Source organism: Rhinoderma darwinii, chromosome 3 (assembly GCF_050947455.1).
Source record: "Rhinoderma darwinii isolate aRhiDar2 chromosome 3, aRhiDar2.hap1, whole genome shotgun sequence".
Taxonomy (NCBI): Eukaryota; Metazoa; Chordata; class Amphibia; order Anura; family Rhinodermatidae; genus Rhinoderma; species Rhinoderma darwinii.
In genome coordinates, this window is record NC_134689.1 from 61,702,287 (window position 1) to 61,990,644 (window position 288,358).

General features: G+C 42.0%; 1 protein-coding gene across 1 annotated transcript; it reads left to right on the plus strand.

The window, feature by feature from the left end:
- Positions 1-3,954: 3,954 nt before the first annotated feature.
- Positions 3,955-207,219, plus strand: LOC142750370 (uncharacterized). Its single transcript, XM_075859369.1, has 12 exons — positions 3,955-3,996; positions 8,355-8,391; positions 9,286-9,317; positions 12,142-12,178; positions 14,665-14,696; positions 18,160-18,282; positions 81,780-81,938; positions 84,215-84,370; positions 157,144-157,180; positions 157,691-157,725; positions 160,477-160,546; positions 204,025-207,219. Exons 1-12 carry the CDS (start codon positions 3,955-3,957, stop codon positions 204,027-204,029), a joined length of 765 nt encoding a protein of 254 aa, XP_075715484.1. The 3' UTR covers positions 204,030-207,219.
- Positions 207,220-288,358: the final 81,139 nt, after the last annotated feature.

A 288,358-nucleotide genomic window follows, 5' to 3' on the forward strand; every position in this document is an offset into this window, starting at 1 on the left:
CACAGAACCCGGAAGTTCAGGCTTCTCATGTAGCGCTCTGGGTGACTTTCGCTCCCCTGTTCTCCTTATTGCTGGGGACCCCAGCGGTCGGACCCCCTGCGATCTCACATGTAGCCCCTATTCTGTGGATAGGGGATTCATGTGTTTTATGGCAAACCCCCTTTAACTAGTTAAATGCCATGGTCAATAGCGACCGCAACATTTATAGGGGTTTTTCTATGAAGGACATTTATGACATATCCACAGGATATGTCACAAATGTCAGATAGATGCAGGTCCCACCTCTGGGACCCGCACCTATCTCTAGAACGGGGCCCCCTAAACCCCGTTCTAGATTTCTGTGCTGTCCCGGCCACTCAGCTACGCTGTTTCTGTAACTTCCATAGAACTGAACAGCAGTTACAGAAACAGCGTAGCTCGCATGCTACGCTGCTTCCGTAACTGCCATTCACTACTATGGGAGTTAGGGAAACAGTGTAGTTACGTTGTTTCAGTAACTCCACATGTAACCAAGTGGCTGCTGGTTCAAGTTCCCTAGGGGAACTACAAAAATGTGTAAAAAAATAAAATAAATGTTAGATACATTTTTAGGAATGTTAATAAAAAAACCTTTTCCCATTTTTCCCCAAGCACAATGTAAAAAATAAAATGAATAATTTTTTACGGGACGAGCTGTTGATTTTATTGGTACCATTTTTTCGGGGCATAAAAAGTGATCAAAAAGTTGTAATACATTGTTTTCTTGAGAGCTAAGGTGACCAAAAATGTGCAATTCTGACGATCTTTTTTAGTTTATATTTTTTCACAGCGTTCACTGTGTGCTATAAATGACATTTGACTTCATTCTGCGGGTCGATACGATTACAGCGATACCAAATGTATATAGTTTTTATTATGTATTGCAGCGTTTGCCCAATAACATCACTTTGTTTTAAAATAATTTAATTTCTGTGCCACCATATTCTGGGAGCGAGCCATAACTTTTTTAATTGTTAGTCAAAAAAGCTGTGTAAGGGCTTGTTTTTTGCGGGATGTGTTGTCGTTTTTATTGGTACAATTTTCGGGTACATGCAACTTTTTTTTTACATTCTTTATTTATGTTTATTTTCATCAGAAAAAGTATTTTTCAGCAAATCAGAAAATATACTCATCCATCATACATATTCGGCAAGTGGAAACAAAAAGAAAACAAAGGCAAGATAAAAGTAAAAAAAATATTATGCATATACACTTCCAAGCACAATGCATAACAGTCCTCTATTCCAGCAGAAGAGTAGGTAATATGGTGGACAGAATACATGGATATCATGAATACATAGCAATATACCTTAAGTAATACTGACAATGCATCCAGGACAGTGGGCACCACGACAAACTGCATCAGAACCACTACACATCATAATGAGTTGATTCTACGCTTCGCATCGGAGAGAGGATAAAAGAACTAGGCAGAACCAGAGAACCCGCACACCAGCCACAAGGACAGATCAAGCCAATTCCCCCCTATCCTACATACCCCATGCAACCTATGCATAAAGTAAATAATCTTCCAACTCACAGAACTCCCTTCATCCCTGCCAGACCAATCCCACCGACCCTGGATTCCCGTGATGGGCCTGTGTTACCTCCTCCATTCTCTGCAGATGCAGTATCTCCTGGAACCATTCAGTAATGGTTGGCCCGCTACTGTTCTTCCATAACCGTGTTGTGTGTGCTGCGATCAACAGGAAACTAATTAGGGTTTTCGTATATCTTTTGACTGCTCCTGGGAGCATGGAAAGTAGTAACACCTCCGGGGTATTGGGAAGCATCTGACCTGTGATTTTCTGTATCAGGTCCACTACAGTAAACCAGAATGTGTTGATTAACGGGCACCCCCACCAGATGTGTAACATAGTTCCACCGGCCCTGCTACCATGCCAACATTCATCAGGTACTGCCGGATAAAAGGAGTGAAGCAATGCTGGAACCCTATACCACCACGACAATATCTTGTAATTAGTTTCCTTGGCCTTACAAGAGATAGAGATTCTATGGCACAGGGCAAAGGCTTTCGACCAGTCAGCCGGCGACAGAGGCGAAGTAAGCTCCCTCTCCCACCCCTTCACAAAGGATGGAGGAACATCATTACTTAAGTCCTGTAAAAAATTGTAAATGAGGGAGATAGTTCTAACTGGGGGAGTTGAAGCAACACATAACTGCTCCAGCGGTGTTAGATCCCTGTGCAAAGACAGCCTCGTCTTATTAGCAGTGTAGAAATGTTGCATCCTCAAAAAGTCCCACCGCCCAACCGGTGATCTCTCCAGCTCCGGGACAAGCGCCTCAAAAGACTTCAAACCCCGATTCGTCAGTACATGGCGAAAAGTCACGCGAAGGCCTGGGCGTACAGGCCAAGAAGGTGGGCCGTATCCCAGGGAGAAAATCCACATTATGGGATATCGCCACCAATGGACCATCGGTAGGTATCACTATTGCCAGAGCTCGGAAACTTTTATATGTGACTACCACTTGTCCCGCAACCAAAGGGAGCAGAGCGTTCTCCCGCCTCTTATAGTACCACAACCGGAGCGACGGAAGTGCAGTAAGAGGAGTCGGCGCCAAAAAGTCCTCCAATCTCACCCATAACTTAGAGTTCGCATGGTGGAACCAGTCCAATACTCGAGCACTCCCCGCCGCAAAGTAATAGGCCAGACAGTCAGGCAATCCTAGTCCCCCACAACGCTTTCTCTTGAAAAGGGTAGCTTTCGCGATCCTCGGCGGTCTACCTCGCCAAATGAACCTAGCCAGTGCTTTATTTAACTGAAGAAAAAAAAACCTGGGCAGTACACACGGAACCGTCTGAAAGAGATACATCAAACGTGGCAGGATATTCATCTTTACCACACTTATTCTGTCCAGCCAAGAAAAATCCTTGGCTTCCCACTTAGCCAAGTCAGCTCTAAGAGTTTGGAGAATGGGCAGAAAATTAAGAGAGTTGGAATCCGCAAGAGCCACAGGTATCCGCACCCCTAAATATTTCAGCGAGCCCGACTTCCATGAGAAAGAATAATTACTACGCACCTGATGAGCTTCCGACACCGGCAAGGAAATATTCATAGCCTCGCTCTTAGATAAATTCATCTTATAATTACTAAAATAGCTATACGTCTGGATGGATTTCATCAGAGGCGGCAATGATAGGTGTGGTTGTGTAATATAGAATAATAAGTCATCAACGAACGCAGATACCTTAAAATGCATATCACCAACCTGAACCCCCCTTATGTCATTATTATTCCTCTCCATCACCAAAAGATGTTCCATCACCACTGCAAATAGCAGGGGTGAAAGTGGGCAGCCCTGTCTAGTCCCATTCCCAATCCTAAATGGAGCAGAAAGAGAACCATTAACCCTAATTCTCGCCTGAGGATGATTGTAAAGGGACAATATATGCGTCAACATTAACCGACCAACTCCCATCTGACTTAGAGCCGCCTCCAGAAACCCCCAATCCACCCGATCAAAGGCCTTCTTAGCATCTAGCGACAAAAGCATACATGGAATGCTACTTTTCGTCACGTGATGAATCAAGGAGAAAGTCTTCAGCGTATTATCTCTGGCTTCGCGCCTTGGGACAAAACCCACTTGATCCGGGTGAATCAGGGACCCCAGGAACCCGGCCAGTCTATTCGCTATCAACTTCGCATACATCTTAGCGTCCGTGTTGATGAGAGAGATTGGCCTATAGCTCGCACAATGTTGCGGATCCCTACCCTCTTTTGGGATGACCATGATATGTGCCTGCAAAAATGAATCAGGGAACCTCACCTGGTCCGACATGGAATTAAACGACTCCTGCAACAACAGTACCAACTCCTCTGCTAGTGACTTGTAAAAACCCGCCGTTTACCCATCTGGCCCCGGACTCTTCCCGGCTGGTAAAGTTTTAATAACCTGCATTAACTCCTCTCCTAAATGGTAAATCCAGGCCCAGAGCCTCATCTTGAGACAACCGAGGTAACGCCGTGTCCCTAATATACTCCAATAGAGAGAGAAGTGGTTCGGGAGGAACATTACCCAGAGTAGGAGAAGGCAGGTTATAAAGCGAGGAATAATACTTACAGGAGACCGATGCTATATCCTCCGTCTTAAACGCCAACTCCCCCGCCACAGTTCGTACCGAGGGTATAAAGGAAGTCGCCCCCACGCCCACACATTGCCCTCGCCAACGCCCTCCCCGCCATATTACCCCACTCATAATAATAGCGGGAACACACCTGACGGAGCCGAGCACTATTCCCATCCAGCAGAAGTTGAATATCATGGCGTGTCCTATTCAGTTCCTGAAGTGTACGTTCTTGTAACGTCTGCTTATGCTGGGATTCTAGAGACTGCAACTGAACTAGAAGCGCTTGCAGCTTCGCCCCTCTCTCCCTCTTAAGGCGAGCACCATGCTTGATGAGGACCTCCCTAAGCACACATTTGAGAGCCTCCGGAGCACTTCAGCGCTGGAGCAGTTTCATCCCTAGCGTGATCCTACCGAAAATTCTCCACTGTTTTTTTCAAATCTATCAAACACAATGAATCCTTCAGCAAAGACTCGTTTAGATGCCAGGTAAATTCTCTGCGACGCTGCGGTGAAAAGCACAGTACACAAGACACCGGAGCGTGGTCAGAGAGAAGTATACTGCCGATGGAAGTCTCCTCCACAAAAGATAATAGATTATGGTGAACCATGATGTAGTCTATCCTGCTGTAGGAGTTATGGGAAAATGAATAGAAGGTGAAATCTCTATCGTCCGTATGAGTCAACCGCCACGCATCACAACTTTGCATATCTTTGAGCCTCTTCCTCAATTTATTCAACTTATTGTATGCCAGGGAAGTCCGCCCAGAGGACGTATCAAACAAAGGATTAATGGCCAAATGAAAATCCCCACATAGGATAGGCGCGCCCGACGAGAAGGAGCCCAACTCGTCTAACATTTTCAGGAAAAAAGGAACTTGGTTAGTGTTAGGAGCATAAATATTGGCTACCGTGACTGTGCTATCTCCTACCTCACATTTCAGAAAAATAAACCGTGCCTCAGAGTCCAGATATGTATCTACCACTCTACCCTGAAAAGATTTATGCAGGAATATAGACACCCCTCTAGTCTTCCCATGTGGGTTACTGCAATGATAGCCTACCGGATAATATTTATTTTGAATTAACGGAACCTAATCTGCCCCGAAATGGGTTTCCTGAACACAAAGTACCTGGATCCTCTATTTGTGCGAAGCATACAAGATCTGAGACCTCTTCTCCGGAACATGAAATCCCTTCACGTTCAGGGATAAGATGGTAAAATCAGCCATTATCCATGAACTTAAAGAGATTCATGATGTCACTAATCACAAAATACTTTTGTTCCCTAGCCGATGCCGCCGTACCCACCATCCCTTCAATGACATTGAGTACATTACAAACACTCCATGTGTACATTGCATTTCCATAAAATATCATAGAGAGCATAAATGGAAAAATGAAAAAAAAAAAAGAAAAAGTAAACAGATGACAAATAAAACATCCTGTCAAGACAAATATACTATGTTGTGCCTCTAAGCACCTGTATCACTGGAGTGAAACAGTCTAGTCTCAGCGATAGTCCTATGTGGGGGTCACAGAAGACTACCTTCAAACAATACACCGCTACCTATAACAGAAAATACGTGTGTCGGATTAAACTCCTCAGTCTCTATTATCACCTTCTTCTGAACCAGCTACTTTAACCCCTTCCCGACATTTTCCGTATGGGTACGCCATGGAAAGCATTGACTTCCCGCAAATTGCCGTACCCATACGCCAAATGTTTGGCACCGGCTCAGAAGCTGAGCCGGTGCCATCATTGCCGGATCTCAGCTGTATCTTACAGCTGACATCCGACTGTAACGGCGGGGACCGAAATTAGCTTAGATCTCCGCCATTAACCCCATTTTTCCCCCTTTTTTAACTACTTAATAAAATTATTTATTTTTACTACATACCCATGTGAGTGCTGATATATCCTAGAGGGTTTTTTTCTTTTTTCCCCGCCATTAACCCCTTAAGTGCAGCGCTCAAACGCGAATGCTGCACTTAAGGTGTTTGCAGCTCATCGGAACCCCAGCAATGAAATTGCCGGGGTTGCGGTGGCTGCAATGGCAACCGGAGGCCTAATACTTGCCTCCCGATCTGCCTAGCACGGAAACCGGTCAAGATCCTCCCCGACGGCGGAGCCTGATTGGCTTCCTTAGCCGCCGGCAAGATTGCGCCGGCTCAGGAGCTGATCCGGTGTCTTCAGCGGTGGAAGTCAGCTGTATGTTACAGCTGACATCCAGCTGTAGCGGCAGGAACCGGAGCTAGCTCCGATCCCTGCCATTAACCCCTTTGATGCAGCAATCGAAAGCGATTGCTGCATCGTAGCTGTTACTAGCAGATCGCCAGCCCTGACAGGAAATCAGGACTGGCGACTGCTGCTATGGCAACAGGAGACAATGGCCTCCTGCTCTGCCATTACGGAAGCCGATTAGGCCCCGCCGGGAGGCGAAGCCTAATCGGCTTGCTGTCAGTGAATAACTGACAGATCTAATACATTGCACTACGTAGGTAGTGCAATGTATTAGAAAAAAATAAATCTGACAGCTGGACCTCAGTGGGACTTGAGAAAAAGTGTAAAAAAAGTATAAAATTTTTTAAAAAAAGTGAAAAAAATAATAGTTTGAAAACAATAAGAGTTTCAAGTGTTAAAATAAAACACAATCCCCCTTTTACTCTTATCAAGTCCTTTATTATTGAAAAAAAATAATAAACCATATGTATTTGGTATCGCCGCGACCGTAACGACCTGAGGTATCAAAATCTTATATTATTTATTGCACGCGGTGAACAGCATAAAAAAAACTATACCAGAGTTTCTGTATTTTCTTCACTTTGCCCTACAAATATAGGAATAAGAAGTGATCAAAACGTCGCACGTATTCCAAAAATGGTACCTATAAAAACTATAGCTCGTCTCGCAAAACACAAACTCTCATACAGCTGCGTCGACAAAAAAATTAAAAAGTTATGGTTCTCACAACTTGGCGACAGAAAAAATACATTATTTTTACAAAAGTAGTTTTATTGTGCAAAAAGTTGTAAAACATAAAAAAGTGCTATAAATTAGGTATCGCCGGAATCGTACTGACCTGCAGAATAAAGTTAACATGTCATTTATAACGTATGGTGAACGCTGTATAAAAAAAACTAACTAAAACTATGCCAGAATTGCGGTCGTTTGTTTACCTGGCCTCCCAAAAAATAGGATAAAAGGTGATCAAAAGGTCGCATGTACCCCATAATGGTACCAATAATAACTACAGCTTGTCCCGCAAAAAAAAGCCCTCATACCACTACGTCTATGAAAAAATAAAATTAGTTATGGCTCCAATAAGTCAGGAAATAAAAAATATGCAGTTGTGCAGCCCGAGGGGAACATTTCTTCTGTTTGAAGAGGCGATTTATCAAGGACCTAAAATTAGGGAACCAGGAAAAGGGAGGGCCCAAACATCCGCTGGAAGCGACGGTGCCCGTATTATACCAGGACAACACTTTCCCAGCAAAATTCCCCTAACTGCAAAGGTGCGGAGTGTGGACCAAAAGGGGGATTTACACTATTATTAACTTTTTTTTACTTTTTGTACTTGTCCCACTAGAGGAATTGAGGACTTGCAGCTCTGATCGCTGCTAAAATACATTACGCTACCTACGTAGTGTAATGTATTCTAACTGTCATTGTGACGTGACGCTGACCGGTAAGACTGGAGTGTCAGCTGTCGGAGACAGCTGACCTCCCGATTCCCGGACACTGTCAGTTAGGACAGTGTGCGCCGGGGACCAGTCTGCAACTGTATAAGCCCTCTCGAGGACGTACAGTTGCGGCGTAGCGCGGGAAGAGGTTAAACAACCCATTTATTTTGGAGTTGACCATCTACTTTTTACAAATCAATAAACAATAAAAACAAAAAAACATTTATTTCTTATCAATTTTCTTTAAGGATAAACAATACTTTTATTATTATTATTATTATTATTTATTATTATTTGTGCATTGATACTGGCCAAATACAATGAACACTCGGAATTGTTTAAATCACAACAGCAGTGTATGTGTGTGTGTGTGTGTGTGTGTGTGAGTGTGTGTGTGTGTGTGTGTGTTCTCTGTACAGCGCTGTGGAATATGCTGGTGCTATATTAGCATTTTGAAATACATAAGAAGATCTTGATCTTGTAGCTGTTCTAGAATTCCATAGAATTACTGCATTTCTTTATAATACTTTACTCATTGCTTGTTTGTTTTTGTTTTTTTCTTTAGGCTTTAGAAGATGTTCGTAGTGAAGAGCACATTGCTGGTAATAACATTTAAGTCTATATTTTATTTTTGCATTAAACCTAAAGTATATAAAGCTCTTCTTTTATATCTTGTCTGGGCATAACCCCAAAAAATCAAGTATTTGATCATAACCAAAAAGTGATATAGGAGAATGTAAGATGTTTTTATTTTTGTTGAGAATGTTAATGACAAGTTAGGGACGATCATAACATGGATGAAGATCCCTATTGGTTATAGGTTTCAGTAGAAGATAAAATATGTGAAGTAACATTTTCAGGAGAGGTTAGAAAATGCTGGAACTTGAGGAAGGGTAAATTAAACAGGAAGAGATACAGGGAGAGAACATATCTTTGTGCATTTATAAGGGGAGTCCTGTTTTTCAGCCCCTACAAATAGGATCGGGGTCTGTAGATCAGCTGTTTTGAAGGCCGCAGCCCTCGTACAAGCGCTGCTACCCTTTTATTTCTAGTTCCTCACTGAATCATCGACACGTAAGTAGCGGCGATCCACAGGTATTGCAGCCTGTTCTTTCATTGACTTCAATGTCAGGATGCATTTCTGTGATCCGCAGCTGCTGCTGTGTCGGCGATTCAGAGTGCAATCAAGTAAGGAAAATAAAGGGAAAGCAGCGCTCGAATGAGCAATGTGGCCCCTTCAAAACAGCTGATCGGCCCGGGTCCCGACAGTAGGACCCCGACCCATCAGCTATTGATGGCCTATCTTGAAAATAGGCCTTCAATTTTTAGGGGCTGGAAAAACCCTTTAATTCTTTGGGGGAGAATGGAATGGTCAAATTTTAGCCATGGTGAAAATGTTTTTTTTAAATATATGTTACTTCTCAAAACTTGGTTTAATATGAAAAATTTCCTGTGCATTTTCTATGTACTTACTTTTTTCTTATAATCTATCTTAGAAACTGTAGACTCAAAGGGAACATTGTCTAAGGTAAATACAAATATATTTTCTATCAGGTGAAACGGGTATTTCTCATGGAGGTTCTACTCTGCATATAACATTAAGAATTCTATCATACTACAGCCGCTAGAACCTGTTTAGGACCACACTGGACATTTATGGACTAAATTCTTATTCTTTTGATTCATACTCTTTAAATTTGTCATAGACCCACCATGTGCAATGTCATTATTTCAAGCTAGTGGCAAATTCTTTCCTGGGGCTCATTAAATGTTCCCATACCATTTGATTCACCTATAATCTTGCGATTCAAGTTAAACTCCATAGGATATAGTTTAAGTCTCCAGTGGATTTATTGATATCTTTGCAGTCAAAAGTGAAGTACAGATGAGGTTCACTATAGGTTTTGGGATGCACATGGACATATCTGAATTTCTACGGGTCCTACAATTATTTGATGTGTGTCTGTTAGAATTTATGTTCTGTAAATGTACAATTGTAATTTGTATAGTGTAGTGTATAGCTAGTTAGTGTTGGGATTAATTTTAACACCGGTATATAAACAAGAATGCCCTCTCCTTATGTTAGAGATTGGCAGGTTTAGTGAAAAAATTAGGTCCTAAGAACCTGCCCCAAGAGATCAATTTATACAAGTAAGGCTGTTTTCACATCAGCATTGGTTTCCGTTTATGGGTTCCGTTCCAGCTTTCAGTCGGAATGATTTCAATGGTAATGCTTCCGTTGCAAATGTTTTCCATTTGTCTCCGTTCCGTAATGTTTGTGACTCCGCTATTGTTTCCACTAAGAAAACTGACACCTTACGGAACGTAGACAAACGAAAACCATTTGCAACGGAGGTATTACCATTGAAATCAATGGTAATAATGCAAACAGAAGCTTTGTTTTCCGTTTGGCTTTCCATTGATGGATTCCTCCGACGGAAAGCTGCAGGAGCACAGACTATATGAACATGCATGCTAACTATTGGGTTCTGCTAATTTCTCTTTTTATTTTTCTAACTCTTTTGGATGTTCCTGTATCTGTTATTTTTAGTTACTTTAATGTTTTGCTTTGTTGCTGCAACAAGCCAAAAAGTTCTTCTTGGATTGTAAGTGTTATTATGTCGTGGTGCGCAAAGGGGTATATGCGCAGCGGATGGTTCAAAGTGAAAATTGCAACTTTCCACTGATATGCCATTTTAGTGCATAATATGTTGTGCCCAGTTTGTGCCACTGAAGACAAAATACCTCATAAAACGTTATGCGGGTTCTCCCGGTTATGGCGATGCTATGTATGTGGGTGTAAACTGCTGTTTGGGCATGCTGCAGGGCTCAAAAGGGAGGGAGCGCCATTTTGCTTTTGGAGCGCAGATTTTGCTTGGTAGTAGTTGTTTGGGGTTATTTTGGTTTTTCATTTTATAATGTGGAGGCATATGTAAACTGGGCAGAGTATATCGGGGCATAATAAGAAGATATAATAATGGGGTAAAAAAAATAATAATCCGCAGATATGTGGCCAGTGTCGCAGTGATAAATGGCGCCCGATCATATCCGCTATTGCAACGCTTTGCACATTTTGCATCGCCATATTCTGAGAGCCAGAACTTCTTTATTTTTTCACCACCGGAGCTGTGTTAGGGCTTATTTGTTGCGGGACAATCTGTAGTTTTCATTGGTACCATTTTGGGGTACATGCGTTTTGTTATCACTTTTTATTCCATTTTTTTAAAAGCAAGGTGACCAAAAATTATAAATTCTGACGATGTTTTTTAGCTTATATTTTTTACAGCATTCACCGTGCACTAAATGACATTTGACTTTATTCTGCGGGTCGATACGAATACGGCGATACCAAATGTATATAGTTTTTTTTATGTATTGCAGAGTTTGCACAATAACATCACTTTGTTTTAAAATAATTTATTTTCTGTGTCACCATATTCTGGGAGCCATAACTTTTTATTTATTAGTCAAAAAAGCTGTGTAAGGGCTTGTTTTTTGTGGGATGGGTTGTAGTTTTTATTGGTACAATTTTCGTGTACATGTGACTTTTTGATCACTTTATATTCTCTATTTTATTATGGGTGGTGACCAAAAAATAGTGATTCTGGCATAGTTTTTTTTATAGATGTTTTTTCTTGGTGTTCATCATGCGGGAAAAATAACATTATAGTTTGGGTCATTACGAATGCGGTGATACCAAATATGTGTACTTTTTTTTAACGTTTTGATTTGTTTTTCCTATAATAAAAGACTTATAGGAAAAAAAGCATTTCTTGGTTTTTTTTAACATAACTTTTATTTTTACACTTTTATTTTTACACTTTTATTAACTTTTTTTTACTTTTTGTTCTTGTCCCACTAGGGGACTTGAGGACTTGCAGCTCTGATCGCTGCTATAATACATTACGCTACCTACGTAGTCTAATGTATTCTAACTGTCATTGTGACCTGATAGTGACGTGACAGTCCGTACATGGCAAACCGAAGCCCATTGTCTAGCCTCCGTTTCCCATGACAAGCATTGGCAGCCCCCACAGTCACTTTGTGGGGGCTGCCGATATCCTTCACACCCCTTTAATGCAGCGATCGCAATCGGTCGCAACATTTAAAGGGTTAATTGCCAAAATCAGCGGCGATGGTCCACTGACCGGCAAGACTGGAGTGTCAGCTGTCGGGGATTTCCTCCCCCACTCCAAAAACATACTGATAGGTTATATAGTTTACTTTTACATTTGTGTGTGTGTGTGTGCGTGTGCGTGTTCTCTGTACAGTTCTGTGGAATATAGAATTCCATAGAATTACTGCATTTCTTTATAATACTTTACTCATTGCTTGTTTGTTTTTTTCTTTAGGCTTTAGAAGATGTTCGTAGTGAAGAGCACATTGCTGGTAATAACATTTAAGTCTATATTTTATTTTTGCATTAAACCTAAAGTATTTAAAACTCTTCTTTTATATCTTTTCTGGGCATAACCCAAAACAAATCAAGTGTTTGATCATAATCAAAAAGTGATATAGGAGAATGTAAGATGTTTTTATTTTTATTGAGAATGTTAAAGACAAATTAGGGACGATCATAACATGGATGAAGATCCCTATTGGTTATAGGTTTCAGTAGAAGATAAAATATGTGAAGTAACATTTTCAGGAGAGGTAAGAAAATGCTGGAATTTGAGGAAGGGTAAGGCGGAATTCACACGACAGGGATTCCCGGCCGGGTGCCGGCCGTTCATAAATCGGCCGGCACCCGGCTGCATTAGCAATAATAGACGCCTAATGGGGCTATTCACACGACCGATTTTTTGGCGGCCGGGAAAACCACCCGTCAAAAAATAGGACATGCTCTATTTTCAGCCGGGTGCCCGGCCGCCCGGCTCCCATAGAAGTCTATGGGGCCGGGTAATACACGGCCATCACCGGAATGTGTCCCGAGTGATGGCCGGGTCGACCGTCGCTCGCGCACTCTCTCTCCTCCTCCTCACAGTGCAGAGTGCATGTGAGGAGGAGGATCTTTTATTGCTCGCTGTAGGAGTCGGAATCCCCAATCCCCGGCTGGGGATTGGGGATTCCGCTACAGGAGAAGTGAGTGACTACACTGTCCATATATGGACACAGCGAAGTCACGCACTTCTGCAGCGGAATCCCCGACTCTATGGCCGGGGATGCCGCTACAGGAGAAGTGAGTGACTACACTGTCCATATATGGACACAGCGAAGTGACTCACTTCTGCAGCGGAATCCCCGACTCTATGGCCGGGGATTCCGCTACAGGAGAAGTGAGTGACTACACTGTCCATATATGGACACAGCGAAGTCACTCACTTCTGCAGCGAAATCCCCGACTCTATGGCCGGGGATTCCGCTACAGGAGAAGTGAGTGACTACACTGTCCATATATGGACACAGTGACGTCACTCACTTCTGAAGCGGAATTCCCGACCTGTGGCAGGGAATTCCTCTTCAGGAGAAGTCAGTGACTACACTGTCCATATATGGACAGTGTAGTCAGTGACTTCTCCTGGAAGGGGGGGGGATGGGTGCAACCTACAGGGGACTGTGTGGCATCACCTACAGGGGGCAGGGTGGCATCACCTACAGGGGGCAGGGTGGCATCACCTACAGGGGGCAGGGTGGCATCACCTACAGGGGGCAGGGTGGCATCACCTACAGGTGGCAGGGTGGGTGGCATCACCTACAGGGGGCAGGGTGGGTGGCATCGCCTACAGGAGGCTGGGTGGGGGGCATCGCCTACAGGGGGCAGGGTGGGTGGCATCGCCTACAGGGGGCTGTGTGGCATCGCCTACAGGGGGCTGTGTGGCATCGCCTACAGGGGGCTGTGTGGCATCGCCTACAGGGGGCTTGGTGGCATCGCCTACAGGGGACTTGGTGGCATCACCTACAGGGGACTTGGTGGCATCACCTACAGGGGACTTGATGGCATTACCTACAGGGGGCTGGGTGGCATTACCTGCAGGGGACAGGGTGGCATCGCCTGCAGGGGGCTGTGTGGCATCGCCTGCAGGGGGCTGTGTGGCATCACCTACAGGGGGCTGGGTGGCATTACCTACCAGGGGGGCTGTGGCATTATCTACAAAGGGCTAAATTCATCCGATTTTAAAACGGACAGGGAAAAAAACGGATGCAAATCGGGTCCAAATCGGCCGGTAAAAACGGCAACTCGGCCCGGAACGGAATCGGAACGGATGCAAAACGGATGCAAACCGGCCGATTTTCCCGGCCGACACTCGGACCCTGTCGTGTGAATGAGGCCTAAATTAAACACGAAGAGATACAGGGAGAGAACATATCTTTGTGCATTTATAAGGGGAGTCCTGTTTTTCAGCCCCTACGAATTGGATCGGGGTCTGCAGATCAGCTGTTTTGAAGGGGCTGCAGCCCTCGTACAAGCGCTGCTTCCCTTTTATTTCTAGTTCCTCACTGAATCATCGACACGTAAGTAGCGGCGATCCACAGGTATTGCAGCCTGTTCTTTCATTGACTTCAATGTCAGAATGCATTACTGTGATCCGCAGCTGCTGCTGTGTCGGCGATTCAGAGTGTAATCAAGTAAGGAAAATAAAGGGAAAGCAGCGCTCGAATGAGCAATGTGGCCCCTTCAAAACAGCTGATCGGCCCGGGTCCCGACAGTAGGACCACGACCCATCAGCTATTGATGGCCTATCCGGAAAATAGGCCTTCAATTTTTAGGGGCTGGAAAAACCCTTTCATTCTTTGGGGGAGAATGGCATGGTCACATTTTAGCCATGGTGAAAATGTTTTTTTTAAATATATGTTTTGTCACAAAACTTGGTTTAATATGAAACATTTCCTGTGCATTTTCTATGTTCTTACTTTTTTTTTTTTATCTATCTTAGAAACTGTAGACTCAAACAGAACATTGTCTAAGGTAAATACAAATATATTTCCTATCAGGTGAAAAGGGTATTTCTCATTGAGGTTCTACTCTACATATAACATTAAGAATTCTATCATACTACAGCCGCTAGAACCTGTTTAGGACCACACTGGACGTTTATGGACTAAATTACTATTCTTTTGATTCATACTCTTTAAATTTGTCATAGACCCACCATATGCAATGTCATTATTTCAAGCTGGTGGCAAATGTTTTCGTGGGGCTCATTTAATATTCCCATACCATTTGCTTCACCTCTAATCTTGCTATGCAAGTTAGGGTATGTGCACACGATAACTGCAATTACATCTGAAATTACAGAGCTGTTTTCAGCTCCTGAATTTCAGACGTAAATGCATGTACTTGCGTTTTGCGGGGCATCTTTTACGGACGTAATTTGGAGCTGTTCTTCATTGGAGTCAATGAAAAACGGCTCCAATTACGTCCCAAGAAGTGTCCTGCACTTCTTTTGACGAGGCTGTAATTTTACGCGCCGTCTTTTGACAGTGACGCGTGAAATGACAGGTCGTCGGCACAGTACATCGTAAAGCCCATTGAAAGTAATGGGCAGATGTTTACCGACGTATTGGAGCCGGTTTTTCAGACGTAATTCGAGGTGTAAAACGCCTCCATTACGTCTGAAAATAGGTCGTGTGAACCCAGCTTTAAACTCCATAGGATATAGTTTAAGTCTCCAGTGGATTTATTGATATCTTTGCAATCAACAGTGAAGTACACATGAGGTTCACTATAGGTTTTGGGATGCAAATGGACATATCTAAATTTCTATGGGGCTTTCAATTATTTGGTGTGTCTGTTAGAATTTATGTTCTGTAAATGTACAATTGTAATTTGTATAGTGTAGTGTATAGCTAGTTAGTGTTGGGATTAAGTTTAACACCGGTATATAAACGAGAATGCCTTCTCCTTATGTTAGAGATTGGCAGGTTTAGTGAAAAAATTAGGTCCTAAGAACCTGCACCAAGAGATAAATTTATACAAGTAAGGCTGTGTTCACATCAGCATTGGTTTCCGTTTATAGGTTCCGTTGCTGCTGTCCGTCAGAGGAACCCATAAACGGAAACCAAAGCTTCTGTTTGCATTACCATTGATTTCAATGGTAATGCTTTCGTTGCAAATGTTTTCCATTTGTCTCCGTTCCATAAGGTTTGCGACTTACGCTATTGTTTCCGCTAAGAAAACGGACACCTTGCGGAACGTAGACAAACGAAGATCATTTGCAACAGAGGCATTACCATTGAAATCAATGGTAATGCAAACGGAAGTTTTGTGTAAAGGATCTGCCAGACACAGCTTCTGTGTCGACGCCCGTGGGTAATCAGTCTGCACCTACTCCTAAGTCTGAGAGAGTGACACGATCTTCTACCAGTCAGGCTGGGAGGCTAAGGAGTGGGAGAGCCTATCACAGCCTGGCCAGACGGAGCTAGCTCCCGCCCTTTGTCTATTTATACCTGCATTTCCTGCTCCTCATTTGCCTGTGATTCTTTTCTGTTTCCTGGCTCTGCTGCTCCTGCTATGATTATTGACCTTGCTTCATTTTTGACCCTGGCTTTACTGACTACGCTCCTGCTCTGCGATTTGTACCTCGTGCACTCTTGGTTTGACTCGGCTCGTTCACTACTCTTGTTGCTCACTGTGTTGCCGTGGGCAACTGCCCCATTTCCCTTAGCTTCTGTGTACGCTTGTCTGTTTGTCTGTCGTGCACTTATTGAGCGTAGGGACCGTCGCCCAGTTGTACGCCGTCGCCTAGGACGGGCCGTTGCAAGTAGGCAGGGACTGAGTGGCGGGTAGATTAGGGCTCACCTGTCTCCTTACCCCGTCATTACACTTTGTTTTCCGTTTGGCTTTCCATTCATGAATTCCTCCGACGGAAAGCTGCATCGGAACACATGAACGGAAACCAGCGCTGATGTGAACGAGGCCAAGAGACTAAACCCGAAACATTGTCACTGTTTTTGGAGACCATTACAAAATACTGGATGTGTATTATTGTCTCTACAAAGCCCAGGAACACAGACTATATGAACATGCATGCTAACTATTGGGTTCTGCTAATTTCTCTTCTTATTTTTCTAACTCATTTGGATGTTCCTGTATCTGTTATTTTTAGTTACCTTAAAGTTTTGCCTTGTTGCTGTAACAAGCCAAAAAGTTCTTCTTGGATTGTAAGTGTACGTGTGGATTTTGAGGCAGATTAAACCATGTGTCGTGACAAAAATCCAGAAGAAATCCAGGACATACTGTTAGGTCCAGAATTATTTGGACTGTGACACAAGTTTTGGCATTTTAGCTGTTTACTAAAATATATTGAATATGCAGTTATATAATCAATATGGGCTTAAAGTGCAGATTCTCAGCTTTAATTTGAGGGTATTCACATCCTAATTTGAGGAAAGGTATAGGAATTACAGCTCTTTAATATGTAGCTGCCTCTTTTTTAAGGGACCAAAAGTAATTGGACAATTATCTCCAAAGGTAGTTAATGGGCTGCATGGGCTATTCCCTCGTTAATCCATCATCAATTAAACAGGTAAAAGGCCTGGAGTTGATTCCAGGTGTGGCATTTGCATTTGGAAGCTGTTGCTGTGAACCCACAACATGAGGTCAAAGGAGCTCTCAATGCAAGTGAAACAGACCATCATTAGGTTGAGAAAAATGAAAAAAAAAATCTGAGAGATAGCACATATAATTTTTGACAAAAAATAGCGCACTCGTGAACTCTCAAAGGCCTGTACGTCCATGGAAGGCAACAGTGGTGGATGATCGCAGAATCCTTTCCATGGTGAAGAAAAACCCCTTCACAACATCTACCATTCACTATGTATCGCTTGACGCGAGGTAGTAACGTCATTGCGCCTGTCGGCATTATACTGTGTGGTTGCAGTTATAAGGGGCACTTTACTCTGGGGGCATTATACTCTGTGGAGGCAGATATAGGGCCATTATACTGTGTGGATGCAGTTATTGGGGGCATTATACTGTGGTGGCAGTTATGAGGGGCATTGTACTCTGTGGGGGCAGCTATGGGGGCATTATACTGTGTGGAGGCAGTTATAGGGGCATTATAATGTGTGGGGGCATCTATGGGGCATTATACTGTGTGGGGAGCACTATGGTGGCAATTTACTGTGTGGGGGCAGTTTCAGGGGGTATATTATATACAGTAGTATACAGCAGGCTCAGGGAATAAATATTAATTCAATGGCGTAGCATGCAAATGGGGGCGTGGCACGCAAAAAGGGATGTGGCTTAAATAATCATTCAATTATCATAATCGAGGTTACATGTTCAATTAATCATGATTTTGGTTTAGGTCATAATTGCCCAGCCCTACTTTGAGGGTGCTTTTAATGCTCAATTCGTAATTGCCATTGAGTGGAACATGACTACCTAGGTGTCTTGTGTTGTTTCATTATTTTGTGTTTTCCTTTAGAAAACTTCATCTATTAGAAAACGTCCAGCTTTGAATCCAGTCAGGAAAATTGTATCTAGTGATTCGTCAAGAGAGAGTTCCTCACAAAGTCGAAAAGATAAGAAATCGTCTTCTACTTTCCAAGTAAGAATTTGTAGTTGTCTTTTTAGAATAAGGCGCATATTTTGTCCTTTTTTCCCCCCAATTATTTTGTACTCGTGTGTTTTTATTTATAGAATTACATTTTGAGAGGAATGTGAGGAAAGTATAAATTGAGAGATTGTTATTATCCTAAAGAGATTCTGACTGTAAAGCATTGTTAACCGCTTGGTGACCTTTTTACTTATAGTTATGTCGCTGTTTCAAAGGTCATAACTCAATCCAACGTACAGTTATGTTGGATCGTTAAGCCGTCACCGTGTCTAATGTGACCGAGTAAAGATGGCTGTTATCCCTGACAGCAGTCAAATTTTTTTATATTTAAATATTTTTATTTCTGTATTCATAACAAATATTCACAAATTCCAATTATATATATAAAAATTCAATGAACAATTTGATATACAAGACCGGTCTGAGAACTACTTCATTCCCATTTTTCCCACAAAGTACTACTTTAGAACCTATCCATAGGGTATATACATGCATCATTTTACATAGACATTTCCCCACGTAACACGACTGTGCTCCTTTAAATATTGTACCAAGAAAGAGTGCATGGAGTCTTTAAGTCAAGAAATAAAACATATACTTTATTTTGCAAGATCTAAAAAGTTACTACATGAACTATTTAAAAATAAAACACCACAGATGACAGACAAAAAGATCGCCAAAACATGAGGCAATTAGATCATGAGATTTCACATAACCATTATGTATCCACATATACATTGGTATACAGTGCCATGAATAAATAAAGTGCATAGTGCATCATGATTACTTTGACCATTAGTATATCTGTTTTTAAGGGTATGGAAATTTGTGTATACTGTTACCAGCCTCAATGCAAGGGCCAATAGGGACCCCCCTACTACTATTCTATTGAGTAAAGTGCTAAGTGCAACAATGAACAACTTGAAAAAAGGTGGACTACTGACCCATGATTCTGTGTCTCAAGAAAAGGCGACCTGCCCCGACGCGCGTTTCGGCTTCCGCCTTCATCAGCCATGACTAAGGACGCGTGTAGCGTTTGAAACGCGTAGGCTTTACTCAAATACAGATATCTTCTCCTTACACTACCAGGATTGCACACTTTCAAACTTATATCCTGGTGTCTTTTTCCCCTTTTTTTTAATTGAACAATTTTTTCATTAAACTCGGAACTTCGTTCCATTTTATTCAACAAATCCACGCTGGATCCAAATCCTTTTGTTTCTACTATTGTCTACATATCGTGTGCCGACACGAGGATCCGTGCCGGATGATATATATCTGCTATACAAGGTGAGCTGGAGGTCTCTATTTTTCTACTTTTGTCTATGCAACAATGAACAACTTGAAAAAAGGTGGACTACTGACCCATGATTCTGTGTCTCAAGAAAAGGCGACCTGCCCCGACGCGCGTTTCGGCTTCCGCCTTCGTCTGGGGGTGGCACTTGCTAGTTTCTACTTCCTATTTATCCTATTTCCTGACCAATTACAAGCCTTTGTGCTCATGTGCAAGTTATTATTACCTGAGAGTATCTGTGTCATTCCTCGGCGTCATGACCGCGATTGTCCATGGCAGCTCATCACATGATGTGGGAGTCATGTGACACGTGGAGTGCGTGATTACATCATCGCAGCGCATCACCATCACGTGTGTATTGCAGACGCTAACTCATAGTGAGTCGCCATGGACGCCTGCGCATGCGCACTTGACACAGATTTGTACTTTGAGAAAAATGAAGAAAAGAACTTCTCTACATGTCTATAGTAAGTGTCATACTAGATAGCAATTATCATATATATGATCGGACATATATACTGTTACAAGTATATGGAGAGGAATAGTATCATCGCGAGATGTTATAAAATATGTTTGTTCTTATGACATTAATGTCTATACATTTTTATATGATACCTACATCTAAGGTCATAACCACGATATTATCTCACTATTCCAAAATTCATATCTTTCAGGTACATAGATGAACTTATTTACATGCATGTACACAGTAAAATATACACAAGAAGGTTTATATATAATCGTGCATGAATATTACCAAATATGAAAATAAAATAAATAAATATTACGAAAAAATACAGAAAATGTATAATAATATATATGTTTATACAGCAAACAAGAATTTATTTTAATTATACACAAATATATGTGAAAAAGAAATATAATATAATATAAAAGAAAGAAATAATTATATATTTTTATTTATGTGTAGATGTAGCTATACTACTTTACAATTAGTGCATTCCAGTGGAAAAATATATTTGTTATATATAATAAAGTGAATTAATAGTAAGAACAAAATAATATTTGTATAAAAAGTGAGATCTAAATATTGTGTATTAATGTGTCATTGTTACAATTGTGCCATTAGGTCTATATGTCTTCTTGTGTATATGTATGTATGTGTTCTGCACATAATCGTCTATATATATGTATATGTTATAAGAGTATATGTCCTGCCAGCGGTATTCATTTGCATCTAGAGTATAAGAGAACATGGTAGACGAAAAAACGTCTTATTTTTATCTTGCGTAGATCCATCAGATGTTATAGTGTGAATTGCAGTGTAGAACAATGTCCTACATATCAAGATAGATCGCAACATCTGTAACTAAAAATAGGAAGGGAAAGAGCATAAATTAAAATCATGGCATCATATTGAAATAATACTTTAACCAGTTACGGAATGCCACAGCACATAATAATAGTCAGAGAAAAGAGGCATAACCATGGGATTCATTTAGCCCCCTGGGCTGCATGGTCCCCAACGTCCATATCTACTTGCTCTCAAGTCTTAGTAATTTTTTCATTAAATCACCCACTCTCATATTCATTTCTATATGATCTATTCCTTTTACTTTCAGTAGTCTGGAGTTACAATTATGATACAGCTTGAAGTGACGGGGAATGGTTTTTAATTTTTCCACTTTGTCCGCATCATGAATTTCTTTTGCGGACTCAATATCGCGTACATGCTCCCGAACGCGAACCCTAAGTTCGCGTGTGGTCAGTCCTACATAAATTTTATCGAAAGGACATGATGCATAGTAAATTACACCCCGTGTGGCACAAGTAATGTGCCATATAATTTTAAATATTTTATCCCTTTTTGAGTTACTGAATTCGACAGCCCGCTCGATATTTGGACATGAGATACAATCTCCACAAGGAGAGCAGACCCACTTTGGCCCTTTAGTTCCAAAATACTTTTTACCTGGTGCTAATGGAGCATAAAAACTCTGTACCAGGTGATCTTTGAGGTTCTTTGCCCGTCGGTATGTTACCGAGGGGAATTGTGGTAGAATTTTATTAAGTATTGGGTTAGCTTTTAGTATTGGCCAATATCTGTTCAATTGATATTTCATTTCATCCCAACGAGAATGGTATGAAGTAATGAACCTTACCTCGTTATTCTTGGTTGTTTTCACAACTGGTTTTAGAAGTATGTTTCTTTCAGCGTTTTCTGCTCGCTTTTTGGCCTTCCTAATACATCGTCTACTGTATCCGCGGTCAATGAATCTGTTTGTCAGATCTTTCGCTTGCTTTTGAAAATCTTCTTTTCTTGAGCAAGTGCGTTTCAGTCTAAGGAATTGGCCTGTGGGTATGGCTGCAATGGTCTGTTTTGGTGCGTGGATGTGGCGTGGAGAAGTGAATTTACCGATGACTCCTTCCTAAATAGATCAGTTTGAATTAGCGTCACATTGGATCAAAATATCCAAAAAATCTACTTTTTCTTTATTATATTTATATGTTCATTTAATATTCTGGTCATTTGAATTCAAGTCAGACATAAATTGCTGTAGCTGTTCCAATGTCCCCTGCCAGATCATGAAGATATCATCAATGAAGCGGGCCCAAAATATGACCTGCTCCATTGATGTACCACAATCTGACATAAATAGGTCTCTCTCCCACAGCCCCAGGAACAGGTTTGCATATGAGGGTGCACATGCTGCTCCCATCGCAGTTCCCTGGAGCTGCAGGAAAAATGACCCATTAAATGTAAACACATTGTGTGTTAGAGCAAACTCTAGTAGGGTGGTGAGTAAATGAGCAAATTTCTCATCTAAATTGCTCATACCTAGAAAGTATCTAGTAGCTTGTATTCCGTCACTGTGTCTGATGCTGGTATACAGCGATTCGACGTCACACGTCACCAGCCACATATCCGCATCCAGATGTATATCTTCTAATTTCTGTAATAAATCAGATGAGTCTCTAATATAGGATGGCAAGCATTCTACTAAAGATTTGAGATGATGATCTATAAATTTACACACATTCTCGGTGAAATTACCTTGCCCGGAAATGATGGGTCTACCCGGTGGATTCCTCAAGTTTTTATGTACTTTTGGTAGTAAATATAAAGTTGCAATCACGGGTGTTGGTACAATGAGTGCATCGTGTTCATTTTTAGTTATGATTTCATCATCCATTGCTCGTTTTAAAATATTTGTTAATTGCTCACTGTAAGAGAGGATTGGATTGAAAGTTAGCCTCTTATAACATTTGATGTCTCTTAATTGGCGATTTGCCTCTTTCTCATACATAGCCCTAGGCCATATTACGATGTTACCCCCCTTATCAGCTGATTTATACACCACGTCTTTCAGAGCTTTCAATTTCTGAAGACTCGCTCTCTCATTTTTAGTTAGTTTAGTTTGACAGCAGTCAAATTTTTTTATATTTAAATATTTTTATTTCTGTATTCATAACAAATATTCACAAATTCCAATTATATATATAAAAATTCAATGAACAATTTGATATACAAGAACGGTCTGAGAACTACTTCATTCCCATTTTTCCCACAAAGTACTACTTTATTGAACCCCCATACTACTGTAATATAACTTGTCATATTTTAATATGGTCACAAGATTTTGTTTCCATAATTTGATTTCTAATGGGCAACTTGAAATCCACTTTCTAACTATTTGTAATTTTGCAGCAAACAGTAACTTTCTTAAAGGGGTTTTCCAATACAGTTTTGTTTTTTTTTAATCACTGCAACGCTTATCAATTTATCTATTAACCGGTTAAGGACTAGGCTGTTTTACAGCTAAATGACCAGAGCAAATTTCACAATTTTGCTATGCGCTTCTTTAGATGACTATAACTCAGCAGGTGAATAAAGTTCATCTTTGAATTTTACACTCTTTTTAAAGGACAGATAGGGCTTTGTTTTAGTGGCATTTGTCAGTATATATAATTATTTTTTTTTTCTCTAAAGTGGGCAAAATTGGAAAAAAATGCAAGAATTTAACAATTGCGTCGGTTTATGCTAGCATTTTTCACACACGGTATGGACCACGGACAAAATTAATCTCCTTTCACATTCTTCCACTTCTCCCGTGCATGGGGATACCAAATATGTGAGCCTTATTCACTGTGCGGGCATGTGCCAGGGCTTGGCATAAAAGGAGGCTTTTTGGCCTTTTCGGTCCAGGAATTTTGCATTTGATTTTATAGCCGTATACTGTTTTCTGGGGGGCCTAATGCTGCTGAAACATTAGAAACACCCCATAAATGACTTCATTCACACAAGTAGACCCCACAAGGTTTCCTTCAAGGGGTTTATCATATTTTTAGACAGTCCAGTTTTCTTCTGAAAGTTTCTTGAATAAGATGGAACAAAATAAAATCAGCACTTTTTTAGCAAATGCGTCAGTTTAGGCTAGTATTTTTCACACACGGTATAGACCACGGACAAAATTCATCTCCTTTCACATTCTTCCACTTCTCCCGTGCATGGGGATACCAAATATGTGTGCCTTATTCGCTGTGCGGGCATGTGCCAGGGCTTGGCATAAAAGGAGGCTTTTTGGCCTTTTCGGTCCAGGAATTTTGCATTTGATTTTATAGCCGTATACTGTTTTCTGGGGGGCCTAATGCTGCTGAAACATTAGAAACACCCCATAAATGACTTCATTCACACAAGTAGACCCCACAAGGTTTCCTTCAAGGGGTTTATCATATTTTTAGCAAGTCCAGTTTTCTTCTGAAAGTTTCTTGAATAAGATGGAACAAAATAAAATCAGCACTTTTTTAGCAAATGCGTCAGTTTAGGCTAGTATTTTTCACACACGGCATAGACCACGGCCAAAATTCATCTCCTTTCACGTTCTTCCACTTCTCCCGTGCATGGGGATACCAAATATGTGTGCCTTATTCACTATGCGGGCATGTGCCAGGGCTTGGCATAAAAGGAGGCTTTTTGGCCTTTTCGGTCCAGGAATTTTGCATTTGATTTTAGAGCCGCATACTGTTTTCTGGGGGGCCTAATGCTGCTGAAAGATTAGAATCACCCCATAAATGACTTCATTCACACAAGTAGACCCCACAAGGTTTCCTTCAAGGGGTTTATCATATTTTTAGCAAGTCCAGTTTTCTTCTGAAAGTTTCTTGAATAACATGGAACAAAATAAAGTCAGGTCTTTTTTAGCAAATGCGTCAGTTTAGGCTAGTATTTTTCACACACGGTATAGTCCACGGACAAAATTAATCTCCTTTCACATTCTTCCACTTCTCCCGTGCATGGGGATACCAAATATGTGTGCCTTATTCGCTGTGCGGGCATGTGCCAGGGCTTGGCATAAAAGGAGGCTTTTTGGCCTTTTCGGTCCAGGAATTTTGCATTTGATTTTATAGCCGTATACTGTTTTCTGGGGGGCCTAATGAGCTGAAACATTAGAAACACCCCATAAATGACTTCATTCACACAAGTAGACCCCACAAGGTTTCCTTCAAGGGGTTTATCATATTTTTAGCAAGTCCAGTTTTCTTCTGAAAGTATCTTGAATAAGATGGAACAAAATAAAATCAGCACTTTTTTAGCAAATGCGTCAGTTTAGGCTAGTATTTTTCACACACGGCATAGACCACGGCCAAAATTCATCTCCTTTCACGTTCTTCCACTTCTCCCGTGCATGGGGATACCAAATATGTGTGCCTTATTCACTATGCGGGCATGTGCCAGGGCTTGGCATAAAAGGAGGCTTTTTGGCCTTTTCGGTCCAGGAATTTTGCATTTGATTTTAGAGCCGCATACTGTTTTCTGGGGGGCCTAATGCTGCTGAAAGATTAGAATCACCCCATAAATGACTTCATTCACACAAGTAGACCCCACAAGGTTTCCTTCAAGGGGTTTATCATATTTTTAGCAAGTCCAGTTTTCTTCTGAAAGTTTCTTGAATAACATGGAACAAAATAAAGTCAGGTCTTTTTTAGCAAATGCGTCAGTTTAGGCTAGTATTTTTCACACACGGTATAGTCCACGGACAAAATTAATCTCCTTTCACATTCTTCCACTTCTCCCGTGCATGGGGATACCAAATATGTGTGCCTTATTCGCTGTGCGGGCATGTGCCAGGGCTTGGCATAAAAGGAGGCTTTTTGGCCTTTTCGGTCCAGGAATTTTGCATTTGATTTTAGAGCCGCATACTGTTTTCTGGGGGGCCTAATGCTGCTGAAACATTAGAAACACCCCATAAATGACTTCATTCACACAAGTAGACCCCACAAGGTTTCCTTCAAGGGGTTTATCATATTTTTAGACAGTCCAGTTTTCTTCTGAAAGTTTCTTGAATAAGATGGAACAAAATAAAATCAGCACTTTTTTAGCAAATGCGTCAGTTTAGGCTAGCATTTTTCACACACGGTATAGACCACGGTCAAAATTCATCTCCTTTCACATTCTTCCACTTCTCCCGTGCATGGGGATACCAAATATGTGAGCCTTATTCACTGTGCGGGCATGTGCCAGGGCTTGGCATAAAAGGAGGCTTTTTGGCCTTTTCGGTCCAGGAATTTTGCATTTGATTTTATAGCAGCATACTGTTTTCTGGGGGGCCTAATGCTGCTGAAACATTAGAATCACCCCATAAATGACTTCATTCACACAAGTAGACCCCACAAGGTTTCCTTCAAGGGGTTTATCATATTTTTAGCAAGTCCAGTTTTCTTCTGAAAGTTTCTTGAATAAGATGGAACAAAATAAAATCAGCACTTTTTTAGCAAATGCGTCAGTTTAGGCTAGTATTTTTCACACACGGTATAGTCCACGGACAAAATTAATCTCCTTTCACATTCTTCCACTTCTCCCGTGCATGGGGATACCAAATATGTGTGCCTTATTCGCTGTGCGGGCATGTGCCAGGGCTTGGCATAAAAGGAGGCTTTTTGGCCTTTTCGGTCCAGGAATTTTGCATTTGATTTTAGAGCCGCATACTGTTTTCTGGGGGGCCTAATGCTGCTGAAACATTAGAATCACCCCATAAATGACTTCATTCACACAAGTAGACCCCACAAGGTTTCCTTCAAGGGGTTTATCATATTTTTAGCAAGTCCAGTTTTCTTCTGAAAGTTTCTTGAATAAGATGGAACAAAATAAAATCAGCACTTTTTTAGCAAACGCGTCAGTTTAGGCTAGCATTTTTCACACACGGTATAGACCACGGTCAAAATTCATCGCATTTCACATTCTTCCTCTTCTCCCGTGCATGGGGATACCAAATATGTGTGCTTTATTCATGGGCATGTGCCAGGGCTTGGCATAAAAAGAGGCTTTTTGGCCTTTTCGGTCCAGGAATTCTGCACTTGATTTTATAGCCGCATACTGTTTTCTGGGGGGTGTAATGCTGCTGAAAGATTAGAATCACCCCATAAATGACTTCATTCACGCAAGCAGACCCCACAAGGTTTTCTTCAAGGGGTTTATCATATTTTTAGACAGTCCAGTTTTCTTCTGAAAGTTTCTTGAATAAGATGGAACAAAATAAAATTAGCAATTTTTTAGCAAATGCGTCAGTTTATACCAGCATTTTTCACACACGGTATAGACCACGGTCAAAATTAATCTCCGTTCACATTCTGCCACTTCTCCCGTGCACGGGGATACCAAATATGTGGCCTTATTTATCACATAGAGATGTAGGAGGGCGGACGATAGAAGAAGATTATTTCACATATCGCTTTTTTTCAAAGCTGGTTTTACAAAACTCAACAGAGTTTCTATAACACTTCCAAAATATCTGCTCGTCCACACTTACATTCTGCTCAGGGGTGTAGAGTTGCAGAAATAAATTATTCAGGGAATTTATTAGCGGTCTTATTTTGAACAACCGATCCCGGTTTGCATCGGTACTTGGGGGGGCCTGTGCGTTGTCATTGAAGTGGAGGAACCTCATTATTGTCTCATAACGAGACCTGGGCATTACTGCAGAATATACTGGGGTGGCTTGGGCGGGTCTTGTTGACCAGTAAGACCTAATGGAGGGCTTTTTGACAATACCCATATTTAGGGTGAGCCCCAAATTTTTTTTTAATTCCTGCAAATTGGTGGGCGTCCAATCTCTGGCATGGGTGGATGAAGGTTTCTGCCTTATATATTGCGTGGCATATAAATTTGTTTCGTGGACAATCTGATTTAGGATGTCGTCCGTTATAAATAAATGGAAGTAATCCATTTGGACAAAATTTGTATTGTCCACGGTTATGCCAGGAGTGGCAGTAAATCCGTGGATTCTAGGCCCAAAAGATGGGGCAGGTGCCCATACAAGAGCCTGGACTGGAGGGACCAGGCTGTCCCGTGCTACAGCGCTACTTGGCCCTGCGCTTTCATGTTCTGCAGTTTCGACTGCATCAGGGACAACGTCCCCTGAAGATGAACCTGAAGTGACGCTGTCATCGTCACTACCTAAAACAGGTTCCATCTCGAACGCCATCTCTGATGCGGTCTCCGACTCAGACCACAGCATGGCGTATGCCTCCTCGGCGCTAAACAACTTCCTCGCCATAACGTAACTAACACTAACACTAACAAAACAAATTTTATTTTTTTATTTTTTTTATAAAACACACAAACTAAGGCCCCATGCACACGACCGTGCCCGCAATTGCTGTCCGCGATCGCGGGCACGGCCGGCCGCTGACTGACAGCCGCATTTTCGGGCCGTGCTCCCATACAAAGTATGGGAGCACGGCCCGCAAAATGCGAAAGAACGGACATGTTCCATAATTCCCGGAACATTTCCACGGCACTGACACCCTTCCGTAGTGCTACTGAAAGGTGTCAGCGTTCAATGAAAGTGAATGGCTCAGTTTTTGCGGACCGCAGTTGCGGTCCGCAAAAACGGAGGTTTTTTGCTGTCGTGTGCATGGGGCCTAACTGCTATATATATCTACACTACCGCTAACAAAAAAATAAACCGCTATTGCTATATATATTATATATATGTGGATATATATATAATTATATACTCCCTACCTGCCTATTCTAATAGAATAAAAGAAAGAAAGGTAGATAGATAGAAAAAAAGATAGATGGATAGATAGATTGTATAGATAGATAGAAATCTATCTATACAGAGAATGTTTTATAGTGTAACTGTTTGTTTTTTTTTCACTGTAATCTTCTGGCAGCAATTCTCCCGAGTCTCTTTTTCTCCTCAAACTGAAACAATATTTGAGGAGAAGAAAAGAGGCAGGAGATTTACTGCCAGAAAACTCAAAATAAAACAAATGTGGTCGCTGTGATTTTCACAGCGACCACATGTTCAGGGACCATCAGATTGGTCCCTGATACTCTGCCCAGTGCCCAGAGCTGTTGGTAACAGCGAGGGCACAGGGCTGTGTGCACGCGATTGCGGGCACAGGGCTGTGTGCACGCGATCGCGTGCACACTGTTTTATAAGCAGAAATGCATGTGATCGCTGTGATTGGTTGTCACAGCGACCACATGTTCAGGGACCATCAGATTGGTCCCTGATACTCTGCCCAGTGCCCAGAGCTGTTGGTAACAGCGAGGGCACAGGGCTGTGTGCACGCGATCGCGTGCACACTGTTTTCTAAGCAGAAATGCATGTGATCGCTGTGATTGGTTGTCACAGCGATCACATGTTCAGGGGCCAAAAGATTGACCCCTGACATTCTGCCCAGTGCCCATGGCTGTTAGCAACAGCCAGGGCATAGAGCTGTGTGCACGCGATCGCGCGTGCACAGTCTCTGAAGTGCGGCCGTATATATACTATACGCCGGACTTTAGAGACCCTGACCGCTGGCCGTATATTTACGGCCAGCGGTCGGGAACCTGTTAATGCCCTCTAAATATAGTTATCTTCATTTTTATTTTGTAATCCCTTCCTGCCGCAGCCACTTTTGGACCAAATGACAGAGCCTCATTTTTAAAATATGACATGTGTTACTATATGTGGTAATAACTTTGGAATGCTTTTACCTATCCAAGCGATTCTGAGATTGTTTTCTCGTGACATATTGTACTTTATGTTAGTGATCAAATTTGGTCGATAAATTCAATATTTTTTTGTGAAAAACACCAACATTTAGAGATAATTTAATTAGCATTTTTCTAAATTCAAATGTATCTGCTTGTAAGACAGATAGTTACTAGTTAACATTTCCCATATGTCTACTTTATGTAGGCATCATTTTTTGAACATCCTTTTATTTTTCGAAGACGTTACAAGGCTTATGAGTTTAGCAGCAGTTTCTCACATTTTCAAGAATATTTCAAAAGGCTATTTTTTTAGGATACAGTTCAGATCAAAAGTGGCTTTGAGGGCCTTATATATTAGTTACCCCCATACATCAACCCATTCTAAAAACTGCACCCCTTAAAGTATTCAAAACAGCATTTAGAAAGTTTCTTAACACTTTAGACGTTTCACAGGATTCAAAGCAAAGTATAGGTGAAATTTACAAATGTAATGTTCTTTTTTAAGAAATTTTTTCCATTATTGTTTTTTTGTAACGCAGAAGGTTTTACAAGAAATCATGTAACTGTACATGATAAGGGTTAAGGGGAAGCATGGAGCAAGCTCACAGGCTGAGCTCTCTCCATACACAGCGGGTGACGGCTGTTACACACAGCCGACACCTCACTGCTACAGTTTAACACCTTAAATGACATTTAAAGTGTTTTAATCAGGGGGGCGCCCCCTCAAACACGCCATTGCGCCCCCCCGGGACGTTCGGCCGGTAACAACGGTTGGTATGGCAGCCTGCGGGCCTACATTTTTTAATCCTTTATGCGTTTCACAGGAATTAAGGCAAAGTAGAAGGGATATTTGCAAATTACATTTGATTTTTTTTCAGGAATTCAGTTTTAATCAATTTTTCCTGTATTACTGAAGGTTTTTACCAAAGAAAAACAACTGAATATTATATTTTATCCCACATGTGGCCTTAGTGCGCTAATGGACTGAAACAAAAGCCCCAGAAGCAAAGGAGCACCTAGTGCATTTTACACCCCAAAAAAGACCCAATTTTGGATACTACACCCCTACACCGTCATAAACTGCTCTTTGGGCAAGTAGGCAGGACTCAGAAGGGAAGGCACACCATTTAGCTTTTGGAGTGCAGATTTTGCTGGATTGATTTCTCTGCACCATGTCGCATTTGTAAAGCCCCTAAGGTACCAGTACAATGGAAACCCCCAAAAGTGGCTGCATTTGGGAAACTACACCCCTAGAGGAATTCATCTAGTGGTGTAGTGAGCATTTTGACCCCCCAGGTGTTTCATAGATTTCATTTGAATTGGGCAGTAAAAATGACAAATGACATTATTTTCCAATAAAATGTAGCTTTACCTCAAAATGTTTAACTTTTTCAACAAATAAATGAGAAAAAGCACCCCAACATTTGTAAAGCAACTTCTTCAGAGTACGGAAATACCCAACATGTGGTCATAAATGGCTGTTTGGTCATACGGCAGGACTCAGAGGGGAAGGCACATCATTAAGCTTTTGGAGCGCAGATTTTGCTGGATTAATTTCTCTGCACCATGTCACATTTGTAAAGCTCCTAAGGTACCAGTACAGTGGAAACCCTCCAAAAGTGACTCCATTTGGAGTTTTTTCCACTAAGACGTAGTTTTAGGTCAAAATGGTTGATTTTCTCATCAAATAAAGGAGAAAAAGCACACCAACATTTATAAAGCAATTGCTCCCATACCCCATATGTTGCAATTAACTACTGTATAAATACAAATCAGGGCTCAGAAGGGAAGGTGCACCACTTGGCTTTTGGAGCACAGATTTTCTGGATAGGTTTCTTAACACCATGTCGCTTTTGCAAAGCCCATTAGATACCAGTACAGTGGAAACTACCAAAAAAGTGACTCCATTTGCCAAACTAAACCCATTGACGAATTCATCTAGGGGTGTAGTGAGCATTTTGACCCCACAGGTGTCACATAGATTTTATTAGAAATGGGCAGTGAAAATGAAAACTTACATTATTTTCCAATAAGACGTAGCAGTGGTTCAAAATTTTTCATTTTCTCAAGAATTAAAGGAGAAAAAAGCACCCTAACATTTGTAAAGCAACTTCTTCAGAGTAGGGAAAAACCCCATATCTGGGCATTAACTGCTGTTTAGATACACGGCAGGACTCAGAAGGGAAGGAGCACCATTTGGCATTTGTAGCGCAGATTTTGCAGGATTGATTACTGGGTGCCATGTTGCATTTACAAAGCCCCTGAGGTACCATTGCAGTAAGAACCCCTGAAATGTGACTCCATTTGGTAAACTACACCCATTGAGGAATTAATCTAGGGGTGTAATGAGCATTTTGGCCACACAGGTTCTTGCTGAACTTATTAGAATTGGGATGTGAAAAGAAAAAAAAAAACGTTATTTTTTTTGCGAGAAGATGTAGTTCTAGCCCAAAATTTTCACAAGGACTATAGGAGAAAAGCACCTGAACGTTTGTAAAGCATTCACTCCCGAGTAAGACAATACCCCACATGTCATAAACTGCTATTTGTACACACAGTAAGGCTCTAAAGGGAAGGAGCGCCATTTAGTATTTGGAGTGGAGATTTTACAAGATTCGGTTTTTTGACACAATGTTGCATTGAGCTATAGTACCAGTACAGTGTAACCCCCGAAAATGTACCCCATTTTGGAAACTAGATTCCTCAAGGAATTCATCTAGAAGTGTAGTGAGCATTTTGACCCCACAAGTGCTTTGCAACATTAGTACACAATAGATGTTGCAGATTGAAAATTTCCATTTTCCACAGATATGCCATTTCAGTGCCCAATGTGTTGTGCCCAGCTTGTACCACCGGAGACACACACTCCATAAATTGGTAAGCGGGTTCTCCAGAATACAGTAATATCCCATATGTGGTCATAAATTGCCGTTTGGGCACACTGCCAGGCTCAGTTGGACCACCATTTGGCTTTTGAAGCGTAGATTTTGCTTGTGTTTTACTGGTATTTCAGCTTACAATGTGGGGGCATATGTAAGCTGGGCGGAGTATATCAGGGTATATGTAAGCTGTGCGGAGTACATCAGGGTATATGTAAGCTGGGCGGAGTACATCAGGGTTTATGTAAACTGGGCGGAGTACATCAGGGCATAATAGGATGATGTAATAATGGGGTGAATGAATAATAAAATGAATAATCTATGGATTGGTGTGGTACATTTTGAACCAATCCATTATGCACAGGCCGGGTTTATTGGGTATTATACAAAATATCTGTGCTCCAGTATTGCCTAATCTATGACTTCTTCACTAGTCCTATAAGCAGCACAAGGAGTTAAAGTTTCCTCATCTCCGCTGCATCTTCGGGGTTCACATGTAGGGTCTAGCAAATGATGATGTGGGGTATTTAGTGAAAAACTACTGGACCTAAAAAATGTATTTGGTCCTTCATTTTGCATCATTGCGTTTTGAGAGTGATAACGTGTTGTTTTTCCGTTGATGGAGCTGTGTGAGGGCTTGGTTTTTGTGGAACGGGCTGTAATTTTTATTGGTTCCATTTTGGGGTACATTTTTTTGCTTTTTTTTTATCACTACTTTTTCCATTTTTTGGGAGATAGGGAAACCAAAAAACAGCAATTCTAGCACGGTTTTTTTTTTTAATTTTTTACAGTGTTCACCATGCAGTACAAACAACATGTTAACTTTATTCTGCGGGTCAATACGATTACAGCGACACCACATTTATATAGTTTTTTGACGTTTAACTAATTTCCCACAATAAAAATACTATTTTCTAACAAAAATCATATTTTAGTATCGCCATTTTCTGACAGCCATAACTTTTTTTTTTTTCCGTAAATACCGCTGCGGGAGGGCTTGTTTTATGCTTGACGAACTGTAGTTTCTAATAGTACCATTCTGGGTTACTTGCAACTTTTTGATCACTTTTTATTAAAAAAATTTTGAGACAAGATGACCAAAAAATAAAATGCTGTCATTGTTTTTGATTTAATTTTTTTTACGGTGTTCACTGTGCAGCAAAAATAATGTGATATTTTTATCGTTCAGGACGTTCCAAACGCGGCGATACCTATTATGTATAGTTTTTTTCATGTTTTAATTTTTTTTCTAATTATAAAAGACTTTTCATGGAAATAGGGCGATTATTGTTTTTATTAGTTGAAACTTTTTATTTATTTATTTTTCTTTAACATTTTCTTTTTACTTTTTTCACTTTCTTTTTTTACACTTACCTGGTGACTTGAAGATCTGGTCTTCTTATGTTCTGTACAATACACTGCACTACTTATGTAGTGCAGTGTATTGTAACTGTCATTCTTCATCTGACAGTTAGCCTGTTAGGTAACCTAATAGGCTTCCGTACATGGGCAACCAGGAAGCCGTTGCCACCCGTGATCTCTTGCGGGGGGGGCGCGGGGTACAGAGTGAGCCCCCTCCCTCTGTCAACCACTTCAATGTGGGGACGCCATTGACAGCCGCATTGAAGGGGTTAAACGGCGGCTATCTGCGGTATATTACAGCTGTCACCTGCTGAAGATGAAGCGCGCACAGCTCCTGTGCCCGCTTCATCTATATGGCGTGACTATACTCCCTATTGCGGGAATGCGCTGTATATCAGGATGTACAGTCACGCCCAATAGCGGGAGGGGGTTAATTTACCATTATTCTCTTTTGTTTACATTGAGAGGTTTGTTTACCTCTGTCTGTTGTCTTGCTTTTCCAGTCATGCAGTTCCCGGCATGCACCGCTTGTATCCCAGCATGTAATGCGCCGGCAGCAGGGACTCATCACGCCTACTACACCCAGCTATAAACATTTTCCGTTGCCATTTTACTGCTCTCATTAGATCAGTGAGAGCTAATGATAAACCTGCAACATATCAGTGCTGAACTAAACAACACTCTCTGACATAATGGTAAAAAAAAACTTCATTTGACCCCAGAACCGGAGTCGCAGAGCGCTAGTATAGGCTCTACTCTGGGACTCTGTGGAATCCCCTGACATCACTGCCCATATATAGACAGTGTTGTCAGGTTCTTCCCCAGAGCCGGAGTCCCAGGCAGAGTGCTAGTTAGTATAGGCTCTTTTCCGGGATTCTGTGGAATCCCCTGACATTACTGTCCATTTATGGACAGTGTTGTCAGGGTCTTCCCCAGAACCAGAGTCCCTGGCAGAGCGCTAGTTTAGACTCTACTCCGGGACTCTGGGGAACCCTAATATCACTATTCAAATATGAACAGTGTTGTCAGGGTCTTCCCCAGAGCCGGAGTGAAACACAGCGCTAGTATAGGCTCTGCTCCGGGACTCTGTGGAATCCCCTGTCATCACTACCTATATATGGACAGTGTTGTCAGTGGCTTCCCAAAAGACGGAGTCCCGGGCGGAACGCTAGTATAGGCTCTGCTCCGGGATTGTATCGAATCCCCTGACATGACTATCCATATATGTACAGTGTTGTCAGGGTCCTCCCCAGAGCTGGATTCCCGGGCAAAGCGCTAGTATGGGCACTGCTTCGGGACTCTGTGGAATCACATGACACCACTATCCATATATATGGGCAGTGTTGTCAGGGTCTTCTTCAGAACCGGAGTCCCGGGCAATGCACTAGTATAGGCTCTGCTCCGGGACTCTGGGGAATCATCTAACCCCAGTGCTGGAGTCCTTGTCAGAGTGCTACTAGCAACTGGCTCCTGACATCACATAATTTCTTCTGATAGTTTCCGATCCGTTGCTAGGGGTGAGAAAATTACGCGCAGACGCTGTGATAGCACAGGAGTGGGCATGCCTGCTAAACTCTGCTAGTGTAGAAACCACGCATGCTCAGAGACTAGCAGTGTTTCTCTCCCCTAGCAGCAGACCGGAAACTATCAGAAGAAAGGGAGTATCCGTTCCACCACTTCCCTCAGTGTACAATGACATCAGGAATAACGTACCCGTACATTGAGTCAACCGGAAAACGGAACTCAGATCATGGACGGGCTATCGTGGAAAGTAAGGATTTTGCTAATGGAGATGCATCACGTGATCAGCGCTGGAATCGGGTGTTAGAAGATGAAATCAAGACTTAAGTATATTACAAATTACATAATTTTTATATGTGCAGTGAAATAGATATTGGTTCCTGAAAACCCCTTTGGGCCATTTTTCTTTGCTTTTGAAATATTTACTTTCGAGTCATCTCCTAAAATCACCAAACGTGGCGAGAAATAAATATTTAATTCGAGGCAATCAGAGATTTCAGAAAAAATGTAATCCCAGAACCTGACCATAGCGAGACATTTCTTTATCATATGGAGATAGTCCGCCACTTCTTTTCCACATATGGAGCAGGTATCCATCCTACTTCTATACATTTTTCTAAATCTTTGTGGAGTGTAAGGCTGGATTCACACAAGCATGTTCGGTCCGTAAAGGACGGAATGTATTTCGGCCGCAAGTCCCGGACCGAACACACTGCAGGGAGCCTGGCTCCTAGCATCATAGTTATGTACAACGCTAGGAGTCCCTGCCTCGCTGCGGGACAAATGTCCTGTACTGTAATCATGTTTTCAGTACGGGACAGTAGTTCCACGGAGAGGCAGGGACTCCTAGCGTCGTACATAACTATGATGCTAGGAGCCAGGCTCCCTGCAGTGTGTTCGGTCCGGGACTTGCGGCCGAAATACGTTCCGTCCTTTACGGACCGAACATGTTTGTGTGAATCCAGCATAGTAGATTCTATGTATTCGATTAAATTGAATCAATTGATGATTGAAACTAATTCAGGTTTTCTTTATATTTGTGAATACAGTGTTCCAACTAATTCCCCCTATATCATTCATTTCTGACTCCCAAGTACTAACACTTAAATTTTAACTGTTCTATCTCCCTATCCATTAATTGTCAATCGATTTGTGATAAAGGCTTTTTTCTCGATGCCTTGTACCCATAGCAGCTTATATATAATATTCATAATATCCTTATTAAAGATCTTCTTATTTTCAGTATGTGATATTGCATGTTCCAATTGAGCATAGGAAAACCTTTCTTTTTCTGGTAAATTGAACTCCTCAACTAGTTTACTCCACTTCTTAATTTTACCTCCCTCAACCACATCTAATGCCATTCTTATACCCTTATTTCTCAAAAGGGGGAGATCTAATATATATAAAAATTTCAGAATTTTCAAATTATACCATAATGGGGTTAACTCCAACAACCCTTTTTGGCCCAACTCCTAAGGCCCTATGCAAACGAACGTAAAAACGCCTGTAATTACGGGCCCATAGACTTCTATTGGCCATGGTAAGCTTCTATTTGCTAACGGGAAGGTGCCCGGGCTGTTGAAAAATATGGAACATGTCCAATTTCAGGTCGTTTTTACGGCACAGGCAGGCCCATAGAAGTCTATGGGGCTCCCGTAATTACGGGTGGTTACGTGTGTGCACCCGTAATTATGGGAGCGTTGCTAGGCGACGTCAGGGGATAGTCACTGTCCAGGATGCTGAAAGATTTAACTGATCGGCATTAACTTTTTCAGCACCCAGGACAGTGACTACCGCTGGAGTAAATAGTATTAAAAGTTAACTTACCCAGAACTCCCTAGTTTTTCCTCCAGTCTGGCCTCCCGGGATGACGTTTCATCCCATGTGACTGCTGCAGCAGTCACATTGGCTGCCGCATCATCCAGGGAGGTCGGACTGGATGTCAAAAGAGGGACGCGTCACCAAGACAACGGCCGGGGTACGTATGAACTTCTTTTACTTTCAATCGCTGCGGAAACTCTGACCGAAAGGGTTGCCCCTTCTCTCTATCCAGCACTGATAGAGGGAAGAGGCTGCCTATTAGTGCAGAGAAAACGGGTCCGTAAATACAGGTGGAATACTGATGACAACGAACCCGTATTTACGGGCACAGGTCCGTACATACTGGAAAAATACGAGTCGAATACGTGTGACAAACCAACCGTATTTACGCCGGTATTTACGGGAGGAAAAAAATAAGTTTGTGTGCATGGGGCCTTAACCAATAATTTCCAACATTTATAAAGATGTAAAGCTGTTGCTTTTGTCTAAAAGAGTTTAGTTGTTCTGATTAGAGTACCTCAAATATATCCACATAATGATATTTTGCTTTCTTTATTAACCACTGCAAAAATCCATCTTTTCTCCATTCTTTTATATACTGCAGTTGGGCTGTGTCACGATCTGTGGGTATGTGGGCCCTCTGGGCCATACCGCCGTAGCGGTACAGCAGCTGGCCAAACAGGGTACAAGGTCAATGTCTAGTACGGATAAAGGTACCTGTGGCAATTTAGACAGTAGCGATGGTTTAGGCTCTGATGGAAGGCTGGCAACACACAGACAACAGGTGCGGTGAAACACAGCGGGTGTAGCAGGCGACACAACACGACTCCAACTCTGTACACCACAGGAACATGGAAGCACAGGATACAGGTAGCAGGAACGGGAACACTCGGAACTGGAGAACACTCAAGGGACCATTTGCAGAGACTGACACGGGTAGGTACAAACACTGCTCAGGCAATGAAGAAAGGGGCAGGGCCCTTCTTATAGTCCAGGGTGATCTGTGAGCAATCAGCTCAATCTCACACATGTGTGTGCTCTGGCTCTTTAAGGCTGGGCTGAGCTCGAGCGCGCACCCTAGTGGTCACTGTGGTCAATGCGGGACAGGACGGCCGCATGTGCTGGCATTTCTGGAGAGAAGGGCGTCGACAGGATGAGAAGAGTTCGTGGTCAGCGACTGCGGACGTTACAGGCTGCCACATAGTGTGATATAATATTAGGGAAAGATACTCCAACATTACCCTTGGGAGGCATAAAAGCTCTTGTTTCATACGGACTCTCTTCCTTCCCCAGACTAAACTATTAACCCCTATCCGCACGAGGAAGTAACTGTACGTCGTTGCGGGAGGTTACTTCCTGCACGAGGACGTACAGTTACTGAGTTTTTCCCGGTGTACACTTTTCGCGACAGTGTGCACCGGGAACCGGGAGGTCATCTGTCACCGACAGCTGACACTCCACTCTTGCCGACCAGCGGTCCTTTGCTGTTGATGTCGGCGACTAACCCCATAAATTCGGCGATCGGTTGCAATCACCGAATTTTGGGGGTTTCTAACATATCGGCAGACCCCGGTCCGAAATCGCGGGGTTTGCCGATAGTTAGTATGGCAAACGGAAGCCAAACAATGGCTTCCGTGTCTGCCATGGACGGAAGCCCATCAGGACCAACTTTCGGCTGGTCCTGATAGGCTTCCTGTCAGAGTGACAGGAAGTCACTGTGTCGTTCCCGATGCACACTGTCGGCGACAAGGTGTGCATCGGGTACTTGGAGATCATCTGTCCCCGACAGCTGACACTCCAGTGTTGCGGATCAGCGGCTCATCGCCGCTGATTTCGGCAATTAACCCGTTAAATGCGGGGCTCGATTGTGATCTCCGCATGTAGGGGGTTTGTAGCACATCAGCAGCCCCCATGCAATCGTGGGGGCTGCTGATGCTTGTGACGGCATCCGGAGGCCAGGCAACGGCCTCCGGGTCTGAGATGTATGGAAGCCTATGAGGATCAGCCTCTGCTGATCCTCGTAGACCAACTGTCAGAGTGACTGTGACGTCACACTGACAGTTGGAATAGATTACACTACCTAGGTAGTGTAATGTATTCTAGGAGCGATCAGAGCTGCAGGTCAAAAAAATAAAGTGTAAAAAGTAAAAGAAAAGTTAATAAAAATGTTTTATAAAACCGTAAAAATAAGTTTTTGTTTTCCTATAATAAGTCATTTATTATAGGTAAAAAATGAAACCGTTAAAAAATAAAAGTACACATATTTGGTATCACCGTGTTCGTCACGACCCAAACTATGAAACTATAATGTTAATTTTTCCGCACGGTGAATGCCGCAAACAAAATAAACGGAAAACTTTGTCAGCATCGCTATTTTTTGGTCACCACCCCTCCCAAGATATAGAATAAAAAGTGATCAAAAAGTCGCATTTACCACAAAATAGTACCAATAAAAACTACAACCCGTCCCGCAAAAAACAAGATCTCCCACAGCTTTTTTGAAGAAAAAATAAAAAAGTTACGGCTCAGAATAGCGTGTCTCAGAAAATATATTATTTTATAGAAACGTAATTTTATTGTGCAAACGCTGCAAAACGTTAAAAAAAACTAGACACATATGGTATCGGCGTAATCGTACCGACCCGCAGAATAAAGTAAAACGTAATTTATTGCGCACGGTGAACGCTGTAAGAAATAAAGAATTTAAAGCGCCAAAATCGTTGTTTTTTGGTCACCTTCGCTCTAAAAAAGATCCTGTGGGGTCAAAATGCTCACTGTACCCCTAGAAAAATTCCTTGAGGGGTGTAGTTTCCAAAATAGGGTCACTTTTGGGGGGTTTCCACTGTTTTGGTCCCTCCGGGGCGTTGCAAACCCGACACGGCACTGAAAACCAATCCAGCAAAATCTGCGCTCCAAAATCCAAAAGGCGCTCCTTCCCTCCTGAGCCCTGCTGTGGGTCCAAACATCAGTTTACGACCACATATGGGGTATTGCCGTAATCGGGAGAAATTGCTTTACAAATTCTATGTTTCCACAGAAATATAGGTGATTTTCATCTTCACAGACTAATTCCACTAAATTCTGCAAAAAAAACTGTGGGGTGAAAATACTAACTATACCCCTAGAAAAATGCCTTGAGGGGTGTAGTTTCCAAAATGGGGTCACTTTTGGGGGGTTTCGACTGTTTAGGTACCACAAGACCTCCTCAAACCTGACATAGTGCCTAAAATATATTCCTAAAAAAAGGAGGCCCCAAAATCCACTGGGTGCTCCTTTGCTTCTGAGACCTGTGCTTCAGTCCATTAGGACACTAGGGCCACTTGTTGGATATTTCTAAAATCTGCAGAATCTGGGCAATAAATATTGAGTTGCGTTTCTCTGGAAAAACCTTCTGTGTTACAGATTTTTTTTTTTATTACAAATGAATTTCGGTAAAAAAAATTAAATTTGTAAATTTCACCTGTACTTTGCTTTAATCCCTGTGAAACGCCTAAAGGGTTAAAAAACACTTTCTGAATGTGGTTTTGAATACCTTGAGGGGTGCAGTTTTCAAAACGGGGTGATTTATGGGGACTTTCTAATATAGAAGGCCCTCAAAACCACTTCAGAACTGAACTAGTCCCTGAATGGACTATTGAAATTTTCTTGAAACTATGAGAAATTGCTGCTAAAGTTCTAAGCCTTGTAACGTCCTAGAAAAATAAAAGTATGTGAAAAAAAATGATGCAAACATAAAGTAGACATATGGGGGATGTTAACTAGTAACTATTTTGTGTGGTATTACTATCTGTTTTACAAGCAAACACATTTAAATTTAGAAAAATTGTAATTTTTGCAAATTTTTGCTAAAATGTTACATTTTTCACAAATAAATATTGCATTTATCGACCAAATTTTTTCACTAACATAAAGTGCAATATGTCACGAGAAAACAATCTCAGAATCGCTTGGATAGGTAAAAGCGTTCCGGAGTTATTACCACATAAAGTGACACATGTTACATAGTTTGTACGGTTGAAAAAAGACACATGTCCATCAAGTAAGACACATGTCCATCAAGTAAGACACATGTCCATCAAGTGTCAGATTTGAAAAAATCATCTGTGTCCACAAGGCCAAAACAGGCTGTGTCCTAAAGGGGTTAAACATTGTTAAATTGTTAAATTGTTTTAAATTTTTTATTTATGATCCAGATGGGGCTGCCACAAAAACACACAGCAACTTTGGCATCAAATCTAATTTTACTAGAATTATTCTATCTGCTATAGAGATAGGTAGTTTATTCCATATTTAATTTTATTTTCCAATTCCATTATTATTGGATTAAGATTTAATGATGTAAGTTGTTTAATTTCATTTGATATATTTTTTTATCAAATTTGTTTTTATTCGAAAAAAAGAATTGCAATATCAAATAAACATTGGCACATTTGCCCAATATGCAAATAAGTGGAGTTACAATTCCAGTACATGAAGCTTGTAATACAAATCGCATAAACTGTAGACAATCATACAAAAAAAAAAAAAACTAATCATGTAAAATATAAAAAATAAAAATAAAGGGGTAGACATACAATGACAAACATACAGAGACAATAGTGGCAATAAGCATCAAATTGTGTTCTGAACCAGTTTCTACTGAAAAGCGATATAAGCAGTGAAAGACATGAGCAATAAACATGTATTCAGAGAACCAATGTAACAGAAGCCTGAGTATATGGTAATATTAAGCCAAAGTGAATGGTCTATGATTCCTCCAAAAAACAACCCAAGGCTGCCATAAGTTCATATACTTGACATGACTTCCCGTCTCCCAGCTGGCCAATTCCTCTAATCTCGAGATCTGATTTACCTTATCAATCCACTGTTCCATAGTGGGGGGTTCTACAGATCTCCATTTAAGTGGAACTAGCAGTTATGCCGCCGTTATTAATATTGTGGGTAAATTATGGGCTGAAACTGTTCAATGGGAAGCCACAACAAAACTAACTCGGGGGTCAAGGAATATACTCCCCCCCACACACACTTATTTGTGTAATATACAGTTGTACTCCTGACCAAAAGGGTTGAATCAAATCACAATGATACCAGATATGTGAAAGAGTGCCTATACCTCTACCACACCACCAGAAGCAGTCGTCCTGTGACAGCCCCATCAACTTTAAGTTGTATGGCATCTTGTACCATCTGGTCAATGTTTTGAACGAATTCTGTTGTATTTTGATACATCTAGAAAATCCATGGGAACTTGAAAGGACTTTAATAACTTCTGACGGCGTGAAATGCACACCAAGTTCCCTTTCCCAGACGGCTAAATAACCTGGTACAAGCGGAGTGGATTGTGTCAGCAATCGTTTATAGATATTAGAAAATAAACCTTTAGGGAGTTTGGAAAGAACTAGAAAATCTTCAAGCCAGTTGGTATCCCTTATTGGAGCTTCCAGTTGAGCAACAAAACCTTCACACCAGTATTGAAAAGAAATTTCATGTAAGAAAGTGGAGGATTGTGAAGATGCATCTAGTAACACATTATTCAATGTTTGTAAATGAGTTTTATCTTTAAGATGTGGGGAGATAAATACATTTTGGAGATTAGTCCAAGGAAAAGTTAATGGGATAGGTTTCTTTTGAATATAAGCCGAAACGAAACTCATGGGCAGAAGTGGAGATGGACCTCTATATATTTGTGTGAGGGAGAAATGCTTCTGACATATTGCAATAGAGCCTAAGAGTGTCAAGCTATAAATCCGTTGGTGCAGGTGTATATCTGACCAGAGATATAAAAGCCCTCCTTCCCCGAGCATGTCTTTCTATCTGTAAATGTGGTGCTGTATCCTGAGTACGCACCAAGGTGATCCACCTAACTAAGTGATTTGCTACATAATAAGTAGATACATCTGGAAAGGTGCACAAACCCTGCAGTTTGTGTTGTTTCAGTTGTGAGAAGGATATTCTAGCTCGTTTATTGTTCCATATAAACCTTGTCAAAAGGGAATTTATTTGTTTAAAAAAGGCCACTGGTAGCTTTATAGGTACTGTTGAAAGGACATAAAGTATTTGAGGTAAAATATATCTCTTGACTAGATTCTTTCTCCCTAGCCAAGAGACATAAGGAATCTTAAGTTGAGAAAGTTGCGTGGAGATTTTGTGCAAGAGTGGCTTATAGTTGTGAAGATATAGTTGACTTGGGTCTGATGAGACGTTTACTCATAAATATTTGATCGTCGTTGAAGACCTAAAGGGCACTGAGATTTTAAGTTTAGTAATAACTCTATCAGGGAAGTTATATGGAGAGCTTCCGACTTTTCAAAATTGATCTTAAAATTAGATATTCTCCCAAATTCCTCAAACGCGTCCAGAAGTTTCGGAAAGGCTCTAGTGGGGTTTCCTATAAAGAGTAATAGGTCATCTGCGAATGCAGCCGTGGAATAGGTAAGCTGGCCTACATCTATACCTTGAATCTCAGGCGTCTGTGTAATTTTTTGTATTAGTGTTTCGATCACAAGTATGAAAAGTGATGGAGATAGAGGACATCCCTGCCTAGTACCATTATTAATTTCGAAAGTCGGGAAAAGTGTACCGTTAATTCTGATCTTTGCGTGTGGAAATTTGTAAAGTGTAAGAACCGCATCAATGAAAAGTGCAGGAAAACCAAAGCGTTCCAACACCCTTGCCATATAATCCCAAGTTACCCTAATTAACCCCTTAAGGACGCAGCCTAGTTTTGGCCTTAAGGCTCAGAGCCCATTTTTCAAATCTGACATATTTCACTTTATCTGGTAATAACGTCGGAATGCTTAAACCTACCCAAGCGATTCTGAGATTGTTTTCTCGTGACTCATTGGGCTTCATGTTCGTGGTAAAATTTGGTCGATATATTCAGTGTTTATTGGTGAAAAATTGCAAAATTTAGAGAAAATTTTGAAAAAATTGCATTTTTCAGAATTTAAATGCATCTGCTTGTAAAACAGACGGTTATACCACCCAAAATAGTTACTAGTTCACATTTCCCATATGTCTACTTTAGATTGGCATCGTTTTTTGAACATTCTTTTATTTTTCTTGGACGTTACAAGGCTTAGAACATAAACAGCAATTTCTCATATTTTTAAGAAAATTTCAAAAGCCTTTTTTTTAAGGTACCTCTTGAGTTCTGAAGTCGCTTTGTGGGGCCTATGTATTAGAAACCCTGATAAAACACCCCATTTTAAAAACTAGACCCCTCAAAGTATTCAAAACAGCAGTTATAAAGTTTTTTAACCCTTCAGGCATTTCACAGGAATTAAAGCAAAGTGGAGGTGAAATTTGCAAATTTCATTTTTCTTGCTGAATTTCAATTTTATTCATTTTTTTTTCTGTAACACAGAAGGTTTTACCAGAGAAACACTACTAAATATGTATTGTCCAGATTCTGCAGTTTTTAGAAATGTCCCACATGTGGCCCTACTGCGCTCGTGGACTAAAACACAAGCCCTAGAAGCAAAGAAGCACCTAGTGCATTTTGAGTCCTCTTTTTTTATTAGAATATATTTTAGGCAGCATGCCAGGTTTGAAGAGGTGTTGAGGTGTCAAAACAGTAGGAATACCCCAATAGTGACCCCATTTTGGAAACTACACCCCTCAAGGAATTCATTTAGGGTTGTTGTTACCATTTTGACCGCACAGTTTTTTCACAGCACGTATTTGAATTGGGCTCTGAAATGAAAAAAATTTCATTTTTTCCAATAAAATGTCATTTGTGATCAAAATTTCTTATTTTCACAGGGAACAAAATACCCCATTTTGTTGCCCAATTTGTCCTTAGTGTGGCAATACCCCATTTGTGTTGATAAACTGCCGTTTGGGCCCATGGGAGGGCTCAGAAGGAAAGGAGCGCTATATGTTTGTTGGAGTCCAGATTTTGTTGGATTGGTTTTCGGGTGCCATGGCGCATTTGCAGAGCCTCAGAGGTATCAAAGCAATGGAAACCCACCAAAAGTGACCCCATTTTGGAAACTACACCCCTCAAGGAATTCATTTATGGTTAGTGTTAGCATTTTGACCAGACAGTTTTTTCACAGCACCTATTTCAATTGGGCTGTGACATTAAAAAAATGAAATTTTTTCCAATAAGATGTAATTTTTTACCAAAATTTCTTATTTTCACAGGGAACAAAATACTCAATTTTGTTGCCCAATTTCTCCTGAGTGCATCAATACCCCATTTGTGGCAATAAACTGCTGTTTGGACCCATGGGAGGCCTCAGAAGGGAAGGAGCGCTGTGTGTTCTTTGGAGTACAGATTTTGCTGGTTTGGTTTTCGTGTGCCATGTCGCATTTGCAGAGCCCCAGAGGTATCAAAGCAATGGAAACCCACCAGAAGTGACCCCATTTTGGAAACTACACCCCTCAAGGAATTCATTTATGGGTAATGTGACCATTTAGACACCATAGTTTCTTCACAGAACTTATTTGAATTGGGCTGGGAATTAAAAAAAAATATATTTTTTCCAATAATATGTCATTTTAGCTCAAAAATTCTTATTTTCACAAGAAATAAAATACTCCATTTTGTTGCCCAATTTGTCCTGAGTGCGGCAATACCCCATTTGTGGTGATAAACTGCCGTTTGGGCCCATGGGAGGCCTCAGAAGGGAAGGAGCGCTGTGTGTTCTTTGGAGTGCAGATTTTGCTGGATTGGTTTTCGGGTGCCATGTCACATTTGCAGAGCCCCAGAGGTATAAAAGCAATGGAAACCCACCAGAAGTGACCCTATTTTGGAAACTACACCCCTCAAGGAATTCATTTATGGGTAATGTGACCATTTAGACCCCATAGTTTCTTCACAGAACTTATTTGAACTGGGCTGGGAATTAAAAAAATATATATTTTTTCCAATAATATGTCGTTTTAGCTCAAAAATTCTTATTTTCACAAGAAATAAAATACTCCATTTTGTTGCCCAATTTGTCCTGAGTGCGGAAATACCCCATTTGTGGTGATAAACTGCTGTTTGGGCCCATGGGAGGGCTCAGAAGGAAAGGAGCGCTGTGTGTTCTTTGGAGTACAGATTTTGCTGGATTGGTTTTCGGGTGCCATGTCGCATTTGCAGAGCCCCAGAGGTATCAAAGCAATAGAAACCCACCACAATTGACCCCATTTTGGAAACTACACCCCTCAAGGAATTCATTTATGGGTGTTGTGACCATTTTGACCCCATAGTTTTTTCACAGAACTTATTTGAATTGGGCTGGGAATGAAAACAAAATTATTTTTGTCAAATAATATGTAGCTTTGGCTGAAAATTTCTTATTTTCACAAGAAACAAAATACCCCATTCTGTTGCGCAATTTGTCCTGAGTGCCGCAATACCCCATTTGTTGTGATAAACTGCCGTTTGGGCCCATGGGAGGGCTCAGAAGGAAAGGACCACCATTTGGCCTACTCGGGATTTTCTAGTGCGAAGTCATGTATGCAGAAGCCCCTGAGGTACCAGTACAGTTGAAACCCGCAAGAAGTGACCCCGTTTTAAAAACTACACCCTTAAGGCATTCATCTAGAGGTGTAGTGAGCATTTTGACCGGAGACCTACACCCCATAAACTGTAATGTGGGTTCTCCCGGGTATGGCAATACCCTACATGTGGCTGTTATCAGCTGCCTGGACACACAGCAGGGCCCATAGGGGAAAGACGAGGGGGGATAAGCTGTGCGGAGTGCATCAGGGTAAGTAAAATTGGGGTAAATTATAAACCAAGGGATGTATGATAAATTTTAAAACACTTTCATACAGAGCTCTGGTTATTCGGGACACGTGTCACATTGATATATTGTGTCCTCCCTTATCCCCCTCTTATAGCAGACTTTGCACCTCTTTTGACTTTTTCCCTTCTTGCCAGTTTGGGGAACTTCTCCTGGAAAGTGTTGCCCTGGTACGATGCGTGTGGGCTCGCTTCCAGAAGTACTGGGTGCCCCCCCCCCCTTCTTGGTCCCTAAAGATTAGGTTCTTGATAATCACCTCTTGAAATTCCAGGAAAGTTCCCGTCTGGCCTGCACATCGACGTAGCATGTACGCATTGTACAATGCCATCTATATGATGTGCCCGGCCAGCTTCTTATACCACACCGCATAGCGCTGTAGGGCTTCAGGGCTTGATCTTACAAGTCCATCCCTCCCATGTACCTATTGTAGTCCAGGATGCAGTCTGGTTTGGGGGTGGCCTTTCCTTCATATATCCTAAACCTGTAGGTATACCCTGATGCACTCTCACAGCTTATACATCTTCACGCCATACCTTGCCCTCTTACCCGGCAGGTACTCGCGGAATTGAACCCTCCCTTTAAAATGTACCAGGGACTCATCAATAGAAATACACTTCTCGGGGGTGTATGCTTGGGAAAACCGGGCACTGGAACGGTCTAATAGGGGTCTCCATTTATACAAACGGTCAAAACTGGGGTCATCTTGGGGTGGGCACTGCTCATTATCAGTATAATGTAAGAAGCGAAGAATTGCCTCATTTATTTATTTTTTTAGGTTCCAGTTCAGTTCTGAAGTTGCTTTGAGGGGCCCATATATTAGAAACCCCTATCAAATACCCCATTTTAGAAACTAGACCCCTCAAAGTATTCACAACAGCATGTAGAAAGTTTATAAACCCTTTAGGTGTTTCACAAAAATTTAGAGCAAAGTAGAGGTGAAATTTACATTTTTTTTTTTGTCAGAAAATCCTCTTTATACCATTTTTTTTATAACACAAAAGGATTTATCAGAGAAACGCAACTTAATACTTATTGCTCAGATTCTGCAGTTTTGAGAAATATCCCACATGTGGCCCTAGTGCGGTAATGGACTGAAGCACCGGCCTCCGAAGCAAAGGAGAACCTGGTGGATTTTGAGGCCTCTTTTTTATTAGGCACCATGTCCAGTTTGAAGAGGTCTTGTGGTGCCAAAACATTGGGAAACCCCCAAAAGTGACCCCAATTTGGAAACTAGACCCCTTGAGGAATCCATTGTAGTTTTCTTGGGGTGCATGCGGCTTTTTGATCAGTTTTTATTCTATTTTTAGGTGGCGTGGTGACTAAAAAACAGCAATTCTACTATTGTTTTTTTTTTTCGTTTTTTTTTTACAGCGTTCCCGTGCGCTATAAATGACATATTCACTTTATTCTGCGGGGCGATACGATTACGGCGATACCCTATGTTTATAGTTTTTTTTTATGTCTTATGGCGTTTGCACAATAAAATACGTTTTGTAAAAAATCATTCACTTTTTGTGTTATCATATTCTAAGAGCCAGAACGTTTTTATTTTTCAATCAATAAAGCCGTGCGAGGACTTATTTTTTGCGTAACGAACTGTAGTTTTGATCAGTACCATTTTTAGGTACATGCAACTTTTTGATCTCTTTTTGTTCCATTTTTTGGGAGGTGAAGTGACCAAAGAATTGTGATTGTGGTTCGGTTTATTATTATTTTATTTTACGGCGTTCACCGTGCGGGATAAATAATGAAATAATTTTGTAGTTCAGGCCGTTACGGACGCGGCGATACCAATTATGTATAGTTTATTTGTTTGTTTATATATTTTTATTAATAATAAAGGACTGATAAGGGAAAAGGGGGGATTTTTACTTTTATTACTTTTAAATCTTTTATTTTCTTATTTTTACACATCTTTTTTTAACTTTTTTTTAACTTTATTACTTTGTCCCACTAGGGGACATGAGGGCAGGAGGCTCTGATCGCTATTCTAATACACTGCACTACATGCGTAGTGCAGTGTATTAGAACTGTCAGCTACTCACTGACAGCAAGCATAGTGGGTCCTGACGTTGTCAGGACCCACTAGGCTTCCGTCTATGGCATAGCCGGACGCCATTGTTTGGTGTCCGGTTGCCATAGTCACCATCGCCGGCCGCTGTCGCGTAGTAGGCCGGCGATGGCAGCTTAACCCCTAAAAAGCCGCGATCTCTATAGAACGCGGCTTTTAAGGGGTTAATCAGCGGGGACACAGCGATCGGTCCCCGCTGTAGGAGCTGTGACAGCTGCTGAACAAGACAGCAGCGTCACAGCTCCTGTATGTGTCGGGAGGACGGCCGAAACGGCCGTTACTCCCGAGACGTACTATTACGGCATGGAGCGCAAACGATACAGCTGCCATGACGTAATAGTACGTCAAGGAGCGGGAAGGGGTTAAAGGCATTCTCGGCATCTGTGCCAAGAAGCAACAATGGAACCTTATGCCTCCTAGCATATGATATTAAAATAATCAATCTGGTCGTTTTGAATTTGCCCTCCTTACCTGGAATGAACCCAGTCTGCTCAGGACCAACCAGATTAGGTAAAAGTTTACTTATATGTTTCGCCCACCACTTAACGTCTGCATTTAGAAGCGATATAGGTCTATAGCTACACAGTTTAAAGCAGGGGTCTGAAGCACGCGGGCCGCATACGGCCCCTGGGGCTGTCATCTGCGGCCCGTGGGACACAGAGCCGCCAGTACAGACTCTGCTCCGGGACTCTGAAATTCCCTGACATCGCTGTCCACATAAGAACAGCGATGTCTGGGGCTTCCCCAGAGCCGGAGTCCCGTGCAGCGCGCTAGTATAGTCTCTGCTCCGTGACTCTGTGGAATTCCCTGACATCGCTGTCCATATATGGAAAGTGTGTCAGGGTCTTCCTCAGAGCGGAGTCCCGGGCACAGCGCTAGTATCGGCTCTGCTCCGGGACTCTGTGGAATTCACTGACATCGGTGTCCATGTTTGGACACACGATGTCTGGGGCTTCCCCAGAGCGGAGTCCCGGGCAGAGCGCTAGTACAGGCTCTGCTCCGGGACTCTGTGGAATCTTCTGACATCGCTGTCCACATATGGACAGAGATGTCTGGGGCTTCCCCAGAGCTAGAGTCCTGGCCAGAGCGCTAGTATAGGCTCTGCTCCGGGACTCTGTGGAGTCTTCTGACATCGCTGTCTACATATGGACAGCAATGTCTGGGGCTTTCCCAGAGTTGGAGTCCGGGGCAGAGCGCTAGCATAGTCTCTGTTCTGGGACTCTGTGGAAGCCTCTGACATCACTGTCCATACATCGACAGTGATGTCAGGGACTTCCCCAGAGCAGGAGTCCCAGTGATTTCAGGAGCACAGCTGGAGTCCCAGGAAGAGCCTGCTAGCGCTCTGCCCGTGACTCCAGCACTGGGGTTGCCCCAGACATCCATGTCCATATATGGACAGTGATGTCAGGAGCAGAGCTGGAATCCCAGGCAGAGTGCTAGAAGCGACTTTGCTCCGACATAACAGCTCTGGGCAAGCCCCTGACATCATTGTCCATATATGGACACTGATGTTAATGGATTCCACAGAGTTCCTGCGCAGAGCCTATACTAGTGCTCTGTTCCGGGACTCCGGCTCCGTGGTTGCCCCTGATATCACATTCTGGTCCAGGAGGATCTCCTGACATCACTGTGTATGGACAGTGACGTCAGGGGCTCCAACAGTAGAGGAATCCCCAGCCAAAGTGTCGGCAATGCTTTGGCTGGGGATTCCACTCCTAGAGGGAGCCCCAATGGAGCTATCTACTTAGGGGGTGTGTAACAGCATCTGCGGAGGGCACTATGGCAGCATCTGCGGAGGATACTGTGGCAGCATCTACGGAGGACACTGTGGCAGCATCTACAGAGCGCACTGTGGCAGCATCTACAGAGGGCACTGTGGCAGCATCTACAGAGGGCACTGTGGCATTATCTAGGGGTGTTATGATTAGACAAAAAAGTCTCACAGGACACATAAATATCAGGGTGGGAAGCAGAAGTCTCAACCACCCACTACATTTATTAGAGATAAGAACTCCAAATCATAATATATAAACAAGAGAAAAGTAGTACATAGATATCAAAATTTTGAGAAAGTAGAAAATCTTTATTATTAATCAAAACATGAGAATCTAAAACAAGTTTTATAACTGGGTCAAGGTAATGTACACTTTGTCAGAAATATGTATAAACAGTACATAACATAAGAAATCACATCTATATTATATCCCAATCCAGGGATGTATCCAGGTGGATAGGTATATGTCAGGGAAAGTGAAAGACTCAAAAATAGGCGCTTACACCCAATAAGCATAACCAATGTAATAAATATATATGAGACCTGACAGAACCTCCATAATGTGCTTACCCATATTTCCGTAGTGTAGTGGTGTGACCCAGAGGATAAGGTAGCGCCACGACGCGCGTTTCGCGTGTAGCTTTTTCAAGGGGTGCTGTTCCTATGTCAATGCCTCGTTTAAGTATTAAACCCTGGTGGTCATGTGGTCTGTTGATAGCCAATCCGTGCCGGTCGTAACGGCGCATAAGCGTGATTTTCAAAAGGATGCGAGAACTCCGCCGCCGGGCGTCATCGCCCATCAGCGCATGGGCGAATCCCAGTACGCGTCACCAGGGAGACGGCGCATAGGGCGGTAATTGACGGCCAACGGGGGAAGTCCGCATCCCTCGTCACTGCTCATGCGCAACCCCAGCAACGGTACAAGGCGTGAGTATGTGTCAGATATATGAAACCCTGTTTAGTTAAGAATAAAAAATATGCAATGGGTATAAATGAACCTGTAATGTAGTATAATTAAACAAAAGAAGTCTCACAGGACACAACAGTATAAGGTGGGATACAATTCTCAACCACCTAGAATTTTGCAAAGATACGGACTCCAAGCAATATCATCTAAACAAGAGAAAAAAAGAGTCCAAAGTATCAAAATATTTAAAGAAGTACAAAATCTTTATTGAATAACACATGAGAATCTAAAATACAATGTATAACTAGATCATCATCAATGGAAGTATATTTTGATAAAAAATTGGGTACAGGCAATGCATGACATAAATTAAAGTTCAATACAAGTAATGTATGGTATTAATGGGATCACTCTTAAAAGCATACTCATGTGAGTACACATAGGTTAGGACAGAAAAGTAAAAAAGAAAGAAAGTGGAAGTAAGATGTAAGTAATCACAGTTCCTGTCAAAAAAACACATAAGGAGTGTCCTAGTTTTGACTACAGCTTGAAACAATCATAGTCAAATGCTTACCCATAATCAGTGGTGTAGTGGTATGACCCAGTAGGTAAAGTGATGCCCCAACGCGCGTTTCGCGTATCGCTTCTTCAGGGGGTATTGTTTCCATGTCCGGACCCCATTTAAATCCTCGACCCTGGTAGTCACGTGGTGTGTCGTTTGCCAATCCCCACCGGGAATTTCGGCGCATAAGCGTGATTTTACAGGGGGACGCGAGATCTCCACCGACGGACGCCATCGCTCATCTGCGCATGCGTGAATCCCGGGACGCGTCACCAGGGAGACAGCGCAGGCGCATAGAGCGTATTTGGCGGCCAGCGGAGAAGACCCGTCCCCCCCATCGCAGCTCATGCGCACCCCGGTGAGGATCCAGAAATGTGAGTATAACCAATATATGTATAGAGAGAGAGATCCCCTCTTGTTTCGTGTGTTATTAAAAATATAATAAATATGTGTATGCTTATGTGCAAATATATAAGAAATATATATGTTGGTGCCATCTTGTGGATTGTTTGGATATAGCAGTGAAAATAAAGTGATGGAAGAAAAAGAATATAGAACAATGTGTCATGGTAAAAAATAATATTAATATATAAAGCAGAAGTTTATTCCCATACAACTACATCTTTCAAGGATAGAATGCAAAATTATAATAAAGATGATAAAAATAAATATAAAAAATAAATAATACCCAGTAATATTACCAATATGTATAAGAAAACAATATTAAAAAAATATATAAAAGAATGTGATTAAGGCAGTACATAAGTCTGCAAAAATAGTATTACGGTGCCAAAAAATAAAAAGAGGCACATGATGTCTCAAGTGAAAAATAATAAATATATATATACATACATAGAAGAAGACCATTGAGTATAATATTAATAAATGAAAAATTGAAACAGTAAATACATTCTATATATACAAAATTTATATAGTGACTACCACATTGGTAAGACGCAGCAATTGTGTCTGTTACATTACACCCGCCAAGGTACAAATATTAAAATGCATATAAATAGTGTAAAACACAGGAGCAAGTGAAAGAGAAGAAGGTGCAATAGTATTCTTTGCTTTCTCTCTTAAATCGGCCATAGTGACGTAGATATATGTTCAGAAGAACCAAATGGGGACGAGAATCGAAAGGGTTATCCAGATCTAGATATAAATATAACTGGAAAGAATGAAAAACGCTTTAATATTGAAATAAAAACATATTTAAAAATGATAAAATAGAGTAGGTAAGAGACATCAAAGGAAGGCTGTGAAGCTTAGTTGTTCATTTAGACCCAGAGAAGTCATGGTTTTCAAGGTCGTAATCCATCTGCATTCCTTTTGGGCCAGTAATGTCCTCGCATCTCCTAAAGGATGCGAGATCTCCGCCGCCGGGCGTCATCGCCCATCAGTGCATGCCCGAATCCCGTGTCACCAGGGAGACGGCGCATAGAGCGGTAATTGACAGCCAACGAGGGATGTCCATATCCCTCGTCACTGCTCATGCGCAACCCCAGCAACGGTACAAGGCGTGAGTATGTGTCAGATATATGAAACCCTGTTTAGTTAAGAATAAAAAATATGCAATGGGTATAAATGAACCTGTAATGTAGTATGTAGATTTTTAGTGAGCTGTATGTGAGTGCGCTCTTGTGGATATTTTTAAAAATGACCAAGAAGAAAATAGGTCTGTTGATAGCCAATCTGTGCCGGTCGTAACTGCACATGAGCGTGATTTGCTTTTGAAAATCACGCTCATGCGCCGTTACGACCGGCACGGATTGGCTATCAACAGACCACATGACCACCAGGGTTTAATACTTAAACGAGGCATTGACATAGGAACAGCACCCCTTGAAAAAGCTACACGCGGAACGCGCGTCGGGGCGCTACCTTATCCTCTGGGTCACACCACTACACTACGGAAATATGGGTAAGCACATTATGGAGGTTCTGTCAGGTCTCATATATATTTATTACATTGGTTATGCTTATTGGGTGTAAGCTCCTATTTTTGAGTCTTTCACTTTCCCTGACATATACCTATCCACCTGGATACATCCCTGGATTGGGATATAATATAGATGTGATTTCTTATGTTATGTACTGTTTATACATATTTCTGACAAAGTGTACATTACTTTGACCCAGTTATAAGACTTGTTTTAGATTCTCATGTTTTGATTAATAATAAAGATTTTCTACTTTCTCAAAATGTTGATATCTATGGACTTCTTTTCTCTTATTATCTAGGGGTGTGTGGCATTATCTACAGAGGACTCTGTGGCATTATCTACAGAGCCTGAGGAAGACGCTAGTACAGCGTTGAAACGCGTAGCCTTAATGTTTCAATAAATATCTATTCATATATCTCCTTATCTATCATCATTGATTATCCATAACAACCGCATTACTTTCAAATTTGATACAATACAAAATTATTGTTCGCAGCAGCGCCCCATAGGATCCTCCCTTTTCCACTATTTTCCCTATGTTCTAACTAGCGGTAACCACCCGGTTTACCGGTTTGGATCCTGGCAGCAGCACTAGTGGATTTACCTACTGCTTTTATCAAACATTAACGTGGTGAGCATAACAGACCACGTTTACTATTCTTTTTATCCTATTGACCTGCACCATGTGGCGCCGTGCTTTTTGCTTCTCTATTTATTATCTACAGAGGGCACTGTGGCAGCATCCACAGAGGGCACTGTGGCAGCATCCACAGAGGGCACTGTGGCACTATCTAAAAATGGGCTGCCCAATCTTGACATGTGTGTCTGCGAAACGCTGCTAACTGAGCCGCCGGACTGCATTTAGCGACACTAAAACTGGAAAACTGGATTGTTGAAATAAGCACGTGGAGAATTCTCTCAAATTTTAAACCTAGCGTTATTATTATAGTAATGTAGTATTATTATTATACTAATATAGTTTTATAGTAGTTCAAATAACTAATTGATTAACAATAATTTTGTATTGTATCAAATTTGAAAGTAATGCGGTCCGTCAACTTCCCATTTTTTCTATATGTGGCCCACTTACCCGGCCGAGTTTGAGACCCCTGGTTTAAAGGGTCCTTCCCGTCTTTATGTAGAACAGTAATGTAGGCTTCTAGCATTTGTCTCGGCAAGTGGCCGCCTTTCAGAACGGAGTTGCAAATAGAGGTGAAATACGGTAGTAAGACAGACAAGAATGTCTTATAGTAGGAGATGGGAAGGCCGTCTGGGCCTGGACTCTTACCTCCTGGAATAGATGATAAAACTAAAGACAATTCCTCAACTGTAAATGGTGCTATGAGGGACTCTTGTTCCACAGTAGTTAGATGTGGTAATGTAATTGAATCTAAGAACATCGTAATGAGAGCACTCTTACTCGACACATCCGTCTGAGCGGAAGTAGACTCAATATTATATAGAGACGTATAAAAATCATGAAATTCTAATGCAATATCTGAAGTATCTGAGATCACACTCACTACCTACCGGTGGTCGTTTTTATATTGGAAATAAACGACTTTTCCTTCTGCTTCTTTAGTAATGCAGACATAATTTTGGAAACTTTGTCACCATGTGCATAAAATTTATATTTACATTTTTGCAGAAATTTTGCCGCTTTCACATTCAAAAGATCTTGAGCTCATTCTGTAGTCTAAGCAGCATTTTGTAGCTGGGTTTTTTTACTTACAGTTTCTAAGGATGAAATTGGATTAATGAGCCTATCAATCTTTGCTGGTCTAGCTTTTTTCAATCTGGCACCCAACTAAATCAGTTCTCCTCTAATATACGCTTTATGCGCCTCCCACACCATAAGCACCGAGGTATCTGGGATGTCATTAAAACTAAAATATTCCTTAAGATGTTCTTGCAAATATGAAACTTGGGTATCGTCACCTAAAAGTGTTTTGTTTAATGACCAATTCCAAATTTTACTCGGCAGGGAAGAAATTGATAGTGTGGCTGAAACCAGGGCATGATAGGACACTGTGATTGGGCCAATATCAGCTGCCATTATTCCAGATATATGCCTTTCAGTTATAAAAATCTTATCCAAACGATGATAAGTACCGTGTATGTGTGAGAAGTAGGAATAATCCTTCCTGTCCTGGTAAAGTGTTCTCCAAGTATCTAAAAGATGAGAATTAGCTAAAGCTTGTTTTATCTTCCTAATGGCCCTATGAGACAAGGAGGGTGATTTGAAAGTGGTATCAAACTCTGGATCTAATATGCAATTAAAATCCCCTCCCAGAACAATCACGCCTTCAGCAAATAGTTGGAGTTCATCCAATGTGGTAGATAACCAAGGTTCTAGATGCGCATTTGGAGAGTATAAATTCGCCAACGTCACTAATGTGTTACCTATGAGACCCTTCACGAATATATATCTAGCATTGGCGTCTGCCTTGTGTGATAAAGCAGTAAATGGAATCTGCTTACTAATGCCTATACTAGTTCCCCGAGATGCTGAGGAGTGGGTGCTATGAAACCAAAGAGGAAAGTAAGTGTGTGATAAGTTGGGTATATGTAAGTGTCTAAAGTGAGTTTCTTATAAGAAGAGAATCTCCGCAATGTATGGAAAACTTGGTATCTTTTCTGTTGGGTGTTAAGCCCTCTAGTATTCAGGGAAACTATTTTGATAGTCACCATTACTTAAACAAAAATAAGGTGTTACAAGGTGATTGAATCTGCCACGTCACATAACACAAAGGGAACAAAAAATACATAGATAGCAAAGCTGAATAATCTAATAAAATGTCCCGGTCAATAATATAGTACAATAATAATACTAACGAGACATAGAAATACTGATGCGAAAAAATGCACTCTCACAAAGCTTTAGATACATCGTAATTACACTAGAACGAATAATATTCTTCCTATAGAAAATAAAAACTTGCAGCCCATTTCAGGACAAATTATCCAATAGGAATAAAGAACAGTTCTGTAATATAAGAACACCCTCTGAAATATTGGACCTGAAATTACATGTCAACTTACGTGACCTAACACTTCTTCAGCAATTCCCAAACAGAGAATGAAGTATGTTCTGCAAGTGAGCAACCAGTTTCGTCACATATCCGAACAGGAACACAAAGGTAGTCCTCATGTCATAGAAGAAGAAGCAGCGTGCTCCTCCAATCTTCGTTTAGTCGATTTCCCCTTGGTAGCGGTCAACCATTCAGCATGATGCGGTAGGCCCGCAAAAGGAGTCTGAAGGTGGATCGGTAGCCAAGAGGGTATGTTCAAGGCTGAATGTCCATCATTTGCCAGAGAGATCCCAGGTCATCCGGATGTCTGATGGTAATTTGCTTACCGTGACACATGGCAGATAAACCAAAGGGGTACAGCCATCTATACGGGACTCTCCTTTCTCTCAATATATCTGTCAGCGGTTTTAGCATTCTCCTTTTGGTCAGCGTGCTGATTGCCAGATCCTGGAGGAAGAGAACCTTAGTTGCCTCACAGACCACATTGGACGCCTCTCTAGCCTTCTGAAGTAGTGCAGCCGCACTAACATAGCTCAAAAGACCGCATATCACATCTTGTGGCGGATCAGTTACTGCTGACTTTGGGCGTAAAGCTCTATGAATTCCTTCTATAGAGATTTTATTTGCTCTGTCTTCTCCCAGTAATCCTAAGAACATTGTCATAGCCACCTTTTGCAAAGCGTCAGATGCTATACTTTCTGGTAGATCTCTCATCCGTATGTTCTTCCTACGGCTGCGATTCTCTTGGTCCTCTAACATGAGAAGAGCGTTGTTCAGATGTTCTTGTTGCGCTAAAATATTAGCCTGTGCAGCTTCACTGTGTGATAGGCTGGAGGATTGTGCAGTTTCAAAGGATTAGATGCTACCACCAATATGTTTTAACTCCGCTTTTATGTCCGAAAGTTCTTTTAAGACTGGAGACAGAGCTTGTGCCAAGCACTGTTTCAAAAAGGATTTAGAGAGATGGCAAGAGTCAGTATCAGTGGCCCTTTCAGAAGTACTACTCTCCTCATCAGAATCGTCAACCTGATCCAGTTGTGTAGGGTCACCTGAAGCATGCTGACGTCGACCCGCTGGTGAAGCCTCCAATTTTTTTATCAGAAACTTATCAAGTTCTTGTTGGCTTTTGTGACGTTTAGGTGTACTGAAAGCATCTTTGACTTTATCTTTAGAAGGTTTGACCATTTTCAATGCAATATATCGTTCCAGTGATAGAGAATACAAGTGTCCCACCAGAGTAGACACACGTTAGAATATTATGGTCAATAAATGGATACCCTGTTTAGAAAAGTATATCTTGCTAGTGATGCAATAGCCAGGGTTGTTGTTTAAGAGACTATTCAATGATCAATTAGTATACTGAGCTTGAGTGCGCAGTGTAAAAAATTGGAGCTATGCTCCTTAAAGGTGAAATATAGAAGTTCTTATGAATACAAGAAATAAGGGGGGTTGATATGTGGCACTTACTCAGTAGTCTGAGGTGCTGAGGGATCTCCACCTGATGTTTATGCTCCATGATCCCTGACAATCCAAGATGGCCGATGTCCCTTTCCACAGGATCAGGCTGCCGATGGCGTTCAAAAGCAAGGCCGCGGACCCACGCCGCCTGCAAGGCCTCAAAGCGTCTGCCCAGCCTATATGAGCAAGATAGTGCCCAAGCACCCAATAATCCACCCTGCGACCGGTATCCCGTCACCTGGGTCCTGTCAATCTTCCACCTCAGCTCTTCTGGGAAGCACCCACGGAGTCAGCACTAAAATCGAGGCTGCGGCTCCACACTGACAAGGCCGCAAATTGTCCTCACGACCCGCTCCAGTCATAGCCGTGCCAAAACCACTGAAATGTCCACCTAGAGTCCCAGAGTATAATGCTGCTGAGAAATAAGGCAGGTAATGTGCTCAACAGACCTGTTTTTGCAGGTTATGAAGGAGAATCTCGCAGTTCGTACAATACACGTCTGCTCTCCTCAGCATTCAAGCCACGCCCCCCCATCTGATATTTGAATACCCAAATAGTAAAGTTTTAACCTTGGAATACCACTCTTATATTTATTTGTATTTTTATATCCATATTATCAAGGAAAACAGTATGGACTTCTTTCAGTTGATTTTTAGTCCTGAGAGTTGACCGAACACTTGGATCTTGAAAATTAAGTATTCTAACTTATCCTCTGGATCCTCTAGAAATAACAGAAGATCATCGGCATAGGACTATCCTTTCCTCCCTCCCCCAAGCTCCAAACCCTATGATGTTCCTCTCTTCCCTAATTAAGCAAGCTGATGGCTCAATAGCTAATGCAAACAGCAGGGGGAGAGAGGACAACCCTGCCTTGTACCCCTAGTTAAATTTAAAAAAAATCTGTGTTTCTTCCATTTATACTAATATTTGCCCTAAGGCTAGTGTATAATAATTTCACTAATTTAATAAATGCATCACCAAAGCCTTTTACATATCCTTGGAAAAAAAATTATGTTCAGATATAAGCAAGGAATACCCTGCACCCCGTCCCAGGATACGGCACAGACGAATTAACAATGACGTTTCAAGAGTAGTTGGAAATTAATCTTTATAGTAGGAACTGTGAATCCAGCTATCCCAATTGTAAGTAAATTTAGAGTATTGTAATAGCTGGGACGAGATTGAGACTATGTTCACATGCTCAGCAGAAAACGTCTGAAAATCAGGAGCTGTTTTCAAGGGAAAACTACTCCTGATTTTCAGCCGTTTTTTTATCAGCTCACATTTTTCGCGACGTTTTTTACGGCCGTTTCTGTAGCTGTTTTTCTATAGAGTCAATGAAAAACGGCTCCAAAAACGGCTTAAGAAGTTACATGCACTTCTTCATGGGCGTTTTTTTAAGCAGCCATTTTTCAAAACGGCCGTGTAAAAAAAACACCTGCCCATCGGAACAGATTTTTCCGGCCCGAAAATAAGCCGTGTGCACATACCCTCACTTTTCATACATACAGGTAGACTTTACTTAATTTATGATTTCTCGTATATGAGGTTGCGAGATGGATTTCCAATATATTGTTATCACCAATTTCGTGGCTATGAGAACATGTGCAATGACAGTTGTTAAGGAATCCGGGAAGTCAGCTAGGCCTATAAATACTAAGGCCACTTCTGGGGTCAGCGGAAAGGACAGTTTAGTTACTACGTGTATGATGTGGTGATCTGCCAGCCATAATTGTCTCATGACCGGACAGTCCCAAAGGGTGTGTAGGAGAGTACCTTTTACCTTTGTTAATGCGCATTTAAGTTCCTCTAGTGTAATTGGTTGATCTAGGCTCTCTCTCTCTCTGGGCATTTGTCAGGTTTACAAATGAGATTGAGTTAAGGTATTCTGTTAGTTGTTCCTCCGCATAAGTTATACAAATTTAAATAAAACTTGTAGATTTTTAGATCAATCTCTGTCTCATCCATAATCAGTCTATCCTCCCCGTTTTTAATTACTAGAATTTGATTACCCTGTATTTGATTCTTAATAATATAAATGAACATTTTATTTGGCTTACCAGATTCTCAATATTTTTCTGTCCCAAGAAAAATAGCTTCATTTGTGCCCTAGACACTATACACATTTTATAGTCTGCTTGCTCCTGCAGCCAATCATTTTGATTATCTTCAGTCGGATTATTTACATAATTTTCTTCCATTTCTACTGCTTTTTGTTTTCAATCGTTTTCCACCTTATTATATTCTTTCTTTTTTCGTTATATTCTTTTTTTTTAGCCTAATAATGTTCTCAAACAGAACACCCCTCAAGTAAACTTTTATTGTTCCCCATACTATTAAATTAGATGTCGTATTCCAATTTAATTCTATCATATTTTTTATCTGCGCTCTAATTTTGTCTGAGTTTTGCATTATGGTAAACCAATGGGGGTTAATTTATATTTTTTTAAAAATTGGCAGTGTCCTTAAGGCCAAAACAAGCAGTGTCCTTAAGGGTCAAACCTGCAATGCAGAAATATATATCTACCCTCATCATCAATGATTTTATCTAATATTTCACATTGAACACCTTTGTGAATAAGAACACTCACCCCCATTGAATAGGAGGTGTTTGTAGAATGAAATTCAGTTGCCCACTATCTCATTACCTAGTAATCATGTATTTTATCACGTGTTTCCAAGAAACATATAATTGCTGGAAAATAATTTTTTATATATCCAAGTATCGCAAACCTTTTTAATTTCTCGCCCATACTCCTACCGTTCCATACTATTATTCTCGTACTCATCTGTTCATGTTGCAACAATAATTATAGTGCCTGCACCAGCATATTAAATTTCCCATTTCTTGATTACATACATTTCTGCTTACAATAAAGTTTACAAACCCCGTCTTCAATTTTTCCCCCACATCATATGAGTAACAATCATATTCCATAAGGGTATGTTCACACGTAGTCAACAAAAACGTCTGAAAATCCAGAGCTGTTTTCAAGGGAAAACAGACCCTGCTTTTCAGACGTTTTTTGACCAACTCGCATTTTTCGCTGCGTTTTTCGCGCCGTTTTCGCAGCGTTTTTTACGTCCGTTTTTGGAGCTGTTTTCATTGGAGTCTATGAGAAAACAGCTCCAAAAACGTCCAAAGAAGTGTCCTGCACTTCTTTTGACGAGGCTGTATTTTTACGCGTCGTCGTTTGACAGCTGTCAAACGACGACGCGTAAATAACAGGTCGTCTGCACAGTACGTCGGCAAACTCATTCAAATGAATGGGCAGATGTTTGCCGACGTATTGGAGCCGTATTTTCAGACGTAAAACGAGGCAAAATACGCCTCGTATACGTCTGAAATTTGGCCGTGTGAACATACCCTTAGGACACATACATTTTTCTCTGTTGTCATGACGGATGAGCACAAAGGTGGCATAACTGTGTTTACTTTAATACAGCTAACCTATATTAACGTATTATGTTTTATATTTCCCCTATCAGTGTTATATATATAATTATTTAATTTTGTGTATTCAAATATATAGTATTCCCCACTCCCCCTACATAGTGGGGAAATAATTTATACAACTTCTGTATCCCCCTTATAACCCGTGCATCTCTTACTTTTTTTCTATCCTGGATAATCCCCAAAGGGAAAAAAAGTGCTTTTTAGTACAAACCTCTATTACAGTATATATCCCTAAAGACATAAACCAGTAACTAATCAAAACCTTACTAGGGAAAACAAACGAGGTATTTCAAACACTCAGTGAATTTTAGTACAAACCTCTGATTCAAATCAATTTACTTTATCTCACGTATTCCTTACTTCCCTTTCCACTTTATATATGCTCATCTTTATGTGTTCACATCATGAACTTGACTGACTTGCACACTTTTAAAGCGAATGTGTCGCGAATTAAACCTTTTTTTTTTTAAGCGTCGTTACTTATTGCTATTATATTTTTTTACGTTTTTTGCTGTATTTTTTTTTCTTCCATATGGTGGAAAGTATTAAAAAGTAAATAATAATTTGACATGTTTTCCTATGTTGGCCACATAGGAGCACTTCCCAGAATTACAGCAAGGTGAATAAGGCAAAGCAACCTGACTCACAGCTGCCGTAAATGTGGGAGGGAATCTCATCCCCCCTCCTACAAGCCAGGAAAAGGTGTCTCCAAATTGCTAATCAGTGTCCGGCAGCCATTTTGGGTGTGATTCTGCAGCTGGCAGAAGTTATAGGACACACCAAAAGGCTAAGGGTATGTTCACACGCTTACTAAACAAAGGGAAAACCGCTCCTGATTTTGAGCCATTTTTTAATCAAACTCACATTTTTTACGGCAGTTTTTGGAGCTGTTTTTCTATAAAGTCAATTAAAAACGGCTCCAAAAACGTCCCAAGAAGTGATGTGCACTTCATTTTGGTGGGCGTCTTTTTACGTGCCGGTTTTGGAAAGCGACCATGTAAAAAACTCCGTCTGAATAGAATGCTGTATTTCCCATTGAAACCAATGGGCAGATGCTTGTAGGCGTTCTGCTTTCGATTTTTCAGCTGAAAACATTGTGTGTGAACATACCCTTAAAATGATGAAAGTGAAGTGAATGACTTTTCAGTTGACCGGTTCACACGCCGTGTATTTGACACGTTTTTTTTGCACATTTTACGTGCCAAAAACCACCTAAAAAAAATGCTTGATTACACTTGATTTTGCGTGTTTGGGGGATTTGTGTGTGTGGGTGGGGGGTGCTCGCCGCTGATTCTCCAAAACAGCTGATAAGCGGCTATGAAGTATCAGCGATGCCCGTGCACACTCCGCTCTGCCACACACACGGGAAAAGTCTTAAAGGGGTCGTCCAGGAAAACATGGCGCCGCACCTGTCCTCAGGTCGTGTGTGGTATTACAGCTCTGTCCTATTCACTTCAATGGAGGAGAACTGCAATACCAGACACAACCTGAGGACAGGTGCAGCGCTGTGTCTCCAATCCGGCACCCCCTTCTGTCCTGAGATGACCCAACGGGGGAGGCGGGTGTCAGAGCCACCCACCACCATCACTGCAGACAGAACCATACAACTACGGCATGAGGGGCAGGGCTTGCCCTGAGTGCACTGTCTCTTGTTATGGACAGATTTATAGTCACATGAACCCCATCTGATGAACTGGTAACCTAGGTCCAATCACATGACAGAGGGGGATCACCAAAATCCCTGTGCACCCTCAGCCCGTCCATCCAGCCCTTTCCTGGTTATATCTGCTTCTGGGAAAGCTGGGTGACCACCATTACCCCTCCTACTGGAGTGTGTTTGGGGATGTGACTAATGAACCTCTCACACTCCAGTAGGAGGGGTAATGGTGGTCACCCAGCTTTCCCAGACCCCTGAATGGTAAATCTCTAGTTGTACTCAGACTGTTTGGGAATGTGACTAATGAACCTCTCAGTCTCAGCACAACTAGAGAGATTTATCGTTCAGGGGTCTGGGAAAGCTGGGTGACCACCATTACCCCTCCTACTGGCGTGTGTTTGGGGATGTGACTAATGAACCTCTCACACACCAGTAGGAGGGGTAATGGTGGTCACCCAGCTTTCCCAGACCCATGAACGGTAAATCTCTCTAGTTGTACTGAGACTGTTTGGGAATGTGACTAATGAACCTCTCAGTCTCAGCACAACTAGAGAGATTTATCGTTCAGGGGTCTGGAAAAGCTGGGTGACCTCCATTACCCCTCCTACTGGAGTGTGTTTGGGGATGTGACTAATGAACCTCTCACACTCCAGTAGGAGGGGTAATGGTGGTCACCCAGCTTTCCCAGACCCCTGAACGGTAAATCTCTCTAGTTGTACTGAGACTGTTTGGGAATGTGACTAATGAACCTCTCAGTCTCAGCACAACAAGAGAGATTTATCGTTCAGGGCTTTCCCAGGACAGTTACATCATGTGTCCTTTATACAGAGTCTCCTGCAGGACTACAGGGGGGCCATAAGGGGGGGTCCCATCGGGGTAGACCCGTCGTGTGGGGGGCCGTCAGGTGGGGGGGCCCATCGGGGGTCACGAGAGCGGTGGTCTGTGAGAGAGAGAGAGGGACAGACAGAGACACACACCTTACCTGCAGTGCAGCTGGTCTTCATGATGGCGCCTGCTTTCTCCCTGCAAACTGCTGCTCTGCTGTGTGACTCTGACCTGCGTCTGCGCAGTACAGAGACAGAGAGCAAAAGCAATAGACGGGAGCCATTCATTGACTCCTATGCCCGGTAGCTGCCGTATTCCATCTCTGTATGTGTCTTTAATCGACACATACAGAGATGAAAAAAAAAATGGCAGCCCCCATAGAGAAGTAAAAGAAATAAAAAAATAAAAAGTACAACACAAAAACACAAATAAATAAAATGTATTTTAATAACATACTAAAAGCAATATTATATAAAAAAAAATAATTTTCGTGACACCTTCCCTTTAAGGTCTTTCCCATATGGGATAGCAGATACCTTATTTTTAAACTTCATGACAATATACCTATTACCTACTTTACCCAGACCGATCTTACCCTCCCTCCCCTACCCATCCCTTTGTCGACTTGTCCTACCATAACAAGTCTCTTATCTAAGCATGTGTCCTGCTTGCCCCATACAATTACCCCAGAATTTTAAAGACTGTGACGATCTGTGGGTATGTGGACCCACTGGGCCGTACCACCGTAGCGGGATAGCAGCTGGCCAAACAGTGTACCAAGTCAATGAATATATTGTTCAAGCACAAGGGTACCTTTAGTAATTCAGACAGTAGCAATGGCTAGGCTTGTCAGCACACACCAGGCGTGGTGTAACACAGCAGGCATGACAGGTGGCACAACACGACTCCAACTTTCTAAGGCACAGGAACAAGGTAGCACAGGATACAGGTAGCAGGTACGGGAACACTGGGAACAGGATAACACAAAGGAACCATTTGCAAAACTAACACGGGTAAACACAACAACGCTCAGGCAAGAAGTAAAGGGGCAGGCCCCTTCTTATAGTCCACGGTGATCATGGGCTAATTGATGATTATTTTCATGTGTGCACGCTAGGGATGTCACGATACCAGAATTTGGACTTCGATACCGATACTTCGTTTAGTATTGCGATTTCGATACTTTGCCAACAGTAATAAATAAAAAAAAATTCTTCCGTTTTCTGATGTGAGGCGCGACGTGTGATGAATTTTGAATGCGCCTCACATTAATAGTAATTAATCCCATCATGTTTCTCAGTCATAATGGGTTAATGTGCGAGGTACATGATGGGGTTAATTACTATTAATGTGAGGAACATGGAGGTTAAATTCATCGCACCTAGCGAATCACATTAATAAGTGAATGAAAGCAGTGTTTCATTTTTTTACAGCGTACACATCATAAATGATGCCCAAAAATTTTTGTGAAGGTTATTACGGCCGCGCCATTACTGAATGTGTGAATATTTTATGTATTGAGACTTATTTTAATGTTTATTGTAAAAAAGGTGAATGTGTATTTTTTTTTAAATTTAACAATACTTTGTTTTTACTTTATTTTTAAACTTTAATGTACTGACCTATATCAGATATGTGCCAGTACATTAGCCTGTGGACAGATAGCACACAGGCAGTTGTTAGGACATACTTGGGTATGTCCTAACAACATGAAATATGGTAAGACAGCCCTGGGGTCGGTCAATAGACCCTGGGCTGTCTGCTCATATATGGTATGGCCCTCGATCGCGTCACAGGAATTCCCTGTGACGCGATCCAGGGGCATCCCCCCTTCTCATTTTCTCCTGAATGCTGCCGTCAGCTGTGATCGCAGCATTCAGGGGAATAACGGCGGAGATGAGAGGTTTCTCTGATCTCCGCCGTTATAGAGCGGGGCTGCGGCTGTGTAATACAGCCATTGCCCCGCTTCTGACAGGATGTGCGCGCGCGGTCAGCATGAGGAGGTGCAGCCGGCGCTGCACTAATGAGCGGCAGTTCAGGCACTGGAGACAGAACATGGGGGTGTTTTGTAGAGCGCCCGCCATGTTCTGTCTTCAGTGCCACCGCTCATTAGTGCAGCGCTGGCCGTATCGCAACATCCCCGCAAACTTATCATGACTCAGGAGCGGGGCTGTGGCTGAATTACACAGCCGCAGCTGCGCTCCCATACATTCATTTATTACTATACTGAGCTATACTATCGAAACAGTATCGAAGTTTCGATGCACCGTGCATCCCTAGTGCACGCTTGGCCGGGCACGAGTGTGCGTGCACCCTACGGGACGCAGCAGAACGGAGCAGAAGTGAGCGCTGGCGTCTCCTAAGGAGGAGATGCGGGGCAGCGCTCATAGATACATGGCTGCGGCCATCTGGAGGTGAGTAATCCCGACTGTCCGCGGCCGTGGACGCTACACAAACCTTGGGAGTCTAACCATTTTACTACCTAGTCTTAAGAGAGAAAAAATTATCCATTTGTATCATTCTCATTTTTGCCGGGTACATCAATGAATATTTTATTTCAGCCTCTATCAATCTTATTTTACTTGCCCATATTCCTGCCTTTTTATTTGTGTTTCATATGAATAATCTGGATAAATAGCAATTTTTGCCTCATTATAATGTAACTTTTGTAATTATCTTGATTTCTTCAAAATATTATCCCTATCTCTGGAGCTTAGTATTTTGGCAATAATTGCTCTAGGTCTAGACTGGGATAGCAGGTACTCTGTGTGCTCTCCCTATTCCAAAAGAGGGGTCAAATTTTAAACTCCGGCTTTCTCTTTTAACCAATTTTGCACAAAAGTTTCAGTATCATTTTTACCTTCTTCTTCTGGGAATCCTAATAGTCTTTTGTTACATCTTCCGGACCGATCTTTTATAGACTATTTTATTTTTGAGAGTATCGGTACCATCCGACAAACTTTTTACTTCTTTTATTAGCTGGACCACCTCTTCTTCTAGGGTGCTTACTCTATTTTCCACTTCTGTATATCTTTCATTGATTTTACTCAAAGAGGCTCTGTCACCAGTTTAATACTTCTCTAATCTGAAAAACGCTTTGATGCTGATAACTATTGTGTTGTTTTAAAAAAAAAAAAAAAAAGTTTATTATTGACAAAGTTCTGATCATGTTTAGATATATGCAAATCTTTCCTAAATGCACAACTGGGCGTTTTTCTTCGTTTAACTGAGTGGGCGTTGTAAATCAAAGTGTATGATGCTGACCAATCAGCGTCATACACTTCTCTTCATTCATGTCCAACTTTATTCACAGCAAAGCGTGATATCGCGAGATCACGCTGTGAAGTTACTTACTCCCGCAGTTCCTTTACCGGAGTGACGGGAGAATGACGAAACATCTCCTCCAGCTGTGCCAGGACTGCTGCACGGAGGATAATTGTCCTGGCACGGCTGGAGGCGATATCTGGTCATTCTCCCGTTGCTACCATGAAGGACGTGCGGGAGGAAGTCTCGTCACAGCGTGATCTCGCAAGATCATGCTGTGCTGTAAATAAAGCTGGGCATGAATGAAGAGAAGTGTATGACACTGATTGGTCAGCGGCCTACGCTTTTCTTTAGAACGCCCACTTGGTTAAACGAAAAAAAAAGCGCCCAGTTGGGCATTTAGAAAAAATCTGCATATATCTAAAAATGATCAGAACTTTGTCAATAATAAACATTTTTCCCCAAAAAACAGCACAGTAGTTATCAGCATCAAAGCGTTTATTAGATTAGGTGGCAGATAGAAAAGTATTAAACTGGTGAGAGAGTCTCTTTAAATCATCTTTTATTATTGTAATCTCTACACTCATGCTCCCTACTTGTGATGCTACTTTATTAATGGCTTCTAGTATTTCCAATAAGGAGGGCGTCGTTTGTTCAGATGGGGACTCCCCTATATTTTTGCTTGCTGTTTCTAAGGCGGTTTTTTCACTTAAACCATTCAAAGCTCCTGGACCTGATGGTTTCATAAATGAGTATTATAAAAAGTTTATTGATCTACTATGGCCCCATTTAGTAGCTGTATTTAAAGAGGCTCTGTCACCACATTATAAGTGGCCTATATTGTACATGATGTGATCGGCGCTGTAATGTAGATTACAGCAGTGTTTTTTATTTAGAAAAACGATCATTTTTGACGGAGTTATGACCTATATTAGCTTTATGCTAATGAGTTTTTTAATGAACAACAGGGCGTCTTACTTTTTGGCCAAGTGGGTGTTGTACAGAGGAGTGTATGACGCTGACCAATCAGCGTCATACACTTCTCTCCATTCATTTGCACAGCACATAGCGATATAGCTATATCGCTATGTGCAGCCACATAAACACACTAAAACGTTACTGCAGTGTCCTGACAATGAATATACATTACCTCCAGCCAGGACGTCATGTGTATTCAGAATCCTGACACCTCTGTAGCGTCTGTGATATTTACAGCAAGGCAAGCGTAATCTCGTTTGAAATGACAGGTTACATCGTAATCTTGCGAGATTGCGCTTTCCTTGCTGTAAATATCACAGAGACGCTACAGAAGTGACAGGATTCTGAATAGACATCACGTCCTGGCTGGAGGTAATGTATATTCATTGTCAGGACACTACAGTAACGTTATAGTGTGTTTATGTGGTTGCACATAGCGATATAGCTATATCGCTATCTGCTGTGTAAATGAATGGAGAGAAGTGTATGACGCTGATTGGTCACTGATTGGTCAGCGTCATACACTTCTCTGTACAACGCCCACTTGGCCAAAACGTAAAACACGCCCAGTTGTTCATTAAGAAACTCATTAGCATAAAGCTAATATAGGTCATAACTCCGTCAAAAATGATAGTTTTTCTAAATAAAAAAACACTGCTGTAATTACATTACAGCGCCGATCACATCATGTACAATATACTTATAATGTGGTGACAGAGCCTCTTTAACAAAGCCGTGGTGGATGGATCTTTCCCAGAGGAGATGCTATCTGCCATTATTGTCACTATCCCTAAACCTGGGAAGGGTCCTGACACCCCAGCTAATTTTAGACCTATCTCTTTGTTGAACTCAGATCTGAACATTTTTGCTAAGGTGTTATCTGAAAGGTTGCTCCACATCATTCCAGACCTTATCTCTTATTATCAAGTGGGCTTTGTTGTTGGGAGACAGGCGCCTGATAGTACCAGATTTTAAATTGATTTAATTCAATGGTTTGAGCACAACAAAATACCCTCTTTATTATTAGCTTTGGATGCAGAAAAAGCATTTGATCGAGTGAGCTGGGCACATCTTTCTAACACCTTGGAGAAATGTGGTATTTCGGGCTATATAAAATCTGCCATTCTAGCATTATACTACAAACCTTCAGCTAGAGTATTAGTGTCACGTACTCTCTGCTTGCGGCTCCCTCGGTTTCCAGGACATTGAGAGTTACTCGCTCGGGCGTCGCCCGGCCTGGCAGTCTGCTGCCAATAGGAGCTCAGGAGTGTCAGGCCAATCAAAGCCTGGCTGATGTTCCTGAGCTCCCGCCCTCTCCTTATTTAGTTCAGCCTGGGATAGTTGGCCTTTGTCTGTAATTAGAGTTTCCTTGCCTGGTGCTTTCCCTTGTTTCAGACTCCCCTGAGCGACGTGCTTTTTGACTTCTTGTGACCTGACCTCGGCTGGACTCCTGACTTTTCTTTGCCTTCTGACTTTTGTTTTTTCCGCACTCTCGCTGTTTGACCCTGCCTGACTCCGCCTTTTGCGCCCGGACATGTCCGCGGCGCAATTTCCCTGCCTCTTCCTCCGTGTACTTCCTAGGTTACCCTTTGTTATTTTGTACTGTCTCTGTCTTATCTGTTTGTCAGTTTCACTTGTACCAGTATAGGGAACGCCGCCCAGATGTGCACCGTCGTTTAGGTCGGGTCGTACAAGTAGGTAGGGACAGAGGTTTGGGAAGAACAGGGACCTATACTGTTTACTGTGCATTTGTTCATGACATAATTACAGACCTTTTACCTGCTCTTCCCTGTTGTCTGGTTTAGTTTGCCATGGACCCTTTGGTAGGGTTAACAGAGCAAATGCAGGGTTTCACCCAATTTGTGCAGGATCTGGCCCAGAGAGTCTACCAGCAGGAGCATGCCCTGCAGGTGGCCGCCCCTGTGTTACCCGTGGCAGCCTGCCCTCCCGCACCTGTACTGGAACCCCAAATCCAGTTACCCGATAGTTTCTCTGGCGATAAAATTTTTTTTGCATCTTTCACAAAAAATAAATGATTTTATAAAAAAGTGATTTTATCGCGCAAACGCTGCAAAACTTAAAAAAAACTATATACATATGGTATGGCCGTAATCGTATCAACCGCAGCATAAAGTAAAATTGTCATTTATAGCGCAGGGTGAACGCCCTAAAAAAAAAAAGAATAAAAAACTGTCAGAATTGCTGGTTTTTGGTCACCTTGCTTGCCAAAAAATTTAATAAAAAGTGATAAAAAAACCGCATGTACGCCAGAATGGTACCAATGAAAACTACAGATTATCCCGCCACAAATCTCCGATGGAGAAAAATGTAAAAAGTTTTGGCTCTCAGAATATGGCGATGCAAATTGTGCAGTGACCAAAAACAGATAGGATTGGGCACTATTTATCAGTGCGACACTGGCCACATGTCTACAGATTATTATTTATTTACCCTATTATTATACCCTCTTATTATACCCTGATGTACTCCGCGCAGCTTACATATGCACACACATTATAAACTGAAATATCAGCAAAAAAGCCAAACAGAACTACTACCAAGCTAAATCTGCGCTCCAAAAGCCGAACGGCGCTTTCTCCCTTCTGAGCCCTACAGAGTGCCCAAACAGCAGTTTACGTCCACAGATCTGGCATCGACATACCCGGGAGAACCCGATTCATATTTTATGAGGTATTTGTCTTCAGTGGCACAAACTGGGCAAAACATATTGTGCACTCAAATGGCATATCAGTGGAAAATTTTAATTTTCACTCCGCACCACCGGTTGCACATTAACCTCTTCGTGCACCACAACTTAATAGCATTTTGTGGTGTGCGGGGGGGATGTATGGAGCGGGCTCACGTGCTGAGCCCGTGCAATACGTTGCGGGCTTCAGCTGTGTATTACAGCTGACACCCGGGACTAACGGAGAGGAACAGCGATCGAGCTCTTACAGGAGCTTGTAAAAATGACAATATACTGCAATACATTGGTATTGCAGTGTATTGTACCAGTGATCTAATGATCGCTGGTTCAAATCCCCTAGGGCGACTAATAAAATGTGTAAAAAAATAAATAAAGTTATTAAATAAATATTTAAATTCCAAAAGAAAACCCTTTTCCTAATTTTTTCACTACAGCAATGTAAAAAATATACACAAAATTGGTATCACTGCGTCCATAAAAGTATTACAATATACCATTATTTAACTCACTCGGTGAACGCCGTAAATAATAAAGAATTTAAACCGCCAAAATTGCTGTTTTTTGGTCACCTCATCTCTAAAAATTTTTAATAAAAAGTGCTCAAAAGTTGTACGTAACAAAAAATGGTACCAATAAAAACGACAGTAGGTCCCGCAAGAAATGAGGCCTCACACCACTTTATTGACGGAAAAATAAAAACTGTATGGCTCTTGGAAGCGGGGAGTGAAAAACGAAAATGAAAAACCAAAAAATGGATCAGTTCAGCAAGGTTTAATTAATTTCTAATAAAAAAAACATGTATGACCACATGTGGGTTATAGCCGTATTCGGGAGAAATTGCTTTTCAAATGTTGGGGTGCTTTTTCCTCCTTTTTTCTTTGTGAAAATTAAAAAATGCAACATTTTTGTGGGAATAATGTTGATATTCATTTTCACGGCCTAATTGCAATAAATTCTGAAAAAGACTTGTGGGGTCTAAATGCTCACTATACACCTAGATAGATTCCTTAAGTGTAGTTTCATAAATGGGGTCACTTTTGGGGTATTTTCACTGTTTTGGTCTCTCAGGGGTTTTGCAAATGCGACATTGCACCCGAAAACAATTCCAGCTAAATCTTAGCTCCAAAAGCCAAATAGCGCTCCTTCACGTCTACGCTCTGCTGTGGGGTATTTCCATAATCGGGAGAAATTGCTTTACAAATGCAGGTGTGTTCCTTTATTCCTTGTAAAAATTAAACACTTCTAAGTTTTTTCAGAAAAAGTAGAATTTCACCTTCACAGACTAATTCAAATACATTTAACATAAAAACTGTGGGATCAAAATGCTAACTATACCCTTAGATAAATTCATTGAGGGGTGTAGTTTTCAAAATGGTGTCACTTATGTGTGGTTTCCACGGTTTTGGTCCCTCCAGTTCATTGCAAATGTGACACGGCACTGAAAACGAATCCAGCAAAATCCGCGCTCCAAAATTCTTCTGAGCCCTGCTGTGGGTCCAAACAGCAGTTTATTACCACATATTGGGTATTGCCGTAATCTGGAGAAATTGCTTTACAAATGCTGGAGTGTTATTTCTCCTTTATGCCTTGTCAAAATTAAAAATTTCTATATTTTTTCAGAAAAAAAAGTAGATTTTCATCTTCACAGACTAATTCAAATACATTTAGCATAAAAACTGTGGGGTCAAAATGCTAACTATACCCCCAGATAAATTCATTGAGGGGTGTTGTTTCCAAAATGGGGTAACTCTTTTTTTTTTTTTTTACTGCTTTGGCACCACAAGAGCTTTTCAAACTTGACTTGGTGTCTAAAATATATTTTAAAAAAAAAAGGAGGCCCCAAAATCCACTAGGTGTTCCTTTGCTTCTGAGGCCGGTGCTTCAGTCCATTAACACACTAGGGCCACATGTGGGATATTTCTAAAAAACTGCACAATCTGAGCAATATATATTGAGTTGCATTTCTCGTGTAAAACCTTCTGTGTTACAGAAAAACACTATTACAAATGAATTTTGGCAATAAGAATTGAAATTTGTAAATTTCATCTCTACTTTGCTTTTTGTTCCTGAGAAACGCCTATGGGGTTAAAATATGTTCTGAATGCTGTTTTGGATTCTTTGAGGGGTGCAGTTTTCAAAATAGGGTGAGTTATGGGGTCTTTCTAATACATAAGGCCCTCAAAGCCGCTTCAGAACTGAACTGGTCACTGAAAAAATGGGCTTTTGAAATTTTCTTGAAAATATGAGAAATTGCTGCTAAAGTTTTAAGCCTTGTAACGTCCTAGAAAAATAAAATAATGTTCAAAAAACTATGAAAACATAAGGTAAACATATGGGATATATGAAATAGTAACTATTTTGTGTGGTATTACTGTCTGTTTTACAAGCAGATACATTTCATTTTAGAAAAATGAAATTTTTTGCAAATTTTCTCAAAATGTTGGTGTTTTTCACACATAAATATAAAATTAATCGACCAAATTTTTTTACTAACATAAAGTACAATATGTCACGAGAAAACAATCTCCGAATCACTTGGAGAGGTTAAAGCATTCCCAAGTTATTACTACATAAGGTAACACATGTCAGATTTGTTTGAAAATCGGCTTCGTCCTAAAGGCCAAAACAGGCTCAGTCCTGAAGGGGTTAAAGGCATTCTCCTGTATTCTGACACATCTCGAATCCAGATTAGGAGCTAGGAACATAGTATTAATTTGTGTATCAGTGAGCACTTTATCAAGATCGTTCTTCCAAGCTTTAATACATGGTAATAGATGGGCATCCACACAGGAACGTGATAATGATTTTTTTATATGTGCAAGAGATGACTTGACTTCGGTTATGGGGAGTTGAACTAAAAATAAAGATTCAAACCAGAATGGTGATCTGTTGGCATCTATTATAGAGTAAGAAGCTAAATCTGGGCACTTCTAATAGAGCACACATTTTCTGAAGCGAAGGTATAAAGCCAGATTCTAATAACGTAGTATAAGGGCTCATTCAGACGAACGTGAATAGCGTCCGTGTGCTGCGCAGGGAAATCACGCGCAGCACACGGACATATTGATTTCAATGGGGCCGTTCACACAGGCAGGAGTTTTCATGCAGCGTGTGTCCCTTGCGTAAAACTCACTGCATGTCCTATATTGGTGCGTTTTTCATGCACCTATCGCCCATTGAAGTCAATGGGTGCGTGAAAATCAAGCACATCACATGGACGCACATCCGTGTGCTGTGCGTGATTTACGCATCAATTCAATTGAAAATATATATATATTTTTAAAAGATGTGCTTTGCGAGTGCGGAAATAACGCATGCCCCTCGCAAAGCTCACTTATGCATAAGGGACCAGATTCAGTTTTTCACACGCGTGAATCTGATACGTTTGTGTGAATGTAGCCTTAGGCTTTACATTTTGCAATATTGAGATCGGCACTGTTATTACCAATATTAGATGATAAATCTCTTATTTGAAGCATTGGTGAAGGGAAGGAAGTGAGAGGAAAAGAGGTATTGATCGATTTCCATATCAGGAAAGTAGATTTCAACAGAGTTATAGTTGGTGTGCCTGGGAGAGATAAGTTACCGCAGTTTGGTACCAAGTACCTGAGCGGTAGCGGGAACTGGTTTCTTCTATTTGAGTCCAAAGATTATGATATGTATTACTCAGCCAATCCAGGACTTGGTAGACCTATACCTCCCTTTCTATCATGTCTTGAAAGTGTCTTGAAAGCAATTCTGGACTTTTTAGACCTCCAGATAAAGGAGGAAAAATTTATTTTGAGAGAGACGAAATAGGAGTTCGGAACATTAATGGGCAGAGTCTGGAAAATGTACATCAATTTTGGCAAGACAAAACATTTGAAGAGACTCTGTCACCAGTTTATAGATTCCCTATCTCCAAACTAATCTAATAGGCACTTTGCTCCTGATAACTACAGTGTGATTCGTTTAAAAAAACAAAACATTTCTATTATTTGCAAAGTTATGAGCATTTTTCTAAATATGTAAATTAGCCTTTATTTGACAACTGGGAGGTAACATCAGCGATTCTCCTCACAGCCTCTGACTTCTCCTATCAGCATGAAGCTGCTTAACACAGTGTGAAACTAAAGGTGGAGGGGATCACTTCAAACAGCCAAATCTCAGGCTGTGGACCACCTAGAACAGCGCTTCTGGTGGCATATATAAGAGGAGATTCTAATATTCTAGCTGTGACACAACTGGAGATATCGCCTGGTGAAAACACAATCGGGAATGGAAGCAGTATACTATAAGATCACACTGTGTTGCTGGGCAGGGAAGGGGGAGAAGCTGTATGCTGATTGGACAGCGTCATACAGAAAACATTACACCGCCCGGAGTGAAAAGAAAGAGTCACCTCCTATTTGGCTATTAGAGCCACATTAGCATATTTAGAAAAATTCTCATAACTTTGCAAATAATAAACATCTTTTTAAAAGAAATCACACTGTAGTTATGTTATCAGCAGCAAAGTGCCTATTAGATTAGTCAGGAGATAGGAAATTGATAAACTGGTGACAGTAGGAACACACTTCGATCTGCGCCGCTCGATCACACGATGATTCGTTCACCTTAGAACAACACACAGATGTTGTTGAACGTCAAATTAAAAAGGGTTAATACCTTAGAAAAAAAAATTCAACTTAGGTTCATGGTTTTTAATTGTATTCTGTGTTAAACCTTAAATAAAATTGTGCTACCTATCTGAACTTCAAAGCCTAGGTGCACAATAGAGCACAACACTTCACCGCAGACATGTTACTGTCCGCAAATCTTAGTTCACAGTATAACACAATTCTTTTGCAATATATCACAATAATAAATAAAAAAGAGTAAGGCACTGGCTCTCCAATGTATAAGAGTGCAATGTGGCTTCGCTGAATATTATCAGCTACTATCACTACCTCCTTTTATTAGGATTTCTAGGGTTATGCCTAATTTCTCTCCTTTTTCCCTTATATACTAGCTTTCTATTGCCTCGAATTACGCCTGAAAAAACGGCTCCAATACGCCTACAAACATTGCCCATTGCTTTCAATGGGTTTTACGATGTTTTGTTCCCACGAGGTGTAATTTTACGCGTCGCTGTCAAAATACGGCGCGTAAAAAGACGTCCGCGATAAAGAAGTGCATGCCACATCTTGCGACGTTTTTGGAGTTGTTTTTGATTGACTCCATTGAAAAACTGCTCCAATAACGTTCGTAAAATATTCCGTGAAAAATGCGAGTTGCTAGAAAAACGTCTGAAAATCAGGAGCTGTTTTTTGCCTGAAAACAGCTCTGTATTTTCAGACGTATTTTTCTAAGCCGTGTGAACATACCCTAATAGTACATAATTCAAGTTTATTACTAACACAAATCACTTTAGATATAAAACACAGTTTCTATATAAAATATAGAAACACAGTATAGTATACTTCAAAACATATAATAACTATCAATATTTAATAAGTATATAATACTACACCTGACACAATATATTAAAGTTTATGTACAGCATTGAAAACTATTTTTTAATAAAAATGTATCACTTTGTTATTACTTGTTATTAAAAATTATTTTTTACTTTTTCAGATAAAGCTGCTTTGTGTCCTGTATACAGAGCAGCTGTATCTGGCGCTGAAACTTGTATCCATCAGGTCAGCGGCACACACAAATCGAGTGACAGAGGGTTCTGCACTACAGCCACAATCTCCTCAATGCCCGCCCCATTCACTTTTGTTTATGCCGCAATGCCCACCCCATTTACTTCATGTTATGCCTCAATGCCCACGCGCAACCCGCTACGATGGTATACAGTAATTACGGGGGATATATATGTCCAGTGATTACGAAGGTTACATATATACAGTGATTACGGGGGTTACATAAATACAGGGAATGATGGAGGTTACCTAAATACAGGGACGATGGCGCCCGAATCCATTAGGACAAGCGCCGGTGCGGAAATATGTCATCCGCATCAGAGATAGGCAGTACACTCTGAGCCAGACCCCCGCACTCCGCATATTTTCGCATTCCGCTTCACTTCTGCCATATAAATTGGTTTGAGGTATGACCGCCCTCATCAATCATCCCTGTATATATAGCCCCATCTTCTCTGTATATAACCACCGTCATCCCTGTATATAACCCCATCATCCCTGCATATAACCACCATCATCCCTGTTTATACAACCCCCATCATCCCTGTATATAACCCCTTGATCTCTGTATGTAACCCCCATGATCCCTGTATATAACCCCCATTATCCCTGTATATAACCGCCATCATCTCTGTATTTATGTAACCCCCATCATTCCTGTATTTATGTAACCCCCATCATCCCGGTATTTACACTACCGTTCAAAAGTTTGGGGTCACCCAGACAATTTTGTGTTTTCCATGAAAACTCACACTTATATTTATCGAAGTACAGTAAAAAATTGTGTAGTACCGTGTTAGCCAGAGACAATATGAAATGTTAAATACTTTTGTGTCAAAAAAGACAAAAGTATAATAGGTATGATACCTTTATTGGCTAACCATAAAAGTTCTATATGTGGCTTTCAGAGCACAGAGGCCCCTTCTTCAGGCAGTTTACAAAAATATTTATCAAATTAGTTGAATATAGTCTAGACATTGACAAGGTTAGAAATAATGATTTTTATTTGAAATAATAATTTTCTCCTTCAAACTTTACTTTCGTCAAAGAATGCTCCATTTGCAGCAATTACAGCATTGCAGACCTTTGGCATTCTAGCTGTTAATTTGCTGAGGTAATCGGGAGAAATTTCACCCCATGCTTCCAGAAGCCCCTCCCACAAATTGGATTGGCTTGATGGGCACTTCTTGCGTACCATACGGTCAAGCTGCTCCCACAATAGCTCTATGGGGTTGAGATCTGGTGACTGTGCTGGCCACTCCATTACAGATAGAATACCAGCTGCCTGCTTCTTCCCTAAATAGTTCTTGCATAATTTGGAGGTGTGCTTTGGGTCATTGTTCTGTTGTAGGATGAAATTGGCTCCAATCAAGCGCTGTCCACAGGGTATGGCATGGCGTTTCAAAATGGAGTGATAGCCTTCGTTATTCAAAATCCCTTTTACCTTGTACAAATCTCCCACTTTACCAGCACCAAAGCAACCCCAGACCATCACATTACCTCCACCATGCTTGACACAGTTGTTCTGCGTCTCACAAATGTTCTTCTGTGTGATCCAAACACCTCAAACTTCGATTCGTCTGTCCATAACACTTTTTTCCAATCTTCCTCTGTCCAATGTCTGTGTGCTTTTGCCCATATTAATCTTTTCCTTTTATTAGCCAGTCTCAGATATGGCTTTTTCTTTGCCACTCTGCCCTGAAGGCCAGCATCCCAGAGTCGCCTCTTTACTTGACACTGACGTTTTGCGGGTACTATTTAATGAAGCTGCCAGTTGAGGACCTGTGAGGCGTCTATTTCTCAAACTAAAGACTCTAATGTACTTGTCTGGTTGCTCAGTTGTGCAGCGAGGCCTTCCACTTCTCTTTCTACTCTGGTTAGAGCCTGTTTGTGCTGTCCTCTGAAGGGAGTAGTACACACCGTTGTAGGGAATCTTCAGTTTCTTGGCAATTTCTCGCATGGAATAGCCTTCATTTCTAAGAACAAGAATAGTCTGTCGAGTTTCACATGAAAGCTCTCTTTTTCTAGCCATTTGGAGAGTTTAATCGAACCCACAAATGTAATGCTCCGGATTCTCAACGAGCTCAAAGGAAGGTCAGTTTTATAGCTCCTCTAAACAGCAAAACTGTTTACAGCGGTGCTAACATAATTGCACAAGGGTTTTCAAGTGTTTTCTAATCATCCATTAGCCTTCTAACACAGTTAGCAAACACAATGTACCATTAGAACACTGGAGTGATGGTTGCTGGAAATGGGCCTCTATACACCTATGTAGATATTGCATTAAAAACCAGACGTTTGCAGCTAGAATAGTCATTTACCACATTAACAATGTATAGAGTGTATTTCTGAATAATTTAATGTTATCTTCATTGAAAAAAACTGTGCTTTTCTTTCAAAAATAAGGACATTTCTAAGTGACCCTAAACGTTTGAACGGTAGTGTATGTAACCCCATAATCCCTGTATTTATGTTACCCCATCATCCCTGTATTTATGCAACCTCCATCATCCCTGTATTTATGCAACCCCCATCCCTGTATTTATATAATTCCCATCATTCCTGTATCTATGTAACCCCTATCATCCCTGTATTTATGTAACCCCCTCACAGTTTTTTCCCATCATTCTGCACTCAATACCCCTTGATGAAAAAGTGAAAACAGAATGTTAGTGATCTTTGCTATTTTATTGAAAAGGAAAAACTAACATTTTGCATTAACATAAGTATTTAGACCCTTTACTCAATATTTAGTTGAAGCACGTTCGGCAGCGATAACAGCCTCCAGTCTTCTTGGGTATAATGCCACAAGGTTTGCACACCTGAATTTGGGGATATTTTGCATTTCTTCTCTGCAGATCCTATCAAGCTCTGTCAGGTTGGATGGGGACCGTTTGGTAGACAGCCATTTTCAGAGATGATCGATTGGGCTTAAGTCAGGGCTCTGGCTGGGCCGCTCAAGGACATTCACAGAGTTGTCCCTAAGCCACTCCTGTGTTGTCTTGGCTGTGTGCTTAGGGTCATTGTCTTGATGGAACGTGAACATTTGGTCCAATCTGAGGTCCAGAGCACTCTTGATCAGGTGTTCGTTAAGAATAACTCTCTACTTTGCTCCATTCATCTTTCCCTCTGCCTTGACCAGTCTCCCTGCCCCAGCCGCTGAAAAACAGCCCCACAGCATGATGCTGCCACCACCATGCTTCACTGTAGAGATGTTATTGTGCAGGTGATGAGCAGTGCTTAGTTTCCTCCCGACATAACACTTAGAATTGAGTCCAAAAAGTTCAATCTTGGTTTCATCAGACCACACAATCTTGTTTCTCACAGTCTGACAGTCCTTTGGGTGCTTTTTTGCAAACGCCAGGCAGGCTTTCATGTGTCTTTTACTGAGGAGAGGCTTCTTTCTGGCCACTCTGCCATAATGCCCAGATTGGTGGAGTGCTGCAGTGAAGGTTGTCCTTTCGGAAGTTTCCCTCATCTGCACACAAGCTCTTTGGATCTCAGCCAGAGTGACCATTGGGTTCTTGGTCACCTATCTTACCAAGGCTTTTCTCCCTCGATTACTTACTTTGGTGGGGCAGCCAGCTCTAGTGAGAGTCCTGGTTGTTCCAAACTTCTTCCATTTAAGAATTATGGCGGCCACTGTGATCTTGGGAACTTCAGTGCAGCAGAAATAATTTTGTAACCTTCTCCAGATATGTGCCTCCACATAATCTTGTCTCTGAGCTCCACAGGCAGTGCTTTCCTCCTCATGGCTTGGTTTTTGCTCTAATATGCATTGTCAGCTGTGATACCTTATACAGACACAGGGGTCTTTCTTTTCAAATCATGTCCAGTGAAATGAATTTACCATAGGTGGACTCCAATTAAGGTGTAGAAACATTTCAAAGATGATCTAGAGAAATGGGAGGCCCCCAGAGCTAAATTTAAAGTGTCATTGCACAGGGTCTGAATAATTATGTGCATGCAAAATGCGAGTTTTCCATTTTTATTAAATTTGCTAACATTTCTAATATTCTGTTTACACTTTGTCACTATGGGGTATTGAGAGCAGAATAATGGGGGAAAAACATGCATTTTTTTTATTTTAGCACAAGGCTTCAACATAACAAAATGTGAAAAAAGCTAAAGGGTCTGAAGACTTTCCGAATGCGCTGTATCTAACCCCCGTAGTCACTGTATATACTACCATCGGGGAGGGCGGTGCGCGGCCATTGAGGCAGTAAATGGGGCGGGCATTGAGGCGTAAACAAAAAGTGAATGGGGCGGGCATTGATGAGACTGGACAAATAGGATGCCTCAAACCCGGGTATATGGCAGAAGTCAGGTGGAATGTGAAAATATGCAGAGGTGGGGGGTCGGGCTCAGAGTGTACCGCCTATCTCATTTCCGTACTGGCGCATGTCCTATTGGATTCCGGCGCCGGCGTTCAACCTCCAGTATTTCCCCTGCTATATTAGGCTACTGACTGAGTTTCTCTGAAGCTCAATTTGCCGGGCAGCAGACCTACTCTGTCACTAAGGTATCTCAGTGAGATGAGGGCCTATCTGAGTCCCTAGAGCAATGTTATTGTTTACCTAGGCTGATTTTAGATTCTGTCTTACAGATGTCTGGTCGGAAGAGATCCAGGAAGTCCAGACAAAGACTGTGTCTTTCCTGTAAACAGCCCATTCCGGATAACCATGAGACTGATGCCTGCACTGCTTGTACCACCCCTGAAGTCTCTACCATGGTTCAAAACACCAAATTGCCAATGGCAAATAAGGTAACCCCTGTTTCCCAGGTACTTATCAAGTACTTAAGGTGAACGTAAAACTTTACTTTTATTAATTCTAAATTATGAGCAAACACACATGATTAAAATGTCAATGCGGTCTGATGGTGAAAGTAGTCATATCATTTGTTTCAACTGTCAGTGTATCAAGCCCCGCTACAGAGTCTAAGCAATGCAACTGAGAATTCACCACACTAAGGCCTGATTTACACGAGCGCGTGCGTTTTGCGCGCGCAAAAAACGCTGCGTTTTGCGCGCGCAAAAAACGCTGCGTTTTGCGTGCGCAAAAGGCATTTGACAGCTCCGTGTGTCATCCGTGTATGATGCGCGGCTGCGTGATTTTCGCGCAGCCGCCATCATAGAGATGAGGCTAGTCGACGCCCGTCACTGTCCAAGGTGCTGAAAGAGCTAACTGATCGGCAGTAACTCTTTCAGCACCCTCGACAGTGAATGCCGATCACAATATACACCAACCTGTGAATAAAAAAAGACGTTCAAACTTACCATGAACTGCCTGCTTCCTCCAGTCCGGTCTCACCGCCGTTGCCTTGGTGACGCGTCCCTCTCTTGTCATCCGGCCCCACCTCCCAGGATGACGCGGTAGTCCATGAGACCGCTGCAGCCTGTGCTTGGCCTGTGATTGGCTGCAGCTGTCACTTGGCCTGAATTGTCATCCCGGGAGGTCGGACTGGAGGAAGGAGCCGGGACTTATCGGTAAGTCCGAACTTCTGTTTTTTTTTACACGTATATGTATATTGTGATCGAAAGTCACTGTCCATGGTGCTGAAACAGTTTAAGTCTTTCAGCACCGTGGGCAGTGACTGTCTCCTGACGTCGCGTACCCGAACATTTTTTGCCTGGTTCGGTCAAAACGATTTCGGCCGAACCCGGTGAAGTTCGGTGCGCTTATCTCTAATTTGACACTCCGTTTGGATGTTTGTAAACAGAAAAGCACGTGGTGCTTTTCTGTTTACATTCATCCTTTTGACAGCTCTTGCGTGATTTTCGCGCATGCAACGCAGTAGCGTCCGTGTGGCATGCGTTGTTTTCACGCACCCATTGACTTCAATATAGGTGCGTACGACACGCGTGAAAAGCACGCGCGTATATTATGCTCGTGTAAATGAGCCCTCAAGAAGTGAAAGCAGACAGCGACTGCAGTCCGCTTATAATAGGACAACAATTCTCAGCTACCACATTGTATTCGAATTATTACTTCAATAGCCCCCTGTATATAACCGCCATCATCCCTGTATTTATTTAACTTCCATCATTCCTGTATTTATGTAACCCCTGTCATCCCTGTATTAATGTAACCCCATCATTCCTGTATTTATGTAACCCCTGTCATCCCTGTATTTATGTAACGGCATCATTCCAGTATTTATGTAACCCCCGTAATCACTGTATTTATGTAACCCTTGTATTCCCTATATTTATGTAAACCCCATAATCCCTGTGTTTTTGTAACCTCCATCAACCCTGTATTTATGTAACCCTCATCATCCCTGTATTTATGCAACCTCATCATCCCTGTATTTATATAGCCGCCATCGTCCCTGTAGTTATGTAACCCCACATCATCCCTGTATTTATCTAACCCTCATCATCCCTGTATTTATTCAACCCCCATCATTCCTGTATTTATTTAAACCTTATCATCCCTGTATTTATGTAACCCCCGTAATCACTGTATACTGTATATGTAACCACTGTATATACGTAACCTCTGTAATCACTGCATATACTACCATTGGAGCTGGCGCGTGTGGGTATTGAAACAGTGAATGGGGTGGGAATTGAGGCGCAAACCAAAAGTGAATTGGGCGGGCATTGAGGAGACTGCGGACCAATAGGGTGCCCCAAACTCGGGTATATGGCAGAAGTCAAGCGGAATTTTAAAATATGCGGAATGCGGGGTACTACCTATCTCTGATGCGAGTGATAACATTTCCGCGCCGACGCTTGTCCTATTGGATTCGAGCACCGGAACCATCTTGGTTCTCCTTAAACGCTGTGGCTGGTCTCCTACAAGCTCCATCTTGCTCCTCCCACGTGGCAGTCCCGTCACTCTCCACAGGCCCTGGCGTTCCACCTGCATTGTTCCCCCTGCAATATGAGGCTACTGACTAGGTTTCTCTGTAGCTCTATTTGCCAGGCAGCAGACCTCCTCTGTAGCTAAGGTATCTCGGTGAGATGAGGACCTCTCTAAGTTCCTAGCGCAATGTTAGTGTTTACCTAAGCTGAATTTAGATTCTGTCTTACAGATGTCTGGTCGGAAGAGATCTAGGAAGTCCAGACGCAGACTGTGTCTTTCCTGTAACCAGCCCCTTCCGGATAACCTTGAGACTGATGTCTGCTCTGCTTGTACCACCTCTGAAGTCTCTACCATGGTTCACAACACCAAATTGCCAATTACCCAGGTACCTATAAAGTACTTAAGGTGAACGTAAAATGTTACTTTTATTCATTCTAAATTATGAGCAAACACACATGATTAAAATCTCAATGTGGTCTGGTGGTCCAAGCAGTCATATGATTTATCAACTGTCAGAGTATCAAGTCTCGCTACAGAGTCTAAGCAATGCAACTGAGAATTCACCACACTAAGGCCACCTGCACACGGCTGTAGCCGTAATCCGATTCGTGATTATAGCCGTCCGCAGACAGTCACCCACATTTTCGGGCCGTGCTCCCATTATAAAGTATGGGAGCTCGGTCTGTAAAATCAAAAAATAGGACATGTCCTATTTTTTGCACAGCCTTTCTACCGCCCGGGCACCTTCCTGTAAATTTATGGGAAGGTGTCCGTGGGCAATAGAAATTAATGGGTCCGTACTTTGATCCGCAATTACGGTCCATAATTGCGAATAAAGATTACGGCAATGTGTGTTACGGCAGTGTAAAACTTAATCTCCATTAGGAACTCACATGAATGCGGCTTCTTTAGGTTAAGAGGGTTTATAGTGTGTACACAGAGGTCTGAATTCCTTTTCAGAACCGACATCATTATTAATTACAGCAGTTTATATAGCCAATATGACGTATGTGTGACATGTGCACAGGAGACCAAGAGAATTAGTATACAATAGTATATGTTTAAATTATACAATGTATGCAAGATAATGTTACTTTATGATATACAATGTAGTCAAGATAATGTTACTTTATGATATACAAAGTGGTACATGTCTACATAATATAATGTGGTAAGATAATGTTAATTTATTATATACAATTTTTAGTTGAACAGATGGAATTTCTGTCACTCCCTGTCTGTTAACTCACACAATAGAATCAATATAGCTTTTGTTCTCCTTCAAGATACGTCATCATCTCTACATTAGCAAAAATTTTAATTGCTTAATTTTTCTCTATCATTGTGCTTGGGGCCTAAAGAAGTGAACACAGACAGCGGCTGCAGTCTGCTTATAATAGTAGAACAATTGTCATAGACCTCATTGTATTAAAATTATTACTTGTACAGCCCCCAACATGTTTCCCCACTAACATCACTTGGGACAATCCGCCCCAAGAGCCGATCAGAATACTAATGGCCTTCTGAGAATATTAATAGACAAGTGCTTCATCCAATTGGAAGCAAGGAAGCTCAACCAATCTGTAATTCTCTTGCGCGCATGCACTATGATGATAAGTACAAGCCACAAAGTAACAAGTTTAGATTCCGTTCCACTGCACATTTCAGTGGACTTAGTCTTAGAAAGGGAGAGTTCCATAATCAGAACTTGACAGATAATAAGTGGGGTCCTGCCACGGGTTAAGCACCATCCACTAATGTCCTGAATTGGTTTAAGAGCCAGCTTTCTGACACATTCAAGCAATTTAAATCTGGTCATGCGGGAAGAAAGCCCAGAAAAGTCATAAGGAGATTCCATCCAGTAGCTCCTCATCTTCTAGCTCAACTTACTCTGGTCAGTCAGATTCAGATGACTCCATCTGAAGAACTGTTCTTGTTCCCCTCTGATAAAGATGTCTCTCTCTTTAAAGCGATAATAAAGCTAATAGAGTCTGTAAAGACTACGGACAATAAGCCAAATAAAGAAAGATTTTATTCTTTCTCGCCTAACAAGAACAAGGTCTATCCTACCCATTCAAACTAGACAAAAAGATAGATATGTGGACCAGGTTTAGATCCCTGCATAGATTGAATCCCAAGGATATTTCAGAATCGGGCACTACCCCTAAAGTTGATTAATGCAGCTAGACTATCTAGACATTCTATCTTGCCTTCGAAGAGTCGGCCCTATTAAAGGAACCTATGGATAGGAAGACTGACTCTCTCTTGATGAAGGATTATACTGCAACCTCTTCTGTCTCTAGAGTTGCCTTATCCACTGTGCCTATAGCACTAGCTCTAAGAGTCTCACTCAGCCGTTTAGCTAACGATCTTCAGGACGATCTTTTACTTAGGAAATCTGCAGCAGGGTTCCTTTTTTAAAATTTTAATTGTTTATTAATTTCCAAGACATATAAAATAGCATCTTTCAGGAAATGATACATTACCACAAAGATGAAGGGTACTAACAGGAACCCAAAATAGTAAATTTCAATGTATCACTAATATACAACAGTACGGACATAGCAGAAAACCATAGATAAAAATGAAAAAGAAAAAACAATTATTTTTGTCTATCCCCTTTAGGACGCAGCCTGTTTTGGCCTTGTGGCACAGCCGATTTTTTCAAATCTGACATGTGTCACTTTATGTGGTAATAACTCCTGAATGCTTTTACCTATCCAAGCGATTCTGAGATTGTTTTCTTGTGACATATTTAACTTTATGATAGTGGAAAAATTTGGTCGATAAATTCAATATTTATTCGTGAAAAACACCAAAATTTAGAGAAAATTTGCAAAAATGTGCATTTTTCTAAATTTAAATGTATCTGCTTGTAAAACCGATAGTTATACCACACAAAATAGTCACTAGTTACCATTTCCCATATGTGTACTTTATATTTGCATCGTTTTTTGAACATCCTTTTATTTTTCTAGGACGTTACAAGGCTGAGAACTTTAGCAGCAATTTCTCACATTTTCAAGAAAATTTCAAAAGGCAATTTTTACAGGGGCCAGTTCAGTTGTGAAGTGGTTTTGAGGGCCTTATATATTCGAATACCCCAATAAATTACCCCATTTTAAAAACTGCACCCCTCAAAGTATTCAAAACAGCAAGTATCAGAAAGTATTTTAACCCTTTAGGCGTTTCACAGGAAATAAAGCAAAGTAGAGGGGAAATTTACAAATTTCTCCTTTTTTTGCCGAAATTCATTTGTAATAAAAAAAATTGTGTAACAGAGAAGGTTTTACAAGAGAAATACAACTCAATATTTATTGCCCAGGTCCTGCAGTTTTTAGGAATATCCCACATGTGGCCCTAGTGCCCTAATGGAACGAAACACCGGCCTCAGAAGCAACGGAACACCTAGTGGATTTTGGGGCCTGCTTATTTTTAGAATATATTTTAGGCACAATGTCGAATCAGAAGAGGTCTTGTGGTGCCAAAACAGTGGAAACTCCCCAAAAGTGACCCCATTTTGGAAACTAGACCCCTCAAGGAATTTATCTAAGGGTATAGTTTGCACTTTGACCCCACAGGTATTTTGCTATATTTATTGGAGTTAGTCTATGAAAATGAAAATCAACCTTTTTTTTTTTTTTTTAAATAACATAGACATTTTTAATATTTACAAGGAATAAAGAAGAAAATTCACCCCAACATTTGTAAAGCATTTTCTCCCGATTACGGAAATACCCCATATGTGGTAATAAACTCCTGTTTGGGCCCACGGCAGCGCTCAGAAGGAAGGGAGCGCCATTTGGATTTTGGAGCACAGATTTTGCTGGATTGATTTTCAGTGCCATGTCGCATTTGCAACCCCCTGCAGGGAACAAAATAGTGGAAACCCCCAAAAAGTGACCCCATTTTGGAAACTAGACCCCTCAAGGAATTTTTCTAGGGGTATAGTAAGCATTTATACCACACAGGTCTTTTGCAGAATTTAGTCGAATTTTTTCATTTTCACAAGGGATAAAGGAGAAAAAGTCACCCTAAATTTGTAGCGCAATCTCTCCCGAGTATGACAATACCCCACATGTGGTAATAATTTATTTTTTTAATAGAAATTAATTAACCTTTGCAGGACTCATCCTTTTTTGCTTTTCCATTTTATTTTTTCACTCCCCGCCTTCCAAACGCCATAACTTTTTTATTTTTCCATGAATTGAGCGGTGGGAGGGCTTATTTTTGGCAGGACGAGCTGTAGTTTTATTGGTACCATTTTTGGTAGATGCAAGTTTTTGATCACTTTTTATTACATTTTATTTAGAGCTTTGGTGGCCAAAAACAGTGATTTTGGCGTTTTAAATTCTTTATTTCTTACGCCGTTCATAATGCGCTATAAATGACAATTATACTTTATTCTGCAGGTCAGTACGATTACGGCGATACCATATGTATATAGTTTTTTTTATGTTTTGCAGCGTTTGCACAATAAAATCACTTCTTTATAAAATAATTTATTTTCTGTCACCATATTCTGAGAGCCGTAACTTTTTTATTTTTCAGCCAAAAAAGCGGTGTAAGGGCTTTTTTTTTTGCGGGACGGGTTGTAGTTTTTATTGGTACTATTTTCGGGTACATGCGACTTTTTGATCACTTTTTATTCTATATTTTAGGAGGGGTGGTGACCAAAAAAATAGTGATTCTGGCATTGTTTTTAGTTTGTTTTTTTTGCGGCGTTCACCATGCGGTAAAAATAACATTATAGTGTTATAGATTGGGTCGTTACGAACACGGTGATACTAAATATGTTTACTGTTTTTTAACGGTTTCATTTTTTTCCTATAATAAGCGACTTATTATAGGAAAAAAAATCTTTTATTTTTACACTTTTGTAAAACATTTTTATTAACTTTTTTTTTTTTTCATTACTTTTTACACTTTCTTTTTTTTACCAGCAGCTCTGATCGCTGCTAGAATACGTTACACTGCCTAGAGGCTGATCCTCATAGGCTTGCATACCTGGCAGACCCGGGTGCCGTTGTCTGGCCCCCTGGTGCCATCACAAGCATCAGCAGCGCCCACAATTGCATGGGGGCTGCTGATGTGCTACCCTGTACATGCGGGGATCGCAATCGTGCCCCGCATGTAACGGGTTAATTGCCTAAATCAGCGGCAATGAGCCGCTGATCGGCAACTAGTGGAGTGTCAGCTGTCAGGGACAGCTGACCTCCCGGTTCCCGATGCACAATGTCGCCGACAGTGTCACAGACACTGTCATCGACAGTGTGAATCGCGAACGGCAGTGACGTCCTGTCACTGACAGGAAGTCTATCAGGAGGCTGATCCTGATAGGCTTCCGTACATGGCAGACACGGAGGCCATTACTTGGCCTCCGATCGCCATGCTAGCCATCTGCAAACCTCACGATTTCATCGTGAGGTCTGCCGATGAGCTAGAAACCCCTGAATGCGGTGATTGAAATCAATCACCGCAATCAAGGGGTTAATTGCCGATATCAGCGGAAATAAGCCGCTGATCGGCATACAGTGGACTGTCAGCTGTCAGGGACAGCTGGCCTCCCGGTTCCCGGTGCACACTGTCGCCGACAGTGTGCACCGGGAACTTCGCAGTTACTGTACGTCCCTGTGCCTTAAGACACTGGCCGCATGGACGTACAGTTGCGTCCTCGTGCGCCTAGGGGTTAAATAAAACAGAAAAACATATTTGAAACATTGCTCATATATACCCTCTGAAAAAAACTATACAATACATCACAACAAATATTAATACCTTTGCATATTAAGGACCATGATCCTACAAAAAAACTTCTAATAGAGCCCTAAAAACCCCAGACCGAAGGATAATCAGCATACCCAATCTAACAAATGTGACGCCTAAGAAAAAAAATTTTTCTTTTTTTTTTTTTCTTTCTCTCTCTTTTACTTTCTTTCCTTTTTTTCTTCCCCTTTTTTTTTTTTTTCTCCTTTTGCTTTTTTATTTTTTTCTATGGTATAGAATTGCTTATGTGGGACCTGAGACGTGTAATATGTAACCCATGAATCCCATCTGTTATCATACTGAGTGATAGAGCGAGACAATTTAACCACCAATCTTTCCATGTTATGTGTGAATTGTACATGTTGACATAATTCTTTGGTAGTTAAAGGAGAATTAGACTTCCAAGTTCTCGCAATCATGGACTTGGCCGCAAGTATAATATAACCTATCACTGTTCGCACCTCCACAGCAAATTCTAATATATGCCAATAAAACACAATGCTAATGTAGGTTGTATGTGAACACAGAGACCAGTAACAGACTTTATAAGACCCGCCGTTGCCAGCCAAAATGAGTTAACTAGGGGACAATCCCACCAAGCGTGTTTGTATGTGCCTATCAGGCCACAGCCTCTCCAGCAATAATGTGGATAAGTAGGGTTCAGTTTAGAAATATGCGCGGGAGTAAGGTACCAGCGCAAGATGATCTTAAGGGACATCTCCTAATAACTTGTACTCTTGGATATCCCATTTAGTTATATAATAGGGCTCATTTATTAATTGTAGTTGCACTAACAATTTAGAAAACAATGATATCCCTCGAAGCGCAGGCCTAAGTGATTAAAAGAACTGGTGTATAACCGTTGGGAATGTTGGTGAGTGAATTGAAGTTTTGTGTAGTGCATGATGGATTTGGAGGAACTTATAAAAACCTCTTGCAGGGAGAGAATAAGTACGAGAGATATATTTGAACATGTGTAGTGAATCTCTAGAATATAAAAGTCCAATTGTCTTTACACCAGCTACCTTCCAGTTACTGAGGTCCTGCTCAGGAATACATGTGTTTAAGAATTGTATGGGTAAATCTCCAAGAATAGTCATATCTAATGCGGAGATACATGTACAGAGCGATTTCCATGCAGAAATGGAAGCTGAAATACTGGACAATTTATTAGAAACCTTGTAAGGGGGCGATGATGACATTCAAAATAATGCATTTAATGGGATCCAAAAATGTACACTTTCAATGTCCACCCAACGTTTTTTGTGAGAATTGTTCCAATAAAATTTAGTTTGAGCCAAAATAGCCGCCAAGTAATATTTTTTCAAGTCCAGTACACCCATACCGCTTTTGGTCCAGGGTCTAGTCATAGTGCTAAATCTAATTCTAGGTTTCCGCCCTGCCCTTATGAAATCTGACAAAATTTTCTGCAATTTTGCAAAATAAGTGTTGGTTACTGGTACAATCACAGTCCGAAATACATACAAAATGGAAGGTAAAAGTAACATCTTAACAATAGCCACTCTAGTAGCCCAGGTAAATAGTGGTTTATTAAATTTATGTACTAATTGAGACATCTTAGATAACAAGGGTATATAGTTACACCCGAAAAGATCTTTACTGGAGCTTAAAGAGATACCCAAATAAGTAGTACACTTATCTTGCCAGTGGAAAGGAAAACTCGCCTCCAACCAGGATTTAGTTAAAGAAGCTATACCTACATTCAGAATTTGCGACTTAGAAGGATTAATTTTATAGTATGATGCATTCCCAAAATTAGTAATGATTTCTTGGACAGCTGGAATGGAACCAATAGGGTCTGTTATAGAAAGTATTACATAATCTGCATATAAGCCTACGGTGTGTAAGGAGGTGCCTACTGATATACCGTGAACACTACAATTGGTCCTGATATGTTCTGCAAAAGGTTCCATTACTAGAACGAAGATAATGGGACAATGGGCAATCCTGTCTAGTTCCATCAGTGATATCAAATTTGTCGGACAGAAACCCTGAGGAAAATACTCTAGCAGCTGGATATGAATACAACGCAAGGATAGCTGTCATGGCCGCGGGCCGTCAGGTTCACTCACCTGCTGACGGCCGCAGCCAAGGGTCTGCGAGCACTGGGTGCCGGGTCCCGTAGGGTGTGCGCGCACGCTCGTGCCCGTTCTTAAAGGGCCAGAGCGTGCACCTGAAGTTAATGTTTTAATTAGCCCAATAGTACCCGGGACTATAAGAAGGGGTCAGCCCGAACCTCCCTTGCCTGAGCGCTGTTTGTCATATCCAAATTTGTCTATGCAAATTGTCTCCTAGTATTTTCCAGTACCCAGTGTTCCCTGTTCCTGTATCCCGTGCTATCCTGGTCAAGTGCTGTGCTGTTGTCGTGCTGTGCTGTATTCCACGCCTGTCCTGCTATTCCACACCTGACGTCTACCCGTTGCCTAGTTCCAGCCGAGCCTGCCTTGCTACTGTCCGAGCTGCCACAGGTACACTATACGAACTATAGACTGTGACCTGCGCCCTGTTTGCCAGCTACTGTACCGTCAAGGCGGTACGGTCCAGTGGGTCCACGAACCCAACATGACAGTACACTCAGGCCATGGACCCCGCTGGTCGATCCAAGACCAAGATGACGTCACGAGATGAGGACGGAGATGCTAGACCACCGGTCTCGACAGGACAAACTCCTCCAGGCCTTGAACATTATTGCACGTCAGCAGGGGGCACTAGCTGCAGTTCCTCCTACTACACCTACTGGCAGTGTTGATCCTCAGACTACACCTTCTGGCAGTGTTGATCCTCATTTTTCTTTGCCACTTTCTGACCGCTATGATGGAGACCCAGGCACCTGTCGTGGATTTTTGAACCAGTGCCGGATCCACTTCAGCCTGTATTCAAGGGCATTTTCGTCTGATGGCGCAAGGGTCGCTTTCACCATCACTCTCCTCACTGGCAAGGCCCTTGCATGGGCGAATCCTATCTGGGAGAGACAAGGACCCGAGACCCGTGACTTCCAGGAGCTCCTCCGGACATTTCGCACAGTGTTTGAGGAGCCTGGACGAGTTTCCTCTGCAGCGGCTTCCCTGCTGAATCTACGCCAGGGAGACACCTACGTGGGCGAGTACACCATTCACTTCCGCACCCTGGCAGGAGAACTGTTGTGGAACAATGAGGCCCTGGTGGCATGCACTGTCTCCTAAGATTAAGGATGAACTTGCCGCTCGAGATCTACCATTTACCCTGGATGACCTCATCCTTCTGGCCGCCCGGATTGATAGAAGGATCCGAGAACTGCTCCAAGAAGCTCGTCGGGACGGAGGCCTTCCTAGTCCAGTTCCTACCTTTCAGCAACCCCTGCTGTCCTCAGATGCCGATTCTCCTAAGGAGTCTGTGAGGATGGACCAATGTAAGTTATCTACACAGGAGAGACAACGCAGATGCACTTCGGGACTTTGTCTATATTGCGGCCTCGGAGGCCATTTTGTGCGCCTGTGTCCCCAAAAGCACCAAAGCCTAGGGTTAGTAGGAGAGACAACCTTGGGCAAAGAAGGAGTTCCGTCTAAATTGTCCTTACTCGTGACTATAGTGTCCGGCGAGAAAACGCATTAGGTCTCTGCGTATCTGGACTCTGGATCTGCTGCTAATTTCATTTGTAGAGACATGGTGGCTCTTCTTCAATTACCCACTACCCCTCTGGAGAGACCGTTGATGGTTTCATCGGTAAATGGACTACCTCTGCCAGACCCAGTTATAGCTGTGACCAAGCCGCTGAGGCTCCAAGTAGGGGCTCTCCACTCCGAGCTCCTATCGTTCTTTGTCTTGTCCAAGTCCGTTAACCCCGTGCTGCTGGGTCTGCCTTGGCTCCGACTATATGCCCCAGTCCTGGACTGGAATTCTGGAGAGGTTTTCCTGTGGAGACCCGAGTGTCACAGCCGTTGCCTGGTACAGATTCGCTCGGCTCAGCCTCCTCTGCCTCGGTCATTGCAGGATTGCCCGTTCATTCTGCTGCATTTTCGGACGTCTTCAGCAAAAGGGAGGCGGAGACACTGCCCCCACACCGGGCATATGAATGTCCTATTGAGCTGATTCTTGGTGCATCCCTTCCCCGTGGTAAGGTATATAATCTCTCCTTGCCAGAGACTCTGTCCATGTCCGCCTATGTTAAGGAGAACTTGGAGAGGGGCTTCATACGGAATTCTTCCTCCCCGGCAGGAGCCGGGTTCTTATTCATCAAGTAGAAGTATGGTTCCCTGCGTCCATGTATTGACTACCGGGGTCTCAACCAGATCACGGTGCAAAATAAGTATTCGTTGGCACTGATCTCAGAACTGTTTGATCGTATACGTGGTGCCAAGATTTCTTCCAAACTAGTCCTGCGTGGGGCTTACAACTTAATCCGGATTCGCAGAAGTGAAGAATGGAAGACTGCATTTAACACCCGTGATGGACACTATGAATATCTAGTAATGCCCTTTGGCCTGTGTAATGCTCCCGCGGTCTTTCAGGAGTTCATTAATGACATCTTCCGTGACCTTCTCTATGTTTGTGTTGTGGTCTATCTAGATGTCATCTTGATATTTTCTCCAGATCCTATGACTCATCAGAGACATGTCCGTAAATTTTTCTGCGGTTAAGGGAGAATCGTCTGTACGCCAAGTTGGAGAAGTTGGTGTTTGAGAAAGATGCTCTACCCTTCCTGGGCTACATCGTCTCGAATAGAGGTCTCAAAATGGATCCTGAAAAGGTAAAGTCCGTCCTGGAATGGCCACGTCCTCAAGGCTTGAGGGCCATACAGCGCTTTCTGGGATTCGCCAATTTTTACAGACAGTTCATCCCAAACTTCTCCTCACTAGCATCTCCTATCTCTAACCTCACCAAGAAGGGCATGAACGCCAAGGCAGAGTTCGCATTCAGTAGCCTGAAGAGCGCCTTCACGTCAGCCTCTATCCTCCATCATCCAGATGTTTCTCAACAGTTCTCGTTGGAGGTGGACGCCTCCTCTGTCGGTGCTGGTGCACTCCTGTTCCAGAAGGGTTCCAAGGGCAAGTCAATAGTATGTGGATATTTCTCTAACCTCTTCTCTTACGCAGAACGCAACTACTCGATTGGGGATCGGGAGTTACTGGCCATCAAATTGGCCCTGGAAGAGTGGAGACATCTACTAGAGGTTGCAGCTCATCCCATCCTGATTTTTACGGACCACAAAAATCTCACCTGTCTTCAGACAGCGCACGGCTGAACCCTCGTCAGGCCAGGTGGTCGTTGTTCTTTACCAGGTTCCAGTTTGAGCTCCATTATTGTCTGGCCGACAAGAATGTGAGGACCGATGCCTTGTCCAGGTCATTCGAGACAGAGGACACCATGGAGATTCCACAGAATATTATTGATACGTCTTGCATCCCGGCCGACGTCCCTCCTTTGTGCCCCTGGCTGACAGAGGGAGAATCCTCCACTGGGGACACTGCCCTAGACTAGCAGGCCACTCGGGTGCCCATAAGACCCGAGACTTGATTGCCCGTCATTTCTGGTGGCCCACGCTGCCCTAGACAGTATGGTCTTTGTTTCTTCCTGCTCTGTGTGTGCAGCTAACAAGGTCGCTCACTCCAGACCTGCTGGCCTGCTCAGCCACTGCCTGGGCCCGATGCTCCCTGGCAGCATATAGCTATGGACTTTGTTACTGACCTGCCTCTCTCTGCTGGATGCAGTGTTGTCTGGGTGGTGGTGGATCGATTTTCGAAAATGGCCCACTTCGTTCCACTGACCGGCCTTCCTTCTGCTCCTCAACTGGCCAACCTCTTCATCCAACACATCTAGTGTTTTCCAGTTCCCAGTGTTCCCTGTTCCTGTATCCCGTGCTATCCTGGTCAAGTGCCGTGCTGTTCTGTATTCCACGCCTGTCCTGCTATTCCACACCTGACGTCTACCCGCTGCCTAGTACCAGCCGAGCCTTCCTTGCTACTGTCCGAGCTGCCGCAGGTACACTATACAAACTAGACTGACCTGCGCCCTGTTTGCCAACTACCGTACCGTCAAGGCGGTACGGTCCAGTGGTTCCACGAACCCAACGTGACATTAGCGGACTTTATCATTTCGTGAAATCCAAACTTGTCCAACATAGCCGACAAATATCCTGAGAAAACGCTGTCAAATGCCTTCTCCGCATCCAAATCGAGAAGCAGAGAAGGCGTTCGAGAGGATTCCACCAGCTGAACAAGGTCCATAAACCGGCGAGTACCGTCTGAGGATTGTCTTCCTGCCACAAACCCAACTTGATCGGGATGAATTAATTTCGGTAAGATATGCACCAACATTAGCGATAAAATCTTAGCATAAAGCTTTAGATCTGTGTTGAGCAGCGATATCGGCCTAAAGTTAGCAGGAGTCGTGGGTTCTTTCCCAGGTTTGGGAATGGTGATTATAGTAGCCTCCAACATCTCAGGCGGAAAGTAACTGCAGCCTTATTAAAACTGTCTAAAATGTTTAAAATACGAATTAGAGAACCCATTAGGGCCCGGGGAATTAAAGGTTGAATCCTTATTGATAGAGAAATAAGTTTCTAAGTTATCCCTTAATGTAGTAGCATGATCAGGGTGAGTTAAAATATGATCATTTATTCTCCACTGAGAGGGAGAAGAAGTAAAATGTTATTGTAAACTAATTTGTATAGGGGCGTGATCCGACCAAATAATATCCCCTATCGCAGAGGAACTAGTCTGAAGGAGGGCCAACTTATTAACAAGGAAAAAAATAGATTCTTGAGTATGAGTTGCGAGGGGGGGGTATAAAAGTAAAATCTTTTTCACTACCATGTTGACATCTCCAGATGTTGTAAAAACTGTCCTCTACAATAGAGACCGCCAAGGAGTCAGTATATCTACTAGTGGTGGTAGAATCTAGATTCAGGTCAAGTACGGTATTAAAGTCACTGCCAATAATCACAAGGCCCCTACTAATATCAGAAATGTTTTACATAAGCGAGGACCAAAATCTACAATGCCTCGTATGAAGAAAATATACATTGACAAAAGTATAAGTGACATTATCTATGTCACCAACTAATACCAAATAACGTCCCTGTGCATCCGATAATATATAATGTAACGTAAAAGCTACAGAGTTGCGGATTGCAATTAATACTCCACTACGTTTAGCTGCACAAGACGCCATGTATATATGAGGGAACATTTTATGACTACATGCTGGGGCTTTGTGTTTATGAAACTGTGTCTCCTGAGCAAACAAAACGTCACAGTTCAGAAGTTTAGCTTCCTTCCATAGCATACTACGCTTAAAGGGGCCCCTTAACATTAAGGGAAGTGACTTTTATTACCATAATGCATTATAGAATAAAAATAAGTAATTCTAGCACAGGCAATCAAGTAAATTGTATTGACAGTATTATGGAACATGCATGAGTCAGAGCATAAATCAGAGCGTACGAGCAAGGACATATAAACATTAAAAAAAACAACAATAACAGAACGTCCAGCGAGGCTCGATACAGTACCTGCACCAGGGTCTCCAGGAGGGAAATCGGGGGGAAAAAAAACCACAACTGGAGTCGCCGGGATCATCCAGTACACCCGGTGTTACTCTTGTTTCGGGGCGAACGTCAGGCTCAGTGAACAATTTGCTCAGCTTTTAAATGTAGCATCCACAACCCCCGATCGGCAATTATTTTCTTTAAGTCATGCATGATGTCCTCGTTTACCAGCAGTCTTCCATTCATCCTGAACTTTCCAAGGAGCAGCAATAGTGGTAGCAGGAAAGGAGCCTGATAGAGCAATATTCCATTTATGCAACAATATTAAACCGCCCTCTACCGTGTTCACCGTATGTAACGTGCCTCTCCAGTTTATAATCAACCTTGTAGGAAATCCCCACTTATATGCAATAGCCACAGCTTGTAAGGCCTTTGTCACATGCGAAAATGAGTGACGGGCTTGTAAGGTAGCGGCTGAGAGGTTCGGGAAAAGCAAAATAGACGCATATGGGTCAGGCAGTGGAGTCATTTTACGTGCAGCTTGCAGCAGACGGTCTTTAATATGAAAAAAATGCACTCTTGCTAACACATCTCGGGGAGCATTATCTGGTGTAGACCTCGCTTTAGGAATACAATGAGCACGGTCTATAACTAACTCCGCAATAATAGCCACAGGGAGAGGAATTTTAAACAGGTTTTGTAAGAACATTGTTAATTCAAGAGGTTGAACATCCTCAGGAATTCCCCGAAACGTAATGTTATTCTTACGTGCTCTATCCTCCAGATCACTAATTTTGTCTTTAACCCGTTGCGTACCTGCTCCGCAATAGTACGGCACACGCCGCTTATTGAAGCGGACCTGCGCCGTACTATTGTGGAGCAGGAATAAACTGTCACTATGTGAAATTACATAGTGACATAACAGCGGCGGCAGCTGTCATTGACAGCTAACCGTCTCTGTTACCGGCCTGGGGACCAATTAGCAGGCCCCCATGCCGGCGATTGCTGTGATTGGTCAGTCTTCAGAGACTGACCAATCACAGCCGTCTGTGACGTCGTTTACAGGAGAGAGCTCCTGTCACTTTCTCTGATCTCATTTCTGTGAGATCCGTGAGGAGATCAGAGAAAGTTATGTAAAAAAAAAAAAAACACTATTTTTATTAACCCCTTCCCGAAAATGGGCATATAGTAACGCCCTGAGGATGAAGCGGGCACAGGAGCTGTGCTCGCTCCATCTTCATCAGATGTCGGCTATAATATACAGCCGACATCCCACTGCAACTAGCAACGGCTTCCTGGTTGCCAGGTACGGGAGCCTATTAGGTCCTGCCCAAGGCAGGATGTAATAGGCTCAACTGTCAGTTGTAAAGTGACAGTTACAATACACTGCACTACACAAGTACATACTGAAGTAGTGCAGTGTATTGTACAGGGGATCAGAAGATCAGATCTTCCAGTCTCCTAGTAAGTGTAAAATAAAAAAGTTTTAGCTAAATAAATAAATAAATAAACATTTTACGTAATAAAAACAATAATCGCCCTGTTTCCCTGATCAATTAGAAAAAAAAAAAAAATAGACATAATAGGTATCGCCGCGTTTGTATTGGCCTGACCTAAAAAAATATCATATTATTTATCCCGCACGGTTAATACAATAATAAGCAATGGCAGAATTTCGTTTTTTGGTCACGTTGTTTCCAAAAAAATGGAATAAAAAGTGATCAAAAAGTCGCGCGTAGCCAAACATGGTAGCAATAAAAACTAGAGTGTGTCACGCTAAAAACAAGCCCTCACAAAGCTCCGTCGACAAAAAAAAAAAAAAGTTATGGCTCTCAGGACATGGTGACACTAAAAGATTTTATTTAGAAAAAAGTGTTTTTATTTTGTAAAACTAGCAAAACACATAAAAACTATAAATTTGGTATTGCCATAATCGTATCGAACCGCAGAATAAAGTAAACATGTTGTTTATACTGCACAGAGAACGCCATTAAAAAATTATAAAAGAAACAGTGAAAGAATTTCTGTTTTTTGGTCTCCTCACCTCACAAAAAATGGAATAAAAACTAATCAAATTATCGCATGTACCCCAAAATAATACTAATAAAAACTTCAGCTCGTCCCATGAAAATCAAGCACTCACATAGCTCGTCAAGGGAAAAATAAAAAGTTATGACTCTTGGAACGCAATAATGCAAAACGACGGCCCAGACTAATTTATATGTGCAGCAGTTCTTCACCTAAAACCCCACGTCATCATTTGCAGCCCCCACTGGTAGACCCTGTAAATGCAGCGGAAACTATGACATTTTGGGGTCTGTGCTACATATGGGGCTAGTGAAGAAGTCAAAGATTAGGCAATGCTGGAGTGCGGATGTTTTGTACAACACCACAGACACCCTTTAGAAGTGTGACTCCTGCACCCAATAATCCGGCCTGTGAATAAAGGATTGGTTCAAAGCGTACGTCACTATCCATGGATAATTAATTTTATTATTCATTCTCCCCATTATTACATCATCCTATTATGACCTGTCGCACTTCGCCCAGCTTACATATACCCTGATGTACTCCACATAGATTACATATACCCTGATGTACTCCGCCTAGCTTACATATACCCTGATGTACTCCGCCCAGCTTACATATATCCTGATGTACTCCTCACAGCTTACATATACCCTGATGTACTCCGGACAGTTTACATATACCCTGATGAACTCCGCCCAGCTTACATATACCCTGATGTACTCCGCCCATCTTACATATACCCTGATGTACTCCGCACAGCTTACATATACCCTTATACACTCCACCCAGCTAACATATACCCTGATGTACTCCGCCCAGCTTACATATGCCCCCACATTATAAACTGAAACACCAGTAAAACACTAAACAAAACTACTACCAAGCAAAATCTGCGCTCCAAATAGCGGTCCTTCTGGGCCTGGCAGTGTGCCCAAACAGCAGTTTATGACCACATATGGGGTATTACCGTACTCTGGAGAACCGCTTAACAATTTATGGGGTGTATGTCTCCAGTGGTACAAGCTGGGCCCAACACATTGGGCACTGAAATAGCATATCTGTGGAAAATGGCAATTTTCAATCTGCAACATCCACTGTGCACTAATTTCTGCAAAACCTTTGGGGGTCAAAATGCTCACTATACTTCTAGATGAATTCCTTGAGGAGTGTAGTTTCCTAAATGGGGTCACTTCTCTGGAGTTTTCACTGTACTGGTACCTCAGCGCAATGCAAGATGGCGTCAAAAACGAATTTTATAAAATCGACACTCCAAAAACAAAATTGTGCTTTTTCCGTTTAGACCCTTGCCGTATGTCCAAATAGACGTTGACAACCACGTATGGGGTATTTCCCTACACAGGAGAAATTGTGTAACACATTTTGGGGTGTCTTTTCTCCTGTATTCCTTGTGGAAATAAAAAATGATGAGCTAAATCTACAGCTTATTGGAAAAAAAAAATATTTCATTTTCACAAACCAATTCTAATAAAATCTATAAAACACCTGAGGGTTCAAAATGCTCACTACATCTCTAATTTAATTCTTTCAGGGGTATAGTCTCCAAGTTGGGATCACACCTGGGGAATTTCTACTGTACTGGTACTTCAGGGACTCTATAAATGTGACATGGCACCCAGAAACCAATTCAGCAAAATCTGAGCTGCAAAATCCAAATGGTGCTCCGTCCCTTCTGAGACCTGCCGTGGGTCCAAACAGCAGTTTATTACCACATATGGGGTATTACCATAATCAGGAGAAATAGCTTTACAAATGTTGAGGTGCTTTTTCTCCTTTATTCCTTAGAAAAATTTGAAAATTCAGGTTTCTTTCCAAAAAAAAGTCTCTTTTCATCTTCACAGACTAATTCCAATAAATTCAGCAAAAATACCTGTGGGGTCAAAAGTCTAACTATACCACTAGAAAAATTCCTTGAGGGGTATAGTTTCCAAAATAGCGTCACTTTTGGGGGGTTTCCACTGTTTTCATCCCTCCAGGGTGTTGCACACGTGACATGGCACCGAAAACCATTCCAGTAAAATCAGAGCTCCAAAATCCAAATTGCGCTCCTTCCCTTCTGAGCCCTGCTGTGGGTCCAAACATATGGGGTATTTCCGTAATCGGGAGAAATTGCTTTAAATATTGGGGTGCTTTTTCTCATTTACTTCTTGCAAAAATTAGACATTTTTAAGTTTTTCCAGAAAAAAAGTAGATTTTCATTTTCACAGACTAAGGCCTCATGCACACGACCGTAAAAACTCCCGTTATTACGGGTTGTAATTACGACCCGTAATAACGGGCTCATAGACTTCTATTGGCGACGGGTGCCTTCCCGTTTTCTCACGGGAAGGTGCCCGTGCCGTTGAAAAAGATAGAACATGTCCTATTTCAGGCCGTAATAACGGCACGGACAGTCCATAGAAGTCTATGGAGCTCTCGTAATGACGGGTGGCTACATGTGTGCACCCGTCATTACGGCAGCGTTGCTAAGCGACGTCAGTAAATAGTCACTGTCCAGGGATCGGCAGTAACTCTTTCAGCACCCTGGACAGTGACTACCGATCAGTATAAACCTGTAAAAAATAAAAATAAAAGACTTTCATACTTACCGACAACTTCCTGCTTCCTCCAGTCCGGTCTCCCGCCCGTTGCCTTGGTGACGCGTCCCTCTCGACATCCGGCCCGACGTCCTGGATGACGTTTCAGGCCATGTGACCGCTGCAGCCAATCACAGGTCAATCACAGGCTGCAGCGGTCACATGGACTGCCGCGTCATCCAGGGATGTCGGGCTGGATGTGAAGAGAGGGACGCGTCACCAAGACAACGGCCGGGTAAGTATGAATTTCTTTAACTTTTATTACAGAAAAGGCTGTCCCTTCTCTCTATCCTGCACTGATAGAGAGAAGGGGCTGCCGATTAGTGCAGTGCTATTTTGCCGCCAAAAACGTGCCCGTAAATACGGGTGGAATACGGGTGACACCGGACCCATATTTACGGGCACGGGTTCGTAAATACTGGTGCAAAACGGGTGGAATACGTGTGACACCGGACCCGTATTTACGCCAGTATTTACGGGTGTGAAAAAATACGGTCGTGTGCATGAGGCCTTACTCCAATAAATATAGCAAAATACCTGTGGGGTCAAAATGCTAACTATACCCCTAGATAAATTCCCTGAGGGGTGTAGTTTAAAAAATGGGGGTCACTTTTGGGGGTTTCCACTGTTTTGTCACCACAAGACCTCTTCAAACCTGACATGGTGCCTAAAATATATTCTGAAAAAAGGAGGCCCCAAAATCCACTGGGTGCTCTTTTGCTTCTGAGGCCGGTGTTTCAGTCCATTAGCACACTAGGGCCACATGTGGGATATTTCTAAAAACTGCAGAACCTGGGAAATAAAAATTGAGATGCGTTTCTCAGGTAAAACCTTCTGTGGTACAGATTTTTTTTTATTACATATTAATTTTGTAAAAACAAAATGAAATTTGAAAATTTCAGCTCTACTTTCCTTCAATTCCTGTTTAATCGCCTAAAGAGTTTAAACACTTTCTGAATCCTGTTTTGGATACTTTGAGGGGTGCAGTTATCAAAATGGGTTGTTTTATGGAGGTTTCTAATATATAGGGCCCTCAAAACCACTTCAGAACTGAACTCGTCCCTGAAAAAAATAGCTTTTTGAAATTTTCTTAAAAGTATAAAAGGATGTCCAAAAAACGATGCAAACATAAAGTAGACATATGGGAAATGTTAATTAGTAACTATTTTGTGTGGTATTACTATCTGTTTTACAAGCAAATACAGTTAAAATTGGAAAAATCATAATTTCTTAAAATTTTCTCTAAATTTTCGTGTTTTTCACAAATAAGCAATGAATTTAACTACCAAATTTTTTCACTAACATAAAGTACAATATGTCACAAGAAAACAATCTCAGAATCAATTGGATAGGTAAAAGCATTCCAGAGTTAATACCACATAAAGTGACACATGTCAGATTTGAAAAAATGGATCTGGTCCTCAAGGCCAAAATGAGCTTGGTCCTCAAGGGGTTAAGCAATTTTATGTCATCATCTGCAGCAATATGAAAATCTACAAGTTCGTTGTGAGCAATGGAATAATCGCTCATTTTATACTCTAGGTGTGAAGTGCGATTACCCAGTTCCTCTACATCTATTTGAAGCACCTGTATGATTTTCCCCATATAAGTACAGAGATTCCTTTGCAGGGAAAGTAACATGCCTTTCAGGGCCACTTCAGTTACTAATTTCTCGGAGGGAGAAAGTGTGTTCAAGTCCCATTCCTTCGCATCCCATTCTGTACCAGGCAGAGAGGCATTAACAAGGGTGTTATCCCCTGATTCAACTGAATCAGCCATGTGCGTGCATTTTTAATGAATGAGCAAGGCCCTTGGGTGAAGGAGATGCAGGGGAAGCATGTGATAACAGGCCCCTGTTTACTGCTTTCCTTACCTCCTTTTACATGCATCAGGGCATCGCTGCGTGTGTGGGACGAGCGGTACGAGGAACGGGTCTCCTCTCTGTCATGTTCGGCTCTGTCAAGTTCGACAGGTGCGACGCGGGAGAAGAGCGTTATCCAACGCCATCTAGTGAGGATGTACCTGAATCTGGTGGATAAAAGTCAGTGAGGCGGCATGGCCCAGACTTGTCTTTATGCCTTCGTACCATGGCTCCTCTTCTCTCCTGGAGATGTCCGGAAGTCGGGGTAAGTATCTGATAAATGTCGGGATTGTGAAACGCTGCTATGTGCCGCTAACAAGGAGCCCAACCTCAGAGCTCAGCTACATTACAACCAGTTAGGAACGCCCACTTCCTGACTGTGTAATTTTGCCTCTTATCCTCACCGGTATGTGATTGCCTCCTGCAGCAGAGTTCCTGTGCCAGGCGCCTCTGGATATTTTGAAGCTCTCCTCAAAATCCCAGGCACTCCAGTTGTGGAAAGGCGATGTACCATCCAAAAATAATTTTTGTACCTTGCTGTTTGAGCCTTCTGCCTTGTTTGGACCCCAACTGGTTCCTATGCTAAGGGACCTTAATGAAAGGAAAGGGGTCTCCTTTTCACAACCTAAGAGACCCTTCATGCCATTTTGTGTGCAAACCAGAACAGAGTTCAAGAGAAGATTCAGCAACAGGAGACAGTACAAGCCAAAGTTTGACTTTAACTTCTCCAGGAGGAAGCCCTCTGGTAAAAAGCCAGGGGAGGTATGACGCCAAAAGCTCTATTCCACCTGTTGGGGGAATTCTATCCAGCCTAGTACAGTATCTCCACCGACGCATTGGTCTCTTCGGTAATCAGGCAAGGCTATTACCGAGAATTTACTCAAACTCCTGCTCATCATTTCATTCTGAGCCCTGGCAAGAATCCAGTAATCAAAGATTCGATACAAGAGTTTGTTCTCATAGAAGATATCAAACCAGTACTAGTCCACCAGCAAGGAATGGGAGTGTATGCCATTGAATTTGTGGTTTCCAAGCCAGGAGGCAAGTGACACCACAATTATGTACCTGACCTTTTTGAACATTTTTCTCAAGAAAAAGAAATTGGAAAACAACCGATCAGTGTTCTCTATCCTGGAGCAAGGAGATTTACTAGCCTCAATAGATCTGAGAGATGCTTATCCACATATTTCAATACTGCCAGATCACAGGAGATTCCCCAGAGTTTCCATACAATCAGGGACTCGGACTCATCACTATCAGTTCTAATGTCTACCCTATGGGAACTCAGTGGCTCCCCGTGTATTCACCAAAGGGGCTGTAGTCCCAACAACTACTTCTAGAGTTCGGGGTCATAATCGTTCCCTACTTGGACGACCGTCTGATCAAAGCAGAATCAGAACAGCTCCTGCATCTACAGCGTCAGACAGTTTAAATTTCCAAGTTTTGTCAGAAAAAAATTACATTTTCAATTTCACAGCATAATTCTACTAAATTCATCAAAAAAACTGTGGGGTCAAAATGCTTACTATACCCCTCGATAAATTCCTTTAGGGGTGTAGTTTCCAAATTGGGGTCAGTTTTTGGTGGTTTCCACTGATTTGGCTTTGCAAATGTGACATGGCGGCGCAAACCATTCCAGCAAAATTTGAGCTCCAAAAGCCAAATGGTGCTCCTGCCCTTCTAAGCCCTGCCGTGGGTCCAAACAGCAGTTTATCACCACATATGGGGTATTGCCGTGCTTAGAAGAGTTCACAATTGTTGTGGTGCTTTTTTCTCCTTTATCTATTGTGAAAATGGAAAAAATCGGTGCTAAATCTACATTTTATTAGATAAACAGGGGTGTAGTTTCCCAAATGGGGTCACTTTGGCGTGTTTCCACTGTTTTGGTCTCTCTCAGGGGCTGTCCAAATGCGACATGGCACCCTAAAACCTTTACAGCAAAACTTGAGCTCCAAAAGCCAAATGGTGCTTCTTCCCTTCTGAGCCGTGCCGTGGGTCCAAACAGCAGTTTATTACCACATATGAGGTATTGCCGTAATCGGGAGAAATTTCTTTCCAAACTTTGAGGTGGTTTTTCTCCGTTATACCTTGTAAATATTGAAGATTTCTACATTTTATTGGAATAAATTTTGACATCCTAATTCCACTAAATCAGCAAAAAAAACTTGTGGAGTTAAAATGCTCACTATACCCCTTGATAAATTCCTTGAGGGATGTTGTTTGCCAAATGGTGTCTTTTCGGGGGTTTCCACTGTTTTGGCACCACAAAATCTCTTCAAACCTGACATGGTGCCTAAAATATATTCTAATAAAATAGAGGCCCCAAAATCCACTAGGTGCTCCTTTGATTCTGAGGCTTGTGTTTCAGTTCATAGGCACACTAGGGCCACATGTGGGATATTTCTAAAAACTGCAGAATCTGGGCAATAAATATGAAGTTGTGTTTCTCTGTTAAAACCATACACAGAAGAAATTAGGTCTTGCAGTAATGGAATGGTACAACATAAATTATCAGGCAAAATAACTTCTTGCTGTCACCAATTTTTAGTAATAAATCTGAAAACTCTTGTGCATTTGGGTTGCCTCCTGTTAAATGCATCGTTATAACGTTGCGCCACAGACTTGAGCTCTTTAGGCAGGCTCTAATTTCATCTGCCCTCGTTCCTCGTGGTATGACTGACAAAGTCTGCCTAAAATCGTAAAATCGCCGCAGAGAAACATTGTCATACCACCCATGGGTCAGTCATTTTGTCTGATAATTCGCAAGTTTCTATCTACTGCTTCTACCGCTTTACGGTTTGCCATAGTGCACTCGTCCCATATTACTAAGCCGCAATCGCGTAGAACCCTTGCTTTCTCGCTGTTTCTAGAAACATTACACACTGGGCTTTCCGTAAGATTCAAGTCATTCGGGATCTTGAACATTGTATGGGCGGTTTCCCCTCCGAGCAAAAATGTGGCTGCTATTCCCGATGAAACGACAGCAAAAGCAATTTTGCTTTGATTGTGTATGGTGAGAAATGTTTTTCCCGTCCCACCGGGTGCATCTAAAAACAGGATTTCTCCCAAAGTACCATCTACTCCATGACACATGCGATTGAATATCATACGCTGTTCCACTGTCAGACACGAGACACCGTTTTGCAATGTTTCGGCCAGTTCCGCTGGATTATAGTTTATTTCCACCACATACTCCCTATTAATGCGTTACACCGTTATTGTTTAGTTATGCATTCCTGAAAAAAGTGTTAAATAAATCCCAATGCTGATCACCATCTAGCAAGTAACGCACTTGGCATGCAGCCTGGTTACTAGGATATTCAATATCGTCAACCTTTCGCAATTCGGCAAAAGAAGTAGTTCCTCGCACTGTATGTAGAAGTAAGCGTAGGTAATAGCATTCGGAGTTGTTTGGATGCACCATATAGACTCTTCCAATTACCTGTTCTTTTAAAATGCCGGGCTCGCCATTGACAACTGTTCCACGTCTTCTAAGTTTGAAAACACTTATGTATTTACATATATATTTGATGGCTTCGACGCTGTTACATATTTCGACATTAATGTGAGCTTGAAATGTTCTTGATAACACCGATGAATAGGGTACAACCCATCGATTGTCCAAAACAATTTCTTGACCATGTAACCTGACTGTGGTTGTGAAACCGCCTTGTAGGGGTGATCTTCGACGATACAACAGTTACCCGTTTTCCCCCAACATTGTTTGCTCTAATAGCGCTCTAGGGTATTTCCTGCATTCAAGGAGAGTTTCTATTTAAAGCGCCGCATGGCCCATGAACCATGTGAGTCTTTACAATCTTGTGCAATATCGGACCCTCATTCCGATCAGGAAATTCAGCGCTTATCACCGTATCAACAGCATCGTGAAATTTTTTTTCTTGCAGCCACAGGAGAATGTGGGCCTGTGGCAAGCCACGCTTTTGCCACTCAACGCTGCACATGTAACAAAGAGGTGAACCGAAAACTTTTTGTTTTCTGATCAGTTCGATCATCAACTTTAGTTTTAAATGGAAAACTCTGCCTATAATATCATGCCTATCATAAGACGCCTGTCCTGCGAGAAGTTCTAGGGAAATTTCGTACCACTTTGGATTAGTTGTGAACGTTCTGAAAAGGTCAGGCCGGCCATATTTTCGGATATAGAAGAAAGCATCTTGTGTACGTTCATGCATGTAACGCGGACCACCGGTAAAACTGGATTGCAGGATAACTAATCGCCCTATGTTTTCCACGTTATTATATTGTTGCATGGCGTCTCGCTGTTGCACGTAATCTTCACGGCGTAAACGTGTCTGGTAAGTGCGTATGTACACTAAACGCTCTGTCGATTTTCGCATACATGTCCACAATAAATTGGCTGAACAATCCTCGAAATCGTTGCAAATAGATAAAACGATTACGCCTTAGGTCTGCATAAAATTGCTGGGCTGATATATTTTTATACAAATGTGTTACCCCAGTAGTAGGATTAACTTGGTAGAGTCCAAAATTGTACCCATCTTCGCCGTGGCAATTAATTAAAGGATATTGCAGGGAGTCGTAAGCTCTGTGTGTTTTGAAAATGCATTGCAGGCGATCGTCGTGCGCAACACGATGTCACACCTATTCCACTGCTGAACAACTAAAACCACTGCAACTTCATCTGTGACGGGGGCATTATACCTGGCGCGGTGTTCAGCAACAGGACGTCTATCTGCGCTGATGATCATTTTGTAATCATTGCTTTGCCCCTGCGGAATAGACTGTAATGCAGCTTTGAAACAATGCACGTTCGGATTCACCTGATGCAGCAAGTTTTGAAGTGTATATATAAGGTTACTATTTAGTTGCGGAAAGTTCTGATTTCTGACATTGGCCTGTTCATTGTTAAGAAATTTTGGCTCATCTTGTGGTAGCAAAGTTCTGATGAGATGGTAAACTTGACCTTGCACCTTGAAGGTTGGCATGAATGATCCCTCTGTAATTAGTTTTGCACCAAAATATTTCATTTGGAATGCGCTGTTATATAAACAGGTACTGCCTAAGAAGTGTTTTGATTGTGGATGGTCACCATTTAAAAGTTGTTTTATAAGCTCTGGAGGTTCTTGAAATTTTTAAATGTGAATTTGAAAAACAGATTCCATTTGGTTCTTTTCTCCATTTGAGAGCACCGCAAACTTTGCAAATTACGATCATACCACCTACTGAAGCAAATTCAGCATAGTCAATCCTAGGGGAATACATAAAACCTGCTGTTTCCTTATTGACCCAGGGAACAACATTATTTGACGCACCATACTCCTGAGACTCATCTGAATCTTCTGATGAAATAGACATTCTATTAACCCCTTCCCGCTCCTGGACGTACTATTAGGTCATGGCAACTTTATCGTTCGCGCTCCATGACCTAATAGTACGTCACGGGAGTCCGTACTCCCGACACATACAGGAGCTGTGACAGCTGCTGTCTCATACAGCAGCTGTCACAGCTCCTACAGCGGGGACCGATCGCTGTGTCCCTGCTGATTAACCCCTTAAAAGCCGCGTTCAATAGCGATCGCGGCTTATTAGGGGTTAAGCTACAATCGCCGGCCTGCTACACGATAGCGGCTAGGGATTGTAACTATGGCAACCGGACACCAAACAATGGCGTCCGGCTATGCCATCGACGGAAGCCTAGTGACAAAGTCAGGACCCACTAAGCTTGCTGTCAGTGAGTAGCTGACAGCTCTAATACACTGCACTACGCATGTAGTGCAGTGTATTAGAATAGCGATCAGGGCCTCCTGCCCTCAAGTCCCCTAGTGGGACAAAGTAATAGATTTAAAAAAAAGGAAAAAAAAGATGTGTAAAAATAAGAAAATTAAAGTTTTAAAAGTAATAAAAGTAAAAGTCCCACTTTTTCCCTTATCAGTCTTTTATTATTAATAAAAATAGATAAATAAATATACATAATTGGTATCGCCGCGTCCGTAACGGCCTGAACTACAAAATTATTTTCTTATTTATCCCGCGCGGTGAACGCCGTAAAAGAAAATAATAATAAACCGTACCAAAATCACAATTGTTTGGTCACTTCACATCCCAAAAAATGAAATAAAAAGAGATCAAAAAGTCGCATGTACCTAAAAGTGTTAATGATTGAAACTACAGTTTGTTAAGTCATCGCACGGATTTATTGATGGAAAAATAAAAAAGTTCTGGCTCTTAGAATAAGGTAACACAAAAAGTGAATGATTTTTTACAAAACGTATTTTATTGTGCAAACGCCATAAGACATAAAAAAAACTATAAACATCTGGTATCGCCGTAATCGTATCGCCCCGCAGAATAAAGTCAATGGGTCATTTATAGCGCATGGTGAACGCTGTAAAAAAAATTGAATAAAAAACAATAGTAGAATTGCTGTTTTTTAGTCACCACGCCACCTAAAAATAAAATAAAAACTGATCAAAAAGTCACATGCACCCCATGAAAAAAAATGAGGCAATACTTCGCTTCTCCTAATGAGCATTGCCTACTCCAAGATGACCCCAGTTTTGACCGTTTGTATAAACGGAGACCCCCTATTAGACCGTTTCAGTGCCCGGTTTTCCCAAGCATACACCACCGAGACGTGTATTTCTATTGATGAGTCCTTGGTACATTTTAAAGGGAGGCTTCAATTCCGCGAGTACCTGCCGGTTAAGAGGGCAAGGTATGGCGTGAAGATGTATAAGCTGTGCGAGAGTGCATCAGGGTATACCTACAAATTTAGGATATATGAAGGGAAGGACACCAGTATTCAGCCCCCAGAATGCCCCCCCTTACTGGGAGTTAATGCAAAAATTGTGTGGGGTTTGGTGCACCCACTGCTGAAAAAGGGTTACCACCTCTACCTGGATAATTTTTATACCAGCGTCCCACTCTTCAACTGCCACGCTTCCAGAAGTACTGCGGCATGCGGCACCGCTAGAAGAAATCTGAGAGGCCTCCCTAAGACTCTGCTTGGGCAAACACTCAGAGGGGGTGAGAGCAGGGCACAATCTAGCAGCAACATATTGTGTGTCAAGGACAAGAGATATGTCAGACCAATACCCATGTACCAGTACGAGGTACCAGTACAGAGACCCCCAAACCAGACTGCTTCCTGGACTACAATAGGTACATGGGAGGGGTGGACTTGTCAGATCAAGCCCTGAAGCCCTGCAGCGCAATGCGGTGTGGTATAAGAAGCTGGCCAAGAAGCTGGCCGTGCACATCATACCGATGGCATTGTACAATGTGTACGTGCTATGTCGATGTACAGGCCAGAGGGGAACTTTCCTGAAATTTCAAGAGGTGGTTATGAAGAAACTAATTTTTAGGGACCAAGTAGGGGGGGCACCCAGTACTTCTGGAAGCAGGGCCACACGCATCGTACCAGGGCAACACTTTCCAGGAGAAGTTCCTCAAACTGGCAAGAAAGGAAAAAGTCAAAAGAGGTACAAAGTCTGCTATAAGAGGGGGATAAGGAAGGACACAATATATCAATGAGACACGTGTCCGGAAAAACTAAGGCTCCGTATGAAAGAGTGCTTCAAAATGTATCATACATCCCTTGATTTTTAATCTACCCCAGTTTTACTTACCCTGATGCACTCCGCACAGCTTATCCCCCCTCGTCTTTCCCCTCTGAGCCCTGCTGTGTGCCCAGGCAGCTGATAACAGCCACATGTAGGGTATTGCCATACCCGTGGGAACACACATTACAGTTTATAGGGTGTATGTCTCGGATAAAAATGCTCACTACACCTCTAAATTAATGCCTTAAGGGGTGTAGTTTTTAAAACGGGGTCACTTCTTGGGGGTTTCAACTGTACTGGTACCTCAGAGGCTTCTGCATACATGACTTCGCACCAGAAAATCCCCAGTAGGCCAAATGGTGGTCCTTTCCTTCTGAGCCCTCCAATGGGCCCAAACGTCAGTTTATCAACACAAATTGGGCAACAAAATGGGGTATTTTGTTCCCTGTGAAAATAAGAAATTTTTATCAAAAATGACATCTTATTGGAAAAAATTTATTTTTTTTAATTTCACAGCTCAATTCAAATACGTGCTATGTAAAACCTGTGTGGTCCAAGTGGTAACAACAACCATAAATGAATTCCTTGAGGGGTGTAGTTTCCGAAATGGGGTCACCTCTGGTGGATTTTCATTGCTTTGATATCTCTGGGGCTCTGCAAATGCGACATGGCACCCTATAACCAATACAGCAAAATCTGGACTCCAACAAACACATAGCGCTCCTTTCCTTCTGAGCCCTCCAATGGGCCCAAACAGCAGTTCATCACCACAAATGGGGTATTGCCGCACTCAGAACAAAATTGGGTATTTTGTTCCCTGTGAAAATAAGAAATTTTGATCAAAAATGACATCTTATTGGAAAAAATTAAATGTTCTTAATTTCACAGCCCAATTCAAATACGTGCTGTGTAAAAACTGTGGGGACAAAATGGTAACAACAACCATAAATTAATTCCTTGAGGGGTGTCGTTTCTGAAATGGGGTCACTTTTGAGGGATTCCTACTGTTTTGGCACCTCAACAGCTCTTCAAACCTATATTCTATTCTAATAAAAAAGAGGCCTCAAAATGCACTAGGTGCTTCTTTGCTTCTGTGGCTTGTGTTTCAGTCCACGAGCGCACTAGAGACACATGTGGGACATTTCTAAAAACTGCAGAATCTGGACAATACATATTTAGTAGTGCTTCTCTGGTAAAACCTTCTGTGTTACAGAAAAAAATTGAATACAATTGAAATTCAGCAAGAAAAGTTAAATTTGCAAATTTCACATCTACTTTTCTTTAATTTCTGTGAAATGCCTGAAGGGTTTTATAAACTTTCTAAATGCTGTTTTTAATACTTTGAGGGGTCTAGTTTTCAAAATGGGGTGTTTTACGGGGGTTTCTAATACATAGGCCCCTCAAAGCCACTTCGAACTGAACAGGTACCTTAAAAAAAAGGCTTTTGAAATTTTCTTAAAAATATGAGAAATTGCTGTTTATGTTCTAAGCCTTGTAACGTCCAAGATAAATAAAAGAATTTTCTAAAAACGATGCTAATCTAAAGTAGACATATGGGAAATGTGAACTAGTAACTATTTTGTGTGATATAACCATCTGTTTTACAAGCAGATGGATTTAAATTCAGAAAAATGCTATTTTTTATAAATTTTCTCAAAATGTTGCAATTTTTCACCAATAAACACTGAATATAGCGTCCAAATTTTACCACTAACATAAAGCCCAATGTGTCACAGGAAAACACTCGCAGAATCGCTTGGATAGGTTTAAGCATTCCGATGTTATTACCACGTAAAGTGAAAAATGTCAGATTTCAAAAATGAGCTCTGAGCCTTAAGGCCAAAACAAGGCTGCGTCCTTAAAGAGGCTCTGTCACCAGATTTTGCAACCCCTATCTGCTATTGCAGCAGATCGGCGCTGCAATGTAGATTACAGTAACGTTTTTATTTTTAAAAAACGAGCATTTTTGGCCAAGTTATGACCATTTTCGTATTTATGCAAATGAGGCTTGCAAAAGTACAACTGGGCATGTTGAAAAGTAAAAGTACAACTGGGCGTGTATTATGTGCGTACATCGGGGCGTGTTTACTACTTTTACTAGCTGGCCGTTCTGATGAGAAGTATCATCCACTTCTCTTCACAACGCCCAGCTTCTGGCAGTGCAGACACAGCCGTGTTCTCCAGAGATCACGCTGTGTCGTCACTCACAGGTCCTGCATCGTGTCAGACGAGCGAGGACACATCGACACCAGAGGCTACAGATGATTCTGCAGCAGCATCGGCGTTTGCAGGTAAGTCGATGTAGCTACTTACCTGCAAATGCTGATGCTGCTGCAGAATCAACTGTAGCCTCTGGTGCCGACACGATGCAGGACCTGTAAGTGACGTCACAGATCTGCACTGCCAGAAGCTGGGCGTTCTGAAGAGAAGTGGATGATACTTCTCATCAGAAAGCCCAGCTAGTAAAAGTAGTAAACACGCCCCGATGTACGCACATAATACACGCCCAGTTGTACTTTTACTTTTCAACACGCCCAGTTGTACTTTTGCAAGCCTCATTTGCATAAATATGAAAATGGTCATAACTTGGCCAAAAATGCTCGTTTTTTAAAAATAAAAACGTTACTGTAATCTACATTGCAGCGCCTATCTGCTGCAATAGCAGATAGGGGTTGCAAAATCTGGTGACAGAGCCTCTTTAAGGGGTTAAGAGAGTGTCGAATTTGATCAGCCTCTAAGCGTGATTGATGTTGTTCTGCTGTTTCTGCCTGCCGTATTTCATCTACTCTTTCCCTTTCAGTCAATAAATAATTTTCATTATCTTGGCGCATGCGTTCATAGTTTTCTCTAGCTGATTCCAATCGTCGTTGATATTGGTCTTCGCTTCCGAGAGCTCTAGCATAGTTGTGACGTTTGCCATCGTCGGTTAATCGTGCTTCACGTTTTTCACTACTTTTAAGCTCTCGAGAGGCCGCTGTGCAAGACAAATGTTGGAGCTGTTGTCCATAACAACCAATCAGATTAGAGTTATTTTTTTCTGAGGCAGCTAGTCAATGAAAGCAGAAACCTGATTGCTAGTTATATGTGCCTCCGGTGCATAAAAAAAACCCAATATAGACGAAAGGTTGTGTTGTTGTCATTAGCAAGCAATCAGATCACAGCTGTAATTTGTCTGAGGCACCTTGAAAAATTTGCAGCAATCTGATTGATTACTAAGGGTATGTTCACACGTAGTCAACAAAAACGTCTGAAAATCCAGAGCTGTTTTCAAGGGAAAACAGACCCTGCTTTTCAGACGTTTTTTTACCAACTCGCATTTTTCGCGGCGTTTTCACGCCGTTTTCGCGGCGTTTTTTACGTCCGTTTTTGGAGCTGTTTTCATTGGAGTCTATGAGAAAACAGCTCCAAAAACGTCCAAAGAAGTGTCCTGCACTTCTTTTTACGAGGCGTAATTTTACGCGTCGTAATTGCCATACGACGCGTAAAATTACGCGTCGTGTGGACAATACAGCGTTATACCCATAGAAAGTAATGGGCAGATGTTTGACGACGTATTTGAGACGTATTTCCAGACGTAAAACGAGGCAAAATACGCCTCGTATACGTCTGAAATTTGGCCGTGTGAACATACCCTAATTTCTGCAAAACACCTGTCGGGTCTAAATGTCGGGTCTAAATGCTCACTATACCGCTAGATGAATTCCTTGAGGGGTATAGTTTCCAAAATAGGGTAACTTTTCAAGAGTTTCCACTGTTCTGGTACCTCAGTGCAGTGCAACATAGTGTCCGAAAACTGAACTTGTAAAATACGAACTCCAAAAACCAAATTGTTTATGTCAGTGTACAGATGTAGCCAAGTTTATCTTGACTCTGATGACTTGCTGCACACAATAAAAGCCATTAAAAAGTCATTAAAAAAAAGATGGCTAGATCTGTATGGGTTATTGCCTTATAGCTCTTGCACACTACCGATATCGGTCCGTGAAAAACGGTACGTTTGTCGGCCGGAATTCCTGGCCCGACCACGGTACAGGTGAACGGGATTCCTGGCATCATAGACATTTATGATGCTAGGAGTCGCTGCCTCCCCATGGAACTGTTGTTTTGTACTGAACAATATGATACTGTTAGGAAACGTGTGTCCCTTTAAGATTGCCATGACTACTAGTCTAGCTTCTGGGCGGCTCTGGTTTTAGTTTTTTGAGCCTATCCCACCTGTCTGTCATTCTTCCTACCAGATTGAAGGGTGGAGTATTTAAATCTGGGTGGTTCTGTTTTCTTTGCTTGTGATTTCCCTTGTTTGCATGTGTTTGATCAAGCTACTGATTATACCCTGTACCTTTGACTATTTGGACTTTTTGGAACTGGACCTCGGCTTGTCTATGGATTACCCTTTACTTACTGATTTGGACTTTCTTCTCCCGGCTGGTTTTGACTTATTAAATTCCTGATATCCCCTAGCTTTGTGATTTGGACTTTCTGTTGCCCGGGTATAATAGTACCCTCCTCCTTACACTCCCTCTGCTTAGGTGCAGAGCGTAAGAGGAATGTTTGGATGAGAGCTGGGGCATTGATGTGCTCCCAGGACCTCTCCTCATGACCAAATTCTTTCCTGTTCACCAGATAGAATGTCTTTCCTGCTACCTTCTTGTAGTCCAGAATCTCTTTCACCTCAAAGTTGTCAGAAGAACTGCTGGGAGCAACTGAAGAACCAGGAGACTTGGGTTATGTTCACACGGGCCGTAAATGCACGAAAAATTGGAAGCAGAATGCCTGGTTTCAATGGGAAAAACCGCGTTCTGTTCCGACGGGACGATTTTTTTACGCGGCTGTTTTTAAAAAAATGGCCATGAAAAAGAAGTGCATGTCACTTCTTCAGCCGTTTTTGGAGCCGTTTTTCATAGGCTCTATAGAAAAACAGCTCCAAAAACGGCCTCAAAAAAACGCCAGGAGAATCGCGAGTGGCTTAAAAACCGTCTGAAAACCAGGAGCTGTTTTCACTTGAAAACAGCTCCGTATTTTGAGACGTTTTTAATTTTGTGTTCATATACCCTTACTGTAGCGGTTCAGAACCACGGGTTCCAGGAGGGATACATGAAATGAGTTGGGGATTTTGAGGGTAGGAAGCAGCCGAAGTTTATAGGACACAGGGTTTATTTGTAACAAGACTTCAAACCTGGGAGCAAATTTATAAGAAGTAATTTTTAAGCAGAAGTTTTTAGAAGATAAACAGACTTTGGTTCCAGGGGGAAACCGAGGAGGTTCTCTTCTTCTCCTATCAGCATTCCTCTTCATGCGGTCGACCGCCAGTAGGATAGAGGACCAGGTCTGCTGCCAGATGTGAAGAAATTCTCCAAATGCAGAGTTAGCTGTGGGTACTTGAGACGTAGCAGGACCTGGAAGAGGAACACTTGGATGTTGGCTGTAAACAATGAAGAATGGAGAAGAAGCACTAGATTCATACAGAGGGCTCTCCAGAATTTCGAAGTCAATTGTACCCCCCCCCCAATACCCCCCCCCCCCCCCGATCAGACACGATATGGAGAGGCAATTCATGCAGACGGAAGACAGTAGTGCATCCAGCCGAAGCAGGGAGGTCAATAGTAAAGTCCATTGCAATATGTTGCCAGGGGGCATCGGTCACTGGCAGGACTTGGAGCAGACCAGCGGGTCTGGAATGAGGCACAGATAGTACAGGAGGAGACAAAGTCTGCAACATCCTTAGGCAGCGTGGGCCACCAGTATTATCGTGCAATTAGGCCCTGAGTTTTACGGACGCTAGAGTGCCCAGCCAGTTTGGAACTGTGTCCCCAGCGGAGAATTCTTTCCTGACTGCAAAATGAACAAAGGTGTTCCCAGGGTGAATGTCTCTAATTTTGATTAATTTCTCGAGAACACGCTGTGTCTGTGCACTGCCAGAAGCTGGGTGTTAACGAAGAGAAGTGGATGATGCTGATTCGTCAGCATCATACACTCCCATTCACAACGCCCAGCTAGTAAAAGAAGTAAAAACGCCCAGATGTACGCACATAATACATGCCCAGTTGTACTTTTACTTTAAACACGCCCAGTTGTACTTTAGAAAGCCTCATTTGCACAATAAAATTACTTTTGTAAAAAGAATGTATTTTTTCTGTCGCCAAGTTGTGAGAACTATTTCTTTTTAATTTTTTTGCTGTATGAGGGCTTGTTTTTTGCGGGACGAGCTATAGTTTTTATAGGTACCATTTTTGGATACGTGTGACTTTTTGATCACTTTTTATTCCAATATTTGTAGGGCAAAGTGACCAAAAAACAGAAACTCTGGTAACGTTTTTTACGTTTTTTTTTACGCTCTTCACCGCGTGCAATAAATAATATAATATTTTGATACCTCAGGTTGTTACAGTCGTGGTGATACCAAATATGTATGGTTTATTATTATTTTTCAATAATAAAGGACTTGATAAGTGTAAAAGGGGGATTGTGTTTTATTTTATTACTTCAAACTTTTATTGTTTTCAAACTTTTATTTATTTCACTTTTTTTACACTTTTTTATGCTTTTTTTACACTTTTTCTCAAGTCCCACTAGGGGACTTGAAGGTCCAACTGTCAGATTTATTTTTTTCTAACACATTGCACTACCTATGTAGTAGTAATTAGCTCTTTCAGTCATTCACTGACAGCAAGCCGATTAGGCTTTGCCTCCCGACGGGGCCTAAATCGGCTTCCGTAATGGCAGAGCAGGAGACCATTGTGTCTCCTGTTGCCATAGCAGCAGTCGCCAGTCCTGATTGCCTGTCGCTTTCGATTGCTGCATCGAAGGGGTTAATGGCAGGGATTGGAGCTAGCGGTAACATACAGCTGACTTCCACCGCTGATGACTCCGGATCAGCTCCTGACCCGGCGCCATATTGCCGGCGGCTACGGAACGTGATCAGGCTCCGCAGCCGGGAGGATCTTGACTGGCTTCCGAGCTAGGCAGACTGGGAGGCCAGTATTAGGCCTCCGGTTGCCATTGCGGCCACCGGAACCCCGGCAATTTGCTGGGGTTCCGATGAGATGCAAACACCTTAAGTGCAGCACTCGCGTTTGAGCGCTGCACTTAAGGGGTTAATGGCGGGGATCGAAGCTAATTTCGGTCCCCGCCATTACAGCTGGATGTCATCTGTCAGATACAGTTGAGATCCGGAGATTATGGCACCGACTCAGCTTCTGAGCCGGTGCCAAACATTTGTCGTAAGTATACGACATTTTGCAGGAAGCACTGGCTTTCCATGACGTATACTTACGACAAATGTCGGGAAGGGGTTAAAGTTCTCGCTCTTTGTTGTCTTAAGTTTCTTGCCAATACTCTTCCTGGTTTATCACCCAATTCGTAGCACATCTTTCTACACTTTAATAGCATTACTTTAGCTTTTTCTAACAACAGTGTTTTTAATTGTTCTCTCGCCTGTACCAAAGTAGCCCCTACTTCTCTTGCACTTGTCATCTTATGTACCTGCTCCATTTCCTGTATTTGTTCTGTTAGTTCAAGTATTTATTTTTTTCCTTTTTTTTTTCTCGATTCATGTTTGATCGGAATACCACTCACTACACATTTGTGAGCCTCCCATAACATCAGAGGACTCCCACCTGTTGTATAGTTAGTATTTTCAAAAAAGACCTGTATCTCTCTTTTTACTTCCAGGCAAACAGCAGTCTAATAAAAGAGTTTCATTCATTTTCCAGTATAAACTTCTCCTTGTATCAACACCCATAGCCAGTACCATAGTTATCAGTGCATGATCTGATATTTCAATATTTTCTATAGAAGCCCTGACCAATCTATTCATATCTGGGTGCTGAAGAAAGATATAGTTAATCCTGGAATTTGACTCGTTTGGTGTTGAGTAGAAGGAGTAATCTCTCACTAGGATTTAAAGTTCGCCACAAATCCATCATTTGATATTGTTGCAGTGTCTTATTAATTCTTTTCAAAGCTCTATACGAGAGATGGCATGACCCTCAGGAAACATGCCAAATTGAAATCTCCTCCTACCACTACTATTCCTTCTTTAAACTTATCTAATCTTTCCAATTGTATATCCAGAGTCAGGGGCGTAACTAGGAAAGACTGGGCCCCATAGCAAACTTTTGACTGGGGCCCCCCCTCCCCTGGGTGTCACACAACCCCCCCCCCCCCTGCAGATATTGCCTTTTTTACAGCCCCCCCTGTAGATAACGCCATACAGTCCCCCCTGTAGATAACGTCATACAGCGCCCCCCCCCCCCTGTAGATAATGCCATACAGCCCCCCCTGTAGACTCCTAGGGGCCTTATCTATATTTAAACTCGTTTTATTGAAGGAGATACATAAACACCATGATACAAGACATTTCTGGGCCCCCGCACAGCGGACATGCCCTACATTAAATACAAAAGTGCGTGTTACAATATCATGTCAGCAATGCATGGCATTACAATCTCTTTCAAATTTAAACAGGTAATAAACTAAAACATAGTATACAAAAAACCTTTTCACAATCGTTCATAGTGCATGGTGCTCCATATTTTAGAAGCAATAATATATCACCATATGCAGAAGACAGAGATCCCACAAATCTCGATTCCATCTAAGCGATCTAGGGTACCTATAATATCGCATCTCATCTTAAACTTATACATTACCCAAACAGATAGGAGAGGCAACCTCCTCCCTTCCCTTTACAACACACATTAAGTGGGGGCTGCTTCAAGAGCCCTAGATAAAGCATTGTTGGAGTAGGATGTGAGTTCAGAATTACACCACTGATCCTGGGGCCTTATCTATATTTATTTCTGTTTCTCATATAGATATGTAATTCCAAAAAGGCCACAAGACTAGATATCCCATATAACCATAATTTATTATGCTACTCCAGTAGCAGTTTCGGACAAGTCCCTTCCATCTTGCGTATCAAGTTATACTGGTTTTACAGGCTCCTCCGTTGTCTCTTGTGCCTGTTGATTATACATCTCTATTCTAGTCCAGTCCAGAATTGATATTTCAGGAGTCTCCAAAAGTCTGCTTAGCCTGATCCCTTCTGTAGGTGATCTCAGTATGAAAGTTGCACCATGTCTCCTTATGATTAAATGAAATGGATGGCGCCATCGATATGTTGCTCCTGCTAAATTGATCTGTTCCATCACTGGCTTTAATAGCCATCTTTTTTGTAGAGTCCGATAAACATTTTAATTTCTACGCCTTAATATAGCAAACTGCCTCTATCCCAGGCTTTCCTTAATATCTCCTCTTTTTCGGCAAAGTAATTTAAACGGCATAGCAAATTTCTAGGTTGGTCTATATTTCTCCTCTGTTCTTTTCTTCTTCCCATACGATGCACCCGATCTATTATAATAGCAGTGTCTACCAGCCTTTCCAAAATCATATTAAAGATAGCCTTGACCTTTGGTTTTAAGTCTGTGGTTTTGTTCCCTTCCAGGATACCTTTTAGTCTGATGTTTTTACGCCGGCCTCGGTTTTCAAGGTCCTCTAATCCTATGGAAAGTTGGTATGCCTGTGATTGCATACAGGTTTTTTTCTACCTCCAGTAAACATATATTTTCTTTAACCCCTTAGTGACCAGCCCATTTTAGGCCCTAATGACCTAGCTATTTTATTCGTTTTTCTATAGTCGCATTCAAAGAGCTATAACTTTTTTATTTTTTCGTCTACATAGCTGTATGAGGACTTGTTTTTTGCGGGATTAGTTGTACTTTTTAATAGCACCATTTTAGGGTACATATAATTTTTTTATTAACTTTTATTAACTTTTTTGGGGGAATTATAAAAAAAAACTGAAATTCCGCCATTGTTCTATGCGTTTTTAAATTGACGCCGTTCACTCTGCGACGTAAATAACATGTTACCTTTATTCTATGGGTCGGTACGATTACGGCAATACCACATATGTAGAGGTTTTTTATGTTTTACGACTTTTGCACAATAAAAACACTTTTGAACTAAAATTATTTGTTTTTGCATCGTTGCTTTCCAAGAGCCGTAACTTTTTTATTTTTCATCAATGTAGTGATTTTTTGGGCTTGTTTTTTGCGGGACGAGACTTAGTTTTGATTGGTACTGTTTTGGGGTGCATGGGACTTATTGATTCATTTTTATTATGACTTTTTTGGGGGGCAATGGAAAAAGATTGCAATTTCGCCATTGTTTTTTGCGTTTTTTTTTTACGGTATTCACCTTGCGGTTTAAATTACATATTAACTTTATTAATGGAGTCATTACGGTCGCGGCGATACCATATATGTTTACTTTTATTTATGTATTTTTACACTTTTACTAAATAAAACCACTTTATGGAAAAAAATGGTTTTATTTATTTTTTTACTGTAATTTTTATTAATAATCTTTATTTCACATTTATTATTTATTTCACTAGTCCCACTAGGGGACTTTACTGTGTGATCTTCAGATCGCTGCTATAATGCTTTGGTATACTTCGTATACCAGAGCATTATTGCATATCAGTTTAAATCTGACAGGCAATCTGTTAGGACGTGCCTCCGGCGCGTCCTAACAGGCATATGTCTAGGGCAGACCTGGGGCTTTTATCAAGCCCCCGGCTGCCATGACAACCCATCGGAGACCCGCGATTGCACGATTGCATTTGCGGGCCGCCGATGGGTGACAGAGGGAGCTCACTCCCTCTGTAAACAAGTTAAATGCCATGGTCGCTATTGACGGCGGCATTTAACGGGTTAAACGGCCGCGATCTAAGTAAACTTCGATCACGGGCGTTGGAGCAGGAGCTCAGCTGTCATCAGACAGCTGAGCTCTGGCTCCAGCCGCACGGGAGACCCGTGCAGGACTTAGACTAGGCTCACGTGAAAAGGTGTCAGCCTAGCCTAAGGCCCCTTAGTGACGAACGTGAAAAGGCGTATTGTTGGTCACTAAGGGGTTAAGATCTCTAGGGAGGATTCATTAGATGTCACACGTTCCTCAATATTAACTATGTCCTCCCTGATCTCTCCTATTTCTTGTTGGTGAGAGATCTCCAGTCTTTGCACTAATACATCAAGGTCTGCTCTGGTAGGGAGAGCCAATAGTAAGTCTCTTAGCTCTTGCATTTCAGTGCTTCCTCCTGAAGTTTTTTGTTTTAAATGTATTTATTTCTCATCTTGTACATGTTCGCCCATTACAGTATGGTCAATACTATCCTTTTTTATATTATATATCCTTTCAGACTGTTGACTCTCCGTTAACACTAGTGGGGCAGGGCGTTAAGTATGTGGTCATTGAGAGGCTGCTCATACTGTTCGTGCGGTCTCTTTCATTACTGGCTTCTCTTTGACCTTCTTTCCCTCCTCTCTTAGTGGCCATCTTCCAGCTCTGACACCTTGCTTTTACTGTTTGTTTTTAATATTTTTATTTTATTTCTTTTCAGAACTTTCAAAGCCAGTTATTCCAATTTTCTTGTTACCATTCGTATTAGTTGCGGTAGTTTTCTCAATTTGCTTTACTGCCAGTATTATGGCGGGTATACTATTTAACATGCATTTATTAAGATATAATAAGTGTATCCAGCCGGTACTTTGCCCACAGGCATTTCGCTTTATTATCACAGGTTATTCTTAGCCTAGATGAAGGATAATGAAGTAGTATACCTCAATACCACTCTCAATATGTTGTTTTTTTGTTTGTTTTTTCCAACAAAGGAGGTACAATACCAGCAATACAGCCTTTGCTGACCACAAGCAGCTTATTCCACACACATAGACCACAGACCTCTTCAATCCTCTGTACCAACCGCTTCACAGATCTCTTCATCTGCTTCTTCGTAGGCTGCTTATGTATATAATTTCACTTCACCGAACTTTTCACTGACTGTAAATCACAGACTACTTCTCATCAACAGCCTAATCAGGGGGCGTGGATGTGGGGCTACGTCACACACTAACATCCGCTCCATGCAGTGTCCGTTCCAGGCCAGTTCTGCTGCCATGGTACGGAACTGGATTTCATATTCTCTAACCATGGTTTCGCCTTTTACGGAGTGTCAGGAGAGATGCAGCTGCAGAAGATGACCGACCAGGTTTCTCAAACTGTACGGAAAGTCTGTAGGAACAACTGCACATTGGAAATCTCTGGATCCTCACGTTCCCAGATAGGATTAGCCCTTGCCAGGGCCTTGCCAGTAGGGAGGGAGATGATTAAAGCAATCTTGGTCTCAGAGAAGAACAGCCTTGCGTGCAGCCTGAAGTGGATCTGGCATTGGTTAATAAAACCTCTGCAGGTCTTTGCATCCCGGTTGTAGCGAGGTGGTAGCGGCAGAGATGTTCTGGAGTCAGCACTGAAGGAGGAGCAGCAGGAGAAGGAACCATGGTGATTGAATTATAAGGATCCAAACAATGCACAATGTAGTTCACTGCCTGTAGGAGCTGATCCAGCCGTGCCCGGAGGTCATGCATGTCCGCCTGCATCGTTTGAAAAGCTGTCGTAGTCTTAGGCTGACCAGCGGTATCCATGGCCAGAGCGTACTGTCATGGCTGTGGGGTATGTGGACCCACTAGGCCTCTCTGCCATAGCGGAGAGCTGGCCCAACAACAGTCAATAACAGTCTCTCGGATATGAGTACCTGGGTAGAAGATCAGGCAGGTACTCGGAGTAGCAGACACGTGTCAAAGCAGGCACAGATGATGGTTGGAGTAGCATATGACACAGGACGTGGTAGGTGACACCAGACCGTGGCAGATGAGGCACACACGACTCCCACAATATGCTTAGGCTCAGGAACAAACACAGCAACAGGATACGGGAACACTGGAAGCAGGATACAACTAAGGGACAATTTGCATAGACGAACATAGGAATATAAATGACGCTCAGGCAAGGAGAGGAAGGGCAGAGCCCTTTTTAAAGTCCAGGGTGTTACTGGGTTGATTGGGAAACTTTAAGGCCGGGAGTGAGCACGCGAACACTCTACAGTTCATGGGAGAGCACTGCAGCCCTGTGTGTCGACGTCTCTGAGGAGGGAGATGCCGACATGAAGATGCAGTCCTGCCGATAAGTGGAAGGTTCCGGCGGTCAGCAACTTCGGGCTTAACACATTTTTTTTTTTTAAATTTAGATTTACTCTTTCGCGTCCCTAATCTAATAAAATCTATACAACACCTGTGGGGTCAAAATGCTGGCTACATTTCTAATTAAATTTCTTGAGGGGTATAGTCTCCAAAATGGGGTCATATCTGGGGAATTTCTGCTGTACTCGAACTTCAGGGGCTTTGCAAATGCCACATGTAACCAAAAATAATTTGGCAAAATCTGTGCTCAAAAAGCCAAATGGTGCTCATTTCCCTCTGAGACATTGCCTAACAATTGTTGGTGTACTTTTTCTCATGAATTCCTTGTGGAAATGAAAAATGTTGCGCTAAAACGACATATTATTGGAAAAAAAATACTTTTCATTTTCACGGCCCAATTCTAATAGATTGTATAAAACACCTGTGGGGTTATAATGCTCAATACACCCTTAGGCCTTATTTACACGAGCGTGTTAATCGTCCGTGGGACGGCCGTTGAAACAGCAGCCGTCCCACGGACTTATGTAATTCAATGTGGCTGTTCACACAGCCGTTGTTTCAACGGACCGTGTGAAGGGTCCGTGCGAAAATAGGACATGTCCGTTCTTTTCACGCATCCCTCCATAGACTCTCAACTATGGGGGATGCGGGACATCGCGTCCCGCAGGGCTGAGCACGGATGCACCTCGGACGTGAAAAACTGACGTTTTTCATGACCGAGATGCGCAGTGCTCGTGTGAATCAGGCCTTAGATACAGACCTTTAGGGGTGCAGTTTTCAAAATGGGTTATTTTTGGGGGTGTATCTTATATTTTAGCAACTGATGGCCTCTTCAAACATGAAATAGTGTCTGGAAAACATGCTAATAGAAAGGAGGCCCCAAAATCCACAAGGTGCTCCATCATTTCTGAGGCCTGTATTTCAGTCATGTTGCACACATAGCCACATATGCGAGATTTCTAAAAACTGCAGATATTGAGTTGTGTTTGTCTGTTAACACTTGCTGTGTTACTGAAATAAATTGATTAAAATGGAATATCTGCAACAAAAAAAGAATGAAATTTGTAAATTTCACCTCCACTTTGCTTTCATTCCTGTGAAATACCTAAAGGGTTAACAAACTTCTTAAATTTTGTTTTGAATTCGTTGAGGGTGCAGTTTTTAACCCCTTGGGGATATGTCACGTACATGTACGTGACAGCCGCCAAGGGGAAGTATGGAGCCCACTCACAGGTTGAGCGCTCTCCATACTGAGCGATGCCAGCTGTATGATAATACAGTTGACACCCCAGTGCAAAGGGCGTAATCGAAGATCATTTAAATAACTACTTAAATGCATCAATAGCGACCGCAGCATTTAAGCCCTTTAAATAAGGGATAAGTAAAAAGAAGGAAAAGGCTGGCACTGTTTTACTAGCTGGGCGTTGTGAATAGAAGTGTTTGTCAGCATCATATGTCAGCATCATACACTTCTATTCACAACGCCCAGTTAGTAAAACAAGTAAACACGCCCAGATGTTACAAACACAATACACGCCCAGTTGGAAATAAGAGAAAACACGCCCAGTTGTCCATTAGAAAGGCTCATTTGCATAAATATAAAATTGCTCATAACTTGGCCAAAAATGATAGTTTAAAAAAACAAAAAAAAACATGTTACTGTTATCTACATTGCAGCGCCGATCACATGCAATAGGAGATAGGGATTCGATAATCTGGTGACAGAGCCTCTTTAACCCTTTCAAGACCGAGCTCATTTTGACCTTCATGACCAGCCCCATTTTCTCAAATCTGACATGTGCCAATTTATGTGTTAATAACTCTGGAATGATTTTGCCTATCCAAGCGATTCTGAGATTGTTTTCTCGTGACATATTGTACTTTATGTTAGTGGAAAAATTTGGTCAATAAATTCATTGCTTATTTGTGAAAAACACCAAAATTTAGAGAAAATTTGCAAAAATTATGATTTTTCTCATTTTAAATGTATCTGCTTGTAAAACAGATAGTAATACCACACAAAATAGTTACTATTTTATATATTCCATATGTCTACTTTATATTTGCATAGTTTTTTGAACATTATTTTATTTTTCTAGGACGTTACAACGTTTAGAACTTTAGCAGCAATTTCTCACATTTTCAAGAAAATTTCAAAAGGCTATTTTTACAGGGACCAGTTCAGTTCTGAAGTGGCTTTGAGGGCCTTATGTACTAGATAGACCCCATAAATCACCCCATATTAAAAACTGCACCCCTCAAAGTATTCAAAATAGCATTCAGAAAGTTTCTTAACCCATTAGGCGCTTCACAGGAATTAAAGCATAGTAGAGGTGAAATTGACACATTTTATTTTTTTTGCTGAAATTCATTTGTAATACATTTTTTTCTGTAACACAGAAGGTTTTACCCGAGAAATGCAACTCAATATTTATTGCCCAGATTCTGCAGTTTTTAGAAATATCCCACACGTGGCTCTAGTGTGATAATGGACTGAAACACAGGCCTCAGAAGCAAAGTAGCACCTAGTGGATTTTGGGGCCTTCTCTTTTTTAGAATATATTTTAGGCACCATGTCAGGTTTGAAGAGGTCTTGTGGTACCTAAACAGTGGAAATCCCCCAAAAGTGAGACTGTTTTGGAAACTACACACCTCAAGGAATTTATCTAGGGGTACAGTTAGCATCTTGACCCCACAGGTCTTCTGCTAAAGTGAAAATCTCCTTTTTTTCTGAAAAAATATAAAAAAAAAATTATATTTGCAAGGAATAAAGATTAAAAAGCACCCCAGAACTTGTAAAGCTACTTCTCCCGATTACACCAATACCCCATATGTGGTACTAAACTGCTGTTTGGACCCACGGCAGAGCTCAGAAGGGAAGGAGCGCCATTTGGATTTTGAAGCACAGATTTTGCTGGATTGTTTTTCAGTGCCATGTCGCGTTTGCAACGCCCTGGAGTAAGCAAAACAGTGGAATCCCCCCAAAACTGACCCCATTTTGAAGACTACACCCCTCAAGGAATTGTTCTAGGGGTATAGTTAGCATTTTGACCCCACAGTTTTTTTGCTGAATTTAGTGGAATTAGGCCGTGAAAATTAAAATCTACTTTTTTCTGAAAAAACATAGAAATGTTTAATTTTTACTATGAATAAAGGAGAAAAATTACCCCAAAATTTGTAAAGCAATTTGTCCTGATTACAGCAATACGCCATATGTGGTAATAAACTGCTGTTTGAACCCACGGCAGGACTCAGGAGGGAAGGAACAATATTTGGCTTTTGGAGCTCAAATTTAGCTGGACTGGTTTTCTGGTGTCATGTCGCATATGCAAAGCCACTGAGGTACCAAAACAGTGGAAACCTCCAAAAAGTCCCTTTAGGGGACTGGAACGAGCGATCATTAGGTCGCTGGTACAATACACTGCAGTACTAATGTATTGCAGTATAATGTCATTTTACAGGCTCCTGTAACAGCGCGATCGCTGTTCCTGTCCGTTAGTCCCGGGTGTCAGCTGTAATACACAGCTGACAGCTGCAGAATATGGTGCAGGCGCAGCGAGTGAGCCCACTCCATATATAACCCCTCGCACCACGACATGCTATTAAGTCGTGGTGCGCCAAGGCGTTAATGCGCAGCGGATGGTGCAAAGTGAAAATTAAAATTTTCCACTGATATGCCATTTTAATGCCCAATATATTGTGCCCAGTTTGTGCCACTGAAGACAAATACCTCATACAATGTTGAGCGGGTTCTCCCGGATATAAAATGTCATATATGTGGACGTAAGCTGGTGTTTGGGCACGCTGTGGGGCTCAGAAGGGAGGGAACACCATTTGGCTTTTGGAGCGCAGATTTTGCTTGGTAACTGTTCTGTTTGGGGTTTTGCTGGTATTTCAGTTTATGATGTGGGGGTATGTGTAAATTGGGCAGAGTACATCAGGGCATAATAAGAGGGTATAATAATGGGGTACATAAATAATAATCCGCAGATATGTGGCCGGTGTCGCACTGATAAATGGCGCCCGATCCTATCCGCTTTTGGAACACTGCACATTTTGCATCGCCATATTCTGAGAGCCAGAACTTTTTTATTTTTTCTCCAACGGAGCTGTGTGAGGGCTTATTTGTTGCGGGACAATCTGTACTTTTCATTAGTACCATTTTAGGGTACATGTGATTTTTTTTTATCACTTTTTATTAGATTTTTTTGGAAGCAAAGTGACAAAGAAACAGAAATTCTGACAATGTTTTTTGTATTTTTTTTTTTACAGTATTCACCGTGCGGCATAAATGACATTTTACTTTATTCTGCGGGTCGGTACGATTACGGCGATACCATATGTATATAGGTTTTTTATGTTTTGTGGCATTTGCGCAATAAAATCACTTTGATAAAATTATTTATTTTTTGTGTCACCATATTCTGAGAGCCATAATATTCCGTCAAAAAAGCGATGTAAGGGCTTGTTTTTTGCGGGACGGTTTGTAGTTTTTATTGGTACTATTTTGGGGTACATGCGACTTTTTGATCACTTTTTATTCTATATTTTGGGAGGGTTGATGACCAAAAAAAAGTGATTCTGACATTGTTTTTTAATTATTTTTTTTGCGCTGTTCACCGTGCGGGAAAAATAATATTATAGTTTTATAGTTTGGGTCGTTACGAACGCGGTGATACCAAATATGTGTACTTTTTTTTAACATTTTCATTTTTTTCCTATAATAAAAGACTTATTATAGGAAAAAAAGCATTATTTATTTTTGTAACTTTTATAACTTCATTTTACACTTTTATAAAACTTTTTTAATACTTCATTTTTTACTTGTTTTACTTGAAGACTGGCAGCTCTGATCGCTGCTATAATACATTACACTACCTAGGTAGTGTAACGTATTATAAACTGTCAGTGTGACGCTGAGAGTCACACTGACAGGAAGCTTATGAGGACCAGCATCCGGCTGGTTCTCATAGGCTGCTGTGCATGGCAGACCCGGGGGCTGATATATGGCCCCCGGTTCTGCCTTATAACCGACTGCAGCACCTGCAATCGGTCCCCGGGAAAGTTTGTTGTAGCAACAAACTTTCCAGTTTGTTATAGCAACAAACTTTCCAGTTCGTTGCTACAACACACTTTCCCTGCGATCACATGACCGGGACCTGAACTAATCAGGTCCCGATCATATCTCCGGGAACAGAGGTAGGTGATAACAGCGCGATCCGGGTGTCAGCGCTACTCTGAGACACCCGGATCGCGCTTTTAACACCCACCGTGAATTCACGTCGGCACTGCACAGAGCCCAGCAAGTGCCGACGTGAATATACAGTGGGCGGTCGGGAAGCGGTTAAGGTGTTTGCAGCTCATCGGCACCCCAGCAAGGAAGTGGCTGCAATGGCAACCGGAGGCCTTCCGTAGCCGTTGGCATGATGGTGCCGACTTAGGAGCTGAGCCGGTGTAATCAACGGTGGATGTCTGCTCTATGTACCTGTAACGGCAGGAATCGGAGTTAGCCCTTAGATGCAGCGATCGTAAGCAATAGCTGCATCTTAGTGGTTGGCAGCAGACCGACAGCCCTGCCTTGCAATCGCCTAACAATGGCCTCTTGCTCTCCCATTACGGAAGCTGATTAGGCCCTGCCCAGAGGTGAGGCCTAATCGGCTTGTTGTCAGTGAATGACTGACAGATCTAATACATTGCACTACATACGTAGAGCAATGTAATAGGAAAAAAAAATCTGACAGTTGGACCTTCAAGTACCCTAGTCAAAAAAGTTGTAAAAAATATAAGAAAAGTTTAAAGTAATAAAATCAAACACTATTGCCGTCTTCCTTTATCAAGTCCTTTTATTATTGAAAAAATAAATAAACCATACATATTTGGTATCGCCGCAACTGTAATGGCCTGAACTGTAAACATATTATGTTATTTATTCCACGCGGTGAACGTCGTAAAAAAAAACCAATGCCAGAATTTCTGTTTTTTGGTCACTGCCCTACAAAATTTAAATAAGAAGTGATCAAAATGTTGCATGTATCCAAAAATGGTACCTATAAAAAACAAGCCCTCATACAGCTCCGTCGACGAAAAAATAAAAAAGTTATGGTTCTCACAACATGGCGACAGAAAAAATACATTATTTTTATAAAAGTAATTTTATTGTGCAAAAAGTTGTAAAACATAAAAAGTGCTAGAAATTAGGTATTGCCGGAATCGTACTGACCCGCAGAATAAAGATAGCATGTCATTTATAATACATGGTGAACGCTGTATAAAAAAACGATGCCAGAATTGCTGCTTTTTGGTCACCTTGCCTCCCAAAAAATAGGATAAAAAGTGATCAAAAAGTCGCATGTAACCCAAAATTGTACCAATAAAAACTACAGCTCGTCCCGCAAAAAAACAGCCATCATACCACTATGTCCATGAAAAAATAAAATTAGTTAAGGCTCCAATAAGTCAGGAAAGAAAAATATGCAGTTGTGTAGGCCCGAGGGGAACATTTCTCCTGTTTCAAGCAGCAATTTATCAAGGTCCTAAACTTAGGGAACCAGGAAGGGGAAGATTCAAACATATCTGCTGGAAGTGAGGGTGCCTGTATTATACCAGGACAACACTTCCCAGCAAAATTCCCCAAACTGCAAAGGTGCAGGGTGTGTACTTAAAGAGGCTCTGTCACCACATTATAAGTGGCCTATAATGTACATGATGTGATCGGCGCTGTAATGTAGATTACAGCAGTGTTTTTTATTTAGAAAAACGATAATTTTTGACGGAGTTATGACCTATATTAGCTTTATGCTAATGAGTGTCTCAATGGACAACTGGTCGTGTTTTACTATATGAACAAGTGGGCGTTGTACAGAGGAGTGTATGACGCTGACCAATCAGCGTCATACACTTCTCGCCATTCATTTACACTGCAGATAGCGATATATCTATATCGCTATTTGCAGTCACATAAACACACTATAACGCTACTCATGTGTCATGACAATGAATATACATTACCTCCAGCCGGGACGTGACGTGTATTCATTCTCCTGACCACTTCTGTAGTGTCTGTGTGATTTACAGCACAACACAGCGAGATCTCGCTGTGAATGACAGTTTACAGCGTAATCTCGTGAGACTACACCTGCTGTGCTGTAAATCACAGAGACGCTACAGAAGTGGTCAGGAGAATGAATACACGTCACGTCCTGGCTGGAGGTAATATATATTCATGGTCATGACACATGACTAGCGTTATAGTGTGTTTATGTGACTGCAAATAGCGATATACATTACAGCGCCGATCACATCATGTACAAGATAGGCCACTTATAATGTGGTGACAGAGCTTCTTTAAAGGGGGATAAGTACCATTTATCAGTGCGACACTGGCCTGTGCAGAAAGGATTGCTTCACAGCGTAACAAATATGTAATGGATTTGCCAGACACAGGTTCTGTGTCGACGCCCGGTGTTAATCAGCCTTCATCAGCTCCAAGGTCTGCTAGAGTGACGTGATCTGTTACCACTCAGGCTCGCAGGCTGAGGAGAGGGAGAACCTATCACAGCCTGGCCTGACGGTTCTGCTCCCGCCCTTGGTCTATTTATACCCTCACTTGCATTTTTTCCTTGCCTGTGATTGTCTTGTTTCCTGGCTCTGCGATTCCTGCTATTTACATTATTGACCGCTGTTACTTTTTGACCCTGGCTTGACTGACTTCTCCTGCTCTGATTTTATTACTACGTACTCTCCTGGTTTGACTCGGCTCGTTCACCACTCCTGTTGCTCACTGTGTTCCGTGGGCCACTGCCCCTACTTCCCCCTTTGCTTCTGTGTGCCCTTGTCTTGTGTTGTCTGTCTTTCACTTATTGAGCGTAGGGACCGTCGCCCAGTTGTACGCCGTCACTTAGGACGGGCCGTGCAAGTAGGCAGGGACTGAGTTGCGGGTAGATTAGGGCTTACCTGTCCATCTCCCTACCCTGATTCGTTACATAATCACAGGCCCATATACCTTTTCTTACCCTGGTCCCTGACTCTACTATGGACCCCCTTGAGGCCCTGGCTCAGCAAATGCTCCCTACAGGTCCAAGACCTGGCTCAGAGGTTCAACCAGCGTGATGCTACCCAGGTAGTGCCCTTCACCTCACCTCTTGAACCCCACCTCAAGTTGCCTGACCGGTACTCAGGGGACCAGAAGACTTTTCTCTTTTCGGGAGAGTTGTAGACTCTTTCCTCTTAAGACCTCTGGTTCTGAGAGCCAGCGAGTGGGTATAATTAGGTCCCGACTCCAGGACGGCCCCCTGGAATGGGCCTTCTCCTTGGCTACTGACGCCCCTGAACTTTCTTCTGTTAACCTTTTTTTGCTGCTCTCGGGCTTATCTATGACGAGACTGACAAAACTGCCTTTGCCGAGAGTCAGCTGGTAACCTTACGTCAGGGTAAGAGGAGTACTGTTCTGATTTTAGGAAGTGGTGTGTAGCTTCTCGGTGGAATTACCCTGCCTTGAGGTGCCAGTTTAGATGGGGTCTGTCGAACGCCCTGAAAGACCTATTAGTTAGCTATCCCACTTCAGACTCTCTAGATCAGGCTATGGCTTTAGCGGTACGTCTTGACCGATGTCTCAGGGAACGACGACTTGAACGTTCTGGTGCCTTCACCTCTGGCTCCCCTATGATGGCTCCAGAGGTTCCTTTGCTTCGTTCTTCCACGGAGAACTCGGATGAACAGATGCAACTCGGGGCCTCCGTGTCTCCGCAACAACGTAGAGATTTCCGCAGGAAGAATGGTCTCTGCTTCTACTGTGGGGATGACAAGCATCTACTGAACTCCCATCCCAAGCACAAGAATAAGCAGCCGGAAAGACTGCCGCGCCTAAGTGACCATCAGGGAGGTCGCTTGGGCGCACAGGTATTTCCCGTAAACATAGAGCCTAATAAAATCTTGCTCCCCTTTCGGGTCTCTTTTGATGGTAGGTCTGCCACCAGCAGTGCCTTCGTGGATTCAGGATCTGCTGCTAATATTATGTCTGTGGAATTTGCTATGTCTCTATCTATGCCATTAATTGATTTGCCTAAACCTGTCCCGGTAGTGGGTATAGACTCCACTCCGCTTGCTAATGGTTATTTTATGCAGCATACCCCTGTTTTTGAACTCTTTGTTGGCTCCATTTATTTGGAGCAGTGTTCTGTGTTAGTGATGCAGGGGTTATCGCCCGATTTGATTTTAGGCCTTCCTTGGTTGCAGACGCATAATCCCACTTTTAACTGGAATACTGGTGATCTTACTAAATGGGGTAATGAATGCATGACGTCATGTTTTTCTATTAATTTGGTTTCTCTCGTTGAGGAGGTAAACACTCTACCTGAGTTTATTCAGGACTTCGCTGATGTCTTTTCTAAAAGGGCCTCCGAAGAGTTACCTCCTCATAGAGAGTACGATTGCGCAATCAATTTGTTACCAGGAGCTAAGCTCCCTAAAGGTAGGATATTTAATCTCTATTGTCCTGAACGTGAAGCCATTAGAGAATATATCCAGGAAAGTCTGGCCAAGGGTTACATTCGCCCCTCTACTTCTCCGGTAGGTGCTGGCTTCTTCTTCGTGGGGAAGAAGGATGGTGGTCTTAGGCTGTGCATCGACTACCGAAATTTAAATAAGATCACTGTTAGGAACCAATATCCCCTTCCTTTGATTCCTGATCTCTTCAATCAGGTTCAGGGGGCCCAATGGTTCTCGAAGTTCGATCTTCGGGGGGCTTATAACCTTCTCCGGATCAGAGAGGGGGATGAGTGGAAGACTGCGTTTAATACACCCGAAGGTCATTTAGAATATCTCGTCATGCCCTTTGGGTTGTGTAATGCTCCCGCGGTTTACCAAAATTTCATAAATGAGATTTTACGGGGGTAATTCTTGTAGTGTGCCTTGATGATATACTTGTGTTTTCCAAGGACTGGTCCTCCCACATTGAGCATGTCAGGAAGGTGCTCCAGGCCCTTCGGAAAAACAAACTCTTTGCAAAAACCGAAAAATGTGTGTTTGGGGTGCAGGAGATGCCATTTTTGGGTGAAATCCTCACTCCTAATGAATTCCGCATGGACCCTGCCAAGGTTCAGGCTGTGGCAGAATGGGTCCGCCCTGCCTCCCTGAAGGCCTTACAGTGTTTCCTGGGGTTTTCTAATTATTACAGGAGATTTATTGCTAATTTCTCGGTCACCGCTAAGCCTCTTACAGACCTCACTCGTAAAGGTGCTGATTTCCTCCACTGTTTTGGAGAGCTTTCTGTAAGAAACTGGAGATTGATCTGTCCTTTTCCTCGGCCTTCCATCCTGAAACTAATGGCCAAACTGAGAGGACTAATCAGTCTCTAGAACAATACTTAAGGTGTTTTATCTCAGACTGTCAAAATGATTGGGTCTCCTTCATTCCCCTCGCCGAATTTTCCCTTAATAACCGGGTCAGTAACTCGTCGGGGGTCTCTCCCCTCTTCTGTAATTTTGGGTTTAATCCACGGTTCTCCTCCGTTTCACCTGGTGGTTCCAACCATCCCGAAGTAGATGTCGTTCATCGGGAACTGTGCACAGTCTGGGCCCAGGTTCAGAAGAACCTTGAGGCGTCCCAGAGCATCCAAAAGACTCAGGCAGATAAAAGATGTTCAACTAACCCCCGTTTGTGGTCGGGGATCTGGTGTGGCTGTCTTCTAAAAATTTGCGCCTTAAAGTTCCGTCCAAGAAATTTGCACCCCGGTATATAGGGCCGTACAAGATCATTGAGGTCCTCAACCCTGTCTCCTTCCGGCTAGAGTTACCCCGTCCTTCCGCGCCTAAATCTCCCAATGTACAGATGCACAACAATGCCACTGCCCCCTACGCAAAATTCCCTCACTTCACCCGACCCTGGGAGATTTAGGCGCGGTTAACGCAGGCTCCTGTATGTACGAGGGTCTAAACCACTGCTACACCAATGTTCAAACGCTGATTCCACAATTTGATATCTCTGTTATATACCCAGTCATAAAGGGTTCGCAAACGAACTAGGACCTGGAGTATTTTGTTTAATACGTTTTTAAATACACGGTTGGGCTTTTCACAGTGGTGATTGTACCCCTGTTTTTAGATAGCTAAATAAAAGTTATACATTTTACTCATTATCACTTCAGTGAATTTCCAATTGTTCATATTTGTGGGAGCACAATATATATCGTCAAAATTCAGTGAATTATGCACACAGAGTTCACACAGTTGTTATCTCCGCTACAAAGTACAGTCACTGAGATTGCATTCAGAGTTGACCATGTGTAATCTAAAATGACGGATTTTGCCTCTTCTCACAATAACCTGGTGGACGCACACAATAATCTCACGGATGACATCGAGCAGATACGCATGAAAATAAATGATTTGGAAAATCGTTCCAGGCGGAACAACATCAAATTCCGAGGTATTCCAGAAGATACTGCACAGCCAGACCTGCAGCCCTATTTACAAGCATTTATTAAAGCTATAAAGCCCATGTGTTTACCTCAGGATATCATTATTGATAGGGCTCACAGAGTTCCTCGTCCAAAACATCTACCGGATACAACACCTAGAGACGTTCTGGGGCGGATAAATTTTTTTCACGTAAAGGAATATCTTATGGATATAGCGAGGCGGAAGCAAGAACTCCCTTCTCCATACCACCAGTTTAAGCTTTTTGCTGATTTATCGGCTGCTACGTTACGTCTGAGACGACTTCTTGCTCCTATCATGACTATACTGCGAGATCAGAAAGTTGCATACCGCTGGGGGTTCCCAGTGAGGATCCTGATATTGCGTAATGGGACTATGCACTCTGTGTCGTCTTTAGAGGATGGCACCAACCTGCTACGAAGATGGAATCTACCTTTGCCTGAGAAGATGGAGAACAATCCTAGGGTCTCATCTCAAGTGGACCTAGAATGGCGCACTGTTACACCTGGAAGGAGAACCAAGCATTGATGGATACACCTTTGAATGGTGCCTTAGGAACTCTTTTTCACCCGGTGAGACACCGTGAGTGGTAACCCCTTTAACGGGATACGGCTCTTTCAGCTGTATGTGCTTTTTTTGTTTATATTTGTATTTTTTTTTTATGTATTGAGAGTTTTTCTTTTTAGGATGTATGCATTGGGGGGCTTTTGTGAAAGTGAGATATCACCTTCATTTTTCCTGAGGGGTTCTCATTTGCTAAAGTTTGTACTATCCGAGAATACACAGTCGGATCTCCTGGCATTTTCCATAATCATATATAGACATCATAGCATCCTCATGACATCAAGCTTTGTATATTACCATGGTTCTTAAATTTGTCTCATTAAATGTTAAAGGTCTGAATAGTCCTCATAAACGGTCTTTTATGTGGAGGGAGGCACTTCAGTCTGGAGGAGATATATTCTGTGCACAGGAGACACACATTCTAACTACAGACGCTCATAGGCTCACGCATATTCAGTTCCCATATATTTTACAATCGCACTACATTAAAAAAAAGCGTGGCGTTATATTGGCAATTAAAAATTCAGTTGCTCATACTTCTATATCGACCGTAGTCGACCCATATGGTCGATATATCATTCATGTTTGTAAACTAAATAACACTTTGTATACTATAGGGGTGGTGTATGCTCCTAAATCAACGTTAGATTAACTTTTTGGGTAGGTTTATCCAGAAAATTAAGAAGGAGCAACAGGGCCATCTAGTGGTCTGCGGCAATTTTAACACCATTCATGACAGTACACTTGACACTACAGCAGCAAACAGACCATCTTCCCAAACTTTGGGGCAATTTTTGCACTCAAATGAGTTATATGATATTTGGCGCATTCATCATGATGTAGCACGAGATTATACCTTCTTTTCGCCTGTGCACGCCACTTACTCCCAGATAGACATGTTTCTGGTAAATAGATCACTGCTGCAGAACATCAAACACACCTCCATTGATATCATAAAGTGGTCGGACCACGCCTCCATCTCATTGCACGTAGAGGAGTCTTATGTGGCGCCCAATGTGTTTCTCTGGCGATGTAATCCGTATTTGTTAGCCCATACCTCCTATAAAGAGGAATTGGAATCAGCTTTGAAGGAGTATTTTCAACTGAATGTGGATTCTGTCACTAGCCCCTTTACACTGTGGAATGCTCATAAAGCCTTCATTAGGTTTTTTTTTTATTAAATTAGGGCATAGGGCTAAAGTTGAAAGGGAGAAAAAAATGCGAGATCTCCTCCAGAGAATAAGATCTCTGGAAACGTTAAATAAAGCTTCTGTCCTACCTGCTCAATCGTCACAGCTTAGAGACCTTCGTATTCAGTTGAAAGATTGCTTTGTTATATGCTTATGAAAAATCCTTGACCAAGGTTAAGGCCCAATACTATTCGCAAAATAATAAAGCAAGCAAGTCGTTGGCTAGACATTTAAATAAGAAGTGCAAAACTAGGATTCCGTATCTTTTTCGTCAATTTTCCCAGTCAAAAATATATGACCCCCAGGATATAGCTAAGGAATTTATGGAATTCTATTCCGACCTATATAATTTAGATCAGAATGGTTCTCTAAGAGACCCTGCGCCTTCTAGTGCCCACTTTCTGAGTAACCTAAGCCTCCCTACTCTCTCCCAACAACAACGGGAGACCCTGAGTTCTCCCATTACAAAGCTAGAAATAGAGGATGTAATTAAGGCCCTACCTATGCAGAAAGCTCCTGGTCCAGATGGACTAACAAATATCTATTATAGAACCTTCCTGGATATTTTGCTCCCACATTTGCATTCTACTTTAGTACATGCTTTTAATGAAGGGTCATTTCCAAGGGCAATGCTTTCAGCAATGATTGTTACGCTCCCGAAACCTGGGAAATCTACTGATGCCCCGCAAAATTTTAGACCGATCTCGTTGTTAAATACGGATGTAAAAATGTATGCGAAAATTTTAGCTAATCGTATGGCACCTTTATTACCCTCATTGATAGGAGGAGATCAGGTGGGCTTTGTGAAGGGCCGACAAATCACGGAAAACACCAGGAGGGTTCTTAACATTATGGACTTTGTACAAAGTTCAGGTAGGGCGTCGGTAATGGTGACTCCTGACGCGGAGAAGGCATTCGACCGGCTGCGATGGTCGTTTGTCTTCTCGGTGTTGGAAAAAATAGGAATACAGGATGGAATATTAAGAGCTATAAGGGCACTATACTCTACACCCTCTGCAAAGGTTTTTGTGAATGGAGCACTATCTGAGAGTTTTAAAGGGGTTTTCCAATCCTTTTTTTTTTTTTTTAAATCAATGCAATGTTCCTCTATTAATATATTAGTGCACTCTGACTAGCTTTTTCTTGATAATAAATGGTTTTAGTAACATTACTCCCTATTGTTTACCTTGAGAGGTTTGTTTTGCTCAGTAAGTTCATTCCTCTTCTCTTCCTGTGTTTCTCCTCCCTGCATGCACTGCTCTAGTCCCAGCATGCAATGTGCATGCAGCAGTGCACTTGCTCCGCCTACTACACCCAGCTCTACTAACTTCTGCAATCTCAGTCTTCATTTTGGTGCTCTCATTCTTTTACTGATAGCACAAGCTGAAATCACTGGATATCTGCGTTTTTAACCTCTTAACGCCGAAGGGCGGATATATCAGTCCTCTGCAGCTGCTAGTTCGCGCAGGAGGAGGGATATATCCGTCCTGTGATGGCGCGGGTACTGCCAGTGTACCCACACGATCAGCGGCAGGAGCACGGCTGTTATACACAGCCTGGCTCCTGCTGCAACTGCCGGAATCGAAGCGCGCTCCGATTCCGGCAGTTTAACCCATTAAATGCCGCTGTCAATAGTGACAGCGGCATCTAATGTGTTTGACAGAGGGAGGGAGCTCCCTCTGTTTTATACTGACAGGCAATAATGCTTTGGTATACGAAGTATACCAAAGCATTATATATGCGATCGGCACATCGCATAGTGAAGTCCCCTGGTGGGACTAAAAAAAAAATGTCAATCCGTTAAATAAAGTTGGTGAAAAAACAAAAAAAAAATTACAGTGAAAATCAAATAAAACTACTTTTTTTGCCCAAAAAGTGGTTTTTTTAAAGTAAAAGTGTCAAAACAAATCACACATACACATATATGGTATCCCCGCGATCGTAACCACTTGAACAATAAAATTAACACATTAATTAAACCGCTGGATGAACGGCGTCCAAAAAAACAACGGCAAAATTCGTTCTTTTCTCCCATTCCCACCATAAAAAATTAAATAAAAATTAATCTAAGTCCTATGTACCCCAAATTAGTACTAATGAAAACTACACATTGTCCCGCAAAAATCAAGCCCACGTACGGCCACATAGACGGAAAAATAAAACAGTTACGGCTCTTGGAACGCGGCGATGCAAAAACAAGTAATTTTTTTCTAAAAGGGTTTTTATTGTGCAAACGTAGGAAAACATATAAAACCTTTACATATTTGGTATCCCCGTAACCGTGCCGACCCATAGAATAAAGTTAACATGTTATTTACGCTGCATAGTAAACGGCGTAAATTTATAACGTGAAAATCAATGCTGGAATAGCTGCTTATTTTCAATTCTCTCCTAAAATAAAGTTAATAAAAGTTAATCGATATATTATAAGCATCTAAAAATGGTACAATTACAAAATACAACTCGACCCGCAAAAAACAAGCCCTCATACGGCTATGTCGACGGAATAAAAAAAAAGTTACGACTCTTGGAATGCAACCATGAAAAAGACAAAAATTATCCTTGGTCATTAACGTGCAAAATGGCCCGGTCATTAAGGGGTTAAACGGTTTGAAGAGGTCTTCTGGTACCAAAACAGTGGAAACCCCCAAAAGGTGCCCCCATTTTGGAAACTAGACCCCTTGAGGAATCCATTGTAGTTTTCTTGGGGTGCATGCGGCTTTTTGATCAGTTTTTATTCTATTTTTAAGTGGCGTGGTGACTAAAAAAACAGCAATTCTACTATTGTTTTTTTATTCTATTTTTTTTGCAGCGTTCACCGTGCGCTATAAATGACATATTCACTTTATTCTGCGGGGCGATACGATTAAGGCTCATTTACACGAGCGTGTTATACATCCGTGCAACGCGCGTCGCAGGGACCTATGTTAGTCTATGGGGCCGTGCAGCCAGGTGGGCGTGATTTTCACGCAGCGTATGTCCGCTGCGTGAAACGCACGACGTCCTATATTTGTGCGCTGTTCGCACATCACGCACCCATTGAAGTCAATGGGTGGGTGAAAACCACGCATGTCGCATGGAAGCAATTCCGTGGGACGCGCGTGATTCGCGCAACAGCACTGTAAAGGATGAATGAAAACAGAAAAGCACCACGTTCTTTTCTGTTTACAAACATCCAAACGGAGTGTCATAATGATGGCGGCTGCGCGAAAACCACGCAGCCGCGCATCATAAAGGGCTGACACACGGAGCTGTTAATTGCCTTTTGCGCACGCAAAACGCCGCGCTTTTTGCTTGCACAAAATGCACACGCTCGTGTAAACTCGGCCTTACGGTGACACCAGATGTTTATAGTTCTTTTGTCTTATGGCGTTTGCACAATAAAATACGTTTTGTAAAAAATCATTCACTTTTTGTGTTCCCTTATTCTAAGAGCCAGAACTTTATAATTTTTCCATCAATAAAGCCGTGCGAGGACTTATTTTTTGCGTAACGAACTGTAGTTTCGATCAGGACCATTTTTCGGTACATGCGACTTTTTGATCTATTTTTAATAAATTTTTTGGGAGGTGAAGTGACCAAACAATTGTGATTTTGGTACGGTTTATTATTATTTTCTTTTACGGCGTTCACCGTGCGGGATAAATAACAAAATAATTTTGTAGTTCAGGCCGTTACGGACGCGGCGATACCAATTATGTATATTTTATTTATTTAGATATTTTTATTACTAAAAAAGGACTGATAAGGGAAAAAAAGGGGATTTTTTTAAACTTTTATTTTCTTATTTTTACACATCTTTTTTTTTAACTTTATTACTTTGTCCCACAAGGGGACTTGAGGGCAGGAGGCCCTGATCGCAATTCTAATACTCTGCACTACATGCGTAGTGCAGTGTATTAGAACTGTCAGCTATTCACTGACAGCAAGCATAGTGGGTCCTGACTTTGTCAGGACCCATTAGGCTTCCGTCGATGGCATAGCCGGACGCCATTGTTTGGTGTCCGGTTGCCATAGTAACCATCGCCGGCCGCTATCGTGTAGCAGGCCGGCGATGGTAACTTAACCCCTAAAAAGCCGCGATCTCTATTGAACGCGGCTTTTAAGGGGTTAGACAGCGGGGACACAGCGATCGGTCCCCGCTGTAGGAGCTGCGGCAGCTGCTGTACGAGACAGCAGCTGTCACAGCTCCTGCACCTGTCGGGAAGAGGGCCGAAACGGCCGTTATTCCCGCAACTTCGTATTCCGTCGGTAATTTATAAGGGGTTATAATTTCACAGAGCATGCGCGGTGGAGTGTGTTAACCACGCATGCTCTGAGATAAAGAAGCACGTGGTACGGTTACGTCATTTGTGACGTAACCGTACAGTGTGAAAGCCGGAAACCGGAAGCAAGGCAGAAGACTAAATGGACGGGTCTGCACAGGAAGTGCAGATTTTGCTTCACTAAGGGGGCGGTGACGGAGGAGGATATACGACGCTACAGCCATCTGATGAAACGTAAGTACATTGTAAAGTTATATCATTTTCATTGTTTTATTTAAATAAATGTAATTTTTTAGTTCCGGAATACCCCTTTAATATAACGAATGGAACCAGACAGGGGTGCCCCTTGTCCCCTTTTATATTTGTATTGTCTATAGAACCATTGGCCCAAGCGCTTAGGTCACACTCAGAAATTAGAGGGGTCCGGATAGGTGATAGACAGCATTGTATTTCGCTATTTGCTGATGATATCTTGCTGACACTGGAGCAGCCGGAGACATCCTTGGAGGTAGCAATGGCGGTAATTAAGGAATTTGGATCTCTCTCCCTATACAAAATTAATGAGCATAAATCCCAAATTTTGCCTTTTAATATCCAGGCGGAAGCACTGGCTTCGCTAAAATGTAAATTCCCGATGGATTGGCAGTCACAACATGTGAGGTATCTTGGTATAGAGGTCACTACCTCGGTACAGGATTTATATAAATATAATTAAATCCCTTTGTTGATATCTATAGAACAAGATATGCAATTGTATAATAAATCTGAAATCTCATGGGTGGGTCGTATAGCAGCCTTCAAAATGTTAATTCTGCCCAAAATTTTGTATATCTTCAGAACCGTCCCTATTCGTCTACCAGCTTCCTTTTTTAATAAAATACAGAAAATGTTAAACAACTTCATTTGGAAACCGGGCAAACCTAGAATTGCCTCTTCAATCCTTAACAGAGATAAAAAGTTTGGCGGTTTAAGTTTGCCTAACATTTCAGACTATTATTACGCAACTCAAGTATCGTTATTAAGGAATTGGTGGATTGGGGATGTGTCTCAACATTGGATACACATAGAGACCTTTTTAGCTCCGGGTCAAAATCTGAGGGCTTTATTGATAGCGGCTCTGACTACAATAGCTTTACCAGCCCGTCTTCCCTATTTTTTGTCTACTTCTCTGTTTTACTGGAAAATATTTCACTCTCATAGCGAATCTTCCCAAATTTCTTTACAGCATGTAACGCCTATTGAGATATTTCACATTGCTCTTCTAGACATGAAACTGGACTCTTGGAAAGAGAGAGGTATAGTATACTTAACGGATCTATTGGATGGAGGGAAGTTAGTCCCGTATTCGGAACTGACACATAAATATGGTATTTCACATAGAGATTTTTATAAGTACTTACGAATTAGACATTTCTTACCTACTATGGATTTGAGCGTACTTTTAGCCAATGCGGACGTATTCCAAATATGGTTAGCTCCATCAGATACCCCGGTCCGCCTTAAACCCCTTTATTCTGTAATTGGCTCTAAATCCTCATTTGTTAAAACCTCCCCCCTCCTTGCTTGGGAGAGGGACCTAGGCCAGACCTTCGCTGCATCCCAATGGACATACTCCTTGAAATTCCTTGTTTCTACTTTTAAATGTGTATCTCATTATGAAGCCGCTATCAAAACAGCCCTCAGATGGTATTATACACCCGATAAATTGAGCAGTATGTACCCGGGTTCTTCTGATCTTTGCTGGAGGGGTTGTGGGCACAGAGGTACTCTCATACATATAATATGGTCTTGCCCTTGTCTTGCTCCTCTATGGTCATCGATCTTTCAACTGCTTTCCGGGTTGTGCAATAGGGTCATTCCGCTATCACCATCTTTAGCACTTCTTTTTCTCGGAATAAATGAGGTACCTATAGAAAATAGGGTACTTGTGGCACATATCCTTTTGGCTACTAAATTAGGGATAACTAGGTATTGGAAGAGTGTGATGTAATGGCAGGAAGGAGGTGAAGGGAAAGTGAGCCCTAATCTACCCACCGCCCTGTCCCTGCCTACTTGCAACGACCCGCCCTAGGCGACGGGGTACAACTGGGTGGCGGTCCCTACGCTGTCTAAGTGCACGGGAGAACAAACAGGGAACACGCAAGGGAAGGGGCAGTAGCCCACGGAACGCCGCGAGGAAACGGAGCGGTGAATGAATAGTCAGGACCAGGATGAAGTGGAGTATACCAACGTGAGCACGGAGAAGGAAGCAAGCCAGGGGCAAAGCGAAGCAGGTTAAGCAGAACTGCAGCAAGGCAGAAGCACGGCAGAAGCAGGCTGGAGCAAGCAGCAGTGGGGCCAGGAATCCAGAAGAATTACAAGCACTGAGGAAGAGAACACGGCAGGTAATAAAGGACAGGGGGCTGAGCTAACTCCGACTGACCAGGCCGCGATAGGCTCTCCCACTCCTGAGCCTGCCACCCTGGTTGGTGGGAGACGGTGTCAGTCTAACAGGTCTGGCCTCAGGTGTGGATTGATTAATCCCAGGAGTATACCTAGACGTAGTACCTGGCAGATCCCTAACAGTACTCCCCCTTTTATGAGGGGCCACCGGACCCTTACTAAGAGGACCCGGTTTAGTAGGGAAGAGAAGGTGGAACCTCCTGATCAATACCCCAGCGTGAACATCACGGGCAGGTACCCAAGTCCTCTCCTCCGGCCCGTATCCTCTCCAATGGACCAGGTACTGGAGGGAGCCCTGGACCATCCTACTGTCCATAATCTTGGCCACCTCGAATTCCACCCCCTCAGGGGTGAGAACGGGAACAGGAGGTTTCCTCGAGGGGGACCAGGACGGGGAGCAGCGTTTGAGGAGGGAGGCATGGAAGACGTCCTGTATGCGAAAGGATGGGGGCAGCTCCAGACGGAAGGATACAGGGTTGAGGACTTCAATGATCTTATAAGGTCCAATAAATCGGGGAGCAAACTTCCTGGACCGGACCTTAAGGCGCAAGTTCCTGGACGACAACCAGACCAAATCCCCGACGACAAACCGGGGGTTAGCAGAACGTCTACTATCAGCCTGAATCTTTTGTGCGCTCTGGGACGCCTCTAGGTTCTTCTGAACCTGGGCCCAGACTGTGCACAGTTGCTGATGAACATTCTCTACCTCAGGATTATTGGAACAACCAGGAGAAACGGAGGAGAACCTTGGGTTAAACCCGAAATTACAGAAAAACGGGGAGACCCCTGACGAGTTACTGACCCGGTTATTCAGAGAAAATTCAGCAAGGGGAAGGAATGAGACCCAATCGAATTGACAGTCAGAGATGAAACACCTTAAATATTGTTCCAGGGATTGGTTAGTCCTTTCCGTTTGGCCATTAGTTTCGGGATGGAAGGCGGAGGAGAAGGACAGATCAATCTCCAAATTTTTACAAAAAGCTCTCCAAAATAAGGAAACAAATTGTACCCCTCTGTCAGAAACGATATTGACTGGGGCCCCATGGAGACGCAGGATGTGTTTCACAAACAAAGAAGCTAACGTCTTGGCGTTAGGTAGCTTATTAAGGGGCACAAAGTGGCACATCTTGCTGAAGCGGTCTACTACCACCCACACCACCGACTTGCCCTGAGATGGGGGCAAATCGGTGATAAAATCCATGGAGATATGGGTCCAAGGTCTCTGGGGAATGGGCAAGGAACGTAGTAGGCCCGCAGGTCGGGACCTAGGGGTTTTGGACCTAGCGCAAACCTCACAAGCGGCGACGTAAACCCTAACGTCTTTAGGCAACCCAGGCCACCAATAGTTTCTGGTAATGAGGTGTTTGGTGCCCAAGATGCCAGGATGACCAGATAGTGCGGAGTCATGGTTTTCCCTGAGTACCCTTAGCCGGTATTGCAGGGGAACAAACAGTTTGTCCCCAGGGACGTTCCCGGGAGCTGAACCCTGATCAGCCGCAATATCAGAAGCTAAATCAGAATCCGTGGCAGAAACGATTATACCAGGGGGTAAAATACAAGCAGGATCCTTCTCGGAAGGAGGATTGGCCATGAAACTACGTGACAGAGCATCAGCCTTATTATTCTTGGACCCAGCCCTATAGGTAACCAAGAAATTAAATCTGGTAAAGAATAGTGCCCACCGAGCTTGTCTAGGATTAAGCCTCCGGGCCGATTCTAGGAAAACCAGATTCTTGTGATCCGTAAGGACCGTTACCTGGTGTCTGGCCCCCTCCAGGAAGTGCCGCCACTCTTCAAAAGCCCATTTAATGGCTAGAAGTTCGCGGTTTCCAATATCATAGTTACTCTCCGTGGGCGAAAACTTCCTAGAGAAGTAAGCACAGGGGCGGAGATGGGTGAGGGAGCTGGTACCCTGGGACAAGACGGCCCCCACTCCCACCTCGGATGCGTCAACCTCCACAATAAATGGCTCCTCTTGGTTGGGCTGAATCAGCACGGGGGCCGAGATAAAGCACTTCTTGAGGGTCTCAAAGGCCTGGACGGCCTCAGGGGACCAATGGAGGACATCAGCACCCTTGCGAGTAAGGTCCGTAAGAGGCTTAGCGACGACCGAGAAGTTGGCAATAAATCTCCTGTAATAGTTGGCGAACCCTAAAAAACACTGTAACGCCTTAAGGGAGGCAGGTTGGACCCATTCCGCCACAGCCTGAACCTTGGCAGGGTCCATGCGGAATTCATGAGGAGTGAGGATTTGCCCTAAAAATGGTATCTCCTGTACCCCAAAGACACATTTTTCAGTCTTAGCAAACAGATTGTTCTCCCGAAGGACCTGGAGCACCTTCCTGACATGCTCCACGTGGGAGGACCAGTCCTTGGAAAACACCAGTATGTCATCAAGGTACACAACAAGAAAATTACCCAGGTAATCTCTCAGGATTTCATTAATAAAATTCTGGAAGACAGCAGGGGCATTACACAACCCAAAGGGCATGACCAGGTATTCGAAATGACCCTCGGGTGTGTTGAACGCAGTTTTCCACTCATCCCCCTCTTTGATGCGGATAAGGTTATATGCCCCCCGTAGATCGAACTTAGAAAACCATTGGGCTCCCTGAACCTGATTAAAAAGATCCGGAATCAAAGGAAGTGGGTACTGGTTCCTTACGGTGACCTTATTCAGGTTACGATAATCAATGCATGGCCTAAGACCACCATCCTTCTTCCCCACGAAGAAGAAGCCAGCACCTACAGGAGAAGTCGAGGGGCGAATGAAACCCTTGGCCAGGCATTCTTGGATATACACCCTCATAGCTTCACGTTCAGGACATGAAAGATTAAATATCCTACCCTTAGGAAGCTTGGCACCAGGCACCAAATCGATGGCGCAATCGTAATCTCTATGGGGGGGCAACACCTCGGAGGCCTCCTTAGAAAACACATCGGCGAAGTCCTGAACAAACTCCGGAAGCGTGTTTACCTCCTCCCGGGGAGAAATAGAGTTAACAGAAAGACATGACATAAGACATTCATTACCCCATTTGGTAAGCTCCCCAATATTCCAATCAAACGTGGGATTATGCAACTGCAACCAGGGAAGACCTAATACCAGATCAGACGATAATCCCTGCATCACCAGTACAGAGCACTGCTCCAAATGCATGGAGCCAACCAGGAGTTCAAAAACAGGAGTATGCTGAGTAAAATAACCATTAGCAAGGGGGGTTGAGTCGATACCTACTACAGGGATAGGATAAGGTAAATCAATAAAAGGCATCTTTAGAGACATAGCAAAATCCACAGACATGATATTAGCAGATGAGCCAGAATCCACGAAAGCACTGCCCGTGGCAGACCGGCCAGCAAACGAGACCTGAAAGGGAAGCAAAATTTTATTGCGTTTCACATTAACGGGAAATACCTGTTCGCCCAAGTGACCTCCCCGATGATCACTTAGGCGCGGAAGTTTTCCGGCTTTTTATTCTTGCGCCTGGGACAGGTGTTCAGTAGATGCTTGTCGTCCCCACAGTAGAAGCAGAGACGATTCATTCTGCGAAACTCCCTACGTTGTCGATGGGACATGGAGGCCCCGAGTTGCATAGGTACCTCCGAGTCCTCCGTGGAGGGGCGAGGAGACGGGACCTCGGGGGGAATAGCAGGGAAGTCAGAGGGGAGCACATTGAAACGTTCAAGCTGACGTTCCCTGAGACGTCGGTCAAGTCGTACTGCTAGGGCCATAACCTGGTCAAGGGAGTCAGAAGAGGGGTTGCTAACCAGCAGATCCTTCAGGGCGTCAGATAATCCTAACCTAAACTGGCACCTTAGGGCCGGATCGTTCCACCGAGAAGCTACGCACCACTTTCTAAAATCAGAACAGTATTCCTCAACCGGTCTCCTACCCTGACGTAAGGTCACCAGCTGACTCTCGGCTAAAGCAGTCCTGTCAGTCTCGTCGTAAATGAGTCCGAGGGCAGAGAAAAAACGATCAACAGAGGAAAGTTCAGGGGCGTCAGGAGCCAAGGAGAAGGCCCACTCGTGGGGCCCTTCCTGGAGTCGGGATATGATGATACCCACCCGCTGGTTCTCGGAACCTGAGGAGTGGGGTTTTAGGCGGAAATACAGTCTGCAACTCTCCCGGAAGGAGAGAAACGTCTTACGGTCCCCTGAGAACCGGTCAGGTAACTTGAGGTCGGGTTCTAGAGGTGAGGTGAGGGGTACTACTAAGGCAGCGTCACCCTGGTTGACCCTCTGGGCCAGGGCCTGGACCTGTAGGGAGAGGCCCTGCATCTGCTGGGTCAGGGTCTCAAGGGGGTCCAAGATAGCGTCAGCGTAGGAGAATGGTAGACTAGGTATGGGCTTGTAATTATGTAATGGCAGGAAGGAGGTGAAGGGAAAGTGAGCCCTAATCTACCCACCGCCCTGTCCCTGCCTACTTGCAACGACCCGCCCTAGGCGACGGGGTACAACTGGGCGGCGGTCCCTACGCTGTCTAAGTGCACGGGAGAACAAACAGGGAACACGCAAGGGAAGGGGCAGTAGCCCACGGAACGCCGCGAGGAAATGAATAGTCAGGACCAGGATGAAGTGGAGTATACCAACGTGAGCACGGAGAAGGAAGCAAGCCAGGGGCAAAGCGAAGCAGGTTAAGCAGAACTGCAGCAAGGCAGAAGCACGGCAGAAGCAGGCTGGAGCAAGCAGCAGTGGGGCCAGGAATCCAGAAGAATTACAAGCACTGAGGAAGAGAACACGGCAGGTAATAAAGGACAGGGGGCGGAGCTAACTCCGACTGACCAGGCCGCGATAGGCTCTCCCACTCCTGAGCCTGCCACCGTGGTTGGTGGGAGACGGTGTCAGTCTAACAGGTCTGGCCTCAGGTGTGGATTGATTAATCCCAGGAGTATACCTAGACGTAGTACCTGGCAGATCCCTAACATGTGAACCTTCCCTCTGTTGGGGAAATATATGATATGCTAAATACTACATGTGCTTACGAAAAAATTATGGCATATAAAGATCACAAATACCCGCAGTATGTAGAGACCTGGAAGAATTGGCATCTTTTTTCTCAAAATTGTATATCCCCATAATACATGTTTGAAACCGATATATTTAAACCTGAAACTCTATTTTGGGGTTTTTGTTTTTTTTGTACATATTCTTTTGCCCTATTTTCAGGGCCTTTTTGTGTGTGTTGGCCACATGCAACATGTTTTAATGTATTTTCTCTCTCCGCATGGTTAGTACTTTGTATAAATGTGTGGGTGCTTAGAATGATTCTGAGTTGCCAATTTACGACACTATGCTAGTTCTATGTACTAAGTATATTATGTGATATAATGTGTTTTTGTACAACCATGTGTTTGTGGTTATTGTGTATTATATTTGTAATCTTGAAAATATTTTAAATAAAAATATTGATGGTAGAAAAAATGCATTTCTGCAAAATAAATGAAATTTGTAAATTTCACCTCCACTTTTCTTTAATTCTTGTGAAACGCCTAAAGGGTTAAATGGGTTGTCCACCTTCTGACAACCGATGACCTATCCACCGGATAGGTCATCTGTAAAGGATCCGCCAGACACAGCTTCTGTGTCGACGCCCGTGGTTAATCAGTCTGCACCTGCTCCTAGGTCTGATAGAGTGACTCGATCTGCTACCACTCAGGCTGGTAGGCTGAGGAGTGGGAGAACCTATCACAGCCTGGCCAGACGGTTCTAGCTCCCACCCTCGGTCTATTTATACCTTCATTTCATGCTTGTCTTTGCCTGTGATTCTAGCTTGTTTCCTGGCTCTGCTGTTCCTGCTATTACTATTGACCTCTGCGTCATATCGACCCTGGCTTTACTGACTACACTCCTGCTCTGCATTTGGTACCTCGTACACTCCTGGTTTGACTCGGCTCGTTCACTACTCTTGTTGCTCACGGTGTTGCCGTGGGCAACTGCCCCATTTCCCTTAGCTTCTGTGTACCATTGTCTGTTGTGCACATATTGAGCGTAGGGACCGTCGCCCAGTTGTACGCCGTCGCCTAGGATGTCCCTTTGACGCCGGGTGCTTCTCTAGGAGCGGAATCCCATGCCAGAGTTGAGTCTGGCCGCCGGGGATTCCGCTCCTACAGGGAGCTACAGTGGCGCTATCTACTGGGCATGGGGGGGTTGCTATCTTCAGGCAGGGGGGTACCATCTACATGGAGGGGGGCTATCTACAAGATTAGAATCCCCGGCCAGAGATCTCGCAATGCTCTGGCCAGGGACTCCGTAGTTGAAAGCCTAACATCACTGTCCATATATGGATGTCAAGGGCTTCTTCGCACTAAGCATTTAAAGTAGCGCTGTGTGCGGGGAATCCTCGGCCAGGATCAGTTTTCACCGTCCGTTACAAGGATTGATTCCTGAAAAACGGCCGGTAAAGACTGATCCAATTGACTTTTATGGGAGCCATGGGGTTGTGAAAACGGCCCAAAATAGGACATGTCCTATTTTTTCACGGCCGTATGAATACACCTCTAGAATTCTATTGTTATTAAAACGGCCGTGTGACGGCTGTTATAAAAACGGAGGTTTTTCACTGCCGTGTGAATGTAGTCTAATAAAAAGGTAAAATACAGTAAGGGCCTGTTCATACGTGGAGGATTTCTGCAGACACTGTCCACATCAATGCCGCACATAATCTGCGTTGCAGATTCCGTTGCGCCTTTGCCTAAAATGTCAAGTAAATTGCTGCGGATTAGTCTTTGAGGATTCAGGTGAAGAGTACATCCTGCTCTCTTTTAAAACATTCCATCTCAGTCTGGCTATAGACCTCGAAACACATAGGTCCAGCCAGAATGATGAAATACCCAGTTCGTGAAAGCAATCCGAAACGCAACACACATAACATCTGCGGATTTCATTGCGTAATTTTGCAACTCTATTGAAGTCAATGGAGAAATTCCGCCACAAGTACGCAACAAGTCCGCAGCAGCCATTGTATGCTGCGGACCACCAAATTCCGCACCGCAGCCTATGGTCCACAGCTGAGTTTTCCGCAACGTCTGCACCTACATAACTAAAAAGGTGTGGAAACCAATGGACAAACTGTCTGCTGCGGATTTCCACTGCGGACTGTCCGCAGCGGAATTCCACAGCAATTCCGCCACGTCTGGACATGCCCTTAAAGGTTTTTTTAATGTTCCCTAAAGTAATGTTAAAAAAAAAGAAGTTTACATAACTGGTATCGCCGTGTCCGTAAAAACCCAAACTATTAGAATATAATGTTACTTAACCTGCTCGATGAACGCCGTAGAAAAAAAAAAAATACCCAAATTGCTGTTTTTTTTGGTCTCCTTAGCAACCGAAAAAAATTGAATAAAAAGTGTTCAAAAAGTCGCATTTACCCCAAAATGGTACCAGTAAAAACTACAGCTTGTCCTGTAAAAAATAAGCCAACACATCGCTAAATTGACTGAAAACGGAAAAAGATATGGCTCTCGGAAAGTTGCAGCACAAAACTATTTTGTTTTTTAAACAAAACATGAAAGAAACTATATAAATTTGGTATCTCTGTAATCGTATCAACCCGTAGAATAAAGTTAACATGTCCCTTTGACCGCACGATGTACGTCGTAAATACGAAACCCAAAAAACAAAGGTGGATTCACCGTGTTTTCCCATTCCACCCCACAAACAATTTTCTTTCAGTTTCCCAGTAAATTATATGGCACACTAAATAATGCAGTGGAAAAACTACTACTCGCCCTGCAAAATAACAAGCCCTCATACAGCTATGTCAATGGAAAAATATAAAAGTTATGGCTTTTGGAAGGCGGAAAAGAAAAAAATTAAAATCCAAAAAATATCTGCGACTCCAAGGTGTAAATGATGTATGGTTTATGAGGGGTTTCTAATATATAGGCCCTCAAAGACACTTCAAAGCTAAAGTGGTGCCTAAAAATTACGTTTTGTAAGTTTTGTTGAATATTTGAAAAACTGCTAGTAAACTTAAAAGCCCTGGGCCCCTTGCACACGACCGTAGGATTCGTCTGTAATTAAGGACTGTAATTACGCACCCATTCACTTCTATTGCCCACGAACACCTTCCCGTATATTTACGGGAAGGTGTCTGTGCCATAGAAAGGCTCCGCAAAAGATAGGACATGTCCTATTTTTTGCTTTTTACAGACCATGCTCCCTACTTTATATGGAAGCGTGGCCCGCAAAACGGCCTGGGATTATGGGCACGATCTTGTGCAGGCGGCCTTAGGCCCTGAGTTTTTGGCAGGCAGAAAAATCTGTCCCAAAATTCCATTAGGAATTTTGAGGCAGATTTTGACCTGTCTGCAAATACTTGCCATGATTTTTGCAGTGGCTTTCGCTGTGTTTTTCAAAAAACGCCTTCTCTGCCTCCCATTGACTTCAATGGGCGGTCAAAGGCGGAACCGCGGCAGGAAAGAGCATGCAGCTTTTTTTACCGCGAGCGGCTAAAAATCGCCGCAAAGAAAAATACCTCCGCCTCCCATTAAAATTAATAGCAGGTGGTTTCGGACGTTTTATGCCACTGATTCTGATGCGGTTTAAATCACGTTAAAATTAGCATAAAAAGACTCAGTATTAACCGGTTAAGGACTAGGCTGTTTTACAGCTAAATGACCAGAGCAAATTTGACAATTTTGCTATGCGCTTCTTTAGATGACTATAACTCTGCAGGTGAATAAAGTTCATCTTTGAATTTTACACTCTTTTTAAAGGACAGATAGGGCTTTGTTTTAGTGGCATTTGTCAGTATATATCATTTTTATTTTTTTCTCTAAAGTGGGCAAAATTGGAAAAAAATGCAAGAATTTAGCAATTGCGTCAGTTTATGATAGCATTTTTCACACACGGTATGGACCACGGACAAAATTAATCTCCTTTCACATTCTTCCACTTCTCCCGTGCATGGGGATACCAAATATGTGTGCCTTATTCACTGTGCGGGCATGTGCCAGGGCTTGGCATAAAAGGAGGCTTTTTGGCCTTTTCGGTCCAGGAATTTTGCATTTGATTTTATAGCAGCATACTGTTTTCTTGGGGGCGTAAAGCTGCTGAAATATTAGAATCACCCCATAAATGACTTCATTCACACAAGTAGACCCCACAAGGTTTCCTTCAAGGGGTTTATCATATTTTTAGCAAGTCCAGTTTTCTTCTGAAAGTTTCTTGAATAAGATGGAACAAAAAAAAATCAGCTATTTTTTAGCAAATGCGTCAGTTTAGGCTAGTATTTTTCACACACGGTATAGACCACGGACAAAATTCATCTCCTTTCACATTCTTCCACTTCTCCCGTGCATGGGGATACCAAATATGTGTGCCTTATTCACTGTGCGGGCATGTGCCAGGGCTTGGCATAAAAGGAGGGTTTTTGGCCTTTTCGGTCCAGGAATTTAGCATTTGATTTTATAGCCGCATACTGTTTTCTGGGGGGCGTAATGCTGCTGAAACATTAGAAACACCCCATAAATGACTTCATTCACACAAGTAGACCCCACAAGGTTTCCTTCAAGGGGTTTATCATATTTTTAGCAAGTCCAGTTTTCTTCTGAAAGTTTCTTGAATAAGATGGAACAAAATAAAATCAGCTATTTTTTAGCAAATGCGTCAGTTTAGGCTAGTATTTTTCACACACGGTATAGACCACGGCCAAAATTAATCTCCTTTCACATTCTTCCACTTCTCCCGTGCATGGGGATACCAAATATGTGTGCCTTATTTATCACATAGAGAAGTAGGAGGGCGGACGATAGAATAAGCTTATTTCACAAATCGCTTTTTTTCAAAGCTGGTTTTACAAAACTCAACAGAGTTTCTATAACACGTCCAAAATATCTGCTCTTGAAGCAGAAATCCCAAAATATTCATCTAGGGGTATAATGGGAATTTATTTTTTGGGGTTTTCTAAAATAAGAAATTGCAGGTTTATGCAAATGAGTTGTGCATGGCCACCTGTAACAAATAAATGGCCACTTTTTTGTACCAGGTTTTAGTTTTGCGTTTTACTAAATAGGGCTGTAAAACCTGGTCGCTTAAATCCACCCCCCCCATGTACTTGTTATATTCGGACACGCTCACTGGTTTGTGCTTGTCCGATGTTGCCCCCCTTTCCCTCACTGCCACTGTTCCTGCGGTATGAATCGTGCTTAGCACATACACATCTTTGCAATCCCTGAACTTGACCGCCAGCAATTCTTCAGATGCATAAGCACAGGAGTCCCCCTTTACCATGCGCTCCCCACTAATTGCTGTGGAAAACCAATTCTGTTTTTGCGCATGGTACCACATGCCCCAGTCCTTGCAGCATGCAAATGCCTAAACAGGGGCACACTGGAATAAAAATTATCACAGTACAGGTGGTACCCCTTGTGAAGCAGAGGCTGCATTATCTCCCACACGATCTTACTGCTGGTGGAAAGATCACGGGGGCATCCAGGAACATTTATTGTGCGGTCCCGCCCTTCATAAATCCTGAAGGCGGTGGTATATCCTGACCCGCTTTCACACAATTTGTAGAGCTTAACGCCATATCTTGCCCTTTTGGAAGGTAGATATTGGCGAAAGCTAAGTCTGCCATGAAAGTTGAGGAGGGATTCGTCCACACTTACATTCTGCTCAGGGGTGTAAAGTTGCAGAAATAAATTATTCAGGGAATTTATTAGCAGTCTTATTTTGAACAACCGATCCCGGTTTGCATCGGTACTTGGGGGGGCCTGTGCGTTGTCATTGAAGTGGAGGAACCTCATTATTGTCTCATAACGAGACCTGGGCATTACTGCAGAATATACTGGGGTGGTTTAGGCGGGTCTTGTTGACCAGTAAGACCTAATGGAGGGCTTTTTGACAATACCCATATTTAGGGTGAGCCCCAAAAAAATTTTTCATTCCTGCAAATTGGTGGGCGTCCAATCTCTGGCATGGGTGGATGAAGGTTTCTGCCTTATATATTGAGTGGCATATAAATTTGTTTCGTGGACAATCTGATTTAGGATGTCGTCCGTTATAAATAAATGGAAGTAATCCATTTGGACAAAATTTGTATTGTCCACGGTTATGCCAGGAGTGGCAGTAAATCCGTGGATTCTAGGCCCAAAAGATGGGGCAGGTGCCCATACAAGAGCCTGGACTGGAGGGACCAGGCTGTCCCGTGCTACAGCGCTACTTGGCCCTGCGCTTTCATGTTCTGCAGTTTCAACTGCGTCAGGGATAACGTCCCCTGAAGATGAACCTGAAGTGACGCTGTCATCGTCACTACCTAAAACAGGTTCCATCTCGGACGCCATCTCTGATGCGGTCTCCGACTCAGACCACAGCATGGCGTATGCCTCCTTGGCACTAAAAAACATCCTCGTCATAACGTCACTAACACTAACTAAACAATTTTTTATTTTATTTTTTTAATAAAACACACAAACTAACTGGTATATATATCTACACTACCGCTAACAAAAAAATAAACCGCTATTGCTATATATATTATATATATGTTGATATATATATATTTATATACTCCCTACCTGCCTATTCTAATAGAATAAAAGAAAGAAAGGTAGATAGATAGAAAAAAAGATATATAGATAGATAGATTGTATAGATAGATAGAAATCTATCTATACAGAGAATGTTTTATAGTGTAACTGTATTTTTTTTCACTGTATTCTTCTGGCAGCAATTCTCCCGAGTCTCTTCTTCTCCTCAAACTGAAACAATGTGTGAGGAGAAGAAAAGAGGCAGGAGATTTACTGCCAGAAATGTCAAAATAAAACAAATGTGGTCGCTGTGATAGGTTTTCACAGCGACCACATGTTCAGGGACCATCAGATTGGTCCCTGATACTCTGCCCAGTGCCCATGGCTGTTAGCAACAGCCAGGGCATAGAGCTGTGTGCACGCGATCGCACGTGCACAGTCTCTGAAGTGCCGCCGTAAATAGTCTATACGGCGGACTTCAGAGACTCTGACCGCTGGCCGTATAAATACGGCCAGCGGTCCGGAACCTGTTAACTGGGTCTTATATGGTCAGTTCCCACTGAGTTTTTTGGTGCTGATTTTGATGTGGAAACCACATCAGAATCCGCTCCAAAAAGCGGCTTGATTTCAATGGGAGGCAGAGGCGTTTTTTTTTCCCGTGCGGCTTTTGGCTATTCGTGGAAAAAAAAAGCAGTATGCTCTTTGTTCAAGCGGTTTCTGCCTCCCGTTTATATCAGTGGAAGGCAGAAAAAACATGTGGCACTCGTTTTGAGCGTTTTTTTCATTAGATTTAGCCATGGGCAAGAACCGCTACAAAAGCGTCCAAAAAATGCTGAGAATTAAAAATCTTCTTCAAAATTCCTGGGAAAAAAAACTGTGTGTGAACTATGCCTTATAACGTCCTAAAAAAAATTACATAAAGAAATGATGCCTACATAAAGAAGACATACAGTATGGTAAACCTTATTTATATACTACTTTGTGTGGTACCCTTATCCATTTTAGAAGCAGAGAACTTGAAATGTAGGAAAATACAAATGTTTACATTTTATTTTATTTTTTTTATAAATAAAAAGAAACATATCAACCTAAATTTACCACTAACATAAACTAAAAAGTGTTTACGGAAAAAAAATCTCAGTAACACTTGAATAAATAAAAACATATTACCACATAAAGTGACACGTGTCTAATTTAAAAAATGAGGCTGCAGCATGAAGGCCAAAATAGGCTTGATCCTGAAGGGGTTAATTGGTTTTCTGTTAAATTGACTGTACAGCGCTGTGGAATATGCTGGTGCTATATTAGCAATTTGAAATAAATAAGAAGTTGTCTTGTGTAAGATTTATTAGATCTTGATCTTGTAGCTGTTCTAGGATTCCTTAGAATTACTGCATTTCTTTATGATACTTTATTCATTGTTTGTTTATAGAACCATTTGCTTTATGGTTTTTTTTCTATAGGGATCAGAAGATATTGTTAGCGAAGAGCACATTGCTGGTAATGAATTACAATTCTATATTTTATTTTTGCGATAAACATAAAGTATATAAAGTTCTTCTTTTCTTATCTTGTTTGGGCATAACCCAAAACGAATCAAGTGTTTGATCATAACCAAAAAGTGCCCACTATATAAAGGAGACTAAGGTTTATTTTATGTCTATTGAGAATGTTAAAGACGCATCATAGGAACAATCATAACATGGATGAAGATCCCTATTGGTTATAGGTTTCAGTAGAAGATAATAAATGTGAAGTAACATTTTCAGGAGAGGTTAGAAAATGCTGGAACTTGAGGGAGGGTAAATTAAAGAGGAAGAGATACAGGGAGAGAACATATCTTTGTGCATTTATAAGGGGAGTCCTTAATTCTTTGAGGGGGAATGGCATGGTCAAAGTTTTAGCCACGGTGAGCATGTTTTTTTATATATATTTTACGTCACAAAACGTGATTTAAAATTTCCCGTGCATTTTGCATGTTCTTACTTTTTTTTTTCTCTTGATCTATAGAAGAAACTGTAGACTCAGAGGAAACATTGTCTAAGGTAAATACAAATATATTTTCTATCTGGTAAAAAAGGTATTTCTCATTGAGGCTCTACTCTGCATAAAACGTTAGGCCAGATTCCCAAGGGACGGATATGCTGCGTAAAAAGACATTCATACTTAACCCCTCTGTCCTCTGACGTCCAGTCCCTGGATGACGTTGCTGGCCATGTGACACTGCAGCCGGAGATTGGCCGCAGCGGTCACATGTAATGCAACGTCATCCCATCAGGCCGGACTGCAGGAAGAAGGAGGGCGTTCTGGGTAAGTATGAGGTTTTTTCTTCCGGCGTTGCGTTTTTTCCAGTGCAAATGCTGCGATTACACTGCAAAAAAGTCGCAATGCTTGGTTTTCTGTTGCGGGTTTTGATCCCCTTTTAATTCAATGGGCAAAACCTGCAACGGAAAATCAACAAAAACGCATTAAATTCCACATCGCAGGTCAAGTTATTAACGTTTAGGGTATGTTCACACGCAGTGTTTTTAGACGTAATTCGGTCGTTTTACGCCTCGAATTACGTCTGAAAAAACGGCTCGATTACGCCTACAAACATCTGCCCACTGCTTGCAATGGCATTTACGGTGTTCTGTTCCCACGAGGCTTAATTTTACGCGTCACTGTCAAAATACGGCGCATTAAAAAGACGCCCACGAAAAAGTAGTGCATGTCACTTCTTGGGACGTTTTTGGAGACGTTTTTCATTGACTCGATTGAAAAACAGCTCCAATATCGTCCGGAAAATACGATACGAAAAACGCGAGTTGTTACAAAAACGTCTGAAAATCAGGGGCTGTTTTCGCGTGAAAACAGCTCCGTATTTTCAGACGTATTTTGCTAAGCCGTGTGAACATACCCTTACTATGCGGGTTTTTTTCCGCATCGTGGCCTTGAGATTTACTAATTCCCACCCACTTTGCTGCTACTGTAAACTCTGCGGAATTTCCGCACATAATAACATTTTTAAGCTAAAACCAAGAATGGAACCTAAACAGAAGAAATATATAAAGAAAGGCCTTTTAGGTCTACTCTCCTGGATCTAATTCTGGTTTTGGCTTAAAAAAAATGCATGCAAAATCTGCACTGTATGAACAAGGCCTATGATTGAGTAGTGATTTGTGCTATTGACTGTTGAGTACAGCCATGATGCTATAGTATTTATAAAAAAAATAAAAAATAATTCACTGCTTGGAATTTTTGGACATTCTGCACCTCTGGTAGCTGGAACCATTATCACACTTTTGACATATACAAATAAAACCTAAATTATAAAATACAAAAAAAATCATACTAAACACATTGTCAAAATCCCACTCAGCACTTTATACACACAGGCACCATCATTCAATTATGTGTCAAAGTGACATTTTTCATAAATAATGTGACCCAAGCAGAAAATTCCAATATGTGCAGAGTTCATACAGATGTAGCCAAGTTTATCTTGGCTCTGGTAACTTGCCGCAGCGTGTTATCACACAAGAAAAGCCATTGAAAAGTCATTGAAAAAGTAAAGTTAAAGTTTCTTGCCACTGTGTATTTAATGAGTCAAGATAAACATGGTTACATCTGTACATACAATTTATGTTAAAGTATGTCTGGTTTTCAGTTCAAAATTTTAATAAAGTAACAAAATAAAATACACAGACTACACATCTTACAAACTAAGTGCACCACCAATCTATATATTTCCTGAACGCAGACAACCTGACGATTGCAGTTGACTTGACGTTCTGTTGGCAGCCATGTCTACCTGCACATGACTTTGAGACAAATACGAATTATTTTAAAAAAAGCATTATAACATGCATTTGCGACTAGAACTATCAGAGTACATTCAAAAACAGTTTAAAAGTAGATCAAAGTGTGCAAAATTCATATATACCATATACTTCTACATCAACAAAAGCTTGTGCTCTCAAAAATGCTGAAACAGTGGCTATGCAATATTTGTCTATCACGCCCTATTGTGTTAAAAATATATACTGCAAATGGAAAACAGCTACATACTATTATAGCAAAATCAACATTTTTTAGAGCAGTCAGCATACCGTATATAAAAATACAACTTAATAATGTTTACACACCTCTACTTTTACGCAACTTTGCATGAAACAGTGATTAAAAGCAAAAATTGCATGCAAATTCATAATTGTTACTAAAATGCCATTCAAGCAGACCCCATATGCAAACAAAATGTAATCTGCAAAGAACTTTAACCCCTTAGTGACCAGCCCATTTTAGGCCCTAATGACCAAGCTATTTTATTCGTTTTTCTATAGTCGCATTCAAAGAGCTATAACGTTCTTATTTTTTCGTCTACATAGCTGTATGAGGACTTGTTTTTTGCGGGATTAGTTGTGCTTTTTAATGGCACCATTTTTGGGTACATATACCCGCAAGGTAGTGATTATACACACTGACTGTCCCTCTATGGCACACTGGTTGAAATTAGTTAAATGTTACATTCCCTTTTACAAGATAATTTATATAAAAAGGAATTGTCCAGTGAAATTTTAAAGATTTGGTCCGCTTGGATTACTCCTGAACCCACATTTTATTTTATTGCTGTTATGTTACTTTAATTCTGTATTGAGCAATTTTCTCTGATCCATATTTTACCCAGAAAATGGGTGGATCTGAATTGTGTAAAATTCTTTTACATGTTTCTTCCGAAATTGGTCAAAAAAAAACCTTTAAATTTTTTTTTATAAACCTACTGGATGTGTAATATATTAATGTGGATTTCTGTTTAGGTGGAGCACATTTCTGGCCAAAACGACACTGCCTTGATGCAATATGAAGAAGGAGATCCCTATGTTAATGGTATCAGTCTATGTTAAAAAATGTTTATGTGTTTAAAACTGCCTGTGTGTACTGGACAAGAGTTTACAATGTGAGAAAGAGGTTTAACCTAAGCACCATCTGATATCTTTCATTAAACAAAACGGTTCCTAGTACATAGGTTTATGTAATCAGTCAGATTTATTCAGTTAACCCCTTAGCGCACCTTGACGTAACTGTACGTCGAGGTCAGCAGTAAGTTCGCGCACCTTGACGTGCAGTTACGTCTGTGCTCTCACAGTTAACCGCCACGCAGCGCTACACCGCAGCGGCGGTTAACTGTGCAGGGTGTCTGCCCTGCATTCCCCGTTGCCAATCAGCGGCCCATCGCCGCTGATTTTGGCAGTTAACCCCTTAATTGCGGCGTTCGATTTTGAAAGCCACAATTAAGGTGTTTAGCGCCGATCGGCAGCCCCCACGTGAAATCACGGGGGCTGGCGATGGTACCCATGGCAACCGGACGCCAGACAATGGCTTCCGGGCTGCCATGCACAGAAGCCTATGAGGACCAGCCGGAGGGTGGTCGTCGTAGGCTTCCTGTCAGTGTGACTGTGACGTCACACTGACAGTTGGAATGCATTACTCTACGTGTGTAGTGTAATATATTCCAGCAGCGATCAGAGCTGCAAGTCTAAGTGTCCCCTAGTGGGACAAGTGAAAAATTTAAAAAAAAGAATAAAAATGTTTTAAAAAAAGTGTAAAAATAAAAGTTATAAGTGACATAAACAAGAACTGCTTTTTTTTTTTCCTAAAATAAGTCTTTTATTATAGGAAAAAAATGAAAATTTCAAAAAAAGTACACATATTTGGTATCACCGTGTTCGTAACGACCCCAACTATAAAACTATAATATTATTTTTCCCGCACGGTGAATACCGCAAAAAAAATAAACAAAAACCAATGCCAGAATCACTATTTTTTGGTCACCACCCCTCCCAAAAAGTTGCATGTACGCCAAAATAGTACCGATACAAACTACAACCCGTCCCAGAAAAAACAAGCCCTTACATAGCTTATTTGATTGAAAAATAAAAAAGTTATGGCTCTCAGAATATGGTGACACAGAAAATAATTTATTTTCTAAATAAGTTATTTTATTGCGCAAACGCTGCAAAACATAAAAAAAACCTATATACATATGGTATCGCCGTAATCGTACCGACCCGCAGAATAAAGTATAATGGTCATTTATAGCCCAGTGCAAACGCCGTCAAAAATAAATAAAAATCTTCATTAGAGAGGGCGGAATAGTGAACTGTAAGAGTTGTGGTAACAGATATTTACCAAGACAGAATTGGTATTATGTTATCAAGCCAAGTGTCTGAGACCGCAGAATTATTAAAATTCAGTAAAATCGTATTAAAACTTAGTACAATCATTGAATGCAAAAATGGCTGTCATGTTTAATGCTACCCTACCTAGTACTGCAGTACGGAAATGACATGTGTTTCTATCTATTTGTGTACTTTTGTATTTTGGAGTTGCTGTACCTTGTACCTGTTATTAATTAATAAAAACAGATTTGATAGATAAAAAGAAAAAAAAAAAAATCATTGTCAGAATTGATGGTTTTTGGTCACCTGGCTTGCCGAAAAATGGCATAAAAAGTGATCAACAAAATCGCATGTACCCCAAAATGGTACCAATGAAAATTACAGATTGTCCCGCAACAAATAAGCCCTCACGCAGCTCCGGTGGTGAAAAAATAAAAAAAGTTACGGCTCCCAGATTATGGCAATGCAAAATGTGCAGAGCGTTCCAAAAGCGGATAGGATCGGGTGCAATTTATAAGTGCGACATTGGCCACATATCTGTGGAATATTATTTATTTACCCCATTATTATACCCTATTATTATGCCCTGATGTACTCTGCCCAGCCTACATATGCCCCCACATTATAAACTGAAATACCATCAAAACGCCAGAGCTACTACCAAGCAAAATATGCGCTCCAAAAGCCAAATGGCGTCCCTCCCTTCTGAGCCCTACAGCGTGCCCAAAGAGCCGTTTACGTCCACCGATATGGCATCGCCATACCCGGGAGAACCTGGTTAATATTTTATGTGGTATTTGTGGCACAAACTGGGCACAACATATAGTGCACTAAAATGGCACATCAGTGGAAAATTTTAATTTTCACTCTGCACCATCCGCTGCGCATTAAACCCTTCGCGCACCACGACTTAATAGCATGTCGTGGTGTGGGGGGTGATATATGGAGCGCCTCACGCTCTGAGCCCGCGCCATACGCTGCGGGTGTCAGCTGTGTATTACAGCTGATACCCGGGACTAACGGACAGAAACAGCGATCACGCTGTTACAGGAGCCTGTAAAAATCACAATATACTGCAATACATTAGTATTGCAGTGTATTCTACCAGTGATCTAACGATTGCTGGTTCAAGTCTTCTAGGGGGACTAATAAAATATGTAAAAACAAAAGTAAATAGTTATTATTAGTGGAAAAAATTTAATAAATATTTAAAGTCCAAAAAGAAACCCTTTTCAAATTTTTTTCTCTAAAGTAATGTAAAAAATACACAAAATTGGTATCGCTGCGTCCGTAAAAGTCCAAGCTATTATAATATACCATTATTTAACTCACACGGTGAACGCCGTGAAAAATAAAGAATTTTAAACTGCAAAATCTCCGTTTTTTGGTCACCTTGGCTCTACCAAAAAATGTCATAAAAAGTGCTCAAAAAATGGTACCAATAAAAACTACAGCTCGTCCCGCAAAAAATAAGCCCTCACTCCACTCTATTGACGGAAAAATAAAAAAGTTGTGGCTCTCGGAAAGCGGGGAGGAAAAACTAAACAGAAAAAAGCAAAACATGGATCAGTTCGGAAAAGGTTAATTACTTTCTAATGAAAAAACATTTATGACCACATGTGGGGTATAGCTGTACTCGGGAGAAATTGCTTTACAAATGTTGGGGTGCATTTTCTCCTTTATCCTTTGTGAAATTGAAAAAATTCAACATTTTAGTGGAAATAATGTTGATATTAATTTTCACAGCCTAATTATAATAATTTCTGCAAAAGACGTGTGGGGCCTAAATGCTCACTATACCCCTAGATAGATTCCTTAAGTGGTGTAGTTTCCCAAATGGGGTTACTTTTTGGGGGCTTCCACTGTTTCGGTCCCTCGGGGGCTTTGCAAATTCGACATGACACCCAAAAACTATTCCAGCTAAATTTGAGCTCCAAAAGCCAAATATCGCTCCTTCCCTTCTAAGCCCCGGTGTGGGTCCAAACAGCAGTTTATTACCACATGTGGGGTATTTACGTAATCAGGAGAACTTGTTTTACAAATAAGTAAAAGTAGGGAGGATTTCTCCAGCTCACCTTGTGGGAGTTGCGTATGTTATTGATAGTAGTCCTGGCGCTCGGATCCTCGTGGTGGCACACGGAAAAACTTGTTGTTTTGTAGGAAAGGATGGTTGGATCCAGCGCTGACAGAAGTTAAAAGGAAACTTTTTCCAAGTTTTAATAGTTCTTAGTTAAAAGAAGATTTTCATTAGCGTATGTAATATATCTTGCAATGATAGGTTTAGAGGTAGGTAGCCTACGCGTTTCGGATGGTGTCTCCGTCCTTATTCATGGCTTAGAAATCTAAGAAAAATTCCTTGAGGGGTGTAGTTTCCAAAATGGGGTCACTATTGGGGGGTTTCCACGGTTTTCATCCCTCCAGTGCATTGCAAATGTGACACGGCACTGAAAACTATTCCAGCAAAATCCAAATGGTGCTCCTTCTCTTCTGAGGCCTGCTGTGGGTCCAAACAGCAATTTATTACCACATATGGGGTATTGCTATAATCAGAAGAAATTGCTTTACATATGTTGGGGTGTTTTTTCTACTTTATTCCTTGTAAAAATTTTAAATTTCTATGTTTTTTCACAAAAAAAGTAGATTTTCATCTTCATATACTAATTCAAATAAATGTAGCAAAAAAACTGTGGCTTCAAAATGCTAACTATAGCCATAGATAAATTCCTTGAGGGGTATAGTTTCCAAAATGGGGACACTTTTGGGGGGGGGGGTCTTTACTGTTTTGGTACCACAAGACCTATTCAAACCTGACATGGTGCCTAAAATATATTCTAAAAAAAAGGAGGCCCCAAAATCCACTAGGTGCTTCTTTGCTTCTGAGGCCTGTGTTTCAGTCCATTACCGCACTAGGACCACATGTGGGATATTTCTAAAAACTGCAGAATCTGGGCAATAAATATTGAGTTGCATTTCTTGGGTAAAACCTTCCTTCAGTGGTACAGAAAAAATGTATTACAAATGAATTTTCGAAGAAAAAAAAATGAAATTTGTAAATTTCACCTCTACTTTGCTTTAATTCCTGTGAAACGCCTAAAGGGCTAAAACACTTTCTGAATGCTGTTTTGAATACTTTGATGGGTGCAGTTTTCAAAATGGGGTGACTTCTGGGGACTTTCTAATATATAGGGCCCTCAAAGCCACTTCAGAACTGAACTGGTCCCTGAAAAAACAGGCTTTTGAAATTTTCTTGAAAATATGAGAAATTGCTTCTAAAGTTCTAAGCCTTGTAACGTCCTAGAAAAATAAAAAAATGTTCAAAAAATGACGCAAACATAAAGTAGACATATGGGAAATATAAACTAGTAAGTATTTTGTGTGGTATTACTATCTGTTTTACAAGTAAATACATTTAAATTTAGAAAATGCTAATTTTTGCTAATTTTCTCCAAATCTTGGTGTTTCTTACAAATAAATATTGAATTTATCGACCAAATTTTTTCCCTAACATAAAGTACAATATGTCACGAGAAAACAATCTCAGAATCACTTGGATAAGTAAAAGCATTCCGGAGTTATTACCACATAAAGTGACACATGTCAGATTTGAAAAATCGGCTTTGTCCTGAAGGCCAAAACAGGCTCAGTCATGAAGGGGTTAATACACAAATTATTTTGTATTTTTATTTATAAATGCAGAAGATGTGTATAAACTGCATTCATATTTTGGTGTTATGCAACATGCATTGTGTTTCAAATCCTCACCATTTTAACTCCTTCCCGCACCTCCAATTAACTGCACGTCCAGACGAGCAGTTACTTTGTGCGCCTTGACGTGCAGTTACTTCTGCACTTTAACAGTTAACTGCCGCGCTTCACTGCAGCGGCGCTACACCGCAGCGGCGGTTAACTGTGCATAGTGTCTGCCCTGGTCTCTCCTGTTGACAGTCAGCGGTCCTTTGCCGCTGATTTAATCAATTAACCACTGAAATGCAGTGATCTAATTCGATTGCCGGATTTAAGGGGTTTGTATCACATCAGCAGCCCCCCACGATGCGATCGTGGGGGGTGGGGTGCCAATGGTTGGCATGGCAACTGGAGGCCAAACAATGGCCTCCGGGTCTGCCATGTACGGAAACCTGCAAGGACTAGCCCCGGCTGGTCCTGATACACTTCCTATTAGTGTGACTGCCACATTGACAATTATAATACATTACACTACGTAGGTAGTGTAATGTATTATATCATCGATCAGTGCTGCTGGTGTCTAGTGTCCCGTAGTGGGACAAAAAAAAAAAAAAAGTGACAAAAAAATGTAAACCGTGAAAAAATTTAAAGTTATAAGTTACAAAATCAAAAACTGGTTTTTTTTTCCTATAATACCATATTTTTCGGACTATAAGACGCACCCAGGTTTTAACAGACAATAGGAAAAAATGATTTCATATTTTACTACTTTTACAAAGAAAAAACTATCTGTTAAAAAAAATAATTTCTTCTGTTTCACCACATTCTGAGAGCCATAACTTATATTTTTTTATCGATTGAGTGGTGTGAGGGCTTATTTTTTGCGGGACGAGCTGTAGTTTTTATCGGCACCATTTTTTGGTACATACGATTTTTTGATCGCTTTTCATTTCATTTTTTTTATTGCTAAGGTGACCAAAAAACGATTGTTTTTTTTTTGTTTTTTTTATGCCGTTCACCGTGCGAGCTCAATTATGGTATATTGTAAATGTCTGACTTTTACGGACGCAGGGATACCAATTTTATTTATTTTTTACATTGTGCTTGGGGAAAGATGGGAAAAGTAATTTTTTTAACTTAATATTTTTTCTTTTTTTTACACTCCTGAAAATGTATGTAACTTTTTTTATACACTTAACCAGCGATCGTTAGATTGCTGGTACAATACACTGGAATACAAATGTATTGCAGTATATTGTCATTTCTACAGGCTTCTGCTAAGCCCCGCGTAGCAGTAGCAGATTTCATTAGGCCCCCAGGCTGCATGACAACCATCGGCATCTCCCGATCACATTGCGGGGGGGGTGGTAGACTGTCGGAGGGGGCAGTCCCCCTCCTAACGGTTTATATGCCATGGTTGCTATTGACCTCGGCATTTAAAGGGTTTTTCCCATGAGGGACACTTATGACATATCCACAGGATATGTCATAAATGTCAGATAGATGCGGGTCCCACCTCTGGACCCGAACCTATCTCTAGAACGGGGCCACCTGAACCCCGTTCTAGCTTTGTGCTCACGCTGCCTCCTGGCCACTTACGGATTACATGGTCGGGAGTTATGGAAACAGCGCAACTCGCTGAGCTACGCTGTTTCCGTAAGGCTGGATTCACACGAACATGTTCGGTCCGTAAAGGACGGAACGTATTTCGGCCGCAAGTCCCGGACCGAACACACTGCAGGGAGCCGGGCTCCTAGCATCATAGTTATGTACGACGCTAGGAGTCCCTGCCTATCGATGGAACTACTGTCCCGTACTGAAAACATGATTACAGTACGGGACAGTAGTGCCACGGAGAGGCAGGGACTACTAGCGTCATACATAACTATGATGCTAGAAGCCCGGCTCCCTGCAGTGTGTTCGGTCCGGGACTTACGGCCCAAATACGTTCCGTCCTTTATGGACCAAACATGCTCGTGTGAATCCAGCCTAACTCCAATAGTCGTGAATGGCAGTTACGGAAGCAGCATAGCATGCGAGCTACGCTGTTTCCTTAACTACTATTCAGTTCTATGGGAGTTACGGAAACAACGTAGCTCAGCGATTTAGGGGGCTGTCGCGATCACAGTTTCTGGTCATTAGAGCAGCCTGTCAGCTGTAAAACACGGCTCGTCTACTCGTGAGCCTGCTCCAAACATCACCCCTCCACTTCATGACGTGGCGGCACGTCTTGGATCGGAAAGTGGTTCAGAGAGCGGTCAGGGCATCTGGCGCAGCCGGGCACCGTTGTCTGCCAACTCTAAAACAGAGGGACTTTTTAGCAAGATTTATTTAAAATACGGTACGTCTTTTATTATAGCAAAAAAATGAAAACGTTAAAAAAATTCCACATATTTGATATCATCGCGTTCGTAACGACCCAAACGATAAAATTATCATTTTCATTTTCACCCCCAAAAAAAATGCCAGAATCGCTATGTTTTTTGGTCACCACGCCTCCCAAAATATAGAATAAAAAGTCGCTCGTACCCCAAAATAGTACCAATGAAAACTACAACCCATCCCGCAAAAAATAAGCCCTTACACGGCTTTTTTTAAATGAAAAATAAAAAAGTTATGGCTCTCGAATCTGCAAAAAATTCATTATTTTATAAAAAAGTGATTTAATTGTGCAAACGCTGCAAAACATAAAAAAAATTATATACATATGGTATCGCCGTAATCGTATTGACCCGCAGAATATAGTAAAATTGTTATTCATAGCCCACTGTGAACGGCGTATTAAAAACAACAATAAAATACATTGTGATAATTGCTGGTTTTTGGTCACATTACTTGCAAAAAAATGTAATACAAATCGCATGTACCCCAAAATGGTAGCAATGAAAACTACAGATTGTCCCGCAACAAATAAGCCCTCACACTGCTCCGGAGGAGAAAAAATAAAAAGCTTCACCATATGTATAGGCCGCTGCCACTAGGAGGCTGAGACTAGGTGTAATCTTCTAGCACTCCCAGGTCACGGCCACAGCTTTGGTTCTCTGGTAGTCTGCAAGCTGGCCACGCCCCCTCATAATTCCTCCCGCTCTCCCCATCGCCCTGCCGGTTTCCCGCTCCGTTTTCACACTCCGATTGGCCGTGGGGCCGGACCCGAATCTCATGCCTCCCCTGTCAAACCATCGCGGGGCAGGCTCACCCAGAGGGGAGGGGTTTTCGTCAGGCGCGATCTTCACTCTCTCACCGGTAGTGAACGCCACAATACACAGAGCTGGTGTGCAAAATTCATACAGCGCTAGGAATGTTTCTGCTTCGCAGGGGACACAGCACCTAGGGGGTCTTGTAGGATAGCATCTCACTATAGTTTTTTTTATTAAGGTCTCATAATATGTCTTCAAAGAGCAAAGACCCAAACCACCCCCTCCGTTGTAACACACTTTGCGTGTACACAGTGCAGTACACAGTTTCAATGTGGGCAGGCTGATCCATTCTGTATTCAGTGCCCCCCGCCTAAACCACCGCAGGATCCCCCAGCTCTTACGGCTGGTGAGCATGTTACCCCCCGACTTCAGCAAATGTCGACTTCAGCAAAATTGCGGTGACCCCCATAGAACAAATATGAGACACTGTGCCCAACAGGTTCATCAAATTAAAACAGTGTGAGAATTTCTGGATTTATAAGCTGTCCTGCCTGAAGCCAGGGGGCCTTAATGATGTTGTAGAAACCTCCTTAGATTAATCCCACCAGCCACATTTATATTGTTGTCCCTATATCATTACATTTCTCTATTAACAGTTAGGGTATGTTCACACGGCAGCGTCCGTAACGGCTGAAATTACGGGGCTGTTTCCAGGAGAAAACAGCCCCGTCATTTCAGCCGTAACGGCATGTGCAGGCGCTTGAACGCCGCGTCCATTACGGACTTAACTGGAGCTGGTTTTCCATGGAGTCCATGGAAAACGGCTTCATTTACGTCTGAAGAAGTGACATGACACTTCTTTGGCGCGGGCGTCTATTTACGCGCCGTCTTTTGACAGCGACACGTAAATATACGCCTCGTGTGAACAGACAAAGGTCAGCCCATTGCTTTCAATGGGCAGATGTTTGTCAACGCTTTCAAGCCGTCATTTCGGACGTAATTCGGGGGTTAAAACGCCCGAATTACGTCCGTAAATAGGCCGTGTGAACATACCCTAACACTATTAAATTGATGTCTTTCAATTTTAATCGTTAGAAATTGCAGTATTACCATCAGCATTTCTTTCATTATTCCTCATTATATTTTTATGATTTTCATCTTTTCTTTTCTATTTATAAAGTTTACCTCCCTCTTAGCATTCCATCCATACAGCGTCATATTTTTTCTTATTTTCATCTGTGTCTGTCTGCACACGTATCTTCTGAATTCCACTCAGTCTATTTCAACCCTCTAGGCTTCCATAGCTGTCAGGATTCTGACAGGTTCCTATGGTTATCGGGATGCTTTTGCCACACTCCAGCGTCTACACGCCCTCATAACAACCGGCTGTTGAAACGCGTAGCCAATAAAAATCATTCTTACTCTTAGCCCTTTGGCATGGTCTTTGTCTGATAACATCAGCGCTGTTATTGAATTTCCCGTATTTTATCTATTATTGATGTTACTTTTTGCGATGACACAATTGTCCATCGGCAAGGGAATAGCTGCAGTTGTCATCTCCATCCACTTATCTGGTGAGCATACCTGCTATTTTCTAGCCAATTTTTTTCAACCTGGATGACCTGCACCATGAGGTGCTGTGCATTTTTTCTCTTTTAAATTAGATTATTTAATGGGATAAAAGGTGTCGCTTACAATGAAAGGCTGGAAAAATTGGTCTTCTTCAGCATGGAAAAAAGACGCCTTGGAGGGGATCTCATTAACATGTGCAAGTATATGTGTGGTCAATACAAAGAACTATCACATTATCTGTTATTTCCAAGGACTCTACAAAGAACCAGGGGACATTCATTGCGTGTGGAAGAAAGACGTTTCAAATATCAATATAGGAAAGGGTTCCTTACAGTTAGAGTAGTCAAACTATGGAATGCCCTAGCCCAAGAGGTAGTAATGGCAGATACTATGTGAGCATTTAAAAAAAAGGCTAGATGATTATTTACTGACAAATGGTATTGGGGGTTATAACTAATCTAGCAATGAATGACGTATAATTTATTGAGAAAGGCTGAACTTGATGGACCTGTGTTTTTTTTCAACCTATATAACTATGTAGTTCAGTGTCCTCCCATTCGATCCCAGAAAGCCGCAGGAATGACCAGACAATTAGGGTACCCATAGTGATAGGATCTGTGTGCTCAACAAACAGAGGGGAAAGAAGGCATAACCCAGCAATAACAAAAATAACAAAAACAGTGCTCATAGGATCGTTAGCAAATCATCAGGTATAAGTACCTTTAGAGTATGAGATTTATACATCCATAGTGTTTTATAGGTTGTCTTCCTAAAGTAGTAAAACAGGAAAGAATTATCCCTCTTCTCCGTTATTATCAAGTCGGAGCCTCCAACGCGCCATAGCAGGGTCTTTGAAGTTAAGCATGTGATTTTCATCATGACTTTTAATTTGGCTGGGTAGAGGAGTTGAAACCTAGTGTTCCTCTCAAAAAGGATACTGCACCGTGGAGCGAAGGCTTTGCGTTTCAGTGCCACAGCTTTTAGAGTTCTGAACATATAACGTATTTTTCGGACTATAAGACGCAGCTTTTAGCAAGAATAAATCTTGCTAAAAAGTTCCTGCGTCTTATAGTCGGCAGTCAGGGGACCCGGCAGTGTCGGGCCCCCTGACCGCTCCTTACTTAACCCCTTCCCGACCTGTGATTTGCCGGCACATCATGGAACGGGGAGGTGATGATGTATGGAGCAGACTCACGCGTTGAGCCTGCTCTATACACTGCAGGTGTCAGTTTCTGATACGCTGCAGTAACGGGTAGGAACAGTGATGTCGCTGTTCCTGGCCGTATAACTTGTTAAATGCCGCGGTCAATAGCGACCGCGGCATTTATAGTGGTTTTCCCATGAAGGACATTTAGGACATATCCACATGCTTGATAAAGACCCTACACTCACTATGGGTCGAAACGTTGCCTGTTTGCCGTAGATGTTTTGACAATAAAACCACTTTGAAGATCTGGAGATGTGTGCTGTGTCCTACTACTTTTCTTGGAATATCCACAGGATATGTCATAAATCTCAGATAGATGCGGGTCCCACCTCTGGGACCCACATCTATCTCTAGAACGGGGCCCCCTAAGCCCCGTTCAATCTTACCCGACTCCGCTGTCTTTCGGCCACTTCCTGCTTAAATGGTCGAGTTACGGAAACAGCGTAACTTGCTGAGGTACGCAGTTTCCGTAACTCTCATAGAACTGAATAGTAGTTACGGAAACAGCGTAGCATGCTACGCTGCTTCTGTAACTGCCATTCGCTACTATGGGAGTTACGGAAATAGCTCAGCGAGTTACGCTGTTTCCGTAACTCATCCATGTATTGTACCAGCGAGGAGTGTAAAAAAAAATTTAAAAGTTAAAAAAAAAAACCTTTTCCCATTTTTCCCCAAGCACAATGTAAAAATAAAAAAATAATAAAAATATTGGTATCCCTGCATCCGTAAAAGTCCGAAGCTATTACAATATAGCATTATTTGACAGTGAACGGTGTAAAAAAAAAAAATTAAAACCCCAGAATCGTTGTCTCTTGGTCACCATAGCGCTAAAAAAATTAAATAAAAAGTGATAAAAAAATCGTATGTACCCAATAAATGGTGCTAATAAAAACTACAGCTCGTCCCGCAAAATCTAAGCCTTCACACCGCTCAAATGATGGTAAAATATAAGTTATGGCTCTCAGAATGTGGTGAAACTGAACAAATTATTTTTTTTAACCAATCATTTTTTCTTTGTAAAATATTACATTTTTTCCTATTTTCTGTTGTCTAAAACCTGGGTGCGCCTTATAGTCAGGTGCGTCTTATAGTCCGAAAAATACGGTAGTTCCCTTTGCTGCCTATAGGCCCTCAATACTTTTTCCTTTATCGTCCAGTGTAGTTGTTTCACAAATCACTTGGCCTTCTGTCAAGGCTTGGCGGCCCCTATTTGTGTGCACGCTTAATCATAAAGGGGTCATTTCCAACATCAATGTCAAAAACCAGGGGTAGAATTTTGGCAAGTTATTCCAATAGGCATCTGCCAGTTATTGTTTCAGGTATTCCCACAAATTGTAGGTTACTACGCCTTTCCCTGTTTTCCATTTTGGATACTTCCTAAAGCTACCGAAGTGACTTGCAGAGATTCTTCTTCAGTGTAGGCCGCAATTGGATGTACGTCACCTTGGACCCCGGAGCTGTGAACTATCGAGCTCTTCCAAAGCGTCATGTGTAGTAAGGTGCCGAACCATCATTTACTCCACCAAGATACCTGGGATGGATAACTTTTAGCATGGCGCTGGCTAATGGTGTAGCTCAGATAAAAAGCAGCTATCCATGATGCCTCGCCTCTGGAAGTCCATTCCGAATTATATTTAGCTAAAAATGTGTCGTCTTTACTATCTTAGTAAATACTTCTAGTATTTACTGTGAACTAACAATGCTGGGGCACCTTTTCTTAGAACTTTATGCTGTGCCATTCGTCTATTATTCCTCCTAGAGATTTATGAATAAGTTAACAACTGGGTGTTACTCTGCTCCTTATCAAAGGTGTGTTCCTACTCAGTCTCATGCTGTCAACACAGATTGTTACAGCCCCAATTGGTAACACCCAGTTGTCAACTTATTCATAAATGTCTAGGAGGAATAACAGATCAACGACATAACGTAGAGTTCTAAGAAAAGATGTCCAAGCAGTGTAATGTATTTACTAAAAAGTAAAGGAGAGGTGACTTGTCCCCTTTAAGCCTCTGAATGTAATCAAGAATGTTTCCTTTCACTGATAGCAATCAGCAATCTTAAAAATGGTGGGAATTTGAAAATAAATCATGTATAAGTTGCATAACTTTTCATTCAATAGGAAACTACACTTGTTTTGCACTGATCTTTTCAGTTGCAGCAGTTTTATAGCCTTTTCTCATGCTGTGCTGCATTCACAATTTTACAGGCTTCTGACCCCAAATCACCCAATATTTCCTGTTTGTTCAGTGTCTGCACAGAGCTTGCCCTTGTGATTTGCATTCTGGAAAGTGAAGTCTTTCCACCAGACATTCTAAAATCTGATGAAGATAAAAATATATTGCCCATAATTCTCTGCAAAAGAGAGAATTGTATTATATGAGCTCAGCAACGCTACTAGAGATGTATCAGTCAGCAATCTGTAAAATGATCTCAGTAGCAGCAATCAAGAACTGTGAATGCAGCTGTATACTATGGTAAATTACAGGCTGTAACCCAGGACTAGTACAGGTAATGCAGTGTATTGGCAAAATCACTCCTTTATGTAAAATTACACCTATATAGAAAGTGTAAATGATTTATATAAGTCCTGAAGATCAGCCAGTTGAAGTGTTCAGTTACTGTTCTATACTCGCAGAAAATTTGTACGCGCCACTTCCCAGGTCATTCACTGCATGAAGCAGTCACCCTGCAGTCACTCGCCACGTTACTGAATTTATTTATGATGAACGTACAGTATATATGCAATGTCTTGTTGTCTGGTACTATCATAATGTATGCTTTTTCTTCAAATGTTAATTTAACATCAGACCATGAATTATTACTTGAATTGATACGTGGCTATTTTCCTTTTTTCAAACCGCAAAGAATTTGCTTCAACTCAAAAAAATTACTTAAGTTCTACTAGCAAATACATTGCTATTGCATTAGCTGTCAAAGGCACAGTTCAAAAACAAGTGAAGAGAAAGTATACTGAAACAGTCTGTCCAGTAGATGATAGTGGACCTTCAAACAATGAGGACGCAAGTTGCTCTGAACCAAGGAATAAAACAAAGGTTTGAAGACATTGTGACTTATGATTCCACAAAAATGCAGAAAGTATCTGGTTCAGGAGAGCCTATTAAAATTGATGGTACCTTTCCAATCCTGGAACAAAAGAAAATGAAAGGTGTTAGGTCTCTTGGTTACAGCTTAACACCATCTTCTAGCTCATGTAAAATGTCCATTACTAAGGATATAACCAACAAAAGCCAAATGAATATTGACATTGCTCAATTTCCATACAGCAAAGAGTCTCAGCACCGTCAACAAAACATTCGAACCCTAAGCAATACGACTGAAAGAACAAAGAGCCGAAGTCAAGCCATGACCACTAGAAGCCAGACTTGTGATTACACAGTAGTGCAGAAAGCGTCTGATTCAGGAGAGTCTATTAAAATGTATGGTTCTCCTCCGGGTATATTTTCAGAGACACATAAATTAGATGGCCCTTCTGTCCCATTAACACGAAGTTGCTTTGACCCTCAGAACAACGCTAATGAGCCCCCTGAATGTATCAATGATAATGGGACCAAATACATTGACAGTACCTTTCCAATCCCAAGTCAAAATAAAATAAAACATGTTATGTCTGTTGGTTACAGCTTACCACCATCTTCTAGCTCATTTAATATGTCCAGTAATTCGACTAATGATATAACCAACAAAAGCCAAATGGATATTGACATAGCGGAATTTACATACGACAATGGGTCAGAGCACCTTAAAGAAAGTATACAAACCCTAGGCAACATGAGGGAAAGAACAGAGAGCATAAGTCAGGTCATGACCACTAAAAGCCAGATGGAAGTTAATGAGAGAAACTATGCAAGCCACGAATACAGTAAGCAGCTGCAGAATAGAACATGCAGTCCAACCAGGAGAAATTACCTTTCTGCGTTTCCTGTAGCTCACAGTGAAAATCGGGATTTTGAAAGTCTGTATAAATCTCTAACCCAGGGTAGACCCCAGACAGGCTGTTCATTGGGTAAAGACTGTGTCCAATTATCAGGAAGTGTTAATTCACCAGGATCACAAAGAGTTGAAAGTTTGCTAAGCAATGATTTTTCAATGCCAAAGAAATCCAGCGGCGTAATTGAAGCCTTATCAGTCAGTACCTCAAAACCATCATCTTGTTCTCTGGACCGTAGTAAACTGTTATGGTCCGAATCAAATTCTGATCATACCCTATAACATCTAGTAAGCTCTTTTTTTATTTGACAATTGTAAAATATTTGATCTGCTCAGACAATGTCTGAATAAATATAAATTAATCTTTTATTTTAGTAATAAGTCTTATGCTCTGGATCAGATTGCCGTGGTTTATACTCGTCACTAACACTGTCACCTAAGTACAGCAACAGTTCTGTGGCAACAGTTGACAACACATAACCCCAATCATATACACAGGTGTGAAGGAAGCTGAGATATATTAGGCTGATTTCACATTGTGCTTTTTTGTTGAGTTTTCAAACGCAGCCTAAAGAAACGCATCTAAAACAATTCATGCATTTTTGTAAACACAAATGTGTTTTTTTTAACCCCTTTCCGTCAGGCAACGTATATATACGGTGCAGTCGGGAAATGGTACCCGCAAACCACAGTACAGTTCCGTTGTGGTGATGGTGCGGGATCAGAAGTTAAGCCCGCACCATCACCGCCAGGTATCAGCTGTATATTACAGCTGACACCCTGCTGTAACGGCTAGGACCGGAGCTAGCCTCCGATTTGGCCGATTAACACCTCATATGCCGCGCTCAATAGCGACCGCAGCATCTGAGAGGTTTTAAGCCGATCGGCAACACCGCGACGCAATCGCGGGGGTGCCGTTGGTTAGTATGGCAACCGGAGGCCTAACAATGGCTTCCGGGTCTGCCAAGTATGGAAGCATCCAGCAGGTCTTAATAGGCTTGCTGATAGTGTCACACAGACATCTTTAATACAATGGTATGTAGTGCAATGTTATATATTAGTGTTGCAGATCAGTGTTGCAGAGCTTCAAGTCTCCTAGTAGGACAAAATAAAAAAGTTAATAAAAATGTAAAAAAATAAGTTACGTTAAAAAATCCAAAATTTCCTTTTTTTCCCATAATAGGTGTTTTTTTATTGGGAAAAAAAAAACTATACATAATTGGTATCGCTGCTTCCGTAACAACCCAAACTATAAAAACGATTACGTATTATGTAACTATTATGTAAATATGATAAAACAACGACGGAATCGCTGTTTTTAGGTTACATCTCCTCCCAAAATATTGAATAAAAAGTCACATTTACCCCAAAATAGTATGAATAAAAACGACAAAAGAAGGTCCTGACACAGCATTGTCGACGTAAAAATAAAAAAGTTATGGGTCTTGGAATATGGCGACACAGAAAACAAATGATTTCTTTTTTTTTAAAAAAGTGATTTATTTGTGGAAGTGCTGCAATGCATGAAAAAATATATAAATTTGGTATCACCGTAATAGTATTGACCCGCCGAATAAAGTTAACATGTAATTGATGGCGCACGGTGAATGCCCCCCCCCCCCCCCCCGAAAAATCTATAAAAAACTATTCCAGAATTGTTGTTTTTGGTAATTTCCTCTTCCAAAAAATGTAATAAAAAGTGATCAAAAAGTCACGTGTATCCCAAAATGGTACCAATGAAATCTACAGCTATTCTCGCAAAAAAACAAGCTGTCACACAACTCCATCAACCAAAAAATAAAAAAGTTATGGCACTAGTAAGGCGGTGATGAAAAAATATCCCGTTGTGCAGACCAGAGGGGAACATTCCTTCAGTTTCAAGAAGTGGTTATAGCACATCTGCTGGAAGTGAGGGCATCCGTATTATACCAGGGCAACATTTTCCCGGCAAAATTTCCCAAACTACAAAAGAGAAAGGTGGATAAGAAAGGACACCTCTTATCAGTGCGACACTGGCCTGTGCATAATGGATTGCTTCACAGCGTACCACACATCTATGGATAATTTTATTATTTACCCCATTATTATACCCTCTTATTATGTCATGATGTACTCCACGCAGCTTACCTATGCCCCCACATAATAAACTGAAATACCAGTAAAACTCTAAACAAAACTACTACTAAGCAAAATCCACGCTCCAAATGGAGCTCCTTCCCTTCTTAGCCCTACAGTGTGCCCAAACAACGGTTCACGTCCACATGTATGGCTCTGTTAAGCTGGTTCTCCCAGGTATGGCAATTTATGGGGTAAGATTCTCAAGGGGCACAAGCTGGGCATAACACATTGTGCTGTAAAATGGCATAACAGTGGAAAAATTGCAATTTTCACTTTGCATCATCCACTGCATATTAATTTCTGAAAAACACCTGTGGGGTCTAAATGCTCCCTATACCCTTGATAAATGCCTTCAGGGGTGTAGTTTCTAAAATGGATTAATTTTTATTTCTTTTTTGGTATATCAGGGGTCTTGCAAATGCGACATGGTGTCTGCAAACCAGTCCAGCAAAATCTACATTTTAAAATCCAAATGGCGCTCCTTCCCTTCTGAGCCCTGCCGTGTGTCCATAAAGCAGTTTATGACCACATATGAGAAATTGCTTTAAAAATATTGGGGTGCCTTTTCTCCTTTATTTTTTGTGAAATTGAAACATTTTGAGCCAAATCTACATCCCTTTGGAAAAAAAAATAATTAATTGTTGCTGGCCAATGCTAATTAATTCAGAAAAAATCTTGTGGGGTCAAAATGCTCACTAAACCCCTAGATGAATTCCTCAAGGGCGTAGTTTTCCAAATGGAGTCACTTTTTAGGGGATTCCACAGTACTGGTACCTCAGGGGCTTTGCAAATGTGACATGACACTCAGAAACCAATCCAGCAAAATCTATGCTCTAAAATCCAAATGGCGCTCCTATTATTCTGAACTCTACCATGTGTGCAAATAGCCGTTTATGACCACATATGGGGTATTTCCATACTCTGAAGTTGCATTACAAATATTGGGGTGCTTTTTCTCCTTTATTTCTTGTGTAAATGAAAAACATTTGCGCTAAATCTATATCTTATTAAAAAAAAAATGTCATGGCCCAATTTTAATAAAATCTATAAAACACTGTAGGGTCAAAATGCTCACTGCACTCTTATATAAATTCCTTGGGTGGTGTAGTTTCCCACATGGTGATTTTTTTTTGGGGGGGGGGGGGTTTCCTATGTTTTGGCACCACAAGACCTCTTCAAACCTGATATGGTGCCTAAAATATATCCTAATAAAAAGAAGGCCCAAAAATCCACGAGGTGCTCCTTCATTTCTTTTTTTTTTTTTTTTTTTTTTGTCAAATCTGTTTTTTATTTTTGAAAAGAGTAAAAACAAACATAAAAGCAAATAACATAACTGTACCAATGTGCAACATGGGTTTAGAAACATACATAAAGGCCATCAGCTTTGGGTAATTGTACATTATCACAAGAAATAAGATCTAAAAGACAAGCATTTCAGGTACATTAAGATATAGGTACAAGTTTGAAGAAACCGTGGCACAATAGGGGAGGAGAGAAAAACAAGGTAAGGGGGGGGGGAAAGGGTAACAAGATTATGTAGCTTACAGGAATTTGTCGTTATAGCTCATTTCAACCTCATTTCAATGCAAAATTTTTCAGTAGACTGTGCATCTCATTCGTAAGTTTATGCACCTTCAATGTATGCTCGTTCTATAATGTAGCCACGGTCTCCAAGTGTTTAAGAATTTTACATGAGTGTGTTCTTGCCAACTGGTCAGCTCCTCCAAACTACAAATCTGCTGAACCTTGTCCAACCATTGTGTTTTGGATGGGGAGTTGGTTTGCAGCCAGTAAAGGGGGATTAAGTATTTGGCCGCAGCTATCAGGTGTACTTTAGAGGGTTTGAATGTTTTTGAGGGCAATGCCAAAGCTATCAATTCTATAGAAAGGGGTATGTCGGAGTTACAGATTTTGTTAATCTCCACTGATATCTCTTTCCAGAAGCCTGTGACCAGCGGGCAATACCACCAGATGTGGGACTGTGTCCCCACATCCCCTTGACAGCGCCAGCATAACTTAGAGGCCGCCAACCCCAGATGGTGCATTCGCTCCGGCGTCTTGTACCACCTTGTTAATAATTTGTAATGGCTCTCTTGAAGTTTTACACACCTGGAAAAACCTTGAGAGTGTCTCAATATCCATTTATGTTCCTGTTCAGTGAATTTCTTGTTCAATTCCATTTCCCAGGACACTAGAAAAGTTGGGGTCCCAGGTGTGCCTAAGCTCAGCAGTATGGGGTATATTCTAGATAATTTGCATTTAGTCACCTCCTTGACAAGGAGCATTTTCTCTAAATCGCCCAGATCTCTACTGCTTTTTTGGGAAGCTAGGAAGGTCTTGCAAACGTGTTGCACATGATTGATCTGAAGGAAATTTAGAGAGCCCGGTGAGACCAGTGATCTAATTTTGGCCGTTGAGGGAACCATATTAGCTTCTAGCAAGTCTGAAATATTCATATGAGAAAACAAGTCCCATACATCGTCTGGTAGGGGATCCTTATATTCAACATTGTAAGGCAATAGAGAGGCAGGCATAATCGGCGAGGGCGTCCAGGGAGGTATGCTCACTGCTTTGTGTGATATCCACACCGAGAGTGTTCCCTTCAGGAGAGGATTTGTGATGGATTTTAGAGCTCTCTGGTCGGGTAACCACAGCAGTCTCAAAGAATCTCTACCTAAGGGTGCTGTCTCCGGTTCTATACACCAATCCATTGACCCCGGCGATGCCAAATCCATCCATCTTTGTAGATGAATCGCCTTATAGTACACCTCCACGTCCGGTAGCCCCAAACCTCCTCTATCCCGTTTTAGCGACAATAATTTATAGGACAGGCAGGGCCTACGCTGATTCCACAGGAAGGAGGAAAATATACGTCTCACAAGTGTAAAGAAGGTCTTTGGTAGATATATAGGGACCATATTCATAACATATAATAGTATCGGCAATATGTATGTCTGCAAAAGATTTTTGCGACCCATCCAGGACATGAAGGGTATGTGATAAGAGGAGAGGTGTGTCGACACTTTCTTTAATAGTGGTTGGTAGTTAAGCTTATATAGGTCTTGCAATTGGCTCGGTATTTGGACACCCAGGTATGTAATATAGTGAGAAGGCCATGAAAAGAGCGAGTCTCGTTGTAGTTCCTGTGCTAAAGAGGGAGGAAGGGAAATATTTAGTATTTCAGATTTGTTATAATTAATCTTGAAGTTGGAGACCCTTCCATACTCAGCAAAAATATGTTGTAGCTGTGGCAGCGCTTGTTGCGGGTTAGTAACCATGAGGAGTATGTCGTCTGCAAAGGCCGCCACTAGATGTGTACGTTCTCTTATCTGTAACCCCCTTACCAGAGAGTCTGATCTAATTTTTTGCAGGAGGGTTTCCAAAGTCAAAATGAAAAGAGTGGGGGATAGTGGGCATCCCTGTCTAGTACCGTTCGTGATGGAAAAGGACGGTGAGAGGACCCCATTAACCCGTATCCGAGCATGCGGTTCTGTATAAAGTGAGAAAATTGCTGCAATAAATTGAGGTGGGAATAAAAATGTAGCTAGCACTTGTTTCATGAAATCCCAGGCCACTCTATCGAACGCTTTCTCAGCGTCAGTGCCCATAAGTATTAAAGGTAGTTTAAAATATTTAGCATAATGAATAGAGTTTATCAGTCTTCTCGCGTTATGTTTACCTTCCCTTCCTCTTACAAACCCCATCTGATCCGGATCAACTAGTTTAGGCAATAGGGTTCCAATTCTCAGCGCCAAGAGTTTGGCCCATATCTTCAAGTCAATATTCAATAAGGATATAGGTCTGTAGCTAGCGCATAGGGATGTGTCTTTTCCCTCCTTCGGTATTATGGTGATATATGCTTCTAAAGATTGTTTCGAGAAGGGGGTGCCATTTAAAAGCGCGTTACACATGTGGGTCAGGTGTGGTAACAGATAGTCTAGAAATTTTCTATAATAGGTGAGAGAGAAGCCATCTGGGCCTGGGCTTTTACCAGTTGGGAAAGAAGAAATTACGCTCCTCACCTCCTCTACCGTAATAGGGTGTATAAGAGTGTCAGCCTCTTCTGAGGAGAGAGTGGGTAGTTTGAGTGGCCCTAAAAAGTCAAGAACCCGTGTGTCCCTGTGATCAGACTGAGTTCCAGTTTCCTCTTCCCTGATGTTGTAAAGGGAGGAATAGAATGACATGAATTCTTTAGCTATCTCAGACGTGGAGGTGTGCATTATCCCATCAACTCCCCTAATTCTTGAAATGAAAGATTTTTCTTTTTGCTTTTTAATAAGTGCCGTCATGAGCCTACCTCCCTTGTCCCCATGTGCATATATCTTCTGCCTATAGTACATCAGATTTTTGGCCATTTTCAAATTCAATAAGTCTTTTAGTTTTACTCTCAGGGTGCCAAGTTCGACTTGAGCATCTTGTGCCGCTGATTTTTTATGTACTTTTTCTAGTGCAGCAATTCGGGTCAATAGAGAGTTAATTTGTTTAGATTTTTCTTTTTTGACCCTAGACCCTAGGGAGATCAACAAGCCCCTCATATAAACCTTATGTGCTTCCCATGTGCACGTTGCCGTTACGTCAGAAGAGGTGTTAGTGTCAAAATAAAATGTCAGTTGTTCAGTTAAATATTTTACGTGTGATTCACTAGCTAAGAGGGTGTCATTTAGTCGCCATGACCACTCTCTGATGGGCAACCCCACCAAAGGCAAAGTAATGCTGACCGGGGAATGGTCCGAAACAGTTATTTGACCTATCTGAGCTGACTTTAGGGCTGGAAGCAAACTCTCATGAATAAAGAGATAATCCAATCTCTGATGTGACCTGTGCGCTTTAGAATAAAATGTAAAATCTCGAGTCGAGGGATGTACAGCCCTCCATGCATCCATCAGTTGTAGGCCCTGTAATTTCCGTTTAATTTTCCCCAGAGCAGCGAAGGTTAAGGCAGATCTTTTCATGGAGGAATCTTGAAGAGGGTTCAGCGTGACATTGAAATCCCCCCCCAAAATTATAGGTCCCTCCGCAAAAACAGTTAGTGCGTCTAGGATCTTATCAAACCAGCCTGCCTGCGATTTATTTGGGGCATATAAATTTGCGAATGTGTAGATAGAGTTTCCAATATGTCCCTTCAAGAACAGTGCTCTGCCATCAGCAGTACTGTGTTGTGCTACCAGACCAAAGGGGAGGTCTTTATGAAACGCAATAGACACCCCTCTCGCTGCTGAGCTGGATGATCCAGTATGGAACAACTTATTAAAATAACGGGTTGGTAATCTAGGTATCATTCCCTCTTTGAAATGCGTTTCCTGCAGGAAAACTATAGCGGCTTTCTCCTGTTTGAGCAGCATCAAGACCTGGCTCCTTTTATTAGGAGAATTAAAACCCTTTACATTGTAGGTGAGTATGTTAGTTAACGCCATGAGATGTCAGAGTATCTTTGTGTCTTAGTGAGCTGTAGCAATATCACATTTATCTTGTAAGGTTCCGGGTGAGGGGTAGAGGTAACATAGGAGACATACAAAAGGGGTAAACATTGAATGAACAGTGAAAATGAATGCAGCCAGAGATCAAGGATCAGGTCCCCCTGGGGGAGCTCACGACCCTTAGTCCCTGGGGCATCTTGATAAACATAGCTCAAATAAGGTACAGCACCCAATATCATAATGAAACACAATCCCAGCGTTACATTATGGGCGCCGCATCTCATCCTAAAGCGTGGGGTACAGAGAAGCATCAACCCTGAGCCAATACTTGATCCCGGATCACTATAGCAATATACATATTCTCATTAATTTAAGGCACTCTTGTATAATAGCAATAAACATCAGTATGACACATAACGGGAACTCAGCAAACCTGTCATAACATACTCACTATTCCCGTGCATAGTATACCAAAGGCAATTATGACATACGAACCCCATGTGGGGTCGCTGATGGAAGTCCACATTCAGGTATAATCTCCATCTTCTCTTCTTGCTTGACCTTTCTTGGCCCTGGGAGATCTCGCTTTTCCCGACGTCGCCCATGGTGTTAGCTGTGGTAGGCTCGGCAGATGTAAGTCCGTATGAGCCGGCATCCAGGAAGGTATATCTATCGGAGCGATTCCCAATTTTTCCCAGGTGTCTTGTAAGTCCTCAGGAGTGTGAATGATGATGTGTTTACCATTTTTCAGTATGGCCAGGCCGAAGGGATACATCCAGTTGTATGTGAGCCGCATGTCTTGCAATTTTAGCAGGAGAGGCCGCATCATTCTGCGTTTTGCCAGTGTGGAGGCTGCAATGTCCTGAAAGAGCTGAATTTTCGTGCCATCTAGTACGATATCCGCACGTGCTCTGTTAGCCTGTAGAATAGCCAAGGTGTCCACAAAGCTGAGTAAGCCACATACCACATCTCTTGGGGGTTCAGATGCCCTCGGTGCCGGGCGTAGTGCCCTGTGGATCCGCTCGATGACAATTACAGAAGCGCGTTCCTGTCCCAGTAAATCAGCAAATATTTTCCTGGCCACCGCTTGCAATGCCTCTGATGTCACTGATTCAGGTATACCTTTAAATCTCACGTTCTTCCTCCTGCTCCGATTTTCCTGATCCTCCAGCAGTGTCATTACTTTATTTAACTGGGTCTCTTGTTGCTGCACTTTGTGGCCTAGTGAGTCACAGTAGTTAACCGAGTCAGTGACCACAGACTCCAGGTGCTCCACGCGGTTTCCAATATGGCGGACGTCCGCCTTGATGTCTGCAAGCTCCTTCATCATTGGCGTTAGAGCTTGTACTATAGTTTTCTTTAAGTATGCTCGGGTGATCGGAGCTTTCTCCTGGCGTGAAGATTTGGAGGCGGCCACAGACTCACGATCGCTATCTTCCTCCGAGTCATCTTCCTGTCTGGGTTCCATAGTCACCGGCGGCGCCATCTTGGTTTTCTGGGACGGCTTCATTTTCAAGAATTTGTCTAGGTCTGCCTGACCTTTGTGGGTTTTTGGTGTCCCTGAGTGATCTCTGGTGTCAGGTTTCACCATTCTCAGGTTTGTGCCTTGCGATGTCAGTGATCCTAGATCATGTGTGTGAGGAGCCGAGAAACTAAGCTGCCATCACTCTCCGCGGTCAGGCTCCGCCCCGAGGTGCTCCTTCATTTCTGAGGCCTGTGTTGCAGTCAAGTAGCACAATAGGGCCACACATGGGATATTTCTAAAAACTTCAGAAGTCTTCATAATAAAAATGTAGAAAGCCACACATTTTGTGCCAGGCCAACTACCACCACTCTTTGCGCTTCAGTTATGGGCTCCTGTTATGAACTCAGTACATCTGCTTGGAAGGAGCTATAGACACATTGTCAGGACTCATGAGTGAAACGTTGGCCTGACAGTATAGATGATGCTGTGCCAATTGGCTTCCCTACAAAACGAACGCACATACACCACTGCTTATTCATTTCAATACACCCCCAAATTATCGATTTTTTAGAAATTAAAAAAAGGAGATAGTTTGATGAATATGAATTTACTGTATTTAGGCAAATGAAAACAATTTGTGCTCATGAACATTGTTTACCAATAAATTAAGCCTTGGTTTCCTTAAATGTATCTCTCATCAAAGTATCCACCCTTAGCAAAGATCACAGCAGTACAAAGGCGGGCATTCTGTCGGTCAGCATGTCTAAAGTTTCATCTCCGATTGAAGCCGACTTGTACTTGTAGCAACTCCCAAAGGGGATTTTGGCTTGTAATTTAAACATCTCGAACACACCTGTCTCTATGATCACAAAGGAGTTCAATTACACCCTGGGTGTAAAGGATCTGCCAGGCACATCTTCTGTGTCAACGCCCATAGGTAATCAGTCTGCACCTGCTTCTATGTCTGTGAGACTGACTCCATTTTCCACCACTCAGGATGGCAGGCTTAGGAGTGGGAGAGCCTATCACAGCCTGGCCAGACGGAGCTAGCTCCCGCCCTCTGTCTATTTATACCTGCCTTTCCTGTTTCTCCTTGCTTGTGATTCTTCTTGTTTGGTTTCCTGGCCCTGCTGCAGCTTCTTGAACTATTTGACCCTGCTTCATATTGACCCTGGCTTACTGACTACTCTCCTGCTCTGCGTTTGGTACCTCGTACACTCCTGGTTTGACTCGGCTTGTTCACTACTCTCCTGCTCTGCGTTTGGTACCTCGTACACTCCTGGTTTGACTCAGCTCGTTCACCACTCTTGTTGCTCACGGTGTTGCCGTGGGCAACTGCCGCATTTCCCTTAGCTTCTGTGTACCCTTGTCTGTTTGTCTGTAGTGCACTTATTGAGCGTAGGGACCGTCGCCCAGTTGTACCCCGTCGCCTAGGGCGGGTCGTTGCAAGTAGGCAGGGACTGAGTGGCGGGTAGATTAGGGCTCACTTGTCTGTTTCCCTACCCCCATCATTACACTGGGGTGATCAAACCATGTTCTTCAGCACCTGTTATCTTTTTTTTTGACTGAACATACTTTTTACAAAGACAGGAGGTATGTTTTGGGTCGTTATCTTGCTATAGTGTGAAACCACATTCAATAAGACGGATGCTGAAAGGAATGGCATGGCGCTCCAAGATTTTATAGTAGCACATGGAGTCTATGATTCCTTTCATTTTTAGCAAGTCACCAACTACACCACCTCCAAAACATGCCCAGATGAATGCAATTAGGTTTGTATGGAGCTGGCTCACGAGCTGAGCCCGTTCCATATGCTGCGGGTGTCGGCTTTATATTACAGCTATTACCCTGCTGTAACTGCTGGGATCGCAAATTACTATGATCCTTGCTATTTAACCTCTTAGATGCCGCAGTCAATAGCAACCATGGCATCCCCTAAGACAGCCCATCGGCCACCCCACAATCGCATCCCAGTATTGCAGTATATTGTGCAAGCAATCAAAACTCCTAGGGACAGTTAAATTAAACAAAATTAAAATACACAAAAAAATATATAAGTTAAAACTAAAACCCTTTTGTTATTTTCCCCCCAAAAAATAACATAACTGGTATTGCCACATCCCTAAAATCCAAACTATTAGAATAAAACATTATTTAACCTGCACGATGAACGCCGTAATTTTTTTTATAAATGCCAGAATTGCTGTTTTTTTGGTCACCTTGGAACAAAAAGTGTTTAAAAAGTTGTATGTACCCCAGAATGGTATCATTAAAACTACATCTCTTCATGCAATAAGCCATCAAACCCCTCAATCAGCAGAAAAAATAAAAAAGTTATGGATATCACAATACAATTATTATTTTTTAACAAAATGTTTCTATTTTATAAAAGTAGAAAAACATAAAAATAACTATAATATCTATAAATAACATAATATAAATTTGGTACCGCTGTAATCGTATTGACCCACAAGGTAAAGTTAATGCAATTCTTACCGCAGGGTGAAGGCCGTAAAAACGAAACTTAAGAAACCATGGTGAAATTGCTGTTTTTATTCCATTTCATGTTATAAAATATTTTTCGAAGTTTCCCAGTACATTATATGGTACATTAACCCCTTGATACCAAACTTAAATAGTTTTTTTTTATGTTTTACTACTTTTACAAGGAAGAAACTAATTGTTAAAAATAAAATTAGTGTTTTTTCGCCACATTCTGAGAGACATTACTTTTTATTTTTCCGTCGATTTAGCGGTATGAGAGCTTATTTTTTTGCGGGGCGGGCTGTAGCTTCTATTGGTATGATTTTGGGCTACATGAGACTTTTTGATCACTTTTTTTTTTTTTTTTTGTGAAACATGAAGTGACCAAAAAACAACGATTCTGGCGTTTTATATTTTTTTTATTTTTATGGCATATATCGTTCACATTAAATAATGCCATAGTTTAATAGGTCAGACATTTACGGACGCAGTGATACCAATTTTGTATTTTATGTTTTTTCAGTTTTGACATTACTTCAGAGGAAAAATGTGAAAGGGGGATTTTTGAACTTAATTTGTTTTTTCACTACTAAAAGCTTTATCTAACTTTTCTTTACACATTTCATTAGTTCCCCTGGGGGACTTCAACCAGCGATCGTTAGATCGCTGGTACAATACTAATATATTGCAGTATATTGTCATTTTTACAGGCTCCTGTTAAGCCACAGCTTAACAGGAGATGAAGAAAGGCATTTAGTTGTCATTAGGCCCGTTTGTAACGTCTTAGATGCTGTGATCGTGCTTGATTCCAGCATCTAAGGGGTTAAATAGCCAGGAACAGCGCTATCGCTGTTCCTGGCTGTTACTCTTGGGTGTCAGCTGTAAAACACAGTTTACACCCGCTGCGTTTGGAGCGGGCTCAGCGGATGAGCCCGCTCCGAACATTACCTCCCCCACCACGACACAATAGTACGTCATAGTGCGGGAAGAGGTTAAATGCTTCCATTAAAAACTACAACTCGTCCCACGAAAGCCCCTCCTATGATTATGTCAATAGAAAATAAAAACATTATGGCTCTTGGAAGGTGAAAATCAAAAATGAACAATGAAAGGGTTTGTCTGGTTTCAGCAGATTAATGTTATTTTTGTACAATTAAAAGTTAGACAATTTTGCAATATACTTTCTGTATTCATTCTTCACAATTTTCAAGATCACGGCTTTTTGTTTTCAAGATGTCAGCTTGATTCAGTAGGGACATTCATTGTTTACTTCCAATGGATACAATTCAGTCAATGGTCCTGTGATGGTCACTCAGGAGCACGGCTCATTACATGTGTATCAGAGCTGTTTTTTAATAATCCTAGCCCTTTGGATAGAATTTTATCCACTGGAAGTAAACAATGAAGGTTTCTGCTGAATAAAAACAAACAGAGATCTTGAAAACCGTGAAGAATTAATGCAGAAAGTATATTGTAAATTATATAACTTTTATTCATACAAAAAAATATCATATTTTAACCACATATAGTTTTTTTACAGAGCTTATAATTCTATAAACTAGCAAAAGTAGTTATACTTACCTTACCAGTCCCGTTCTGATGCTCCCGGGTCCCATGCTAGTTTCTATTTTACTTGCTCCAGAGAAGTCAGGTGACCACTGCAGCCAATCACTTGCTGTTGCGGTGATGTGTTAACACCACTGAGGTCATCGCCATGGCCAGTGATTGGCTGTATATTTATAGTCAAAAATAGGATCAGATCATATAAATGTATGGCTTGAATACTCTTTCTCAAGGCTGTTTTTGGAAAAAGTTTTCCTGATTACGCAAGACAGCATCTGATGCCTTTCTTAGGGCATGTTCAGACGTGGCGGATTTCTGCAGACACTGTCCGCATCAATGCCGCACATAATCTGCGTTGCAGATTCCGTTGCGCCTTTGCCTAAAATGTGAAGTAAATTGCTGCGGATTAGTCGTTGCGGATTCAGGTGAAGAGTACATCCTGCTCTCTTTTAAAACAGAGCTGAGTACAACGGAAAAAAGGACCAACGGCGCTGCTTAGTACAGATGTCACAGTAAGATAGAATTGAAATAAATGTATTTATTTGCAAATAACAGGGCTACGCGTTTCAACGCCGGACCGGCGTCTTCATCAGGCCAATACATACAGTGCGATACACGCACGTTTAAATACATAAGGGGAATGAAAACCAATTAGCTTGCAACACAGAAAGAACCGCCAACATGGGCGGGTCAAAGGTCAGACAGAAAACATTATGTAAGCGTTTCTTTAGTACCAAGCCAAAACATGCTTAATACAATATAAAAGAATATATATGTTAATATTTCAATAAAACAATAAATGTTAGATACAAGTTTAAGACAAAACTATTTTTGTTTACAAATATACAGCAACAAAAATTATTTAAGTAAAAGGATTTGCATAAAGACATATAAAACATAATAGGAGAATAGATACTCACATATTGCACATTGTAGACAAGAGATGAACAGTTACCACAGGAAGAAGATATATTGCACAAATTTGATGTAAAGTCAATGGAATACAGCAGTAACGAAAGAGCGTCCCTAGGTAACGCAAAATGTACGGTGGCCAATTTGGGACAAATAGGATACTGAGCCGCATAATGGAACGCAAGCTGACCCAACAACATCACATGGAACATGAGCCGCACGGTGGAACGCAAAGCTTACAAGATTACAGGAGCAACATCGTACGAGGTGACAATACGAAAACAGAAGTGCAACAAAACGTAAGTAAACAAAAATTGGTAAATAATCGCATACTAAATCCAGAATTATAACCAAGTATAAGGAAGTATAAAGAAATATAAAAATAGTCACCTTTATACAAACAATTATGATATTCAAAATAGGGATTTTTTATATATATATATATATATATATATATAAAAGATCAGAATCATTTTTTTAAGCAATATTGTCAAAAATATGGAAACGTTATTTTATTTATATATATATATATATATATATATATATATATATATAAATAGATAAATAAACAAGCAAATAATGGATCTAAAAATTGTGCATAACTCATATTATTCTAATGACGTTTCCGTAAGGTCATTCAGGCCGTTGGGATGTAAAGTCTCAAGTTTAAAAATCCAAAAATTCTCTCTTTGTTTAAGCCTAATGAACCTATTAGGTATATCCACTGGGATCTGTTCAATCGGGGTCACAACTATATTTTCAAACTTACACTCATGTTTTAGTGCACAATGACGTGACACACTATGTTTCAGGAAACCTTGCCTGACATTAAATCTATGTTTGTTAACACGGTTTCTTAATGTTTGGGTGGTACGGCCCACATATTGTAGGTTACATGTACAATGTAATAAATACACCACATAGGTACTACCACAATCTAGATGACTTTTAATAGGAAATTTTTCACTAGTTTTTAATGAGGAAAATTCCATAACCTTATTAAAATTTTGTCACAGCGCAGGCATCTATTATGACCACAGATAAGTGAACCATTTTTAGCTTTCAGTAGATCCGAAACCTTCTTTTTATTAGTATGTAATTTATTGGGAGCTATTAAAGGGAATGTGTTGCCAGAAAAACATGTTTTTTTTTTAAAAATTAAACATTTAGTGTGTGGGTGATTAAACATTGTTCAAATTTTTTTTATTTTTTTCACGAGTCAGGAAATAGTCAGGAAATATTATAAATTAATTCTAATTTATAATACTACCCATTTTTGGTCACTAGATGGAGCTATTCCCAAAATTTGCAGCATTGCAACAATGGGTTAAAAGCCCTCGCTCTAGTGAGCTCTCAGCATCCCCCCCTCCTTTATCCTGGCTAGTGCCGGGATAAACGAGGGGTTTGAACGGTGTAACCTCCTACGCTGTGTGTCGCCATTTTTTGAGCTAACACACAGTGTAGTAGGTTTACATACAGTAGTAAACACACACAAACACGAACATACATTGAAATCTCTTACCTGCTCCTGCCGCCGCGGCTCCCTCCGGCCCGTCCGCTCCCTTTGCTGCCGCTGTTCCGTGTGCACAAATCCGGAAGCCGCGACCGGAAGTAGTAATATTACTGTCCGGCCGCGACTTCCGGTCCACAGGAAAATGGCGCCGGACGGCGCCAATTTCGAATAGGACTGTGTGGGAGCGGCGCATGCGCAGTTCCCACACAGACGCCGTACACGGCAGTCAATGGGACGGGAGCCGTTCACAGTCCCTATGGGACTGTGGCTGCCGTATTCCATGTCTGTGTGTGTCGTTAATCGACACACACAGAAATGGAACAAAAAATGGCAGCCCCCATAGGGAAGAAAAAGTGTAAAAATAAGAAACAGTAAAACACAAACACACAAATGAAAATAAACGTTTTTATTAAAGCACTAACATCTTTAACATATAAAAAAATTATTTGTGATGACACTGTTCCTTTAAAAGCAGACTCGATAAGGGATTTGTACTCAATCTCATATTTAGGGATGGGATTAAAAGTAAATTTTTCATAAAATAATGTGTCAGAAAGTAACCTAAGGGCTTCGTTAACATAATCTACTCTAGATTGTACCACAATGCCCCCCCCCCTTTATCTGCAGAGCGTATCACTATATCAGGATTCTTTTGTAGGTTTTTCAATGCCATACGTTGGGACCTAGACAGGTTATCTGAAACTAGGGTAGATTGCTCTATAGTCTTAAACTCATTACTTATCAAATTTGAAAAAGTTTCTATTGCCGGACCACGATAGTGGAGAGGGTAAAAACAGGACTTTGGATGTACATTAGTCCTCACAGGCATAGAAGTATCCAGTAAAATCGGGACCGGAGGGGCCATAGAGGGGGAGATTGCAAAATGGCGCAGTAAAGTCAATTTGCGCAAGAATTTATTAAGATCCATGAATAATTCAAACTCGTCAGGAGACGAGGTGGGACAGAAGGATAACCCTTTAGAAAGTAAGCATAATTCATTGGCATTAAGAATATATTTAGACAGATTGAAAATTTTTATTGTGTCAACCTGTATTTTTTCTTTGGTGATAGGGGTAGGGTCCTTGTGATGGCTTCTACCCCCTCTGCAACCTCTAAATCTACTTCTAATTTTCTTTTTGACTGCAATTTCTGTATTTTTTGGAAATAAGTACTCATGATCTGGGATTTCGGCCTTTTTAGAGTTGGTAAAATGACGTCCCGAGAATGGGTGGTTGGAGTGCTGGGGGGCATTGTGAGTTGGGCAGAAAGACATAAAAAAGGACTAGTAGGAATAGTTTGGTCGGAGATAAAAACCAAATCTTCAAGATTGGAAGCAGTATGGAAAAGGGCATATGCAGTAGAATCAGTGAGATGCGGAGTTAGTTCAAATGAACTGGAAGGATTTATGGAACAAACAGTAATATCTATACTTGGTTATAATTCTGGATTTAGTATGCGATTATTTACCAATTTTTGTTTACTTACGTTTTGTTGTACTTCTGTTTTCGTATTGTCACCTCGTACGATGTTGCTCCTGTAATCTTGTAAGCTTTGCGTTCCACCGTGCGGCTCATGTTCCAGGTGATGTTGTTGGGTCAGCTTGCGTTCCATTATGCTGCTCAGTATCCTATTTGTCCCAAATCGGCCACCGTACATTTTGCGTTACCTAGTTACTTAGGGACGCTCTTTCGTTACTGCTGTATTCCATTGACTTTACATCAAATTTGTACAATATATCTTCTTCCTGTGGTAACTGTTCATCTCTTGTCTACAATGCACAATATGTGAGTATCTATTCTCCTATTATGTTTTATATGTCTTGTGAGGGTTTAGCATCAGGAGAGGTTGGTACAGCGGTTTCTTTGTAGCCAGAGACAGGGACACCGTGCATTAAAAGTCATAACAGGGCTTTGCCTGTGTTTTTATTCTTGTCAAAGAAACAGCCTCTTGTACAACAAGGCAAAATACAAAATAAATCCTGCTTGTCTGAGCACTAACTAAACAAGATATTATCTAACTATACCGAGTGCCTTCCTACCAGGCACTGGACACAAAGTAACACAGGTCTTTACTCACATAGAATACAGGCTACTCCAGCCTTAGTAGTCTCCGGTCTGAGTCAGGGGTGAGACTCACACACACTGTGTCTGCACCTTTTTATACACAGGCTACAGGTGCAGCTAATTGAGCATCAGCCTTGTCCTACAAACAGAGATGGACTAGGGATTGGGGAACCCGCCCTGCTCTTCTCCAATCCAACTCCAGGCCCTTTTTCCGGCTTTTCCTTAAGCCGAGATTGGAAAGCTAGAGCTTTCTATTGCAAGAACTACTCATTCCCTGGAGCCTAGGCTACATATGACAGGATTCTAGGGGAAATATACCTTCCCTCAATGACTTTACCTGTCACTGTCTCACAGTCTTTATGCAAATCCTTTTACTTAACCCTTTCACGACCAAGGACGAAAATGCACGTCCTGGTCGGCTGCTAGTTCCCGCACCAGGACGTGCATTTTCGTCCGCATTTCAAACTGTCACTCTGTGTAAACACAGAGTGACAGACGCGCGCTGACAGCTGTCCTAGACAGCTGAGGCCTCAGTCTCGCCGGACAGCGGACCATAGCCGCTGCTTTCGGCAGTTAACCCCTTAAGTGCGGCGACGGATTGCCGTCGCCGCATTTAAGTGGTTTGAAGCACATCGGCAGCCCCCACGAAGTGATCGTGGGGGCTACCGATGCTTGTCACGGCAATCGGAGGTCAGATAATGACCTCCGGGTTGCCATGTAAGGAAGCCTCGGAGGAACAGCCTCCGGCCGTTCCTCCTCTGCTTCTTGTCAGTGTGACAGTCACGTCACAATGACAGAGTACATTACACTACGTGTGTAGTGTAATGTACTCCAGCAGCGATCAAAGCTGCAAGTCTAAGTGTCCCCTAGTGGGACAAGTAAAAAAAGTAAAAAAAAGTTATAAAAATGTTTTAAAAAAAGTGTAAAAATAAAAGTTATAAGTTATATAAACACAAAATGCATTTTTTTCCTATAATAAGACTTTTATTATAGAAAAAAAATGAACACGTTAAAAAAGTACACATATTTTGTATCACCGCGTTCGTAACGACCCCAACTATAAAACTGTAATGTTATTTTCCCCGCATGATGAACACCCCAAAAAAAATCAATAAAAAACGACGACAGAATCACTATTTTTTTGGTCACCACCGCTCCCTAAATAAAGAATAAAAAGTGATCAAAAAGTCGCATGTTCCCAAAAATAGTACCAATAAAAACTTCTATCTGTCCCGCAAAAAACAAGCCCTTACACAGCTTTTTTGACTAAAAAATAAAAAAATTATGGCTCTCTGAATATGGTGACACAGACATTTTTTTTTTGTTTATAAATAAGTCATTTTATTGTGCAAACGCTAAAAAAAAGGACCAAACCTATATACATATGGTATCGCCGTAATCGTACCGACCCGCAGAATAAAGTAAAAATTTAATTTATAGCGTACGGTGAGCGCCGCAAAAAGAAAACCTAAAAAACGGTGTCAGAATTCCTGTTTTTTGCTCAGGATTGCAAAAAAATTGAACAAAAAGTGATAAAAAAAAAATCGCATGTACCCCAAAATTGTACCAATGAAAACTACAGATTGTCCCGCAACAAATAAGCCCTCACATGACTCCGGTGGTGAAAAAATAAAAAAGTTCTGGCTCTCAGAATATGGCGATGCAAAATGTTCCAAAAGCGGATAAGATCGGGCGCCATTTATCAGTGTGACACCGGCCACATATCTATGAATTATTATTTATTTACCCCATTATTATACCCTCTTATTATGCCCTGATGTACCCCGCACAGATTACATATGCCCCCCACATTATAAACTGAAATACCAGCGAAACCCAAAACAGAAAAACTACCAAGCAAAATCTGCGCTCCAAAAGCAAAATGGCGTCCCTCCCTTCTGAGCCCTGCAGCGTGCCCAAGCAGCAGTTTGCGCCCACACATACGGTGTCGCCACACCCGAGAGAACCCGCTTAACGTTTTATGAGGTATTTGTCTTCTGTGGCACACACTGGGCACAACATATTATGCACTAAAATGGCATATCGGTGGAAAATTGCAATTTTCACTTTGAACCATCCGCTGTGCATTAACCCCTTTGCGCACTATGACTTAATTGCCCGTCATGGTGCGGCGGTTGATGTATGGAGCCGGATCACGTACTGAGCCCGCTCCATACGCTGCGGGTGTCAGCTGTGTATTACAGCAGGCCCCCTCGGTACTAACGGACAGGAACAGCGATCGCTCTGTTACAGAAGCCTGTAAGAATAACAATATACTGCAATACATTAGTATTGCAGTGTATTGTACCAGTGATCCAATGATCGCTGGATCAAGTCCCCTAAGGGGATTGATTAATAAAATGTGTAGAAAAATTATAGTTATTAGTAGTGAGAATTTTTTTTTTTAAAGTTAAAAAAACAAAACACCTTTTCGCATTTTTCTTCTAAAGTAATGTGAAAAAATGAACAAAATTGGTATCGCTACGTCCGTAAAAGTCCGAACTATTACAATATACCATTATTTAATTTGCACAGTGCACACCTTAAAAAAATGTAATAATTGAAACCGCCAAAATCGCAGTTTTGTTTTTTTTGTCACCTTTGCTCTAAAAAAAAAATGTAATACAACTTTTGAATCACTTTTTATGTACCAAAAAATGGTACCAATAAGAACTGCAGCTCCTCCCGCAAGAAATAAGCCCTCACACCGCTCTATTGATGGAAGAATAAAAAAGTTATGGCTCTTGGAAAGCGGGGAGGGAAAATCTAAAATAAGAAAGCAAAAACTGGATCAGTCCTGAAAGGGTTAATTCATTTCTAATGAAAAAAACGTATGACCCCATGTGGGGTATTTCCGTACTCGGGAGAAATTGCTTTATAAAAAATGGTTGTTTTTTTTCCTCCTTTATTCCTTGTGAAAATGAGAAAATGCAACATTTTAGTGGAAAAATTTTCTATATTCATTTTCGCGCCCTAATTCTAATAAACTCTGCAAAAGAACCGTGGGGTGTAAATGCTCACTATACCCCTAGAAAAATTCCTTGAAGGTTTTTCCAAAATGGGGTCACTTTTGGGGGGTTTCCACTGTTTTGGTCCCTCCAGTGCATTGCAAATGCGACATGGCACCGAAAACCATTCCAGCAAAATCATAAATCCAAATGGCGCTCCTTCCCTTCTGAGCCCTGCTGTGGGTCCAAACAGCAGTTTATTACCACATATGGGGTATTGTCGTAATCGGGAGACATTGCTTTACAAATGTTGGGGTGCATTTTCTTCGTTATTCCTTGTAAATAATACAAATTTCTATGTTGTTTCAGAAAAAAAGTACATTTTAATTTTTACAGACTAATTCCAATATATTTAGCGAAAAACCTGTGTGGTCAAAATGCTAACTATACCCCTAGATAAATACCTTAAGGGGTCTAGTTTTCGAAATGGGGTAGTTTATGGGGAGTTTCTATCGTTCTGGCAGCTCAAAGCCTCTCCAAATGTACAGTGGGGAATAAAACACTTTCAAGCAAAATATGAGTCCTGAAAGCCTCCGGGTGCTCCCTTCCTTTTGGGCCCTGCCGTGTGTCCAGGCAGCGCATTAGGGCCACAATGTGGATATTTTTGAAAACAGGAGAAACAGGGTGATAGATTTTGTGGTGTGTTTCTTCATTCTCATGTTCGCTTTACAAAGAAATCGGTCTTCAAACTGATACTTTTATGAAAAAAGTGAAATAAATTTTTTTTTCACCTGTTATGCATTAAATTTAGCAAAAAACTGTGGGGTCAAAGTACGCACTACACCCCTAGATAAATACCTTAAGGGGTCTAGTTTTCTAAATGGGGTCGTTTATGGGGAGATTCTATCGCTCTGGTAGCTCAAAACCTCTCCAAATGTACAGTGGGGCCTAAAGCCTCCGGGTGCTCCCTCCCTTTCGGGCCCTGTCGTGTGTCCAAGCAATGCATTAGGGTCACAATGGGGGCATTTTTGAAAACAGGAGAAACAGGGTGATATATTTTGGGGTGTGTTTCTTCATTCTCATGGTCACTTTACACAGAAATCGGTCTTCAAAGTGATACTTTTATGAAAAAAGTGAAATTATATTTTTTTACGCCTGCTTTGCATGAATTCTTACAAAAAAACTGTGGGGTCAAAATACTTACAACACCCCTTAATAAATACCTTAAGGTGTGTAGTTTGCAAAATGGGGTCACTTGTGGGGGTTTCCACCATTCTGACACCTATGAGCCTCTGAAAACCTGGCTTGGTGCAGGAAAACAAAATGTACTTCAAAATGTATAAAATGATTACTAAATTTGTAAGTCTTCCAAATTGCTCAAAAAAAAAATTTTTTTTCAAAAGTGCTGCCAAAATAGAGTAAAGAGATGGAAATATATATTTAATTAAAAAAATTGTGCAGTATGTATGTACATATGTGACATATTGCAGTTAAAAATAGGGAAAAATGATAATTTTTACAAAATTTCTTCAATTTCTCTATTTTTTTATTCATTTCCGCAAATCGTATAAGTCTACTTTTACCACTAAAATAAAGTATAACATGTGACGAAAAAACAATGTCAGAATTACTTGGATATTCAAAACTTTCACAGAGTTATTCTCTGATAAAGTCAGGCATACCAGATTTGACAATTCTGGCTTGGTCATTAAGGTACAAACATGCCCGGTCATTAAGGAGTTAAATAATTTTTGTTGTTGTATATTTGTAAACAAAAATTGTTTTGTCTTAACCCCTTCCCGACATGCGCCGTACATGTACGGCGCTGTCGGGAGGTGCTTCCCGCAAAGCGCCGTACAAGTACGGCACAGTGATTGTGCGGGCTCAGAAGCAGAGCCGGCACTATCACCGCGGGGTGACAGCTGTATTATACAGCTGGCACCCTCCTGTAACTGCCAGGACCGGAGCTATTCTCCGATCCGGCAGATTAACCCCTCAGATGCTGCGCTCAATAGAGGGTTGCTGTGGCAATCGGACGCCAGAAAATGGCGTCCGAGTCTGCCTTGTACGGGAGCCTGCGGCGGGTCCTCATAGGCTTGCTGTCAGTGAATAACTGACAGCGCTAATACACTGCACTTCGTATGTAGTGCAGTGTATTAGAGTAGCGATCGGGGCATCAGGCCCTCATGTCCCCTAGTGGGACAAGTCAGAATAGTAAAAAAAAGTTAATAAAAATGTGGTAAAACAATAAAAACACACACATTTCAAATAAAAATAAAGCTAAACTGACTTTTTTCCCATAGTAAGTCTTTTATTATGGGAAAAACCGTAAAAATTAAAAAAACTATACATAATTGGTATCGCCGCGTCCGTAACGACCCAAACGACAAAACTATTATGTAATTTATCCCGCACGGTGAACGCCGTAAAAAAAAAAACATGAAAAACAACGCCAGAATCTTTGTTTTTAGATCACATCTCCTTTCAAAAAATGCTATAAAAAGTGATCAAAAAGTCACATTTAGGCTATGTTCACACGGAGTATTTTGGGGGAGGAATATCTGCCTCAAAGTTCCAAACAGAATTTTGAGGCAGATATTCCTCCCCCAAAATACTCCGTGTGAACAGCAATTATCGCGCCGTTTTTCGCCCGCGGCCATTGAGCGCCGCGGGCATAAAACAGCGAGATATACGCTTTCTCCTGCCTCCCATTGAAGTCAATGGGAGGTCGGAGGCGGAAGCGCCCGAAGATAGGGCATGTCGCTTCTTTTTCCCGCGAGGCAGTTTTACTGCTCGCGGGAAAAAGACACCGACGCCTCCCATTGAAATCAATGGGAGGCGTTCTCGGGCCGTTTCTGCCGAGTTTTGCGACGCGGTTTCCGCGTCAAAAAACTCTGCAAAAGACCCCGTGTGAACATAGCCTTACTCCAAAATAGTACTAATAAAAACGACAATCCGTCCCGCAAAGAATAATCCCTGACACCGCTTTGTGCACGAAAAAATAAAAAAGTTATGGGTTTTAGAATATGGCGACACAGAAAACAAATGATTTTATAAAAAAAGTGATTTTATTGTGCAAAAGCTGCAATACATAAAAAAAACTATATAAATTTGGTATCGCCGTAATCGTATCGACCCGCAGAATAAAGCTAACATGTAATTTAGGGCGCACTGTGGATGCCGATAAAAAAACCAATAAAAAACTATTCCAGAATTGCTTGTTTTTGGTAATTTCCTTTACCAAAAAATGAAATAAAAAGTGATCAAAAAGTCGTATCTGTTCTAAAATGATACCAATAAAATCTACAGCCCGTCTTGCAAAAATCAAGCCCGCACACCGCTCAATCAACTGAAAAATAAAAAAGTTACGGCACTAGTAATGCGGTGATGAAAAAACATCTCAATGCGCAGGCCGGAGGGGAACATTCCTTCAGTTTCAGGGCCCTAGTATTTAGGAACTAGGAAAGGGAAGGGACATAGCACATCCGCTGGAAGCGAGGGCGCCCATATTATACCATCGCAAAACTTTACCAGTAATATTTCCCAAACTACGAAGGAGAAAAAGTCCCCAAAAGGTGCAGAGCGTTACAAAAGGGGGATAAGAAATAAAACCGTTTATCAGTGTGACACCGGCCTGTGCATAATGGATCGCTTCAGAGCGTAACACACATCTATGGATAATTGTATTATTTACCCCATTATTATACCCTCTTATTATGCCCTGATGTACTCCGCACAGATTACATATGCCCTGATGTGCTCCGCACAGATTACATATGCCACCACATTATAAACGGAAATACCAGCAAAACTCAAACAAAACTACCAAGCAAAATCCATGCTCAAAATGGCGGTCTATTCCTTCTTAGCCCTACAGCGTGCCCAAACAGCAATTTATGGCCACAAGTAAGGCATTACCATACCCGGGAGAACCCGCTTAACAATTTATGGGGTAAGATTCTCTAGGGGCACAACATCTTGTGCGGTGAATGGGCAGATCCGTGGAAAAATTGCAATTTTCACTTTGCACCATCCACTGCGTATTCATTTCTCAAAAACACCTGTGATGTCTAAATTCTCACTACACCCCTTGATAAATGCCTTTAGGGGTGTAGTTTCTAAAACGGGGTCACTTTTGTTTGGTACATCAGGGGTTTTGCAAATGCAACATGGCGTCCGCAAACCATTCCAGCAAAATCTACGCTCCAAAAGATAAATACCGCTCCTTTTCTTCTGAATGCTCCCATATACGTAAACAGCCTATTATAACCACATATGGGGTGTTACCGTACTCGGGAGAAATTACTTTACAAATGTTGGGGTGCTTTTTCTTCTCTATTCCTTGTAAAAATGAAAAATGTTGATCTAAAACGACATCTTGTTGGAAAAAAAAATTATTTTTCATTTTCATAGCTTAATTCTAATTAATTCAGCAAAAAACCTTTGGGATCAAAATTTTCACTATACCCCTAGATGATTCCTCAGGGGGTGCAGTTTCCCAAATGGAGTCAGTTTTGGGGTGTTTCCACTGTACTAGTACTACAGGGGCTCAGCAAATGTAACATGGCGCCCAGACACTATCCAAAATCCAAATGGTGCTAGTTCCATTCTGAGCCTTACCGTGTGTCCAAACAGCCGTTTATGACCACATGTGGGGTATGGTTTTACTCGGGAGAAGTTGCTTTACTAATTTTATGGTGCTTTTTCTCCTTCATTCCTTGTGGAAATGAAAAAAAAATACCTAAACCTACATTTTATTTGAAAAAATGTAGATTTTCATTTTTACGGCCTACTTCCAATAAGTTCTGTAAAACACCTGTGGGGTCAAACTGCTCACTGTACTCCTAGATAATTTCCTCATGGGGTGTAGTTTCCAAAATGGGGTCACTTGTTGGGGGTTTCCACTGTTTTGTCCCCTCAGGAGCTTTGCAAATGCGACATGGCCTCCGCAAACGATTCCTGCTAAATTTGAGTTCCAAAAGCCAAATGGCGCTCTTTCCCTTCTCAGCCTCGCCGTGTCTCCAACAGCCGTTTATTACTACATGTGGGGTATTGTTTTACTCGGGAGAAATTTCTTTACAAATTTTATGGTGCTTTTTCTCCTTTAGTCCTTGTGGAAATGAAAAAAAATTAGCTAAACCTACATTTTATTTGAAAAAATGTAGATTTTCATTTTTACAGCCTACTTCCAAAAATGTTTGCAAAAAACCTGTGGGGTCAAAATGCTCATTTTACCCCTAGATAATTTCCTCAAGGGGTATAGTTTCCAAAATGGGGTCACTTGTTGGGGGTTTCCACTGTTTTGTCACCTTAGGGGCTTTGCAAATGTGACATGGCCTCCGCAAACCATTCCTGCTAAATTTGAGCTCCAAGAGCCAAATGGCGCTCTTTCCATTCTAAGCCCTGCTGTGTGTCCAAATAACCGTTTATTACCACATGTGGGGTATTGTTTTACTCGGGAGAAGTTGCTCTACAAATGTTTTGGTGCTTTTTCTACTTTAGTTCTTTTGGAAATGAAAAAAAATTAGCTAAACCTACATTTTATTTGAAAAAATGTAGATTTTCATTTTCATGGCCTAGTTCCAAAAAATTTTGCAAAAAAAACTGGCCGGTCAAAATGCTTGCTACACCCCTAGATAAATTCCTCGAGGGGTGTAGTTTCCAAAATGGGGTCACTTGTTGGGGGTTTCCACTGTTTTGTCCCCTAGGGGGCTTTGCAAATGTGACATGGCCTCCGCAAACCATTCCTGCTAAATTTGAGCTCCAAGAGCCAAATGGCGCTCTTTCCATTCTAAGCCCTGCTGTGTGTCCAAATAACCGTTTATTACCACATGTGGGGTATTGTTTTACTCGGGAGAAATTGCTCTACAAATGTTGTGGTGCTTTTTCTACTTTAGTTCTTTTGGAAATGAAAAGAAATTAGCTAAACCTACATTTTATTTGAAAAAAATGTAGATTTTCATTTTCATGGCCTAGTTCCAAAAAAAATTTCTAAAAAACTGGCCGGTCAAAATGCTTGCTACACCCCTAGATAAATTCCTCGAGGGGTGTAGTTTCCCAAATGGGGTCACTTTTGGGGGGTTTCCACTGTTTTAGTTCCACAAGACCTGTTCAAAGCTGACATGGTGCCTAAAATATATTCTAATAAAAAGGAGACCCAAAATCCACCAGGTGCTCCTTTGCTTCTGAGGCCGGTGCTTCAGTCCAGTAGCACACTAGAGCCAAATGTCGGATATTTCCTAAAACTGCAAAACCTGGGCAATAAATATTGAGTTGCATTTCTTTGGTAAAACATTCTGTGGTACAAAAAAATTGGATTCAAAATGAATTTCTGGAAAAAAATAATGAACTTTGTAAATTTCACCTCTACTTTGCCTTAATTCCTGCGCAATGTCTAAAGGGTTAAGAAACTTTCTAAATGCTGTTTTGAATACTTTGAGGGGTGCAGTTTTTAAAATGGGGTGACTTATTGGGGGTTTCTAATATCTAAGGACCTCAAAGCCACTTCACAACTGAACTGGCCCCTGTAAAAATAGCATTTTGAAATTTTCTTGAAAATGTGAGAAATTGCTGCTAAAGTTCTAAGCCTTGTAACGTCCTAGAAAAATAAAATGATGTTCAAAAAACGATGCCAATCTAAAGTAGACATATGGGGGATGTTAGTTAGCAACATTTTTGTGTGGTATAACTGCCTGTCTTACAAGCAGATACATTTAAATTGAGAAAAATGCAAATTTTTGCAATTTTTCGCTAAATTTTGGTGTTTTTCACAATTAAATACTAAATGTGTCACGAGAAAACAATCTCAGAATCACTTGGATAGGTAAAAGCATTCCGGAGTTATTGCCACATAAAGTGAAACATGTCAGATTTGAAAAATGAGGCTCTGCCAGGAAGGTCAAAATCGGCCAAAGAGGGAAGGGGTTAAACTTGTATCTAACATTTATTGTTTTATTGAAATATTAACATATATATTCTTTTATATTGTACTAAGCATGTTTTGGCTTGGTACTAAAGAAACGCTTACATAATGTGTTCTGTCTGACCTTTGACCCGCCCATGTTGGCGGTTCTTTCTGTGTTGCAAGCTAATTGGTTTTAATTTCCCTTATGTATTTAAACGTGCGTGTATCACACTGTATGTATTGGCCTGATGAAGACGCCGGTCCGGCGTTGAAACGCGTAGCCCTGTTATTTGCAAATAAATACATTTATTTCAATTCTATCTTACTGTGACATCTGTACTAGCAGCGCCGTTGGTCCTTTTTTCCGTTGTACTCAGCTCTTCCTCTGACAGCAAACTTGTTTTGCTTGTGCATGGACCTGGCAGCAGCTTCTTTGCTTTTGTGACACTTAATGGTGTCCACTATTTAAGGTGAGCAATTTTCCTGATGTTGGTTTGCTCCTGTTCTTATCGCTTTTACCTGAACTAGGTGGCGCCGTGTCTCTTTTTCTTTATTTTAGCTCTTTTAAAACATTCCATCTCATTCTGGCTATAGACCTCGAAACACAGGTCCAGCCAGAATGATGAAATACACTGTTCGTGAAAGCAATCCGCAACACAACACACATAACATCTACGGATTTCATTGTGTAATTTTGCAACTCCATTGAAGTCAGGGGAGAAATTCCGCCACATGTACGCATCATCCACAACAGACAGTGTATGCTGCGGACACCAAATTCCGCACCGCAGCTTATGCTCAGCAGCGGAGTTGTCCGCAACGTCTGCACGAAGATAACTTAAAAGGTGTGGAAACCAATGGACAAACTGTCTGCTGCGGATTTCCAGTGCGGTCTGTCCGCAGCGGAATTCCACAGCAATTCCACCACGTGTGAACGTGCCCTTAGCCCTGTATTTACATCTCTGGCATGAAGCATGTATAAGCATTGTCTTACAAAAAAAATCAACTTGCTTCCTTGTCACAACCAATCAGCTTTCATCTGATTTTTATACTGAGGTCCGTTTGTCTGAATTTCTGAAATTCAATATAAACAGGTGCATTTTGCTTTTTATGTTTTTTTAACCTTATATTATAACAAAATAGACAGAAAGTAAAAGAAAATCCTAAAATGATGAATATATCATTACCATCTCTTTCTGTTTTTATTTTCTTCATCTAATATAAACCTATTTTTTTATTTATTTTTTATAGAGTAAACAAGAAAGTAAATTACCAAGAAAAGAATGGCATCATTGCTGAAAAGTAAAAAGTCTCCTCATAGGCTTGTTTTTTACAAGTCCAACTGGAAGAGGAAAAAAATAATGTTTATTTACTGGTTATATATGTTGTTTTTGTAGAATATTCCTTCAAGATATCATTATCATGCAATGTTACAGTTAAGCTTTGCGTTTTATGTTATGTCAAAACTTAATGTCGGGAAGTTACAGTGGGCTATGTAAACCTTTGAAAGTGGGTTTTTTTTTGTTTGTTTTTTTTTAATAAAAATGTCAGTCAATGTGTTTAGTGCAACTTTATAATTATTTTTTATTAAAAATTATTTTTAATATTTGAGATACAGCTGCTCTGTATTCTGTATACAGAGCAGCTGTATCGTTCGCGGGACTGACATCAAAGTTCTGAACTTGTGATGGATAACAGGTGGATCCTGCGTGTCAGCGACGCATAGGACTTGCTGACATTGAACCCGTCCCACGGACCTGACGGATACAGGTTTCAGCAAACGATACACCTGCTCTGTATACAGAGCAGCTATATCTCAAAAAGTAAAAGAGTTTTTAATAAAAACTAATTTGAAAGTTGCACCAAACACACTTACTGACATCTTTATTTAAAAAAAAATCACTTTCAAAGGCCTTTAATTCTATGTCATTAATATAACAATGAATAATAGAAGTGGAGCCGCGCTTACCCAAATCTGATGTTTTCAATATACTTTATTGCTCATCTTTGTTATTAGTATTTGTACATTTTCCTTTTTTTTTTTATTGCAGAGGATTTCCACCCAAAACGTTAAAATGGCCATATACTATAAAATCAGAAGTTAGGGCGATCTCCAATATTTCACAATTGTTTGTTTTGCTTCTAGAGCTATTGCCACTTTTCTGTTTTGTTGAATCTGACATTTTTGATAAAAGTGACAACAGGAAGTGTAGCCATATTGATAGGCAATTATAAATTGGTTGGCAACTGATGACAAGCTGTCATTTTGTCAGCTTATTCCCTCAATAACCGTTTTACCATGAGTTGCTAAGAAGCTATTTCAATAGTGATAACCAATATAGCTGTTGTGACTTTTGCAAAAATAACCACCACAACTGAATAGAAAAGTAAAAAGAAAAGATAATGACTAAACTCTGGCTAATGCTCCAAATTATTATACTAATATTTCAGTAATATCTTACTTGTTTAAGTTTGGGTGGAAATGCTCCTTAGTATAACATATTAAGAGACATTAATACGTTTTTAAATTGAAGTTAAAGTGTTACCTGTTGCTCAAAATTTAACTTTACGGGGTTGTCTGGTTTCAGCAGATTAATGTTATTTTTTTGTAGAATTAAAAGTTACACAATTTTGCAATATACTTTCTGTAATAATTCTCACAGTTTTCAAGATTTGTGATTATTGTTTTCAAGATATCTGCTTGATTCAGTAGGAAGATTCATTGTTTACTACCAATTAATAAAATTCTGGTCATGTGATGGGCACTCAGGAACATGGCTCTTTACAGTCTGTGTATCAGATCTGTGTCTTCTAATGATCCCAGCACCTGTGTGTCCATCACATTACCATGGACAGAATTTTATCCACTGGAAATAAACAGTGAATGCTCCTACTGAAAAACAGCAAGCAGAGATCTTGAAAACTGTGAAAAATTAATGCAGAAAATATAATGAAAAATTGTATAACTTTTAATTATACAAAAAATAGCATTATTTGTTGAAACCTGACAAACCCCTTTAAAGGAGTTGTGTAGTCACGTACATTTTTTCCACAGATCTTATAATGCTATAAAATAGCAAAAGTAATAGTCCTCACCTTACCAATCCTGCACCAACTCATCCTGAGTCCCATGCTGGTCTAAATTTTACTTTCTCCAGCAATGACATGATTATAGCTACCCGTTATTAGTAATTAGCTGCCATACTAACAGCTGTTTTTCAGCATGGGGTGCAATAAATAGACCCCACATTCGTTCTAATGGTGTGATGTTATAATGTATATTTAAAATTTAACAGTGAAAAAAAGTGAGTATTATTACTTTTGTTATTTTTTAGCACTGTAAAGATTTTACATAATTTTAACCTTAAATAGATAATAATAAAAAAAAAAGTATATATTTATCTTACAAATTCCTCTCCATTTCCCTGCTGCTGGATTCCTGCCGCCCTTTTTGTTAGCACTTTTTGACAACACATCATTACACACCATCACAACAACCAGCAACAGGGAAACACAGAAGAATTGGTAAGGCATTTTTTTTTTTATAGATTCAAAGATATTTTATGTTAATTCTTGGAATCCGTGTTATTCCTTTAAGATCTGTGGAACTTTTAAGACATAATAATTACTTCAGATAACAAATACAGAAACCTGTTCAGTAACACTACTGTTGTATTCTCCTTTGGAGCCAATAGGGAACTTAATTTTTCCATATCTTATCAGTTAAGTCTATCTGGACATATAATCATTGTTAAAGGGAAGAAGGTAAGAAAGACCACTTTTTACCCACTCAAAAACATAAAATTCATTGAGGACAGCAGTTAATAACAAATACATTCTGGCCATCTCACCTTTTTAGGATCTGTCAGATGAAAGAGCTGCAGACACAGCTGAATGTTTAAGTCTTGAATGGAATTAGGTTTTAAAAGGGTTGTCCCGTTCCAAAAAATTGATGGCCTATCTTCAGAATAGGCCATCAATATGTGATCGGTCGGGGTCCGACTCCCGCCACTCTTGCTGCTTTGAAGGGACGGCAGCGTTCGTACGAGCGCTGGTTTCCCTTAATTTCCTTAACTGCTCACATCGCCTACACACTTATAGCGGCGGTTCACAGTGTAACAGACTTCTCCCATTCATTTCAATGGGAAAAGGCTGTAATACTGCGAACCGCCGCTGCGGACCCCTTCGTGCGAGTACTGCAGCCTCTTCAAAACAGCATATTGGCGGGGGTGATAGGCCATCAATAGTTTGGGACTGGACAACAAAAGTAACTTTATACTCAAGATAGTCTTTTTGCCTTGATACTTTTAATAATGTACTATATGCCACTGTTGAAAACAAATGTTTCTTTAATTTTCTTGTTTTGTCTTTTACTTTTCACAATTGACAAAAATGTTTACATAAATATTTAATGTTTGTTTTAATAAATAAATATTTAGAAATGTTTACATGTGTCTCTTGTAAACTGCTTAAAATCTTCTCCACCTGATCTCTCGGCCCCGTTTACTGAACCTTTGTTACTTATAGCCATAATTTCTCGCACAAGGGCGTACAGTCATGCCCTGTAGATGAAGCGGGCACAGGAGCTGTGCGTGCTTCATCTTCAGCGGCTGTCAGCTGTAATACACAGCTGACATGCAGCTGCGGCGATGGCAGTTACCACCGATCGCAGCCATTTAACCCCTTCAATGCGGCTGTCAATTAAGTAGTGCAGTGTAGTGTACCGGGGATCAGAAGACCAGATCTTCAAGTTTTCAGGTAAGTGTAAAAAAAAATTGAAATAGGTAAAAAAAAAAATGTTAAGGAAAAATAAATAAATAAAAGTTGTAACTAATAAAAACAACAATCGCCCTGTTTCCCTGATCAACTCATTTATAATTAGAAAAAAAATTAAACCATGAAAAAAAACTATACATAATAGGTATCGCCGTGTTCGGAACGGCCGGATCTATAAAAATATCACATTCTTTTTACCGCACGGTGAACATCGTATTTTTTTTTTATAACAAACAATGTCAGTATTTTATTTTTTGGTCATCTTGTCTCAAAAAAAATTAATAAAAAGTGATCAAAAATTTGCAAGTAATGCAAAATGGTACCAATGGAAACTACAGTTCGTCACGCATAAAACAAGTCCTCCCGCAGCGATATCAACTAAAAAATAAAAAAGTTATGGCTGTCAGAACATGGCGACACTAAAACATGATTTTTTTAGAAAAGAGTATTTTTATTGTGGGAACGTAGTGAAACATAAAAAAACTATATAAATTTGGTATCGATGTACTCGTATCGACCCGCAGAATAAAATTAACATGTTGTTTATACTGCACGGTGAACACTACTGTAAAAAAAAAAAAAAGTGCTAGCATTGCTGTTTTTTGGTTTCCTCATTCCCCAAAAATTGAATATATAGTAATTAAAAATAAATAAATCGCATGTACCCCAAAATGGAACCAATAAAAATTACAGCTCGTTCCACAAAAAACAAGCCCTCACACAGCCCCGTCCACGGAAAACGAACACGTTATGACTCTCAAAACACAATGATGCTAAATGACGGCCCAGACAAAGTTTTTAGGTCCAGTAGAATTTCACTAATTACCCCACATCGTCATTTGCTGGACCCCACAGGTGGACCCTGTAGATGCAGCGGAGATGAGGAAACTTTAGGGCCTTGTGCTGCGTATAGGGCTAGTGAAGAAGTCAAAGATTAGGCAATACTGGAGCGCAGATATTTTGTATAATACCCAAGAAACCTGGCCTGTGCATAAAGGATTGGTTCAAAGCGTACCACACCAATCCATGGATTATTCATTCATCCCATTATTACATCATCCTATTATGTCCTGATGCACTCCGCCCAGCTTACATATACCCTGATGTACTCTGCACAGATTACATATGAACTGATGTACTCTGCACAGCTTACATATGCCCCAACATTATAAGCTGAAATACCAGTAAAACACCAAGCAAAATCTGCACTTCAAAAGCAAAATGGTGGTCCAACTGAGCATGGCAGTGTGCCCAAACGGCAGTTTATGACCACATATGGGGTATTACTGTATTCTGGAGAACCCGCTTAACAATTTATGGGATGTGTGTCTACGGTGGTACAAGCTGGGCACAACACATTGGGCACTGAAATGGCATATCTGTGGAAAAAGGCAATTTTCAATCTGCAACATCTATTGTGTACTAATTTTGCAAAACACTTGTGGGGTCAAAATGCTCACTACACCCCTAGATAAATTCTTTGAGGGATCTAGTTTCCAAAATGGGGTAATTTTTCGGGGGTACCACTGTACTGGTAATATAGCTCAATGCAACATGGTGTCAAAAAACGAATCTTGTAAAGTCTCCACTCCAAATACTAAATGGTTCTCCTTCCCTTTAGAGCCTTGCTGTGTGTCCAAATAGCAGTTTATGACCACGTGTGGGGTATTGCCTTACCCTGGAGAGCATGCTTTACGAACGTTTAGGTGCTTTTCTCCTATAGTCCTTGTGAAAATGCAAAATTTTTGGGCTAGAACTACATTTTCGCAAAAAAAAAAATGTTAATTTTTGTTATTTTCACATCCCAATTCTAATAAATTCAGCAAAAACCTGTGTGGTCAAAAATGCTCACTACACCCCTAGATTAATTCCTCAAGGGTAGTTGGAGTCACATTTCAGGGGTTCTTACTGTACTGGTACCTCAGGGGCTTTGTAAATGCAACATGTCACCCAGGAATCAGTCCAATGAAAATTTTTTAACTAATGCTACGTCTTATTGGAAATTAATGTAATTTTTTATTTTCACTTCCCATTTCTAATAAAATCTATGAGACACCTGTGGGGTCAAAATGCTCACTACACCCCTAGATGAATTCCTAAACGGGTGTAGTTTGCCAAATTTGGGGAGTTTCCACTGTACTGGTACCTAAGGGGCTTTGCAAAAGTGACATGGTGCAGAAAAAACAATCCAGCAAAATCTGCTCTCCAAAAGCCAAATGGCTGTCCTTCCCTTCTGAGCCCTGATGTGTATTCATACAGAAGTTTATTACCACATATGGGGTATTTCCGTACTTTGGAGAAGTTACTTTACAAATGTTGGGGTGCTTTTTCTCCTTTATTTGATGAGAAAATGACACTTTTATGACCTAAAGCTACGTCTTAGTGGAAAAAATAACATTTTTCATTTTTACTGCCCAATTCTAATGAAATCTATGAAACACCTGGGGGGTCAAAATGCTCACTACACCCCTAGATGAATTCCTCTAGGGGTGTAGTTTCCCAAATGGAGTCACTTTTGGGGGGGGTTTCCATTGTACTGGTACCTTAGGAGCTTTACAAATGCAACATGGGGCAGAAAAATCAATCCAGCAAAATCAGCGCTCCCTTCTGAGTCCTGCCGCTTGCCCAAACAGCAGTTTATGACCACATGTTGGGTATTTCCGTACGCGAAAGAAATTGCTTTACAAATGTTGGGGTGCTTTTCCTTATTTATTTGTTGAAAAAATTAAAAATTCTGAGGTAAAGCTACATCTTATTGGAAAATAATGTAATTTTTCATTTTCACTGCCCAATTCTAATGAATTCTATGAAATACCTGTGTGGTCAAAATGCTCACTACACCCCTAGAATTCCTCTAGGGGTGTAGTTTCCCAAATGGAATCACTTTTGTGGGGTTTCCTCTGTTTTTGCACCACAAGACCTCTTCTAACCTGACATGGTGCCTGAAATATAATTTAACCGGTTAAGGACTAGGCTGTTTTACAGCTAAATGACCAGAGCAAATTTCACAATTTTGCTATGCGCTTCTTTAGATGACTATAACTCTGCAGGTGAATAAAGTTCATCTTTGAATTTTACACTCTTTTTAAAGGACAGATAGGGCTTTGTTTTAGTGGTATTTGTCAGTATATATCATTTTTATTTTTTTCTCTAAAGTGGGCAAAATTGGAAAAAAATGCAAGAATTTAGCAATTGCGTCAGTTTATACCAGCATTTTTCACACACGGTATGGACCATGAACAAAATTAATCTCCTTTCACATTCTTCCACTTCTCCCGTGCATGGGGATACCAAATATGTGTGCCTTATTCACTGTGCGGGCATGTGCCAGGGTTTGGCATAAAAGGAGGCTTTTTGGCCTTATCGGTCCAGGAATTCTGCATTTAATTTTACAGCAGCATACTGTTTTCTTGGGGGCGTTATTCTGCTGAAACATTGGAAACACCCCATAAATGACTTCATTCACACAAGTAGACCCCACAAGGTTTCCTTCAAGGGGTTTATCATATTTTTAGACAGTCCAGTTTTCTTCTGAAAGTTTCTTGAATAAGATGGAACAAAATAAAATCAGCGCTTTTTTAGCAAATGCATCAGTTTAGGCTAGTATTTTTCACACACGGTATAGACCACGGACAAAATTCATCTCCTTTCACATTCTTCCACTTCTCCCGTGCATGGGGATACCAAATATGTGTGCCTTATTCACTGTGCGGGCATGTGCCAGGGCTTGGCATTTAGGCTGGGTTCACACGACCTATTTTCAGGCGTAAACGAGGCGTATTATGCCTCGATTTACGCCTGAAAATACGGCTCCAATACGTCGGCAAACATCTGCCCATTCATTTGAATGGGTTTGCCGACGTACTGTGCCGACGATCTGTAATTTACGCGTCGTTGTTTGACAGCTGTCAAAAGACGACGCGTAAAATTACAGCCTCATCAAAAGAAGTGCAGGACACTTCTTGGGACGTTTTTGGAGCCGTTTTCTCATAGACTCTATTGAAAACAGCTCCAAAAACGTCCGACAAAATGGCGCGAAAAATGTGAGTTGCTCAAAAAACTTCTGAAAATCAGGTTCTGTTTTCCCCTGAAAACAGCTTCGTATTTTCAGACGTTTTTGGCTCAGCGTGTGAACATACCCAAAAGGAGGCTTTTTGGCCTTTTCGGTCCAGGAATTTTGCATTTGATTTTATAGCCGCATACTGTATTCTGGGGGGCGTAATGCTGCTGAAACATTAGAAACACCCCATAAATGACTTCATTCACACAAGTAGACCCCACAAGGTTTCCTTCAAGGGGTTTATCATATTTTTAGCAAGTCCAGTTTTCTTCTGAAAGTTTCTTGAATAAGATGGAACAAAATAAAATCAGCGCTTTTTTAGCAAATGCGTCAGTTTAGGCTAGTATTTTTCACACACGGTATAGACCACGGACAAAATTCATCTCCTTTCACATTCTTCCACTTCTCCCGTGCATGGGGATCCCAAATATGTGTGCCTTATTCACTGTGCGGGCATGTGCCAGGGCTTGGCATAAAAGGAGGATTTTGGCCTTTTCGGTCCAGGAATTTTGCATTTGATTTTATAGCCGCATACTGTTTTCTTGGGGGCGTAATGCTGCTGAAACATTGGAAACACCCCATAAATGACTTCATTCACACAAGTAGACCCCACAAGGTTTTCTTCAAGGGGTTTATCATATTCAAAGTTTCTTGAATAAGATGGATCAAAATAAAATTTGCAATTTTTTAGCAAATGCGTCAGTTTATACCAGCATTTTTCACACACAGTATAGACCACGGCCAAAATTCATCTCTCCTGTGCATGGGGATACCAAATATGTGGGCCTTATTATCACATAGAGATGTAGGAGGGCGGACGATAGAAGATGCTTACTTCACAAATCGCTTTTTTTCAAAGCTGGTTTTACAAAACTCAACAGAGTTTCTATAACACTTCCAAAATATCTGCTCTTGAAGCAGAAATCCCAAAATATTCATCTAGGGGTATAATGGGAATTTATTTTTTTGGGTTTTCTAAAATAAGGAATTGTAGGTTTATGCAAATGGAGCTATCCAGCAGATGAACTTTGGAAAACATCAAACATGACATCCACCCCCCACCCATTCCCTCCCTCACCATTGGAGTAAAATCAGGGGAAAAATAAAAAAGTAATGTAGGGCAAATATATTTTCAACGAATTAACTAAAATCTAATAATTCAGAACAGTGTGGTATTTTTTAAAACATGGCTCAATGCACAGGCCTGGTTGCGAGGGACAGAAATATCGGGAATCTTTGCGGTGCCCGTCTTTTCTGCAGACGCGGCACTTTTTCTGGGGGTTGCTTCTGGTTGGTGTTGGGGGAATCCGACTGATGAAGTGTCTTTCAGTCAGTCGCGTGACATCCTCAGACTGGGGGCATTCTCGGGTGTCCTGAACATCAAATATGAGGCCTTCAATAATTTTTTCCTGGAAATCCAGGTATGTGTCTCTGCCTCTGTTTTTTTTGTAGAGCACAAATGAGTTGTGGATGGCCACCTGTAACAAATAAATGGCCACTTTTTTGTACCAGGTTTTAGTTTTGCGTTTTACTAAATAGGGCTGTAAAACCTGGTCGCTTAAATCCACCCCCCCCCCCCATGTACTTGTTATATTTGGACACGCTCACTGGTTTCTGCTTGTCCGATGTTTCCCCTCTTTCCCTCACTGCCACTGTTCCTGCAGTATGAATCGTGCTTAGCACATACACATCTTTGCGATCCCTGAACTTGACCGCCAGCAATTCCTCAGGTGCATAAGCACAGGAGTCCCCCTTTACCATGCGCTTCCCCACTAATTGCTGTGGAAAACCAATTCGGTTTTTGCGCATGGTACCACATGCCCCAGTCCTTGCAGCATGCAAATGCCTAAACAGGGGCACACTGGAATAAAAATTGTCGCAGTACAGGTGGTACACTTTGTGAAGCAGAGGCTGCATTATCTCCCACACGATCTTACTGCTGGTGGAAAGATCAGGGGGGTATCCAGGAACATTTATTGTGCGGTCCCGCCCTTCATAAATCCTGAAGGCGGTGGTATATCCTGACCCGCTTTCACACAATTTGTAGAGCTTAACGCCATATCTTGCCCTTTTGGAAGGTAGATATTGCCGAAAGCTAAGTCTGCCATGAAAGTTGAGGAGGGATTCGTCCACGCTTACATTCTGCTCAGGGGTGTAGAGTTGCAGAAATAAATTATTCAGGGAATTTATCAGTGGTCTTATTTTGAACAACCGATCCCGGTTTGCATCGGTACTTGGGGGGGCCTGTGCGTTGTCATTGAAGTGGAGGAACCTCATTATTGTCTCATAACGAGACCTGGGCATTACTGCAGAATATACTGGGGTGGCTTGGGCGGGTCTTGTTGACCAGTAAGACCTAATGGAGGGCTTTTTGACAATACCCATATTTAGGGTGAGCCCCAACATTTTTTTTAATTCCTGCAAATTGGTGGGCGTCCAATTTCTGGCATGGGTGGATGAAGGTTTCTGCCTTATATATTGCGTGGCATATAAATTTGTTTCGTGGACAATCTGATTTAGGATGTTGTCCGTTATAAATAAATGGAAGTAATCCATTTGGACAAAATTTGTATTGTCCACGGTTATGCCAGGAGTAGCAGTAAATCTGTGGATTCTAGGCCCAAAAGATGGGGCAGGTGCCCATATAAGAGCCTGGACTGGAGGGACCAGGCTGTCCCGTGCTACAGCGCTACCTGGCCTTGCGCTTTCATGTTCTGCAGTTTCAACTGCGTCAGGGATAACGTCCCCTGAAGATGAACCTGAAGTGACGCTGTCATCGTCACTACCTAAAACAGGTTCCATCTCGGACGCCATCTCTGATGCGGTCTCCGACTCAGACCACAGCATGGCGTATGCCTCCTCGGCGCTAAACAACTTCCTCGCCATAACGTAACTAACACTAACTAAACAAATTTTTTTTTTATTTTTTTTTATAAAACACACAGACTAACTGGTATATATATCTACACTACCGCTAACAAAAAAATAAACCGCTATTGCTATATATATTATATATATGTGGATATATATATAATTATATACTCCCTACCTGCCTATTCTAATAGAATAAAAGAAAGAAAGGTAGATAGATAGAAAAAAAGATATATAGATAGATAGATTGTATAGATAGATAGAAATCTATCTATACAGAGAATGTTTTATAGTGTAACTGTATTTTTTTTCACTGTAATCTTCTGGCAGCAATTCTCTCGAGTCTCTTCTTCTCCTCAAACTGAAACAATGTTTGAGGAGAAGAAAAGAGGCAGGAGATTTACTGCCAGAAAAGTCAAAATATAACAAATGTGGTCTCTGTGATAGGTTTTCACAGCGACCACATGTTCAGGAACCATCAGATTGGTCCCTGATACTCTGCCCAGTGCCCAGAGCTGTTGGTAACAGCGTGGGCACAGGGCTGTGTGCACGCGATCGCGTGCACACTGTTTTATATGCAGAAATGCATGTGATCGCTGTGATTGGTTGTCACAGCGATCACATGTTCAGGGGCCAAAAGACATTCTGCCCAGTGCCCATGGCTGTTAGCAACAGCCAGGGCATAGAGCTGTGTGCACGCGATCGTGCGTGCACAGTCTCTGAAGTGCCGCCGTAAATAGTCTATACGGCGGACTTCAGAGACCCTGACCGCTGGCCGTATAAATACGGCCAGCGGTCGGGAACCTGTTAAGAAAAGGAAGGCCCAAAAATCCACTAGGTGATCCTTTGCTTCTGGGGCTTTTTTTTCAGTCCAGTAGTGCACTAGGGCCACATGTGGGATATTTCTAAAAACTGCAAAATTAGGGCAATACATATTCAGCTGTGTTTCTCTGGTAAAAAAAAAAAACCTTCAGCATTATAGGAAAAATGTATTAAAATTGAATTTCTGCAAAAAAATATTAAATTTGCAAATTTCCCTTCCACTTTTCTTTAATTCCTGTGAAACGCATAAAGGGTTAAAAAACTTTCTAAATGCTGTTTTGAGTATTTTAAGCGGTGCCGTTTTTAAAATGGGGTGATTTGTGGGGATTCCTAATATATAAGGCCCTCAAAGCCACTTCAGATCTGAACTGTTCCCTAAAAAAATAGGCTTTTGAAATTTTCTTGAAAATGTGAGAAATTGCTGCTAAACTTATTAGCCTTGTAACGTCCTAGAAAAATAAAAGGATGTTCGAAAAATGATGCCTACATAAAGTAGACATATGGGAAATGTTAACTAGTAACTATCTGTCTTGGAAGCAGATACATTTGAATTTATAAAAATGCTAATTAAATTATCCCTAATTCTTCTTTCTCTCTTCTGTATGGCTCATTCTGCTTTTACAGCTAATTTAAAACCGTGCCAGATCGGTGTCCGCCTAAACAGAAATCTGCAAATATATATGGTAGAGTGTCTTCAAAGTTCTGTCTTCGGAGATTGGGGGGGGGCGGACTTGAAAAAGTGGCCTGGGCCCATGGTACCCTTAATCCGCCCCTGCTTATTACATACATGTGATAATGCAGATTAGAAAGAAAAAGCTGCTCCTCTGAACGGGCGCTCAGGTGTGGATTGTACTGGTATTTTCACAAAATCGTCAGGGTGTATTTTTAACGATTTATAAAATTCGATTGCGTTTGCCGTCAGCTGGACTCCTAGTAACTGAACGTAAACAACGTTGCGCCCGTTCATCTGAGCGCCCGTTCAGAGGAGCAGCTTTTTCTTTCTAATCTGCATTACTTCAAAACCGCAAGGAGAGGAGTTCCTGATACGAATTCACCCTATGCGGTTATGGCTCCAGAGGCAAGCACAGTGTGATCAAGCGTGTACAAGCTACAAAGTCAAGTTGTGCTGGCGACATTGCACAACTCACCAAGGTGAGCTCCATTCATTAAGTTACTCATTATCCTACAAATACCAGAACGATATCACCTTAGAGGAGCGCCGTTTTCTCTCTTTTTTATCCCCCTTTTTATCTTAAGAATATACATGTGATAATGAGGTCAAGGGGTTAATACTATGACAATATCCTGCTAGCCTTAGAAGCAACTTATTAACATTGCATGCTGTAAAGGGAAGTGTCCCTCTAGGCAGATATATATATAAATATACAAAATCGTAAGGCATTGCACTCCTTTTTGACACCATTATTTCCCATAACCCCAATGTTATACAGCTTGCCGAAAATTCACGAAAGTGTTACAGACCCCCCAGGGAGACCTATAGTCTCAGGAAGAGATTCGTTACTGAGTCCTTTGGCCATTTTCTTAGAGAAGATCTTGAGGGAACATGCTACATCCGCAAAATCATACTTTAGAGACACATCGGATTTTTTGGCTAAGATTAAAAATCCTAATGTTCCTATGGGAGCAACGCTGGTCTCTTTTGATGTGACCAGCTTGTATACCTCCATAGATCATGGAAGTGGTATGAGAAGTATATAGAAAACACTGGGGGGCACTGTATTTTCAAATGAGTGTAGGGAGTTCCTTATGGGCCTTCTGGATATTGTATTGACCTGTAATCACTTTCTATTTAATCAGGAGTATTATATACAACTCAGAGGCACGGCCATGGGGTCGAATGTGGCCCCCACGTATGCCAACATTGTTATGGCTGACATGGAGGAGACGTCGATCTACGTATCCCACCACTTCAGTTTTGGGGTGGTGGCGATACATAGATGACGTCTTCCTCATTTGGACTGGAGAGTTACCAGATCTGGATTTGTTTTTTGAATCATATTGATTCTGATATAAAATTCACGATGGTGGCCTCCAGCACTCACATTCAATTTCTCGACACCCTGGTCAGTATTAAAAATCACAAACAAGTGACGGATTTGCATATTAAACAGACAGATTGTAATAACCTGCTGAGTTTTAATAGCCATCACCCCAAGGGAATGATTAAATCTCTACCATATAGTCAACTATTAAGGGTGAAACGAATTGTGGATGATCCTAGTAACAAAATGATAGGGAAATTTAGAGAAAGAGGATATCCAAAGAAGCTCTTGGATAAACATCTTGAAACAGTGAGGTTGATGGATAGGAGTCAGCTCAGCCAAGGGGTGAAAAGGAACCGACACAAGAATGCTAGACTTCCTATGGTTTCAACCTATAGTGTGTGTAGCCCCAATGTAGTAGGGATCATTAAAAGACATTGGAGAATCCTGGGGAATTATTATGATGGGGTAAGAGAATTTCAGTCCCCTCCATTATTCTCATATAGAAGACCCTGTAATCTTAGGGACAAACTTGTTATGACGATGTCAGTAAAAAAAGTAGTCTCAAAAGGGGTGCACATTCAGACGTGACACGTAGGGGTTGTTTCCCCTGTTTGTCATGCGATAACTGTGCTATTATTCTCAATGGTAATGTCTTCATACATCCCACTACGGGAAAAACATATAACATTAAATCATACTACACCTGTAGAAGTGATTTTGTTATATATGTACTACAGTGCCCGTGTAATTTATGTAGGCGAAACTACAACGGAGTGCAGATTAAGGTTAAATAACCATAAATCTAGCATACGCACAAAAATAGTTGAATTCCCTGTACCACGACATTTCGTGGAGATGGGACACACTGTACAACAACTCAGGTTCACCATACTTGACAGGGTCCCTCCTCTGAAGCGCGGAGGTAACAGGGAATTGATCCTAAAAAAAAAGAGAAGTTTATTGGATCAATAAAGTGAATTCATTACACCCGTGTGGGCTCAACATTGATTATCCTCTAAATGTATTTAAATAATAACCCTGGATGCTATATTTGGGTTTTCATCTGTCATACAATTTTGGTCTCTTCTTGTTTTAGACTGTTTTGTCCTTTGAGGAATTGTTCCCTTGCCTTGTGATACCTGTTCATGATTCATTCAACATTCTTAATAGCTCGTGGTGTTTGGATTGGAGAACAATTATTATACTGTAACAGATGTATATTTATTAACTTAACCCTTCTTTCTTTTTTAATAGAACGAAGTTTGATTTGTGATATATATGGACACTCACCATTTGAACCCAGAAAGACTGAAAGCTCGTGGAAAATAATTCTGTCTTTATGATTGCTATTAAATAAATATATATTTTCTTAGTTTTGGTTTTTCGTGTACTCTAGAGGGTTGCTCTGACTTAGCACAACTTCAATACGTTTCTAATGTCTAAAATGTTTATAGACATGTGAACAAGTTTAAATGGTAGTTGGGATAATTTTGGATCCCCAGGCCCTTTGAATTAGGGATGTGTGCTCTGTATGTATGATTCCTTGTTTTCTATGACACTGGCTTTGTTCTTACAATTTGGGGTCCCGGAATGATCTTCACCTTAGACCAGTTTGTTGATTATAGATCAGAACATCGGTTGAGTGGGGATTGAGACTTGAGCTTCCCCGCATTTCTATATGTGGGGTATCTTTTTGTCTCTAGGGACACAATGTTTTAATTATAGCTGTGACCTTTGGAGTCTAACATGGATTTTAATCCTCATATATGCTCTGATGACAGAGCGGAATACACTATCCCTGATTCGTATATAACCCTTATATGAGTAAATTCACATAGTTGATATATAGTGGTAGTTTGCCATGAATTAAAATGGTGACACACAGCTCATTTACCTGTAAGCGATTGCGTGACTGGAACGGCCCCTTTAGCTGCTGTGTATATACGTGACACCATGATGTTGTGCTTTGCCATAGCAACCATAGAACACGAGGATGGCCTTACCCAATAGGCAGCTAGGAAGTGGGCATGCGCAAATGGGCGTATGAAACGCCGAGATTCAAGAATCAGTACATGAGTCATTCAGTCCATGAGGTTTCGATTAACTTAGCGTGGTGAGTGTCAGCTGTTTTTAATTTTTCTTATTTATCACTATTTACACCCAATTTACGGAATACACGTGTTTACATGTACAGGGTGGAGATAAAAATGTTTACATTTTTAACACTGAATGTCCTATTTGGACTCCTAAATCACATGTTTTTATGTACGTGGTCACATTGTTACATTGTGCGATTTTTATAGGTTTTGTATAAATTGCTACTAATTATAACCTTTGTTCACTGAACTATGTTCTCTGTATTTATACCTGTGTGTTACTACCACTGTTTGCTTGAAAATGCTTCCATTGAGGAAGTGAAACGTTGCAGTTGTTGGGTGAATAAACTTCACGTTTTTTCTATGAGTGCTGCTTCCGTGCTCTTATTCTCTTGTTATATATAAATATATATATATATATTATATAAATACAAAAAAAAGTCAGCCGCACAGTCAAAAAATAGTGGTAGGGTGCAAGCCCGCCAGGGTCACGACCAAAGTCACCCAAAAATCAGGCAGCGCTCCAGAGATATGTAGCAAAAACGTGAAGGTGCTTTATTTAATCACCTGACTGATGGATTAAATAAAGCACTACAAAGAAATAGGCAGCACTCCGTACTTGAAGTGAAAAAATAAAGGGGTACTTTACCCTCGATGCAACGTTTCAGCTCCTTCCTCTGGAGCCTTTCTCAAGCAACAAACAGCGTACCAACAGAGTATATATTAGGGTATGTTCACACGGCTTATTTTCGGCAATTTCTCGAGCCGTAAACGGCCGAAAAATCTGAAGCAGAACGCCTCCAAACATCTGCCAACTGTTTTCTAAGGGAAAACAGCGTTCTGTTCCAACTGGCCGTTTTTTTACGCTGAGGTTTGGAAAAACGTCCGCATAACAAAACGGACGTGAAAAAGAAGTGCCTGTCACTTCTTTAGCCGTTTTTGGAGCTGTTTTTCATAGACTATTGAAAACGGCTCCAAAAACGGCCGTGAAAAACGCGAGTGGCTTAAAAAACGTCTGAAAATCAGGAGCTGTTTTCAGATGTTTTTGACTCAGCGTGTGAACATACTCTTACAGTGCATATCAGGAAAGGCAGGTCACATAATTAAATCTAATAGACAAAGGGTGGTTTACATATTTCTTAAACAAGCACATGCGGTGTGTGCCAAACATAGTAATGTTGTATAAAAAACAACAACGTGAAACATAGTGTAACAATGAAAATAAAGAAATACATAAGTGGCAATCAGTGGGCAACTGTGTGCCATAGTGGAGTGGCAGGTTTTAAGGTTTTTATATTGAACATTTAAATATTTAGAAATCACCTCTCGGGGGATCCAGTGTGAATGCTGGGTGCGGCATTCGTGCCGTTAAACTGTGCATGTGCGAGGCACGTGCGTACGTGGAATAGGTACTAAAGAGTGTCGGTGCATGTCCGTGCAAGCGCTGTCAAACGAATTTAGATTACGTAGGCCAGCGAGGGGATAACATTAGTGCACATGCGCAAGAGGGTGCAACCCGGCCGTGCTGGCAAAATAACTATTTCTATCGTTAAAATATATATTAGTGAATAGATGGGACATATTTAATAGTGGGGTTAAATGGCAAAAATCTCACATATACAGGGATAATCTGATGCCACATTGCAGTGGCTAGTCAAGAGGTATCAAAGTTTTCCGGGCAGACCATATAAGAGGGAGGCAGGTGACAACTGGCTGTCAAAAAGAGAGCCAGTGTCACAATCTCAAATCCATGGACAAGCACCGTCAACCTGGATCACAGATTGGTGTGCGATGTTGTCTACATGTAGCCCCAGACACGAGGGGCCCAAAGCGAGACGTATTGACCATTTGTCAGAAACATATTTTTATTAATGAAGAGATATGCTAAATATGGACCCCGGCCAGCTGGTCTTAGTATAGGGGTTTGTACAAGTAGCAGTCTATACATCTAAAAGTACCTTCACAACAGTGTACATTACAATGATAGAATCTGCGATATACATACATACACATTTTATATATATATATATATATATATATATATATATATATATATATATATATATATATATATACAGTCCAGGGTGGATGAACACAGCACTCCAATGCTACAACAAATCAGGCCATGTGCTCGTTACCTGGGGGTGAATCAATTCCCCAAAATCCAATAGAGAAAGATGGCTTGAGAAAGGTTCCTGTTGAACCGAAACGTTGCTGTGTTGAGGTGAAATAAATCCACTTTTGCTTTCATCTACCTTGAAGTCCTGGTGCCGTTACTGCGCTCTACATCTTTCTCTATATATATATATATATATATATATATATATATATATATATATCACTACCGTTCAAAAGTTTGGGGTCACCCAGACAATTTTGTGTTTTCCATGAAAACTCACACTTATATTTATCAAATGAGTTGCAAAATGACTAAAAAATAGAGTCAAGACATTGACAAGGTTAGAAATAATGATTTTTATTTGAAATAATAATTTTCTCCATTGGCAGCAATTACAGCATTGCAGACCTTTGGCATTCTAGATGTTAATTTGCTGAGGTAATCGGGAGAAATTTCACTCCATGCTTCCAGAAGCCCCTCCCACAAGTTGGATTGGCTTGATGGGCACTTCTTGCGTACCATACGGTCAAGCTGCTCTTTGGGTAATGCTCTGGGGTTGAGATCTGTTGACTGCGCTGGCCACTCCATTACAGGTAGAATACCAGCTGCCTGCTTCTTCCCTAAATAGTTCTTGCATAATTTAGAGGTGTGCTTTGGGTCATTGTCCTGTTGTAGGATGAAATTGGCTCCAATCAAGCGCTGTCCACAGGGTATGGCATGGCGTTGCAAAATGGAGTGATAGCCTTCCTTATTCAAAATCCCTTTTACCTTGTACAAATCTCCCACTTTACCAGCACCAAAGCAACCCCAGACCATCACATTACCTCCACCATGCTTGACAGATGGCTTCAGGCACTCTTCCAGCATCTTTTCAGTTGTTCTGCGTCTCACAAATGTTCTTCTGTGTGATCCAAACACCTCAAACTTCGATTCGTCTGTCCATAACGATTTTTTCCAATCTTCCTCTGTCCAATGTCTGTGTGTTTTTGCCCATATTAATCTTTGCCTTTTATTAGCCAGTCTCAGATATGGCTTTTTCTTTGCCACTCTGCCCTGAAGGCCAGCATCCCGGAGTCGGCTCTTCACTGTAGACGTTGACACTGGCGTTTTGCGGGTACTATTTAATGAAGCTGCCAGTTGAGGACCTGTGAGGCGTCTATTTCTCAAACTAGAGACTCTAATGTACTTGTCTTGTTGCTAAGTTGTGCAGCGGGGCCTCCCACTTCTCTTTCTACTCTGGTTAGAGCCTGTTTGTGCTGTCCTCTGAAGGGAGTAGTACACACCGTTGTAGGGAATCTTCAGTTTCTTGGAATTTCTCGCATGGAATAGCCTTCATTTCTAAGAACAAGAATAGACTGTCGATTTTCACATGAAAGCTCTCTTTTTCTAGCCATTTTAAGAGTTTAATCGAACCCACAAATGTAATGCTCCAGATTCTCAACTAGCTCAAAGGAAGGTCAGTTTTATAGCTCCTCTAAACAGCAAAACTGTTTACAGCGGTGCTAACATAATTGCACAAGGGTTTTCAAGTATTTTCTAATCATCCATTAGCCTTCTAACACAGTTAGCAAACACAATATACCATTAGAACACTGGAGTGATGGTTGCTGGAAATGGGCCTCTACACACCTATGTAGATATTGCATTAAAAACCAGACGTTTGCAGCTAGAATAGTCATTTAGCACATTAACAATGTATAGAGTGTATTTCTGATTAATTTAATGTTATCTTCATTGAAAAAAACTGTGCTTTTCTTTCAAAAATAAGGACATTTCTAAGTGACCCTAAACTTTTGAACGGTAGTATATATATATATATTAGTAATGGTCTTGTCCGGAATGTCCAAGGGAGATGGGAATCTGCCTTTTACTCTCCCTACTCAGCGATAAGACCAGATGCCGTTCAGCATCATGAGGTTGAATGCGTGGTGCTCATAATGTTGCAACGCTACACAGTGTCAGGATCCAGTGCCTGAAGAGGGCTCGGGAACGAGGAGGGTAAGTATATGGATACTGACTGCTTGGGCCCTGTATCTAAACATTTCATGTGTGATACTCCCTGCTGTGCCCTGTATCTAATCTTATCCTGTGTGATATTGTATGTTGAGGTGTATATCTAATCCTTTCATGTGTAATACTGTATGCTAGGGCCCTGTATCTAAGTCTATCATGTGATACTTTATGCTGGGGCCCTGTATTTAAGCCTATTGTCACGTTGGGTTCGTCGACCCACTGGGCCGTACCGCCTTGGCGGTATGGCAGCTGGCCAACAGGGTGCAGGTAACAGTCTATAGTTCGTATAGGGTACCTGTGGCAGCTCGGACAGTAGCAAGACAGGCTCGGCTGGGACTAGGCAGCAGGCAGACGTCAGGCGTGGTGTAGCAGAACAGACGTGGTATGCAGCACAGCATGACTACAGCTCAGCATGGCACTTGACCAGGATAGCACGGGATAGAGGTACGGGAAACACTGGGAACTGCAAGACACTAGGAGACCATTTGCATAGACATACTAGGATAACGACAACAACGCTCAGGCATGGGAGGAAGGGGCTGGTCCCTTCTTATAGCCTAGGGTGCTCTACGAGCAATCAGCTCAAATCTCACACCTGCGTGCACTTTGGCTTAAAGAGGCTCTTTCACCAGATTATAAGTGCCCTATCTCCTATATAAGGAGATCGGCGCTATAATTTAGGTGACAGTAATGCTTTTTATTTAGAAAAACGATCTATTTTAAACCACTTTATGAGCGATTTTTAGCTTCATGCTAATGAGTTTCTTTATGCCAAAGTGGGTGTGTTTTTACGTTAGACCAGGTGGGTGTTGTACAGAGGAGTGTATGACGCTGACCAATCAGCGTATTGCACTTCTCCATTCATTTACACTGCACTAGCGATATAGTTATATCGCTATGTGCAGATTCCAGCAAGGCAAGCGTAATCTCGCGAGATTACGATGTAACCTGTCATTTCAAACGAGATTACGCTTGCCTTTCTGGAATCTCACAGAAAAGATTCAGAAGTGTCAGGATTCTAAACATCACGTCCAGACTGGTAGTGATGTATATTCATTATCAGGACACTGTAGTAATGTTAAATATGTGTGTATGAAGCTGCACGTAGCGATATAACTATATCGCTAGTGCAGTGTAAATGAATGGAGAGAAGTACATGACGCTGATTGGTCAGTTTCATACACTCCTCTGTACAACGCCCACTTGGTCTAACGTAAACACGCCCACTTGGGCATTAAGAAACTCATTAGCATAAAGCTAAAAATCGCTTTTAAAGTGGTTTAAAATAGATAGTTTTTCAAAATAAAAAGCATTACTGTCACCTACATTACAGCGCCGATCTCCTTATATAGGAGATAGGGCACTTATAATGTGGTGATAGAGCCTCTTTAAGTCTGGACTGAGCTTGCGAGCGCACCCTGGTGGTCACTGTGGAACAGTACGGCCGTATGTGCAGACATCTCTGGAGAGAAGGGCGTCGAATGGATGGAAGGAGTTCGTGGTCAGCAACCACGGACGTTACACCTAGAAAGTGTCATACCGTCTGCTGGGGCCCTGTATATAAGCCTTTTTTATGTGTGATACTCCATACCTTCCAACTTTTGAATTCGGAAAAGAGTGTTCTGAAAAGAGTGACATTTTTAAGCCACGCCCCCTAACCACGCCCAATATTCCGCATAAACAGATCAAATCACAGCTAGATCCTTCTGCAAATAACACGCGCACAGATATTAAGGATCAGGTTATATTGTCTTTATAGTCCATTTTTCATTTACATTCACATATTACACCGCAGGTTTACACTTCAACGTCCTTTGAATGTAACATTTAACTAATTAGGGATACATATATTTGAGTTATACTCACGCCTTGTACTGTAACTGGGGCTGCGCTCGTGCAGTGATGAGGGTTGCGGACCTCCCCCGTCGGCCGTCAGTTATCGCTCTATGCGCATGCGCCGTCTCCCTGGTGACGCGTCCTGGGATTCGCGCATGCGCTGTCTGGCGATGACGCCCGACGATGGGGATCTCGCGCTCTCCTCAATAATCACGCACGAGCGCCATGATGACTGGCATGGATTGGCCAATAACAGACCACATGATCACCAGGGTTTACTATTTAAACTAGACATGGACACAAGAATGGCACCCCTTGAAAAAGCTACACGTGAAACGCGCGTCGGGGCACTACCTTATCCTCTCGGTCATACCACTACACTACGGAAATATGGGTAAGCACATTATGGAGACTATGTCAGGTTATTTAGATACCATTCACGCTATTTATGCTTATTAGGTGTAGACTTCAATTTTATTGTTGGTTTTACCTGACATATGCCCTCTATTTCTGAATACCTTGCATACCTTTCTGTTTTGGGATACTATGTTTATGTGTTCCTTGGTATACTTTACATTGTTTACCTATCTGTGATATATGGTATTATATTGTGATCCAGTTATAAAGACTTGTTTTAGATTCTCATGTTTTTTGATTTGTAATAAAGATTTTCTACTTTCAACTTCTTTTGATACTTATGGACTTCTTGTTTCTCTTGTTTATATATTAATGATTTGGAGTCTTTATCTTTGATAAAGTGGGTGGTTGCTACCTCTGTTTCCCACCCTTACATTCATATGTCCTGCGAGACTGTCTTGTCTAATAATAGTATTTTTCTGTGTGCTTTCCACAGCTGTTGGCTCCAGGCCCACTATGGACTTCCGCATGCGAGACCAATCCTGGCTCTCGCAAATTAATGAGGTTTTTAAAGAGGATCTAAATTTTATTTTAGACACTAATGGTAGAGATATGAGGGATGATATTAGTAGACTCAAGGTGCTACTTAAACAAAGAACCAGAGTTCTTTCAAAGGGTCTTATTCCCAGAGGAATTATGGTTCAAGTCTTTCCCTCGTTTATCATCGAAGATGATACATTTAAAAATAAATGGGAGGAGTTGTCTTCAACTTGCTCAAAAGGATACATGAGTCTATTGATTCAGGCTAATCAAAAAACTCTTATTGAGTTAGAAACTGAAATCGAAGAGATTCAGAATAAAATCAAGAAAGATCTGTCCAATGAGGCACTGGACAAACTAAACACTGATCTTGACAGGGAGTTTCAAAAATGGGAACAAGATGTTTGTTCCATAAAAACAACCAAATTTCAGAGAGACACGAACGACTTTCTGCAAAATAGAGTTTATAAGTGGCGACGACCACGACCACACTCGCTCTCTCGTTCAAGATCAGGTTCGGTCTCTTCATTGGCCTCTAACGATGAGTCCATACGAGATAGACGCAACACGGATGTATCACAGAGTGCTCAAGAACCTAGTTTCCCAAGAAGAAATAGGGAAAAACAAGTGACCAAACGTAAAATGACATCTGCATTCCAAGGAGGGAAGAAGTATAAAAACAATCGAGGTAATTAATTTGTCTTCGCATGTCCTCTCTGACACACCGACCATATTATGAAAAACCTCTTTACTTAAAATATTTACGTTCTCGGTGCCGTTACAACATTTGACTTATATAAAAATCACGCAAAACATCTTTTATTCTGTATTTTAATATCCCGAGTTTTTATTCATTTAACTATATGTTCCCATTCTAATCGATATTCAATTTGACTATTACTGTTATTTTGCCTGATATTTGTTTGAACTTTGACCCGCCATGTTTTGGCGTTTTTTTTGGCAATTCTGTTCCATCTGAACTGGGCCAATCAGTATCCAGTGTTGTATATATATACCAGCATGTTTTAAACTAAATTTTATGCCTGATGAAGACGCCAGTTCGGCGTCGAAACGCGTTGCAATAAAGCAATTATTTAAACTAAGGAAGAGACTACTCGTTTCTCCATTGTACTTGGTCCACTCAGCAGCGCCAATACAGATCCCCTCTTTTTCTACATTTATCCACTATACACCAGCGGTACCTCTGGTCACCGGTCCGGATCTGGCAGCAGCAACTGTGGACTCTGTTTCCTCGCGCATTACCTATGGCTTTCTGGTGAGCATGGTATCTTCTATCCTCCATTAGCTTATCCTAACCTACTTCACTATGTGGCGCCGTGGTTTTTTCTCTATTTGTTACTCTCTGACACACAACACTATATTTTAAGCAAGGGACTGACCTTTTCTCCGAGTAATTCTTTTGATTACTTTACAGCATTAAAAGATCTGCATCTGTTCTCACGTAAACTGATTTAAAAAAAACTACACAGCAGGGGTGAAGTTGAATGGGGACTGAACAGTGACATGGAACAAGAAACGCTATTAGCCCTCGAGGACTTATTAAGGGAACAGAGTCAAGAACAAGGTACGTTCCCACGGTCGGTATTACCTCGTTCAACACGGTTTCCCCCTTTGTCCATCTGCCCACAGGTAGAGATTTTTACGAGATTGGTGATGGATGATTTTAAATCAATTTCAACTAATAGACAATCTGACAGCATCCCAACGGACAGCTCTGAAAGAGCTACAGTCATATGAGGATGTAGTGTATAAGGCAGCGGACAAAGGGGGTAACATTGTCATCTGGCCCGTCTCCCTATATGAAAAAGAGGTCTTTAGGCAATTGAAAGACAGACAGACTTATTCTAAACTGACACACAATCCAGTGGGGAGCTTTGCCTCCGAGTTGGGGAAAATTTTGAACTTGGCTGTCCTCGGCCAAGTTCAAAATTTTCCCTAACTCGGATAATTACTAAAGGGGATAATTACTAAAAAGATCTGTGAAGGGTTAACTGTGACTTTCCCTAAGATCCCAACCTTTTACTTATTACCAAAGGTACATAAAAGCCTTATAAATCCCCCCGGAAGACCTATTGTGTCAGGGATTGGCGGATTGTGCGAGCCTTTATGTAAATTCATTGATTATTATTTAAAACCGCTGGTCGAATGCTTGCCCTCTTATGTAAAGGATACCACAGATGTACTCACTCGCATTGATGAGATTACATTGGAACCTGATATGGTTTTAGTGACAGCTGACATAGAGTGCCTCTATACCTGCATCAGACATAGGGACGGAATTGAGGCGGTCCGCCTTTTCCTGGGAATGAGCAACTGGGACAGCCAGATATGTGATATACTTGTGGAACTGCTGGAGTACATTCTGACTCACAACTTGTTTGTGTTTAGGGATGTATTCTATTTGCAGAAACAAGGCACTGCCATGGGGACGGCGTGTGCGCCATCATATGCGAACCTGTTTCTTGGAGCTTGGGAGAGGCAGGTTTTGCATGGTGACGGCGCCCACTCCGTGGACCATGTGCAGTGTTGGTTACGTTATATTGACGATCTATTGATTATCTGGCAGGGGACTGAGATACAACTTTCGCAGTTCATGCAGGAACTAAATACCAATGATCGCAATATTAAACTCACGTATGTTGCCGATAAATACAAGGTCAACTTTCTGGACATATCCATTGAAGTAGACACCGATGGGGTGCTACAGACGGATGTGTTCAGAAAGGAGACTTCCACGAACTCGTTGCTACATGCTACGTCGGCACACATACATTCCACTTTTAAGGCTGTCCTAGTTGGGCAGTTCATCAGGATGAGGCGGATCTGTTCATCAAACACAAAATTCGAGACTCAAGCTAGAGACCTAAAGTCTAGATTCCAGGAAAGAGGATATAGTCAAAGAAGTATTAAAAATGGCTATAGACGAGCCAAAAACACCGATAGGAAAGCCCTGTTACATCCAGCAAGGGCTGAGAAAAAACTGAATGATAACAACGTGGTCAGATTTATATCAACCTTTAATACTCAATGGCAGACGATGAGGTCAATTCCGAAAAAGCATTGGCCTATATTACAAACAGAACAGGTGTTTGCGAAAACCCTATCAGCAAATCCCCAAATGACAGCAAGGAGATGCAAGAATTTGAAGGATATCTTAATTAAAAGTCATTACGTTCCAAAGCAAATTTGTCCCTTTTCATCTAGAGGCCCCACCCAGGGTTGTTACCCTTGTGGTGACTGTGTGGCCTGTGCCAATATTGTTCGAGCAACGACTTTCGAATCGGCAGGAGGTGAACAAACTTTTAAGATCTTGGAATACATATCATGTAGCTCCACGTTTGTGGTGTATTACGCTACTTGTAGTTGTTCCAAGATCTATGTTGGCCTAACAAGCAGGCAACTAAGAATCCGAGTTCGGGAACACGTGAGGGAGATAAAGGCTGCTAAAGGAATTGAGGACCTAACTCTTCTAAAAACGATTCCCAAACATTTTAAATTGTGTCATGGGGGAGACCCTAAAAGTTTCAGAGTTAGAGGAATTGACAGGGTACATTGTGGTGTCAGAGGTGGAGATGCAAAGACATTACTAGCACAAAGGGAATGCAGATGGATCACGACTCTGGGTTCTATGGCCCCAAGGGGCTTAAATGAGAAATTAAGTTTTGCGGCATTCCTTTAATATCTCTACCTTTTTATTCTTTTATATTGTCTTTCTTATGATAATAAAGTGCTTTTGTTTTTATCTTTGTCCATGCCTAGATTTCTTTCCTGATTTGATATCTCTGTTTGGTCTTCATGAACATGTCAACAGCAAATATTGATTCATGAATGAGTTACAAAAGAACAGGACGATGATTATATTGTATTTGTTTCCCTATTGAGTATTTTCTACCATACTATTTATATTCTGATGTTGTCAGATGTTTCTTATAACAGTGGTTGTAATTTATTATGTTGGATATTATTTTATTCATTTTCACTTGTTCTACTTTTATGATATATATTTTTATAAAATATAAATAAATTATTTTTTATTTATTTTTTGTGCCTTCCTTTTTGGCACCTTATCACCTTACTACACATTACTGTATATTGTGTACTTATGTACACCCTAATCACTTTTTATTATTATTATTATTGTTATCTCTACTTTTATATTTATCTTTATTTTTCTTATTTATTTATTTTTATTTTTATATTTATTACATATATACACATTTTTTATATTTATGTTTATGTATACTTCTCATACTGAATAAAATATTTGTATATCTATATGGAGGCGTTGTATTATACTATTATAGATATGTATAAAGAAAGTGTTATATATTTTTTTATATCGTCTACACTGTATATGTACTTAAATAATTATTATAGTTATTACTCTTTACCTCCTGTGGTAAATTTTTTTAAATAACCACAGGAGGGCACTCACACACAATTTATCTTATATCCACTTATTATATTATTATTATTATAAGTTTATTTAGTTATTTTCACTTTATATTTATATATACTTTTAACCCCTTAATGACCGGGCCTGTTTGGGCCTTAAAGAGGCTCTGTCACCAGATTTTGCAACCCCTATCTGCTATTGCAGCAGATAGGCGCTGCAATGTAGATTACAGTAACGTTTTTATTTTTAAAAAACGAGCATTTTTGGCCAAATTATGACCATTTTCGTATTTATGCAAATGAGGCTTGCAAAAGTACAACTGGGCGTGTTGAAAAGTAAAAGTACAACTGGGCGTGTATTATGTGCGTACATCGGGGCGTGTTTACTACTTTTACTAGCTGGGCTTTCTGATGAGAAGTATCATCCACTTCTCTTCAGAACGCCCAGCTTCTGGCAGTGCAGATCTGTGACGTCACTTACAGGTCCTGCATCGTGTCGGCACCAGAGGCTACAGTTGATTCTGCAGCAGCATCAGCATTTGCAGGTAAGTAGCTACATCGACTTACCTGCAAACGCCGATGCTGCTGCAGAATCATCTGTAGCCTCTGGTGTCGATGTGTCCTCGCTCGTCTGACACGATGCAGGACCTGTGAGTGACGACACAGCGTGATCTCTGGAGAACACGGCTGTGTCTGCACTGCCAGAAGCTGGGCGTTGTGAAGAGAAGTGGATGATACTTCTCATCAGAACGGCCAGCTAGTAAAAGTAGTAAACATGCCCCGATGTACGCACATAATACACGCCCAGTTGTACTTTTACTTTTCAACACGCCCAGTTGTACTTTTGCAAGCCTCATTTGCATAAATACGAAAATGGTCATAACTTGTCCAAAAATGCTCGTTTTTTAAAAATAAAAACGTTACTGTAATCTACATTGCAGCGCCTATCTGCTGCAATAGCAGATAGGGGTTGCAAAATCTGGTGACAGAGCCTCTTTAATGACCAAGCCAGATTTGTTAAATCTGGAATGTGTAACTTTATCAGAGAATAACTCAGCGAAAGTTTTGAATATCCAAGAAAATTCTGACACTGTTTTTTCGTCACATGTTGTACTTTATTTTAGTGGTAAAAGTAGACTGATACGATTTACGGAAATTAATAAAAAAAATTAAAAAATGAAGAAATTTTGTAAAAATTATCATTTTTCCCTATTTTTAACGCCAATATGTCACATATGTACATACATACAGTACAATTTTTTTTATTAAATATATATTTCCATCTCTTTACTCTATTTTGGCAGCACTTTTAAAAAAAATAAAAAAAAATTTTGAGCAATTTAGAAGACTTACAAGTTTAGTAATAATTTTAGACATTTTGAAGTACATTTGGTTTTCCTGCACCAAGCCAGGTTTTCAGAGGCTCATAGGTGTCAGAATGGTGGAAACCCCCACAAGTGACCCCATTTTGCAAACTACACCCCTTAAGGTATTTATTAAGGGGTGTTGTAAGTATTTTGACCCCACAGTTTTTTTGTAAGAATTCATGCAAAGCAGGTGTAAAAAAACATAATCTCACTTTTTTCATAAAAGTATAACTTTGAAGACCGATTTCTGTGTAAAGCGACCATGAGAATGAAGAAACACACCCCAAAATCTATCACCCTGTTTCTCCTGTTTTCAAAAATGCCCACATTGTGACCCTAATGCATTGCCTGGACACACGGCAGGGCCCGAAAGGAAGGGAACACCCGGAGACTCGGCCAAGTTCAAAATTTTCCCTAACTCGGATAATTACTAAAGGGGATAATTACTAAAAAGATCTGTGAAGGGTTAACTGTGACTTTCCCTAAGATCCCAACCTTTTACTTATTACCAAAGGTACATAAAAGCCTTATAAATCCCCCCGGAAGACCTATTGTGTCAGGGATTGGCGGATTGTGCGAGCCTTTATGTAAATTCATTGATTATTATTTAAAACCGCTGGTCGAATGCTTGCCCTCTTATGTAAAGGATACCACAGATGTACTCACTCGCATTGATGAGATTACATTGGAACCTGATATGGTTTTAGTGACAGCTGACATAGAGTGCCTCTATACCTGCATCAGACATAGGGACGGAATTGAGGCGGTCCGCCTTTTCCTGGGAATGAGCAACTGGGACAGCCAGATATGTGATATACTTGTGGAACTGCTGGAGTACATTCTGACTCACAACTTGTTTGTGTTTAGGGATGTATTCTATTTGCAGAAACAAGGCACTGCCATGGGGACGACGTGTGCGCCATCATATGCGAACCTGTTTCTTGGAGCTTGGGAGAGGCAGGTTTTGCATGGTGACGGCGCCCACTCCGTGGACCATGTGCAGTGTTGGTTACGTTATATTGACGATCTATTGATTATCTGGCAGGGGACTGAGATACAACTTTCGCAGTTCATGCAGGAACTAAATACCAATGATCGCAATATTAAACTCACGTATGTTGCCGATAAATACAAGGTCAACTTTCTGGACATATCCATTGAAGTAGACACCGATGGGGTGCTACAGACGGATGTGTTCAGAAAGGAGACTTCCACGAACTCGTTGCTACATGCTACGTCGGCACACATACATTCCACTTTTAAGGCTGTCCTAGTTGGGCAGTTCATCAGGATGAGGCGGATCTGTTCATCAAACACAAAATTCGAGACTCAAGCTAGAGACCTAAAGTCTAGATTCCAGGAAAGAGGATATAGTCAAAGAAGTATTAAAAATGGCTATAGACGAGCCAAAAACACCGATAGGAAAGCCCTGTTACATCCAGCAAGGGCTGAGAAAAAACTGAATGATAACAACGTGGTCAGATTTATATCAACCTTTAATACTCAATGGCAGACGATGAGGTCAATTCCGAAAAAGCATTGGCCTATATTACAAACAGAACAGGTGTTTGCGAAAACCCTATCAGCAAATCCCCAAATGACAGCAAGGAGATGCAAGAATTTGAAGGATATCTTAATTAAAAGTCATTACGTTCCAAAGCAAATTTGTCCCTTTTCATCTAGAGGCCCCACCCAGGGTTGTTACCCTTGTGGTGACTGTGTGGCCTGTGCCAATATTGTTCGAGCAACGACTTTCGAATCGGCAGGAGGTGAACAAACTTTTAAGATCTTGGAATACATATCATGTAGCTCCACGTTTGTGGTGTATTACGCTACTTGTAGTTGTTCCAAGATCTATGTTGGCCTAACAAGCAGGCAACTAAGAATCCGAGTTCGGGAACACGTGAGGGAGATAAAGGCTGCTAAAGGAATTGAGGACCTAACTCTTCTAAAAACGATTCCCAAACATTTTAAATTGTGTCATGGGGGAGACCCTAAAAGTTTCAGAGTTAGAGGAATTGACAGGGTACATTGTGGTGTCAGAGGTGGAGATGCAAAGACATTACTAGCACAAAGGGAATGCAGATGGATCACGACTCTGGGTTCTATGGCCCCAAGGGGCTTAAATGAGAAATTAAGTTTTGCGGCATTCCTTTAATATCTCTACCTTTTTATTCTTTTATATTGTCTTTCTTATGATAATAAAGTGCTTTTGTTTTTATCTTTGTCCATGCCTAGATTTCTTTCCTGATTTGATATCTCTGTTTGGTCTTCATGAACATGTCAACAGCAAATATTGATTCATGAATGAGTTACAAAAGAACAGGACGATGATTATATTGTATTTGTTTCCCTATTGAGTATTTTCTACCATACTATTTATATTCTGATGTTGTCAGATGTTTCTTATAACAGTGGTTGTAATTTATTATGTTGGATATTATTTTATTCATTTTCACTTGTTCTACTTTTATGATATATATTTTTATAAAATATAAATAAATTATTTTTTATTTATTTTTTGTGCCTTCCTTTTTGGCACCTTATCACCTTACTACACATTACTGTATATTGTGTACTTATGTACACCCTAATCACTTTTTATTATTATTATTATTGTTATCTCTACTTTTATATTTATCTTTATTTTTCTTATTTATTTATTTTTATTTTTATATTTATTACATATATACACATTTTTTATATTTATGTTTATGTATACTTCTCATACTGAATAAAATATTTGTATATCTATATGGAGGCGTTGTATTATACTATTATAGATATGTATAAAGAAAGTGTTATATATTTTTTTATATCGTCTACACTGTATATGTACTTAAATAATTATTATAGTTATTACTCTTTACCTCCTGTGGTAAATTTTTTTAAATAACCACAGGAGGGCACTCACACACAATTTATCTTATATCCACTTATTATATTATTATTATTATAAGTTTATTTAGTTATTTTCACTTTATATTTATATATACTTTTAACCCCTTAATGACCGGGCCTGTTTGGGCCTTAAAGAGGCTCTGTCACCAGATTTTGCAACCCCTATCTGCTATTGCAACAGATAGGCGCTGCAATGTAGATTACAGTAACGTTTTTATTTTTAAAAAACGAGCATTTTTGGCCAAATTATGACCATTTTCGTATTTATGCAAATGAGGCTTGCAAAAGTACAACTGGGCGTGTTGAAAAGTAAAAGTACAACTGGGCGTGTATTATGTGCGTACATCGGGGCGTGTTTACTACTTTTACTAGCTGGGCTTTCTGATGAGAAGTATCATCCACTTCTCTTCAGAACGCCCAGCTTCTGGCAGTGCAGATCTGTGACGTCACTTACAGGTCCTGCATCGTGTCGGCACCAGAGGCTACAGTTGATTCTGCAGCAGCATCAGCATTTGCAGGTAAGTAGCTACATCGACTTACCTGCAAACGCCGATGCTGCTGCAGAATCATCTGTAGCCTCTGGTGTCGATGTGTCCTCGCTCGTCTGACACGATGCAGGACCTGTGAGTGACGACACAGCGTGATCTCTGGAGAACACGGCTGTGTCTGCACTGCCAGAAGCTGGGCGTTGTGAAGAGAAGTGGATGATACTTCTCATCAGAACGGCCAGCTAGTAAAAGTAGTAAACACGCCCCGATGTACGCACATAATACACGCCCAGTTGTACTTTTACTTTTCAACACGCCCAGTTGTACTTTTGCAAGCCTCATTTGCATAAATACGAAAATGGTCATAACTTGTCCAAAAATGCTCGTTTTTTAAAAATAAAAACGTTACTGTAATCTACATTGCAGCGCCTATCTGCTGCAATAGCAGATAGGGGTTGCAAAATCTGGTGACAGAGCCTCTTTAATGACCAAGCCAGATTTGTTAAATCTGGAATGTGTAACTTTATCAGAGAATAACTCAGCGAAAGTTTTGAATATCCAAGAAAATTCTGACACTGTTTTTTCGTCACATGTTGTACTTTATTTTAGTGGTAAAAGTAGACTGATACGATTTACGGAAATTAATAAAAAAAATTAAAAAATGAAGAAATTTTGTAAAAATTATCATTTTTCCCTATTTTTAACGCCAATATGTCACATATGTACATACATACAGTACAATTTTTTTTATTAAATATATATTTCCATCTCTTTACTCTATTTTGGCAGCACTTTTAAAAAAAATAAAAAAAAATTTTGAGCAATTTAGAAGACTTACAAGTTTAGTAATAATTTTAGACATTTTGAAGTACATTTGGTTTTCCTGCACCAAGCCAGGTTTTCAGAGGCTCATAGGTGTCAGAATGGTGGAAACCCCCACAAGTGACCCCATTTTGCAAACTACACCCCTTAAGGTATTTATTAAGGGGTGTTGTAAGTATTTTGACCCCACAGTTTTTTTGTAAGAATTCATGCAAAGCAGGTGTAAAAAAACATAATCTCACTTTTTTCATAAAAGTATAACTTTGAAGACCGATTTCTGTGTAAAGCGACCATGAGAATGAAGAAACACACCCCAAAATCTATCACCCTGTTTCTCCTGTTTTCAAAAATGCCCACATTGTGACCCTAATGCATTGCCTGGACACACGGCAGGGCCCGAAAGGAAGGGAACACCCGGAGACTTTCAGGTCTCATATTTTGCTTGAAAATGTTTTATGCCCCACTGTATATTTGGAGAGGTTTGAGCTACCAGAACGATAGAAACTCCCCATAAACGACCCCATTTAGAAAACTAGACCCCTTAAGGTATTTATCTAGGGGTGTACTGGGTATTTTGACCCCACAGTTTTTTGCTAAATTTAATGCATAGCAGGTGAAAAAAAATAAAAAATCACTTTTTTCATAAAAGTATCACTTTGAAGACCGATTTCTGTGTAAAGCGACCATAAGAATGAAGAAACACACCCCAAAATCTATCACCCTGTTTCTCCTGTTTTCAAAAATACTCTCATTGTTGCCCCAATCTGCTTATTAGACGTGTGGCTGGGCCAAAAAGAGAGGGAGCACCCTTTGGCTTTCAGGGCACAATTGAATAAATTCTAGGCCCCATATCATGCATTTAGAGGCATTGAGCTGCCTGAACAAAAAAAAAAACCACGCAGAAATGACCCCATTTTAAAAACTAAACCCCTAAAGGTATTCATCTAGTGGTGTAGTGGGCATGCGGACCAAAAAATTTTGAAAGGAGGAAATAATGGGTATCATTTCAGACACTATGGGTATATAATGTTTTCTTCAAACTCTTATTACGTTTCCACATGAAATAGAGGAGACGTGGTAGAAGGTTATTTTGTTAGAAATATGCCACATTAATAAATTTGTGTGGCATACAGAAGAGAAGTGAAGCCGTGTATTCATAATGGATACATGTTGCTATAGACGTATTTGCCTGTACTTATGACTATGTCTTGCTGAAGAAGCAGTTGGTGCCATTATGATGTCATTGTGGACAGAATTCTGTCCTAATATAAAATCAGTCAGAGAGGAAAAAATAAACTGTACTGGAGTGACGGGCAATATCTTCAAACAAATGGAGGAAAATGTATCCAACTATGTTGCAAACTCGAGTCTGTTCACTAGATAGAAGAACACCTGCAGGGCTGTCATGACAAGGTTTTTTTTTTTTCAGTGACTGGTTGTACAACGTCTCTTTAGCTCCATCAATCCTTATGAGGGACGAATGTGCCAAGTGACGCGGTACACCATAACAGGCCCCTGCCCGGCAAGGTAGGAACCGCTATGTGCACAAGACAACCAATCACCTACAGAATATATAAAGGGACAGTGTCCAAAACCATCTATAGGAACAGTAAAGGATCACTAATCCCCAAAATTATGTCAGTATTTCCAGAAGAACCGTAACAAAGCCCATGGTGTATTGATAAGGAACAGCTCGATTATTAGAGATCCTCCAAAAAAAAAATATCATGCCCGTATCACGGTACAGAATTAGGAATGTAACCGCTGTATGTGGCAGGACATAGTCATAAGAAAAAGGAAATACATCCCCAATTTATTCTTGTAACCATTGCTAAAATGCACGACTTCCACTAATTCAGGGACGGCACGGGCCGCAGGTGTTGGATTTATCTACTAATAAATGCAATGCCCACATTTATTTTTTATTTCAAGAACACTTGTGGGGTCCATGTTCTGAATAGACAGATGTGGGCTCCTGCACAATAAACAGTATTCATTTGTGAGTGATCAAGTCCTGGATTTAATTGTCCAAGAAATGTATAAAAAAAAGAAAGAAAAAAAAAGGGGAAAATTAGTTTTATAGCCTGAAATAAATACTTTACTACCTCCCCGTGAGAATCCCTCCCTCCCTTGGAAAGCTCAGAAACGAAAAATAAAATATGAATAAATGAAATTGACTCCCTAAAAAGAATCCCCCCACCCCACCCATTTTGGTGTTCCCTAAATTATAGATAAAATAAATAATTAGAAACGGTGTGGTAGGTCTCAAAACAGGGGTAGTTGCACAGGCCTGGATTTGAAAGTAAAACCGGGTATCCCTCCTCCTTCCGTGTTTACTGCACACCCGGCATCTCCTTTGGGGGTATTCCTTACTCTCAGTGGCAGGGACGGGGTGAAGGAAGTGGCGCTCAGTGAGCCTTTTGACATTCTTCGACTCAAAGGAGTCTCCAGGTGCGGGGGAGTCAAACAGGAGGTGCTCTATAATTTTCTCCTGATACTGGAGGAAACTGAGCATTCCCTGGGTCTTATAGAGCACATAACTATTGTAAGTGGCCATCTGGATAAGGTAGATCGCTACCTTTTTATACCAGGCCCTAGTTTTGCGCTTGACCAGTTACGGTTGTAGGACCTGGTCAGATAGATCGACTCCCCCCATGAACTTGTTATAGTCCACGACGCAGACCGGTTTCCTCTTATCAGAGGTAGCGCCCCTCTCTCTTACTGCCACTGTGGTGTCCTCGTGCACGGTGGAGAGCATGTACACGTCCTTTTTGTCACTCCATTTGACAGCGAGCAACTGGTCACTTGCAAATGAGAGTGACGCACCCCTTACTAGTCGCCTGGACACCAGTCGTTGAGGGAAGCCGACTCTATTTTTTCGTACCGTCCCACAGGCCCCTGTATTCGCAGCATGGAGGGACTTATACAGGGGGACACTGGTGTAGTAATTGTCGGTGTACACATGGTACCCTTTTTGTAGGAATGGCACCATGAGTTCCCAGACAATTTTCCCACTAATGCCAAAATCCTCTGTGCATCCTGGGGGATTAAGGTGGCGGTCCCTGCCCTCATAAATGAAAAAGCCACAGGTGTAGCCCGTTGTGCTCTCGCACACCTTATAGAGTTTCACTCCGTATCGGGCTCTTTTGGAGGGGATATATTGGCGAAACAATAGACGGACCTTGAAGGCCATAAGGGACTCGTCTACCGCTATTTTTTGGCCTGGGGTGTACAAATTTAGAAAAGACTCAGATAGGAGGGAGTTGAGGGGTCTCAACTTGTTGAGGCGATCATGGCCTGGGTCACTTCTTGGGGGATTTGGGAGTTGTCCGAGAAGTGCATGAAGCGCATTAGCGTCTCATAGCGCGTTCGGGTCATGACAGCAGCAAATACAGGGGTGCTATGGATAGCGCTAGTAGCCCAGTAAGAGCGGATGTACACCCTAATCACTTTTTATTATTATTATTATCTCTACTTTTATATTTATCTTTATTTTTCTTATTTATTTATTTTTATATTTATTACATATATACACATTTTTTATGTTTATGTATACTTCTCATACTGAATAAAATATTTGTATATCTATATGGCAGCGTTGTATTATACTATTATAGATATGTATAAAGAAAGTGTTATATATTTTTTTATATCGTCTACACTGTATATGTACTTAAATAATTATTATAGTTATTACTCTTTACCTCCTGTGGTCAATTTTTTTAAATAACCACAGGAGGGCACTCACACACAATTTATCTTATATCCACTTATTATATTATTATTATAAGTTTATTTAGTTATTTTCACTTTATATTTATATATACTTTTAACCCCTTAATGACCGGGCCTGTTTGGGCCTTAATGACCAAGCCAGATTTGTTAAATCTGGAATGTGTGACTTTATCAGAGAATAACTCAGCGAAAGTTTTGAATATCCAAGTAATTCTGACATTGTTTTTTCGTCACATGTTGTACTTTATTTTAGTGGTAAAAGTAGACTGATACGATTTACGGAAATTAATAAAAAAATAGAAAAAATGAAGAAATTTTGTAAAAATTATCATTTTTCCCTATTTTTAACGGCAATATGTCACATATGTACATACATACAGTACAATTTTTTTTAGCAAATATATATTTCCATCTCTTTACTCTATTTTGGCAGCACTTTTAAAAAAAAATCTATATTTTTTGAGCAATTTAGAAGACTTACAAGTTTAGTAATAATTTTATACATTTTGAAGTACATTTGGTTTTCCTGCACCAAGCCAGGTTTTCAGAGGCTCATAGGTGTCAGAATGGTGGAAACCCGCACAAGTGAACCCATTTTGCAAACTACAACCCTTAAGGTATTTATTAAGGGGTGTTGTAAGTATTTTGACCCCACAGTTTTTTTGTAAGAATTCATGCAAAGCAGGTGTAAAAAAATATAATCTCACTTTTTTCATAAAAGTATAACTTTGAAGACCGATTTCTGTGTAAAGCGACTATAAGAATGAAGAAACACACCCCAAAATCTATCACCCTGTTTCTCCTGTTTTCAAAAATGCCCCCATTGTGACTCTAATGCATTGCCTGGACACACAGCAGGGCTTGAAAGGAAGGGAGCACCCGGAGACTTTCAGGTCTCATATTTTGCTTGAAAATGTTTTATGCCCCACTGTATATTTGGAGAGGTTTGAGCTACCAGAACGATAGAAACTCCCCATAAACGACCCCATTTAGAAAACTAGACCCCTTAAGGTATTTATCTAGGGGTGTACTGAGTATTTTGACCCAACAGTTTTTTGCTAATACATAGCAGGTGAAGAAAAAAAAAAAAACACTTTTTCCATAATAATATCACTTTGATGACCGATTTTTGTGTAAAGCGACCATAAGAATGAAGAAACACACCCCAAAATCTAACACCCTGTTTCTCCTGTTTTCAAAAATGCCCCCATTGTGACTCTAATGCATTGCCTGGACACACAGCAGGGCTTGAAAGGAAGGGAGCACCCGGAGGCTTTCAGGACTCATATTTTGCTTGAAAATGTTTTAGGCCCCACTGTATATTTGGAGAGGTTTTGAACTACCAGAACGATAGAAACTCCCCATAAACGACCCCATTTAGAAAACTAGACCCCTTAAGGTATTTATCTAGCTGTGTAGTGAGTATTTTGACCCCACAGTTTTTTGCTAAATTTAATGCATAGCAGGTGAAAAAAAATAAAAAAATCACTTTTTTCATAAAAGTATCACTTTGAAGACCGATTTCTGTGTAAAGCGACCATAAGAATGAAGAAACACACCCCAAAATCTATCACCCTGTTTCTCCTGTTTTCAAAAATGCCCCCATTGTGACTCTAATGCATTGCCTGGACACACAGCAGGGCTTGAAAGGAAGGGCGCACCCGGAGGCTTTCAGGTCTCATATTTTGCTTGAAAATGTTTTAGGCCCCACTGTATATTTGGAGAGGTTTTGAACTACCAGAACGATAGAAACTCCCCATAAACGACCCCATTTAGAAAACTAGACCCCTTAAGGTATTTATCTAGGGGTGTAGTGAGTATTTTGACCCCACAGTTTTTTGCTAAATTTAATGCATAGCAGGTGAAAAAAAATTAAAAAATCACTTTTTTCATAAAAGTATCACTTTGAAGACAGATTTCTGTGTAAAGTGACCATAAGAATGAAGAAACACACCCCAAAATCTATCACCCTGTTTCTCCTGTTTTCAAAAATGCCCACATTGTGACCCTAATGCATTGCCTGGACACACAGCAGGGCCCCAAAGGAAGGGAACACCCGGAGGCTTTCAGGACTCCTATTTTGCTTGAAAATGTTTTAGGCCCCAATGTGCATTTGGAGATGTTTTGAGCTGCCAGAACGATAGAAACTCCCCATAAACGACCCCATTTAGAAAACTAGACCCCTTAAGGTATTTATCTAGGGGTATAGTAAATATTTTGACCCCACAGTTTTTTGCTAAATTTAATGCATAGCAGGTGAAAAAAAATTAAACTTCACTTTTTTCATAAAAGTATCAGTTTGAAGACAGATTTCTTTGTAAAGCGAACATGAAAATGAAGAAACACACCCCAAAATCTATCACCCTGTTTCTCCTGTTTTCAAAAATACTCTCAATGTTGCCCCAATCTGCTTATTAGACGTGTGGCTGGGCCAAAAAGAGAGGGAGCACCCTTTGGCTTTCAGGGCACAATTGAATAAATTCTAGGCCCCATATCATGCATTTAGAGGCATTGAGCTGCCCGAACAAAAAAAAAAACCACGCAGAAATGACCCCATTTTAAAAACTAAACCCCTAAAGGTATTCATCTAGTGGTGTAGTGGGCATGCGGACCAAAAATTTTTGAAAGGAGGAAATAATGGGTATCATTTCAGACACTATGGGTATATAATGTTTTCTTCAAACTCTTATTACGTTTCCACATGAAATAGAGGAGACGTGGTAGAAGGTTATTTTGTTAGAAATATGCCACATTAATAAATTTGTGCGGCATACAGAAGAGAAGTGAAGCCGTGTATTCATAATGGATACATGTTGCTATAGACGTATTTGCCTGTACTTATGACTATGTCTTGCTGAAGAAGCAGTTGGTGCCATTATGATGTCATTGTGGACAGAATTCTGTCCTAATATAAAATCAGTCAGAGAGGAAAAAATAAACTGTACTGGAGTGACGGGCAATATCTTCAAACAAATGGAGGAAAATGTATCCAACTATGTTGCAAACTCGAGTCTGTTCACTAGATAGAAGAACACCTGCAGGGCTGTCATGACAAGGTTTTTTTTTTTCAGTGACTGGTTGTACAACGTCTCTTTAGCTCCATCAATCCTTATGAGGGACGAATGTGCCAAGTGACGCGGTACACTATAACAGGCCCCTGCCCGGCAAGGTAGGAACCGCTATGTGCACAAGACAACCAATCACCTACAGAATATATAAAGGGACAGTGTCCAAAACCATCTATAGGAACAGTAAAGGATCACTAATCCCCAAAATTATGTCAGTATTTCCAGAAGAACCGTAACAAAGCCCATGGTGTATTGATAAGGAACAGCTCGATTATTAGAGATCCTCCAAAAAAAAAATATCATGCCCGTATCACGGTACAGAATTAGGAATGTAACCGCTGTATGTGGCAGGACATAGTCATAAGAAAAAGGAAATACATCCCCAATTTATTCTTGTAACCATTGCTAAAATGCACGACTTCCACTACTTCAGGGGCGGCACAGGCCGCAGGTGTTGGATTTATCTACTAATAAATGCAATGCCCACATTTATTTTTTATTTCAAGAACACTTGTGGGGTCCATGTTCTGAATAGGCAGATGTGGGCTCCTGCACAATAAACAGTATTCATTTGTGAGTGATCAAGTCCTGGATTTAATTGTCCAAGAAATGTAAAAAAAAAAACAAAAAAGGGGAAAATTAGTTTTACAGTCTGAAATAAATACTTTACTACCTCCCCGTGAGAATCCCTCCCTCCCTTGGAAAGCTCAGAAACGAAAAATAAAATATGAATAAATGAAATTGACTCCCTAAAAAGAATCCCCCCACCCCACCCTTTTTGGTGTTCCCTAAATTATAGATAAAATTAATAATTAGAAACGGTGTGGTAGGTCTCAAAACAGGGGTAGTTGCACAGGCCTGGATTTGAAGGGCACATGGGGCAGTAAAACCGGGTATTCCTCCTCCTTCCGTGTTTACTGCACACCCGGCATCTCCTTTGGGGGTATTCCTTACTCTCAGTGGCAGGGACGGGGTGAAGGAAGTGGCGCTCAGTGAGCCTTTTGACATTCTCCGACTCAAAGGAGTCTCCAGGTGCGGGGGAGTCAAACAGGAGGTGCTCTATAATTTTCTCCTGATACTGGAGGAAACTGAGCATTCCCTGGGTCTTATAGAGCACATAACTATTGTAAGTGGCCATCTGGATAAGGTAGATCGCTACCTTTTCATACCAGGCCCTAGTTTTGCGCTTGACCAGGTACGGTTGTAGGACCTGGTCAGATAGATCGACTCCCCCCATGAACTTGTTATAGTCCACGACGCAGACCGGTTTCCTCTTATCAGAGGTAGCGCCCCTCTCTCTTACTGCCACTGTGGTGTCCTCGTGCACGGTGGAGAGCATGTACACGTCCTTTTTGTCACTCCATTTGACAGCGAGCAACTGGTCACTTGCAAATGAGAGTGACGCACCCCTTACTAGTCGCCTGGACAACAGTCGTTGAGGGAAGCCGACTCTATTTTTTCTTACCGTCCCACAGGCCCCTGTATTCGCAGCATATTCATATTTTTTTGCCATGAGTAAGAGCACAGTACGTGCTTGAAACGCGTAGGCCAGGGCAAACCGCCTACTATCTGCACATGACTTGGGACTGCGTCTCCCTTCAATTTTAATTTCAATACCCCAATAAAGGTGAGAATACTGCTTCCTTTTTAAATCTAAAGTACGACTCAGCGCTGGATCATTTCTTCTGTTTCTTTAATTGTCGGTGTACACATGGTACCCTTTTTGTAGGAATGGCACCATGAGTTCCCAGACAATTTTCCCACTAATGCCAAAATCCTCTGTGCATCCTGGGGGATTAAGGTGGCGGTCCCTGCCCTCATAAATGAAAAAGCCACAGGTGTAGCCCGTTGTGCTCTCGCACACCTTATAGAGTTTCACTCCGTATCGGGCTCTTTTGGAGGGGATATATTGGCGAAACGATAGACGGCCCTTAACCCCCCTAACCTTCCAGTATAGTAACTAGTCAGGGCTCTATGGTGGGGGGATGATTCCCCCCTATAGAGCCCTCTGCTGTCAGTAAAACGACCCCCCCCCCCCCTGCAGTATACTCCTGGCTTTGTAGCTTTCCTGTGCTTAATTAGCGTGGGAAAGCTACAAATAGGGCTGACTGGTGAGTCTCATAGTGCACACTGCATGCAGCAGCTGCGGCAGCCAGTCTGACTGTGAGTCTCTGACCAGTCACCACCCACACGCAGCAGATAGGAGAGACTAATAGTGCCTGTCATACAATAAACCCTCAAGTACTACAGTTTCACAGGCATTGACTGAAGCTTTCTATAGTGTAGTGGTTAGCTTGTTTGCCTTACACTTGGAGGTTGCTGGTTCAAATCCCAGTTGTTTGTTTTTTTTAAATTTAGTTATTTATTAATATCTTACTTGTATTGGGCTTTGTTCACACTAGCATTAATATACGTTTACCTCTCTTCCGTCAGAGGAAGAGAGAATCAATTCGTTAAACGGAAAGCAACGGCTCCATTAGAATTACCATTGCTTTCAATGGTAATTCTTTTGTATCAGTTGCTTTCCGTTTGTCTCCGTTCGCTAGGTTTCCGTTCTTTTGAACGGAAATAAAAGTTCTGCAGACTTCACTTTTGTTTCCTTTAAAAAAAACGGAAACTTAGCGAACGGAGACAAACGGAAAGCAACTGATACAAAAGAATTACCATTGAAAGCAATGGTAATTCTAATGGAGCCGTTGCTTTCGGTTTAACGTATTGATCCTCTCTTCCTCTGACGGAAGAGAGGTAAACGTATATTAATGCTAGTGTGAAAGAAGCCTTAGGGCCTGTTCACATCAGCGTTGGCTTTCCGTTCTGGGGTTCCGTCGGAGGTAAACCCGCAACGGAAAGTCAAACTGAAACCACAGCTTCCGTTTCAGTCACCATTAGCGCAGTCGACTGCGCTCTTGATTCCGTCACAAAAACTGAAACCTGCCGGAATGGTGATGAACGGAAACCATTAGCAATGTTTCCGTCACCATTGATTTCAATGGTGACTGAAACGGAAGCTGTGGTTTCAGTTTGACTTTCCGTTTCAGGGGGTTCACCCGACGGAAACCTCCCACGGAACCCCGGAACGGAAAGCCAACGCTGATGTGAACAGGCCCTAATCCTTCCCCATAAACCTGCCCCGTTGCCAGGGGTATGGGTACTGCTGGTAATGCCCCTTATGTGCTCGTTGCCAGGAGTTTACAGAGGGCTCTCCAGAACCTTGAGGTAAACTGAACCCTCCGGTCGGACACAATGTGAAGAGGCAAGCCATGCAAGTGGAAGATGTGCTGAACGAAGAGACTTGCCAGACGAGGAGCAGAAAGTAGGCCGGTCAGCGGGATAAAATGAGCCATCTTAGAGAACCGGTCCACCACCACCCAGACAGTGTTACATCCTGCTGAGGGGGGGAGGTCTGTGACGAAGTCCATCGCATTGTGCTGCCAGGGGGCATTGGGTACAGGCAGAGGTTGAAGCAGACCGGCAGGCTTGGAGTGAGTCACTTTGTTAGAGGCACACACCGTGCAAGAAGAGACAAAGTCCAGAACATCCTTAGGTAGCGTGGACCACCAAAAGTGACGAGCAATCAGGTCTCGGGTTTTACGGACACCGGCGTGCCCAGCAAGTTTAGAACTATGTCCCCAGCGGAGAATTCTTCTCCTGTCTGCCAACCAAACAAAAGTCCTCCCAGGAGGGATGTCTCTAACCTGCAGAGGATTAGCAGTGACAATGCAGGACGGTTCTATGATGGTCTGAAGGGACTCCACCGTGTCTTCCGTCTCAAACGACCTGGACAGGGCATCGGCCCTCACATTCTTGTCCGCGGGACGGTAGTGGAGCACAAACAGAAAACATGTGAAGAACAGCGACCACCTGGCTTGACGAGGATTAAGTCTTTGAGCGGACTGAAGGTAAGTGAGGTTCTTGTGGTCAGTGAAGATCAGGATGGGGTGAGCAGCACCCTCCAGAAGATGTCTCCACTCCTCCAGAGCCAATTTGATGGCCAGCAGCTCCCGATCTCCAATGGAGTGATTGCGCTCAGCAGAAGAAAACAGTCTTGAGTAGTAGCCACATACTACTGCCTTTCCTTTGGAGCTCCTCTGGAACAGAAGTGCACCTGCACCGACAGAGGAAGCGTCCACTTCCAGTGAGAACTGCCGAGATACGTCAGGATGATGGAGGATCGAGGCTGAAGTAAAGGCACTCTTCAGGCTATTAAATGCAGACTCTGCTTCTGGAGTCCACACTTTGGCGTTCACACCCTTCTTGGTAAGGGTCGAGATGGGAGACGTCAGAGAAGAGAAGTTAGGAATAAACTGCCGGTAGAAATTGGCGAATCCCAGGAACCGCTGTATGGCCCTTAAGCCTTGGGGACGTGGCCACTCCAGGACAGCCTTCACTTTCACAGGATCCATCTTGAGGCCTTGATCCGAGATGAGGTAGCCCAGGAAGGGCAGAGAACTCTTCTCAAAGACGCACTTCTCCAGCTTGGCGTATAAATGATTCTCCCTCAATCGTAGTAGAACCTGACGGACATGCCTCCGATGAGTCGTCTGATCTGGGGAGAAAATCAAAATATCATCGAGATCAACAACAACACAGACATAGAGTAGATCTCGGAAGATGTCGTTAACGAACTCCTGAAACACTGCGGGAGCATTACACAGTCCGAAAGGCATCACCAGGTATTCGTAGTGCCCGTCCCGGGTGTTAAATGCCGTCTTCCATTCGTCACCACGGCGAATCCGGACTAGATTGTAAGCCCCACGCAGGTCTAGCTTCGAAAAAATGTTGGCCCCTCGTATGCGATCAAATAGCTCAGAGATGAGTTGCAACGGGTATTTGTTCTTGACTGTGATCAGGTTGAGGCCCCTGTAGTCAATGCAGGGACAAAGGGATCCATCCTTCTTGTTAACGAAGAAGAATCCAGCCCCGGCCGGGGAGGAAGATTTTCGTATAAAACCCCTCTCCAGATTCTCCTTGATATAGGCCGACATGGATAGAGACAAAGGTAAGGAGAGAGGATATACCCGTCCACGGGGAAGAGAGGCATTAGGAACCAGTTCAATGGGGCAGTCATAGGTGCGATGTGGAGGCAGCGTCTCAGCCTCCTTTTTGCTGAAAACATCTGCATACTGAGCAAAATGGGGAGGCAGTCCCGACAGCGACTGAGGCAGAGAAGGCTTGACAGGATGGATCTGCAACAGACAACGACCATGGCACTTGGAGCCCCATTGGAGAACCTCTCCAGAATTCCAGTCCAGGACTAGGGCATGTAGTCGAAGCCAAGGCAGGCCCTGCAGAACAGGATTGATAGCCTTGGGCAAAGCAAGGAACTAAATAAATTCAGAATGAAGTACTCCAACCTGGAGCTTCAACGGCTTGGTTTTAGAGATAATGGGATCAGGCAGAGGCAGTCCATTAACTGAGGCAACAGCCAAAGATGTCTCCAGGGGAACTGTGGGCAGCTGAAGATGATCCACAAGCTCTCTCTGGATGAAATTTGCAGCAGAGCCAGAGTCAAGATAGGCAGAGACTTGATGCGTCCTGTCGCCGGATACCAGGGTCACAGGAATAGTCAATTTGGAAGCGAATCCTCTGTTAGATTCCGTTCCACCTAGGGTTGTCTCTCCAACCAATCCTAGGCAATGGGGTCTATCCGGCCTCTGGGGGCACAGACGCACAATATGGCCTCCATGGCCGCAATACAAACAAAGTCTAGAAGTGCGTCTGCGTTGTTTCTCCTGGGTAGACAATTTAACATAATTACTCTGCATCGGGTCCTCTGATGGGATGACTGAGGAGGATTGCGGGACAGCAGAATCCAACCTGGGAAGTTCTCTCCCCCGGAGAACCTCTTGGGAACGTTCCCAGATCCTCATGTCGACACGGGAGGCGAGTAGGATAAGATCGTCCAGGGTAGATGGCAGATCGCGAGCAGCCAGCTCGTCCTTGATCCCTGAAGACAGTCCCTGCCAGAATGTAGCCACCAAAGCCTCATTGTTCCAGGTCAATTCAGCAGCCAGGATACGGAACTGAATGGCATACTCGCCCACAGAGAGGTCTCCCTGGTGTAGGGTCAGCAAGGATGCAGCAGCCGACGAAACTCTCCCAGGTTCCTCAAAGATCGAGTGGAAGGTCTGTAAGAAGCACTGCAAGTCCCGGGTCTCTGGTCCCTGATGTTCCCACAGAGGATTGGCCCATGCCAGGGCTTTGCCGGTAAGGAGAGAGATGATGAAGGCGATCCTGACGTCATCCGAACAGAAGGACCTGGCATGTAGTCTGAAATGGATCAGGCACTGATTCAAAAATCCCCTGCAGGACCTCGGATCTCCGTCACAGCGTGGAGGTAGCAGCAAGAAACACAGGGGGTTGGTACCGGTACAGACAGGAAGTGTAGCAGGCGGAACCGCAGGAACGGGTGCGGTGACGACTGTGGTTGGATCAAGCAGCCGATGGGCTATGGCGTTCACCGACAGGAGGAGCTGGTCTTGTCGTGACTAGAGATCCTCCATCTCAGCCAGCATGTGTAATGGCAGGGGGTAGGGAGACGGACAAGTGAGCCCTAATCTACCCGCCACTCTGTCCCTGCCTACTTGCAACGACCCGCCCTAGGCGACGGGGTACAACTGGGCGGCAGTCCCTGCGCTCAGTAAGTGCACGACAAACACGACAAACATACAAGGAACACAAGCAAGGAAAAGGGGCCGTTGCCCACGGCAACACCGTGAGCAACCAGAGTGGTGAACGAGCCGAGTCAAGCCAGGAGTGTGCGAGGTACAAAACGAAAAGCAGAAGAGTAGTCGGTAAGCCAGGGTCGGTATGGAGCAGGATCAAAAATAGCAGGAGCTGTAGCTGGGCCAGGAAACCACAAGGAAAGAAACAAAAGCAATAACAAGCACAGAGGGACAGGAAGTGCAGGCTTAAATAGACCGAGGGCGGGAGCTAGCTGAGTCTGGCCAGGTTACGATAGGCTCTCCCACTCCTAAGCCTGCCAGCCTGAATGGTGGAAGCAGGAGTCAGTCTCAGGGATGTATTCTCAGGTGCTGACTGATTAGTTCTGGGAGTTAACCCTGCTGTGCCTGGCAGATCCTTTACAGTACCCCCCCTTTTATGAGGGGCCACCGGACCCTTTCTAAGTGGACCTGGCTTACTGGGGAAACGCAGGTGGAACCTCCTGACCAATACCCCAGCGTGAACATCCCGGGCGGGTACCCAAGTCCTCTCCTCGGGCCCGTATCCTCTCCAATGGACCAGGTACTGGAGGGAGCCTTGGACCATCTTGCTGTCCACAATCCTGGCCACCTCGAATTCCACCCCCTCCGGGGTGAGGATGGGAACAGGAGGTCTCCTCGAGGGAGCCAAGGACGGGGAGCAGCGTTTGAGGAGGGAGGCATGAAACACGTCATGTATCCGAAAAGACGGGGGTAACTCCAGCCGGAAGGAGACAGGATTGAGGACCTCAATGACCTTATACGGCCCAATAAACCGGGGAGCAAACTTCTTGGACGGAACCTTGAGACGCAAGTTCCTAGACGACAACCACACCAGATCCCCGACCATAAACAGGGGGTTAGCAGAACGTTTTTTATCAGCCTGAGTTTTTTGTACGCTCTGGGACACCTCTAGATTTTTCTGAACCTGGGCCCAGACTGTGCACAGTTCCCGATGAACGACCTCTACCTCAGGATTGTTGGAACTACCAGGTGAAACGGAGGAGAACCGTGGATTAAACCCAAAATTACAAAAAAAAGGAGAGACCCCTGACGAGTTACTGACCCGGTTATTAAGGGAAAATTCGGCGAGGGGAATGAAAGAGACCCAATCAAATTGACAGTCAGAGACAAAACACCTTAAGTATTGTTCTAGAGATTGATTAGTCCTCTCCGTTTGGCCATTGGTTTCAGGATGGAAGGCAGAGGAGAAGGACAGATCAATCCCCAACTTCATACAGAAGGCTCTCCAAAACAATGAAACAAATTGTACCCCTCTGTCCGAAACAATATTGTCAGGGACCCCATGGAGACGCAGGATGTGTTTGACAAACAAGGTAGCCAACGTTTTGGCGTTGGGTAGTTTCTTGAGGGGCACAAAGTGGCACATCTTACTGAAGCGGTCCACCACCACCCACACCACCGACTTGCCTTGGGATGGAGGCAAATCGGTGATAAAATCCATGGAGATATGTGTCCAAGGTCTCTGGGGAATGGGCAACGAACGCAGTAAGCCCGCTGGTCGGGACCTGGGAGTCTTGGACCTAGCACAAACCTCACAAGCGGCGACGTAGGCCTTAACGTCTTTAGGCAACCCAGGCCACCAATAATTTCTGGTAATGAGGTGTTTGGTACCCAGGATGCCTGGATGGCCAGATAGTGCAGAGTCATGATTTTCCCTAAGTACCCTTAGCCGGAATTGCAGGGGAACAAACAGCTTGTTCTCAGGAAGGTTCCCGGGAGCTGCACCTTGATCAGCAGCAATTTCAGAGACTAAATCAGAATCGATCGAGGAAATGATTATACCTGGAGGCAAAATACAAGCAGGATCTTCCTCCGAAGGAGGGCTGGCCATGAAGCTACGCGACAGTGCATCAGCCTTAATATTTTTAGACCCAGCCCTATAGGTAACCAAAAAATTGAATCTGGTAAAAAATAACGCCCATCGAGCTTGTCTCGGGTTTAGCCTCCGGGCAGATTCTAGGAAAACCAGATTCTTGTGGTCGGTAAGGACCGTTACCTGGTGCCTAGCCCCCTCCAGGAAGTGGCGCCACTCTTCAAATGCCCATTTAATGGCTAAGAGTTCGCGGTTGCCAATATCATAGTTACTTTCAGTTGGCGAAAACTTCCTGGAGAAGTAGGCACAGGGGCGGAGATGGGTGAGGGACCTGGTACCCTGGGACAAGACAGCCCCCACTCCCACCTCAGATGCGTCAACTTCCACGATAAATGGCTCCATTTGGTTGGGCTGAACCAGCACCGGGGCCGAGACAAAGCACTTCTTAAGGACCTCAAAAGCCTGGACAGCCTCAGGAGGCCAGTGGAGGAGATCAGCACCTTTGCGAGTGAGGTCCGTAAGGGGCTTAGCGATGACCGAGAAGTTAGCAATAAATCTCCTGTAGTAATTAGCAAACCCCAAAAAACACTGTAACGCCTTCAGGGAGGCAGGTTGGACCCATTCCGCCACAGCCTGAACCTTGGCGGGGTCCATGCGGAATTCATGAGGAGTGAGGATTTGACCCAAAAATGGAATCTCCTGTACCCCAAACACACATTTTTCGGTTTTGGCAAACAGTTTATTTTCCCGAAGGACCTGGAGCACCTTCCTGACATGCTCCACGTGGGAGGACCAGTCCTTGGAAAACACCAGTATGTCATCAAGGTACACTACCAGAAAAATCCCCAGGTAATTTCTCAAAATCTCATTTATGAAATTCTGGAAGACCGCAGGGGCATTACACAACCCAAAGGGCATGACGAGGTATTCAAAATGGCCTTCGGGCGTGTTAAACGCAGTCTTCCACTCATCCCCCTCTTTGATGCGAATAAGGTTATACGCCCCCCGTAGATCCAATTTAGAAAACCATTGGGCCCCCTGAACCTGATTAAAGAGATCAGGAATCAAAGGAAGGGGATACTGGTTCCTTACCGTGACCTTATTCAGGCTACGGTAGTCAATGCATGGCCTAAGACCACCATCCTTCTTCCCCACAAAGAAGAAGCCAGCACCTACCGGAGAAGAAGAGGGACGAATGTAACCCTTGGCCAGGGATTCCTGGATATACACTCTCATAGCTTCACGTTCGGGACAAGAAAGATTAAATATCCTACCCTTAGGAAGCTTAGCTCCTGGTACCAATTCGATAGCGCAATCGTATTCTCTATGAGGAGGTAACACTTCGGAGGCCTCCCTAGAGAAAACATCAGCGAAGTCCTGAACAAACTCAGGTAGCGTATTCGCCTCCTTAGGGGGAGAAATAGAATTAACAGAAAAACATGACGTACAACATTCATTACCCCATTTGGTTAGCTCCCCAGTATTCCAGTCAAACGTAGGATTATGCAACTGCAACCAGGGAAGACCTAGAACCAAATCGTACGATAATCCCTGCATCAACAGTACAGAGCATTGCTCCAAATGCATGGAGCCAACAAGGAGTTCAAAAACAGGGGTATGCTGTGTAAAATAACCATTAGCAAGAGGAGTGGCATCGATACCCACTACCGGGACAGGTTTAGGCAAATCAATAAGAGGCATAGCAAGGGACATAGCAAATTCCACAGACATGATATTAGTAGAGGACCCTGAATCCACGAAAGCACTGCCGGTAGCAGACCTACCACCAAAAGAGACCTGAAAGGGAAGCAAGATCTTAGTACGTTTCATATTTACGGGAAATACCTGTGCGCCCAAGTGACCTCCCCGATGATCACTTAGATGCGGAAGTTCTCTGGCTGCAACCTTACGCTTAGGACAGTTGTTCACTTGATGCTTGTCGTCCCCACAGTAGAAGCAGAGACCATTCTTCCTGCGGAATTCTCTACGTTGTTGGGGGGACACGGAGGCCCCGAGTTGCATAGGTATCTCTGAATCTTTCGGGGAGGAACGAAGCAACGGAGCTTCGGGAGGCATCATGGGGGAGTCGGAGGAGAAAATACATAAACGTTCACGTTGTCGTTCCCTGAGACGTCGGTCAAGTCGTATCGCTAAAGCCATAACCTGGTCTAGGGAGTCAGAAGAGGGATAGCTAACTAGCAGGTCTTTCAGGGCATTCGACAGACCCAACCTAAACTGGCACCTTAAGGCAGGGTCATTCCACCGAGAAGCTACGCACCACTTCCGAAAGTCAGAGCAATACTCCTCAACAGGTCTCTTACCCTGACTTAAGGTCACCAGCTGACTCTCGGCAAAGGCAGTCCTGTCAGTCTCGTCATAAATAAGTCCGAGAGCAGAAAAGAAACAATCAACGGAGGAAAGTTCAGGGGCGTCAGGAGCCAAGGAGAAGGCCCACTCTTGGGGCCCTTCCTGGAGCCGGGACATAATTATACCCACCCGCTGGCTCTCAGAACCTGAGGAATGAGGCTTTAAACGAAAGTAAAGCCTACAACTCTCCCGAAAGGAGAGAAAAGTCCTCCGGTCCCCTGAGAACCGGTCGGGCAACTTGAGGTGGGGTTCAAGAGGTGCGGTGAGGGGAACTACCAGGGTAGCATCAGGCTGGTTGACCCTCTGAGCCAGGGCCTGGACCTGTAGGGAGAGACCCTGCATTTGCTGAGCCAGGGTCTCACGGGGATCCATAGTGGTGTCGGGGACCAGGGGTAGACTAGGTATGGGCTTGTTATTATGTAATGGCAGGGGGTAGGGAGACGGACAAGTGAGCCCTAATCTACCCGCCACTCTGTCCCTGCCTACTTGCAACGACCCGCCCTAGGCGACGGGGTACAACTGGGCGGCAGTCCCTGCGCTCAGTAAGTGCACGACAAACACGACAAACATACAAGGAACACAAGCAAGGAAAAGGGGCCGTTGCCCACGGCAACACCGTGAGCAACCAGAGTGGTGAACGAGCCGAGTCAAGCCAGGAGTGTGCGAGGTACAAAACGAAAAGCAGAAGAGTAGTCGGTAAGCCAGGGTCGGTATGGAGCAGGATCAAAAATAGCAGGAGCTGTAGCTGGGCCAGGAAACCACAAGGAAAGAAACAAAAGCAATAACAAGCACAGAGGGACAGGAAGTGCAGGCTTAAATAGACCGAGGGCGGGAGCTAGCTGAGTCTGGCCAGGTTACGATAGGCTCTCCCACTCCTAAGCCTGCCAGCCTGAATGGTGGAAGCAGGAGTCAGTCTCAGGGATGTATTCTCAGGTGCTGACTGATTAGTTCTGGGAGTTAACCCTGCTGTGCCTGGCAGATCCTTTACAGCATGGCTTGTGTAGTCAACGTCTCAGGTTGACCAGCGGGGTCCATGGCCTGAGCGTACTGTCACGGAGCGGGTTAGTGGACCCACTAGGGCGTACCGCCGCAGCGGGGAGGCAGCTGGCCAATCAACAGGACACCCCAGAAATACAATGTCCCGCACAAGGGTACCTGAATAGTCCAGATGGTGGCCGCAGCTCTGGCACAGATGAGATGGGTGCAGCAGATGGCGCCAAACGTGGCAGATGACACAGGAGCCGCAAGTTGCGCCAGACGTGGCGGATTCCTCCGGGCGTGGCAGATAACACAGGACGTGGCGGATTCCTCCGGACGTGGCAGATTCCTCTGGACGTGGCAGATGACACAGGACGTGGCGGATTCCTCCAGACGTGGCAGATGACACAGGACGTGGCGGATTCCTCCAGACGTGGCAGATGACACAGGACATGGCAGATTCCTCTGGATGAGGCAGATGACACAGGACGTGGCAGATTCCTCTGGACGTGGCAGATGACACAGGACGTGGCACGACTTGATACTAGGGCAAAGCACGGGAAACAGGAACGGGGAACAAGGTACGGGTAACAACAGGAACAGGAAACACTAAGGGACCATTTGCAAGACAGACTGGGAAAACTAACAACGCTCAGGCGTCGAACTAGGGGGCTGGACCCCTCTTATAGCCAAGGGTACTCACGGTTCAAATGTCCTTCAAGACGTCCGGTGCGGGTGCTGCCCCTTTAAGAGCGGGGACGAGCGTGCGCGCGCACCCTGCGGGCTCCGGCGGAGGTGAGTGGATGCAAGCGCTGGCGTCTCCTGAGGAGGAGGCTGGGGCCAGCGCTTGCCGACTCGTGGCTGCGGCTGTCAGCGGGAGGCTGGAGCAGACAGCCCGCAGCCACGGACATTACAATAGGTACTGCTGGTAATGCCCCTTATGTGCTCGTTGCCAGGGGTATGGGTACTGCTGGTAATTCCCCTTATGTGCTCGTTGCCAGGGGTATGGGTACTGCTGGTAATGCCCCTTATATGCTCGTTGCCAGGGGGTATATGTACTGCTGGTAATGCCCCTTATGTGCTCGTTGCCAGGGGTATGGGTACTGCTGGTAATGCCCCTTATGTGCTCGTTACCAGGGGGTATAGGTACTGCTGGTTATGCCCCAAATGTGCTCGTTGCCAAGGGGGTTTTGAAAATGGTGCTGAGGCAGCTATGTAGCATTTTTATTCTGGTGACAGAGCCTCTTTAAACTTTATGGGAAATGAGTATATATAAGATATAGATACAGATATATAAAAATATTTTCCGTTGCTATGACCTGGGGAAAAAAAAAGTCAGTAAAACAAATTTAAGCAGATATGTAATCAGCGATTTGCTTCTGGATTTACAAATACTCCTTCACTGAATCTTAAGTCCCACTTAAGACACTGCATACGTGAAATCAATGCACTCTCCCAAGCTCGCTGTGCTTGTGCTGTATTTGTGAACTGAGCTTCGTTCTGGTGCTGTATATATGTACTGAGCTTTGTTCTGGGCTGTATTTATGTATTGAGCTTGTTGTGGTGTTGTACTTATGTATTGAGCTTGGTACTAGTACTGTATTTATGTACTGAGCTTGGTTCAGGTGTTTTTATTTAAATACTGAACTTTGTTCTGGTGTTGTATTTAAATACTGAGCTTTGTTCTGGTGTTGTATTTATGTACTGAGCTTTTTTCTGGTGCTGTATATATGTACTGAGCTTGGTTCTGGCACTGTATCGATGTATCAACCCCTTCCCGCTGCTGCACACTTTTGACCTTACTGACAGAGCATAATTTTTCAAATCTGACGTGTCGCTTTATGTGGTAATAACTTTTGAATGCTTTTACCTATCTGAGCAATTCTGAGATTTTTTTTCTTGTAGCATATTGCACTTTATATCAGAGGTCGATACATTGTGTATATTGTGAAAAACTTCAAAGTTTAACCACTTCCAGACTGCCCATAGACTATAAACGTCCGGGGCGGTCTGCAATTAACTCTGCAGGGTCGTTCCAGAACGTCTTGCAGAGTTAGCAGGTTTGCCACTCCCCTGCGGCATTTAGCTCTTTGATGCAGCTGTCTCTAGACAGCTGTATTATGGAACTTTAACCGGAGACCACTCAGCGTAGTCTCTGGTCATGTGATCGTTGTGACAACCTGTCACAACGGTCATATTGCTCCTAACAACAGCGCTTACGCACCAACTGTGGGTAATACAGCTGTCTAGAGACAGAGCTTTTACCCGGAGACCACTCAGTGTGGTGTCCCGTCATGTGATCGATGTGACAGCATGTCACAGCGATCATATTGCTCCTCCCAGCAGCGCTTGCGCACCGACGGTATGGAGCTCAGCTATGTGAACGCTGTGATAGCCTATCACAGCGATCACATGTGTGCCGACGGTAAGAAACTCCATGATACGACTGCTAGAGACAGCTGTATCACCAAGCTTCAGAGTGGTCTCTGGTCAGGTGATTGCTGGGACAGCCTGTCACAGCGATCATCAGTTGCAGCTTCTCTGTCTCTGGCACACTGCCAGAAAGAGAGAAGAAAAAAGTGTAAAAAAAAAATGTAATAAAAAAAAAAAGAAACACACAAACACTTTTTTTTCCAATAAAATTTTTCTCTATAAATAAATTTTGCCTATCTGCTACACGGCGACACAGGTCGACCGGCCAAAGATCTCTATGTCCTGTAGCCTACATTGCATGTAATAAAAGTCATTGTGGTTGTGTTGCAACACGCAAGTTGCCACGACATGACAGTTGCAAGAAATCCAAACTGGCATGTCACAGTTACTTGCAGGTCGCAACGCAACCACATTGAATTTCATTACTTGCAGTGTAGGGGACATAGTGATCTTTGGTCGGACGACCTGTGTAATTTTGAGGCAGATTTTGACCTACTTGCACTTTTTTGCCGTGTTTTTCGTTCGAAGCCATTGAGGAACGCGGGCGTAAAACTCTTTTTCTGCCTCCCAGCCGCCTGGGAAAAAACAACAATTTCAACCATATATTGGCACTGATTCCGACGCAGTTTCCACGTCAAAATCCGCACTAAAAAACTCTGTGTGAACTGGGTCTTTGGGTGACGTTAGATGTGATGAATTCACTGCAAATTTTACCTGTGGCTTTGCGCAGGCAAAGTCTGCAACGGATTACAGTACAAAGCAAGTAGATGAGATTTCACAAAAGTCATATGCATGCTGCAGACATTTTACACGTCAGATTTTCAAATTTTTGATATGTCGTTAAATTCCATAAAATAATCATTTTTGGGGTGTCAAAGGGGTTTTCCAGTCCACAAAAATTGATGGCCTATGAAGCAGTTCACAGTATTACAGTCTGTTCACTTCAGTGGGAGAAAGCTGTAATACGGTCAACTGCCGCTACATGTTTGTCCGCGATTCACAGTGTGAGCAGTAAAGGAAATGGAGGGGAAGCAGCGCTCGTACGGGCACTGTGGCCCCTTCAAAACAGCCGATCAATGGGGGTGCCGGGTGTTGGATCCTGACCAATCAGATGTTGATGGCTTATCCTGAGGATAGACCAACAGTTTTTGTGGACTGGAAACGTCACAACATCTGTAATGGTCGTATGGTGTCAGCGAACCAACTTTGGAATTATTTTCTCGAAAAGCCAGTTTGCGCACCATTCATTTTAGGCGCCACCTTGCGGCCAGTGTGTAAGAAGTGCACACATATTTGGTATAGTTGAAGTTGGTAGAAGTTGCCAAATATGTATTCATGTGTGTTTACTCAGTGTCGTGCACCAGAGAAAAAAAATCACCTAAAATCGCACATTCAGATTTTTTCCAACTTTTTTTTCCATTTTTCCTTCCATATTTTTAAAAAAAGTTAAATATATCTATTATTTTTAGCACAATATGGAAGCCCAATATGTTCTGAGAAAAAAAAAGACCAAATACATGTAGGTTGGAAAAATAATAGAACAACAATTTGCTTTTAAATTGGCATATGGCTAAAACGTAAAAATTGGCCTGGTCAGGAAGGAGGGTAAAGCTCCTGGTCAGGAAGTGGGTAAAGAAAATTTGCAAAAAATTAGCATTTTTCTAAATGTAAATGTATCTGCTTGTAAGACAAACAGTTATACCAGGCAATATAGTTACTAGTTAACATTTCCCATGTCTAATCTATGTTGGCATTGTTTTTTGAACATCCTTTTATTTTTTTATAGGACTCAACAGCAGCAACATAGGACTCAACAGCAGGACTCAATAGCAGCAATTTCTCAAATTTTCCTGAAAATTCCAAAAGCCTATTTTTTTTTTTTAAGGACGAGTACAGTTATGAAGTGGCTTTGAGGGGCCTTTATATCAGAAACCCCCATACATCACCCATTTTAAAAACTGCGCCACTCAAAGCATTCAGAACAGCACTTAGAAAGTTCATTAACCCTTTAGGCATGGCTAATTAAAAACCTGCTAGCTCTTCTGACATGTGAAAACAGAAGTGGGAAGAATGATGGGAAATATGTGCTTCCTTTTTTTTTTTTGGGATGTTTAGTGTCAATACCCTGGAAAAAGGAGAGGGAAAGAGGAAGGAAAAAAAGGAGGAAAAAAAAGGGGGAAGGGAAGGAAGGAAGAGGAAAAAAAAAGGAAAATTATTTCTGTTAAAAAAAAAAATTTGGGAGTCCCGGGTGAGGATTCTACCAAACCAGAGTCTAGTGATAAGGGATCGGTGATGGAAAATATGGGTGCCTATAAGAGCACATATAAGGGGGAGGGTTAATTTTAGTTAGAGCTCACTGTCCACTCATGAATGTACAGTGAAGGAAATAAGTATTTGATCCCTTGCTGATTTTGTAAGTTTGCCCACTGTCAAAGACATGAACAGTCTAGAATTTTTAGGCTAGCTTAATTATACCAGTGAGAGATAGATTATATATAAAAAAAAAAAAAATATCACATTGTCAAAATTATATATATTTATTTGCATTGTGCACAGAGAAATAAGTATTTGATCCCTTTGGCAAACAAGACTTAATACTTGGTGGCAAAACCCTTGTTGGCAATCACAGCAGTCAGACGTTTTTTGTAGTTGATGATGAGGTTTGCACACATGTTAGATGGAATTTTGGCCCACTCCTCTTTGCAGATCATCTGTAAATCATTAAGATTTCGAGGCTGTCGCTTGGCAACTCGGATCTTCAGCTCCCTCCATAAGTTTTCGATGGGATTAAGGTCTGGAGACTGGCTAGGCCACTCCATGACCTTAATGTGCTTCTTTTTGAGCCACTCCTTTGTTGCCTTGGCTGTATGTTTCGGGTCATTGTCGTGCTGGAAGACCCAGCCACGAGCCATTTTTAATGTCCTGGTGGAGGGAAGGAGGTTGTCACTCAGGATTTGACGGTACATGGCTCCATCCATTCTCCCATTGATGCAGTGAAGTAGTCCTGTGCCCTTAGCAGAGAAACACCCCCAAAACATAATGTTTCCACCTCCATGCTTGACAGTGGGGACGGTGTTCTTTGGGTCATAGGCAGCATTTCTCTTCCTCCAAACACTGAGAGTAGAGTTAATGCCAAAGAGCTCAATTTTAGTCTCATCTGACCACAGCACCTTCTCCCAATCACTCTCAGAATCATCCAGATGTTCATTTGCAAACTTCAGATGGGCCTGTACATGTGCCTTCTTGAGCAGGGGGACATTGCGGGCACTGCAGGATTTTAATCCATTACGGCGTAATGTGTTACCAATGGTTTTCTTGGTGACTGTGGTCCCAGTTGCCTTGAGATCATTAACAACTTCCCCCCGTGTAGTTTTCGGCTGAGCTCTCACCTTCCTCAGGATCAAGGATACCCCACGAGGTGAGATTTTGCATGGAGCCCCAGATCGATGTCGATTGACAGTCATTTTGTATGTCTTCCATTTTCTTACTATTGCACCAACAGTTGTCTCCTTCTCACCCAGCGTCTTACTTATGGTTTTGTAGCCCATTCCAGCCTTGTGCAGGTCTATGATCTTGACCCTGACATCCTTAGAAAGTTCTTTGGTCTTGCCCATGTTGTAGAGGTTAGAGTCAGACTGATTAATTGAGTCTGTGGACAGGAGTCTTTAATACAGGTGACCATTTAAGACAGCTGTCTTTAATGCAGGCACCAAGTTGATTTGGAGCGTGTAACTGGTCTGGAGGAGGCTGAACTCTTAATGGTTGGTAGGGGATCAAATACTTATTTCTCTGTGCACAATGCAAATAAATATATATAATTTTGACAATGTGAATTTCTTTTTTTTTTAAATATAATCTATCTCTCACTGGTAAAATTAACCTAGCCTAAAAATTCTAGACTGTTCATGACTTTGACAGTGGGCAAACTTACAAAATCAGCAAGGGATCAAATACTTATTTCCTTCACTGTATATATGTATATATATATATGCAAGGATAATATTTTTGCAAACAATATACATGGTAATGATCCCTGACAAATCTTTCTACTAGAATCATTGAAACCAAAGGGCCTCAATGTGGAGTTTAACGTGACGAGACTCTCAAGTTGATGTGTTGCCACCTCTGGGTCCCCTCATTGTCCTTGCGATGTCTTCCTTAACCCCTTAATGACCGGGCCTGAAAAGACCTTAATGACAAAGCCAGATTTGTTAAATCTGGTATGTCTGACTTTATCAGAGAATAACTCTGCGAAAGTTTTAAATATCCAAGTAATTCTGACATTGTTTTTTCGTCACATGTTGTACTCCATTTTAGTGGTAAAAGTAGACTGATACGATTTGCGGAAATTAATGAAAAAATAGAAAAATTGAAGAAATGTTGTAAAAATGATAATTTTTTCCTATTTTTAACTGCAATATGTCACCTATGTACATACATACTGTACAATTTTTTTTATTAATAATATATTTCCATCACTTTACTCTATTTTGGCAGCACTTTTGAAAAAAAAAATTTTTTTTTGAGCAATTTAGAAGACTTACATGTTTAGTAATGATTTTATAAATTTTGAAGTACATTTTGTTTTCCTGCACCAAGCCAGGTTTTCAGAGGCTCATAGGTGTCAGAATGGTGGAAAACCCCACAAGTGACACCATTTTGAAAACTACACCCCTTAAGGCATTTATTAAGGGGTGTTGTAAGTATTTTGACCCCACAGTTTTTTTGTAAGAATTCATGCAAAGCAAGTGTAAAAAAATATAATTTCACTTTTTTCATAAAAGTATCACTTTGAAGACCGATTTCTTTGTAAAGCGACCATCAGAATGAAGAAACACACCCCAAAGTCTATCACCCTGTTTCTCCTGTTTTCAAAAATGCCCACATTGTGACCCTAATGCGTTGCCTGGACACACGGCAAGGCCCGAAAGGAAGGGAGCAACCGGAGGCATTCAGGTCTCATATTTTGCTTGAAAATGTTTTAGGCCCCACTGTACATTTGGAGAGGTTTTGAACTACCAGAACGATAGAAACTCCCCATAAACGACCCCATTTAGAAAACTAGACCCCTTAAGGTATTTATCTAGGGCTGTAGTGAGTATTTTGACCCCACAGTTTTTTGCTAAATTGAATGCATAGCAGGTGAAATAAAAAAACAAAACACTTTTTATATAAAAGTATCACATTGAAGACCAATTTCTTTGTAAAGCGACCATGAGAATGAAGAAACACCCCCCAAAATCTATCACCCTGTTTCTCCTGTTTTCAAAAATGCCCCCATTGTGACCCTAATGCGTTGCCTGGACACACGGCAGGGCCCGAAAGGGAGGAAGCACCCGAAGACTTTCAGGACACACATTTTGCTTAAAAATGTTTCAGGTCCCATTACACATTTATAGAGGCACTGAGCGGCCAAAAATATAGAAACTCCCCATAAATGACCCCATTTTGAAAACTAGACCGCTTAAGGTATTCATCTAGGTGTGTACTAAGTATTTTGACCCCACAGTTTTCGCAGGAATTAATGCAAAGCAGGTGGAAAGAAAATTTTATTTCACTTTTTTTCACAAATGTGTCATTTTAAGGTCAGATTTCTTGTACAGAGGACATGAGAATAAGGAAATGCACCAGAAAATGTATCACCCTGTTTCTCCTGTGTTCAAAAATATACCCATTGTGGCCCTAATGTGTTTCCTGGACACACGGCAGGACCCAAAAGGAAGGGAGCACCCGGAGGCTTTCAGGACACACATTTTGCTTTGAAAATGGGAGGATTCTACTTTTCTAGATTGAGAAATAGATGTCCCTAACAGTTTCTACACCCTATGACTATGTCGTGCTAAGAAAGCAGCTGTTCTGAAATCATGTCAGTCCATAGACATTATGTATATCAACCCACTCTGATATATAGTAAGTTAGAGTGGGAAAATGTATTAAACTGTTGGCGGAAAAAGGCAATATATCCAAAAAAAAGGAGGAAGAATGTATCCAGCTATGTGGAAAACTAGAGCATGTTCACAGGATGAAAGAAAATTTGTAGGGCTGTAATGACTTTATTATTCAAAGTGACCGGTCATACAACGTCTCTTTAGCTCCATCAATCCCTATATAAGGGACGAATGTGTCAAGTGACGCGGTACACCATAACAAGCCCCTGCCCGGCAAGGTAGGAACCGCCATGTGCACAAAACAACCAATCACCTGTAGAATATATAAAGGGGCAGTGTCCCACACCGTATGTATAGATACAGTAAAGGACCACTACTCCCCAAATTAATGTCGCTATTTGTAGAAGTATTGTCGGGTGTAAGAGGTCCACCAAAAACCCGAACAAAACTGTAATAAAGCCCATAGTGTATTGATAAGGACAAAACAGGGACTTATGCATAGACCAGGGTTGGAAGGACAAGCGGAACAATAATATCGTGACTCACTTCGCTGTCCTCGTTTGCTGCAGACCCGATACCGTTTTTTGGGGTATTTTTGGTTAGATGTTGAAGGGATGGGGTGTAAAAAATGTTATTCAACAAGTCGGTGTACATCCTCTGACTCATGGACTACTCTCTGGTCTGCAGATTGAAATAGGAGATCTTCAATCACTTTCTCCTGAAATTCAAAGAATGTCGCCCTGCCCGCTGATTTTTTGTACAGGCCAAATGCGTTCTGCATCGCAACCTGAATTTGTTATAGCCGATGACACACACAGGCTTTTGTCTATCTGCAGAGGCCCCACGTTCTCTAATAGTTGCTGTTGCACTTGAATGGACAGTGCTGATCATGTAGACGTCCTTGCGGTCACTAAATTTTAAAGCCAGCATCTTCTCAATTTGAAAAGTGCATGACTCCCCCTTTCGTAGTTTTTTATCCACAAGTTGACATGTGAAACCTTTGCGATTCCTGCGTATTGTGCCACAGGCTCCGGTGTTGGCACAATGAAGGACGCTAAACAATGGCACACTGGTATAAAAACTGTCCGTGTATACATGATACCCCTTGTGTAGGAAAGGGCCAATTAAATCCCACACAGTCTTACCAGTGGTACCAATATTTGGAGGGCACCCTGGTGGATTAAATTCACTGTCTTTACCCTCGTAGATCTTAAATGCACATGTGTAGCCAGTAGTGCTTTCACATAACTTGTAGATCTTTACCCCGTATTTTGCACTTTTTGAGGGTATGAATTGACGGAATGAGAGACGCCCTTTGAAATTTGTGGGATTCCACAACCTGGCATTAGGTGACGAAGGCTTATTGGCAATGTACTGCCTGGCATACAAATTTGTTTCCTGCACAAAATGTTCCAAAACTTGGTCCGTAATAAAAATATTAAAATAATTTAGTGGTGAAAAATTACTGACATTGGGATTTATGCCAGGAGTAGCAATAAAGTCATTTATGGTGGGAGAAAATAAACTCGTGGGTTCCCACACTAAATCGGTTTGGTGGGGTTGTGCAATTATAGGGGCTGCACTTTGAACGGATGTTGTGGCAGCTGCGCCGTCTCCCATATCACTGGTGCTGGGTCTCATATCCATAGAATCCCTTGAAGCGACACTTTCGCTGTCGCTTTCAAGTAAGGCTGGGTTCACACGACCAATTTTCAGACGTAAACGAGGCGTATTATGCCTCGTTTTACGTCTGAAAATAGGGCTACAATACGTCGGCAAACATCTGCCCATTCATTTGAATGGGTTTGCCGACGTACTGTGCAGACAACCTGTCATTTACGAGTCGTCGTTTGACAGCTGTCAAACGACGACGCGTAAAAATACAGCCTCGTCAAAAGAAGTGCAGGACACTTCTTTGGACGTTTTTGGAGCCGTTTTCTCATAGACTCCAATGAAAACAGCTCCAAAAACGGACGTAAAAAACGCAGCGAAAACCGTGAGTTGCTCAAAAAACGTCTGAAAATCAGGGTCTGTTTTCCCTTGAAAACAGCTCCGTATTTTCAGACGTTTTTGGTCACTACGTGTGCACATACCCTAAAAGCTCAACTTCAGATGCAGAATCCGTATCTGAGCATAGCCTCTGATAGGCTTCCTCAACACTGTATCTTCTGGCAGCCATAATGATAATACAGTCTAAACCGCAAATAATAAATGGAACTAGCGGTTTCAATTTTTTTTTTATCAACTAAGGCCTCATGCACACGACCGTAAAAACACCCGTTATTGCGGGTCGTAATTACGACCCGCAATAACGGGCTCATAGGCTTCTGTTATCCATGGGTACCTTCCCGTTTTCTCACGGGAAGGTGCCCGTGCCGTTAAAAAAATAGAACATGTTCTATTTTTCTATTTTACGGGCCGAGCTGCTATACTTTATAATGACAGCACGGCTCGCAAAAGCGTCCGGCTGCCCGTGGCCGGCCGTGCCCGGCCGTGCTCGTAATTACGAGTCGTAATTACGAGCACGGTCGTGTGCATGAAGCCTAATCAACTAAGAACACTAAAAGAATTAAACTTTTTTTTTATTGTTTTTTTTACGTTTTTTTTTTTTTCAAACCTAAACCTAAACCCTACGCCTAACACAAACCGTAAACCCAAGCCCAGAACAGCACCCTACGCCGTCTAAGGCCCCATGCACATGAGCGTGTTTTTGCGGCCGCAATTCCTCCGAAAATCCACGGGAGAATTTCGGCCATGCACACGACCGTAGTTTTTGCGGTCCTTGCACGGCCCGGGACATGTCTTATTACGGCCCTCTTCTGCGGTCCGGGCTCATTGAAAACAATGGTGGCGGCCATGTGCATGTCCCGCGATTTGCGGGCGGCCTGCGGCTGACAGTCCGCAGCCGGCCGACCTGAAAATCACGGCCATGCATACGGCTACGGTCGTGTGCATGAGGCCTAACAGCGTACAGCGTTCACATGCTGTTACGACGAAATCGGCAGGTCCTGATGGCTGCACTAAGAACCGGACCTGTTACTTACAGCCGGTTCTTAGTGCAGATTTCACCAGGGTGCCGTTAAACCCCCTCAACTACAGCGACGCCAAAAGGCGTCGCTGTAGACTGAGTACCTGCACCGCCTGACGTCAAAAGACGGTGGGCGGTCGTTAAGGGGTTAATGAATGTATATTGATTTGTTTTTCATATATATCCTCCCTTTTCTCTTTCTACAGAGGATTACAGAATTTCAGGACCACCAACCAAGACTGGATCTAGGTTTCCATACGTGATGTGCGATATATGAGACGAGTCTGTTTGTCTACGCTAACTTGTATTGAGTTATAATTAATATTATCTTGTTCTTTCTCACAGTAGATCTTTTAAATCCACGAGGGATATGTATACATTCTTATATTTATTTAATATACTGTATGTATAGTATATATCACATATATATATACACCACATCTCATATATATATATATATATATATATATATATATGTACACGATATAGATCTGTACTGTATGTATATATATATATATATATATATATATATTTATATATATATATATATATATATGTTCACTATATATCTCACATAATAGTTATACATGAGATATATACATAATGTACTTATAAATATGAGATATAAAAACTAAAGTATGTATATATCTCACATCTCTCTCTCTCTCTCCCTCTATATATATATATATATATATATATATATATATATGTATATATATATATATAGAGAGAGAAACAAGAAAATGTTAACCGCACAGTGAATTCATAAAGATGAGGGTGCAAGCCTGCCAGGGACACGACCAAGGTCACCCAAAAATTGAGTGGGTGGGTCTATAAGCACCTATCCACATTATATATGTGGGTAATGTGCATTTTTCACACGCATGCATCCTTGGACTTTTTTCCTCTTAATTGAGGGGTAAGTCTATGGTGCGCTCCTGTGGGAGTCTATATATATATACATATATATATATATATATATATATATATATATAGACTCCCACAGGAGCGCACCATAGACTTACCCCTCAATTAAGAGAAGAAAAGTCCAAGGATGCACGGGTGCGAAAATCGCACATTACCCACATATATACATCTTGTTGCATGCACATACGTTTATAGATCAAGTTGCCTTCCTACATAATATGGTTACATATGTACACTACCGTTCAAAACTTTGGGGTCACCCAGACAATTTTGTGTTTTCCATGAAAACTCACACTTATATTTATCAAATGAGTTGCAAAATGACTAGAAAATATAGTCAAGACTTTGACAAGGTTAGAAATAATGATGTTTATTTGAAATAATAATTTTCTCCTTCAAACTTTGCTTTCGTCAAAGACTGCTCCATTTGCAGCAATTACAGCATTGCAGACCTTTGGCATTCTAGCTGTTAATTTGCTGAGGTAATCGGGAGAAATTTCACCCCATGCTTCCAGAAGCCCCTCCCACAAGTTGGATTGGCTTGATGGGCACTTCTTGCGTACCATACGGTCAAGCTGCTCCCACAACAGCTCTATGGGGTTGAGATCTGGTGACTGCGCTGGCCACTCCATTACAGATAGAATACCAGCTGCCTACTTCTTCCCTAAATAGTTCTTGCATAATTTTGAGGTGTGCTTTGGGTCATTGTCCTGTTGTAGGATGAAATTGGCTCCAATCAAGTGCTGTCCAAAGGGTATGGCAAGGCGTTGCAAAATGAAGTGATAGCCTTCCTTATTCAAAATCCCTTTTACCTTGTACAAATCTCCCACTTTACCAGCACCAAAGCAGCCCCAGACCATCACATTACCTCCACCATGCTTGACAGATGGCGTCAGGCACTCTTCCAGCATCTTTTCAGTTGTTCTGCATCTCACAAATGTTCTTCTGTGTGATCCAAACACCTCAAACTTCGATTCGTCTGTCCATAACACTTTTTTCCAATCTTCCTCTGTCCAATGTCTGTGTGCTTTTGCCCATATTAATATTTTCCTTTTATTAGCCAGTCTCAGATATGGCTTTTTCTTTGCCACTCTGCCCTGAAGGTCAGCATCCCAGAGTCGCCTCTTCACTGTAGATGTTGACACTGGCGTTTTGCGGGTACTATTTAATGAAGCTGCCAGTTGAGGACCTGTGAGGCGTCTATTTCTCAAACTAGAGACTCTAATGTACTTGTCTTGTTGCTCAGTTGTGCAGCGGGGCCTCCCACTTCTCTTTCTACTCGGTGCTAACATAATTGCACAAGGGTTTTCAAGTGTTTTCTAATCATCCATTAGCCTTCTAACACAGTTAGCAAACAGAATGTACCATTAGAACACTGGAGTGATGGTTGCTGGAAATGGGCCTCTATACACCTATGTAGATATTGCATTAAAAACAAGACGTTTGCAGCTAGAATAGTCATTTACCACATTAACAATGTATAGAGTGTATTTCTGATTAATTTAATGTTATCGGCATTGAAAAAAACTGTGCTTTTCTTTAAAAAATAAGGAAATTTCTTAGTGACCCTAAACTTTTGAACGATAGTGTACCAATGTATCAAAAATTATACCTCAACAGGAGATGCCCTGAGAAATGTGGAAAAATCTGGTCCAGGTGGTTGGAGACCTCGGACACTGCGATCTAATTCTTGTTTTTATTACTGGCTGAGATGGAATAAATGTGGGAGTAATGGAGCGCTAGGTTGAATGGTGTATGAATGTGTGTTTTCTAAGTCATTGTTGGCCAATGACTGTGGTCACCTTTTTTTTCTCATTTAACTGCAATGTATGTACCTTGATATGATATTCCTTCTCCTAAAAACTGCCTACTCAGGAATGTTAATGTATTATGTATAATGGTGCCTTGTTTGTTTCTAACTAGTTCTTTTGGTTGGTAATTATGTTGTTCTTGTACTTACTTATACTATTGAAATTGGAAAAAAAAAACTTTAAAAAAAGTGAATGTCTGTATTCGCTTTTATAGTATTGGATCGTGATCATGTGATAATGGCTGATAACAGAGAAGAACAGCAAGGTCAGGGCCTTTACGAAAACCTTCCTGAACAACTGATGTACCTATGTGCCAAATTTGGGGTCAAATAGTTCAGGTGTTTAGATGCCTATAGAGGACGACAAACAGACATTCGCTATAATGGCTAAAAACAGAGAACAACGGGCATGGCTGGGACATTTACGAAAACCTTCCCGTACACCCAATGTACCTATGAGCCATTTTATCTGTAAAGGAGTGGCCAGCGCAGTCACCACATCTCAACCCCATAGAGCTGTTGTGGGAGCAGCTTGACTGTATGGTACGCAAGAAGTGCCCATCAAGTCAATCCAACTTGTGGGAGGGGCTTCTGGAAGCATGGGGTGAAATTTCTCATGATTACCTCAGCAAATTAACAGCTAGAATGCCAAAGGTCTGCAATGCTGTAATTGCTGCAAATGGAGCATTCTTTGACGAAAGCAAAGTTTGAAGGAGAAAATTATTATTTCAAATAAAAATCATTATTTCTAACCTTGTCAATGTCTTGACTATATTTTCTAGTCATTTTGCAACTCATTTGATAAATATAAGTGTGAGTTTTCATGGAAAACACAAAATTGTCTGGGTGACCCCAAAGTTTTGAACGATAGTGTATATATTTATTTACTTTCTGTAATGACGGGGTAGGGAGACAGACAGGTGAGCCCTAATCTACCCGCCACTCAGTCCCTGCCTACTTGCAACGACCCATCCTAGGCGACGGGGTACAACTGGGCGACGGTCCCTATGCTCAGTAAGTGCATGACAGACAAACAGACAAGGGAACACAGAAGCTAGGGAAACGGAGCAGCTGCCCACGGAGACACCGTGAGCAACGAGAGAAGTGAACGAGCCGAGTCAAACCAGGAGTGCACGAGGTACAAAACGCTGAGCAGGAGAGTGGTCAGTAAGCCAAGGTCAATAACAAGCAGAGGATCAGTAGTTTAAGCAGCAGCAACAGAGCCAGGAAACAAGCAGAGCAGAATCACAGGCAAAGGAGGAACAGGAAAGGCAGGTATAAATAGACAGTGGGCGGGAGCTAGCTCCGTCTGGCCAGGCTGTGATAGGCTCTCCCACTCCTAAGCCTGCCATCCTGAGTGGTGGAAGATGGAGTCAGTCTCACAGACATAGGATCAGGTGCAGACTGATTACCCACGGGCGTCGACACAGTAGCTGTGTCTGGCAGATCCTTTACAGTACCCCCCCTTTTATGAGGGGCCACTGGACCCTTTCTAGGTGGACCTGGCTTATTGGGGAAACGAAGGTGGAACCTCCTGAGCAATACCCCAGCGTGAACCTCCCGAGCGGGTACCCAAGTCCTCTCCTCAGGCCCGTATCCTCTCCAATGGACCAGGTACTGGAGGGAGCCTTGGACCATTCTGCTGTCCACAATCTTGGCCACCTCGAATTCTACCCCCTCAGGGGTGAGAACAGGGATCGGAGGTTTCCTCGAGGGAGCCAAGGACGGGGAGCAGCGTTTAAGGAGGGAGGCATGAAACACGTCGTGTACTCGAAAAGACGGGGGCAACTCCAGTCGGAAGGAGACAGGGTTAAGGACTTCAATGACCTTGTACGGCCCTATAAAACGGGGAGCAAACTTCTTGGACGGGATTTTAAGGCACAAATTTTTTTGAAGATAGCCACACCAGATCCCCGACCACAAACAAGGGGTTAGCAGAACGTCTTCTATCTGCCTGAGTCTTTTGTATGCTCTGGGACGCCTCTAGGTTCTTCTGAACCTGGGCCCAGACTGTGCACAGTTCCCGATGAACGACCTCTACCTCGGGATTGTTGGAACTACCAGGTGAAACGGAGGAGAACCGTGGATCAAACCCAAAATTACAGAAAAAGGGGTAGACCCCTGACGAGTTACTGACCCGGTTATTAAGGGAAAATTCGGCGAGGGGAATGAATGAGACCCAATCATATTGACAGTCAGAGATAAAACACCTTAAATATTGTTCTAGAGACTGATTAGTCCTCTCAGTTTGGCCATTACTTTCAGGATGGAAGGCCGAGGAGAAGGACAGATCAATCTCCAAAATCTTACAGAAGGCTCTCCAAAACAATGAAACAAATTGTACCCTTCTGTCAGAAACAATATTGACAGGAACCCCATGGAGACGCAGGATGTGTTTGACAAACAAGGTAGCTAACGTCTTAGCATTGGGTAGTTTCTTGAGGGGCACAAAGTGGCACATCTTACTGAAGCGGTCTACTACAACCCACACCACCGACTTGCCTTGAGATGGAGGCAAATCGGTGATAAAATCCATGGAGATATGGGTCCAAGGTCTCTGGGGAATTGGCAACAAACATAGTAAGCCCGCTGGTCGGGACCTGGGAGTCTTGTACCTAGCACAAACTTCACAAGCTGCTACGTAGGCCTTAACGTCTTTTAGCAACCCAGGCCACAAATAGTTTCTGACAAGACGACTAAGGGGGGACATGATTAACTTATATAAATATATTAATGGCACATACAAAAAATATGGTGAAATCCTGTTCCTTGTAAAACCCCCTCAAAAAACAAGGGGGCACTCCCTCCGTCTGGAGAAAAAAAGGTTCAAGCTGCAGAGGCGACAAGCCTTCTTTATCGTGAGAACTGTGAATCTATGGAATATCCTACCGCAGGAGCTGGTCACAGCAGGGACAGTAGATGGCTTTAAAAAAGGGTTAGATAATTTCCTAGAACAAAAAAATATTAGCTCCTATGTGTAGAAATTTTTCCTTCCCTTTTCCCGTCCCTTGGTTGAACTTGATGGACATGTGTCTTTTTTCAGCCGTACTAACTATGTATGTAACTATGTAACTATGTAACTATGTAACAATGAGATGCTTGGAACCCAGGATGCCTGGATGGCCAGATAGCGCAGAGTCATGATTTTCCCTAAGTATCCTTAGCCAGAATTGCAGGGGAACAAACAGCTTGTTCTCAGGAAGGTTCCCGGGAGCTGAACCTTGATCAGCCACAATTTCGGAGACTAAATCAGAATCAATAGAGGAAATGATTATACCTGGAGGCAAAACACATGCAGGATCTTCCTCCGAAGGAGGGCTGGCCATGAAGCTAAGCGACAGTGCATCAGCCTTAATATTTTTAAACCCAGCCCTATAGGTGACCAAAAAGTTGAATCTGGTAAAAAATAACGCCCATCGAGCTTGTCTCGGGTTTAGCCTCAGGGCAGATTCTAGGAAAACCAGATTCTTGTGGTCAGTAAGGACAGTTACCTGGTGCCTAGCCCCCTCCAGGAAGTGGCGCCACTCTTCAAATGCCCATTTAATGGCTAAGAGTTTGCGATTGCCAATATCATAGTTACTCTCAGTGGGCGAAAACTTCCTGGAGAAGTAGGCACAGGGACGGAGATGGGTGAGGGACCTGGTACCCTGGGACAAGTCAGCACCCACTCCCACCTCGGAGGCATCAACCTCCACAATGAGTGGCTCCATTTGGTTGGGCTGAACCAGCACTGGGGCCGAGATAAAGCACTTCTTAAGGACCTCAAAAGCCTGGACCGCCTCTGGAGGCCAGTGGAGATCAGCACCTTTGCGAGTGAGATCCGTAAAAGGCTTAGCGATGACCGAGAAGTTAGCAATAAATCTCCTGTAATAATTAGCGAACCCCAGGAAGCACTGTAACGCCTTCAGGCAGGCAGTTTGGACCCATTCCGTCACAGCCTGGACCTTGGCGGGGTCCATGCGGAATTCATGAGGAGTGAGGATTTGACCCAAAAATGGTATTTCCTGCACCCCAAACACACATTTTTCGATCTTAGCAAACAGTTTGTTTTCCCGAAGGGCCTGGAGCACCTTCCTGACATGCTCAAAGTGGGAGGACCAGTCCTTGGAAAACACAAGTATGTCATCAAGGTGCACTACAAGAAATACCCCCAGGTAGTCTCTCAAAATCTCATCTATGAAATTCTGGAAGACCGGGGGAGCATTACACAACCCAAAGGGCATGACGAGATATTCGAAATGACCTTCGGGCGTGTTAAACGCAGTCTTCCACTCATCCCCCTCTTTGATGCGGATAAGGTTATAAGCCCCCCGTAGATCAAACTTAGAAAACCATTGGGCCCCCTGAACCTGATTGAAGAGATCAGGAATCAAAGGAAGGGGGTACTGGTTCCTTACAGTGACCTTATTCAAGTTCCGGTAGTCAATGCACGGCCTAAGACCACCATCCTTCTTCCCTACGAAGAAGAAGCCAGCACCTACCGGAGAAGTAGAGGGGCGAATGTAACCCTTGGCCAGGCATTCCTGGATATACTCTCTCATGGCTTCATGTTCGGGACAAGAGAGATTAAATATCCTAACCTTAGGGAGCTTAGCTCCTGGTACCAAATCGATTGCGCAATCGTATTCTCTATGTGGAGGTAACACTTCGGAGGCCTATTTAGAGAAAACATCAGCGAAGTCCTGAACAAACTCAGGTAGAGTGTTCACCTCCTCAGGGAGAGAAATAGAATTAACAGAAAAACATGACGTCATGCATTCATTACCCCATTTGGTAAGATCCCCAGTATTCCAGTTAAACGTGGGATTATGCAACTGCAACCAGGGAAGGCCTAAAACCAAATCGGACGATAATCCCTGCATCACCAGTACAGAGCACTTCTCCAAATGCATGGAGCCAACAAGGAGTTCAAAAACAGGGGTATGCTGTGTAAAATAACCATTAGCAAGAGGAGTGAAGTCGATACCCACTACCGGGACAGGTTTAGGCAAATCAATCAATGGCATAGCTAGAGACATAGCAAATTCCACACCGACATAATATTAGCAGAGGACCCTGAATCCACGAAGGCACTGCCGGTAGCAGACCTACCACCAAAAGAGACCTGAAAGGGAAGCAAGATTTTATTAGGTTTCATATTTACGGGAAATACCTGTGCGCCCAAGTGACCTTCCCGATGATCACTTAGGCGCGGAAGTTTTCCGGCTGCTTATTCTTACGCCTAGGACAGTTGTTCACTTGATGCTTGTCATCCCCACAGTAGAAGCAGAGACCATTCTTCCTGCGGAACTCTCTACTTTGTTGGGGAGACACGGAGGCCCCGAGTTGCATTGGTTCATCCGAGTCCTCCGTTGAAGAACGAAGCAACGGAACCTCGGGAGGAATCATGGGGGAGTCAGAGGAGAAGGCACAACAATGTTCAAGTCGTCGTTCCCTGAGACGTCGGTCAAGTCGTACCGCTAAAGCCATAACCTGATCTAGGGAGTCAGAAGAGGGATAGCTAATTAGCAGGTCTTTCAGGGCGTTCGACAGACCCAATCTAAACTGGCACCTCAAGGCACGGTCATTCCACCGAGAAGCTACACACCACTTCCTAAAGTCAGAACAATACTCCTCAACAGGTCTCTTACCCTGACGTAAGGTCACCAGCTGACTCTCGGCAAAGGCAGTCTTGTCAGTCTCGTCATAAATGAGCCCGAGAGCAGAAAAGAAAAGATCAACGGAGGAAAGTTCAGGGTCGTCAGGAGCCAAGGAGAAGGCCCATTCTTGGGGCCCGTCCTGGAGCCGGGACATAATTATACCCACCCGCTGGCTCTCAGAACCTGAGGAGTGGGGCTTTAAGCGAAAATAGAGCCTACAACTCTCCCGAAAGGAGAAAAAAGTCTTCCGGTCCCCTGAGAACCGGTCAGGCAACTTGAGGTGGGGTTCAAGAGGTGAGGTGGGGGGCACTACCAGGGTAGCATCATGCTGGTTGTCCCTCTGAGCCAGGGCTTGGGCCTGTAGGGAGAGGCCCTGCATTTGCTGAGCCAGGGTCTCAAGGGGGTCCATAGTGTGTCAGAGACCAGGGTAGACTAGGTATATGGGCCTGTGATTATGTAATGACAGGGTAGGGAGACAGACAGGTGAGCCCTAATCTACCCGCCACTCAGTCCCTGCCTACTTGCAACGACCCATCCTAGGCGACGGGGTACAACTGGGCGACGGTCTCTACGCTCAGTAAGTGCACGACAGACAAACAGACAAGGGAACACAGAAGCTAGGGAAATGGAGCAGCTGCCCACGGAGACACCGTGAGCAACGAGAGAAGTGAACGAGCCGAGTCAAACCAGGAGTGCATGAGGTACAAAACGCTGAGCAGGTGAGTGGTCAGTAAGCCAAGGTCAATAACAAGCAGAGGATCAGTAGTTCAAGCAGCAGCAGCAGAGCCAGGAAACAAGCAGAGCAGAATCACAGGCAAAGGAGGAACAGGAAAGCCAGGTATAAATAGACAGTGCTAGCTACGTCTGGCCAGGCTGTGATAGGCTCTCCCACTCCTAAGCCTGCCATCCTGAGTGGTGGAAGATGGAGTCAGTCTCACAGACATAGGAGCAGGTGCAGACTGATTACCCACGGGCGTCAACACAGAAGCTGTGTCTGGCAGATCCTTTACACTTTTAGTATCCAGTGTTCCAAACTCGGACACGTCGTGGCTCTCCATGCCATAATCAGAACCTTCCTAGCACAAAACAGAGTAAAGCGAAAAAATATTTTATCGTAATAGCCTTGTACAATCTTATTCATAATACCCATGAGGCACACCCTAGGGGTGAGGAGTTGAGGGAACCCAAATTGAACATGAAGGAACTCCATTACCTCAGACAAAAATGGCGAAATCCTAGGGCAAACCATATGCAATAGAGGTATGTGCCGACATCAGCTTGACACCTAAAGCATCTATCCGAAATGGAGGCCCCAATTCTCTGGAGTCTAACCAGAGTATAATATATCCGATGAATAAAGCACGACTGTATTAGGAAATCCCTTGCACTGATAACAGAGTCAAAGAATGCAAGTTCTACTTCCCTCCACTCCTCCTCCCCAAGTCAGGAATATCTCTCCTCCACCCCACAAATGCTCTATCAAATGACCTTTTTTCAGAAGATAACAAGGCATAAGTTTGGGTAAGAGTCTTTAGAAGGCCTGGAGCGCCAAGAAGGTCCTTCACTCTAGAAAAGCCCAGAGTAGGCGAAACAGAGCTGAACTGGGCCACACATTCATGGCGTAATTGGAGATAATGAAAGAATGCCTTTCTCGAAAACCCAAACCGCTCCTCAAGCTCAGAGAAGGAGACAAAACCACTATCTGCAGAGTACAATTGACCCAGAAACTGGACCCCCACCCCAGCCCACAACATCGCACCCAGCAGAGACAGAAGGTGAGACAACCAGGGATTGTTCCATAGTGGGGTCCTGGGGGAGTAGGAGGGAACTATAGTATCTTTTAGTAAGACATGTGCCGTCCTCCAGGCACTAGCTACAGTCTGCAACGGGAGCGGCGCATAACATGGGTACTTAAACCTATATAATAAATTTGTAAGACTCTAGTAGGAAGTCATAAGTGCTCCTGTCAATGCAGTGGCCGCATTACTTAAATCAATATCAATCCATCAGTGTGCCAGCACCAGGTGGGATGCCAAGTAGTATAGGTAAAGGTTGGGTGCTGCCACGTTTAGTGGCCTGTAGGAGACTAAGGCTAAACCTAGGAGTGCCCACTGCCAATAGAACTAGCGTAAAATACCATCAAGCTGTCCAAAAAATTGTTTGGGTAAGAGAATTGGGCAAACATGAAGTAGATATATAAACTTAGGGAGATATATACTTTTAAAAAGATTAATCCTGCGGTATAAGGAGAGACGAAGATTTTTCCATGTATTTAACTGTTTTTCAGTAGAGGCCACTAAGGGGGTCAGGTTGAGTTCACGATAGCGTAGTAGGCTAAGGGAAACACGCACCCCGAGGTACATAAATTGAAATACTATCTGTAATGGCACAGGGAGGCTCTGCCAAGAGCGATGTCCTATAGAAAGAGGAAACATAACCGATTTGGACCAATTCACTGATAATCCCGAGAAGACCCCAAATGTGTCAATCTGTTGTAGAAGAAGAGCCAGCGAAGGACCATCATCCGCCAAGTACACCAGTGTATAGTCCGCATACAGGGATATTTTCTCATTTATTGAACCCCGAGGAATACCTTTTATAAAAGATGAATGACGTACGGCTAACGCCAGAGGTACAATTGCGAGGGCAAACAGTAATGGGGAAAGAGGGCATCCCAGACGTATACCACGTCCTAAGGGGAAGGATCCAGAGGCATCCATATTTGTTCTCACTCTAGCACTAGGCTTTTCATATAAGAGGCACACAAGAGCAATAAATCTCGGTCCAATATTTAACCGGGAGAGGAGTATCCAAAGATAACGCCACTTAACGGAGTCAAAAGCTTTATATGTATCCAGACAGAGAACAAAACCAGGGGAGGCATCATGATGTGCCACACCAATATTGAGAAACTGCCTCTTTATGTTGATATCCGAACCCTTCCAAGGTATAAAGCCAGTTTGGTCCGGATGAACCAAGGACAGTATAACCTTTTTAATCTAGTGGCCAGGATTTTGGCTAGTATTTTTACATCAGAGTAAATAAGAGACATAGGACGATAGGAGTCCGTTAGAGTGGGATCCTACCCTGTCTTCAACAATAACACAACAAGAGCCTCCCGCATGGAGGCAGGCAGGACACCCATTTCTAGAGCATTAGAGTATACATTCTGAAGCCTAGACACTAAAACATCACAGTTATCCTTATGCCATTCAGCCCCTAGGCCATCAAATCCAGGAGTTTTCCCAGAAGGCAACAACTGAATAGCGTTTTCTATATCGCTGTCAGTAAGTGGGCTATCTAACTCAGTTGACTGCGCATCAGATAAGTGCCACAAGGGGTGTGTGTCCAAAAGATGTTCTATGTCTTCCGGGGGCCCATTACATCTTGAACTATGTAATGCAGCATAGTATTCACTAAACACTTTGTTTAAATCCTTTGGGGCAGTAAATAGTATTCACAGACATTCACTTTTATAGTAAAGATGTTTTTATCTGGCAGTAGTAGGTAGTGCACTTTACAAGATAATCCTAGATGGGAAGGTACAGGGGAGCGGTTACCCATAGCAACCAATCAGATTACTGATGTCCAGGAGGAAAGCTGCATTACTAGCTGCAGAGACTCCTCTTGCCCAACTGCAAGCTGATAAAAGCATCATACTGCTGCTCGAGCTGCTGAAACTCCTCAGAAAACTCTGGCTTTCTCAGAAACAGATCAGATCAGAGACTCCTACCGAACCCAGGCCAGAAATCAAGCTGATAGAGCACATCATGATATTCAGCGTGCTAGTGAGTGGGTTTTCATACATGATGCTGTTTTCAATTATGGTCCAACCATAGTCTATGGCCAACTGGTAATAAAACTGCCAATGTTGTTAATCAACAGACTCTGTCACAATCTTAAGACTCCATTTCCTACCAGTTTAGCTGTTCGGTATTTAGGAAGTTAAAATTGAAATAATCAGTGTGTAACTGCCGGGGGACTACTGGCGATTTCCCCATAAACCAAGAAAATACGAGGGCATGGATTGGCCTCTTGGGCACCTTTGGAGCAAATCCAATGAACACACAAACAGACAGACCAACACGTTATACCCGGGCACCGCCGTGTACTTTTTCTAGTATCTATATATATGTGAGATATATAATGTACATATATATGATATATAAAAACCATACATATATAAATCTATGACAGATATAGATACTGTACATATATATCTCATATCTGTACATATACAGTATGTATATCTCTCATATATGTACAATTTTTATATATATATATATATATATATTTATATATTTATATATGTGCAGTATATGTATCTCACATATATATCTATATGTGAGATATAAATATACACACACCTCATATATATATATATATATATATATATATATATATATATATATATGTACACTATATATACAGTCGTGGACAAAATTGTTGATACCCTTCCGTTAAAGAAAGAAAAACCCATAATGGTCATTGAAATAACTTGAAACTTGTGATAACACAACAAGTAATACCACATTTTAACTTACTGAAAATCAACTAATGTAAATCAGACATTGCTTTTGAATTGTGATTCAACAGAAAAATGTAAAGAAACAAACTAATAAAACTGGCCTGGACAAAAATTATGGTATTCTTAACTTGATATTTTGTTGCAATCACTGCAAACAAATGATTTCTGTAACTCACAATGTGACTTCTGCACCTGTCCACAGGTATTTTGGCCCACTCCTGGTGAGCAAACTGCTCCAGCTCCAAAACATATTGTTCGTGAATTGGACACCTTGGTCACCAATGTATTTAAAAGCAAGATTATTGATAAAGATTTATGTGAGTTTTTACATGTTAAATTGCCTGTTACCCCTGTATTGTATCCTCCGAAGATTCATAAGGACCCTGTCAGGTGTCAGGCCCCCAGCACGTCCAATTGTGTCTGGGAGTGATTCTTTATTTGTCCCTGCACCAATGTTAAGAGACAAGATCTTAACCCCTTAAAGGGAATGTGTCGCTAGAATTTATTTTTTTTTTCAGTTAAACAGTTAGTATATAAGTGATTACACATTGTTTTAATTTTTTCACAAGTCAGGAAAAATTATAAATTAGATTCTAATTTATAACATTTCCATGTGCTGGTCACTAGAGGGAGCAATTCCCGAAATTGCAACTTCATTGCTTTATGCTGCAAATTTGGAGAAGACACACTCGCTCTAGTGTCCTCACACAATCCCCCCTCCCTTATCCTGGCTCTTGCCAGGAGAAGGAGGGGGTTGAATCTTCAAACCTCCTACACTGTGTGTCGCCATTTTCTGTGCGAATGCACAGTGTAGGAGGATTAGATACAGTGGTAATCAGACAGTATAACACAAACATACAAGAACATAATACACACATCACATACACAAACATAACTCACCTGCTCCTGCCGCCTCTTTAGTCTCCGCTCCTACACCTTGCGTCTTCGCTGCCTTGTACAGATGGCCGGAAGCCGCGACCGGAAGCCGTCATGTTACTGTCTGGCCGCGGCTTCCGGTCCACATGAAAATGGCACCGGATGTCGCTCTACCAAAGGCCTTCCTTTTGGTCTGTGTGGGAGCGGCGCATGCGCCGTTCCCACACAGACGGCGTACGCTATAGTGAATGGAACGGCTCCCGTTTGCATTCTCTATGGGGATGTATGTGTCCTATTCCATCTCTGTATGTGTCGTTAATCGACACTTACAGAGATGAGAAAAAAAATGGCAGCCCCCATAGAGAAGTAAAAGTAAGAAAAAAGAAAAAAGTACAACACAAGAACACAAATAAATAAAATTTATTTTAACCCCTTCCCTCTTTAGCCACTTTTGACCTTCCTGACCGAGCCTCATTTTTCAAATCTGACATGTCACTTTATGTGGTAATAACTCCGGAATGCTTTCACCTATCAAAGCGATTCTGAGATTGTTTTCTCGTGACACATTGGACTTTAAGTTACTGGCAACATTTGCTCGATATGTTCAGTATTTAATTGTGAAAAACGCCAAAATTTAGCAAAAAATTGCAAAAATTAACATTTTTCTCAATTTAAATGTATCTGCTTGTAAGACAGGCAGTTATACCACACAAAATTGTTGCTAATTAACATCCCCCATATGTCTACTTTAGATTGGCATCGTTTTTTGAACATCCTTTTATTTTTCTATGACGTTACAAGGCTTAGAACTTTAGCAGCAATTTCTCACATTTTCAAGAAAATTTCAAAAGGCTATTTTTACAGGGGCCAGTTCAGTTGTGAAGTGGCTTTGAGGGCCTTATATATTAGAAACCCCCAAAAAGTCACCCCTTTTTAAAAACTTCACCCCTCAAAGTATTCAAAACAACATTTAGAAAATGTCTTAAACCTTTACACATGTCACAGGAATTAAAGCAAAGTAGAGGTGAAATTTACAAATTTCATATTTTTTTGCAGAAATAAATATTTAGTACAATTTTTTTTATAACACAGAAGGTTTTACCAGAGAAATGCAACTCAATATTTGTTGCCCAGTTTCTGCAGTTTTAGGAAATATCCCACATGTGGCCGTAGCGTGCTACTGGACTGAAGCACCGGCCTCAGAAGCAAAGGAGCACCTAGAGGATTTTGGGGCCTTATTTTTGTTAGAATATATTTTAGGCACCATGTCAGGTTTGAAGGGCTCTTGCGGTGCCAAAACAGTCAAAATCCCCCAAAAGTGACCCCATTTGGGAAACGACACACCTCAAGGAAATTATCTAGGGGTATAGTGAGCATTTTGACCGCACAGGTTTCTTACAGAAATTATTGGAAGTAGGCCGTGAAAATTGAAATCAACATTTCTTCAAAGAAAATGTAGGTTTAGCGATTTTTTTTCTCATTTCCACAAGGACTAAAGGAGAAAAAGCACCATAAAATTTGTAAAGCAATTTCTCCCGAGTAAAACAATACCCCACATGTGGTAATAAACGGTTGTTTGGAGACACGGCCGGGCTGAGAAGGGAAAGAGCGCCATTTGGCTTTTGGAGCTCAAGTTTAGCAGGAATGGTTTGCGGAGGCCATGTCACATTTACGAAGTCCCTGAGGGTACAAAACAGTGGAAACCCCCCACAAGTGACCCCATTTTGGAAACTACACCCATTGAGGAAATTATCTAGGGGTATAGTGAGCGTTTTGACCCAACAGGTTTTTTGCAGAAATTATTGGAAGTAGGCCCTGAAAATAAAAATCAACATTTTTTCAAAGAAAATGTAGGTTTAGCTTATTTTTACTCATTTCCACAAGGACTGAAGGAGAAAAAGCACCACAAAATTTGTAAAGCAATTTCTCCTGAGTAAAACAATGCCCCACATGTGGTAATAAACGGCTGTTTGGAGACACGGCTTGGCTTAGAAGGGAAAGAGCGCTATTTGGCTTTTGGAGATCACATTGAGCAGGAATGGTTTGCGGCGGCCATGTCACATTTGCAAAGCCCCTGAGGGGAAAAAACAATGAAAACGCCCAAAAAGTGACACCATTTAGGAAACTACACCTCTTGAGGAATTCATCTAGGGGCGTAGTGAGCATTTTGACCCCACAGATGTTTCATAGAATTTATTAGAATTGGGCAGTGAAAATAAAAACAATCCTTTTTCTTCAATAAGACGTAGCTTTAGCGCAAATTTTTTCATTTTCGCAACAAATAAAGGAAAAAAAGAACCCAACATTTGTAAAGCAATTTCTCCCGAGTACGGCAATACCCCATATGTGGTCATAAACTGCTGTTTGGGCACACGGCAGGGCTCAGAAAGGAAGGACCGCCATTTGGAGTGCAGATGTTGCTGGATTGGTTTCTGGGCGCCTGTGGGCCCAAAACAGTGGAAACCCCCCAGAAGTGAACCAATTTTGGAAACTACACCCCTCAATGCATTTACCTAGGGGTGTAGTGAGCATGTTAACCCTGCAGGTGTTTTGTAGAAATTAGTGTGAACTCGATGTTGCAGAGTGAAAATGGGATTTTTTTCCATAGATATGCCAATATGTGGTGCCCAGCTTGTGCCACCATAACAAGACAGCTCTCTAATTATTATGCTGGGTTTCCTGGTTTTAGAAACACCCTACATGTGGCCCTAATCTCTTGCCTGGACAGTCGACCAGGCTCAGGAGTAAAAGCGTACCATGTAAAATTGAGGCCTAATTTGGCGATTTACAAGGTATTGGTTCACAACTGCAGAGGCTCAGATGTGAAATAATAAAAATAAACCCCTGGGAAGTGACCCCATTATGGAAACTGCACCCCTCAAGGCATTTATTAAGGGGTGTAGTGAGCATTTTCACCCCACAGGTCTTTTCCATAAATGAATGCGCTGTGGATGGTGCAAATTAAAAATTTATATTTTTCCCTAGATATGCCATTCAGTGGCAAATATGTCGTGCCCAGCTTATGCCACTGGAGACACACACCCCAAAAATTGCTAAAAGGGTTCTCCCGGGTATGACGGTGCCATATATGTGGAAGGAAACTGCTGTTTGGGCACACTGTAGGGTTCAGATGGGAGGAAATGCCATTTGGCTTTTGGAGCGTGGATTTTGCTTGGTAGTAGTTTTGTTTGGAGTCTTACTGGTGTTTCCGTTTATAATGTAGGGCATATGTAAGCCGGGCGGAGTATATAAGGGGCATAGTCAGGTGGTATAATAATGGGGTAAAAAAAAATAAAAAAAAATAATCCATAGATGTGTGTTTCGCTGTTACACAATCATTTCTGCACAGGCCGGTGTCGCACTGATATATGGCGTCCTTTATTATCCCCCTTTTGATCCACACTCCGCGCCTTTGTAGTTTGGGGAATTTTGCTAGGAAGTGTTCTCCTGGTATAATACGGGCACCGTCGCTTCCAGCGGATATGTTTGGGCCCTCCCTTTCCTGGTTCCCTAATTTTAGGTCCTTGATAAATCGCCTCTTCAAACAGAAGAAATGTTCCCCTCGGGCACAACTGCATATTTTTTTATTTCCTGACTTATTGGAGCCATAACTAATTTTATTTTTCATAGACGTAGCGGTATGAGGGCTGGTTTGTTGCGGGACGAGCTGTAGTTATTATTGGTACCATTTTGGGGTACATGCAACTTTTTGATCACCTTTTATCCTATTTTTTGGGATGCCAGGTAAACAAAAAAACGCAATTCTGGCACAGCTTTTTTAGTTTTTTTTATACAGCGTTCACCATGCGTTATAAATTACATGTTAACTTTATTCTGTGGGTCAGTACGATTCTGGCGATACCTAATTTATAGAACTTTTTCATGTTTTACAACTTTTTGCACAATAAAATTACTTTTGTAAAAAGAATGTATTTTTTCTGTCGCCAAGTTGTGAGAACCATAACTTTTTAATTTTTTTGTCGACGGAGTTGTATGAGGGCTTGTTTTTTGCGGGACGAGCTATAGTTTTTATAGGTACCATTTATGGATACGTGCGACTTTTTGATCACTTTTTATTCGAATATTTGTAGGGCAAAGTGACCAAAAAACAGAAACTCTGGTAACGTTTTTTACGTTTTTTTTTTACGCTGTTCACCGCGTGCAATAAATAATATAATATTTTGATACCTCCGGTCGTTACGGTCGTGGCGATACCGAATACGTATGGTTTATTATTATTTTTCAATAATAAAGGACTTGATAAGAGTAAAAGGGGGATTGTGTTTTATTTGATTACTTGAAACTTTTACTGTTTTCAAACTTTTATTTTTTGCACTTTTTTTTACACTTTTTTACACTTTTTTTACACTTTTCTTCAAGTCCCACTAGGGGACTTGAAGGTCCAACGGTCAGATTTTTTTTTTTCTAATACATTGCACTACCTATGTAGTGCAATGTATTAGATCTGTCAGTCATTCACTGACAGCAAGCCGATTAGGCTTCGCCTCCCGGCGGGGCCTAAATCGGCTTCCGTAATGGCAGAGCAGGAGACCATTGTGTCTCCTGTTGCCATAACAGCAGTCGCCAGTCCCGATTGCCTGTCTGGGCTGGCGATCTGCTAGTAACCGCTACGATGCAGCAATCGCTTTCGATTGCTGCATCGAAGGGGTTAATGGCAGAGATCGGAGCTAGCTACGGTTCCTGCCATTACAGGTGGATGTCAGCTGTACAGTAAAGCTGACTTCCACCGCTGATGACGCCGGATCAGCTCCTGACCCGGCGCCATCTTGCCGGCAGCTACGGAAGCCGATCAGGCTCCGCCGCCGGGCGGATCTTGACCGGCTTCGGTGCTAGGCAGACCGGGAGGCCAGTATTAGGCCTCCGGTTGCCATTGCAGCCACCGGAACCCCGGCAATTTCATTACTGGGGTTCCGATGAGCGGCAAACACCTTAAGTGCAGCGATCGCGTTTGAGCGCTGCACTTAAGGGGTTAATGGCGGGGATCGAAGCTAATTTCGGTCCCCGCCGTTACAGCCGGATGTCAGCTGTAAGATACAGCTGAGATCCGGTAATGATGGCACCGGCTCAGCTTCTGAGCCGGTCCCAAACATTCGGCGTACATGTACGGCAAGATGCGGGAAGTCAATGCTTTCCATGACGTACATGTACGGCAAATGTCTGGAAGGGGTTAATACCATACTAAAAGCAATATTATTTTTTAAAAAAAATTTACGTGACACCTTCCCTTTAAGGACGCAGCCTAGTTTGGGCCTTAAAGGGGTTGTCCGAGATTTTTTTTGTAAGTACATTTAGAAATACATTACACATATTAAAAATTGCATAATATACTTACCTGTGCAATCTTGCTTCTGTTCTCCGCTCTGGCAGCTTCTTCCTTCTGGTCACATGAGCTCTGACGTCACCTTTTCAGCCGCCTCCACTGTCGTGTCGTATCCCGATCACATGGTGCACCAGAGAGACCTCGGATGGTATACGACACGTCACTTGTCACGTGGTGTATATCGGCTTCTTCTGCTTCACATGCAGTAACGCGCATGCGCTGTCACTGCTGTTCTCGCGGTCCCTGCTGTTCTCAAGATAACAGCAGGGGCCGCGCATGCGTGTTACAACAGAGCAAGCCGATATACACCACGTCGCAAGAATTCAAGATCAACAACGCGGCAGAGCCGGAGCAGAGAGAGACAGGATCTGGAAACGGGGCCACTTTGGAAAACGTAAGTATATTACAAATGTATTTATTTTTATAACTTAAATGATTTAATGGTGTTATTTAAAATATTATGTTATCTCGGACAACAGAGCCCATTTTTGAAATCTGACATATTTCACTTTATCTTATACTCATTTAACGTCCATACCACTTGTTACAGTGGTTTATACTCCTCAGATATAGTAAACCAAAAACCAAACACATTAAGAGCTTGAAACCAGAAATGATAACCATATAATTTAAAATTGTATAAATACTTTATTAAATTCTCATGTTAAAAATTAAATGTTTACATATCATGAAAATAAACATTTACTACAGAATATATCAAAGAACAATGATATCAACAATTGGCAACGCTTATTATTTTATACTGGACTAAGAAAATCATGTATGATAATGTCTATATAACATGTGACAGGCTTTATAGTGGAAGTATAGGTCTATGTCAGAATGCTAGCAAGTTTAAGGAGTTACTCAACGCTGAACAACCAACCATGTGTTTTACTTATGAAAAAGCAGAGTCCCTGCATATATAAAGAAAGGAACACTCAGGGATGAATATATCACTATTACAATGGTATGTCCTCATGCATTATACATAGACTGCTGATTAAATGTTTTTTATATAAGTATAACAGCATCCATATGAAATAACTTACTTATCCTTAGATGATATTAGTTTTAAGCGTGTGCTGCGCCTCGATGCACGTTTCTCTTAGTAATCCTCAGGAGGCGTCTCATGCATCTGCTTGTAAAACAGATGGTTATATCACCCAAAATAGTTACTAGTTCACATTTACCATATGTCTACTTTAGATTGGCATCGTTTTTTGAACATTCTTTTATTTTTCTTGGACGTTAAAAGGCTTAGAACAGGGGTCTCAAGCGCACGGCCCGTGGGCCGCATACGGCCCTTGGGGCTGTCATCTGCGGCCCGCGGGACAGAGAACCGCTAGTATCGGCTCTGCTCCGAGACTCTGGAATTCCCTGACATCGCTGTCCACATATGAACAGCGATGTCTGGGGCTTACCCAGAGCCGGAGTCCCGGGCATTGCGCTAGTACAGGCTCTGCTCCGGGACTCTGTGGAATTCCCTGACATCGCTGTCAACATATGGACAGTGTGTCAGGATCTTCCCCAGAGAGGAGTCCCGGGCCGAGTGCTAGTATCGGCTCTGCTCCGGGACTCTGTGAAATTCCATGACATCGCTGCCCATATATGAACAGTGTGTCAGGGTCTTCCCCAGAGCGGAGTCCCGGGCAGAGCGCTAGTATCGGCTCTGCTCCGGGACTCTGTGGAATTCCCTGACATCGCTGTCCACATATGAACAGCGATGTCTGGGGCTTCCCCAGAGTCAGAGTCCCGGGCAGAGCGCTAGTACAGGCTCTGCTCCGGGACTCTGTGGAATTCCCTGACATCGCTGCCCATATATGGACAGTGTGTCAGGGTCTTCCCCAGAGCGGAGTCCCGGGCAGAGCGCTAGTATCGGCTCTGCTCCGGGACTCTGTGGAAGTCCCTGACATCGCTGCCCATATATGGACAGTGTGTCAGGGTCTTCCTCAGAGCGGAGTCCCGGACAGAGTGCTAGTATCGGCTCTGCTCCGAGACTCTGGAATTCCCTGACATCGCTGTCCACATATGAACAGCGATGTCTGGGGCTTCCCCAGAGCCGGAGTCACGGGCAGAGCACTAGTACAGGCTCTGCTCCGGGACTCTGTGGAATTCCCTGACATCGCTGTCAACATATAGACAGTGTATCAGGGTCTTCCCCAGAGAGGAGTCCCAGGCAGAGCGCTAGTATCGGCTCTTCTCCGAGACTCTGTGGAATTCCCTGACATTGCTGCCCATATATGGACAGTGAGTCAGGGTCTTCCCCAGAGCGGAGTCCCGGGCAGAGCGCTAGTATCGACTCAGCTCTAGGGAAGCCTCTGACATCGCTGTCCATACATCGACAATGATGTCAGGGGCTTCCCCAGAGCAGGAGTCCCAGTGATGTCAGGAGCACAGCTGGAGTCCCAGGAAGAGCCTACTAGCGCTCTGCCCGGGACTCCAGCTCTGGGGTTGCCACCGACATCTCTGGAGCAGAGCTGGAATCCCAGGCTGCACTGACAACTCTACTATTATATCATGTACTTTACTCCAGTCACATCCAGAGCTGCAGTCACCACTCTACTGTAACATGTTATACTCCAGTCACATTCAGAGCTGCACTCACAACTCTACTGTAACATCATGTACTATACTCCACAGACATCCACAGCTACACTCACAACTCTACTGCAAGATCAGTAGATGCAGATGCAAACATCTTGTCTTATACTCCAAACAAATCCAGAGCTCCAGTCACAACTCTACTATTATATAATGTGCTAAACTCCAGTCACATCCAGAGCTGCAGTCACAACTCTACTGTAACATCATGTCTTATACTCCAGCTACATCCAGAGCTGCAGTCATAACTCTACTGTAACATCATGTCCTATACTCCAGTCACATCCAGTGCTGCAGTCACAACTGTACTGTAACATCAGGTCCCATACTCCAAA

Excerpts from the sequence above, each read along its gene's own strand:
- LOC142750370 (XM_075859369.1), top strand. The coding sequence starts at position 3,955 with ATGGTAAATCCAGGCCCAGAGCCTCATCTTGAGACAACCGAG. Across the intron at positions 3,997-8,354 it reads CTCATCTTGAGACAACCGAG|GCTTTAGAAGATGTTCGTAG; the intron begins GTAACGCCGTGT and ends TTTTTTCTTTAG. Across the intron at positions 157,181-157,690 it reads TAGCGAAGAGCACATTGCTG|AAGAAACTGTAGACTCAGAG; the intron begins GTAATGAATTAC and ends CTTGATCTATAG.